The sequence below is a fragment of the Diuraphis noxia genome, unplaced genomic scaffold, assembly GCF_037042655.1.
Source record: "Diuraphis noxia isolate RWA-SAM2 unplaced genomic scaffold, SU_Dnox_SAM2 contig0003, whole genome shotgun sequence".
Classification (NCBI taxonomy): domain Eukaryota; kingdom Metazoa; phylum Arthropoda; class Insecta; order Hemiptera; family Aphididae; genus Diuraphis; species Diuraphis noxia.
The window spans coordinates 29,001,203-29,255,454 of NW_028301713.1; the positions used below are offsets into that span (position 1 = coordinate 29,001,203).

General features: G+C 28.2%; 10 protein-coding genes, 5 non-coding genes and 1 pseudogene across 22 annotated transcripts; 6 read left to right on the forward strand and 10 right to left on the reverse strand.

The window, feature by feature from the left end:
• Positions 1-446: 446 nt before the first annotated feature.
• On the reverse strand, positions 447-31,919 carry LOC107173848 (uncharacterized). 3 transcript variants are annotated; one of them, XM_015524555.2, is made up of 10 exons: positions 31,326-31,919; positions 30,915-31,106; positions 30,770-30,841; positions 30,445-30,658; positions 11,707-11,974; positions 10,298-10,458; positions 3,916-4,002; positions 3,388-3,832; positions 1,997-3,261; positions 447-702 (listed from the first exon to the last, which is right to left on the reverse strand). In XM_015524555.2, the coding sequence occupies exons 1-10, from the start codon at positions 31,397-31,399 to the stop codon at positions 610-612; spliced, it is 2,871 nt and encodes a 956-aa protein (XP_015380041.2). In that variant the 5' UTR covers positions 31,400-31,919; the 3' UTR covers positions 447-609. The 3 variants fall into 3 exon arrangements, with proteins under 3 accessions (XP_015380041.2, XP_015380040.2, XP_015380042.2); XM_015524554.2 differs by having other exon boundaries at positions 10,265-10,458; positions 31,326-31,918; XM_015524556.2 differs by lacking the exons at positions 10,298-10,458; positions 11,707-11,974 and having other exon boundaries at positions 31,326-31,918.
• LOC149057173 (uncharacterized) lies at positions 24,931-28,311 on the forward strand. Its single transcript, XM_089222377.1, has 2 exons — positions 24,931-25,241; positions 25,512-28,311. The coding sequence occupies exon 2, from the start codon at positions 25,521-25,523 to the stop codon at positions 27,816-27,818; it is 2,298 nt and encodes a 765-aa protein (XP_089078503.1). The 5' UTR covers positions 24,931-25,241; positions 25,512-25,520; the 3' UTR covers positions 27,819-28,311.
• A 2,278-nt stretch (positions 31,920-34,197) lies between the features above and the next one.
• Positions 34,198-40,757, forward strand: AP-1sigma (AP-1 complex subunit sigma-2). Of its 3 annotated transcripts, none has more exons than XM_015524574.2 (5): positions 34,198-34,558; positions 35,437-35,615; positions 35,671-35,779; positions 35,836-35,973; positions 39,607-40,045. In XM_015524574.2, exons 1-5 carry the CDS (start codon positions 34,556-34,558, stop codon positions 39,649-39,651), a joined length of 474 nt encoding a protein of 157 aa, XP_015380060.1. In that variant the 5' UTR covers positions 34,198-34,555; the 3' UTR covers positions 39,652-40,045. The 3 variants fall into 3 exon arrangements, with proteins under 3 accessions (XP_015380060.1, XP_015380059.1, XP_015380061.1); XM_015524573.2 differs by lacking the exon at positions 39,607-40,045 and adding an exon at positions 40,464-40,757 and having other exon boundaries at positions 34,210-34,558; XM_015524575.2 differs by lacking the exons at positions 34,198-34,558; positions 39,607-40,045 and adding exons at positions 34,887-35,242; positions 40,464-40,757.
• Positions 40,758-41,130: 373 nt separating this feature from the next.
• Positions 41,131-142,933, reverse strand: LOC107173854 (FMRFamide receptor-like). Of its 2 annotated transcripts, XM_089222378.1 has the most exons (5): positions 142,627-142,931; positions 142,403-142,517; positions 95,134-95,470; positions 69,270-69,640; positions 41,131-48,295 (listed from the first exon to the last, which is right to left on the reverse strand). In XM_089222378.1, the coding sequence occupies exons 3-5, from the start codon at positions 95,462-95,464 to the stop codon at positions 47,783-47,785; spliced, it is 1,215 nt and encodes a 404-aa protein (XP_089078504.1). In that variant the 5' UTR covers positions 95,465-95,470; positions 142,403-142,517; positions 142,627-142,931; the 3' UTR covers positions 41,131-47,782. The 2 variants fall into 2 exon arrangements, with proteins under 2 accessions (XP_089078504.1, XP_015380054.1); XM_015524568.2 differs by lacking the exon at positions 142,403-142,517 and having other exon boundaries at positions 142,627-142,933.
• LOC149057174 (uncharacterized) lies at positions 82,588-84,699 on the forward strand (annotated as a pseudogene).
• LOC149057175 (uncharacterized) lies at positions 115,612-117,354 on the reverse strand. The gene is made up of 3 exons (XM_089224663.1): positions 116,462-117,354; positions 116,143-116,396; positions 115,612-116,068 (listed from the first exon to the last, which is right to left on the reverse strand). Exons 1-3 carry the CDS (start codon positions 116,774-116,776, stop codon positions 115,780-115,782), a joined length of 858 nt encoding a protein of 285 aa, XP_089080789.1. The 5' UTR covers positions 116,777-117,354; the 3' UTR covers positions 115,612-115,779.
• Positions 142,934-198,306: 55,373 nt separating the features above from the next.
• LOC149057176 (uncharacterized) lies at positions 198,307-201,017 on the forward strand. Its single transcript, XM_089223339.1, has 7 exons — positions 198,307-198,399; positions 198,485-198,605; positions 198,711-199,129; positions 199,195-199,363; positions 199,933-200,120; positions 200,193-200,358; positions 200,423-201,017. Exons 1-7 carry the CDS (start codon positions 198,307-198,309, stop codon positions 200,884-200,886), a joined length of 1,620 nt encoding a protein of 539 aa, XP_089079465.1. The 3' UTR covers positions 200,887-201,017.
• A 13,016-nt stretch (positions 201,018-214,033) lies between these two features.
• On the reverse strand, positions 214,034-221,433 carry RpL21 (ribosomal protein L21). Of its 2 annotated transcripts, none has more exons than XM_089223070.1 (5): positions 221,276-221,433; positions 220,296-220,434; positions 220,097-220,230; positions 214,920-215,049; positions 214,034-214,152 (listed from the first exon to the last, which is right to left on the reverse strand). In XM_089223070.1, exons 2-5 carry the CDS (start codon positions 220,422-220,424, stop codon positions 214,069-214,071), a joined length of 477 nt encoding a protein of 158 aa, XP_089079196.1. In that variant the 5' UTR covers positions 220,425-220,434; positions 221,276-221,433; the 3' UTR covers positions 214,034-214,068. The 2 variants fall into 2 exon arrangements, with proteins under 2 accessions (XP_089079196.1, XP_089079197.1); XM_089223071.1 differs by lacking the exon at positions 221,276-221,433 and adding an exon at positions 221,040-221,213.
• Positions 215,956-216,019, reverse strand: LOC149057177 (small nucleolar RNA SNORD31). The gene has a single exon (XR_016191287.1). It is a non-coding gene; the product is annotated as a small nucleolar RNA SNORD31 (small nucleolar RNA).
• On the reverse strand, positions 217,045-217,108 carry LOC149057178 (small nucleolar RNA SNORD31). The gene has a single exon (XR_016191285.1). It is a non-coding gene; the product is annotated as a small nucleolar RNA SNORD31 (small nucleolar RNA).
• On the reverse strand, positions 217,797-217,862 carry LOC149057179 (small nucleolar RNA SNORD31). Its single transcript, XR_016191289.1, has one exon. It is a non-coding gene; the product is annotated as a small nucleolar RNA SNORD31 (small nucleolar RNA).
• LOC149057180 (small nucleolar RNA SNORD31) lies at positions 219,418-219,483 on the reverse strand. Its single transcript, XR_016191286.1, has one exon. It is a non-coding gene; the product is annotated as a small nucleolar RNA SNORD31 (small nucleolar RNA).
• Positions 219,589-219,654, reverse strand: LOC149057181 (small nucleolar RNA SNORD31). Its single transcript, XR_016191288.1, has one exon. It is a non-coding gene; the product is annotated as a small nucleolar RNA SNORD31 (small nucleolar RNA).
• Positions 221,434-221,548: 115 nt separating the features above from the next.
• LOC107168521 (uncharacterized) lies at positions 221,549-223,331 on the forward strand. Its single transcript, XM_089223072.1, has one exon. It carries the CDS (start codon positions 221,897-221,899, stop codon positions 222,119-222,121), a length of 225 nt encoding a protein of 74 aa, XP_089079198.1. The 5' UTR covers positions 221,549-221,896; the 3' UTR covers positions 222,122-223,331.
• Positions 223,332-226,830: 3,499 nt separating this feature from the next.
• mRpL43 (mitochondrial ribosomal protein L43) lies at positions 226,831-227,637 on the forward strand. The gene has a single exon (XM_015517960.2). The coding sequence runs from the start codon at positions 226,993-226,995 to the stop codon at positions 227,563-227,565; it is 573 nt and encodes a 190-aa protein (XP_015373446.2). The 5' UTR covers positions 226,831-226,992; the 3' UTR covers positions 227,566-227,637.
• An 18,750-nt stretch (positions 227,638-246,387) lies between these two features.
• LOC107168520 (uncharacterized) lies at positions 246,388-249,088 on the reverse strand. 2 transcript variants are annotated; one of them, XM_089224385.1, is made up of 2 exons: positions 248,851-249,088; positions 246,388-247,306 (listed from the first exon to the last, which is right to left on the reverse strand). In XM_089224385.1, the coding sequence occupies exons 1-2, from the start codon at positions 248,863-248,865 to the stop codon at positions 246,551-246,553; spliced, it is 771 nt and encodes a 256-aa protein (XP_089080511.1). In that variant the 5' UTR covers positions 248,866-249,088; the 3' UTR covers positions 246,388-246,550. The 2 variants fall into 2 exon arrangements, with proteins under 2 accessions (XP_089080511.1, XP_089080510.1); XM_089224384.1 differs by having other exon boundaries at positions 246,388-247,309; positions 248,851-249,087.
• Between the last annotated feature and the right edge of the window lie 5,164 nt (positions 249,089-254,252).

The window sequence follows — 254,252 nt, forward strand, 5'->3', positions numbered from 1 at the left end:
AATGCTAGTATTATGTTAACGATCTAAATATAAGTCAAAATTTGTAATGAATAATGTGTAGGTACCTTTCTTTTATAATGGTTGTTCTATGCTTAGATCATATACTATGCATCGTTTTTTATTTGATTTGATAATGAATATGGATATAGGTTAAGCCTATACATATTTATTGTATCAAATAAATTTTTTGACTTTTTCCTCCTCTGTTAAAATAGTTAAACCTACATGCAAAATGTATTGTATAGTATACATTATGATGCTTCTCTCTTCTTCGTATGAATAATATTCAATATTTAGATCCACGGTTTATAATATATTGTAAAACTATATTAACTATAACTGTACTTTTTATCTCCCTAATGTGTTTGAACTTGAATAAACAAATTAAAAGAAAGTAAGAGATTACAATTTTGATTCTGTTTTAAATTACATAAAACCACCATATATAAATATTACAACAGGAATCATACATTTATTTAAAAAGTGAGAACAGTATGAATAGTTTACTATAAATTATAGTTTTTAATTAAATACAAATGTCTAATAAATATTCTTAAAAATAAGCAAATACAATGAATATATACAATTAACAATGTGGTGTCATGACATTTATGAGGGTATTTCTTCTCTAGATCTACGATTTCTTCTATTTTTTCCCATAGTTTCTTTAAGTTCTAACAGTCTTGCCGCCTTTTCAGATATCTTTAAAATGAAATATAATTAAAATCATAACTATTTTAATAAATATAAGGGGTTACCCATTTAATTTAAGACACTCATTATTTCAAGAAACTAATGTTTTAAAAAATATTTCATTTAAATAATTTTATTAGCTACAAAACAATATTTTATAGTGTTAGCATAAGACATTTTAATCAATAACTATTTTATTTTTGCTCCTATGAATTATAACACAGATTTTTAATTCCTCATTCAAATTCAGTATTACGATCTATAAAAATTAAATTTAAAATTAGTAGTTTGTTCATTATAATTTATAAACCATTAGTATTTAGTTATAAAGTTTAGATTAGGAGATTAGTAGACTAACATTTTACATGGTATATCTGTATCACTCCAATTACATTAATTTAAGTTTTAAATGCTAATAACTTATAAAGTAGGTTTAGGATTTATATGCATTTGCATGTTTTTTTCTTTAAGTCCAAATTGATTGGATGTCAGATTTGTCCACAATTTTGTTTATTCTCGTTTAAATAGAACTAATTGTTTTTTGCATATTTTGAACAATGCATATAATTGCATATTCATAGATTTTTGAGAATTTGATTTTTTTTAACTTAAATTTTTATAAGTTATTGTTAATTTTAAATGGTACTTTACGAAACAGATAGTATTTGGTTTATCCATTGAATTGTCGTAATTATATAGCATAAATACTACCTATCTTATCTTAGGTCGGATAATATCCGTTTGTAACCTTATTGTTGGTCGGACGACTGATAGAATTACTTACAAATTGTTATACAGTGAGACAGCACAGAATAATTGTATTAGTATGTCATGTGTTGCGTAAATGTGCGGACGTTTATAATTAATAATTTGAATGGTTTTAATAACAGTGTCCAATTTGTCGAAAGTCCAAAGTGAAGTGCCGAGTTACATCTAATTAAACTAATATTTAATGTAATAATATGAACTTCAGTAATAAGTAATAATAATAAATTATGAATTATAATAAATAATAATAAAAATTTGTTTAAGTATATTTTTGTAAATAAAATGCATATTTTACAATTTGTTATTGCATATAATATAAATCTTAGCTCTATTTATAAGACTCATAAACTGCTCGTTATATTAAAATCCAAGTACTCGAAAAACATTGTATATTAGATAATGGAACTAAAAATGTATTTTATCATTAAACAGTTCACAATTAAGGAAATGGTAAATAATACATTATTTTAAAAACCATTGTTTTTGAAATAATGAGTATCTTACGTTAGGATTAAGAAACACATAGTCAACTCACATTATGTTTAAGACTTTCAATGGTTTTAATTCTAGATTCAGCAATGTTGTGCAATTCTTGATATTTCTTTAAACAAGGAGAACATGAACGAACATCTTCTAACTGATTTTCATAATAACCTATACAATTGTCATGAACAAGTCCTTCGACACCATAACATTTTTCAACACAATCAATTTTTTCTATAAGATTTTGTAATTCGTTCTTTGTTTTGATAGGCTTATTGTATTCATATTTTTTTCCAAATATTTGTATTGTAGGCCAGAGGCTATTATTAAAGATAATATTTTTCACAGTCTCAGAAAAACTGCATCGTTGATAAAAAGCTGTTGAATTTTGTGCACTATTATGTACTATTTTCCAAAATACACTAGGGAGTAAAACACTTTTAGAAATTTCATAGATAAATCCGTTATCTTCCTCCACAAAACCTTCAGTATCATCATCAATTATTATACAATCTGAGGTGTTTGTACTATAATCTGAATTGGTATTATAGGTATGTGACTTTCCGGCTAATGAAATACAATTTGAAATTACTGGACTCTTGATTTTAGGCGATTCAGAAAAATCAGATTGATTTGAGGGAGAAATAGGTTTTAAAAATATAACTTGCTCGTCAATGGATTTAGGATAAATTATAGTATTAGAAGACAATTTATGTGGCATTCTTATGGCTGAAGTTGTCTTTTGTTCATTTTGTAACAGAATTTGTTGCGATGTATTATACATAGAGCCACTTGAAGTGGATGGAAGACTATGTATTAAACTAACAGATGAAGAACTGTTATTTGCAGTTGAAGAGAGGTTACTGTGTAATTTTGGTTGCAATGTAATAGACATGGAACTTTTGGCAGACGTTTTAGAAGGTAAATTGACTGATGGTTTTGTTATTTTAGGATTGTCAATAGGTTCCAAAGTAATGGACAATGAACTTTTAGAAGAAATGTCCTGAAGTTTTTTAATCGAAATCGATAAAGAATCATCAATTGAAGATAATGGAAGTGGATCACAATCTTCAACTGGTTCTGGTTTTATCGTTGGAAGTATCTGTTCTGTTTCTGTTTCAGTTTCCAAATCTGTTTGTGAATCATCATCGTCGTTATCATATGGTTCTATCTTAACTATTGACAAATCAACAGGTATTACAGGATTTGATTTTAATGTTGCATCTATATTGCAAGTTGAATTAAATTGACATGTGTTGTTTGTAACTGCATAATACTCTTTATTTTCATTTTCATTGATAGTGACTTTTGATTCATCTGTTAAACATTGAAGTATTATAAATAAATGTATAAAAAAATATTATAATTCTTATTTTTTAAACGATGAAGATAATTTTTGGATAACTAAACTACATACAATTTTTTTAAGAATATTTTACATACCTAATACATCGATTTTGATTTTTTTTGTTGACAACTGTTCATTGGTTTTTTGTCTTTTGGAATTACTTTCATATGATGTCAATACCGGCACAACATTCGTTTCTAATGGCATAATATTAGATACTGATTGCACAACATCAGATGCTGATTGCCCATCAAATGCTGATTGCATAACATCAGATGATGATTGCCCATCAGATGCTGATTGCACAACATCAGATGCTGATTGCACAACATCAGATACTGATAGCACATCAGATTTTGATTTCATTGCAATAGTTGGTACCGGCAAAGAAAAAGGAGCTAATGATTTTACTTTTTGATTAACACCGTCCACCAATAAATTGGGATAAAGTATGTCTTGTTTTCTGAAATGCCTTTCACAGACAATACTATGTATAGTCAACTGTAAGCCTAAAATTGAACTCCATTCATTTATACATTCCTATAAAATAAGCATAAAAACAATAATGAGCAGTCAATAAAAATGATTTTAAAATAATATTTATAAATGATTATAAAAATTACTATTGTTGGTGCGAAAAGAGAAATATCTTCAACTTCTTCAATAGTATTAGTTATGCATCCTGGTATAGAACAGTAAGCTTGAAAATCCTAAAATATTAATATAAAATAATTACATTTATGTATATATAAATATAATGTTAAATTTAAATAACAAATCATTAATCTAAAATAACTTAAACCAGGTTTGCAATGGCCATTGGCAAGTAAGGCTATTAATACAAAATATTCTAATAAATTTATAATTAAATAATATCATAATATCCATTATTATCCATAGGTATTTCATATATAATTGATATTCATATAAAAAAGGTAATTATTTATTATTCACTATGTTATTATATTGTATTTGAATTTGAATACTATTCCTTGACTACAGAGTTTACTATACAAATATTGATCACTACAATAGTAATAAAATAATTATAATAATAATTGAATTTAAATTTTCTTTTCTTAAGAGGCCATTACATCAATATGTATTCTCTCCCTCTTAAAAATGTAAAATAGCACTAACTGTAATGCACAGCAAAGAACTGTGAAGGCTACAGTCATAAGTAAGAAACAATATTTTCACAACATAAAAAGGAGAAATGTGTCAGAGAAATATATTTTTACTTTTTTTTTTATATATTGAAACTATAAAAAATAACACATGCTTGAAAAACTCAAAATAATGGATTTTGAAGCAATAAGTGGTACAAGTGATACCAAATAAAAAATAAAACAAATTTCATAAATATTATTTTCAATTATATTACATATCGATTTGGAGTCACTACACCCTGAATAGTTCTTTCCTGTAAGTAACAGTTTTAGCAATATTGTACATTTGTCTCTTAAACATTGACCTATAAACTCATTATTACTAATTGTTTGTATGTAATTGTTTAAAATCATCTACAAATATACTAAATTAAATACTTGAATATTAAAATTCATTAAATTTTTAAATGAATACTAAATATTAACTACCTATATATTACATACTGCCATTGTAAGCGAAAACGACGTAATTTACCATAGGACGATTTTGAAAAAAGTGTTTTTGTATACGAGGTGTGTTCAAAAAGTACCCGGAATTTTCGTTTTTCAAAAAAATATTTATTTATTCGTCTACATCAATGTGGTCCCCTTCAAAATAGTCCCCCCCGATATAATACACTTATGCCAGCGTTTTTTCCAATCTTCGAAGCACTCTTGATATTCACTTTTTGGCATGTCCTTGAGCACTCTAAGCGATTCAGCTTTTATTTCTTCAATCGAGGAAAAACGCCGTCCTTTCATGGGTCTCTTCAACTTTGGGAACAGGAAAAAGTCACACGGAGCCATATCTGGTGAATATGAAGGTTGGGGCATGACTACGGTATTGTTTTTGGCCAAAAAATTACGAACAAGCAACGACGAATGAGCAGGCGCGTTATCGTGATGCAAAAGCCATGAATTGTTTTTCCATAAATCGGGGCGTTTTTTCGGATTGCTTCACGCAAACGTCGCATAACTTCAAGGTAATACTCCTTATTAACCGTACGACCTTGTGATAAGAACTCTTGATGCACTATGCCATTAAAATCGAAGAAAACAGTAAGCAAAACCTTGACATTTGATCGAACTTGACGTGCTTTTTTTGCTCTTAGTGACGTTGAATGCTTCCAGGTGGATGATTGTGCTTTGGTTTCGACATCATAACCGTACACCCATGTTTCATCACCAGTTATGACCCTTTCAAGTAAACTTGGATCGTCGTTGACGTCATTTAGCAGCTCCTGAGCGATTTTCATGCGATTGTTTTTTTGGTCAAAATTCAGCAGTTTTGGAATGAATTTTGCTGCCACTCGTTTCATGCCCAAAACATTTGAAAAAATGTTATGACATGAACCAATCGATATGCCAACTTCATCAGCAACTTCTCTAATTGTGATTCGGCGATCATTCACAACCATTTTTTCCACTTTTTTCACATTTGCATCGATTATTGACGTGCTGGGTCGACCGGAGCGTTTGTCATCTTCAACGTCTTTGCGGCCATCTTGGAAACGCTTATACCACTCATAAACACTTGTTTTTTTCATAACAGACTCACCATAGGCTTTTTGTAACAGTTCACACACTTTGTTACACTTTATTTCATTTTTTACGCAAAATTTAATACAAATTCTTTGACTCTTCAATTCTTCCATTGTTTAAACAAGCAAAAATCACCGAGCTCATAAAAACACGTCAAACCTTAGCGATTACCACAGACAAAGTAAACAGTGATTATAGCTGAAAATGTTATCATATTTTAGGGGCATGTATATCAACACAATAAAAAAAAATTTTGACAATAGGACTCTCCAGACCCATTAAAATGTTATTAGTAAAATATAGTGATGCATAACGATATATATTTTCAATTATTGAAATCTGTTCATTTATATAGATATCGAAAAACTACGTAACTACGTATCAATATAGTTTAGTAAAATTAAGAAGTAAAAGTAAAAAGAATACTGAATATAATATAATATAAATTGTATTGACAGTTTTTTTTTGAATTGATTTTATTACATTAAAAAGTGTTCTTTTAGGTATATTATTATAAACAAAAATTAAATATTGAATTAAAATTACAGGAACATTATTTACTTTCATCTATCATTGGTTTACCATAGGTTACTATAACTATCTATCTGAAAGCCAAAATATTTCCATACATCACTACAACCTTTATGAAATGGTACTATTTTAAAACAACACATAATTGTTAATTCATTTTTAATACAGTAGAAGGCTTATTAGGAACACGGATAATTGATCAAATTGCATTATTTTATTGTATAATATACAGGCTGAGCCTTTTTTATATTAGCAAGACTTACAAGGTTTACATGAGAAAGAGAATATTAAAAAAAGAAAAAGAAATAAAAAATTGAAAAAAATTGTCCTGGAACAGACTGGCCTTATATTGCAGGATGTCCCGCGAGGATTTACCCATAACAATATCTCTTGAGATAATAAATACATTATAAATATGTCTTTTTTTTTATTAGACTTACATATACAAGGGATACATGAATTTTATTTTTAATTTCATAAAATTTTTTGGTAAAAGTTAAAGAAATTATTTTTCTGAAAATTTTGACCTTACAATATTTTATTTTCATTAATCTCATGGTTTTTAATAGCTTTTTTTAGTTTAAAGATAAAACGGTAAAAAATTAGTTTTTGTACAGGCAACAAGTCCCTTTCTACGGCTAAATGGTATATCCTCACGGGACACTCTTAATACCATACAAATGTATGTATACATTAATCGCTTATTAAAAACAATCGGTTAACAGACATATTTCACCTTGGTCCCAAAGTGTTCCTAATAAGCGGCTTCTACTGTATCAATGAATGATGATATTCTGACTCAATGTAGACGACGGAAAAAATAAGACTAAACGTATAAATACAACTGTTACATATATATACATTTACCGTAGGGGTCTTATCATATTGCTAATTGTTAGTATTTAATAGTTATTTGACATTGATTCACTGTCAAAATGTATATAAATACAAAATACAAATTTCAACAAATTGATATTAATCGTCGATATAATATTCGATAATTTAGTCATATAAATATCAAAATACAATATTGTTGTGCATCACTATTAAATATAAATACATCCTAAAAATTTAAGTATTTTAAATAATTAAAAATTGCTCTAAGAACAACATAAGTGGGTTTTTGTAATACATTAAACTTAAATATAATTTTACAAAAAAACAAGTATAAAAACCATATTAAATATTGTAATACTAATATATTCATCCGAATTTCAGAAGCTCAGAATCTATAAACTAACAATATCTAATGCATACGTTATAAGGCTGGAATTTTAAAGCAAATGCTTTATTTTTATATATGAGATAGAATTCTAATTTCTATACATAAATTTGTTTCACATCATTCTCATTCCAAATAAATCAATCTATTTTTACTTATTTTTGTGTAAATGCTTTTTTTAGTTATTCTAGCAGTGAAATTTGTATATTATATTTATTAGGCAATAGTAATAAAAAAAAAAAGCGGGTAAGTTGTGTATGTCGCTCTGCTGTACAGTAGGTTACAAGTGGGTTACTGTAATGGATGGAATTAAATTTGAATCCAATGATATTATATCATTGTATACAAAAAACGATTCTGAGCGAAGACGGTTTATCTGTCTAGGATATATTATAGATTATTAAAAATTTTCAAATCTTAGATTTAAAAAGAAAAATTTTTATGAATTTCTAGTTTGAAATAATTTGCGAATTTTCGTGATTTTTACATATGTTGTCAAAATTCAAACTTTGAATGCTTGTAAAAAAAAATTGTGACTACGCATTTCTTTTATTTTTCAATTTTTATTCTAAAAATATATTATGAGCCTTGTATTAAATTTTCAAATCTTAGATATAAAAGGAAAATTTTTTATGAATTTCTAGCATAAAATAATTTACGAATTTTCGTGATTTTTACATAATATGTTGTAAAAATTCAAACTTTGAATGCTTATAAAAAAAAATTGTGACTATGTATTTCTTTTATTTTTCAACTTCTATTGTAAAAATATGTTAGGAGCCTTGTATTAAATTTTCAAATCTTAGAATTAAAAAGAAAAACTTTTATGAATTTCTATCTAAGATAATTTGAACATTGCCGTAATTTTTACGTATTTAGTCAAAATTTGAACTTTAAATGCTTATAAAAAAAAATCGTGCCTACGAATTTTTAATATTTTTTAACTTCTATTGTTACAATGTGTTAGAAGCCTTGTATTAAATTTTCAAGCTTTTCTACCGAACAAATAAATTTTTATCGATATTTATAGAAAAAAAAACTAAAAAAGTTGAAAAATTAAAATGTCAGTAAACAGCTAAAAACAAATCTAAATCTTTGGAAAATTTTATCAAATATATAAAACGCCTATATAAACATTCAGTCAAAATTTCAAGTATCTGCGGTAATTTGTTTTAGAGTTACACCAAAATAAGGAAATCGCTAAAAGTGAAAATCCAATGTTGTAAAAATTTAAATTTCAAATGCTCATAAAAATTTAATTTGAATTTCAGGTGGAATTTATATTTGTGATAAAGATTGAAAAACTTGTAAGGAATCTTGTATTAAATTTTTAAATCTTAGATTTAAAAAGAAATTTTTTTATGAATTTCTAGCTTAAAATAATTTGTGAATTTTCGTGATTTTTACGTATTTTGTCAAAATTCAAACTTTGAATGCTTATAAAAAAAAATTGTGACTATGAATTTCTTTTATTTTTCAACTGCTATTGTAACAATATGTTAAGAGCCTTTTATTAAATTTTCAAGCTTTTCTGCCTAACAAATAAATTTTTATCGATATTAATTTTAAAAAAACTAATAATGATCGAAAATTTGAAATGCCTATGAATAGTTCAACTTAAGTCGAAATATTTTGAAAATTGCATGGTGGATAGAATATACTTATATAAACATTAGGTTAAAATTGCATGTATCTATGGTCATTTGTTTTAAAGTTACATCAAAAACCAAAATCGATTTTGTCGAAAAATGAGTGTGCGTAAAATTTCCCGTTTTTTCCCTTAATTTTTAGTTTGTTTTTCTCAATTATTTAGAAAAGTATTAAGAATTTTTTACTTTTGACCCCCCAAAGTACCAACTAGATTCACTTTCTGATCGAACGAGGTACTGAAGTCAAAAATCGAAGCATTTTTACTGCCCCAAAACGTGATGACAGACACAAAAAAAAAAAAAACACACATCATGGTAAAATCAATACATTCATCGCTCCGCTCAGAATCTAAAATTTCATTTCATTAATCAGAAAATCCGGAACACAGTACAGACTAAATGGTAACAGCGCATGGTTTTCTATGTATAAAAACAATCTGCCAGACAATAGTCAGTTTCAGTGCTAAAAATCTCGCCAAATACATGGTAGTGAATTATTTTTTAAAATTTTTTTCATTCAATTTTAAAACTAATTCATGTTAATTTCTGGTCATGCATTATTTTTACTTTTTAAAATTTAATTTTATGTTTTTTTTTGGCTGCTTATTATGCTTTAAAATCCAAGCCCTAATTATTAACTGTATAGTTCCTTTATAGTTTTTTTTTTTTAATTTAAAATAAAGTAAAATGTTTTTAATTAGATAAAATATTTTTTGTTGCAAAGTTAATAAGACAAGACATCTAGGGATGACTACTTTAATGTGAGAAATGGAAGGAAGATTATTTTGCAGCTAAAAGCCTCCAATGGCCTTGATAAAATAAAACTGTATTGTTCTTATAATTAAATATAATCCTAGATATTAATAATTTAAATTTAAACCTTAGCATAACGTGTAGTTGAGTCTATGTATACCAATAAGGAAGTTTGTTTAGAATCCACATTTGCAACATAATTTGATGACGAGCAAGATGGTTTATTTGCACGAACAAATCCATTATTGACAGATGATCGTTTATCTACACGAATAAGCCCACTATTAACAGGTGATGGTTTATTTCTTGCTTCTATTATATCTGTTGAAAATATACATCATATTTTAGAAATTAAACTAATATTTATTTTCATCATATATTTTTAGGTAATCCTAAATATATATTATTATTACACTGCACAATGATTTTTTAACCATGCAACCCCTCCCCCCCATTTTTTCTTTAACTACATTTATACAAATTCTGAATTTAAATTTCTTAAATATATTACGTAAGACCATATTTTCAAATTTCTGATAACTTTTGTACTACTTAAGGCATGTTCTGTGAAGATTTAAAATTCTTTTGTTCAAATGAGAACTTTTTTTTTACTTCAAACTGTTAAGAAATTTTTTTTTTTTTAATTTTGATGTATCTAAATCAAAATTGTTATAAATAGTTTATGAGTTATTAAAATGTATAAACTGAGGAGAATAATCCTTAAAAATAGATTTATAAAAATATAAACTAAATGTAATTAGATGCAGCATATATTATACTCGGATCATTTTCACAAATTATTTGTATTTATAAATCAATAGTTAAATAGTAGTTACTAAGTTTTTAAAATGTTCAGGTCCTCACATCTACTTAATCTATTATCATAGACATAATATCATCCTTAATACACAGTTATATAACTCTATTTGATCTTGATTTAGTCTTACATCATAATTAAAAAAAAAAATTGTGTCAAAAAATGATGAAAAACAGGGGTAGTACCTACCTACTTAAAAACATAAGTTTGTATTGTCACAGGATCATCTTAAGTGGGACAATAAATCCTAAGAAATGAAGAAATCACAAATAGTCTTCAAATGCACTTAAAAATTCTATAAATCAGAATTTGTATATAATATGCATAATTTAATCATACAAATAGGGTGAGCATGCTTAAATATCAATCTGTACACTGACATAAAAAAACATGGTCCAAACATTTAAACATTTAAATATGAAATAAAAAAATTACTAACATAGGGTATTAAATTTTCTAGTTGTCTGGTAAAAAGCAAAATTCAAAAGGGGCTAAGCAACATGGAGTATTAGTTGATATAATTAACAACTGTCAACCAATTAATAATGAGATATTTTATTTTATTTTCAAGATAAATCACTTATCAATAAAAATACCAAAAAGTAGGGACTACGTTTTTTTTTTTAGGGTAGATACAAAAGACTTGTAAAACTGAGAGAATTTGTAACCAGCTAAATTATAATGAAAATAAGTAATTAATAATTCAAAAGTTAAGACAAAATAAAATAACAAATTATTTATTTGTTTCTTACCATTATCTAAAAATAGAGATGGAACAGCATCAGGTCTTAATCGGTTTTTTCTTTCAGAATTCACAAAACAATCATTGTCAAAATGTACACGGCATACTCTCAAGCTACTTTTTACTTTTTTAGTGGGATCTAACTCTAGACCACACTTTTCTATCCACTTTTTTCTCAATGTGAAATCACTAGGGTAGCCAAAGAAACTAATATCTTTTGAATATCTGTTGAGGCAACTTTTAACAGAACAGCGTACTCCATTTCCCAAAGTGTAGTCCTTTAAAATTTAAATATATAATTCATTTAAAAATATATACAAATGTTAGAAACAGTTAAGGTTTATTGACAATAGTGGTTAAGTACAAATTAAAATATAATATGAAGTAAATACATATTTTATTATTAAAACATTGAGTATAACATTCAATAATCTTGTTTGAATTTTTTCTATAATCTATATATTTGGGATACCTTTGAATATAGAAATATAATTTATGACTAGAGGCCAATTTCTAAATAACAAAATCATAATACTCTACAAAATACTGTTCATAACATAAGTTAATTTTTTCTTTTTTAAATGCTTTTATTCTGGTATTTAAGAGGACGCCACACCCGCATGTGTTGTCTACGTCGTACAAGTGCGTAGCATAGCCAATTTTACGTTCAGCAGATCAAGTTTATCTCCGTTAATTTAAAATTTAGAGTGAATTGACCTATAATAAAAATTAAAGGCAAGATTATTACCGAGGGTACCTCATGGGCTTTTTATTATATTTTAATTTTAAAGCGAGTTATGAGTATTTTAAATTTGTAAATTATTTTTATATCTAAAAATACTCATAACTCTGTTTAAAATTAAAATATAATTAAAAATTCCATGTGATGCCCTCGGTAATAATCTTGCCTTTAATTTTTATAATTGGTCAATTCACTCTAAATTTTAAATTGAAGGTGATAAAAGTGGTTAGCATACTAACCATTGCCTCTCAAAGAGTTAACTCGGTGTTAAAGGAGCTATGCTTCAGGGGCGGTAAATTTATAGTGATGACAATGGTGCCATATTCTATTTAGTAAATTATTTTTACTCAATTTTTATTCCATGGCTATAGCTTTATGGTAGTTCTCTACCATTAATTTAATATTAAACTATACTGTTTGGTCTTTACCGTAAGTACCCATGATCTTGACGAAACTTATTGTTTTCACTGTCTTTATTTTCTTTATGGTAGATAACTTTGTTTTTATTTCTTTTGTAAAAAAAAAATATTAATTTTTAGTTAACTCGCTGATCTAAGAACTATGTTACCCATTAAAATTATAAACTTGTATAATGATTAAAAATGTATGTTAAAATTGGTCACTTCATGTTAGTGTAGTAATACTCAAAACTTCCAATGACAAATTGTAATGGTTTTACCCCATCTTAATCTCTATTAAAGATTTTAAACACAGTCATATAAAATATGGGTCTACAATTATATTCAATCATACTTCAGGAAAGACTAACTTTCATTCACAAAGGACATAGATACATTCTTAAAAATAGGTCCTGCTGAGCCATTATATAGTATTTATATACAGTAGATATCCTTGTGGATATTCCCTAACTGTGGCTAAAAAACATATTCCAAAAGTTTTCCAAAAAGAGTTGAAGAGCTTGAAAACGAGTCACTTGGACTGGATGCCTACTAGAATTCCTGCTGAACTTAGTACAGCCAGATAAAACATACCTGCTAGAATTGAAGAATAATATCATACAATTTGGTAACCAAAAAATATACTTTAAAGAAAATAAGATGGTTGCATTCAAAAAACAGGAAAAAATGAAATAGGTAGCTCTAAACTTGTCAAAAGAATCCAACAGTTAATAGAAAGCATACTTATTAGAACAAGCTAGATTCAGAGAGAAGGGTTCATATTACAAAATAAAAGTTGAGCCTATATGTTGGACTTCATAAATGCCTTGAAATTGAAACAGTCTTCACAGATCTAGTCGGGGATCTAATACTTGTGTATGATACCATATTATGAGGACTACTAAAATTATGAAGTCGTTTCATGCAGGAAGTGAGTTGACCTTATTAATAGGCTTCAGAAGTTGTAGGAGTTGCACATAATTATATTATATGCTCTCGTCCTCTAGATATATAGTAGTAGATCTATCTAGGAATCCGAGCTATACAAGGATGAGTTTGATAAATCCCGGAATATAAATCCCTAATCCTAGGAAAGAAATGCCCAGATTACAATATGAGTCACATGAAAATGATTTATATAAATATTGTTTACTAATAGGTATATTATAAATTATACTTATAATTCAAAAAATTAGTAAATATAGTACTATAAAATAAAAATAATATGTTTAATAAATGTATGTATAAATATAAATAAACAACTTCAATTCAATAACTAACTGTGATTGTTTAGTTATTACCAAAATATTTTTTATACTATTTTTTTAGCAATTAAAAATTTACTGAGTATAGATGTATTATTATTATTACCCAATCTATATTTTATACCATATTGCCTCAATCATTCAAAATATTTATTTAAATATATATTATAAATTTATTTAAAATTATTTATAATGTTATAAAATATATTAATTTTTGAAGAAGTATAATATACCTATATTACCTAAATATACTATACATATTAGTAATTAAATATTAAAACCACTTTCATATGGTTGAGAAATATTGTAGTCTGGGAGATTTTTTTTCTGGGTCATTCGTAAGTCAATTTTTATTTCGATTACAGAGTTTAATGCATACAGACTTGACATAAGAAATACAAGTATATTTTTTTCTAACAGGGCTATAATGTTATATTTTATTGTTTATAATTATTAAATTAGTTTATTTACTTCATTAATAATTCGTTCTTAGCTATAAATTATGTTAGGCACGATATCTTTAATAATATAATATTATTATGTATTTGATAAAAGTTGTAAGTTATGAATCATGGTTAAATCAGTAATACTATTTGAATAAAAATATGATTGTTATGTTAGAGAGATAAGAAGATGACGTATCTAGGTAGTTGTATTATATCTATCAGGTCATATCCTTAAATACATTATTTTTGATCTTTTTCATAATAGATGATTTAAATACTGAAATACCTGCATAAAAAAAATGACTATGCGTAAATGTGTTGCTTTGCAAGTGGACCAGAGAGAGAAAATAAATAGTGGGCCGACAATCAACATCCTCTAAAATGATATTCTTTAATTTCCTATGCATTCAAAATAAATTAGATGGTCTATCAATTTTTGCTAATAAAGACTTAGCTTAATGAAAAATGTTATATTTGGTTGTAACCTAATTTTTGTTTCTTTTTCGAAGTCACATAATATTTTTTTTAACTGCTATTTATAAATCATCTTATGTTGATTCTAAACTTTTTTTATAATCTCTAAATTATAATTTTTTATATTATAATTCAGATTAAACCAAAATAATTGTTAACATAACATTGTTAGGTAACTAAATAAAGATACTGAAACAAATGACTATTTAAACATTTTATGTTTTAACTCTGCGTGTAACTCATATACCTACTTGACTCCAAGTAACAAGAATTCAAAATTCTGAATTGAGCATAATATGTTTATTAAAAATATAAAAAGTCAATTTACAGATTATTGTGTATTGCACTGCAGTATAACTGATCATTATGGTATAATATCAAGTATTAAATTAGATATTTTAAATGAGGACAAAAAAAATATCAATCTAGTTATACAGAACACTAAAACGATTTATTATTAACATTTTAAAACTGTTTTTCATTGGATGGAACCACACAGGTTAGGTAGGTAAGACTCCAAATTGGTATATAAATAATATAGTAGATAACATTATCTTCGTAGAATATTGTTTTTATTTGTTTGATCACTTAGACAAAAAAATTCTAATTGTTTCAAAATTCATAATTATTTGTGTTTTTCTAACTTGAAACAACTTTGTTGTCCCGATATAAAAAAAATAAAAACAATATTTCACAACCTAAATTCTCCTCTTAAGGTGGTAATAGTAATTTTGTTTCTTAGTTATGTCTGTTGCCTTGCCGGTTCTTTCCCGAACAAAACAATTTTTGTTATGTTAAACAATTGTAAGATGAACTACTGTTAGGGAATATCTATGCCTACGAAGCGAGTTATGATTATTTTAAAATACACATAACTCGCTTTAAAATCAAAATACAAAAAAAAGCCTATTAGATAACTTAGATAATAATGTTACCTTTAATTTTTATAAGAGGTCAATTCTCTTCAAATTTTAAACTAATATAGCTAAATTGAAACTATTAAGCAGCTGGTGAGACCGAAGTACCCCGACTGTAAATCTCTGCGGCTCTCGACTAGCGCTAATGTGATGTCTGCGGTTATAGCCGCAAGGCAACAAAACCCAAGAGTCCTCGTGTTAAGCGTAAAATTTGCTACCTTACGCACTTGTAAGACAGAACAACACATGCAGGTATTGTGACCTCTTAAAAATTAGAAATATTACAGAAGGGTTTTCAGAAATATTTAATTTGGTACATGGAGTTAACTATTTGTTTACCCTTCCCTCTTTAAGTTATTTCAAAAAACTTAGTTTATTATTATAAGAACCTGCATTTCACTTAGATTATATAGATACAATCTTTCCACGTCCACCATACTTTGATTTTTTATAAAAACCAACCCTATATATATTTTTAATATTAAGCTATAATAAAATAAATACTAATTTTAAATGTATAATAAATTATTTAAAACAAATACGCCCAACCAAACTTTATCTGGTTGTTAATAATAAAGATATATGTAGATGAATTTTAGCATTAATTAGGCAATAAAAGAAAATCTGATAACAATAGTTTTAAGCATTTTAGCAACACCACTGAAAAACTCAATGATTTTCAATTGCAAATAAACTTATCGCTGTCAAAACTATATGTGCCTATAATATGGGATTCTGGTTTAATAATGATGGAAATCCTTATAAACATAAATCTTTTATCTGCCACAACATCATCTCTCCCTCAAGCTCAAAATTGTCTAAATGCACACGAGTGAAATATAATATTAAATTATATTCATATTATAAAGCCATTTGAAATAATGACTTCAGACTTATTCTTACAAATGATTTAATATCATCAAAATTTAAAAAAACAAGTAAGTAAGTGGATGTCACACTGCTGTACAGTAAGGTAATTGTAATGGTTGATATTACATTTGAATTCAATGATAGGCATATAATATCATTGTATACGAAAAACAATTTTGAGTGGAGAAGGTTTGTCAGTTTACCTATAATATGTTATACTATATTAATTATATTGTTAACATTTAAAAAAAAAATTTAGATTTGTCTAGAATAAATTCCAAATTAATCAAATCAAATTCATTATGGCTCAGTCATTCATAGTAGGTATAACAATTTTTTATAAAGTATAAAATCAGTCATTTTAACGACATTAACTATTACAATTAGAATATTAAGTATAAGTAGTCTAGAAATTTTAAGTACTCACTAATAATATTTTTAAATTACAACAATATACCTAACTAAAATTGATATTCTTAATTATTTAATAGGTAATTTCATCCAAATTCAAATAAAAATATTATGTAAAAAAACTGTGTATGTATATTTTTTAATTTTTTTTTTTGCCACAGAATTAACCCCTGAATTAACTACTTACGTGGAACGTTGTTTTAAATTTTCAATCTTTAGCTATAAAAGTTAAACGTTTTATACATTTTTAACAATTAAATTAATTTTGTTAAAATTTGAACTTTTAACGGTCATAAAAAAACGTGCCTATATATTATTAATATTTTTCAACTGCTATTATTAAAACTTATCGGGAGCCTTTTATTAAATTTTCAAGTTTTTTGACCCAATGAATAAAATTTTATTGACATTTATTTAATAAAAAACTAAAAAAACGGAAAATTTTAACTATAAATAACTTAAATATTTTTCAAATATTTTGAAAATACCAGGATAAACATTCAGTGAAAATTGCATATATGGTAATTTATTTTAGAGTTACATCAAATCAAAAATCAATTTTCGAAAAAATTGATTTTGCATAAAAATTCATGTTTTTTCTTTATTTTCTTTTTGTTTTTTACAATGCTTTTGAAAACTATTGGGAATTTCAAAACCCAATGCATCAACTATTTTCACTTTTTCATCGGAAAATGGAAGCATTATTTCGACAACTTATCGTGTACACACACACACAAAAATAATACAGACACAATATACATCATTGTAAAATCAATAAATTCATCGCTCTGCTCAGAATCTAAAATAACACAGTTCACTAATAACAATATTTGTCAGATCCTAATAATAATTAATGGAAAACTAATAAAATATACTAACTTATATTACAATATTAACTATAGTACCTAATTACAGGTAAGTATAGTACCTATGTAGAATTGATATTAATTTTTGAATAAAACTGAATTTCAAAACAATTTTAAACTACTATGAGTAGGTATAAGAAAATTTAATTATTTTAACTTGTTGGGGATTGCCAATTTCTGCGATTATTGGTGATATGTTCCGTTTTTAAAAACACATGTTATGATGGGACTTATGTTGTTGAAATTCTCAAATTATACAAATCTGAGAATGTGTATTTGTTGTTTCCAAAATTCTTATAGGCTATATTTTTTATCCATAAAAGTAATTTCACTGTGGAACAGGGCAAGGCTGGGCATTAACGAGTTAATAAGTTAAAAGTTAAGTTAATTTTAACTTAACTTACTAGTTCGCTGTTTTAATTAACTTAACTCATTTATATCTATGTTAACTTAAAATCAACTTCTACTTTTTTAATATTACCAATTAAGTTAATTTTGAATTTTCGCTTTATCTACAATATATTTTAGTAAATAACAGTTTGTTGATTTAAAATTCGTAGAATATTAGAAAATATTGTTGGGAAAAAAAAGGGATATTTTCGTAATTATTTTTATAAATAACAACTAATATGTTATATTAATTAAGTATGTACTAATAAAATAATAAATAATAATATAGATATAGCATTGTAACAATGTGACATTTTTTTTATTTATTAACTTAACTTTTAGTTTAATTGAACAACTGTTCTCCCTCAGTATTTAAAGTAGAATTATCAGAATTACACAACAGATAGGAAATTCCACTTTTTCTTGCCATAGTTTCATTATTTTTTTGAATAATGTAAATATAATTATAAATATTGTTGAAATTTGTTATAAATCATATTAACTAATAACTCATCGAAACAATTATAGATTAGCGATAAGAACAATTAAAGCGACAAGAAAGAAAAACAAAGAATGTAGGTAACCTACCTAAAGCCGGGTCCACACGATGATAGTTACTCTCGCAAGAGTCGCTATCGTGATAGTAGCTCTCAACTATCATACATGTATGATAGCATGAGAGCTGCTCTCACGATGGTTCGATAGTTACTATTGACATGTTCACACGGCGATAGTATTCGATAGTACTATCACGATAACAACTATCACGAGAGTAACTACCATCGTGTGGACCTGGCTTAATTATCTAGAATAATTATCAGACTAAGAATAAAACGAGGAATAAAATTTAACAATCTATTTTGACAACTAATAACCTAGACTATCTTATTATTTATCAAAACAATAATATTTTGTGACTATTAATAAAAACCAAAATGTTAACATTAATTATAAAAACACTAGTACCTAAATGGATATCACCTGCTGTACAGTAGTTAGTGGGTTACTGTAATAGATGGTATTAAATTTAAATTAAATTATACTATTTCATTGTAAACAAAAAACGATTCTAAGAGAAGACAGTTTCAGTCTAGGATATTTTAATTACATTATTATAATTTCAAAAAAAAAAAAATAATGAAGATATCTATAAAAAAATTCTAAATTAGTCAAGTGAGATTCATTATACATCAGACTTAATTAGTCGTTCATAGTATAATATTTTCTAACCAACATTGTTACAATATATAAGGAGCCTTTTATTAAATTTTGAAGCTGTTTTACTAGTGATGGGTCGAACTGTTCGAATCTTAGGTTCAAAATTCAAACTCTGCATGAAAAAAATTCAAACCAAGTTTAAGCATATTTTACTGTTCAAAAATCAAACTTGAAAATATTTGTCGAACCAGACTTACTGGCCACGATAGTTCGGAAACCAAATATTTGTACAATTTTTCAAAAGTTATTTTTTTAAAATAAAAATTGATAATGATTATTTAGAAATAATTTGACTATTGAGGATTGAAAGTGATAATCTGTTACGGGCACATTATGTATTATTTATAAAAATAATGTTATTTTTCTAGTCGCCCGTTACACATTCACCCTTCGCCGACCAAAACATTAATAAGTTGTTTATTGCCAACAGAGGCAGTGTATCTACATTCATAATATAGGTAGCTATTTTTGTTTTTATTATATGTATTGTAGAAATTAAAATCTATGGTAATATTCCGATACACAAGCGTCTAGTGACAGGGAATCCGAATGGCTGCAAGATGGCCGACTCCGTTATCATTATCAGTTATCACAGATTTTACTATCACTTTATTTAAAAAAATATATACCGGGTGAATCTTTGATCATTGAACACTCATTATTTCAAAAATTTTGAAAATATTTTTTACATAGTTTCAAGTTGTTCAAAAACCAACGTTTTTATTAAAAATCTTTATTTTAAAAAATTTTTTGTCCTTATCATTTCTTAAGTTTTTTACTTTTTTGAATGACAACATAGAGTTTTAATTTCATTTTCTAAAGTAGAATATTTTTCTAAGTATATTTATTCATAAAAATCGAATTTAGGACGAGTAGTTTATGAGTTATAAGTATTTAAAGTTTAGATTGATAGAGTGGAGTGGTACGGGGTTACCCCGCAAAATGTTTGTCCACTACACCGCTTAATTATAATACATATATTATATTATATTGTTTATAATTTCAAGTTTATTAATATTCTATAATAATCAAAAATGATGATATTCCAGTTAATTATTTATAAGCTATACCCTTCATAATACATAGAAAAATCCATATATCCCGAGAGTGACATCCATAGGACTCCGTAACATAATTAACGAAAACCATAATAATAAAAAAAAAATAAACAAAATACAATTTAAAACAATATTCCAGGTTAGTACATAAAGAAAGGGGATGAATAAAACATTTAAAAGGCTAAAGACCTTTGATGCCGAAGCCTTAATAAATTTATAAAAAAAAAAAAATTTAAAATTTTTAACTCGAGTAGTGGTGTAAACTTTCACAGTATTATACATTTAATTAAACAGACAAGTTTTTTAACAATTAGTAATTTTTGATAATAATTCGTTCAAACACAAATATTTTCAGAAGTATTTGATGTAGTGAGTTCATTAAACCTGTTCAGTGTTTAAAATAAGATAGAGCAATTAGATACTTTACTGTCACTAGAGAATAATAAACTTGGAATTAGTATATTTAACCCGTCGTACGGCGCACGGATTTAGATGTCTCATTTACGCGCATGGGGTAAAAATTTACCCCTCAAAGATAGCTAGTTATTAATTATTATATTATGGTTAGTACATAACTATTTTCGGTAATAGTAACTTGTTGTTATGAAAACATTTTATTTTACATTTCTCAGTAGAATATAAAATATGTTGGCGGTATAAAAAGAGAGTTTAAATTATACAGAGTGATTATAAAAACATTTTTTTTTTTTTTTTAAAAAAGAATATTTCGTATAATTTGTAATAAATCAAAAAACTCGGGTAATAACAATTAATAGCTGTCGTCATAGGTAATTACATAATAATAATATTTACAATTTAGAAGGTCGCACGGGGCAAATAATTTCGAGATACGGCCGATAACGACTTTATAACGTTCTAGATAAAACATAACGTACATAAACAACATATGACCAATAAAAGTCTACTTTTAGATGTAATATTTGAGGCTATTGAGATGATCAAATATCCACATACCGTATTATATATTTTATAAATATTTTTAAAATGTCTGGGGTAATTATTTACCCCGTGCGCCGTACGACGGGTTAATTAGACTTAGAACACACTACTTAGAATACAACTCAACTCGGGTAGAAATAAAGTAAGGGAAAGAAATATATTATTTTGAGAATGAAGTGATACTCAGTGATAGTAAAATCTGTGATAACTGATAATGATAACGAAGTCAGCCATCTTGCAGCCATTTGGATTCCCTGTCAATAGATGCTTGTTTCCGATACCGCGACTGCGCTGATAATAAAAACATGTTTACAACTTTACTTACATCTTACATTATACATTTTACTAATCATTCTACATTTCTGAATAATTATAGTTATTATTACTATTTTTTTTTTATATATTATTAAAATGTACTGATTGTATTGTCAGTCATATTATACTCAAATAATATTTTATAAGCTACAAGATAACACAAAAGAGCGCAATAATGGTTTTGATTTTTGGCGTTCAACTTTGAAAGTGAGTAGATAATAATTAATAGTATATTAATTTTAATTATTAGGTATATTTTCATAGTTATTTTATATTTAATATTAACAAATTAATATAATGTAGGAGAATGTTGATGCATTTAAAAAATATTGAACAGATTTTATTTATTTTATTTGCAATACTTACATGTTAATTGTTAATAATAATAATATAATACTGTAAAATTGCATTACAGATAATATTTAAATTTTAAATCATTGCTGATCTAATCATTATTGTTATTATAAATAGTATACTGTTATAACCATAAAAAATACATTAGGTAGGCGGCAACTAATTAATGTCAGTGTGATTTTTTAGAGTTAAAAGTAGTTAGGTTGCTGAAATACCTTTAAAATACATTAATTTACTTTAATATTATATATTTATTATTTATATAACATAATATATTTTAGGTATTAATAATAATAATTCAGTTTACCTATTTCATTAAATTATCAAATATAAATGTAATGATAAGTGTGATTTACTGTATGATTAACAATTATTTAGGTGTATGTATTTTATTAATTAATTTTTTGTTTAATACTTCATTCAACTATAATTCCTACTATAATTAACTGTAAATATTTAATTATTAAAAATTTATCCCTAAAATGTCTTTAGTTTTTAAGAAAATAGCAAATTACTACAAAAGTACAAATCAATGATAGGAAAATACTAAATAGAAAAATATTAGTTAACAATTAAAACTCACTGGAGGTACCTATAATACCTGTATTACTTTTAATTTTAGATTTTAATATAATGATATTATCATTATTTTTTTGAAGTTTAGTCTATAACAAGCTATAAAAGTTAATACAATGTTAAAAACTTAAAAATAATAATTATATAATAACAATAACCAATTATTTTATCATTGAAATTTAGAATAGTACCACAGAACTTAAAGTACTCTATACTCCTGTTTTAGGATGACTAATATACCTAATGTATTTGATCGCCTAATAAAAACCAGGGCCAGCACCAGTAATACTGATGGGGAAAGGGAAGATATTGATAATCCTGATGATAGAAGTCTTTTAGTGGAAAATGCACCTATAATAAGTCATGGCCAAGAAGAAACACCACATTATGTTCAACAAAATGTACTTAATAATTTTTTTATAAAAGTTAGTCCAGATAAATCCAAGTATATTACTTGTAATAAAATCTTTCAAACTCCTAAGTCTATTACTACAACATAAAAAAGGCCCCTTAAAACACATCCAAAACAATTTTTAATGTACCAAAAATATATGGAAGAAAAATTGTTGAAGAAAAAAGAAACTGAAGTGATAAAAATAAAATTGAAGAGACACAACTTAATATTGAAAATGCCTCGGAAAATGCATTTAAGAAAAGATCATTTTTTCCACCAAATAGTTCTGCTTCTAAAATTACAAAAAAAATTGCAGAAATGATAGCTATAGACAATCAACCATATTCAATAGTAGAAGATCGTGGATTTAGAAATTTATGGGAACTATTGAATACAGATACCAACATCCAACAAGAAAATATTTGTCTACAAAAGAGATCCCTCAGCTTTATTTAAATAAAGTATCCAAACTTAAAACAGAAATTGATACGGATTTAATTAACGTTCAATCAATTTTGTTTACCTTTGAAATTAGGACAAGTTTATCTCAGCAGCCTCATATGTCACTCATGCATTATCTAACAAAACATTTTGAGCTGAAAAACAAAACTTTGGGCTGTATATACTACCCAAGAGAACACACTGGGCAAACAATATTTCTAAAAATTAAAAATATGGTTTCAAAATGAAGCATAGATACTGAAAACTCCAAAACTCCAATCTACATAGTGACTGATAATGCTAGAATTATTAACAGTGGATTTACATACTTCAATGAAAACCAACATTTGCATTATATTCTGTGTACAGCACACACACATTACAGTTAGCAATTAATGATGCAATAAAAGAAAATAATATGGGAGATGTTTTGAAGAAATGTCTCACATTATAACCACAGTACCAAATCATATAAACTTATTCAATCTATTGATATCAGATGGAACAGTATATATTTAATGTTTGACCGTATACTAGAACAAATAAGTGCAATAATATTAGATTTACAAAATAAAAAAAAAATGGTTTTGTACCAAGAGATTGGAAACTAATTGAAGGTTATGTAGAAGTGCTAAAGCCCATTTTTGAAGCCACCAAGGAACTTTGTCAAGAAAACATTCCTACTTTATCTATGATGGTTAATCTAATATTATATACTATACTCTATTCAAAATAAGAAACATAGACGGCGGTTTCGTCGAAAGCACGATACTAGACAAACGTTGCCGGCTAGAGCATCGCATTAGTCTATTGTCAACCAGCATTGTGAACAAATAACTTAAAATACATTGTTGTACACTATTTTGATCACGCCTGTCATTATGAGTGAACCGGTGGTTGTTCATCGGCACGGCGTGTCGGTTCAGCAAACGAACAGATGGTCGATTAAGTGGAGATATCAATAGGCGTGGTCTGACAACTGGCAACAAAAACTGGTCGCCGCCGATTATGTTTCTTATTTTGAATAAAGTATATAGAAACCAAATTGAAAAAATAATGATTTAATCAGTAGAATATCATTTGCAAGAAGTGTGCACTAATCAATAAATACAAAATTTCAAGTATGTAAAACTAATAATGTATAGGGTGGAGTCGCCACCTATGGCCAATACCCCATCTATGGCCAGGTCGTTTTTGTTTACCTTGTAAATAGTATAATCTATTCATTAAATCGTCCAGATATATATGCCATTATTCAGTAACTTGAACAAGTTCATTTGATAACACGGATTATAATATATTATGTTGTTAACACTGTAAAAATATTTACCAATTTTATATTATCGTATTTATGCCGTGTTGTTATCATAATTGTTAAGGACTTTTTTTTTATCAATATTTTATTGTTAATGTTCAAATTATTTGTTAATATTTGTTCCTGCGTCATTAGGTAAGTTTTATTCAATTAAATTACGTAAGATTATGTAACAGGGTCTAAAATAAATCCATGTCTCTTGTATTCAAGTGACCATTAATGGAACTCAATTTCTTTAAAAATCCACCTATGGCCATACTATGGCCATAGCTCGGAACACTACTGTTTCCTTTTATGGTCATACTACGGCCATAACTGAGAACATCTCTGTTACCTTTAATAACCATAACAGTTACTTACATAAATCAATTAAGAAGAAAGTAAGTAACCAATTTGTTTATTTAGGTTATCAAAATGACACCCAAAATAAAAAAATCCAAGACAACACCAACTACAAAACCTAAACGATTCATGTATTCCCCGTCAAAAGTGCAACTAGCATTAAAGGCTGTACATGATGGAATGAGTGAAAACAAAGCTAGTCAGACATTTAATGTTCCTAGAACCACATTAAGAAATAAGTTATCTGGAAAATCACCAGAAGAATCAACTGGTCACAGTGGAGTTACATCAGTATTAGGTAAAGAAACAGAACAAATGTTAGTTAAATGGCTTTTATCGTGTAGTCGAATGGGATTTCCAGTAGGACGTGAAGGTCTATTAAGTTCTGTAAAAAAGCTCGTTGATGAAGCAAACTTAGACACACCATTTTCTAATAATCGTCCAGGGAAAAAATGGTTCTACAGTTTTTTATCTCGTCATAAAATTTTATCTCAGAAACATTCTGAATATGTAAATCGAGCCAGAGGGTCAGTAACTGAAAATAAAATTAGGAACTGGTTCAAAGAAGTGTATGAGGTACTGGGTGAAAATGCATTTATACTAGAAGATCCCAGCAGAGTGTTTAATATGGATGAGACTTGTTTTAACTTAGCCCCAAAGGGAGAATTAATTATTGGAGAGAGAGGCAGAAATGTGTATGATGAGCATACAAACTCTGATAAAGAAAATGTAACTACACTTTTTGGCACAAATGCCTTAGGAAAATGGGCACCTCCTCTCACAATATTCAAGTATGAAAGGATTCCGGCAACACTAGTTAAATCCGCACCATCTGGTTGGGGAATCGGAAAATCTGAGACAGGGTGGATGACCTCAGAAACATTTTTTGAATATATGGCTAATATATTCTTACCATTTATAAACGAATCAAATATTGTTCGACCAGTAATTGTTTTTTTGGATGGTCACAAGTCTCACCTCAGTTTACACTTGAGTAAATTTTGTCGAGAAAACGGGTTGATATTAGTTGCATTGTATCCTAATTCAACACATATATTGCAACCACTTGATGTTGCTGTATTTGGCCCCCTCAAATCAAGATGGAAGAAAATAGTGAAGCAGTGGCGTGTTGACAATGAAAAGGAAGTATCTAAATTTGATGTACCAACGGCTCTATCTCAAATTATATATGATAAAGAAATGGCTAGTAATATCAAGTCGGGATTTCGTGCAACTGGCATATATCCTTACAATGCAGATAATGTGGATTATACTAAAATTATTATAAGAACTGTACCAGAGCATGACACTTTAATTAATGCCGACAATATGAAGTGTCACCTACAATTTGTAGAATCAAAAATTAAAAAAATTGATGTTAACCTATTAGATGAATTTAAGAGAACTAAAAGAGGACAATATGAATGGGATGGAAATGAAAAGGCATCAATGTTGTTTACATTGTGGTCACAAATCATGGATGATGTAAACGACCCCGAGAATGAAATTACCACAGATATAACAACACCAACATCGACATCAAATCTAAATCTTAATCCAGAAATGTGGTTGAATATTCCCTCAAGTAGTCATGCAGAAGACAACCTAACAGGAGAAAACCCAATCATCCCTAGAGAGAATACGACTCCAGAGTCTATAGTTATAGTTCCAACCAAACGATCTTTAACTACTGTTTTTAATGATATTATAAAGTGGCCAGTACAACCTGTATCTAAAACAACCAGAAAAAAAGAATATACACCTAGTGTAATAACGTCAGACAAGTGGGTTGAATTCCATGAAATTAAATTGAATGAAAAAGAGGAAAAAGAGAGAAAAAAAGAAGAAAAGAAATTAGCAGCATTTGAAAAAAAAAAAGAGTTAGAGAGAAAGAAAATAGCAAGGGCACAAATTAAAGCTAATAAAAATATTAAACAAAAAATCGTTACTGATACTGAAAGCTCTGAATCAGAAAAAAGTTGGAATTCAAAAATGGATGTTAGTTTCGAAGAACCTTTAGCTCAGCCTTTAAGTTCAGATCAGATTCTACCAGTTTCAAGTGATCAACCAGATTTAAATACTGGTGATTATATTTTAATAGAATTTGAATCAATTGGAAAAAGGAAACTGAAATACAAATATGTCGCCACAGTAGTTAGTATAATTAGCCAAAGTGAATATGAAGTGCAATGTTTCGAAGCAAACAATGAGGAAAACACTGAGTTTGTACCTATTGAAAATGATATATCAATAGTTGACTTAACCAACATATTGTACAAATTACCATCTCCAGAACTTCGTCTTCAAAATAGACATCTTATTTCAGTGTTTCCAGGTGTAGTTGATGTGTTTGAAAAAAGTAGATATTAAGACTGAATATGTATTCCTACAGCCTAACCAAAAGTCAACAAATGTGATTTACTTATTACCAGAAAGTTATTTACTTTAATTTTTATTATAATATTTCATTAAGTTTTACTTATTTTTATTATAACCTAACTAGGTTTTTGTTATATTATATCCTAGGCAGAGTTCAATTTTTATATAATAAGACTGTTATAATATGTTTTTCTACATTCTAACCTATAACCAAAAATCAACAAATGTGATTTACTTATTACCAGAAAGTTATTTACTTTAATTTTTATTACAATGTTTCATTAAGTTTTACCTACTTATTTTTTATTATAACCTAGCTAGTGTTATATATCCTAAGCAGGGATCAGTTGTTTTTATATTATAAGACTGTTATTATTATTTTTTTTTACATTTTTATATGAACTATATTTTGTTAAATAGGTTGTTTTTGTTGTTTACTATGTTATTATTATATTTTAAATCATAATAAATGGTTTGTGTTTCAGTCATAGTTTTCTGTATTTAATATTTTACTAATATATATTATTAGTTACTACATTTGGTACTTAGATCATTTATCTTTTAATAAATAAATTTAAAAAAAATATTATGGCCATAAGTGGGGAAAATCATTGGCCATAGTCGGAGTTGATCTGGCCATAATAGGGGAAAATGAGAAATTAAAAGTTAAATTGAAAATTCTTCCTAACTATTACTTACAGAGACTTGAAACTTTAACCAAGTATAAGTCATGTTATAAAGTATACTTGGTTTGAATTTCAGGATTTTTCTATGATCATAACTACAATTAGTACAATATATTCACAAAAAAAATGCTTAACGTGGCCATAGGTGGCGACTCCACCCTACACCTTGTATACATTTTAGCTACAATTATAGATCCAAGATTTAAAATTGTTAAGTTGGAACCACATGAAGTAGATGCAGCAAAAGAGATAGGTACTTAAAATAGAAGTTGAAACTCTTAGAACACCACCAACCAATAGATACATTACAAATGAAACAACAGAACCCACATTGAGCCACTAAAAAACATATAGAGGGCCAGTTTGATTATGTTTTGAGAAAAGTGAAGTTAATTATTAATTTTTGTGATAATTAAAATGAGACTAATTTTAATTTTGAAATATTTTTTGACTTTTGTAGATACAGGAGTATTTAAAACTACCATTGATTTCTCCAACATAAAATCCATTAACTTGGTGGAGCTCTAACCCAACTGCATTCCCAAATTTATAACCAGTTGCCATGAAATATCTAGGTATTCCAGCAACGTCCTTTTGCTCTGAGTGCATGTTCTCTAAAGCCAGACAAATAGTAACTAAAAGGAGGCAAAGACTTAGTCCTAGTTCTGTAGAACAATTAGTTATTTCTACATACAGTACATACTAATGATAATTTTTAATTAATGATAATATTTTATATAACTATATTTTAAAAATAAATGATTAATAATAAATATATTGTATTATATGTATTTCTATTTTAAATTTTATTTTTTTCTTATTAATAATCAATTATTAAATTATTATTATTTATTGTGTAATAGGTAGTAGCACCTACTTATGTAAAAAAAAATAGTAATAACAATAATAAGAAATTATCTAAAATTTAAATAATACAATTACTTAGACTTAAAAGATAAAATGTAGAATAGGTAATACAAAAACTTAATAGAGCTTATTTTATTATCATAAAAATAATTTAACTAACAAATTAATAATAACTCGATTGTTATAAAATAGTGAAATTGATATAAAATAATATAGAATGTAATCCAATTACAATTGTGCGCAATTGATGTTGAGCGCATGCATATTAACGTAAAATCGCAAACTTTGGAAGGCTATAACTTCCAAAATAATGGTTTCCACACAAAAATTCAAACAGTTTCAAAATCAGAGTTGAAAAACATGTCTTAAAAAAAAAAATTTGAAATTTGTGAGGGGCGTAGTAAAGTGCATTTGTTCCAAAAATTGTAATTACATTTATGAAAAAAAAAAAAATTTAAACCGAAATTGTCTATAAATAATTAAGAAATATTTTGAAGATTTTAACAAGTATAGAAAATTCCTATATAATTATTCAGGAAAAATGTCATGTATCTGTGGTTATTTGTTTTATATACCTAGAGTTACACCAATACCTATCTCAAATCGATTTTCTCAAAAACCTTCCCGTTTTAAGTACCCTTATTTTTTTATCGGTTTTCTCTGCGCTCTTGAAAATTATTGGGAATTTCAAACTTTGACCTTTCCAATGCACCAACTAGATTCATTTCCCAATGAGAAAAACAACTGGAGTTGAAAATCAAAGCATGATTTCAACAACTTATACACACACAAAAAAAAAAAATTAATTAATTAAAAGCCATACATCATTGTATCATCAATACACTTCTGGCTAAACCAGGAGATATTGCATCCCTAATATTCTTGTCAATGGTAATATCATCAAACCTTGAGATACTTATTTAAACAGTTGCAACTCATTTGTACTTGAAAAATATTTTACAAATAAGCGACAGTGGTGCTCTTCAAATATTTGTAAAGTTACTTAAGTAACTTATAATAACTAAAAAAAATCTAACTATATAATACTTATATATTATTATTACCTTAGTAGTTGTTAACACTGGTACTAAAATTCTTTTATTATTGGTTTGAATATTGTCATTAGAAATGAACGTAGGAATTTGTCTCTCAAATCGTTCAGTTTGGAGCCTAGGCATATTTTCATAACTCATATCCTCATTAGTTGTGGTTAGCTTAATTTTTCTACATGACCGTCTTGGTGATTCAAAACTATTTACAACAGTATTACGTTCATCCCTGTAAAAATTTGATTTTATGTAATCGCTCTTATCATAATAAGCACATTTTTTAAATCTATAAATAATTGTACAAACCAAATTTTGTATCGTACAAATATCACTAACTCACCTTAAAAGATTTTGTTCCCTTGCTAATAATTCATTATTACCAGTTTCGATATCAGTACTTTGAGTAGCATAACTATAAAAATTAGAATATCATTGAAAATGAAAATAAATAAATCGAGAAATAAATATACTGTCAAGAGTATTACTTAGAAGGAAAACCAGTTCCATTAAAATTTCGAAATGGTTGGGGAATAGTATTTTTTTTTAAAAATCGCTTTCCTTCTGGCCTATAGTTTTCTTTTAAGAAATGGTCACTACATATGCGATTCCAGTCACTACAACTATCAAATCCATATACTTTGAGCCATTTCCTTCTTCTATATTCATTCTTAGGAAATCTATAACAAATCAAATATCAATAAATAAAATAATTGTTAGTGTTTAGGGAAAAAATAAACATCAAATGGAAATTAGTAATGCTAAACCAGTTTTAAATTATCCCACATTATTCTACATCGGTATAATGTTCCATGTAAATAATATAGTACAAAAAATCAAGAACAATTTTTTTCACACGAGTTTGAATGAATTAATTCATAGAAATAATAGATACTCACGCATGATACAATACTTCAGGACGAGTAATCCTGGTCTTTCCAGAAGAATTACCGCACACTAAACACTTATGCATTTTTAAAACGTAGCGCTACAAATTATCAAATATAAATCTATCCATCCATAGAATAGTTAGATGATGGTAGTGTATATTGTGCTGTCCTTTTTAATGGTATGCTGTAAGTGTACATGTGTTCACTGCATTCGAATCGAGCACTTTACAAATTACACGAAAAAAACCAAGAAATATAAAACTTTTTTTATTAATAAGTTGAAATTATATTTTTAATATTAAAAATAAAAGTTTGAATGTCTCAAAACACCTAAAAATTATTTAGTCAAACAAGTTCTAAAAAGACATTAGGCAGCCATTAGGAGACGAACATCCAAGCACAAAACCAACAACAACACTAGTACAGTACATAGTATATATACTATAAACTACAATATAAGTATACACTTCTACAGCAGAACTGACAACAGTCGACACTCCGCCATGAAGACATGAAACAAAGAAAAGAAAACCGGCTGGGCGGCTTCAGTTTTCGAGCTGTGTAGTTTACTAGTTATACTCTAGCGTGTAGTGTTAGAGGCTTGAACCACGCTTGGTTGCTTGGTATTTGGCTGCCGCAGTGCCGCACTGCCGCCTGCCATTTTCTAGCTGCCAGTGCTGCCATGACGAAATAGTTCATTAGTCACGTGAGGTATTATTGAAAACTGTTTACTTTATTACCAAGGTTCAAGATTATAACTCAATGGTTCATATCTGACCGTAGTCCAGTGTGACCGTTTTGGATTTGTGTTCCGCGTCTGTACTCCGTTTAATAATACTATATACACACGACACGGCACACACTGCAGCGGAAGCGGAAGCACCGGCGCACCGCGGCGGCACCGCCAAGACAAAAGAATTTTACCGCCACCGCTGCAGTGTGTGGCTACCTTAGTACCTTTACTAATAGTTATTACCAATTGGTTATTACTTATTAGTGAGTAATTGTATTGTAGTTTCTACTGACAATGGGCATTGGGCAACGCGATTTAGATATTTTATTATTTCTATTAGATTTAGACTGAACCACTGAACTAAGACTATAATAGGCACAATTTTAAACATTATTAATTGTAATACAATAATACAATATTATTGTAACATATTATTATGTCCACGAACTAAAATTTTAGTATATACTATATAGTTATTAGTTACTTGGTGATTATGTCTGGGTACGAACTACGACTACGAGTACGAGTGAACCACTGCAGAACCAGTGAACCATAACTCATAAGTACTGAACGTCTGAACTGGTAATTCAATTCTTTTGAGTGAACAGTGAACAGTCAACTGTCAACTGACATCTTTAGTCTTTACTGATAGGAGGCAGGAGTTGAATCATCTAAATAATACTAAATTGAAACTCCTACCACTGGAATAATAGTTTGGGATAGGAATTTTATTCGCCGATCGGCCGATCATTAATTAGCATCGGAATCAATAACAAATGTTATGATTTATGAATATCTCTATTGATGTTAAAAGTTAAAATACCTATTATGATATTATTTTGTTTGATGGAATTAGTATTGTATTTGAATTTCTGAGATGCGACGCTCCAGTCTTTCCACTAGTCACTACCCTAACGTCTCTAACTCTAACTCTAGTACCTACTCTACTACAATTTTTTAGTAAAAAAATCTACACAATGTTATCATGTTATGATGATGGATCTGGTTATTAATTATTGCCTATCATCGTATATTTTGTCCGTGGATGGTGCAGGAGCAGGAGTAAAGTAAAGTTGTACCTGTAGCCTGTTGTACTTGTTGTAGTGGCTAGTGACATAGATATTGACAATGTAAAATTTTAATAGTGTAGTACTATAGTCCACCAGTGGCGTAATTTGGCCATGTTTGTGGGGGGGGGGATGAAATATTTTAACATTTTACCTATACAGCTATACCCCCCTCCCATAAAAAAAATAAAAAGTATTTATTATAAGCACCTTTCAGAATTCATAGTAATATAATATGTACACATGAGGCATGGAATAAATTCCGATTAAGTGTACAAATCGATAAGTTATTTTTAGTTCAATAGCACTACGGAAAAATATTAGGATAGGATAAGATAGGACAGATATGACAATAGTCATTACTCATTAGTCTTTCGATCGTCGTCGATCCACGATAAAATAATACTTTACTGCTCGGTGGCTTATTTTTGTACCACTACACAATGCATAAACAAACTCAAAACTTACACAAAACATATTCATATTGCAATAGTGATACTTATAAACTTGCGTGGCTGCATTTAAAACGAACTATTATAGGTACGAAGTATTTATGTACAACTAGCATAAAGGATTTGTTTTTTTTGTATTATTTCTATAAAGTATAAAATATAGGCTATTTATAATAATATTAATTCGCCGAGGTATTTGATTTCAATATATACATTACATTTATATATAAAAAAAAAAATAATATTATTAGATAAAGAAGTACATGGGTATGTAGTTGATCAATCTTAAAAAAAAGGTCATGGGGGGGATACGACACCCAAATCCCCCCCCCCCGTAATTACGCCACTGTAGTCCACAACAATAAAGAATTGGTAATATAACCTCTATGGCTTATGTATATATATTTATAAATGTTAATACTTATGTTTATTTATAATGTTAATAATGTTAATAATAATATTGTAATATTGTAATGCAATGTAGACCAATGGCCAGAGCCGCCGCGGTCTTTTGAGATTAATAAAAAAAAAAAAAAAAAAATAAAGAATTGTCCTTTTTAAAACAATGGCATACGCCGCATACCCATTACCCAGTACCCACTAGTCAATGGAATCTCGATTCGTGATGCCTTGACGTCAGCTGTAATTGATAATATTAATAATAATATAGGTAGTAATTTGAGAGTGACGATTGGCAATTGTCGTTTTATCATTTTACCAATATTTGGACGGTAAAGGCGTAGTTTAGATAAACAAATTACAGATTAGAAAATATTCTCATTATTTCGTGTGCGTCGTGCTTGTGATTGTGACGCTTGTGTGCTACGCGATAATAACGATTAAGGTGTTAATTGATGTGTTTGACAAGATGACACATTCAACTAGGTCGTAATTAAACGCGTATTGCATTATCGCGTTTATATTAACTACGCGTTCACCTAAACATGATGATTAACGAATAATCAAAAATAGTGTTCACTGGACAATATGGTGAGTATACGTGAAAAGCGTACTTAATAAATACAAATCATAAATCATCATACTACGTGTGTAATGTAATATTATAAGACTTGCATCTCGTCACGACCATTGAATATGCCATAATATTGATAAACTAACAAAGAACAAAACCCAATTTTAGGTTTTAACATTATTTCCGTGTCTTACCCCTCAGAAATAATATTCAATCATCGCGTTCGATCTTCGATCCAATTCGGACGAGTGTCGTAAATAATGTTGCATGAACCACTAACGTCGTTGTCGTCGTAATCTCCTGCGCGGCTATCTCGCAATTGCTGGACCGCAGCAGCTGCGATCGCATTTTCGTGTTTGTAGAGGACTAGAGGAGATGACGTGTTATGTGTGTGATCTTCTACTAATTATGAGAAATAATTTACATAGTATGACATTCTGAACTCAGATATCGAAATTCTGTTAACCTTTGACCTATGATTTTGTTTTTCGTAACGTGCATATTGTTATAAATACTGAGCTATCTGTTTCCTCCCTATTTTATATTAAATCTGCTCTATTGGATCGTACCTTATGAAATAATTAATAAATCACAATCAATACTTCGTGTCACCTTTATTTTTTTTCACTTACCTATGGCAATTTAAACCGAAGACAAGGTTATCGTTTACTAGTGTTTTTGTAAACAAGAAAATTGTTGTGGTATGTTGACTTCTATTCGTTAGAAATAAAAATTATTTGAAGATAATTTTATATTGTTTTAAGCGTGTGTCAGTTATCACACATAATGCTTGTAAAATTTTAGGTACATATCCTAAATATGTATAACCTATTTCTGAGGTTCTATTTTTATAACTTTTTGTATAATTCTATAATGTTTCAATATTGTTGTTTAGATGCATTTCATGTTACTATTCAGTCGTCAAGGCAAGCTTCGTCTTCAAAAATGGTATGTTGCTCATCCTGACAAGGTGAAAAAGAAAATTACCAGAGAACTTATAACCACAATTTTAGCCAGAAAGCCTAAAATGTGTAGTTTTCTTGAATGGAAAGAATTAAAAATTGTTTATAAAAGGTAGGTTATTGGAAAAAATAAATATATATATATTTTAATTGAAACTTATTTTCAGGTATGCAAGTCTTTATTTTTGTTGTGCTATTGAACAGAATGATAATGAACTTCTTACTTTGGAAATCATTCACCGCTATGTTGAATTACTAGACAAATATTTTGGTAGTGTAAGTTTCATAGTTCTATTTTTTTTTTTTTTCCTAATGTCAATTCTTTGTTGTAGGTCTGCGAGCTGGATATAATATTCAACTTTGAAAAGGCATATTTTATACTGGATGAGTTATTATTAGGTGGGGAAATACAGGAGACTAGTAAGAAAAATGTACTCAAGGCTATCTCAGCTCAGGATCTCTTGCAAGAGGTTAGTTATGGAAATACTCCATTAGAACTTTAACTAATTTCATTTACTACAATTATTTAAGTCAATTTTGTCTTTAGACAAAAAGTAATACATATTTAATTTAACATTGGTTTAAACTAGGACTCTTATATTTTAAACTATGATACATCTTGCCAATTCAATAGAAAACTGTTTTGCTCATATTATTTAAAAACTATTATTATTATTCCACCATAATTTATAGTTTAACTGTAAATAAACTAAATTCATATTATTATCTTTAATTTATATGATTTAAATTTTCATTTAGAACACCCATGTATTTAAAATTTCTATACATACTTATAGTGAAATATAAATATATTTATAAAATTCAGTCTAGTCATCTAAAATAATAGTCAATTTTGAATATTATGCTTTAATGCTTAAACTACATACAATTTACCAAAATATGTTGGCCAAATTTATTATTAAGATAATTAAATCTATTTTTTGTATTAACCTGTAGAGTACAACATAAAAAACATTATTTTAAGCACACATATAATATTGTAAAATATATTTGTTTATCTAAAGAACTTGCTTTCCATAATGCCTTTATTATGCTAATAATTAATACTTTTAATTTATTATAATATTCTGTAGAAACCTATACTTACCATTATTATAAAACTAATTAAAACTATATTATTTTTATTGTTATAATCCAATGCTTTTATTTTAGTTATAATTTTAGCTAACTATTTTAACAAACTAAAATGTTTGCTTATTTATGTATTCAATAGTTTATCTCCTATAGTTAGCAATTTAACTCTTTTTAATTTATAATATCTGTGTATAAAATAATTCTTTTATAGTTTATTTTTAAAATTGTATTAATGCAATTTCTTCTGCTTTTACAATATTAAAGAAATGTTTATTAACATAATTCCACTATTTTCATGGATATAAATAGCATAAAAAATGTTATATACAGTGTCCCGCGAGGATTTACACATTGCGATATCTCACGAAATAATGGAGATATTAAAACTCTAGTTTTATAATAAGATTCACAGAGATAAGAACTACAATTATTTCATTTTTTAATTTATTTTAATGTTTTTGTAAAAAATTTAAAAAATATGTTTTTTTATTTAATTATTTCCAAAAAAAATAAAGATAGCCATTTTGTGGAGTTTATTTTTCTAAAAATATTGACGTTTCCAAATTTTATTTTCATTAATTTCATGATTTTTAATATTTTTTCTAGTTTTGAAGAAATAAAATATGATTATAAATTTATAACTATTAGGAATACAGAAAGTATTCGGCTGGCCGTATGGGAATGCACACGACGCGGTGGGTCACATGTTTGATAACATTACGGTGTTAAATAATTCGCAATTTTTCTTGAAACTTAAAAAAAATATTAAAAATCGGGAAATGAATGAAAATACAATTTTGAAACATCAATATTTTCAGAAAAATAAACTACAAAATGGCTATCTTTAGTTTTTTTGGAAATAATTAAATAAAAAAATACATTTTTAACTTTTTTACCAAAATTTTAAAATAAATTAAAATATAAAATAATTGTAGTTCTTATCCCTGTGAGTCTTATCAAAAAACCAGAATTTTGATATCACTATTATTTCGAGAGATATCGCAATATGTAAATCCTCACGGGACACCTGTATATACATTTTGCTTTAACAATAAAAAACTTTAAACAGTTAAATTAATCGGACAGTTAAAATTATACAGTCAATTTTAAATAAAACATATTATTATATGAAATTTAAACCTTTATGCATCATAGTATAATTTATAAATAAATAAAAAAAAAAATAATTAATTTAAAGTAACAAATATTGAATAGTTTTTCAAAGAATTAACCTTTTTTCAATCAACTTTTAAGAATTTAAAATGTCATCTATTCAGCTGTTTTTTATTTTATTTTTATTTTTATTTTCAAATATTAAGAGAAAACCACACCCATATTTGTTTCCATCTTACAAGTGCCTAACATAACAAATTTTAGAGATTTAGCAGATTTTGAGCGTGACATTTGTTATGTTACGCACTTGTAAGACGAAATAACTCATGTGGGTGTATATATACATGCATGTACACATTGTACACTAAATGTTTTCAATTCAGTAAGTTTATCTATCATATCTATCATGTAACTTCAAAACAATATCATTGTCCATGCAATTTTGACTGTGTTTTCCAATGTATTAATTTTAAAAAGTGTTTTTAGTAGTTAAAATATAACAATTTCTAAAAACTTGAACATTTTTTTATATTTAAATATTAAAGAATACAAACAAGAAAATATGTAAAATGTTTTGAAATTAATTGTTTGATAATAGATTAAAATACTCTTATAATGAAACATCTAAACTGTATTTAAATTGTGATTTTTGTATTATTTAGGAATGTTTTGCGTTTTTCAAACAGAAAAAATGAATATGTGTAGTTTCTTTCTAAATTATGAATTTATTTATACAATTAAGTGTAAGCATATTAATTTAAAAAAATTTTATATTTTTAATTTACATTACACATAATATTTCAAAATATTTTTCATGCTACTCTTATTAAAATTACTGTTTCTATAATTGATCATCACAAATTTAATGTCACAGAGTTAAATTGCTAAGTATAACCAAATAAAATATAATTAATTTAAATGTTGCATGTCACTCTTGTCTAATATTCTTTGTAACAACTATCTAGTCCAATAATGTTTAAATATTTATCTTTAATATTATCATACTAACATGTTGTACCATTGTTCATAACAATATTCATACTATTTATTAGAAGGAAATGCAATTTTAATATAAAATTATTCATACATTCATCGTTTAAATTCAAAATTGTTATAATAGTAATTAAGCAAACCAATATAAGTTAATATTTATATTATTAATCAGCAACACATTTTATGTCAATAAAAACCAATCTTTGTTTGTGATATTGTTTATTATTACTATTATTTTATTATTATTATTATTATTATTATTATTACTACAGTGACTAAAAATGTTTTACCTAAAAAAACTACAATAAACCTTTTTTATTTCATTAAAAACCATACTATTACTAGTTTACTAGTATTATTATTATACGATTAACAGCTCATTTTATTTTTGGTTATTATACATTATTCAAACAAACATTTTATAATTATATAATGTTTAAATTAAATCATTTTTATCACTCATATTATATTTTTAAAAAGTATTGATTTTTAAAATGTTTTTCTTTTATGTTTATATATTTACAATTTAACCTCAAAAATAATTTAATCAAAATATATATATATATATATATATATATTATTATATAAGTACTACGAGGTTCATGTATTTAGTATTTTAAGTATATTTTTTTAGCCAACATTGTTTGAATTCCTTGGGTTTATTAGTAGTATAATGGGTCTTGTTTTGTTTTATTTTTTATGATTGATTTATATTAATAAACACATATAGTACAATTTTATTATTTTATTTTCGTAGCATAAATTTTGAAAAAAATTTAATGGCTATCCATATTACCTAACTTGATTTCTGTCATAAATAATATATTACCTGCATGATTATCAGTTATTAGATGCTTTTCATTATTTGGGATATTACCTAATATTAATGTGTTTGTATGTAGGAGGAGGCAGTCGAAGGCGCTCTGAAAGAGATTGGCCTGCTATGAAAGCATCCAATATACTTTTTATTTCATATAATTGTATTTACTTGCAATTATAATTGTGATTTTTTTTTTTACATATATTTTAATATAAATTCAAACAATGTGTCTTTCATAAAATGTTAGTCTTGGATATTTGATGTAAAGAGATGTCGCTAAATGCAATTTTATTAATAAATAACTTATCAAAATATCAGGTTTCTATCAATGACGCCCTGATATAATATTAAAAAATAAAATCCCATTTTTTTATTATCTGTAAACATAAGTGTATTCTGTAAGTTTATTTAATTTTCATTATTTTTTTTTTTATATTGTTGCGTTTTCTCAAAAAATTAATTTCTATTAATGTATTAACTAACATGATGTTGAAAAAATAAAAATAAAATTTTCATGCTTATGCTGTATGCGCTTTTTACTGACTTGGTTTTAAGTGATATTAGTTATTTTTTTTACCAACAAGTGTATTTGATCATAACACGTATGTTATGTTTGTTTTAAGGTTTGAGGGTTAATTGGTTATTATTTAACAGTTCTGTTCTTATTTAAATATAGTTATTTAAATTTATGTTAATACAATAAATGTGGCGTTACAAGAAATGTCAGCAAACATTTTGGTGCTACGGTATGTTTATAAGAGCACGCAGTGTTTATAATATATTAAAACTATTGCCCTATCCATTATATCTTCAATTATTTACTAATTGTTTTGTTTAGAAAATCCTTTTCTACGTATTTTTATTTTTGCACCCTGTTTTATCTAACTTAAAACATATTATGCGTTACTTTTTATAATTATTTGTTCCTTTATTTTTCAGGAAGAAACGCCTCAAACATTTTTTGAAGACCATGGCCTCGGTTAACAAATATCAATTGGACACATTCCTTAGACATTCCAAACTAATTGATAAATAAATATATAAAAAAAAAAAACAAGTATTAGACACAATTTATTATACTTACGCCTAATTATTATTATCACTTTTTATTGTATTATGAATGTATACAACTATAATAGGTGACAGTGCTATATGTCCGTCCAATTTTATTACAATTTATTTTTTGTCCATAGGCAATAAAAAAAAAAACTTTTTTCGTTTTGTATTCCTATATTACACTAGTATTCGTCTAAAAATAACATTCGGTCCTAACATGTGCCAAGCGACAGTTCACAGTGGTCACTGTATAATATTATGTATGTGTGTACAGAAACCACACGACAAATGTGTTTGTTACGACGTTTCGGCGAAGAGTACTGTTAAAAATATGGTCCACATTATAACGGCGTCTTGCAGCTTGACGTTGATTTACGATTCTGTCCACTCGCCTGTCGGATATAGTAGTTATATAATAATACCATGAAAAAAATCCGCGAAATATTTCGTAAAATCTAATTCGTATTTCTTATAATTTAAACGTTAATTCATCTAAAATTGCACTGCAATAGGAAGGTAATAGGTATCGGAAAAATAATGAAACAGCCGGTTTAAATGTTTATGGTATAATATATAATTATTATATTATATTATTATATTATATTATTAAAACGGATATTCAACAGGACTCACGTCTATAATAATATAGGTGATACAGGGTAAGGACTAAGTTAGGTAAGAACCTACATCAGTACCTGAATATATGATGATGTTTATATTATGTTGGTACCTAGAGGTAACTTTAAAATCAATCTTTGCTACAATATTATTCTGATTTATATATCTTAAATTATCTAAGACAATAAGTCGGTACATATTATATTATATCTACATCTATAAGACGAATTATAATAACATTAATATTAATTATAATAATAATAATTTTATGAAATTATAGTAACCTTTTAATTATGCTTATATTATATAATAATGAAATTTATAATTTACAATAACTTATCACTTATGGCGGTCTAATAGTGTATACTGTGTACAATAATGTAATATATATTAGGTACTAGCACAGTACGGTGGGACTAGATATAATATCATAATAATTATTAAATGTATAATATAGCTGGTCAGAGCACGTCCCAAAAATGTAACGATGGAGCGACTTTGGTGTGTATTATATAATGTTGTATTATTTTTTAAATAATTGGATGGGTTTCGACAGTCCACGAGAGAGGCGTGCGGCTTGGAGGCGGAAATAAATCGTTCGATGTATACGTTGACCAGTCGGTATATACCCTGGTACCTACTTAACGTTTGCTTCAAGAGTGTAAAAATAGCGAACGGTAAATGGCAAACGAAAAACGTCGTCGTGTACGGATTTTGTTGCCAGATATTAAAATTAAAATCTAGTTCACGCGCACGCCATTCCTCCAGTCGACTATTTTGGGCCGAGTACGACAATGATAATATATAATTATTATGTTATACGTATTGTGGAGTACAAGTGTAGTGTACACCAAGGGCGGAGAGGAACCATCGAAACTCGTATAAAATACAACATAATATGTTACTGCAGTTGGGTTGTTGGGGGGTGAAGGATTTTTTCGGTTTTGTTTTTCGTCCACTACGTTATAGGCTTATAGCAACCGAGTAATATAAATTTAAAGGTTGGGGGGGGGCGTATGTTAAAAGGATGAGGGTGGTCAGATAACCGTAATAATAATAATAATATAATATGGTATCACTACACCGCTACGTGAACGCGCTATATACACGATAGGTATAGTAGTAATAATAATACAAAACCGCAAACTACGATATAATACGCGTATAATATATGCATGCAGGACAGATCGGCGCTTTGGTCGACAGTTATTATTAAAACGGACCTTAACAGACGGGTAAAATGTATGTATATTTTGTATATATTTAAAAACACACATTCACACAAGATAATCGTTCTTTAAACGAGGGGAAGTAATAAAGTTTATTTACATTTACGTATCTATACAATATAATGGTGGTGGATCAAAAAGAAACTATGACGATAATAATAATAATAATAATAATAATATATAACACCTATGTACTATAATACTTATATTTATATGTTTATACTTAAAAAACCTAAAACGGGCTTAATGAATAGTAACACAAACCATATAACATATGTATAACTATGCATTATATTATTTAAATACCTATACCTGCGTGTAATAATACCTAACGATGATAATGCGGTATAAGTTTAATAATGGAAATAATACGAATTAATAATAATACGTCATACAAGCAAATAAGCATAGGTACTAGGGTAGGTACGTTTTTTTTTTTTATTTAATGACTTCCAATTTATAAATTATGCAAACGATACGCAACGCACTCACATAATTTCCGCAATAGCTGGAACTTGTAATATTTACCTGCCCATTTGGTACCTAATAGTTGTTAGGTAAGTAATATGTATCATTTCAATTTGTGAAAATTAACTGAGGAACATCATTCAATAATCAATATTAATTGTATTTGGATTAGAATTATCTAATTTGCCTTTAAAATTTAATAAAATACCTATAGGTAATGGGTAGGTACGTAGGAAAGTTATATATTATGTATGCGTTAGGTACCTATATATCATTAATATTTGGCAAATGAGATTTCTTACACCTGCTGTTGAAAAAAAAACCATTTAAATAAACGCACTAATAACTTGACTCCCAAGCTTGTAGTTTTTAATTTTACAGGGTTATTCAAAATCATTTGACTCTTTGCACCTGGCTCCCTAGGTCACCTGTGATCTTACTCTTCGTGACATTACTTCTTTTGAGGATATATTAAACAATTTTTAAGTGGTTAAACTAATAATTTATTGTATCATGTAGGTAACAAATCGATACGATAGGATTACTTGAAAGTTGGCCAGTAAAAATGTTTGCAATTGTATTATTCAAAAAGGTATACTGCTGTAACTGTATCAGTGTATCATCATTATCCAAATTATCAACACAGATGAGTTACCAAATTTTAGAAGTTATTCCAATGAATACGCGTAGAATGAATTTAAGGGGCGTAACACAATAGCACACTTTAACTTTTTACCTACAAAAAACAACTCGATTTTTGAGTATTCAAGCATTTCAGGCAACTGAATTAACCGATATTATAAAATTAGATGAACTTCATATTTTAATTTGTTTTTTATTTAATCAATATTTCCAACGATTTATTATGTTATTGTTTTGATTAAAATTTATTTCTTTATTATTTAAGACGAATAATATTAGTTTTTAATATAGATATTTTAAAATTTTTACATAATTTAATTGGTACTAAGTTTTAATAGTAAGTAAAAGTATATAATTAGTGACATTATTAAACAGTTAATTTATTTAAATCCAAATAATCAAACAGTATAAAAATTTTTAATGCTCATTTGTTTTGTGTTTTTTCATGATACATAAAAAGGTTAAAATGTGCAATCGTATTACACCAGGATTTAAGTACCGACTATAGGTATTATGTAGTTTGTGTGACTAAGGGAAGCCACATACGACATTAATTATAAAGGTGGGTATTATAGAATTAAATATATTTTTAAACATTGTTATTTTATTCAATGTACATAGGTACCTACTATTATTACACTAAACCAGCGGTTCCCAACCTTTTTAGCAGGGCGGTGCCCTATTGTTTGTACACATTTTGTTAGGTGCGCTTCTGTAAATATCACGAGGAATGTGATAAAAATAAACACTAGTTTTCATTCATAACTGATTTAAATAATTTTTATTGAACATATTATTAACAAATTATAATTTTATAGTTAAAAGTAAAAAGAAAAAATTCTGTTTTAATAGTGAAAAACTAATAATTAATGAAATGTTTGAGGCTGTTTATTTTTAGAAAGCTTGACAATATTTTTATCTATTATTGAATTATTCGACACGTCATATTAGAAACACTATATTTAATATTGGATATACCGATAGTATTCTAAGTAATTTTGTAGGTACGTAAGATAATTTTTGTCTTTTCAACTACAATACATTTTTATTTTTTATATATAATTTAATAATTTTTTTCATTCTCGGATGAGCCATGCATGGCGCCCCCTAAATGAGCTCGCGGTGCCCTTAGGGCACCGCGGTTCACAGGTTGGGAACCGCTGCACTAAATCTATAAGCTAAAACTATACAAACATTTTATATCTGATGAATCATTTTGATAACCCTGTATAATAGGTATACAGAACATTATCTGCGTTGATTCGGACTCTTATTTTTATGCCGTTCCTTTGACGATTAAACGCCTGCGGGAGTAACGCTTCATCTTGTTTAAATATCTCTTTTAAACTTGTATATAAGCGTCATGATATAAATTATAATTTTTCTTGGCACTTCGCTGGAGGGCTCCGCAATGTGCATCGACGGGAGTTAAATTCATTGGTTCCTAGATCTCGGGGATTATTACACTCTGTCAATCTTTATAATATGTAATATGTTTATTTTACGTGCTAATAAAACTCAATATAATATATATAGTTATGTAGTATTAATTGGCTAAACAACCTAAGTACCTAAGCATGAGAAAACAAGAAAGAAAATGTAATAGTAACGAGCAAGAACGAACCTTAAACTTACGTTATAATAATATATTATGGAATTCATGTATACTATATATTTATATATTATATACATGTGTGTGCACGCGTGGGCCTGCGTCAGCTCAAAACTTAGGAGATGGTAATTTGCGTCACTATAATATTATGTATATTATAAACCTACTAGCTAATAATAATTACTGCTTTTGGCGCCGACAGTAATCGTGTTCAGCTCCACTTTCGGGCGGATAAAAGGATATTATATAATAATATAGATACAAGCGCCCGTGACTATTCTACCGAAATTGTATATTATAATCTGCTGTTGCTCTGACCTGAAATGATTTTAATGATTCTAAAATTCTCCTCTTCGGATGAGAAATATGAATGTTATGAAAAAGAAAATGTGTTTTTTTTTATATTTTCATTACGCGCGTTGGGTCACAACAACGACACTTGATCTGCATTTCATCGATGACGGGCATAATGGGTGGATGATGTCGAAGTGGCTTCGATTTCACACAGCTAAAAATTCGTATATTTTTAATGGAGCATCTGGGGGGGGATATGCCCCTTGCGATTTGCGTCTATGGACTGACAGAAAAATTAGTATACGTGTGCGACGCGACATATTCGGAGGTCTGATACTTGGACGTCAGTCGTTTTCACCAAACCGAATAATAGGTTCGATTTTTGTTTCCGTCAAATCTGTTTCTACTTACCTGTATTGAATTATAGTTTGAGAACCATTTAGGGATCTTCATCCTGTATCCACTACGAGGAGGCGGTTCTCATTGATCCCCAAAACATTTTTTGACTTAATTTTGTGATTAAATTTATAAAATTTTGAATTTGAGTTGATTATATTTATATTAATGTAGGTATTTAATAAATATAGAGTCAAATATTTCTGACAATTCAATATTACTTCGAATAATTGTACCATATACCTATTATTCAACACTTATTTAGAACGATACGTTGTTATGAACATTAGAAATTATGTATTTTTTTTTTAATTTATCAATGTGTGAATAAAATGTGCATGAAATTATTTTGATCTTGATAACATAGGCACTATATCTACACGTGATATAAATTAGATCGATTTATATTTACTTATAATTATAGGTAAGCATTAGTGCATTACTACTCGTAAAATCAATTATATTTTCAATATCAAATGGTTTATCCCGAATCCCAACATACATCGATGATCGATAGCACTACAGATAGACTTTTATGGGTACTCAAACTCCATATCAATAATATTAAGTCGAAAATATAGATTTGGGGAAACGAAAATCGAACCTTTTTCAGTTTGGCGGAAACAAAAATCACATTTTTGTCGGAAACGGCTCCTGATTACCTACTTGATGATATTATGACAGTAGCGACCAGAAAAAGGCAATAATCTTAAAACTAAAATGGGCGTAGGTATGCGATGACCGTTGAAATTTTGAAAAATATTACAATGAAGGTTATTCGCTGAAATAAATGTATTTATCAAGATCATACAAATTCATATTTTGGGTTCCTCATTATAGGTGGGTGGTCCTTTAATGTTTGTTTTATTTCAAGCTTAAAAGTCATTCAGACATGCCACTGCTCAATCAGACAGGGATTGATAATATAATTATAGAATATTATATTATCGTAACTAAGAACTATTATATAGTCACACCTATGAATTATGATGGTACATCGTCATCTACCTATGATAATTTATGCTTTTCACCTTACCGCGCGGTGCTTCGATTTGTGTGAATAAGCAACACTTCCTATGTAGGTATACAATGTTATATTAAACTATGTGCCTACATGTTTTGGATATTATTTTCAAAAAAAGAAACGCAACGAAGGTCATTTGGAAAAATTAGAAATTACTTTTCATCAATGTTATCATAAATATTATGGTGACTGACGTTATACCTATCATGTACTGTATGTCTATTTTATTTATTTATCAACTTTTTTAAGGGGTTAGGTGGTAAAAAAAACAAAATCCACATCTGAAACAACAAAGTCTGCGCATGCCTATATGGTCTTACTAATAATGACATGCTTTTGATTGTACTTACATAATATATATCTAATTATAATAACCCTATAGGGTTCTCTATTTTAGTTGATATATTTTATAATTTTATCACTTAACAGAAAAAAATAAGAATAATATGTGTCTTATTTTTACCTGCCAATTTTTGACTTAACCCCCCCCCCCTCTGATTACATTACTGTGGACGTAAACATATTTTCATGCACAGTATCATCGCACGTACCTACAGTACAGATCGTGTATGTATGTAATAGTAAAATTAAATAATAATAATAATGATAATAATACCTAATAATTGTAAAGTGGGACGGATGTCATTATATTATTATCATATTATTAAAGACGTAAAAGTAGGACAGTATAGTAAGTTGCATATGTAAAGAAGCCGGGTTAACTACAGCAGCTATACCTATTACAGTATCGCGTCGAGCTCGGCCCAACACGGGATTCTGCTGGTATACCGTGGTTATTTGGTAACCATAATATCATCATAATAATATTATTATGATCACCACGGCCGATTATCGGAAATATACGACACGACACTGGCCACGCGGTGAACCCGGCTTAATAATTGGACCGCGGCGCCGCTTAGAGAACGGCCGCGGCGGTCAGCTGCTGCTGCTTGTTGTTGGCCGCATGTCTGCCGTGGTTGGTGCCGGCCCGGATGAGCGGTTCGCGTTTGCCGGCAGGCCCGATGGCCGCGGCGCCGATTATGTCGGTCATTTGCGTGACCTCCGTGTTGCGCCGGACCATGGTGCCGGACCGCGGGTAGCTGACAGACGACCGGAGCGTGGCGTTGCGCGCGTGCCGGGCCGCCAGGAACGGCATGAACGTGATCATGAGGGTGCGCCGGTACTTGCGGCTCATGGCGCAGTACAGCATGAAGTTGGACGCGGCGTTCACCACCATCAGGAAGTTGAATATGGTGTGCAGGCCGCGGTTCACGTAGTACGCGGGCGTCTTCTCGGGCGGCTCGTACACGGACGCCGTCAGCATCATCACGGCCGTCGGCGTCTGGCACACGCAGAACATGATCACCACGGCGATCAGCGTCATGGTCATTTTGTTCTCCTGCCGTTGCCTGTTCCAAACCACGTTACCCTGCGAACAGCGCGCGCCGGCCGGCCGATAAATATAATATTATACCACGATGATGATAATAATAATGATAATAAAAAGTAAGCACAGTAACAGTGTTTTATTAAGATATTAATAATATTTTTAATACATTGCAACATTCGGGTAAGTACCCTAGGGCTGACGTTATTTCAAATTTTGATACCGCGGTATCCGGTATAATAAATCGTTTCCGAGGAATTTAATAAAAAACAGCTTATCGTTCTACAATCTGTTCTAGATCAGAGTTTCCTAACTTTTTTGCTTAACATATTATTAAATAGTTTCCAAAATATGACTAAGGACCACTTATGTCCGTACTCGGTTTAAATACTACACCAAAAATAGATTTTCTGATTTTATAATAAGACTGCAGGTGGGTGCCCAGCACTATAATGTGGATAGTCCAGTATAGCGTGGCGAACATAGGTCCCAAACTGGCAATTAACCTCGTCAAATTTTGAGGGGGGTATCCGTTTACCCGCGTTACCACTATATTTGTGGACCAACATTCCTGTTAACTGTAATAATGTATAATTTAATAATGAAAGATAATATGGATAACTATTAGGACGTACCAAAAGATGTTGACAAAATGTTGGCACTTAAGACTAATAATACTTATTTTTTTTTATTTTTTTTTTTTGGGGGGGGGGGGGGGTCTAAAAATATGTTGCTGCCCGCAGTTAACATATCACTCATCAAGCCACTGCGGACAGAATGTCCTACGATATTTTCGGTAGTTAATAATTACTTTTGTACTATTTTTTTCGGTAACACCGGTAGCCGGTAGGTAAGCAATTGCCAAATCACGGTATATCCGCGGTATTCTAAAAAAGATGTCTGCGAATACCTGAAATTACACGATACTAGTAATTACCACAGAACACTGAAAATACCGTCATCGGTATACATTTAATAACCTATCTGTACATTCTATTATAAGAATTATTATTGTAGCTTAAGGCAGAACGCACAGTTTTCGCCAATATTAATGCATATAATACTATTATGCAACATGATGGATAGGCAAGGTATACGCAGAATAGATTAACCCAATGTCAGTGCAAAATAGGCCTTTATTGAAATATCATTTTTTGTTCCAAAATAATAATTAAAATAGGTATATATTGTATATAATACAAAACAACGTGTCATCACGCCGCTCTACGTCACTGTATTATATAATATAACCATTATCCTGCAGGATGGATGAGTCGAGGAAAACGGTATATACATTTATACCATAGCCCAAAGGAATTCAAACTTTTTTTTCAAGGTTCTTTCGTCCTTCCGTTCCTTTTCTTTATACATCCATAATATTATATTATTGATAGATAAAAACGTAAAACTATGCATAAAATACAGAAATGAAATGTTTTACGGCTAGAATATTAGAATATAACAATATATCAATAATCGTCATCGTCTTTTTTTTTCACTCTTCTGTGCCACGGCTCTCGTAATATTATTAATAATTGCAACGCCCTTGCAGCCACTGCGCACAATTTGAATACCTCTGCTATAAGCCTATATGGGGCTTATAACATATCCGTTGTTGCAATGCAACTCTCTCATCTCAGACATATTTTATTAATCCGCTCGTTTTTTAAAGTTTAAAGCAACTGTGATATTAAATCATTATATTTATTTTTAGGAGTATTAAGTGCTCAAATGTACATAATAAAGTAACAGAAAATTTTCTCAACGACAATACGTCATTAACTAATTGGTACCTCCCCAAGTAACCAATTATACCAAATCACTGTCCTGCACAGTGCTGAGCGCTCATTTTGACACAACCGTAAAATCTTGTCACTAATTACTTATTTATACCACGATAGCAAATTTATATTTTAATCGAACATGTCCTGACTGATTGACCTGATCAACGTTGAGCCACTTGAGCCTAAATTATGGTCTATAATATAGTTAGAGACTGGAAATATTTATAATTTATGGTAGTATGTTACCTTTATACCACCACGTAGGGGCGCAATAAGAAAGGAATTTCAATTTTAAAGAGTTGCAGTTGCTCATAGATAAAATGTTTTGTTTATATACATTGATCACAGATTAGAATCGTAGTAGAAGCAATTAATGGTTGTCCGTAAGCAGATAAATAGTCAGTGGCGTAAGGGTAGGGATCTAGGGTTCTTACTCCCGCTTTGAAATTTCTTCTTTTTACAACAAAAATCTTACTTACCGCCATTTCAATTCACAGATACGATCAATTATTGGTAATTTTTAATAAATATAAAATAAATCGTTATAATTTAATATAATATATTTATAACTATTATTAATTATAAAAACTGTTCTGCAAGAAATAATGTATATTATTTATTCATGTAAAACCCTAACCTAACTAAAATCCTACGTATGCTACTGTAAATGGTTGCCATTGGTTACTCGGGTTTTGTAAAATCTGTATAGATAACACCCAGGTATAACCGAAAACGTCAAATTATATTTTGCGTTTAACTCTGAACAGGAGTGGGTTCGTAGCGCATAGTGATTACTGCAAGAAAACTTTTACGAGATAATAACTGCAGTTGCAGGAAATTCAATACGAACATTATATTTATAGTTAATTTTGTACGTGTTTATAATTTATCACATCCATATAGGACGACTAAAAGTTGTACCAGCTATATGAGACATAAGCGCCAAAGGTGCAAAAATTACATATCATTTGCCTCAAAATTAATATTTTATATAAGTATTTATTCAAAAATTGTTATATCTTATAAAAAATTATATTATATTAAAAAAAATTATCAATAATAAATTGTTAAATATTATGGTATTCATACAAATTAATATAAATTTAATAAATTGATTGAGATTTTATAAAAACAAAAAATAACAATATTAAAGCATAATAATATATATATATGCAAATCAATATAAATTTAATAAATTGGTTACATGTACCTAGGACTTTGGCGCTTATGCATAATACGACTATTTTTTCTGGAAAACGCGAGTTGGGTCCCGAGATATTTGATCCCTTAAAGGCTTAAAAAAAAACACGAGTTGGGTCCATGGTATCATTTGATAATACTCGAATTGGGTCCGCGGTAAATGGTAATATTGTCAGTGCCGGTCGCACACGCCTTCCACCAGCACTGAATATATTGTATATTATAGTTAATTATCATTATTGTATAGATGTTTTTATGTATAGATGTGGCCTATAATAAGGCTATAACTTTCTAGTAAATAGTAGTAATGTAGTATGTACTATAATAATAATTTTAAGTTTTATGCTTACAACTGTAAAGTTTAACTTGATAAATGTTTATACAAAACAAAATACTCGTGAAATGTATTACTTAATTATGACTTGGAAAAAAAATTAATACAATTTTTTACTGAGTTAAGTTAATTTTATTTTATATTTTAACTTTAATTTTAATTTATTTTAGTTAATTATTTTCATTAACTTGACCACCTTTGCATAAAATATACCGGGACCCAACTCATGTACTCCAAAAAATATACCGGGACCCAACTAATGTAGTACTCCATAAAGTATACCGGGACCCAACTCGTGCTGTTTTTGAAATATGGGATCCAACTCGAGTTTGTCCTTTTTTTCTTATCCCATTTAGTTATTTTTGCGTTTATGTCCTTCACCGTTTATACCTACGAGGCTACGAGCTGCGTCGTCGATGAGATATTGTAAGCTGCTGCAGTAATAATTTCGTAAAATATTAAAATGTGCCGTCTTTTCATAAGGGTTGAAAATAACAATTGCGTTGTAGATTTAGGATACACCAGCTAATAACTGATTATCGTAGGTACGCATTATGAATTTTATGAATATATTCTTGAACTTGGTGGCCAGCAAGATTAGACGGAGGACGTGTTCGAATCCGGACCCCAATATAGTATTATAATAATATTATGGTGTTTATTAAAAAGTCCAAATAACCGCAATGTATAACTACCCCTCTTCCCCGTATCTCTGTTGACACTGTTTATAAAATAATAAATGTTTACGGATTCACCTTCGATAAAGTCACAAAAATAATTATTTGGACTTTGAAAATGCTATTTTAGTATTATACTGTACGACGTTCATAGGTAATATCATTGTGTTTAGTCGAAAAGATATCAACTGTAGTTGTACGCAAAATTTGGTTAGAATAGCTGACGGAGAGGGAAAAATTATCTATACCTATATTTTGGTATAGGTAGGCAAGTAATTGTAAGATTTTGGCAGAAGAATATTAAATAAATATAAACGTTCATTTTTACTCTATCTTTTGTTTTGCACACGACATGGCAACATCGTCAGCCTGTTGAAAATTTCAGTCCCAGGAAATGTAAGTTATGATGTTGTGTGTGTATGTAGGCAAGAACTGCGCAATGATACGTAGGTATACTACGCAATATTACTACGTAGAGTGGTTAAATACTATAATTGCATAAGGTCATCATCAAAGTAATTGCCTATCGGAGGAACAAGGAAAGCCCAAAACGTTTTATGTTGTCGTTATTTTTGGACCTCGTTATAATTACATATACCTACTCAGGTATTAGGTATAGCTTTTTGAAAAAGTTGAATAAAAACTGACAATGTGTAGTATTATACCTATGTAGAGCTTTATATATAAGTTGGTAAGGAACTATTATAGCGGGTACAAGTTATCTATATATTAACCAATTGAGTTCTACTCAACCACCTCAATGTCACCGCATGGATTATTGACGATAATATTAATTCTACTCTGATTCTGTTTTAATTCTACAGCAATAATAATATACTATACCTACCTACTGAGTGACGCAAGAATAACTACGGGATTACAACGTGGTATATTTTATGATTAGTGTTGCGCCGAGGCGTTGTATTTAAGTTTCGTATGATAAAATTATCATCGACGTAAATGGGACATAAACCATAGCTTACATCGATAGGTTATAAATGTTATACAAAGAAGAAAAACCAAATTTTAAATTTTTGTATAAATTATATCATTTTTGCGTGTGTATGAGTATACCTACGGTGTACAATGGAAAGACTGAACAGAGAAAAGAAAAGGATGAATAAAGTTACTACGACCTTTGAAAAAATCAACGCACTTGACAGTGGTTATTGTCTTTTTTACCTCGCCTATTCATCTGCCTACGTGTGCACTGAAATGCGCAGTACAGTCTGCGCAAGTGGTAGTGTATATGCCTATATATAACTATTAACTATAACACCTTAATGATTGTACAAGGTAGACCACGTGTACGTTTTACCAATTTTTTTTCTGCTAGTTCGTGTGTTCCTAAATTCATCACCCAATCCAGCGGCTTATCCAGTGGATTGATTAGAATTTAGGAACACATTATTTTTCTATTGCGCTTAAACCACGCACTTAAACTTAAACTTATGGTTAACCTACGTAACCATGCCCTAATAATAATAATGAGTGATTATGATAAAAATCATTTATCAAATTTATCAGTTAGATAATTATTAAATATTTAATAAATTAATAAATTAATAAATTAATAAAATAATCAATAATAATTTATTAATCGTTGATTTTTTAATTATTCTTAAAATGGATAATAATACGCCCTTATTTGTTTTGTTTTTTGGTTTAAATCATGTTCATGAAAGAAATAAGTCTTTAGATAAACAAAAAAAAATTCTTCATCATCGCTTGTCGATTTTAAATTCTAAAATACGTGTAACCAATTTTATGTTAGTCACAAGCATGTATGACGATTTGGATTTTAAAAGTCATTTTAGGCTTACTAGGAGTTCAATTGAAGTAACTATAGAATAGTTATGGCCATAATGAATTTGAATTAAATTGTATACTAATATAATTTTGTTATTTAAATATGAGGTTTTAATGTGTGAAGTAAAATCATTTTATTTTCTACACATGACCAAAGTGGGAAAATACAATTTTTTATTTGCGCACGCCTTAAACGCTACATACAAAACGCGAGTCAAACTCAATTTTGATGGAATTACTTTAGGTATCTATGTCCTATGGTAAAAACTAGAAATACAATAATACACAAAATTAAATTGAAATCATAAAGTTATCAGTAATACAAATTTGGCGCGTAAATTCTTATCAAATCAATCGGGTTTGTTACTATCCAGCCGGAAATTTTACGATTCCTGATAAAGCAATCCGATTGATTACCTCCCCTACAGCAAATTGAAAAACTGCTGTATTTAGGAACAACTGATTCCAGCGGATTACCAATCTGCCGAGTTTCGGAACATAAATACAATTTATTCAATTTTAACAAAACGAATTACTGCAAGTGATCCTTTTATCCACTAAAATAAACTTTTTCTTCCATCGAACTATAGATATCATCGCAATATTATTTTTTCTCGCCAAAACAAACTTTTTCTCTTTTGTGTGAAAAAAAAACAATCATTTACTTTTCTGTCACAAAATGTAATACAACGAACAAGTAAGTAAAATTGTATCTAAAAAAAAGCGGGTAAGTCGTGGATATCGTCGCTCTGCTGTACAGTAGGTTACTGTAATTGATGGAATTAAATTTAAATCCAATGATATTATATCATTGTATACGAAAAACGATTCTGAGCGGAGACAGTTTATCTGTCTAGGATATATTATAGATTATTAAAAATTTTCAAATTTTAGATATAAAAGGAAAATATTTTATGAATTTCTAGCATAAAATAATTTACGTGATTTTTACGTATGTTGTCAAAATTCAAACTTTGAATGCTTATAAAAAAAATTAATGACTATATATTTCTTTTATTTTTCAACTTCTATTGTAAAAATGTGTTAGGGCTCTATTTAATTTTAAAATTGTAGATCTAAAAAGAAAAACTTTTATGAATTTCTATCTAAGATAATTTGAACATTGTCGAAGTATATTTAGTCAAAGTTTGAACTTTAAATGCTTATAAAAAAAAATCGTGTTTATGTATTTTTAATATTTTTCAACTGCTATTGTTACAATGTGTTAGAAGCCTTGTATTAAATTTTCAAGCTTTTCTACACAACAAATAAATTTTTATCGATATTTATAGAAAAAAAAAAACTAAAAAAGTTGAAAAATTAAAATGACAGTTAACATCTCAAAACAAATCTAAATATTTTGAAAATTGCACTGTGGATAGAATATACTTAAATAAACATTCGGTGAAAATTTCATGTATCTATGGTCATTTTTGTTTTAATGTTACATCAAAAACCAAAATTGATTTTGTCGAAAACTGATTGTGCCTAAAATTTCCCGTTTTCCCCTTAATTTTTAGTTTGTTTATTCCGATTATTTAGAAAAATATTAAGAATTATTCACTTTTGACCCCCCCCCCCCCCCCCCCCCGAAGTACCAACTAGATTCACTTTATGATCGAACGAGGTACTGAAGTTAAAAATCGAAGCACTTTTACTGCCCCAAAACGTGATGACAGACACAAAAAAAAAAAATTAATAAAAACACACATCATGGTAAAATCAATACATTCATCGCTCCACGAGAATCTAAAATTAATATCAGCGTAGGTTTTAATTGAGAATATTTTTAAAGCAGTTAATGTCATTTTTGTTTTGTTGTGTTGTATTTCATATGGGGCGATGTAATAATGCCGAATTGGGATATAGGGTTGTAAGGCACTGATAATTTACATGAAAATAGAACTTTATAGGTAGTCTCTTTTGATATCTATTCACCGTATACATATTTGGTAAACGACGGGATTCATCACTAAAGCTTCTATGTGCCTAAACCCCTCTCGTTTTGTTAATCTTCTCATCAATTCACGTTTGAATTGTTGCTATAGGAGTAATCTTTCAAATAATTTTTGAATATTTGATATTTTGATGGAAACAATATCGGTATGTAGCTTTTTGGGCCGTCATCAGGTTTAACCGGCTATAATATCACAATAACTAGATTTTACGCTATAATTTTGAGACTATGTTGTTATTTTTAACGAATGAAAAGATTTGTGTGAAGCATATTCCTTTTAGTGGATACATGAGGAATTCCGGAACAACGCCATCCGCAGTTTTGTTGTTTTTTAATTTTTAAGAGCTTTGATGTGACTTTAACTTCCACTAACCTATAGTCCTTCAAATATTTTGATTTTGTATTGCGTCTTTCGGATTTTTCCTTGTGTTCAGCTTTTAACTCCAGATTTTCGTACTTCTAAAATTTTATATTTGAGATCTTATAAAGAACTTGTGAAACAGAGTTTGGTAATATTTTGCACTCTTCTCTGGATTTTTGAGCTGCTCCCTGCGTCTTCATAAGTGACCAGTTTTCCCTGCTCGATTGGGTGAACCATATTTTCTTTTACCCTTCGTCAAGTAGGCCGATGACACTGACATCAATTTCTTCTCTTTTATATTCTTGACATAATTCTTTGAATTCCTTCGTCTAGATCTTCGTCATAACCTAACCCGTACCGTTGCCAGATCTTAAAATATTCACAGTTGATTAATTGTATTGCCTTCATCACTTAATTTCTTTGGAAAAACCACGACAGGTTCATAAAGAAAGTTTTAAAGTTAGTCCGCAAGGAATAACGCAGTTTCGACGTACAAATTCGTCACCTCCTATATATAACACGTCATATTGGAGTGAGAAACTGCAGCAGATATGTATATAAGGAATATTATAAATCCTGCGACTATCGCAGTCCCCCACAGTTTTATTACTCGTTAATGTCTCGACGACGGGGGTATAAAGTAGGTATATTATATGATATTATAATATATAATTACATCCCTTCGCTGCTGGCCTATCATAGGCATCATCATTATTATGACGAGACCGCGATTAAGGAGTTCGCGGTGGAGGATATAATAGTGTAACAAAAAATATGATCACCCGTGGGTTTCAAATGTGTGTGTGTGTTTTTTTTAATTCATCGATAAGATTAATGTTTTCACCACTACGTGCCTCCTTACCGCTTCAGTGTCTTATTAGCATTCTTTCCCTCATTCAGTACGAATATATATGACGTATGTGTATTTCTGAATACCTAATAAATTTGTATACATAAGGTCACCATTTCCATAGCACCACGTCTTTCACGAAAAAAAATCCTTTTTTAAATTCAAGGTAGGTACTTACTGCAGCTACTGTAGGTTACACCTTACACAGCCTAACCCACCTCTCCACCCCCTCCACATTCAACCAACCATCATGTAATAATAAGTATTTGTGTGGAGAGGACAGACCGCGTGGGTTGTCTACTATATTTATTCTTTCTTGCATTTTACAAAATGTTTATTGTAACATATACATATGTATATGTAACATATAACTTTTGTAATAGTTCTCGATCGTATATTACATAATGTATAAATAAATGTATACATAATACTGTTAAACGTGTCTGAGAGTGTGTGTACATATGATTATAAAGGATTTTAAAAGGCGTACAATAAGTAGGTACCTATATAATGTGCCACTATTAATACTAGCCGTCGAGTGTTTGGTAAACATTTTGAGGTTTGTGGTTTCGAGATGGTTGAAAACTGTTATAACGATTATAACGTTAAACCCAGCTTATTTAGTCGTCGAACTCGCATGTTTTTAACTTTTGTTTATTTATTTGTTATTTTTTGATGCTGCAGATGTGAATAAATAAAAAATAAAAACGTCATACAGTTGTATTGTATCCAAATCGCGTAGAACTAGTCAATTGTAGTTAAGAATAGCAACATTAAATTTTATTAATAGCTTTTTACATATTCATATTCAGTTTTTCGTCACTACTTTCTTTAATATTATTATTATTATTATTATTGTTATTAACGTCATAGGGTAAAATAAAAAACACGTGTCATAGTTCCTGACTATATTATAATAATATATTCACGCTGAAGATAATAATAATTATATAGGTATATAATTATAATAAAAAAAAATAAGTATACCTTACCTATGATATAAAGTAAATGCTGATTCTCATAATTGTATAGGTACATTATGTATACGAAAAATATTATGTTTGCGTTGTTACCTATAACACGGCGATTGAATAATTTAAACAATGAAAAAAGATATTTAATTTTAATTTAGCTGACAACCATTTTTTTTTAAAATTATTATTAAACTTAAATATTATAAATAACTATTATTGATAATAAACTACACTTATATGTTCTTAACGAAAACGTCGTAAAAATATGGTAAGTAATTAAAACTCGTTAAAAAAGTTGCGTTTTATGCTTTTATAAAAATAGCGAGTTTAACGATTTGACACATTGTTTTTTAAATAATAGTGTCTCTGTCAATGCATCGTAAAGCTATTATAATAGCAATAGCTAATATAATTATTTTAAAATCAATTGTTTCCTCTTATATCACTATCGGAGGTTTTTTGAATTACAAAATGCAATAATTTTTTCAGATAATATATTTTGGGTGATACACACTGTGATTGTATGAACTATTTAGTATACCTACTTCACTTTACACATAATTCGCTCTATATATACATGATTCGTAAAATATAGGTACAGGTGTCCAACAGAGATTTGACATTCTGACAAATGAAATAACTTTTGTTCTAATCAATATTTAAAAAAAATTTCTTTCAAATATAATTTATAGACACTTGCGCTACATTTTTAGAATACATTTTTTATTTTTTAATACTGAAAATAAAAAACTTAAAAATTTATAAAAAATATTTTCGAAATATTCAATGTAGCCAATTTGTAAATCTGATTTTTAGAAAAATGTATATGGTAAAAACACTTATTTAAGTCAAATGGCTGATTTTTTACAATTTTTTTAAATATTTTCATTAAGTAAATTACGATCTAGTTTATGTTAGAAACCTTGTAATTTCAAATAATAATAAAGTTTTTTTTAAATATTTTATAAGAACATTTTTAAATAAGTGCATGTTAAAATCTACGTATTTTTTTATTGTATTTATTTTAATAATATGTGATGTATAAACTATAAATTACTATAATTTACCTAACGAAAAAATTGTAAAAAATCAGCCTTTTGACTTAAATAAGTGTTTTTACCATATAAATTTTTCTGAAAATCAAATTTATAAATTGGCTATATTGAATATTTCGAAAAAAAATTTGTAAATTTTTAAGTTTGTTATTTTTAGTTTTAAAAAATAATAAATGTATTCTAAAAATGTAGCGCAAGTGTCTATGGATTATATTTAAAAGAAATTTTTAAAAAATATTGATTAGAACAAAAGTTATTTCATTTGTCAGAATGTCAGATCTCTGTGGGACACCCTGTATTTGTGTGAATTTACATTCAATGGACATAGAAAATATTTATAATTTTATCACAAAAAATTTTAAATAATATATTCAAATATAGTTATACATAATAAAACAAAACACAACAGTCTTTTATGTGAGTGTATTTTATTTTTTTGTAGCTCGGTATGTAGTTGAATTATATCTATTTGTACACACGCACGCCCTAACAATGGAATAAAAACCGTTTTTGATGTGCTTTACGAGGCATTTTGTCTGGAATAAGTGTTTTAATATGGTATATACTATATCATAATAAATACAAAATAATTTAACTGTAAAACTGATAAACTATGCAAATTATATCGCCATACTAAATTCCCTTCAGAATACAGAATTGAGCATACGATTTCACATTTAATAAATATGTGAGTAAATTAATAGATAAATTATGAGTGGCAAGCATTAAACAGCGATTATTGATCTGTAATCGCGAACCAATGCCATAAAATATTTAGAGATATTTAAAGTAGAATCTCATCCAACTGTATATTTTAGACTACGAAAAACGGATAGGACCATAGAAACATAGAGTATAGGTATTTCTTGATTGGTAAATATATCATAGAGATGGGTACAATAGAAGGTAGGTTCAATTTAATTTTTTTTTAGTTTAAAATAAAAAAATCAATAATTATTATAACTCGTTAAAAAGAAATGTATTAAGAAATAACAATAAAAACATAATAAATGGGGAAAATTAATATTAATTATTAATTAAAACAGAATGTAAATATTCTCTAAAAATCCAATAAAAGTAGGTAGTTTTGCAATGAATATAATATATAAAGTGCCTACTATCTATATATAGTATATCTAACTATAGGTACATGATAGAAACCATTAAAATATTATATTAGGTATATATAGCTGGTAGGTAAACTATATCGATAAATATGCTTAAAATAATAATAAAAGTCTAAAAAAAATAGTAATTACTAATTATACTAATTTTCAACTCCATTAAATATAATCTCATCTTAATGTATGAAAGTAAAATCGTGTAATGTTATATATTAATATCGTCTACATATTAATAATATATTAAAATCCTATTCATTACGTCTTTTACCTACTGTAATAATTAATAGTTAATATTTTTAAAACAAATTTAAGTTAATATATTAAAATAATTGCTGTGGTAACTATAGGTTTTAATTCAGTCAAGATATAAAGATGATCTTTGTAAAATATTTTGAATTTTTTGTATATTGTACAATGTAATGAGTAGTGCACAGAGTGTATTTACGTATAAGAGGTGAAATACTACATATTATGACTTATGTTATATTATGTTAAATTATTCCATTTTAAAATTTGAATGAAGTGTTGATAATAGATATTTTAATTTAAAATAACGTTTTTAACTTTTTCCTTCTTAAAACTCTTTTGGTATGTCTGCAGTAGTCCATATAAAATATGCTTTCGTACAAATGAATAATGATAACTCATTTACATTTTACCGTAGCGACTATTACTGATTATAAACAGAGTGATTCATTAAGAACGTCTAGCTGTTATATTTTGTTGCAGTAGTACAGTACAATTTATAATTTAGCTTAATTTTCATGGTTTATAGAATAAATATTTTTTTAGATACCCATTTTATTTTTTTCTGTAGACCTCAATTTTAAAAGTCAGTATCTTTATGACTATGCGTCCATTTAAGTTTTTATTTTTTTTTAGGGTTCTCTATACCCAAGCTTTATAATTAGAATAGATAAAAAGTAGTATATTAGGTACCTGATCTTTATGTAATCTAATAATAATATCATGGCTCATACATTTTTTTAAATTTCTGTTTAAATTTAAATAAGATAATTTTTTCTATTAATAGATATTAATGTTTTTCAAAATAACTGTTTTAGTTCTAAACTTTTAAATTACGTTTTTATTTAGGTTTTTTACTAAAAATAATAAGTTCTAATATTAATTTAGCTATTAGAGTAATAAATTAGGTATAATATATTATAGCCGTATAGGCACAACGTTGATCTAAGAACAGTAGGCAGGTAATTATTATAATAAATATTAAATATTATCATTTAAAATAAAAAAAACTGCAAACATATCTAAACAATATAGGTAGTTATAAAATACGATTATACGAGATTTCTATACATTTTGAATTTAAATTTGATGAAATTAAATACAAAATTCTTACACTAAAAAATATATCTTATTTACAGGTCATAGCATATTTAGCACACAATATTTCGTTCCCGGGCCAACAATATTTTTTCACTATTTTAAATATCTCACTAATTCCTCAGAGAACTGACCTATATAACATATTATTATTAATATCAGATAAAAATATATTTGTAATCTACCTACTAAATGTATGCAGTTTATTTTCAAACTGTTTTTAAAAAGAAAAGTAACATTTATACAACACCCCGTGCGCAAATAAAGATCACATACTATTTGATATGATGTGGTCGACGAGGATGATACAGTATGCTTAAATGTTTTGACTAGTATAGCGACCGGTGAGAAGTAGTATTTTATCCAAGAAAATTATTTGTTACTATAATATTTCAATTTAATTGTTCAGTGTATTATTGGTTTTCGATTTAACCAAACTGTAAATGGCAACTTTATTATCTATACGGGTCTATTCGTATAGCTTACACATAGACGCAAACAAGTGCCCACTGTACAAATATAGAAGTCAAAAGCAAAACATCCACCCAAACTAATCGTTATTACTGCAATTGAATTGCTATAGTGTAATAGTATAGCAATACCCGAGTATAGAACTTACCCGATGTAGATAGTACCTAACTAGCACCTACCAACTTTTCGATGTGTTTTTTTTTTATGGCCAATTTGAGAGGACACATATAGGTACAAACGTCAAGCATACATTTCGCAAGCCACATTTTGTATTTTTTTTAAAAACAATTCCCAATGTACCAATATAGATAGATAGGTTTCCCATGTGGTGGTCTATATTATATAGGGTTGAATATATTACAATATATATATATATTACAATATATATATATATTACAATATATTACATTACATCATATACATAATCCATTTTTATACATATGTATACATAGGTACACGTATGCTTATTTTATACATATGTAATATGTTTAAAAAAAACAAACAGAAAAGTATTCCTACGCTGATAACAATCTGGATTCGTACCAAATGTACAAATTACTTTAAAAGTGTTCGTATGGAAAAAAATCGGGAAATGTTCCAACCATTTTTTGTACATAAAATAAACGGTAACGGTCAGTAGATGTTTTCTTGAAAACCACCCGCGTGAGCAAATTATATAATAACATATAAGTATCTACCAGTTTTTTTTTATTATTATTACAGTAGGTAACTTACTCACAGACCATTGAAGTATGCTTATGTATCAACGCTTTTTATGTACGTGGACGATAAGTTTTACCTTTAATTACTATAAAAATTAAATAAAAATATAATATTTTATTCACAACGATTGAAAGGGTAGGTACATATAAATATTTATTATATTGAAAGCGTTTGATTTATTTATTTCATTAAAATGTATACCTATACGCATCGTTCTAAGGCGGATATTATTATAAATATTAGATATTTAGAAACATAAACTATTTGTTTCAGGTCCGTTCGTGTAATTTTAGATCCAAATATTTAAAAGAATATATTTTATTTTTCGTATAACCAAATGGAGCAGTTGCTGTATCTTTAAAATAATAAAAATTTTGTGAAATAATATTTTGAAATATTATAGTTTGTAAAAATCTATAATGTAATAGTATGTTATAGACTTTTGAAATGGTCGACGGTGTAATGTGATTGAATATTTTAGTTCTATTAATATTATATCAAAGTTATGCATTAGCCGCATTCATAGCATACTAGAAATAAGCAGTTGAGTTATTAAATTCTAATATAGGTACTTATGTTTATCGTTATTAATTTTCTTATGTTATAAATTTGTCATTAATCACAACAATTATCATTGCTATTTTAATTTTAAAATTATAATATTACTGGTTCCAGTTATAAAATGGCGATGACGAGTAAATACAACAAAATCTTTTCTCATGTTTAAACTCAGACGAGTAATTATAATATTATCATAAAAATAATTAAATATATATCCATGTTCTATACTTATATTGTAGGTATAATACAATATGCCCACCTATAGTATAGATTTGTATCAATCATTAAACGACTTTATTATTACTATCCCATAGGGTTATTTAATTATTGGTCTTATATCTTTTCACGTGCATTTCAACCTACTGGCTAGTTCAATATGGCCACTTAAAGTGATTGAAGAATGCAGGACGCACACGATCGTGGTAATTTAGAAGGTATACAGTAGAAACTGAATTAAGTCTATACTCCACTTGGCTCAGCCATCCGAAACCCCTATAATGCTTCTATTTTTTTTTTTTTTGTCAATCCTTCATAGTCAAAATTAATTATCTAAAACGAAATTCAAAAAATAATAACAAATTAAGTAGGAAATCTCATTCAAATTCGAAGCTGTTTGTAAATGTTGTATCGCTTGGGATTAGGAAAAGAAGCAGACGTGATTGTGGTTGCTATGGGGAATATTTGGCGCCCAATGATTGAGCACGTTTTTGGCTTTTGAATACAAATACAATTGGACGCTAAATTGACTACACAAAATATCATAATAAAATTCAACATGTGTTATGAGTTCGTGTTTAAGTTTTGAAAAAAAAAACTTTGTATGTTTAAAGTGTCCTGTAGAATAAAAAAAAAAATACAAATGATGTCTGAAAGTGTATGCGCAACTGAGCAATTTTCATTCTAAAATAGCATAACCTTCATAGAAACTTACATATAACCTCATAAACGGATCTTTATAAAATTTTGTTTTAATTAATGTGTGTGGCATCTAATTAATAATAGTACCTATTGAAAAATACCAATGAGCAGAAATGGCGCCTTTGGCCCCTTCTGCAGGAATCGTTGCGTATGGATATGAGATTAATAGCCAATAGGTTAAGCCAATTAATACTATATTACCATGCTATAATAGCTAATACCATGCTTCGGAATTATTTAACTTCTTATATGATTTTATTAGGTACCTATACCTGAGTTGATATCTATATTACAAGGGCGAATGTAGGATCATGCTTCACATCAGTTTATTATTCTTTTAGATTTTCTGTTTTTTTTTTTTTGTTCATGAATAAAAAATAATAGAATAGTATTATATAAGTATTTGTATAGGGAACGAAGGGTTGCGTACATTGTATACATATATTATGTGGAAGTGGAATATAGACGATGTACGTAATAGATACAGGATAAAATGATGCGTAAAAAAAAATCTCTGTCTGGAATATGCAGAAAATACTAAACAGTAGCTTGCGGTATCAATTACTTGTGAAAATGTATGTAAACACTGTACGGAAATATTTGCTTTGTTTCATACCTGCCGATTTCATCAATTTCATTAACGTCGCATCGTGTCACCGTGGAAATAAAAACTTACTGTTGCAAACGTTTGGGTTGCGACTTTTTAAGAACAATAATTACTTGTAGGTATATAAATTAATGTTACAAAAAAAAATCGTACATTATACTGCAGAATACAGTTGCACCCTTTAAACTGTATTAGGTGCATCATTATTGTCATGCATTTTATTTTTAAACGTACAATGTGTTAGGACTTAACGTTTTTCTCTAATTAAAACTCGGATAATGATTTTACATTTAAAGAGCTTATAATATTAAAATCTGTGCATGCTTACGTATTGTTTATTTTTGGTATTATTAATTAATTAATGTATGTGTATTTGTTTTGCTGGTTTTTAGTTCGCTGAGGTGAACTTATTTCGATTTGAGTGCGTTTATATTTAATCAATCTACCTACTGCGGATAACCTATTGCTGGTACTCGTACGTTTGCAGATAATCAAACAATATGTCTATACTTAGTAATAAAAATGTTAATTTTATAATTTAATATTATAGTTACTCGGTGGCTTATTCGAACGAAGGTTCCGAATCCTAAAAAACTATATTTGGTGGTAGGATTTAATGAATTTAATGCTTTTGCATAATATGGCTCAATTGATGCTATGGCATATACTCATGAAAACTTAAATAAAATATTTGTACACGATGTAGTTAATCCTAAAACATTTTGTAAAATTAAATTTAGATATATACAATAGGAGCATAACTGTACCAATATAGGACTCTACAGTGTATTTGGAAATGAGGAAATTGAACAAACGCATAATATTAGTATTGTATATATTTTGGTACAAAGATATAATCGCAGGTGGGTAAGCATTCAAATTAATACATAAGTATAGTATTTGTTTAGTATGTTTATTCATTCAATGCATCACTGCTATTTATAATTTGGAAATTTGTGTTGCGTACAAATTTTTAAAAGGTCATGGCACGTAATTCTTACATTTTAAAAATTATGGGCAAACCGTTCGTGGACGTATAAAATTAAAAGAGTTGTAACTATAACATGTTACGCTATTATTTTACAAGGTTTTCTCGAATTTTTAAAACCTTTCCAATATCCGTGTTATATTTATATTATTATATACTATAGAAACGTTGAAAAACGACCAAGAAAGCTCAATTTATATATATATTTTTTTAGGCGTTGTCATATTTCATAGGTAACTTTAATTGAACAATTTTGCTCGATTTTTGTTGTATTGGTCCAGATAAATTGCGTAAATCAACTTCAAAATACATACAAAAAGTTTGATGACTCGCGAAAGCGGTGAAAGTCGTTTTTTAGTCTACGGTATTTAAGTCATTATGAAGCAGAAGTCGTAAATGCGTCTTTATAGTTAATAAAGAGCTACGGAAGTAAAACAAAAAAAAAAGGAATGAATCAAACGAGCTAAGTTCTTCGATAGCCAATTAAATGATTTGGTGCAATGTCGAGCGTAAATTCGTTTTCGACCACATATTAGTTTTTTTCGGGTGTGTGATGGCGAGTTCATTACGAATTTTAAATGTTCTCAATTTGTTCGGCCAAAAAGAATAAACCATTATAAATCGTTCGATAGCGCACGGCAGAAATGAAATAAATACTAATTCCTAAATAATAGCCATTGGTCGTGAAGTCGTGAGCCCGATACGCGAATCGCATAAACTGTATATTCCTACGTATGCATGTTGTTATAGCAGGTGATTTTGTGCAGCCTATCTTGACAAAATGATCTGTGTGAAATCTTTGGTAAATGGTTTACACGTATCGAGAGGACGGAGATATACTTAATTAGACTCTATATCAGTGATGCTCAATCTTTTTTGTTCAACATGTCACTTTGGTAAGCTATTATCTTCAAGCGGGCCACCAAATATATATACATATATATATTTTAATTTTATTATTATCATTACTATTATAAAATAAATAAATATAATTTTACTTGTATTAGAATATTTTGTTTTATTTAAAAATTTGTAACGGGCCACTCAGAATACCTTCGAGTGTTACTTGTGGTCTGCGGGTCGCGGGTTGGGCCCCACTGTTCTATATATTAGTATTTTAAGTATATGACTTTATAAACAAAATACACACTCAAATATATAATAACCAAAAGCATTTGGTTATAAATCGAAATTTGCAAATTCGAAAATACTACTTATATGAATAAACACTAACGAATTTAACCTCTTAAACAACCGACGAAATGTATTTTTACCACTAGGCCATCCATTTTATCATTGCACCTGTATAATATTACGATATATTCGAGGTGAAAATGTAACCACAATGTTTTCTTCAGGTTTAGAACCGTTTAACCATCTGCGAGTCCATATTATAGCTATAGGTACCTATATATTTATTGTACCTACAGTGGTCACATGAAAGTCAAAATGTAATATACGCAGCCCAATTTCACTTTGATTTTCCCAAGCATGCAACTATCACACGATCGAGCAAGTGGACAAAGGATTCAAAATACAAAAGAAAATCTTTTATTGATTGAGCTAAACACATATTGCTATGTTGTAATTTATCACTTTAAACAATTCTAAAAATTACAATGATACAAGTGCGGTTTGCATTTTCAAAAATATCACAATATCATGGTCATTTTACACCTAGCTTGTTTATGATGATGATAATAAATAGTCAGACTATTGTTATGAATTATGGATAATATAGTCACCAAGTGGCATAATTTGGAATTTTTCTGGGGAGGGGTATACGTTTATACTCTCGTCCTATTACAATATTACCTATATTAATTTAATATATATAAATTAAAGATTAAATGAGATAAATTATGGTAATATAATAAAATTATGTTTGAACCATGAGCCGTACATATATTATCTTGTCATATATTATAATTGTTAAGGTATCGTAGTTTTAAACTAGTAAAATATAAAAAAATCTTAACTATGATAATGTCCATGAATTCTTATTTCTTATTTTAAAATCTTAAAATCTTTTAAAGCTTCAAGTACATACGGGAGTTTAATTATGGCTATTTAAAAATGGGGGAGGATGGGATACCTCTCCATAATTACGCCACTGTATAGTCACTATAGGTTTGATCAAACGACAAATACTCACTATAAAATTTGAACTGAATTATTTCTATAATAATTTGGGAATTACAATTACTTATCTTCACAACAACTGCCGGTTACGAATGTTTGACCTCAGCCCAGTATTTTAAGAAGTTCGTCGCGTTTGACGGTCAATAGGATTGTCCTATCACGGATAAAACTAATTCGTGATCATTTCGACGATCATTAATTAATTGCAGCACCGACTTGATGAAGTTCTTATTTTAAAATCTTAAAATCTTTTAAAGCTTCAAGTACATACGGGAGTTTAATTATGGCTATTTAAAAATGGGGGAGGATGGGATACCTCTCCATAATTACGCCACTGTATAGTCACTATAGGTTTGATCAAACGACAAATACTCACTATAAAATTTGAACTGAATTATTTCTATAATAATTTGGGAATTACAATTACTTATCTTCACAACAACTGCCGGTTACGAATGTTTGACCTCAGCCCAGTATTTTAAGAAGTTCGTCGCGTTTGACGGTCAATAGGATTGTCCTATCACGGATAAAACTAATTCGTGATCATTTCGACGATCATTAATTAATTGCAGCACCGACTTGATGAAGTTTTTAATAGTTGACTCGGACATCCTCAGATATTTTTCAGAGAATTAATTTTAAAAATAAAAAGATTTTTGTATACATTTAATGCTTACATTTTAAAAGTTATCTTTTTTTTTACTAAATTTCCGAGTTACAGATAATGCTTTGGAAAACAATTTTAAAATTCTAGTAGGGGGCAAATGACCCCCTGGAGTCACCAATGACTGGTCTACAAAAGAATATAGGTATATAGTATTTTAAATAGTACCTAAATAGGCCGTCAGTTGAGCCCCTCTCCCAATTATTTAAGTCTATGGATATGTAGTATAGGTAGATAATAATTTACGAAATTTCGGTTTAAGCGCAGAAACGCGTCGGTAAAAATATTCTATAATTGCTCAATCGGATCGTTATTAAGAAGGCCAATCCACAGTCGTCGAGTTGCGTTCGATCATGTTTTACCGACTCGCACCTGCAGAGTTCGACTTCTTCCAAGTCCTGCAACATTGTACACGACCGACGGCGTACAAGTCGGACGTCGCATACAAGACTACAGCCGCACTTGTTGTTTACCTGGCACGTGAGCCGCGTCCGGTTCCGGCGGCTCTGGTTGACCGCGTTGATCAGGAACCAGTTGAGCACGGCCAGCACCAGCAGCGGTACGCATATGAACGTGACGATGCAAAACCAGTTGTACGCCTTCTTGTAGATGTCGTTCCGGCCTAGTTCCGTGCTGCTCTTCTGGAACTTGCCGGTGGCCGGGTTGATGGCTATGTGCCACTCGTGCGGCGTGGTGGCCGTGCACGCGATGCAGAACAGCGCCACCATCAGGATGACACGCTTGGCCCGGGACTCGGTGCACAACACTCGTCCGCGTAGAGGATGGCACACGGCTATGTACCGTTCGACGGTGAACGACACCGTTAACAGCACCGACGTGTTACCTGCGAACAAGGGTCACGTGATCAGGTGGTTAAAAATGTAAAAAACAAATTTTAGAGAACCCGGTAGGTGGTTTTCTCACACCCGATTGTATTTTGATATTGTTAAGAAATTACAGCTACTCCAGTGCTCACGTCATATTCTATACACCACCGGTCCTCACTTGGATTTTAGAAAGAGTCAAATATAATTTTTCAACATCACTTGCCGACTGTTTACATATTTCTTTAATTTTTTTTTTTTTTTTTTGTTATATTTGTATAGTAAATCTGTGTAAAATATTTTCACAATAAACATCATCACAAATTCACAATAGAGAGCTACATGATAGGGTTTGGTTAGCATTTTATTCAAATAATAGTACTTCGTGCTTACATTTTTTATAATAATAATTAAAAATGTAAAACTCTTTACTGAATTTAGTGAAAACTATTAAATTAAAAAAATAATAATAATAATAAAATGAGATGATATTTCAATATTGTTATAAGATTAATATTTGTTTAAAAAAAAAAGATCAAAATTATGAACTATAAAAAAAATCGTTTGCAAAAGTATTTGATTAAAAAAAAAAAAAAAAAAAAGCTATAAGCCTATAAACACTCTTTAAGCCTCAAGGAATCAATCGGATTTTGTCATATAGGTAACTTTTATTGAAAACGGTCCAATAGTTATTCAGTCTAAAGGAATACACATTCATTTTTATTCAACAGTGTGAAAAAAAAACCATTAAAGTTAATAGTTTGATACCCCAAAATATATTTATAAAAATAAACGTTTCTCTGTTTGTCATCTCTTAACTCATAAACTACAGGAACGGTTTAAAAAAAATTTATTTTAATAGATTCCTTAAAAATAAATGGAAGGTGCTTAATGTTTATTTTTTCAAACGATATAGTTGAAATATTAAGTGTTATGGTAAATCAGGCTCACACATGAATTTAATTTTGCTTCACAATAATCGAACATTTTATTTTTTATTTATTTAAATGAAATAGCCATTAGTTAAATATTATAGTACTATTAGTATTATAATTTGTAAGAATATGACAAAATAATCATAAATCAAAAAACTTCTATATTTTTAGTATTATTTATCTAATCTCAAACTAATCTTTTGTATATTTACATTGTATAATATAGTAAAGTCTTTCTGTCATCGATCGTATCTGATTGTTACTTATGGGTGACTTCTCTCCTCATATTTTTAGGCCTTTGTATAATGTATTATGCACGAATGCTTATTGTAACTTATTTTAATTTCCATATATTAGCAATACAATAAGTAAAAAATAACTTGACGATTAAACAACTATTATAATATAGTTTATTCTTAAAAAAAAAATGAGGTGAACTCTATATCTCTTATATAGTTCTATATGTATATGTTATTTTTCTGATATTTACATTACCTATTTCGAATTATAATGTATGATATTTAATAAAAAAAATTGAGTTAACTAATTAAGTTAATATTTTAAAGTATGCGTTCAACAAATATTTGGTTTTCTAAACTTTAGTTAGAAAAAAACTATCAACAACATCGTTTTGTTAATTAAATTAAAAATAAATATAATCAATTTAAATGTCATTATATTATATAACCCACTCATTAAAGTGGTACGCCCTAAACCTATAATACTATACAGCAAATTGATTTTCCCTACTTGTAATCATTGGTAGGTTTTTATAATATATTAGTAATTTTGGTTTTTAAAAATGCATACGTCATGTTTGACTAAAGGTAAGTTCAAAACTCACTGTGTCATATAAGAATGGATTTGAAATTATTAAAATTGTATAATATATCAGCTACACTATACGTATTGATATTGTTATGGAATTTGACATGGCATGAAGAATGAAAACATTGAAAACGTACCTTAGTTTATTTGAATATTATGATAATACCATTTAAAATTAAATAATAATATTATCAAAGTGTGTAAACGAAATTAAATAATTACAATGAACATAAGTATAATATTATATTTATATAATAATAATGATCACTAGTGGAGACTGGAAGTCCATCAGTCATTGAACCGATCTAAGGATTATAAAAATAATATTTATATCTATAATCTACTATATAGAAAAATCTATAATATGTATATAAAAATTAAAATCCATCGAAGGATAGACTATTTATTGCAAGCTAAAAATGTTGAATAAGCTGATCATGCCGTCTTCTTTTGTAAAAATCAACCCCATCTCCGGGTTCTCAGATATAAAAAAAAAACTAGCAATTTTACTGAATTCAATATGTTTACACTATAGTTTATAACAATATAAATACAAATAGGAAATTAGTTATATCTATCAAGTATCTTGAATCTTGATATATCTGCAGATATCCGCAGACAAATGTAGAATAATAATATTATTATATATTGTAACACGAATGCGATGTAAATCAGTGGAATTCTTACGTTTTTTTTGTAAAAGTGTAATGTTATTCAATTATATATATGTGAACCATATGATGCAATTAAAAAATGCATATGATGAATTAGTTAATATACTGCATTAGTATACGAGTACGCCTATAACCTCATATGTTAAGTTTTATTTTGTTGGCAGCGCTAATGACACAATATATAATATCAAAGTAAAAATGTAGCGTTTGGGTTCTGAGTATAAGCGATTTAACTATTTACAAATTATAACTTAGAAGTATAATTATGGGTTTGTTCAATTGCAATATCAAGTTAGAAACTAAATTCGACATTTATTGTTTGTGGAATTTTTTTCACTATCCATTTTACCTATACTTTAAATTAAAAATCTATTTAGTTGATTATTTTTTAATTTAATTTTTTTCAATTATTATTAGATATTTACAAATTTAATAATATTACATTTTATATTTTTATATTTATAACAGTAAATAAAGATTGATTACTTGTACGAATAGTAAGTAGTATGTGTTGAATAGATAAATTTAAGCTATAGTATTTTAAAAATTAAATACTATTTATCTGATTAATAATTTTAAGAGTTAAAATCTTTTTGAAAATAATCAACTAAAAACCCGTTTGTTCTATTAGGTTGGTGAACCTGATTTAAATAAACTTAATTTGGTATGAACCTTTTAATAACCTCATTCTAGAACACAATAATTTCATAAACCAATTGGTATATCGACCCTAAAATTTTTAGAGCGTAATATTGGTATACCGACCTTAAAATTTTTAGAGTGCAATTGGTATATCGACCCTAAAATGTTTTGAGCACAATTGATGGTAGGTACATGAAAAGGTCATTTTAAGCGCAATTGGTGAACTATCCCGATTAAATTTTTGATAAATTTATTAATTTACTTAGGAATTATAATTATTTAAACTTCTGGCAACAATAATTTATTACGATTATCAATATTGACCTTAATTGTGTATATTTAGAAATAAAACGTATATAATAAAAAAAACATTAAGTTATTGATTCGTGTCATTTTTTCAACAAGCGTTCATTTTAATTTTGATTTTATTCACAATACAGATAATCCAGTATATATATTGTACTATTGACTAATGATGATAAAATATTAAATATCGTTAGTTTTTTAAAAATACGCAGTGATTCATTATATCGGTTAATCATTTGATCTTTTATTTATTGCTATTTATACCAAATATGAAAATATGTACATTCAATTTCATAATGTATATCATTTGGTATGATAAGTCTTAAGAGTTATAGCTGCGATTACTAGGGATGACATTATATCCATGGTTTAGGTTTGTTAAAGTACATCACGTTTAGTAAAAAAATGTAAACGGTTAAATCTATTTGACTTTTTATTTATCAGAGACGATGATATCTATCATTTTTTTTTCATACAACTCTGCATTTAACTCTTAATTAAATTAAGTTCATTATAGTTAAGTAAATAATAACTATATATATGATACAATTGTTAACTGCAGTAGCTATTGATAATTGTATATATATCAACATAATACATATATACTAAGAAGAGTTTGTATTTCTTACCCATATATATATTTGTAACTTTCAGGCTTAAAGTTAAATAATAATAAACAAATAAAAACACAAAAATGTATGTGAATTAAAATGAGCACGAACCTCACAAGTCTTACAACCTTCACTGAAATATCATCAAAGACAACTCTATAATATCAGTATCATTTTAAGACTTGAAAATTATTTACAATTTGATGAAAATCATATTCTTTCATGTATTATTTATAAAAAACAGTCAAAATATATTTAAGAAACCCTCTCTTGTATATAAATATTAAATTTGGAATATGTATTTTAAAACAATATTCAGGTACTTATTTATAATAATTGTTATTATTAGAGCCCGACTTCTTATGCAATGAAATATATCAAAGTATGCTATATTATATGCAATAAAAATCATTAAAATATGCAGTAAAAAATTTATATTTAAAAATTCAAAGTTGTATTAAGTTTGAAAAAATATAAATTTATAAATAAGAACACGTATAAATAAATGCATAAATATTTCTGTTACCTATAAAATAAATAAAAAATGCGCTACGCAAAATCTGTTTTTATTCTTTATTGTTAAAATTAATAATTATTAAATGATATTCTAGTTTTTCTTCGATAAGACTATTCCGTCGTTAGTAAATGCTTGTGTATCGAAAATGATCTTTCACAATTAACTTAAGTTATTGTGGCAAATTTAAAAGAGCTGTTGATAGTTTCATCTAATTCAACTGAATCCGTTTTCCCGTGCAATACTTTGCTAATTTTACATAATAATTTTAGGTCCTTGTTTTTGGAGAAAATATCATTTAATAACAAAATGACCATATCAGTGTTATCTTACGTATTCCTGGAATATTATCCTTTTTCTAATCAGCCGTTCTTTTGTTTTTAATGTTGCCCCTTTAGGTCCAAGAATATATGACAAATGAGTTGATATAAATGTTAATTCATTCACAACCGATCTATATATAATAATATCAAGTACTTTTTGTTACATTGTGCGTCGTCTTCTCTGAGCATTTCAATTACCTTTTGGTATTTTATAAAATATTCTATGCACTATAGCAGCGACTATCCATGTTCCCCAGTTTGATATTTCTACGATAGGTGTTAAAGGTATATTTTCCATAAATTAAATGCATTACATCGATAAGTTATCGACGATAATTATGTGATTACCTCAACTATTTCTAATATATATATATATCATATTTTATATAATATGTATTTTAAATTAACATAGCTAAAACTGTATCGCTAATCCCATGTCCTATCACTCCTACCGACCAAAATGTTTTCGCGACAGCGCATTCATTGAACTATGCAACAAATATACATTTACGGTCAAATATGCAAAAATATGCAAAATAAAAATTTAGCAGTGAATTCTTATTAATTCTAATTGATTCGTTAAGATTATTAACAAAAATATAAAAAAGTAATGAAAAGGTAAAAATATGCAAAAACATACAAATCCGGGCTCTAGTTATTATATTCGTACATCGTACATGTTATACACGGCGATGCGGCCAACACAATCGTATGTGTAAAATTATTATTTCAACTGTTTTCTAACTGTAATGACATTAAGACTGACATCAGAAAACAATCTTATTAGGCCATATTATACTCAATACTTCTATTCATCATTATACTTTTAGTTCAACGCATTTCATCATATTTAAATTTGCTTATAATAGCACATATTTGGTATGAATTGCAAATTGTTAATAGAACACTTTTGACACTTCAAATCTCAAACGTAAAAAACACGTTAAATTTGAGCACTCGTGCAGTGCTCCATTGCATCGCCGTCACAATGTGAGAAAAGATTATTTTTAATGAAAGTAATATTGTCATTTAAAATATTTATGACCCATAAACAAAATATGAATTTTTCAATAGTGGTTTTTGATACGTTTTAGGTACCATGTTTGCACTGTTTTTGCACTGTGCAAGATAAGAGCAATAAAAACTGAAGAACCTGGCAAATGTTGCTCGGGGCACAACAATTTTCCCTCGGAAAACTGCAGCGCATAGTAAATAATGGATATAGCACACATCTAGATGAAATGCCTCGCTGTGAAATCCACATTTGTATACAGCCAACAATATTATTTAATTGAGCCTTATTCTGAAGGGGAAATTTAAATGTAACCCTTTCACTCTGTTACGGACCTCCTATGTTACGCTATTACGTGGTCGCGCACAAACATATAATACGGCTGAACTGTTCCCGAACTGCTATGGACGTCATTTTATGTTATATGCGTATTATTATGAATTACAAATAAATTACGTTCGTTTGTCTATTGAATAAAATACGTGGCTTACTAACCCGGTGATTATATTCAGAAATAGAGAAAAAATTAAATTTCTTAACAAAATGTAGATAGTTAGTTTATTATCTTCAAGAAAAATTTAAGAATCATTGACAATATGTTTTTGGGTATTGCCATAACTGTGCAGTGAAAAATATCAAGTAACACATAATAATTTGATGTATTTATTATCATATATTTTAGATTCTGAGCGAAACGAGGAATGCATTGATTTTACCATGATGTGTTTTTTTTTCTTTTTTTTCTTTGTGGCACGTTTTGGGGCAGTAAAAGTGCTTCGATTTTCGACTTCAGTTCCTCGTTTGATCAGAAAGTGACGATGTAATCCGCGCCCTGAAAATGAAATTTTATATCCTCTGGCAGAATCAATGGGAAAAACAAACCAATCAAAACAATAAATTGACAAATAAAACCATCAACTAAAAAATGGCCAGACCCACTTGTCAAGCTACACGACATGGTCACCAGAGTACGTATTGGACATACTACAATTACACATTCCTATCTTATGCGTAAAGAGCTCGAACCCAGGTGCGTAACATGCAACTGTGAACTCACTGTTAACCACATATTCCTCGAATATCCCATTTACTATAACGTCAGAACAAAAGCAAACATAAACACCATTTCACTCAAAGACGAACTCGGACCAGGACAAGAAAAAACCATAACAAATTTCATCAAGATGGCCGATCTCACGGCGAATATATAAGACAACGGATCAACGACGCCACATTATAACAATTAATATGTAAATTATACTTATAAATTTTCAATGTAAAAAAATCAAATTCCCTTTAACTAAATGTTACCACTAAACATGTAAACCATTGTAGGCTAATAAACTTTTGTATTTGAAACCTTAAAATAATAAAAAAAATATATAAATATTTATTCGCCATGATATAACATTTTCAAAATATTTTGACCACTTTTTGAGCTATTTATAGCGGCGAGAAGATATTATTGCTCGGGGCACAACAATTTTTCCTCGGAAAACATTGCGCAATTATGGAATGTACATGCATAGTTAATTAAATATAACAGTTGTATCGACATTGTAAGCTATACATTTTACGATAATATGTATAGTTACGTAAGATACTAAATAAATGTCAAGTTTAAGACGTATAGTATTATTGTGTATATCATTCCTATATCATAAAATATAGCAACAACGTATTAGAAAAAACATTTTGTGTATTATTAATTATTTGTAGAGGTTATTACGGTTACGAGATATTATAATAATGACCAAGTATAAGGCATCGGATTATGATTTACTGTGTTTAGTCCCCTTCCCCATTGAAAAATCCTGGTTACTCTACTGCATTATACTATTGTTATTTATCGCTTTCCAATTTCAACTAGTATATTTTCAAATGTTTAGGAAAAATCTTCCATTTCTTCAACTTACAAATCTAGTAGATAAACATATCGTATAAGAGGTTATCAGCCAATTTCTACATTTTCAGTTATAATTAAGTCTATTATTTAAAATGAATTGATTAATATAATATAATACAATACACCCCCCCCCCCCCTCAGATCATAGAGTTATTTTTTTATCATAATATTTAATTTCTACTAATTTATAACTGTATCATAGTTTTCAATAAATTATCTATATTCTAAAGTTTAGAACAAAGTTTCAAGCTTATTATGTCTACATGGCACATGTACATTTCTAGAAGGCTTTTGATAAAGTGGACCGGGTGTATTTATTTCTCTTGTGTGAATTCATATTACATAAACCGTTTGAGCCAACTATTACAGAGGGCCGTGGATCGTTTGGCAAGGAAGAATATTCTGTTTGAGCAACAAGTCGACAAGACTATATTACATCGCGAGATTTTGACAGAGACAAAAAGAGTGATATTGTTCATATTTCGCACATAATACTTGATACAACTATACAAGTGGAGGTTCAGCCATTCCTAACTTGAAAACATTAAAATTATCATACGTGTCCTGAGTATGAAACCAAAGTCGTTAGGTACTTGAATAATTAATTTAACCGAAAAATGACTGCAAAGAGTTTACATCACGTGAATAATAGATTCTAATAGTATCATATCTAAATACCAAAAAAGTAATTTATCAGTTTATCAATGTTATTAATTTGATTATATTTTTGTACTCAAAATAAGAGTAATACGACACAAATATATTTGGGTAAAGGTGTTGATATATCTCAAGCATATTTATATTATTTGGAAGAGTTAAAATTACCGTAATTTGGAAGATATAATTATAATTATAATATTATATAAAACAGTAAATATTATATAATTATGACAATTAGTGTGTTGTTGATTAATATTTATAACAAATTATTATTAAAAAAACATATCATAATTTATAACTATTAACTTTTATTATTATTATCATTTATGTATACGTCTCAACTGCAAATGATATTGGTGTTTCTAAAATACATAACATTTTAAAGACTTAGACTAAATATTTTAAGTATGATATAATATGGCATTCTTATATTAATTTAATTACATGTTAATGGTTCTATGTAAATGGTTTGGCCAGGGTGGTCATAACTGGGTGTTATGGATAATATCTAATAATGTGTACAAAAATTGTCTGTATAAACTTTCTGAAAAAAAAATGTTTGCCCCCTCCCAATTTCCAATTTATATAGTTTCACGCGTGTATAAGGCTATGAATATTTGAATCGACATATTTTATTATATTTGATGACAACCGGTATCTATATTTTAAGGAGATATTTTTTTTTTAAATACTATTATTCAGTCATGTGGTTGTTTGTTTTTTCGTGCCAATTCCATTTAAGCTTTAGTGAGTGTAACTACTGTTCATATAAAACACTTAAACCTATAAAAACCCTATATAGAATTAGAAAAACATTTAAAAAAAGTAAATTCGTCTTTAGTTTATTTATACAGTTATTTTTAAAAGATTACAATTTTCATAAAATCGGTTCGAAAAGTTTTTAAATTGTATTCACAGAGACACGCTGTGTGTTTTGGAGCTTATCTCTAAAGTTTTCGATAAACACATTTCGATTTTGATTGATATTGACGTGTAGTAGTGCAGTTGTGCGAATAACCATCATTACAAAATTAATCGAATCATTGTAATCATATTAGCCTTAGAAAGCCTTGTATTGTTTAAAAGTAATTCAAGGTAAATAATCGTATTATTTCCTTCAGTTAGGGGTGTTAATATTCCTTTCATGCGTTTCGAAACTTTAATATATTTTAAAATAAATTTTTTATATCTTATACATATAAACATAGATAAGCTGATCATTATTATTATTTTAACAGTTTGGTTGCAGAAAAGATATTTTTTTGTCTTAAGTTTTGGGATATCTCGCCAATTCAGACATCTCAACGATAAGTCTTTATTTTTTATACATAAAAAAAAAAGAATAACTTTTTCTGCTCTCACCATAAATACATCGATCCCTGTCAGACAACAAAAGTTATACCTGCGAGACTTTGTACAAACATTCCAATTTTGACGTGGACGTATCGGTGTATATATATATTTAGTTGTATTTGTTTATGTGTACCCGCTGAGAGATCCGAACGTAAACTCTTAGACGACGGTTAAGAGATGAAATTATAATGAAAAACACACACTCGTATTTATTATTACATAATATAATATATACCTACTCATTGGACGAATGTGCTAGGAGAGACACAATTATTACGTACACATTTTATAAAATTATATATCCTACACACACACACACACCTTACCTAACCCTTAAACTAACTACTTGCCTAACGAACGACGATTCTCTGACAGAGAAGTCTAGATGAGTCAACAAATAGGTAATTTATGAAAAGTTGAAGCAAAGAAATTGTGTAACACAGAAAAATTAAATAATATAAAAAATAATTAAAACGTGTCAAGGTGCTAAGTCCAAACGCGTAAGTACAAGGTAAGATATTTTTAAGTATGTATTACTTCGGTCACAACTTATACCATACGATACGTAACTACGTATATACCACACCTCAAACCGTGGTAATATAGTTTGTGCACTGCCCGACTAGGTAGACTTCAGTTTTTCAATATCTGTTTTTATTTTTTAATGTTTCTATTAGCGAGACTATTCTACATTTCATGTGTATACTCTTTAAATTGTAATGCATTTTTAATTTATGTAGCAGAAATTCCGTTTTATAGTCTAGAGTCTAGACCAACGAATCCGTATTGAAAAATATTATATTGCTATTATTTTCCGTTTGTTGACATTTTTAAATTTTTTAGGTCCAGTATGAACTACTTAAGATGTATCTTGTATTAAATTTAGAAGACAATTTGAAAAAATAAAGATAATAATATCACAACATAATAAAATCAATACATTCATTATTTCGCTTAAATGTAGACGTAAAAGGTACACAACTGCTGCAATGAATATGATCCCTTATAACTAATCTAACCTTACTATGCAATTTTTAGAATCAAAACTGATAAATGAAAATGTACATTCATAATTACTTCTGTATTTATAATTTGAGTTTCGCCTAAACAAAATCAAACACTATATCAATATTGAGTATCTACACAAGTAATTATAATTATATAAATTAATTAAAAATACATCATAAGATGTTTTGAAGTTGTTTTATAACTGTATATTTCTATTTCATCCACACTTTATTTTTAAATCCTATTTAAATTTGTTTTTAGCTTTTAAAGGCTTTGTTAAATATTTTAGTAAAATAACATTTTAAATTAAAATTATATTATTAATAATTGGAAAAATTTTGTGATATTACTTATAGTAAAAAGAATATATATACATTTCTGTAAGTTCATAGAAATTTAGGATTCTGTGTAAATAAATCTATTATAGATTTATAGTTGTATAATGCAATATTATTTTCTTGTAATCTTTCCATAAATAGCTTATAAGCTTAAGTTCCGGTAAATGAAATCTCTTAGAGTATGCTAATATAGTTTTATAGTCGTAATGGAAGATATTAGAAATTGTAACGTTTCAAATCATGGACACATTTTACAACCACGAGAAATCACGAAGGACACATTAATGACATTGTAATTATTTTTAAAATGTATTCTTCATTTTATGTTTTATATAATAAAATTTTTGCTGAATGTAAACCGTTGTTCTATAGTTATGTTTTATCTGATAATAATGAAATAAAAGAAAAAATTAAATTAGATTCAAAAAAAAAAGAAATTGTGGTGTGATTTTTATTATACATTTTTATTATTATTTAGGAGACTGGACAACACATATCAATTATATTATAAACATTTCAACACAAAGTATTAATGTTTAATAGTTTAGGTACTTTTTAACAACATTTTGTCATCTTTAGAGACGTTTAGTTGTGTAGATACCTAACCTACAAAAATTACATTTTATAAAATATAATACAACTATGTCGTAACTCGTTGATATTAATGCTTTAAAATTATTCGGTATAAATATAAATTATTTTAATAAACTGGTTGTAATCTACATAAGAAACACTATATTATTTTATTAAGAATTTGCAAATTCGAAGTTTATAAAAAGTGTGAAATAAACTTTGTGTTTTCATAATTTTTCACTGTCTATTTTAATCAGATTAACTTCAGAGAAACTGTGGAGAAGGAAAGTCAACAAAAGGAATAGCTTTATGCACAACCATGTTTAAACAATTATATTATTTTAATTAATCTTACAAGTTATATTTTAATAATAAATTTACAGGATCTTTCTCTGAACATGTCGACGAAATCAATACATTTTAGTTCAGTTTAAAGGAATTAATACTAAGTTGTCTTTGCTTAAAATTAAATATACTCCCGAAATTGACATATTAGAATTGCTAATTAAAAATTAAGATTTTAAGCGCTTGCTGTAATTATATTATATATATATATAATATACAATTTTAGCATTATAAAAACACTAAAAATAAATATTTTAAAAATAATCAAAATTTAAGCATCATAAAATAATATTAAATATGTTGTTACTTAAAAAAATAACAATATTCGTATTTATAATAAGCTAGTAATAAACTAATAAATCACTTTATAATATATTAATACATAATTAAGCAATTAAACGTCCAATTAAAAATCCAATAAAATATGACATTAATTTGTTGACAGTGTTCGCGATTGAATATCTAGAACAATCGATATTATGAATAATTTATTATGTCGATTTGGTACGTAGCAGGTTGTTAACTCTTATTTACAGGTATTAATAAATGAGTTTATTAACATAACGGAAATTAAAGGTATTTGTAGTTGTCACTAAAGTTAATAAATCGTTACCTTTCGTAATTTTAATAATACCTACTTTATGTAGTGCCATGTAACGTTCAATGGCCATTGAAAACTTGGATTTTTCTTAATAATAATAAAAAAATCGTTACCATTCAAATCGTATTTGTAAAAAAATACAACATCTAAAGAATCACAACAATATTACAAAACGATATTACAAAAAAAAAAAAATGCTATGTAAAACCAAATAAATAACTGCAACAATAGTAATAATAATTAAAAAGAACTGAATTGGCACTTCTATATGCAGCGATATTATCCAGATTAAAAAATAACCCAGCATCAGAAAACAAAATATCTAACACTAAATAACACTAAAAATTCAAAACAATCAAGATTATATCAAAACACCTCAAATAATAAAAAAAGAAAAAATATTAAGCCCCTCGTGGACAAGCACATACAACATAAACTCACTGTCCAAGGAACACACACCACCAAATATAAACAAAAATACTCTAAATAGTAATATTGAACATATTTTTTTTTTTCCGTTTAATCGAGAGCCGGAGAAGGAACTGTTGCTCACATTGCCTCTCCTCCGGCCCCAATCGTTTATTGTTTAAAAAATATATAGCTGAACAACAACTGCGCCCTTAGGCGTGCCCCCACGGTCTGACAGTCCTTCCTCAGCGATTGCTATAGTGTGTATGCAACTGCCAGTGAGTGTTACTCGGGGAGCTAACATTTCCATGATATAAATTTGCTTGAGCTGCGGTCCGCCGGCCTGGAGTCTCACTCAGGTCATCCCCTCCAGCCGTCCTCGTTCCAGCGCCTGCCGAGCTCTCTCCTCTTCATCCTTGAGGTTCATAATGGACTCGACCATCTTACATAAAAGGCGGAGCGTTTCGTCGACCTCGGCCAAGAGGATGGCTCTCTCCTCGGGGGCCGCGGGGAGGACGTCGAAGTCCGGCCCGCACAGTATATCAGGGAGGTCAGCGGCGGTCGGCTGGTGGCCGAGCCGAGATTCTAGCTCCACGCGGTGCCCGGACCAGCATTCGAATGCGAACAGTGTATGATCTGTTGTGTCAGAGTTCCCTGCACAGTGGTTGCACGCGGCACTGTGGGCCCTACCAATCCTCGCCAGATACTGCTGGAAGCAGCCGTGGTTCGTCAGCGCCTGGGTCATGTGGTACGACGAGGGCACCCCCACCACCGTTCTCTCCATCCACCTCTTGACGCTGGGTAACGCGCGGCGAGTCCACTCGCCTTTACCGCTGTTTTCCCACCTCGTCTGCCAGAGCGTGAGGGTCACCCGACTCTCCTCGCGTTTGATGGCAGTTTTCGATGGGCGGATAGTCCCAGGGTCCAGGGCTGCGGTTAGCCGGTCTCTGATCCTCGACTTTTCTAGTGCCACTAGATCGGCCGGTGGCATTTGCGCTAGGAGCAGGGATGCCTCATCGGAGATGGTGCGACAGGCCCGTTTCACCCTCAGGGCGGCTGCCCTCTGGAGCCGGATCAGATTTGCCGTAGTTCTTGCGATTTTTGACACTTGGGTGGCCCACTCCGGAGCCGCGTACAACAACTGGCTCTCGACCACCGAGGAGAGGAGCCTCCGCTTCCACTGACACGGGCCCTTTACGTTCGGCATTATCCTAATATTAAACATCTAAATGAATTCCATAAAATATTTACTGATGCCTCCGAAAATGATGAAAGGGTAGGAATAGCCTTAGTAAAAGAAAATCTACAAACGTCATTCAAATGATCTCCAGCATGCTCTATTTATACAGCCGAAGCAGTAGCCATACTGATGGCCATTAAGTTCATTAACAAAAATGAAAATGAAAAACATATTATTCTAAGTGACGTGTTAAGCTCCCTCATAAGTGTAAAAAACAAATTTAATCCTAATGACATAGCAATACAAATTCAAAACAGATTAGAAGAAGCAAAAAAAAATAAAACAATACTGTAATTCTTATTTGGATACCTGGACACATAGGAATAGATGGCAATGAAAGGGCAGATAAACAAGACGAACTTGCTATCCACTCAAATGATGCACAATTCATAAATATTTCACAGTACACTACGACGTAAGAAAACAAATTAGACAAAACATATGGAACATCCAAACAAACAAATTTAACCATATTAAAAAAATAACTGTAAAAAGATTGAAAAGAAACCCAAACATTAGTACCAGTAGTACCACAAACGAAAAAAAACTGAATCGAGCAAGAATTGGATACTCAAAATTGACTCACGGTTATTTGATGGCAAAAAACGAACCACCAATATGCCGAACAAGTGGCACTACACTCACAATTAAACACATTTTTGAAGAATGCAGAATATACCAAATACAAAGAGAAAAACTAAACATAAGCCACGACATCGGAATAAGTCTAGGTCCAAACCCTGAAAATTAATTAAAAACAATAGAATTTTTCAAAACAATAAAAATAATAAACCTTCTATAAGTCACAACTAAAATATTGTAAAATTATTTAAGATATATTCCGTATTTATTATCATATAATTTCATTTTACTAAAAATGTGGCACGTGTTGTTTAGCGGAAATTTATTTTTGTAAATTTCAAGATCAGTAAAAAAATAAAAATAATAATAATAATAATAATTATTATTATAACACGGTCATTTTAAGTTGTTTAAATATGTGATACGATATCATCACTAGGTAGGTACTTACGTGTTTTGTTGTTTTGTATAATTGCATACCTATTATACTATTCGCTGTTTGAGTATACAATACGAATATCAAATTCGATGGGAAAAACTGCAAATTTCACACTAAACGTTTATAAATAGTTCTGTTTCATACGAATCCACGCTGTACGTACCAAAAAATTTTATATTATAGGTATTACACTCACGTCGTGCAGATACAATGCACGCAGTGCGTATCTCCGTTCCGAAGAAAGTAATTTTAGTGCTTCTAGTTGTTTCTCTTTATAAATAATAATATTTACCGGCATTTCCCCAGGGCCGAATACTTCAAAACGGCAGAATATTGCCAGCGTTAATTGTTTCGTTGTCAGATTTTGCGAAATAACGGAATCACTGCGTATATGAAGCACGCATTGATACTTCTGCAGCAAATATATCCGCGCGTGTTTACAGAAAATAGGCGAAAATATGGTGTTCGCTGTGTGTGCGTAACAATAAGCGAGAAGTGTCCAATTATTTTCACACCTTTATTGCTTACGACATACACAATTTATTGTACACACACTTACACACACACGCGACTTGGCGTCTCCATTGAGTGTCTCTTAAAAGGTTGTATATATGCGGTCGTTTCCCTTAGTGCGAGGCCGAGGCCTATTCATTTTGTTTTTACTAATAAAAAAATCCACGGCGAGTCAAGTCTTTTCCCCCCAGATTCGTCGTTTTCAATAGACACGTTGATTAAGCTCGTGACCGGTACCACCGAAACATCGACAAATATATCTCTCTTTCTACTTTGGCCACACACAAAAGACGCGTGTTACTGGAAAAAAATTAATAACATTTTTTTTTCGTCCGATGGTTGTCAAGTCTTTTGTTGAATATTGTTCGAAACCTCAATCCAAAAGAACCCAATCGAACTTTCAGTTGTATAACATACAACCACGTGACATGAAATAATGAGCTCATGAACTTTTTGAACGAAAGTTTCAGTTTGTCCGGCTTCCAATTTTTCGCTAAATTAAACAATACGCAGAAATCATCTCTTCTATCCTCTTATATCACAATTATATACCAATTATATTACAATTTATCCAAGATACTCTTATAATGTATTAAGCGCTTTAGGCTACTTCATCCCGAGAGACCATACATTATTGAAAATAATATTCTGTTTTCTGATCCCCATTCACAAATATATATATATGGTTCATAAATTCATTTGAGGATTAAAATAACAATTTATAATTTAATTTGAAATAATATTAAGGTACCTACAATATTATATTTTCTACCTTAATTAAATATTGTTATTACCATGCTACGTTTTTAGATTCTGAACGAAGTGATGAATGTATTGATTTTACAATGATGTGTGTTTTTTTTTGTGTGTGTGTCTGTTTACAGCATAACTAGTCAAAATAATGCTTCGATTTCAAACTTTGGAGATGGTTTCCGATGGAAAAGTGAATATCTTTGGTGCATTAATGAGGTCAAAAGTAAACATTTTCCAACAGTTTTCAAAAAAAATCGAGAAAAACAAAAAAAAAAGTGACAGAAAAACGGGAATTTTTACGCAAAACTAGTTTTCGACCAAACCGATTTTTTTATATGGTTGTAATTCAAAAACTAATCACTGTAAATACTTGAAATTTTCACCAAATGTTTATATTAATGTTATCTATTTACGGTTTAATTTTGAAAAATTGTTGACTTTTTTGAGTTATTTATAGACCACTGAAATTTTCGATTTTTATGAGAATTTTTTGAAGTGTCGGAAAAAAAATGTTCGATGGCCAAAAAAACTTGAAAATTTAGGTCATTCATAAGATTCATTATGAGTTGTTCTTATTGTAGCTAAAAAAAATTAAAAATCGTAACGTGCAATGCATTACAAAACTACTGAATTGATTTTGATAAGACTCTAATAAATGTTGTCATTGGGTTCAACATTAAAAATGTAAAATACTTGACATTTTGATAAGTAAAAAGATTAATTTTTGATTTTGATTTATTGAACATTTAAGAAATATTTTTTTGAAATTTATGATAGAAATAAAAAATATTTGCATTTATAGTTACTGCTCATAGGTTATTGTAGTATGATAGTATGAGGTATTTGAATCGGTAATATTACTGAAAGTTTAGGAAAATAAACGCACTCGAAATGCTAATGTTGCTGGCCGATAAGAACGATTACCTATCGTACTCGCTGGCTAGTAACAAAGTTGTCGTTTAGGAGATTTTTAAATTTATCGGTCTCTGTGTTGAAAGGGACGTTTTTAGTTCATTTGCAATTCTCAATTCGACCAGCGACTACATACGCACATTTAAAAAATGGATACTCATTACCGTAACACACACGAAATCCAAGTCGAACTAGTCCATATCCTGCATGAAATAGTTGTGGGCTTCATGGACGGATTGTATGACGATAACTACAACATGCACACCTGGCTCCTTACTTTCCTGAATTCTATCGACCAAGACACCATATCGAAACTTGTCGAGCTGTTTCAAGAGTCGGAACCCGTGGATTCCACTGTGGTCCTCGAAGACGTAACGCACGACGCAGAATTTACTAACGACACCAATGACCAGGTCGTGTCAATTTTCGTCAGCAGAAGTGCAATACTGTCGAGTGGCGACGCGCCGTCCTTGGAGTTGGGGCCTGTCGAACCCACCCCGATTACCGAGGACGGCCCACTCGACGATGCGGTGAAGAAGACGTGTGAAGTTGAGAACGAAATTGAGCCGGCTCAGGGCATTGAAGAGCCAGACAGCGGTGAGGTCGTAGGTAGGCTGGACCCGCCAGCAACAACCGGAAAATCCGACCAGCCACGAAGGTACAAGACCTCGTGCTGGAAAGGCGTCAGGCGGATTTTCCGACGTCTATGTTGCTGGCGAAGAGAAACCGTCCGCGACCCACGTTAGTCTGGCGGTCCCCTAAGGGCCGAAGATGTCGTCAGGAAGACGGCGACGTATAGAAGGGGAGGATACGGGAAAGAGCACGGAAGGTGCACGGCGGTAAGTCACCCGAACGCGTTTCCCGACCACCCACGTAACGACGGGTTCACGAGCGTAGCGCGCTCGGTCGTCGTTGACGCGCGAGACCCTCTGGCGGCTTGGCGAGCGCCCGGCAGTTACGGTCGCGTGGATCGACGGACGACGATGTCGACGGCACGGTGGTTAGTTGAGGCAACGGCGAGGGCAACGATTCCGCCCCGACCGTACCTACGATGATGACGACGGCGATGGCGACTCGTTACGATGGCAGTGGCGGACACCTTGGCACGGGGTAAGTGGTATAGAGATTTATGCGCTAGGAACACGGACGTCAGCGGCACCGGACCCGTGGAAACTATGAACGTTTCAGGGTCCGGTGGCGTGCGACTTCGTGGCGACGGTCATTGCCGGACAAAGACGCGGCTGAAGGGACGACGCCAGGACGAAAATTACCGATTGTCAAGGATCGCGGCACGTCGCTCGTGCGGCGATCCGATGGCTCTCGCCTTTTCGTCCCGCGGTAAACCCACATCGGCCGGGTCGCTTGTCCGCATAGCGATCACCGTCCACTCCGCATGCGCCAAATCTCGATTCTCTCGCTTCGTTTCCAACGGTATCCGCCGCAAGTCTGTCGCTAGAGTCGTCTCACCGTCAACCATCAAAGCGCTAACATCGCGCACTAGCCGCCGTTGCTTGTCGCCGTCGACCATCGCTCCCGCGGCCGTCTCGGTCTGGCCTCGCCGGCTGGGCAAGGTCGTCACGCGTCCGAGCAAACGCGCCCGTGACACTCGTCTACCCGTGGGACCGGTCGTGGAACGTTGTGGAGGTGACCAGTGGCCTAAACTGTTACAAATCCGCACCCAATCGCCATCCCGTATCCTCCCCTTCTTGTTTTTGTGTCTCCTGACTGACGTATTTTTTTTTTATTTAATTTTATAACTTTTTTTTTGTGTATATACTGTTGTTGTTTATAGATTCTTCTACATTGTTTGTCTCCCCCCCTTTTCGACTAAATCTTGTACATGCAATATTTAAATTATAGTCATTTTGTACTATTTTTTCTCTTTTTTTTTTAAAATGTTTCCCCTTTTTGTATTTGGACCATGAGCATTCCTCCTACCCCTTTTTTGACTTTGAAAATCTTTTACTTGTAAAAATGTAATAATTTAGCCATTTTGTGCTAATTAATAAAAATTTATACATATTGTATCTTCAAAAATGTTTTCCTTATGATAATAGCAACTTTGCTATATTTTTTTACTGTTATAAAATATTTTTTCAAAACTGTATGTTCATTTTTTTTTTATTTGAAACATGTACCTATATAAATTTATACATATGTAACTGTTCGATCAATTGTTATAATATTTGAATTTTGTAATTGATTATAAATTTGTTAAATTAATAAAAGATAATTTTTGTATACACAAGCAATTTTAGTTTCTTCTTTTTTTCGTATTGTTAAGTGTGTAAATCAAATGTTAATGACTAAAAAATCATTAAAAGGTATATCTCACGTTGTACGATATAAGGTATATAAAATAATCATCTTAGAGTGATTTACTACATTATTCATTTTGTGACTAGATTTTATTTGCCCAAATAAAAAGAAATACGAAAAGGTTTGATGTTAAATTGGACAATTCTACATCATCTAGAATATTTAGTTTTAATTTTTTGAGCCCTTTAAAAAAAATAATGAATATCTTAAAACGTTAAAACTCTACTATCACTTTCTCTCTCTCTCTGCCATATACACAAATTTTACTCGAGAATTCCTAATCAAATATTCAAAATAATACCAATTTTCTTTTCCCATGCATTTCGATATAATAGCATGACAATAGTAGGACATCTTCCCCTTAACCTTTTTTATAAAAATAATTTCTATTTAATAAAACTATATAATTTGTAATTTAATATGAAATTATTTATTCTTTCTGTTGTCTAATTTTATCTAAATATAGAATACCTCATATTCATATATCAGAGGTGGCGAACCCACTGCACGTGTGCCAAAAGCGGAAAGTTTGTCAAATTTCAATGGCACGCGAGAAAGTAAAATTGAGAAAAATGTTGCTTGTAAAAAATTAAAATAAATAAATTATAAAAATGTTTAAAGTTATAATATTCCTATAATATCATGCAAAATTTATCATGTTACTATATTATCACTATATTTATTATGTTCTCTTTAGTGTTTACAAACCTTGGGCACGTAAAAAATTGTCAAATCCTTGCAAAACTTTGGCATTTGACCCAAAAAAGGTTCGCCACACCTGTTATATTTTATATATGATAAATTACGCATCACTTAAAGTTCTAAAATATACTATTTTTATTGTTTTCTATAATCTCATATTCTTACGATCTAACTGCAGATAATAACATTATTATCATTATATTATATTTTATTACGTTCTGTTGTTTTCAAAATTTTTTTCTTATACTATATCCTTTTCTGTCTATTTTACCTATTACGTTTATATATTAACCCGTTCGATTTAATTTAATTATAATATAATCTGTTATTTAAACTTGCGTAGCTTCTGCCCGTTGTATTCAAATGAAAAATTATTATTATTTAAGACCGTCTCGATAAATCTTTTCAAATCGTTTCGGAGTGCGTATTCGCTTGATGTATCTACCTATTTTTACCGGCAGAAGTGCAATATTGTCGAGTGGCGACGCGCCGTCCTTGGAGTTGGGGCCTGTCGAACCCACCCCGATTACCGAGGACGGCCCACTCGACGATGCGGTGAAGAAGACGTGTAAAGTTGAGAACGAAATTGAGCCGGCTCAGGGCATTGAAGAGCCAGACAGCGGTGAGGTCGTAGGTAGGCTGGACCCGCCAGCAACAACCGGAAAATCCGACCAGCCACGAAGGTACAAGACCTCGTGCTGGAAAGGCGTCAGGCGGATTTTCCGACGTCTATGTTGCTGGCGAAGAGAAACCGTCCGCGACCCACGTTAGTCTGGCGGTCCCCTAAGGGCCGAAGATGTCGTCAGGAAGACGGCGACGTATAGAAGGGGAGGATACGGGAAAGAGCACGGAAGGTGCACGGCGGTAAGTCACCCGAACGCGTTTCCCGACCACCCACGTAGCGACGGGTTCACGAGCGTAGCGCGCTCGGTCGTCGTTGACGCGCGAGACCCTCTGGCGGCTTGGCGAGCGCCCGGCAGTTACGGTCGCGTGGATCGACGGACGACGATGTCGACGGCACGGTGGTTAGTTGAGGCAACGGCGAGGGCAACGATTCCGCCCCGACCGTACCTACGATGATGACGACGGCGATGGCGACTCGTTACGATGGCAGTGGCGGACACTTTGGCTCGAGGTAAGTGGTATAGAGATTTATGTGTTAGGAACACGAATGTCAGCGGCAACGAACCCGAGGAAACTATGAATGTTTCAGGGTCCGGTGGCGTGCGACTTCGTGGTGACCGTCATTGTAGGACAAAGACGCGGCTGAAGGGTCAACGCCAGGGCGAAAATTACCGATTGTCAAGGATCGCGGCACATCGTTCGTGCAGTGGTCCGATGGCTCTCGCCTTTTCGTTCCGCGGTAAACCCACATCGGCCGGGTCGCTTGTCCGTATAGCGATCACCGTCCATTCTGCGGCATGCACCAAATCTCCATTCTCTCGCTTCGTGCCCAACGGTATCCGCCGCAAGTCTGTCGCTAGAGTCGTCTCACCGTCAACCATCAAAGCGCTAACATCGCGCACTAGCCGCCGTTGCTTGTCGCCGTCGACCATCGATCCCGCGGCCGTCTCGGTCTGGCCTCGCCGGCTGGGCAAGGTCGTCACGCGTCCGAGCAAACTCGCCCGTGACACTCGTCTACCCGTGGAACCAGTCGTGGAACGTTGTGGAGGTGACCAGTGGCCAAAACTGTTACAAATCCGCACCCAATCGCCATCTCGTATCCTCCCCTCCTTGTTTTTGTGTCTCCTGACTGACGTATTTTTTTTTTTTTAATTTTATAACTTTTTTTTGTGTATGTATTGTTGTTGTTTATCTCCCCCTAAATGTTTCCCCTTTTTGTATTTAAACCATGTGTTTCCCTCAACCCCTTTTTTGACTTTGAAAATCTTTTACTTCTAAAAATGTAATTATTTAGCCATTTTGTGCTAATTCATAAAAAATTAAATATATTATATCTTCAAAGATGTTTTCCTTATGATAATTGCAACTTTGCTCTATTTTTTGCCACTCATAAAATATTTTTTCAAAACTATATGTTCATTTTTTTTATTTGAAACATGTACCTATATAAATGTATACATTTGTAACTGTTGGTTAAATTGTAATAATATGTGAATTTTCAATTTTGTAATTGATTATAAATTTGTTAAATTAATAAAAGATAATTTTTGTATACACAAGCAATTTTAGTTTCTTCTTTTTTCGTATTGTTAAGTGTGTAAATCAAATGTTACTGACTAAAAAATCATTAAAAGGTATATTTTCAACAGAAACCTTGTTTGTTATTTATACAGAGTTTAGAGTTTATAAATCCATCGAAATTCAGAATAACTAAGGTTACCATTAGTACTCTTTTAAGAGTACATGTACTCAGTGCCGCAACTTGGTACATATTGGTTGGGTGTGCGGCCAAATATATAGAGCCCGTGTACAGTGGCGCAACAATTTGGGATGGCGGAGGTGGGGGCAAAGCTCCCGCGAATAAGATTCAGACCCCTGCCGTTACAAATTGACAAAAATAAAAAATAATTCGAAAATATGATACAATCCATCCCTCTGTCATTCGAAATAATTATTTTCATAATTTTGATATAATTTTGGTTAGGTGTTAGGACTTTGTTTTATATTATAACGAATAATAATTATTATTATTCTAAGGTATTCATTAGTTTCTATTTTTTGATAAAATAATAAGATAGTAAGATATCACTTTGTGAAAAACCTTAGTACTTAATAAAATATATTAAACACTATCTTAATGAAAACACATATTATATTAACACATAATATATGATGATTTATAAAATTATAAATAATAATAAAATTGATTTCATTAAATATAGGTAGTTTTAGATTCTGAACGGAGTGATGAATGTATTGATTTTACAATGATGTGTGTTTTTTTTTTTGTGTCTGTTTACAGCATAACTAGTCTAAATAATGCTTCGATTTCAAACTTTGGGGGTGGTTTCCGATGGAAAAGTGAATATCTTTGATGCATTATTGAGGTCAAAAGTAAACATTTTCCAACAGTTTTAAAAAAAATCGAGAAAAACAAAAAAAAAAGTGACAGAAAAACTGGAATTTTTACGCAAAACTAGTTTTCGACCAAACCGATTTTTTTATATGGTTGTAATTCTAAAACTAATCACTGTAAATACTTGAAATTTTATCCAAATGTTTATGTTATTGTTATATATTTACGGTTTAATTTTCAAAATTGTTTGACTTTTTTGAGCTATTTATAGACAACTGAAATTTTCGATTTTTTTGAGAATTTTTTTTGAAGTGTCGGTAAAAAAATGTTGGATGACCAAAACACTTGAAAACTTAATACAAAGTTCCTCATAAGTTATTCTTATAGTGATTAAAAAATTATAAGAATATATTATAACCACATTTTTTTTTTATTATCATTTGAAGTTAAAATATTGACTTAATACGTAAAAATTACGGCAATGTTCAAGTTATATTAGATAGAAATGTATAAAAGTTTTTCTTTTTAGATCTAAGATTTGAAAATTAAATACAAGGCTCCTATCATATTTTTACAATAGCAGTTGAAAAATAAAAGAAATATATTGGTACAATTTTTTTTTAAAAGCATTCAAAATTTGAATTTTGACAAAATACATAAAAATCACGAAAATTTGCAAATTATTTTAAACTAGAAATTCATAAAATATTTTCCTTTTAATTTTAAAATTTAAAATTTAATACAAGGCTCCTAAAATATTTTTACAATAGCAGTTGAAAAATAAAAAAAATGCATTGTCACTTTTTTTTACAAGCATTTTAATTTTAATTTTGACAACATACTTTAAAATCATGATAATTTGCAAATTATTTTAAGCTAGAAATTCATAAAAAATTTTCTTTTTAAATCTAAAAGTTGAAAATTTTAATAATCTATAATATATCCTAGACAGATAAACCGTCTCCGTTCAGAATCGTTTTTCGTATACAATGATACCTATCATTGCATTCAAATTTAACCTACCCTAGTCAGAGGTCCTCCCCGCCCCCTAATGTACAGCAGAGCAACATCCATTTACCCGCTTTTTATTATCTGCGCTATGGCTCGTGATACCGAATAATAGTAATTATTTCAAATGTACACAAACTTATTATACATAATATTATAATACGCAACATATATTATAGACTACTGTATTATTTAGATAACCTCACTCTGATTAGTTCTTATAAAAATTTAATTAACTATAAAAACCAAAAGAGATGATGCCAAAGTTTCATTCCTTATTCACCGCTTAGTTTTAGAAAGAAGGAGTTAGGTCGGTATTACCTATATTATATAGCCACACTTTGTTCTACTTTGAAGAATTATTAACAATGTACAATAAAACCACATGGAAATCGAGTCAGTAGTTTCGGTGATTATTCAGGACCAATATACATACATAAAGCGAGTACCTTTGCACAAGTTTTGTTCTTGGTACCTTCTGAACAATCATAATATACTGATATATATATATATGTAAACACGTCCCATATCAACCCACCTACGGCCTTAGCTTTAAAGTTTACCCAACAATTTGAATACTTGATGGTAACCAGTAGCTTAACTAAAATTATCTTTATTTATTACCTGAATGATTTTTTTTAGAACACGAAAACACTTATTTTTAGTTAATGATTTATTTAATGTACAGTTAGATTAAGTATGGTTTATCAAGTTTACCGACTGCACTGGGTTTATGAGACGCTATTTCTAAATTTTAGATGAGAACAAAAGCGAAATTAAATTTAGGGTATTTTTTTTTATTGGAAATTTAAATAACGAACATGTATTGATAAATTTATACTGTAAAAATATCCTTATCAGTAAATATATGTAGAAATGATGTAGTAAAGCAAAAACACAGCTTTGAAAAATAAGAATGCCACTTAATGCATTTAATTGAACACCGCAATATACATACTATATCACAAAAGCACAAGATTTATAGTTACTTCATAAAATTTTATATAAGTAGAGTATAATAAACTTACTAGCAGCGTCGGTAAGCCATAGTCCGTAAGGATACCATTTCCAGTAAATGTAGTAATCGGCCTCGACTATCCACGGATAGTTTTCAAAGGATATGGTAAACACAAACAGCAAATAGAACAAGTCGGATACAGCCAAGGCAGTCAGATATGTGCTGGTGGAGCTCTTCATCGGTTCTCTGGTGAGTACGACCACGGACAGCATGTTACCCACCACACCAACGGCCACAACAGCTGGCAAAAGTGCCTGTTGCGCCCAAAAGTGCACTGCTTTTCGGAAGTAACAGTACTTCTGGTCCTGAACGATTAGTGCCGCGCAATTATCCATGCTCATTGGGATCTGTGAAACAAAAATAAAAATATCATTAAATGCTTTAAATATGATGTGAGCATCGCGAATGAAAATATTGAGATCATGGAATACAATATTATGTATTTGATAATAATTATTATGCTTCTATTATTGTCACACGGCGTCATAGATAGGCAAATAGGGTACATGTTTTCATTTTCCAGTATTATACACTATAATATTATACTATATTATCATGGTTTAATAATATTATACTCATAATTATTATTATAATAATAAAATATTGCATTTTTAGGTAGTTTGTTTGAATATATCGTAGTATCGTTTAAAGAATAAAACTAAATGTATAGGTAACAAATTATGCTATATTTTATGATCAACACGCTGTTTATCAGTTTAAATAGAAATCCTGGAATCGTGTATATTATTTGAAGACACATATCCGACAATTTACGACTATAACAGCCATATTGACAGGGATTCCATTAATATTTTTGTTTGGTCTTAGTGTTTTAATTACATTTTCATACATGTACTACTTACAGTACAGTTTTATTTTCAAAAAACAATATTGTTTTTTACTGAAGCTTAACATCTTATCATGTAGGTATTATTATGAACTTTGTGTACAGAAATATAAAGCTAAACACAATAATTCATAAACTCGATGAAATATTCTCTAGTAGATGGTATAATATTTAAGTACCTACCAACTTAAAACGTTTATAAATATACTACAAAAAATAATATATATTGTACGGCTTTATTTTCTAGTAAATGTTATGAGCTATGTCATCGCTATCCATTATAAACCCACACTTGTACAGACATTACAACCTTACTCATTCTTCATGTCCTTATATAATGCTTTGTTTTGTGTGAAATTTTTTAGAAATAAATTTGTCGGAATTTACCACTTCTGGGTACTCAAATTGCCTTCACGAGACGCATTCAGGAGGAATGTGATACTATGACAATAGATATTTAGCATACCGGAAACGGGGTTTGATGCTTTAGCTAAAATTTGTTCCAGTGTTAAAGGGTTAGCGATAAAAAATACGAGATCCAAAAGATGTGTATTCTTGTCGAAGGGTATAAACTTTAAGTGGCATACTATTTTTGTAAGCATTACATTTACCTTAAATGGATTGTCAAGCATCTGACAGAATTTCAATCGAATTGTCTATCTTTTGGTCTTCGAATTCGAAGTATTAGCCGAAAACTTAACCTTATAAATAAACGTTATTTACCTACTAGGATAAAAGTCTACAAACACGTAACGTATTGTAAATTTTAATGTATATAAGTATATGTTAAATATTATGTAAGATGTAACATATTTATTTAATATTATACTAAATTTCATTTTCATTTTTTTAAATTTTATTTTTAAGTTACTAATAAAAACGCATAGTTTTATAGTACCTAATGAATTTTATAATAATGAATTAATATTTGAGCTGCAGTATTGAATTATTTTAACTTGAATTAAATAATGTTTTAGATACCATTGTTTATTGATATATTACAGATTCTCAAACGAGAATCCTCGTATATTAATCGTTTATCAATTGCGTAGGTATCACACGAATTTAGAAGATAGCCTCGCGTTTAATTATAGTTTGGGTTCGAACACGGTACATGGCAATGTTTTAGAGCTCACGGTTATTTGGATCGTAGTTGTCGAAATAATATACCCCAAATACTATATTATGACCGACTAACTTGCAGCACACACATTTCAAAGTGTTAGACTATTAACAACGCGTAAATTTGATTCTAAGATTTCAGGTGTTCGATTTAATTGATTTGCATTACTATTATGGGCGTCTGTGGTTATAATTATTTTTAATTTAATACAATACTGCGTTATCCACGCAACTATAATTGAGAAACATTGAAATTAATGTGGAACGAAATTGTGTACCAGAAATAACCGAGAATGTCTGTGTATTATATCATGTTTCGATTTCTTCATTGTTCAGTAAATAATAACCACATTAATATACACACGTGTAGAGTCAGTAATTTGTGCCTTGGATACATTTTCCTTTTTTTTATTCCGTAAAAATTATTACTATATCGCTCAAATTAAATTTTTATTTTTCCACACGATGCGCATGTTATTCTATGATTGTGGCGTATATAAACCGTCAATATAATTAAATAAATAATAACCGTTTTTTATAAAGATAAAAAACTACATTCATTGGTTGTTATGTATTTTTAGGTGTATATTATGCTATTGAATATTGAAATGTTGAATAGTGTATTTTCATGAAAAATGTAGATAATTACGAAACGTAATCTAAAACTAAATATATGAAATTATTATATACATGTTTTCGATAACCAAACACGAAAATTTTAAACAAGGGAATTATAATTTTCTCGTCTCAATATTAGTAAGCCCCAATCAACGTAAATTTAAGACTTATAACTACATTATGGGGCATATTTAGTTAACGAGATTATATGACCCCAGGATACAAGAAAACCCAGTAGAATATTTACTATCTAAATAAAAACAAATAAACTGTGATTTAGAACGTGCTCTCGTTTTATTCATAAGGATAATACTAATATAGATTATACTTTTTCGTCTTATTCCACGTAAAATATTCGTCGTGTTTCAGACGATGTACTTTTTGAATACATGTACCAACTCACCCAACTGTGTAAAATACAATGTATTGTTGATTGAATGGTGGTTTTCTGTTAAATATAATTATTATTTATTTTATCATTGTATAAAAATTAATCATGTAAAATATATTAAAAATCTGTAAGTTCGAGAATATTTATTAAGTAAGCTCTGAAAGTTTCAAAATGAGATTCATATCAATTTGAGATTTCGAGTCTTTTATAATAGGATTTAATTAACGCTACGACCAGTCTGTGATAATACGTTTGAAATAAAAACTATTAATATGAATAATTTTATAGTAAAAAAAATTAAATGTAATAAAACAAACATTATACACTGCAGGTGTATTTTGTAATCCATAATTGTTTTTTATTAATGGGTATGGTCAAAAAATGTTGGTATGTCAAAAAAACATTTTTAATGGGTGAATTTTTTTTAATATCCACTTGTCTGTTATGAATACTTAATCAGTAATCAATATTGTTATTTTTTCTATTCAAAATTTGATGAACTTATTATCTCTCATCATAACCTTCAATCACTATTATTCTGCAACTAAATATTTACAAACTGTTTTCAATATTAATGAAGATGATTGAAAGTTAATTGGAATAATCGTAAAATGTTTAAATAAAATTATATACTATTAACAAAATATAATAAAAGATTTTATTTTAAGGGGTAATAGTTTATTATTTAAAAAGAAATCGTTGCATATTACGCTTTAAAAGTTAAAAGTTAAAAAAAAAAAAACGTGAATATAAAGACAGTATAAAACAGTATAATATACTTATTATTTACATATTATATAATAATTCATAGATATTCTCACATATATTAAAAATTATATAATGGTCTACGCGGTGTGTAAAACGAATACCTACTCTCATTTTGCTTACTTAGTTTTACAATTTCACACAGTAACTTCTATAGTTACACAAGCATACACAAGGAAAACTCATTTTAGGTTTTTGTTAATGCATATTGCTACTGTATGTAATCAAAAAGTTGTCTTTATTGACATTATATGTGATGGGTTTTTGTTGGTAATCTTAGCCTAGAATCTAATGTTGATAAAACAGAATAAATGAAAATATTTTACGAAATTCAATAGGTAGCTATAATAATACACGGAACAAGAAACAGTTTAAAGTTTAATTTTGGTTCAAGATGAACAAATATTATCTCCGATCCTTTGGAAAAATATTGATACTTAGTGTATCATATTATTATAATATAACAATGTTATGTGCTTACGAGGTTGCCGATTTTATCAAAAAAAAAAAAAACTTTGTAATACTTGGTGAAAATTTCATCCATATCACCTGAAAATTAAAACACTTGATACTTTGCTTTGCTGTATACGATATACATCGTAATTGTAATGTACTGCACCAGTACTACGTATTTTGTACGCGTACAATTTAATTGAGAAATAGATTAACAGATTATGGTAATGTCCAATCATTTCTACATAACATTGTAACAAATTATCTAATTATAATTACTTTTCAGACATTTTTAAAGTGCAATGTTAAGACGATTGGATGCTCAATTTTGTCATAATTATTAGTTTTTTTTTTTAATTTCACAATAATGTGATTCAAGACAGATATAATTTATATTTTACTGTTATTATTCTATTTTTAGTTACCAAATTTACTTTAAAAATTTTGTATTTAAATTTTATTTAAGCATTTGAGAATAATATTATAATGTAATATATATATTATATTATTATTACATATAATATAATAGTACCCATATATATTAAAGGTAATAAATAATAATTATTGTATTTTTTTATCAACTTATTGTTGCACAACAATACAAGGTTAATGGCAATGACTTGAAAAAAGAGACTTTATTTTATAACTTTTTTTGATGACATAAAAACAACATAAACAGTTAAATTGTATACTATTTTGTTTTAATTTTTGGTAAACCATGTAAATTTAATAGATCACATGCATGTCATGACATTCTGTCTTAATGTAAAAAGTTGTTGACTGTTTACTGCAGAAATTTACTGTTTCAATTTGTGACTTCTAATGAATTTATTAAAAATTTAATAATCTATTTTTAATCACGTTTGTTTTCTTATATTTTTTAACATTATTTTTATTTTTTGCGAATTAAAGAGGTGGAGTTTGTGATGCCTACCAACCCAACTCTATAGCTTTCATGAATACCATTACATAATATCATTCAGATATTTTTTTGTTTTGCACGTCATGTAAAACTATAGCATGTAAAAAAACTAAATCTATGACATATAACGAAACAGACCAAAGCCGATTTATTCAAAAGTATAATGACTTACGCACGACTAAGCATTGAAATGTACCTATATAGAAAAAATGATTGAAAAAATTTACATATTTTTCCAGTGCAAGGAACATGACTATTTTGGTATTGAGATATTGTTGTATAGAATCAAGAAATGAGGTATGCAGTATGATCACGATAAAAACAATTGGTTGGTGATATATTTGTTGTTTTATTGAATATTGGATGAAACTACATATTTTGACTACAATAATAATTTTATCTATTTGTCGACATTTCATATTTATCTAAAAATGTTTTCATACGAAATTATTGTGATACAATAAATTGAGTACGGACTGTACTCCACTTTATTAGGTACACCGTTAATCGTAAGGTACCAGTAGATGTATGATGTAGCATTATAGTAAGAAAAAAAACAGATTAAAAATATCAATTAAAAAATATTCACATTGTAGTTGAACTATTAAATAGCTTTTCCATTATAGGTAATTTATGATTTGAATACATTTATGAGTTCTTTAGAATTGTTATAACAACCTTGCTGTCCAATTTTTGTAATACAAATTTTATTTTATTCTGTTTATAATCAATAACTAATCGTTTTTGGAAATGGTATTTATGTGTGTGATTTTATAAGCTACTAAACTAAACGTTTCTTTTTTCCGTCTAAAGAATATTGTACGAATTAAGCACATCACTATTATTAAAATATGTAAATCTAAGTCAAAATTATGTATTACACAAAAATATAATTGTTCGAATTCAAACAAATCTTAAATTCCTGTTATAAATTAATATCTGTAAATTTTTAGTCAAATAAGCACGTTATTAATAAAAATGATATTTCCATGAAGTCCAAAAAACATTAAAAAATGAATGACTGTAGGAATTTTAATGATATTGATAATGATGATAATGAAAAAAATATTAAGTTTGAAACATTTCAACTGTAAAATATCAAATAATTCCATAGAAAATCAATTAGATAAATAAAAAAAAGTAAAAAAAAATAAAAATAAATTATAATATTGTGGTTATAATTTACATATTAACCTGATTTTCCACCCTATAAGCAATATTTTTATTTTTATTCATAAGTTGAAATAAGAATATTTTTATGGAATTTCAACAAACCAAAAAGTTTTTTCAAAGGGAATTCAAAGCTATTATTATCAAAACATAGCTACAAATATAGCATATAAATATATGTTGACCATAAAACCAATTAACTATTAAAAACAATAACTAATGAGATATTTGTATGAAACTGTAAATGCTAATAAGTAATAATAATATTTCAATACGGGTTATAAAAAATTGTATGTAATTCATTCAATAATAATTGTAATACTTTGAAAATACACTTACTATATTTTGCAAAAGTATTAGAACTCAATAATAACATATTGATTACTAAAAAAGAACAATACTGTGTAATTCGATTAATTAAAGATTGAAATGTAAATCTGCGTAAAAAAATAATTTCAATCCACTGCAGCTTACGGATTTTTTTTTTTTTTTTTATTAAAAATATATTACAATCTGTTTACACATAAAACAATAAGTAACAATGATGAGTGATTTAAAGAAGACATGTCACACATGAAGAAGAGACTGTCCAGTGACAGAACCTCAGAAAATTTGAGTTCGGGCTTTGAAATTTATTTTATTATTTTTTTATTTTTTTTTACGGATTATAATACTAAAAAATGCAACTAGGTGTATACTCATTTTTCCATTTATATAATATTTTTAGTAGAGTGTACTTTCACACATAGATAAGTGTCTTGAAGTTTTGATCAAATGTATTTTTTTATGGCATCAAAAATAACATGGAATCTATTGTTTTTTTTAAGCCACATACACTTTTACGTTTATGATATAGATTGTATATTTTGTCCTAATATATATATATATATATAAATATAATATTATACATTTATACAAACACAAGCATATGCACATACATTTCAATTTTCGACGTATCGAAGTTCCATTGTATATTTGAAATAAGTTTTTATTTGGTTTCACTAAAGTAGGTAACATCATAATAATTCGATGTCAGCAGAATTGATAAATCACGAGATTTTCTTTAGTTTTGTTTGAAAAATATAATTTAAAAAAACTGTTTTCATTTTTAGTTTGACAAAGCATAAATTGTATTTTATAGTAGTAAAAGAACCACTAACAAGTTGAATAATATGGTACTAGCACAAACTAAGAGATAAGAATTGGACATTTTTGGCTTACAAATTGTTTTCTCACTAGACAGGAAGAACCTGACCAATTGTATAACCTGTGGCATAGGCGTAAATTGGGGGGCTTAGGGGGGCTTAGGGGGCTTAGGGGGGCTTAGCCCCCTAAAAAATAATATAGCCTCGTTATAAATTTCTAATGTTATAAATTATAAATTATAATCTTAGCGTTAGCCCCCCCTTCTAGCAAGCCAAATTTACGCCTATAACCAGTGGTTAAGATCTAATCGTCAAACATATCTTTCTGTTCTTTCGTAATTTTGTAGATATTAGAATATCCTTAAGCATACCGAATCACCTATATGAAGCACTTGGACCGCAACATGAAAACTCCAAGGTCAAAAACTCAATTTTTCTTTTTTCTTATGTTGTGTTTTTTTCTCTACCTTTTTTGCATACTCAAACAATTCATTTTGTAGTATTTCTAAACATCATATATTATCATAATGTAATACTAATATTGTAAATAATTTAAGCTAATAACCTTAGTCATTGAGGCTTTTATTGATATTAAAAAAAAAAAAATTAGTACATAATTTGATAATTTTAAATAAAGGCAATAATGAATAAACGGTCTTAAAAAAGTTGAAAAAATTGTCGTATATCGGTTTAGAATAATGAAATTTAAATATACGGATCAACTGTAGTATACAAACAAGTAGCTAGTATAGTATATAGATCAAAGTAACTTATAAAAGTTGAAAAAATAATGATGGAGTAACTTATATATTAGATACATAATAAGTACTATATCCTAATTTGAAAAAAACCTTTTTCTTTGTTGTTTTCAGCCATTAATAAGCGCCAAGAAAAGATAACAAACTATCTATCTATTTCTTTACACTTGTTGGTTTTTCTCGATTTATTTTTTAAAGTTCAAACCATAAATTCTTTTCGGGTATTTTTTAAAGTGTTAATAATTTTTTTTTTTGATTATGTCTGTAATATAACTAATTATTGAAAAATTCTTAAAAATATATTACAAATTCAATTGAAATTTGGTATGATTTATTAAAGACTTAATTCATACATTTTTGAGAGACATTCTGGGTAAAATATTAGATATTAATTTAAAATGTATTGATTTTTAAATTGATGAAATAGTATTCCCTTGATTAATTATTATTATAAATCATCATCAAGAAAAATAATAACCATAATTTTATTTATGCAAAAATAAACATTCTTGTTTTAATGGCAATTATTGATAGCCAAACTTAATCAACGTCGCCTTATGTTTTTAATATATATATATTTTTTTTTTAATATCACGTTGGATTGATTGCTTATTCGCATTTTTCTCATATAATGTTTACAAAATTGATTCAGTCATTATACGCACAGTATAATACAATCATTGAAAAGTGTAGTAGATAATTATATATTTTCATTATTTAAGAGCTCGGATGATTATTTTTTTAGGGTTCGATCGAGTTGAAATCATGTTTTTTTTTTTAATTTATACATTATATGTATATATATATATATTTTTTTTTTTTGGTAACGAGTTATTTGTTTTAGTAAAGGAATCGAACGATCGAGTAAGTGAATTATAAACATGAATAATCAATTATTCTACTGAAATTCAATAATTGCTTCACCTAATGTAATCATGATGTGATGACCTATCACAAAGCAGTAAGTACCTACTTAAAAAAAAAAAAAAAAAAAATGATTAGGACCCGTTTTTTGTGCCAATATATTTTAAATGAAATAAAAGTGTTAAATACATTGTACATACACACTGAGTTACAATAGAGTATCTGTGTTTTATTATACTTTTGTACAACTATAAAGTATACACCTATAATTAAAAACCAACGATAATATATTATTAGTTAAAGTTACTTTTGCTCTATGCCCAGTGAATTGTTCTAAAATCATACAATAGTTACCACGAATTTAACCAAAAACCAAATATTTTGGAAAGCCGGACCAATGGTTCATTTAAAAATCTCACCTTCAAATGGAGAAGAAAAAAACTAAATCCAAACTGGATATTTTTTGCATCTTCTTAAATCCGAATTAAATTTCAGAATAAAACTACAACTGCACAAAATTGTAAACAGATCCGTTGGTTATATGGTCATATTACGGTATTAAGTATATACATTTTAAATCCTATCAAACCATCCAATATTCACCAAATTTAAGCTTTCCGAAATATCACTTTGTATTATTACTAGGATTTAAATAACGTAGATTACACAAAAATCTACAAATTAAAACTGTTATAATGACCTTGGAAAACGTTTTCATTGCAAATTAATCTCCAATAATAATTCTTCAATAAAAAAAAAAATATATGCTCTCACTTTGTCTTCGCTGGTTAAAACGCAAAATGATTATTATAATCGTGATTTACTAAACTGATAAAATATTAACAATTCAATGAGTTATTACCTATTACCAATGGATAATACTTCCTCTTTACGTCTCTCACGACTTTTACAATTATAAATTATTATAGTTATTATTACTTATTGTACATTTTTACTTACTGAATTATTGTTCAGAATATTGTTTGAATAGTAAAAAAATAATATATAATAATATTATACGTTTATGAAAAAGGCCCTCATTCAAATGATGGTTGAAATTTAAACCATCAGATATTGCATATTACCTATAACGTGTAAACATGATATGTATAGGTGTTTGATATTTCGAAACACGAGGTTATTTAAATTTAATCCTCAACGAATGTAATATGATATAATAATACGTACTACAAAAACATTATTAATTTTCTTCGAAATCTTTTAGATAGTTATTAGGTAGGTAATATAATTAAAAACACATAGTATATGACTGTACCTACAAATGGTATACTCTTGATCTTCTCATCATAAGTTAGATTAATGATCCGGTAAAAATTGTTTGAAAAAATATGGTATATTGGCGATAATATTGTTTTAAGTTCAACATTTAGCGTACCAGAAAATAATTTGATTTTGTAATATAATATATTCATAATAATCGTGTTTTAATGTTTTAAAAAATTACTTTTAGTTATGTTATTATATTTTTTAAATACAATTTGAAAATGCTTTATCTTACAGTTTTTATAATACAATACGAAAAAAAGTTTTGCTGAAAAGTAAGTTAAAAAAATTTGTAGATGTATATAGTAACAGGCGTGAACACATACTAACATGGACAAGGTTAAAGTCATTGTTTTAAATAAATTGTAATAGTTAATAGTAGGGAATATGGATATAAATTAACAAATCTAAACTCATCATGATATATTTTAACTGTGTATATATTATATAATATACAATGAGTATCTACATAATAAGACAGGCTTTTAGTTAATTATTTAAAAAAAAAAAACTCTGAAAAAATCAAAATAATAATAAATTAGACTACACGGTAAGTTAAAAAACTTAGCATATTATCTTTAAATTTACTTTTTGTACGTTAATGATTGATGGTTTACAATAATTTATTATTTTGACAATTTCATAAAATATGATTTTTTCCCTGTTTATTTAGGATGTAATTTGGGCATATATTTAAATCATGTATTATTATTTAATAAACAGATGGCCTAAACTAATTATAACTTTTATTTTCATATTTTTATAAATATATATCACATGACGTGACATGTGTTGATTTTATATGAGAATATAATATACTTAATGATATAATAATTAATAAGTCAAATGCAATATTAATTTATAAAAGTAATAATTACTAGAAGTGCTCATTAAAACGCAATGAAATGTATAGTTTTTTTTTTTTTTGTAAAGTATATTTTATATTATAAATAGCTTAATCATTTATATTATTAAGCTATTTTTTCATATGCTACGTTTTGTTACTAAAAACTAATCGTTAATGCTTTGTATGAATTATCTCAAATAATACGTACAATTTGACTATAGTTAAAAACTCAACATTGAATAACATTTGGTAGGTATTATTTGTTTGAAGTAAAAGTGACTTTTGATGTATCATGAAAGAAAAAGAAGTAATATTTTGTGTTTTTTGGTGATAAAAACCTTTTGGACTTCACCGATGACAAATTGCAAAACCTTAGAACTTTCTTTAAAATGTTTTCTTTTTTTGCAGTCTATTTTTTTTATTATTTTTTTTTTTTTGTTGACCGCATGAATGTAAGTAAGGATTTTAGAACTGTTTGAAAGAGGTGAGTTTGAAAAAGCTTCTTCATTTTTTTTTTACATTAAAACGCATTTTAATTCTGAAAGTGTGAAGTTTAGTAAATTGGATGTGTGCGCTATGGAAATACTAAATTAAATATATTTTTTAATAAAATGTTTATACTTAAGTAAAAGTTTTATACGTGTAATAAAAAATTGTAATTATATAAATAACAAATATATATAACTAAATATCTTATGTAACGGTATAATATAATAATGATCAATAATTAATAATATTTTACATTAGGTATACGCATCGATAATATTATGTATATACATAATGGCCCCTTCACAATAACTGTAGGTACTGTTTTTTGGATGAGAAAATAAGGTAAATATTAATATTCGGTAAAGTTCAACTGATATTATAAATTAAAAATCTATAAAAAGGTAGGTACATAAAAATCTGTTAAATGTAAAAATTTAATTTACTCTTATGCTGTTAAAGTAATGATAAATAAATAAAAAGTATATAATCAAGACTTTTAAGAACTTGTTTATCTAGTAAAAGTCTAATTTTGATTTTAAAACTGTATACTAATCTAATATTATACAGCTTAATTAAATACTGTGTTATTGGATCAAAGAGCTATAACATTTTTACATTTTATTTGCATATAAAAATTAAAGAAGATTATTAGTTATAATTGAATACTATCTTTAACGATTAAGTTTCAGTACATATTTTGAATTGAATTTTAGATTATCAGCGACGAAAGTAATTTTTTTGAACACTTTCTAAGTCTTCTAAGAACTTTTAAATATTTTATAAGTACATATATAATATATATATATATATATATTTACTTAGTTACTTTAATGTAGTTATGCGCATTATACATTTAACACTTGTTGAAAAATTGCTCAGATCTGTTTTCGATTTTTCAGTTACGTTTTAGAAAATGGCAAGAAACCCTCAATATGTTTATAATAAGTATCGTAATTTATATAATACTGTGTCGGCGTTGATCTCGATTATAGTTTCATTCAAAATGAATGTTTTACGTTATTTATCTAAACATATAATTATTCAGTAATGACTGATTGTAGTTTAAAAAAAAATAACTCCAGCATTTAATTTGTTGTATGTTTACCTCTAGGAGGCATAATTTAGAAATCGTTTAATATCAATTGTGTATACTATTAATTACTGTCATTTAGCTGTAATTGCATTTGTATAATTAATCACGATAATGTGTGTTATCATCAAGCTAGAACCAAATTACCCACTTTATTATAATTTCCATGATCTATGTTATAAAAATGTAGTTATTTCACAATAATAATTCTATAATTTATCGTTTGTACTTTAAATTAAAAATAATTTTGTTTAAAATATAATTTAAGAGCGATAAATTATTCAAATGGACTGATAATTTCATAAATACTACATATTGACTTGAAATTTTTCATTTTACACATTAATGACTGTCTAACTATTTATTTTTTTTAACTGATGGTATATCATATTATTATTATATGATTAATTTATTTATTGGATAATAGATCAGAATATTAATAGCAACGTATTGTGTATTTTTTAATGAAAAAAAAAATGTATTTTATTCAACCTTTTATATTTATAAAACCGTAAAAATAATATTATTATATAGATTTTATATTTTTAATAGCATTTGTGGATATATTTATTTTACTGTAATTTAATTTATGGTAGCTATACTTAATTAGATATTAAAAGTCGATAAATACCATATCTTCAAACTATTGTTTAAACTATGTTTAACATGTAAAAAAGCTATAAAATATGTGTGCTGTTGTGTGTAATAAATGCCAAACGATCCGATCAGTAAAAGTAATAGTTATGCAAAATAATGCAATAACTTAATATAAAGTTGCGAATCGTATTGTTAACAGGTACTATGAACGTAGTATAGATAAGTAATGTGAATTCAATTCTATTTGAACGGCAAATGACTTGAAAACATTTGGAAAATCTATATAGCCAAATTACTTGTTAACTGAAAAAGTTCAATGGAATGATCGTTTTATAAATATTATGACTCAAAATATTTGTGCTATGAACTATAAAAGCCTGATAATAAGACTGATAAGTAGTAAATATCAATGGATTTAAAGAAAACACTTATACACAAATATGTTGATTAAACTTAAAGATAACCGTATGAATAACGTTATACATTTTTTGTTCTCAAGATAAATCTGAAAGCTAAGAAACCATTTGCATGAGATATTTTGAAACATAAAATGGCTAATGGCTGTGCAGTAAAAATTTTGAAAACATTTATGTTTTTCAGTACATTATATTATGTAGTATATCAACAAATTAATGGTTATTAATTTAAAAAATATTTTAGTTGTATTTTTTGTCTGAATATATCAAATTGGTTATTAGTATTACGTGACCTTTTCGGGTAAGCATTTATTTTATTTTACATGATGTGTGCATGCCGTATATAACATGACAACTAACAAGGTATATTAAATAGTTTAAAATAACAGAATGAAGCTTTAGAGGTACAAAATATCTGTTTGACAATTTTATGTTAATTTAATGTACGAGAAAATCAATAACAGGGATCGTATTGTCGAAAATAAGATGAAAAATCATATACTTTAAAATACCATAAGACAAATGTTCATTTTTGAATGTATATTTGTTTAAACATTTTGTGCTTTTATTGAAGACAAAGACTAATTCTTAACCATTCGGTATGGCACGTGTCAGTATTAAGGTTGGAATATTTAAACATATTATAATATAATAATATATCTACAACAAAGAGCTGCACGATCCTTAAGTGAAAAAAGCAACGTTATTATTACTTCTTTTTATAATAAATAAAGTACATATTATGATGTTTAATAATTAACAATATAATATGATACAACCAAAAATATGTGTCAGTTATTAACCTGGAAATATATAAAAATAATATAATTTTGTAAAACGTAGGTATTCGAGTCAATAAACAGTTATCTACTAATTCGCCATTTAGGTTTTATTTTAATAATAATAAAATAAATAAACTCAAACCCTAATTTCTTGTCACTTGTCAGGTGGCACTGCTGGGAGCCTTCATTTTCTGTAATTAATGTTATTTTTTTTCTTTTTCTTTTTAAGTCACCACGCTTACTTATTATACACTGTATGTATAAACTGTAAATACACTTTTATCTTCAATAAAAAAAATAAAAAAAAGGTTTTATTTTTAAGTGATCAGTTAGTATTTTTTGGTAAAATTAATGAAACATTTCACCTGCGTCCATAATTTATTATTAATGTGTTATTATGTAATTATGTAATTATGAAATACCTAATGTAAGGTATAGGTACAATACAAATGTATTATACTGAACATAATATCTACAAAAAAATATAATTAAAGTTATTGTAAATTAAAGTAATGATTATATTCTTATTGAAAACAATCACTTATATACTTATCGTAGAAAACAATATATTATATACATTGTATTACCTAAAACGTAACGTGTTAAAAATTCAAAACTTTGGCAGTTCTCCAGTTCAAATTAACGTAAAAAATAAATCGATAAAATAAAATCATGTATCAGACAGTATTCATATAATATTTTATTTTAATTTGATTTGGTACAAGGCTTACATAATGGATATACAAATATCAGATGAACAAGGTATTATATAAACTTAACAAAATCACACTATTAAGTCTAAAGTAAAGGTACCTGTTACAAATCAATTACTATTATTATTATAAAATTGTAAGCAATATCTTACAACTGTACAGCAAGATTAACCAGGAAATTATTAATAAAACAACTACAAAACTTTTTCATAACTTTAATAAAATGTTTTTTAATTAATAACCTACTAACATTTTGAAATATGAAACAAAGTCAACATCCTTTGAACTTGTATTAGTCCATTTCATTAAAAACCATTTTGATATTTTAGTTAGTCAATACTTTTTAAACAAATCGGTGAAGTGTTAATACTTTGTAGAAAGGTAAATAATAGTGGATTCCAATAACATTGCCATGGCCCATGGATATTACTCAAGGTGACAGCTTAAAAACAAACACCATTAAAAATCAAAAGTTAACAGAAAACTGCCAAAGTGGTTTAATTTCCAACATCTAGGTGTGCTTTAATGGAGACGTAAAACTATTAGTTTATTTTAGAAAAATAAAATCAAATACTTGCAGGATATTGCATTTCAAATTACAAGTTATAGTTTATTCAATAAATTTAGAAATATAGGTAATATCTAATAACATAAAATATTCAAATTATGTAATATGTTATTACCTACATTGAATTTATAGAAATTGAACGATTTGCTAGACTGGAGGGAAATAATTTGTAGGATGATTTTGTTACCTTTGGGACTGTTTTGATGTTTAAATCGGAGTGAAGTGTGTGATTTGAAAGGCGCGTTTGTAATCATACTTAATGTTATAGATTGAAAACATTGTAATTTATTAATGTTTGTTTTCTTAGCAGAACTCCATAGCTGGATACCATAAGACCAAATTGGTTAATGTTTTGCATAATAGGAGTTTGTTTTTAGGCTAATTATGGAGTTTTTACCGAGAAGCATATAGAGAGATTTACGTTTGGTGCTTAATTGGATTTGTTTTTTTTTTGTTATATGCTTGGCCCAAGTTAAACGTTTGTTTAGTATCAGACCTAGATAATGGACGTTATGTGTTTGAGGGATGATTTTATTGTTTAGAGTTACTGCGGGGGACTCTATTTTGTTTAAGATTAAACTCGATGTGCGAGAACTTTTCATTGTTGATTTTTATTTTCCATTTAGAATACCACGATTCCATCATATTTAAGCGGGTTTGTAAATGTTGGGAGATAGTTTGCGGGATATATATAAACATATATATCGTGTGAGGTGAAGATAATTTTGCCGTCTGCGAATTCGGCAACAATGGTGTGGTGGAGGTAGGTTGGCCCGCTGAAGTGTATATATTATATTGGACTGAAGACGAAATTGCACCTTGGGGAATACCAGTTAAGTCAGGAGATAAGTTTGAGATGGCTAAGCCTACACGTGTTACGAAATTACGATTTTCTAAGTACGACTTAAAAAATAAAAAAATAAGGAGAAAGGAGAATCGCCTTTAGCTTAAGTAAAAGCCTGGAGTGCCATACCTTATCAAATACTTGGGCAAGATCTAATTGAACAACAGAACAGTATATTTTTTTTTCTCAATACATAGGAAATAGAGTTGGTTATGCGGTGTACTTGGTGTAAGGTAGAGTGCTTGTTTTGGAGGCCAATTTGGGTGTTTAAGTATTATGGTTTGTCGTTTATAATTTTTGAAATGTTGTTTTTATTTTTCAGTTAATTTTGCAAAGAAGGGCAAAAGGCTGATTGGACTGTAGGACGATACAATGTCTAGAAACTACCTGGTCTTGGTATTAAAATTATTTTCCATTGAAGTGGAAAGTAGGAAAGTCTTAATATGGAGTTAAATATGTGAGTTAAATGGATCAAGATTTTTTTGAAAGTTCACGAGCAACTCTGCTGTAATTAAATCTATGCCAGGTGTTTTTTAAGTGAAAAAGATTTTATAAAATGTTGTATTTCACCTGGAGAAAAAAGTTTTGTAGCAAAATATAAAACAAAATATGGTCTAAAGTTTAATATAACTTGTAATTTTATTAATTGTAGAATATTCAATTTTTTAAATGTTCTTATAAATATATGGCAAATTAATATTATATGTTATGATATCAAAATTCAAAATTCGTATCAATTATCCATATTCTACTATTTTAGCCACATTAATGGACAATAAACATCTATGTAATTTATTGACTTAAAACACCTCAAAATCGTCGCACCAATTATAAATCCAACGTTATATATTAATATAATACATAATTGACAATACTCAATTAGTGATTGTTAAGGAACATATATCACATTTATTCCACGGTTTGAATAGTAGAGACGTTGGTGAAAATATGCTGGTGGCGCTTTCAAAGAATAAAAGACGAAAGCAGTGTAAATAACCAAAAATAGCTCCAAGTTTTGAAACTTCAATAAATCATTATATACGCTAAAATAAACACAATTTACTAACAAAAATCAACAGCACTATAGTAATACATTAATTTCTCATCAATTTTATACAATATAAAATGATCTTCTTCACTTTCCATGAAATTTGAAATTACTTTTCTAACAACCATCGCATAAACTCTTTGACAAGATAAAATAACTATATAACTATGTAAAAATTAAATTGATATTTTGAATAGTAACAATTAAATTATATGTTATATAAGTATATGTATCCATTATAATATTATACTTTGAGAAATAATTTATTGAACTTCTAAATGATACCAAAAGTTCTATATTATACAAGTACATACGGGTAGATTAAGTCAAAAATGTTTTATATATCAACACTATTTTATTTTTTTTGTTATTCTGAGGGTGGAAATTATTCATGTATTGTTTTATTCATCAATAAATATGAGATAGATCCGTTATTGTATGTACAGAATGTTTGCAAATTGGTTTTAATTTTTTTTCCACGCCTTACATAATTGGTAAATAGCAAATAGTATGTCAAAATTTTATAATTATAAATTACAATTCATTGTTTATATGTTAAACAATTAAACAGAGAAAAATATTGAACACATCATTTTATTACTACAAAATATCATCACCGATCCTCAAGACAATCCTTTTCATTCGTTGTTACATAATCGATGAATTATTACGAAATCTGATAAAAAAAATGCCATCCTGCCTGTCGTTTTCTCCTCCCCCCCCCCCCCAATTCAGAATCCACCTCATCAGAATATACTTCTCTGAACCCTATATTATAATATTTGTATACTATTATTATATGATTGAGTATAGATGATTTTTGAATCATGCTTGGCCCATTCGTAAGACGAATAAAGTTTGCGATAATCGTATATTATATGACATATAGGTACATGTGATATTATTCACGATGAGTCATAATAATATTGCATTTGAAATACGCAGTCGGTCTTTTATAGGATTTTACTCCGTTCGTTACATTTCGATTGTCGATCCGACGACCAATATTGGAGTTTTATCGTTATCGTTCACGGGTGCAGCGTACTATCATCATAATATTGGTGACGAAATTTCAGTGGAGCAAAAATAATGATTGTAAACATTATCTTCACTTTCATCCGAACTTGGACACGACTAAACTTGTCATCCGTTTCTCGAGGTTTACGGTTCAGGAGCTGATTGGTGGCAGGACGAGGTAAGACTGTGTCACCTGACACCTGCTGCATAATACCGAGATATAAACCTAAACTATGCAATTATTATTCACGGGTTCCTGTTATTCCGTAGGTACACACTTCGGCGGGGCCGTAGTTGTATTGTGCATTATTTGGAAATTATTAATTATTATCATGCACTTGCATGACGCAATTATTAGATTTGTTCGCTAGAGTTTCCCTAGATAAATCCGTAAAAGCTTAGCTGAAATTTGGTTCGTAAAATAGTCACGAGCCACTGTATAGTATAATGGTTTTTAAAGTAATTATACAAAATAATAATGTGATGTATTATTGTGGATTATTGTCGCTTCGTTTATTTGTATTTATGTAATTATAAGGCGTATGCAAAATAATTATTGTTTATAAAATCCAAGTTGTACAGGTTTTCGTATTTCACGCCACTCTCGGTCGCTTGTGTTTACTTCAATTTCGTACGGCGTGGAAATCGATTTGACGCTAAGTCTCAAACACATCGCCGCGGTGGCACGAAATCAAAAACGTACCTGGGCAGTGATATTGCAAACAAAATATTATGATAAAAAAACCGGTCGTTAACAATCCGTGGTTTAACAATATAATGAAAATATTATATCGCACATAATATTCTTATACATTTGTTTCAACACCCGGCGAAAATAAAACATGCCATAAAAACGGTTGTTGGCGCGAAATAATAATATTATTGCAATGATCGAGCGTAAGTACTAAAATACATAATATGTCCTCGAAAATGATCTCGTAAATGAGTCATAAGTCGCAACTATGCATTGACGCGACCACATGCAATGCTTTCTAAGCAAGTAAGTTCACTTTTCTGCGGTATAAATTATCGCAATGGTCGATGAATTATAGCATTATTACAAATTTGCTATAATATGATCACACGTGACACGCTCCATTACGTATTTACGCGTTAGGTCCGCTAGCCCGAAATTCTTCAACCTTGAATGGAAATTTGATAAGGTATTAAGGTGAAAAATTAATAATGCCCCATAATACTACGTATGAAAACTGTATTTCTCGACCCTATCACATGTTTTGGATTTTATAATGACGACGATGATTTATATAATAATATGCGCATTGTACAGGCTGGAACCCGATTGAGCACAGTTTACCTTTTTCATTACCCTATTGAGCATAGATACAATTAAACAATAGAAATCCAAAATATAACACGATTGAGCATAGAAATACGTACAACGTTGCCATTTCACACAGAAAAATAAAAATTTAAAAAAAAAATTGAAATTTTTACAGGAATTATTTTATAATAATGATCAAGCTATTAATTAGTGTATAAAAATATAAAATTAAATTATTTTACAAATATATACAATATACATAATTTATGTCCAATACAGATTAGTCTTAAAGTTAATAATAAAATAATAATTACATAATATAATAAACAATAGTTCATTTTTTTATAAATATATATAATATAATTCAAGTCCTATACGGATTAGTCTAAAAGTTAATTTACCTATTGATGTAATAAATTGAGTTTAATTTTTAAATAAAAGTGTGTGTAAAAAAACGTTAATAATAAAATAATAAATAAAAGTTCATTTGTTCTATAAATATATATATATAATTCATCTCCTATACAAAAAAAAGTTAAAGTTAAAAGTCTTAAAGTTAATTTATATATTTAATTTGAATATTTTTATTATGCTATACAATATGTATTATGTGTCAACGTTTTAAAGTGGTATCCCTAAATACTTATTTCCCACTTTTAATAAATATTTTAGTAAATCTTTAGAACATTTATTTCTTAAATATTCATCGTAAGCCATTATAGTTGCATTAATTTTTTGCATTTCAATAAAACTCATACTTTTATAACTGTCGGTTTCAATTGACCGAATTTTTGTCATCGTTTCAGCTTGCGTTTCTTGTAAAACTATAATTACCAAGTGTATGTGTGGGTGAGACTTATAAAATTGTGAATTGTAAGTTCTATGAAAACTTTCAACAGCGTTTGTTGTTCTAAAAAAAAACATTTCATAGAAATTAAATTGACATTTTTTTTATATTTAATAATTAGACTTTGGATGATCTACCTTGGATCAAACATAGGTTCTTTAGCCCATATATTTGGGGGAAATGAAGATTCATCATCTATATAATTATTGAAAACATAATCGCTAAATTCTGAGCAGACTTCATCATTTGGGCAGACACTCATGAGTTCGACGAATGCATCGGCTACTTCATGACTAGGAAGAAAAGCTAATCCAAAAAAACTCTTAAGCCAATTTCCTAGTTCGTCGTTTTCTTTTTTATAGGCTATTCTGAGAATAGAATCGCTGTTTATCTATAATAATAATTAAGAATACAATTAATATATAATTTTTTGATTTGAAATTATTTTGTTCTTACTTTTCGCCACCATGATTGTCCTAAATGAAACCGACAAGCTATTAATTGTACATTTTCAAAAACTTCATACGCGGCTTGGTGGGCTGCCTTTTCAAAGTCAACGTGTAATTTTTTTAATATGAACTGACTTCCTGTATATTCTACACATACGTTTTGTAGGAATATCCACATTTTTTTATATGTATCTTTTGTGCACCGCCATTTTAATAACTCGCCTTTTTTAATTAATCCAATAAATCTGTACTTAAAAGCACCAACATTGGCTAATTCTTTTCCTCTCTCGGATAAAATAACTTTTATTTCACTAATGTCCATCGCGTTCTATGTATATAAAAAAAGTTATCTAAAACAAAACGGTGTAACGTACTAACGCGTAACGACGAACGACACTAACCACTAACGCCTGATAATATTGAGTCTAAGTTACTTATATTTTGCCATTTTGGCAATACAAAAGCCCACTTCTATATGACTATATTATATTATGTAGATAACAAATAATATCCAATCTTACAGTCGTACAGATAATCTTAATTGGCGTAATCGACAATGCATGAGTGTACCTATTTTGATTTTACGATTACGTCGATCCTAATTTCCTACACGACTCGTATATTATTTATCGATTAAACTCGTGCCGCTTTTCAAAATATGGGAAACCACGATTGAAAATAATCACCACGACTAGTAAAGCACACAGATTGACAAATATTTCCATTTCATAGTACTAGTATTTCAAAATACGCGTGTAGTCTAGCTGGTTGTAGTCGGACAAAAAAATTGGCAACGTTGCATTTATTTGACTGTGCTCAATCGGGTTGTTAAAAAATATGGACCGTGCTCAATCGGGTTTTTTCAAAATAGGGACTGTGCTCAATCGTGTTTCACCGCATTGTACATACTCACAGTTGCGGAACAAAAACGACCTCGATTTTAACGATATCATTCAGAAAATAATGTCCCATCTAAAATATATACCCAAAACAAATTATATATATATTTGAATCCACAACAAATATTGCATATGTATTATTTTAAATCTATTTTCTATTGAAGATTAGTGTGTGAAAATTATATTCGGGGAGACTCGAAGTATATAATACTAATTATCATGAATTTATATACATTTACAGTAGACAAACAGTTTTTGGTAATTGTTATAAACCTCATCACGAATTCCAAATAACGTACAAAGTGATTTATCGAGTATGACGTTCACTTTAATTTTTCCATTATAAGTAATTTTTTAGTATTATAGAGGATAATATAGTTTAAAATGTGTAAATATTTCGTACTTAAAATTTTATATCATTAAATTAGTGTATTGTGTACATCAATTTCTCCTTTTCAAATGTGAATTACTATTTTCCCTGTAAAATTTTTAGACTTTTGTTCTTAACAAAAACAGCAGTTTTCATAATTGTGTATCAAGAAAAATTAGTTAGTATCAGAACAGGTCATTCTTATAATGGTATAGAACTTTAAGCATTTAAAATCATGGCCCTTAAGTATGATTAAAAGTTTAAAAAATCAGAATTTGATTTAGTTCTTAATCAAATAATACATCGTGAGTGGATGAGATGACCATATTTACTGCAGGACTTGTATAGTTGCATGTTTTTATTTATACCCTTGCGAAACTGAAATTTGATATACTATGATGCACATTACACGTTTCCCAACCAACTCAATAGTCCAATTTCAATCGACACAAATGGGAGTGGATGATATTATCTACTTATTACATTTATTTAAATACATCTATAATATTAAAACCATTCGTCTTGTAAATATTATACAAAATATGTTTGAATCATATTATGATAACTTATTATGTATAGTATTTATATTCTTATTTCTTATTTATTTTATTTTACTTTAAGAGTATCTACTTATTTATTAATATTAGTTGAGTATAATCAATATTTCAACATTTTATATTTTATTTAAGTTTGAATTCATATATAAATGTCGAAATATTTCTATATAATAATATTATATGTTGATTGTACTTAATTTGAACAATTGGATTATCTGTTGAAATTAAATTAGGTATTGGACTTTCAAATCAACATATTTTAGGTGTAGTTCATAATGAACAAATATATCAAATAATCCAATTAAAAATAATAATAATAAAATAAAAAAACAATTTCAAAATGTAAAATGTTTTCTTCATAGTTTATAGAAATACATTTTTATTTCAAATATAAAAAGCTTAATTTAGCTCCATTTTTATAATGATATAGTAATTCGTTCACTCTCAGATAAATTGTTAATCTATATAGTCCTGTATTTTACGTTTTCCAATTTCCGGGTCAAAAGGCAAGCACTATTGTGGCTGTTGAGGGATGCGTATAGTCGCCTAGGAAAACATTTGAAGCCGTGATTAAGTTAGATTATCTATCTAAATAACAGTGGGTACTATTACAATGGCTACCCAGTCCCAAAGCACGAAATAAGTTCAACTTTTAAAACTTAATTTGTATGATATAAACTTACTTTTTCTTTGGAAGCTGAGATTAATTCTTTGTGCAGAAAATTAAAATTATATAAGCTTAAAATATTTTTACTTATACTTTAAAATCTTGAGACTGTTGAAAAATTTTAGTTCTTAAAATGTGTTTAAAACTTATGATTTGTATTATAATACATAAAGTTTCAGTTAAACCTTTTGTATAAAAGATTATCAAAATCACCAATAAAACTACTAAATCGTATAATTTTAATGGAGTATGAAAATGATAACTAGGTTAATTAACTGTTAATGTTGATACTTAGGCTTTAATCCTGGAATTTTGATCATGGCTTCAGATTTGTTTAGTACGTACTGTATGGAATTAATTAAATTTATAGAAAACTTCATTGACATGTATATTACGATTCACCGAACTCATCCTTCCTTCCTTTATCAAATTTTGATTCAAAAAATATTTAAGTATACTTACTAAAAGAGTTATTCGACTTCATGGGCATATTATACAATATTGCAGCGGTTCCCAAGCTGTGCGCCGTAGTGTATTTACAATGGCGCCGGACTGCCGTAGAATGTTATCATTCATTCCATTAATTTAATATATACAGATAAATATATACCTAAATCTTAATATAATTTATATCTTATAACATATGTATAATTACAATTAAATAAGTATTTTCATAGTATATATTATACATTTTTCTGGTTTTTTATTATTTTTTATATGTGGGGCACCATATAAACCTCTTATTTCAAAAAAGGGCACCGCGAGATAAAAAAAGTTTGGGAACTGCTGTAATTTAGGATATAAGGATAATATATATTATATGTAATATGTAAACCTATATAAATAAAACAATACGTACCTACAAATAATTTCAAAAAATGCTGTATCAGTTATATTAAATATATTATGTACTATTTTCCCAGTACTTAAAATATTCGGAAGACAATTTTTATAAGTACAAAACGTTTCGACTTTATTGATTATTAGGTATATTTTTTAAATAATTACTTTTGATTTGTGTCCGACTATTATCATATACTACTCGTTCAAATTTGTATTTTATGACGTATATATCAAGGTTAAAAAAATAATTAGGTATCTTAACAATTTACAGTAAAAAAAGTTGTTTTTATTTTAAAAATATGTCTGTATTTAAACAGAACTCCACAAAAGCATAAAAATCTAAGTGTCGGACATTTATGGAACTTGAAAATTATTTTTTCCCGAATAACTAAAGACACATTATTTTAGCGTTTAGTAACTTAGGTAAATCAAATCATCAATGTAAAATGAAAATGGTCTCAATTTAATAACATATATTGGACTGATACATCTTTTTGAAAGAAATTTTAAGTAAATACATACAAATGTACGCAACGTCAAATTAAATTTGGACATAGATTTGATTAAATAATGAAAATATAAAAATATTACGAGAATATTTTATAATTATACTCTACTCATAATATTATAAACTAATATTTTATATAATATTATTTTTAGATTAGGTATATTGATAATCATTTATAAGAGCTAATTAAAGAATAAAATAAATTTGGGCTTGTGGAACAAACATTAATTTAATTTATATGTTTATTAAAAATATCATTAAATTTTATTAAAATAAACCTTAAACGGTTAAGGATAAATGAAATACTTTTATTTACTGTGGTATTAATTTACTTTCATATCTTATGAAAAGGAAATATATTTGAATAAAAGACAATGTAGGTAGAGGTTTTCAAATATTTATCATAAACCACCATAAAACCATCTTGTAAAAATGGATTATTTTTATAACAATGCTGAAAATATTATTTATACTTTGTTTTAATTTTCTTTGTAAATTTAAAAAATAAAGGAATACCTCCTAAAATAATAAGTTCATCTATATAAATACGCAGTTATATTTTATCAATATTTTGTGTTCAAGACATACATTTTTCTTCTTTTTTTTTAATAGGTAGGTATACTCGTATATTATGCATTTATGTAAATTAAATGTTTCTATTTCCATTCAACCATAAATATACCTATGAAATTAATTATATGTGAGATACGCAAACATTATAATTTGATTATAATATTATGTTGATTTTAATATAATTATTATTCGTTATTATTAATTTTTACATATTATATCCGTTGTAACTTGTAAGTATCGACTGGTCACTGTGATGTATGTTAACTAGTCGAATACAAAACGCAAAGGATACATCACACGTACTTGTATTAATTTTATAATTTGATTGGTTTGAAGTTTGAACACACTAGCTATAATTTAATATATAGGTATACTTATATAATATATATACATATATTGATATTGTTATAACTGTTATAAGTACATAATTGTCACACAAATATTTGTAGTTCAAATATTTATACAGTACTTGTGCACTACAGTATAAACGTATGTGACACTACAGAATTCTCACAATAGTATTACTATTATTTTAATGTTTAAAAGTATAAAAGTTATTTGTCACTTGTAAGTGCCCTTGAAGACGGAAACGAACTACCGCGGCGTGTAACACAGTCGTTATAACTCTATAAATACTTAATATGAAGTTCAGTATAATATTAGTCTTACATTTTTTTTTTCAAATAAATAGGTCCAACATAATATAATAACTCGAACTTTTAAATGAACAAGGAAAATGAAAAAAAAAAAACTATTTTTTGCATGAGTAGTTTAAAAATGATAATAAATGTAGACATTTTATGTGATAAGTAAAAAAACTTAAATAAATAAAATAAGTAATATTCGAATAGGTAATCGGTTTTGCTTAGGTGAATGATATAAATGTAAATAATCATATTGTAATAGTTTACATACGTAAGTTACATTGAACATAAACATCAAATTCTTTTTCAAATGAATTTGTATCTATAAATTCATAAATTACATAATTTTTATTATTATATTATATTACAATATTACTACGTAGTAAAAAATAAACAACCGTAACGTCATGCAAAAAAATTAAAATATTTATTTCAATAGTTACGACTCCAAAATTGCTATTATTTCAAATATATTTTAATTTATGTATACATTTTCAGCAGCATTAAAATAACTTTAAGCCATTTCGTTACTTTTAATACTTTAGAACTTAAAATAAGTATAAGTGAGTGACTTCCTATATAATTATATCAATATACGAACAATTAAAAGCATTACAAATATATGCATATTTTGTGTTATAGCTTTAGTGCATTAAATTAATTAAAAACCATATCTGGAGTAGTAAATTGTAGTGATGCAAGGTATTATATCAATATTGAAATATGGTTTAATATTAAATTATAATTTATATAAAAATATGATTTAATATTGGGTATTATCTGAATAATATATATGATATACAATATAATATATGTAATCCTCTTTGTATGGGTGTTGAAAAAGTAGATGATGAAAAATTTAAAAGTGTGTGGTGCTCTTACACTTGACATATATACTCCTAGTCACTATCTTATAAACAGGATTGAACAAGGTAGTGTATGTGAGACTTAGCTCGGCTTTAAATGTTTTGTATGATGCACCACACACTTTTAAATTTATCATTATTTTTTTAAATATAATTTTTTTTAAATGTTTTTTTAGAAAAGTGTGTTTTAAAAAATTTTTTTTTATATTTTTGGTAGATGGTAGTTGTTATGGTTAAATTATTATATTATTATACCTTTACTTCCTTGGAGATGACTTTGCACACCCGTCATCGCCTACCTGGAGGTCCGTGTCCCAAAATGACAACGGATTATTGTATTGTCATCCAAGACCAAGGTCTATACCAATATTCAGATTTTTTCATCGTCAAAAAGTGCCTCAAATCGAGCGCACAATATTTGATTACAGACAAACAGACAAACAGACGTGAAAGCGACCTTAAGAAAAGTGTGTAAAAATACAATTTTTAACATCTCAAAATGTATTTTTGTTCATTTCTTCCACATCAAAAAACAAGTTCACGCACGTTGCCCAAAGGTATTATATAATATTATTTTTTATAAAGTCGGGGCGTAAAAAATTAGATCGGGCTATCATAAGATTCAGTCCACTTATAGAAAAACCTGTCTTAACAAAAATAAATATATAGAGCTTGGATCTAAGCAGTATCTTAAAAGCATAGGAACAAATCTATTCTCGTCACCCTAAATATAGATATGTATATGTATATATATCCGAATGGTCAAATCCAATGGAATTTAAAGCTATTCTTTCATATTTTTCCTTGTTATAACTATAATCATTAATGTAATTCTTATTTTTCATTTTACTTTGGACGATTTTGTTCTACTAACTAAAAACACTAGTCATACTTACATATTTTTAAAGGCAATAATTGTTCAAAGATAAGAATAATTTAACACTTAAGTACCATACTTATTATTTCGATTGATAAGTGCTTTAAATGCATGCATAGCAATTTTATGTTATAATTCAGATATTATGCAGCATTTTATCCTGTCTCAGTAAAAGAAAAGTTCCTTAAGTAGCTTTTGTCGTGGTCTTAATGAGCTTAATGTCAAAAATTTCGATTCAATTAACTTCCTATTAAATTATAAAAAAAAACAGTATTTTTAATATGGTGTAATATTTTATGACATATTAATATAATAATTCACACCCTATATCATTATTATAAACTCAAAAAAACCATAGTGTCTAAAAATTAATTTTTAAAGTAGCATTCGTAATGCTGATCAATATGATTAAAGTGGTTAAAACTAAAAATGAGAAAAAAAAAAACGAAACGAAAATAAATCGAACATAGTTTCTCGTTCACTGCACAGGCATTCAGGGTTAAATGATTTGGGAAATAAAAACCCGCGCGGGTCAATCGTCGCTGAAAGAAACTAGTGAATGGCGCGTGGTACGTGCGTGTGTGAAACGAATAATAAGTCGTTTACCGTAGAAAATCTGTACATCGCGAGTGACCGGATCGTCGGCTGTATCAACGGGCCTATGTTTACCTTAACCTAGGTATATATAACATTATATTGTATTCGTGGCGTCGAGTGGTTGCGAGCTTGCAAAAGTGATGAGGAACGCTTTTATAGGACCGTATTATTGTTACTATATACGACGACGGACGTTTGCGTTCACGACGCACTTGTACTTAATAGTATTATATTGTACACGTAATAATGGTATATTATTGCTTATGCGATTTAATTTATACAAAAGCCGTTGTTCGTCTCCGTGTTTGACAATCAAGACGCGACGAACAGGCACCGTAAGTTGGCCATTTACTTAACGCAATTCAATTGAGTGCATCGCGATGGCGATGTTAACGACTATTATAATAGTCGTGAGACTGCTTACACTTCCAAATATCGTTTGTCGGGCCGATTTGGTGACTTCGTACCTAATAATGATCAGTCATTGTATACATAATATATTTACATCTTATCGACCGTTGTCGTGGCTAGGTATCGATTCCGATGTCAAGCATAAACCTATCATAATTTCGTTAGTGCAGTGTATGGAAATGTTTGGAAACTAAAATTGGATTTATGGCTTATAGCTAATTAATTATTTTCTGTTTCGACTAATAAACGTTACACAACTGCAGGAAATAAAAGATTACATAAACATTAAAATAATAATATATATATAATACGTATACAAATATTCGACTTATTTCATGATTTTACATGCTAGTTGTGTGGTAATTATTGAATTTTATGATATTATTCAAACGGTTTCAATTAATAATTATTTTTTATGATTCCGATACCTGTTTAAGTAACCTATTACAATCCATCACTTTAAAATAATTATGTTACGTTAATTTTATTAAATTAACCTAACCAAAGAATAATACTTTAACTGAAAAAAGTATATACCTATACGTATATCTTTTGGTTATCTTTTGTAAAATACAATCATGACTATCTCGCGTTAATCAGATTCTACATAATACAGATTCTAATTTTAATATATTTCGTTTTGGTTTTTTTTTCATTCTTTTGATACGTATGCTATCTCTTGAGTTGCAAAAACTGTTGACATTTACAAATATTTAATTGTTTTAAGTGAATGACTTGAAAAATATTATTTTTTTTTTCAGTATTTTACTCTCGCTTAGTCCGCAAAAAAAAAACACAATAGCTATAGGTGGTATTATACGTCATATACGTATCGAATTAAATTGTAATTATAATATCCTAATTTACTAAGTATATATGGAGTGCTTCATACACAGCTATACTAGCGTACACCGACTTCATTTACAGGGTTACAAAAAATAAAAAACGCGCAGTTATAAAATTATTGCCATTACAATATAAATGTTGTGTGTAAATTTATATTAATAAATATTCATACGATTTTTGACTCGTCCATAACGTCTTTAATTATGCTATGGACTAGCGTCCCGCATTGTGTAGTTCACGATCAACTAGGTACCAGCCAAACCAAGCTAGGGTAGGGTGCGACGAACTTTGTAATTGTAAGAGAGACAGCATTTCGTGGAAATCATTAACATTAGGGAAACACGATATCATGTGGTCATACGACTATAAAAGATCATTGATAGGGGTACACAAGGTGTGGGGTTATACATCAATACAAAAGTTCCAAGAACCAATTTTATAATGTAATATCATAATATATATTTTTACGTAATAATAATATAAATTATCGAGGTCTGCAGCTGCATGGGATGCACATTTGGCTTGTATGTGGGCGAGTAACATTTCCGTCAGTCTAGATAATTATACCACATCCGTGAGAACAGCGACAAGAGCAAGTAGACTATGGGGAGGAGAGGGTAGTACTATATAAGAGACCCCGAAACGACCGTCGACCTGTCGCCTGTATTCAGACGCGACTTGACCAGATTAGCCAGAGCACCTTCACGCCAGTCTATTCTTTAAATTAATTACATTGGACTTAGAAAAATTCCTATAAATAATATTCTGAACTTAGAAAATATTCGAGTCAAACCGAATTTATTCTAATCATTCAGAATACTTAACTTGTTGAATAAAATTCAGCTTTCATATTTATAAATAAATATATGTTTTGTCAAAATAAATAACCAATCAGTCTAACTAAGAAGAATTCAACGTTGTTTAAATTAACTCAAGAGTCACCTTCCAACATCATCCTTGACTACTGATACCTGTAGGCGACGTGATCACTACAATTATCTATTATTCCGTCTTCCAAGGGAATTTTTCAAAAATTAAATTATGCATTTATAAACACTGAGTTCAATAAGAAAAAAAGGTCTTTGAGGAGAAATAAATGAACCTAACCTTTGTTATAGAGTCGTAGGGTATGCTTTTACATACCCCGAATACTTCGTGCGAACGCCTATGCCCTATACTATGATATTTTAACTATTATACTTTTAATAAAGATACATTGTGCACGATATTTAAAAATAATGTAATCTTTTATTATTATTAAGTTTAAGTATACAAATGTTTTATTTACTTGATTGAATGTTTATATCATATATGGTTTACGGACCGACAACTCGCAACGTATTAGCAAATGTCGTGCACAGAATACAAATGTATATTTAAATATTTAATATCATAAATTATGAGTTTGTGACGTGATACGGAATCAAATAGTAGGTACATAAATTTAAATATGTTTATGTTTTGCATGTACATACAGTTCTTTTTAGTTTAAAAACGTTTCAATTGAATAGCATAAGATTTTTAGTCCTCTGGGGGTTGGTTGTTATTTAATAAAATATTAATAATTTTCTGAATCTACAGTAAGCTCGTAAATATGAAAGAAAGTACTAAGAAACATTTTTTCTTAAAGAGTGCCCAACCAAATTATTATTATTATCATACTTGTTTTCAAAATGTAAGCCAAACAATTCAAGCTCATAAAATAAATGTTAAAAAAACGTGGAGATTACAATAAATAATCTTATGAAATTTGGTGTGTAGTTTATTTTGATGTTGTTTTTTTAAGGTATACCTAACCTATAGCGCTCGAATCACTAGAATAGTAAAATTTAAAATTTAAAACAATTTTGGACGATTTTTTTGTGATAACCATAATGATAGGAAAGACTTTGGTCAATAAATAAAATGTTATGATACCAGGAAGGTTTCTAATGGTACTAATATTTGCGAACAACAAATAACTAATATAGTATACCGCCATACAGGGTGTCCCGCGAAAATTTACCCATTGCGATAGACTCACGAAATAATGGAGATATCAAAATTCTGGTTTTATAGTAAGATTCATAGGAATAATAACTACAATTATTTCATTTTAATGTATTTGTAAAAAAAATTAAAAAATATATTTTTTTTATTTAATTATTTCCAAAAAATTAAAGATAGCCATTTTGTAGAGTATATATTTTTTTAAATATTGACGTTTCAAAATTTTATTTTCATTAATTTCCTGATTTTTAATATGTTTTCTAGTTTTGAAGAAATAAAATATGATTAAAAATGTATAACTATTAGGAACACGGAAAGTATTCAGCCGGCCGAATGGGAATGCGCGCGGCGCGGTGGATCACATGTTTGATAACATTACGGTGTCAAATAATTCGCAATTTTTCTCAAAACTAAAAAAAATATTAAAAATCGGGAAATTAATATAAAATTTTAAAACGTCAATATTTTTAGAAAAATAAATTCTACAAAATGGCTATCTTTAATTTTTTTTGGAAATAATTAAATAAAAAAATATATTTTTGACTTTTTTACTAAAACATTAAAATAAATTAAAATATGAAATAATTGTAGTTCTTATCCTTGTGAATCTTATTATAAAATCAGAATTTCTATACCTCCATTATTTCGTGAGATATCGCAATGGGTAAGTTTTCACGGGACATCCTGTATACTATATGAATATTGACTATAAAATAATTACGTAGAAACAATAATGTATAGTTTTAATTAGAAAACATAATATAGGTATGACATTGTTTGATTTCATATTTCAAAATTCAATATTCATTAAATATTTTTCTGAGGATACTTAGATATAAGAATATTGAACGGGTGGTTAAATAGGTCCAAGTATTTATAGCTTAGACATTCAAAGTAGTGAACCAACATTCATTGAAAGGTACTCATGTGCCACTTATTTTACTAATATTGACATTAATTCTAATTAAATACTCTTTCAAAATTTGATTTGTATGTATCACAAAACTCCGGAAAAAAATATTCTGCTTCGGGATATGCAATTAAAAATGTATATTGTAATTTATTAAAGTTAAAACGTAAAAAACGAAATACTTAAAATAATACCTATGAAAATTCAAAATCTTATAAATTTGAAATGATTTTGTTATGAACCTTAACAATAAACAAAAAAAAAAAATATCGGATGGAACGGGTATTACATTTATGACATTTACTTCGTACTATATATAGGTATGTAATATAATTTTTTTTTGTTCCACATAGTTTGATTATGTTTAATATTTTCTAATGATTTTTTAGACTTATTTATTACTATTAAAGTAATTTAAATAAAAGTTTTTTGTTTTATTTCAAACACTAAATAGGTATTATAGGTAAATGGCTATATGTAGGTATATAAATGACCCACTATGATCAAAATTTATTTTCCTCTTTTTTTAGGAATTCGCAAAATTGTCTTTATCCTTTATTTTCTCTTTTTAGTAAGAGCATTATTTGTATTTTTTTTTTCATGTAAGTGTATGTTCTAAAAAACCATCTCAATATAAAATATTAAAATATCCAACAGTATAAAAATAAAATAATTTGGCGTTTCTTTTGAATTTTTATAATATTTTTGATTTTTTCTAGTATGGTACATATAGTACGTAAATATTTGATATTTTACTATCTTACTATATATATAAAACATAAAAATATATAAAATTCGTGTAACGAATTTCTACCTGTTTTTTCTACCTCATGCTATTGATTTGATTCTAGTTATTTTATTTTTAAGCGAATTTTTCAGACGACTGAAATCTGAATAAGTTTTAAAATAATACGTGTTTTATTATTTTTCATTTTACAATTGTTTTTTATATTTTTTATTTATTTTTAGATTAGCCTCGATTACTTTTGCAATCTGATTTAAATATTTGATTGCGGATTCTAACGATATTACTCGGTTTAGGATTTCCGCGAACGCACGGTACTGGATACATTTGTATTTAAAATGTTTAATAATAATATTCAATTTTCTTATAACTACTTCCACGATGTTAGTTTTTGATAAATTTAATGTATAATATGTGTCTCTACCAGTAAGATATATAAATATAGGCAATATAGCGTATATTTAACGATAGTAATATAGTCTTAACTGTAACTTAAACCGCTTTGTGGCATTATCATTTTCTTTGATTATTTTCAGCGAGGAAATATTGAAATATGCCTTGTATATTATTATAACCAAAATTACATTAAATTCGACGGATGTGTGGTATTATTGAAGGTATTGTTTTGGCCTTTGGGTTACCTTTTTGTCTATGTAATATTTATAATTAATATAATACCATACCTAAATATTGATAATATAGCAATACCGTTGAAGTAAATACGCGTTGGAAGATTAGAAACCACGTTTCATTGAACACCTGTATATTATTACCATAATATATAATACATTCTTAAGAAATCGAAATTTACGCTCCACAAAATATAATACTTTAAGGAAACAAAAATGACTCATATCATTATAAAGTATGCTTTCTTTGGATTACCTATTCTTAGTTTATTTTTAAAATAATTTTTTATCGAACATTCCGGAGCATTTTGACATTCCAGATACTACACAGTACGAAAATACGCTACTTTAATTTTAAGCACTGAAAATTCACTTTGAAAACATGTAATTCTAGTTTCATTACACAACGTACTATAGTATACTAGCTGTGTATTCAAAACGATAATTTTAGATAACCGTAATATATCAAAATTGGAAGCGCATATGGTAAATTCACGCGGGCTAATTTACACAACTATACAGTGCAAATGTGCAGATATTAAAACGATATACGACATTAACGTACATTAACGCAAGTTTCAAATATTGACCACATATATATAATAAAATGTCGTTTGTGTGATTCATGATTTTCATACTTATCAAGCGTAAATAAATTGCTTATCGCTTATAAGTTACAGTTATGGCCAAAAGCGTTGTAATAATTACTAATCGCGAAAAGTATACTTGAATGTTCCGTTGCAACTTTATATAAGTTCCATACAAAATATCTGAACGGTATTTCTGAGTTTCAATTCCACAGTATTTCACAATGTTTTCATATACCTAATAATATTATTATATCGAGTGTATACAATTATGACGACAATTTATTATTATTCTAAGATCATTGCACGTATCTATTTGCATAGATATAGACGATGTATAGTATATCGCAAAATAAATCGCGAACCAACAGTTTTTTTTTTTATTGCGTTTATATAATATACAAATACAGTTATTATTATTATTATTATTTATAGACGCCAGAAAGTAAATTTAAACAGATTCCGGATAGGTCACACATGGGTGACTCATAAACACCTTATGAACAGATCTGAACCTGACCAATGCCAAACTTGCGGCGAAACTTCCACGGTTGAACACTTAATATGCCACTGCCGTAAATTTACCGACATCAGATCTAAGCTCAATATAGAAGACAACCTGGAAGAAGCTCTAAGTCCACAGCCAATCAACATAGAAAAATTAATTAATTATTTAAAATTAACTAAACTATACCAACTAATATATAATCTAGATATTATATTTCAATCTCATTTTTTTATACTATTATTATTAATGCTTGATACTTGTGTTAAAAAAATATTAATGTTTATAGCCTACCTTTGTTGTTGAGGCTTAAATAAAAAAAAAAAAATACAGTTATCTACTTTTATAAGCCGAAGCTTCTGGTGACGTAGAGAGTTAACTTGTAACAATCTTAAGTTGTATTAAGAAAGATAACTTAAAGTTAAAAACAAAAATAAAATAGTAAAAATGATTACAGTTTAGACATATGTGAAATATAAATATAAAATAAAATAATAAAATACAGATATGGAAATAATACCATAGCTAATTTTACATGAAACTTCGTATTTACTTAAAAACCAGGTATACGTAAAAGTATTCGAAGTTAATAATATAATATGGCTGGTTCCTGGTACCTCATAAAGGTAAACACGTTCACTGTATGAATGACATATTATACAGATTTAATCACCAAGCACGCTCACCCCAGTTTTTTCATTTGATAACTTTACATTTTTTAATATACTTAAAGATGATGTTTTCAAATTCTTGTTAAATTTGATATACTACTCAAGGAGTGTCATGTGGTGACAGAAACTTCTGTTTTCGATGAGGACCCCCTCCTCTTTGTACTGTATATTATTAAGTGGGTAATTTTTTTGAAAATTTCAAACGTTTTAAGTACTAATTTAAAATTCAAATAAATAGTTACTCAGATATTAAAATGTTTGTATTGAAGATATCTCATAGAAATGGTTTTACAAAAACGTTGACTATACGAATAGATATTGGATCTATTATTAAACTTATTATATTTGAGTATTTTATGATATTTATATTGATATTTATATTGATAGATTAATGTTATTAATTACTAAAATGTTCAAACCACCATAGCACCATATCTTCCAAACCTATTATGACTATGGACCTATTACTCTTAAAACACATCGTTAAATAACTCAATAACTACTTTTTTGAATTTTGATTTTGATAGTCAAAATTTTCAGAAAAATATGAAGAATAAAAAGCTAGGATGAGCATCCTTTGTGAATCACTCTATACACGTCACCTATATATCATGTGTTTTTCGTGCGATGGCAGTAACTTAATAAAACGAATTTCGTCGAATTTTGGACACAGATTTCTAGTAACAGATATTATAAGCAAAGGGAAATTGAACTGTTGGTGAAGCCTGGGATGTGCGTGTGGACACGAATGCACTTTTCCCGTGGGAATATTATTGTCATCCACCGTGGCATATAATATATATATACAGGTATATCGTTCAAATATAAGTCCCTATATATTATATAAAATAACCCATATATATGTAATATATAGGTTTTATATTTTCGGATACAAATCGAACTGACGTATATTATACCGTTTAATATAGTTTTCGACGGGGGCGCACCGCGTTCGTGTATATAAAATACGATGGACAGTGTGGGCTGCGAACACGTTGGGGCGACCATCCAAAATTTAATATACTCAAATGGAATAAAACGCCAACGCCGGATTCCAAAGATTTTTCGGCACATTCCAGTAGACGGAGCGCTATATATTATATGATTTTATAGCAGTCGCGGCCACTGTCACCACCATTATCAGCAGTTATTATATTATCCAGTTTGGTTAAAAACTGCCATTGGCCATCCCACGACAATATTTAAAGGTTGGACCTGCTATAAGTAACTATATACCTAATAAGTAATAATTTATTATTATCACCACCCGTGACGCGGCTCGGCACAGCTAACAGGTCAGACACCAGCTAGTGATGGATCACCGAGATCATGGAGCACCGCGTGTGTATACTCTATAACAATATAATACTTACCTAATTATATAATTTTAATAATTCCTAAACAACTAGCATTAATAATAAACCCATCATATAATACTGTTATCGTGTGCGTAGTAGACACAGATACACATTATAATATTATGAATCATTTATTCAATGCATTATTGACATAATTAAATACAAATTAAATATTATTATAATTAATACGCTTCTATAGAAAGCCTACAATGTCTCAGAGGCGTGTTCGCGTGAAATTAGGTTGCATACAATTTATTTTACATTTATTTTAAATTAAATTACTAAAAAAAAAGTTATCACTCGAGTAAATGTTGGATTGTATATTAATATTTTTGGTTTGAATGCATTACTTTCTGCATTCAAAAAATGATTTTAATCGGAACTCCGTTTACCGAAAATTCAAAAATAACATGACAAAACCTATGAACTTTGTTTAATTGTCATAATGTCACTTTTATTCATAAATATAGAACAATGAATTAATAAAAGTAAATTAAATTCTCGAGGAACACCGTAGTATAAGGAATAATCAGATAGAACAATGGATAAGTCACAGCAGGTATTATTTCAATAAATGTTTACGAACCGTTCATTACTTAAATTTATTAAGCATAATTTTGTTTTGAAAAATTTATAACTTCATTAATTGAGATTGATATAAAATAATTAACATTTTGTTTAATCTGCGAATAGATATTTTCTAAAAACTATATTATAACTTTCATCCCAAGGGCCTCAAATGTTGGTGAAAATACTATAGAATCTAAGTCCAATTATTTAAGCATTAACTTGGGGTTTAAATATTATAGTAGGACCTTCGATGATATATTTATCTTTATTTACTTCTAACTTTTTCTGAAAAATATTACGCAAAAATTTTTCTTGTAACTTTTAGAAGATAATATAATGTTTTAATAAGATAAAAAGTTTTTAAAAAAATTGAAAAAGTTACTCTGCTGTGTAGCATATTTAGAGTGACTCTCGTCTAGAGCAGGTTACTAAAACGCATATGCTAAATTTGATTACAAAGAAAAATCTTTGTGTACAAAAAACGAATCATAGCGGAAACAGTTTGTCAGCTTCTATTTTTAGAGAGTTTTATAATTTATATTCATAATAATTTTGTAGAAGTTAAACTTAATTAACTTTCCATAAACATCGCCAAAAAAAATTATTTACCTAAAATTATTTTGATGATATAATATCATATTATAATATATAAATATATTATTTATATTTACTTATAAGTCCATATCTGCAACGATCAGTAGAACGGTGTAAAAAGTTTCATTGTATAAATAGTTTACACTTTGTCTAAATATTTTGCAAATTGCATAGTGTACATGGTAAATAATAATATATACGTAATACATAAATATGTATAGTGACAAAAAGTTTCGAGACCTTACAAATAATATTTTTTGAATTAAAACATAATAACTAAAATCAATATTTTTCTTTTAAAAAGGTATCCAATTTTGTCAAAATTATAACTTCAAATGTCAATAAAAATATGCATTAAAATATGATAAATTTTCAACTTTTTTGAATTCTTAAAAAATCTTGTACTGCACTACAATTTCAAGTTTTTGACCAACCTGTACGGTTGTTTTTTTATAAACATTTATAAATGATCAAATAAAAAGTTGAAAATCTAAATGTCTATAAATATTTTAACAAGATCCAATGTATTTTGAAACTTATACAATCTCTAAAAAATGATTTAGTGAAAATGTCAAGTCTTACGGTTTTTCGTTTTTAAATTACAACAAAATAACAAAATCGATTTTATCAACTATTACTAAAAAAGAACTGTGAAATTTTTAGTTTCGACTCCTTAAAGTTAACTATTAACTTTATTCAACAAACTGTACTTATCAGGAATCATCCTTAAAGTTAGCTATTGAAGAGATTTTAGTTTATTTTTACTATAAAAGTGTCTTCAGGTCTACACAATTTTTTTTTTGAAAAAACACATAATTGGAAAACCAAGACAGTCGTCGTTTCATCCAAAATCTAATAGAATATCAGAAAATTTATAATTAAAGAATAAATATGTTTTTATTATGTTTTATCATTCCACATTAATTAGAATGTTTCGCAATAACAATTTAGGCTATACTTCTACACCATGGCCCATGGGGAATTCTGTAGTTATAGTTTCAGTAAATTTTAGAATTTATTATTATTCCCGCTAACTGAAATATTTATATTCTGATTTATTTGAATTTATTTATTGTGTGATACAGTTTTAATTAAAGCCATCTTAAAGATTTAAACGTTATTTTACTCGGCATACATATTTTATGTGTAGTAGAAATTAACGAAGAAAAGTTAAAGACTTACAATTGTCATTACTTAATTCAATTTATAATAATGATTTTTATGTGTAGGTATTTACCCATTAAGCAAACGATATTTAGCTAATTATATACCTACATATTTAATTGATTTTGTTCCAATAGATTTTCGATTTTAAAATCGGGCTTGTAGTGTGAGGTAATACCTATTTGATTGAACTTTTAGTCCAAACACCCGGATCAACATTAAAATTAACATATTACACATTACTATTAATAGGTTAATTCTAACCTAACATAGGTATATAATATATGTATATATTTAAAAACTGTGGATTTACATCTTTACTATTTAAACTGATAAGTAAAACTACATTCATCTTAAACTGTACAAAACTTAACTTAAGACGATAGGTATGAATAATTACATTGGTAAAAAAATATATGGGTGCAGGAAAAGACTACTTACGTTGATCTTAAGAGTAATAATATAATTTTATGCATAAATTGGTGGAAATAATTTTAAAAAATAGAGTCATTTCTTATTATTATTATACCTATGAAGCGTCTTGGGATTATAAGAATCATAATATTTCAACCAGCGACTGACAAAATAGAAAAAAAAACAAGTACCTAATAATAAAATAAAAAATTTTATACAACTTTATAGAATATTATATGCATCTCAGTTAAGAGATAAAATGTTTATTTTTTTTAATATTTCAGAAATATCTATTACATTTTGAGAAAGTTGTGAAAAAGGAATAAAGTGTTTTTCATATTATCATGATTATTATTTTGTTATATACGAGTAAATGAAGTGAAATTAGTTTGTGAGTGTACATTTTGAAATATATTGTAAACAATACTATGAAATAAAAAAGATAATTATAAAATATAAATTTACAAATAATGTGTCGGAAAGTAACCCACGTAGTAAGATCTTTGACTATAATTGGAATAAAAGAAATTTCACTTATATTACTATAATTTAAGTGATAATATTAACGAAACCAATAACATTTTGCATGTTTGACATTTTATCGAAAACAAATTAAAAAGATAATATATGTTTTTGAAAAGTGATCAAAATTGAATGCATTAAAGGCAAATGCAGTCACAAAAACAAGTTAGTTATATTATATATAAATTTATATACGTATTTTAAAACTTACAAAACACTGCACACTTACTTACCAATAATGTATAGCGGTTTCAATATCATAATAAATGCAATTTGGTACGGAAAGAAAAAAATACAACCTACGCGTATGTTCATGATAAAAAAAAAATCATATTATTTTATCTACCTACTGATTTAGAATGAATAATTCCAGTGTCCCAAAGGCTTAAATTAAAATTGAGCATAATAAATTTAAGAATATAAATTATATTACTATACCTATGATAAATTATTAATTATTATAAGAATAATGATGAAAAAGTTATTAACCATACTTTACATTAATATCATATAAATATATTTAAAAGTTATTAACGTTTTTTTTTTAATTTTTCGTGAAAAATTAAAAGTTTTGATTTAATTTAAATGGATTTTCATAAACATAAAATTATAATATGTTATCTAAAACTTATTTTAAATAAATATTTTCAAAACTTAAAATTATTTTGTAGGATTTTGAATGGCTCTATATTTCATAAACATTTTAATTTGAATTTATAATTTGAATTTTATGAAAGTTAGAATTTCTCATTTAAAAGTATATTATTCAAAAGTAATTATAATTATCAAATAAAAACTGTAAAAATATTAATGCATGTAAAAATATACAGAATATAAGTATATAAAGGAAGCTTTTAATACTTAGAAGTTTCATTAAGAAGCAGTGAATTGTATTATAACATAAGCGTTGTCTTATCTGCACACATGATTCATCCATGTGTAATCCTTATTATTACACTTTTTTGAAAAAGATCAACTCCAGAAAACGTTTAAATAACTCTTTCGTTTAGTGTTAATACCTAGTATTACCATTTCAGTAACCTTTCATAATATTTAATAAGGCACGTGTGAATAATTTTTCTAAAACATAAGATTAATATTGTTAATTAATAATATGAATTGGTATATTTTAAATATCATACAAAAATATTTTTAAAAATATGAAATAGAATATTATATAATAAATCTCAATTTAATGACGAACAAGTGTTTTTCAAAAAATACAGTACAATACTACTCTGATTTAATTATTTTTGATATTTAATTAAATATTACTAAATATTAAAAAAATTTAAAAAATTAGATAAAAATTACTTATGAATTGTTTTGTTTCAAATGCTACTTTATTTTATATAGTTTAAAAGGTAATTAGTATTTCAATTGTATAATTAATTTTTATTTAAAAATGTCACTATATTATAAAAATTGTACGTAATAAAATGTGTTTTTTTAATTAAAATGAGGTTTTGTAATATACTTTTCTTTATATTTTACTTAAGGATTAGAGATTTTATAGGATTACAGAATAGTTATGAGGCTCAAAAAAGTTTTCATGTGAAACCTCCCAGTTCTGTAATAAGTTGAAACCTGAGCACAAACTTAATATTAAAGAGGCAATTTGCTTAATGTTATCAATGAAATAACGAAAAGAAACAAGAAGAACATGAAATTGCTTATATATTATAACAACAATTATTGAAAAAAAAATAACAATTTTGATATAATCGAGCTTTTTTTTTTTAATTTAAAGGCATCTGCTACAATATGCTATCAAATTCCTAGGTCTCAACAATAGAATTTTTTACTTATCTACAACTGGATTGATTTTTATCCTGTTTCTAATATTTAACTTTAAGAATAATAGCATTAAAATATCTTTCCGAACTCACTTCACCAATAAGTATACATAGTAGAAAAATGTCATTCTAAATTAAGTGACACAATACGTGAAGAATTAATTTTTGAAAATGGTGTACGATAGTTTTTTAGGTGGACATTTTTTAATTTGAATGATTTTAAACATATAACTGAATAAAAAAATATTAAATAATATTTCTTTAATATTTCAATATGATATTTTATTTGATAATTTAGAAGTTGCAATTAAATTAAAAGTTTACAACTGATTAAAAATAGAGTGTTTCTAAGATGTTGATAAAAAATAAGTGTACCTATTATACATAACATATAAGGTATATTGGTATATAATATACTGTATTTATTATTCAATAATCCAAAATATGATAAAATTGTTATGAGTAATCTTAATACAATAATTAGTATAATTTGGTTATCAACAAAAAATTTTTATTAATAATTAAATACTCAGTTCACGGCATTTAAAAAGTTGCTTATAAAATGTCTAATAGTTTCTTTTTTTTTATAAAGTTCAGTGGATTTTCATTCATCTAACTACCTATGTATTAATAAACGTATTAACTACTTTAAGAAATTAATAAGTTAAAACTTAAAAGTGTAAAATATAAATGTATCTCAATAGTTAAATTTGAAAGGTATAGAATGTAAATATAAATTATAAGTTATTGCTATTTTATTATTTTTTATGCATAGAGATATCATATGATGGTAAAGAACTGTAAGATTCAACGATTAAAAAACTTACACAAACTGTGTTGAAATATAAATAAAATACAGTATGATATGTAATTCTAAATCCATACGAGTTATAAGAATAATTTTATTGGCAAATAAAAGTGAATATCAGTGTATAAAACTAATTCCAAGTATTTAATATTTAAGTTATCGATGGTTGATATTACTTATTGTTGTATAAAAAAATAAATACATATTGTAATTTAAGTGTTTTAAAAAAGAGGTAATTATACAGGATAAACGAAATACAATATACAATATAATATTTCCTTGGGTACAATTGTACTTTTATGGATGATTCAGCTGGCTTATTTTCAGAAATATTTAGTATGAAAATTATGACACTTTCTTATTTGATTCGTTTTTATATAACTTCGGAAAAATAGAATAGACTAAATCTATTTAAATTACAAGCAAAAAAATAAAAAAATTTTAATATTATGAGAAATAATTTTTTATTTAATAAAATTATTAAATTTTATTTTTCAGAAACATCAATTTGTTTATGACGACTTTGTTATAAATGTTATAATTGTTCATGATTGAAAATAATCAAATAAATATCAAATCGTTACACACTAACAAGTTAAATCCTAAGTAAGCATTTTTAATATTAAATTAGCACATGATGAAAAATACTACCTCATACCTGATTAATAATTAGTAAAGATTTTAGGTTTATAAGTACCCATCTATATAATCAATCATATTTTTTTATTTTATTTAAAATAAGCCTCGGCAGCAGAGGCCATTGGCTGCATCAATAATATTATAAATATACGAATAATTAAATATATCTTTGCCTTTTTCTTATTTAAAAAAATAATTTTGAATAAATATAATACATCTACATTTTATATTTATTGTAAAACAAGTTAAGCTAGCTTTTTGGGATAGGTATTTATATATACCTTTTTCTTTTGTAAAAAAAAATAAAGAAAACAATGGTGCCATTTTTTGTGGGATCATTCAAGTCATTAGTTGTTTATTCACAAAGACATATAAACAGAAATAATAAAATATTATTTTAGATCTTATTGACAGTTTTTAACAAAAAGTGTACTAACGGGCATGGTTAATGTTTTCCCATCATTTCAAAATTGTAGATTACGAAACTCGAAAATATATAATACATTTATGCGGTTAGTTTTGTTATAAACAGAATAAACAGTTTATTTTACATGGTCGAAAAAAAATGTATTTCTTTTTAGTTACACAATTTTATTATAATTATTGATATTATTATTTAATTATAATTTGTATAACAATTTCAAAAAATAATAATAAAATATAATAAAGGTTATCATCATTTTATTGTTATCTTTGACAAAAGCATATAGGTACCTACTTAAATATTATAGCAACGCGTAAAATAATACGTATTTATACAACGTATTATAAAATTAGTATCTTTTTTACCCTACAATAAGACATTATGAATGATTTTTACACGATTAATGCTTGTTATCATTGGAAAATGTCCAATTTAAAAAAGCCGTGCTTAAAGATTTTAATCATATTAAATAAAGAAATATTGTGACACAAAAATAATAGGTACAACCAAGTATACTGAAGTACAGGTATAAATGGTATAATAAAATATCTATTCACACTGAGTTTAAAACTTTATAAATTATTTGTCCACGAAAAAGCATGTAAATTATACTCAATAAAATTTAATGCCAATATTATATTATAACACGTACTCTATTATATTTGGTAAAAAGCCACGTATACACGCGTATTAATATATTATTCTATAATATTATAATTTAATTACATTTTTCAGCATTAAACATATTATTTTACTTTGATGCCTGGTTTCATAGTATAACTTAAATAGTTAGATATTTTTTTGGACATACATCTCGATTACTTAAAGTTTAAGTTGATTTTTACTCTGCATGTCCTTAGATAACGCATTATTCGCGTAGCAGAGGCGTATTTAAGGGGGGGGGGGGTAACCCCCTGAAATTAATTTATATATACGTCACTGCTACGTAGCCATATAGGATCTGGAAAATAATATAATATAATATAATACATTTATATTATATGATATTCAAATACTACAAATAATTTTAAAATATACATAATATATTCCCATTGATTATAAATAACAATAAATATAATATTTATATTATTAATAGCCAAAGTAATATAATATGATGCATAATATATTTAAACTGCTTAATATATAAATATTTTTTACTGAGCGTTTGAAGCGTAACGCTTTATTGCCAGTTTTGCAACAACCTTACAACATTATAATCATTTATATTGATCAATGTTTAAAGATAAGATTAACCAAGTTAATTTACATAGGTATTCGAAACAAATCCCCTGATATACATAACCTCTAATCGATGTTAACTTATAAGTTAAACATTTGTGTATAAATACAATGCATTTTGCTAATAGTTGGGGTAGTAAGTTTTTGTTTAATGAAAAACACAAGGTTAATTAATGTCGTGAATTTGTGTTAAAATAATAACTAACATATCATTATATGCATTGTTGCATTTTTGGTGATTTCATATTTTTTTCGGAAATACTTTTATACATTTTAGTATACAATATTACAAATATTAGTATATTACAATGAGTATGTTCAGTTTTTGTATATAATACGTATGTTTGGTTATTTGGTAAATGTTATTATTTATTAATTTGTCGTTGTATTGGTTTTCATATATTTCGTTAAATTAATTATTATTTATAGGCGCATTGAACTAAAACTACCCGATACACTATACGAGACGCTATCACCCACTCCCGAGACGACCAATAAACTCCTCAATTTCGTCAACTCAACAGAACTGCGTCAACTGATTTAAATATTCTAACTTAGATTAAAATGTAAATCCTTAATTATAAGTAATAAGTAGAAAGAAATTATGTAAGTATTGTAAGTAATTAATGTTAATTTAATATGTAACGCCGGCTAATAACCATGTAGTTGATGCCATAAACAATTGATAAAAAAAAATATATATATATTATTTATGTGTACCTGCTATATAAAATTATTTAAATAGAAACCCATGTTAAATCATTACTGTAATTATTAATTATGTTAAATAAGAGATTACTAATTGACTTTTATATTATAACAGTATTATAAGAAAAAATATATTGGTGTTAAAAGACGTCTATTACGATACTCAGACGTTGGAAGTTTATTGACATATATTTTGCTTATTAAAATCTTTTGATCGAATAATGCAATTTACCTATTAAAAACAACCATTAAAAACCAAAAATTTTGAAGTCACTACTTTTGTTATCAGTAAATCTCTAATTGATAAATATAAAAAAAATATATATAGGTAATACGGTTTGCATTTTTCTTTCAAAACCTATCATATAATTAAATTATTAAAATAACGGGGTCAAAGGCAATAACAATACGTAGATATAACTATAATGTAATTATAACTACAGAGGTATATGTTTTTCTATAACTACATACTTTACGTAGGTACTACACAACTATCAAATTTATAAGAATTAATAAATATATAACGAATAAAAACTATTCAAGCTGTTGAACTACTCATAGATAGGTATTAAATAATTTACTACTTTTCTCCGATAGCTCGAAGAAAAAAATATATAATAGTAATTTAATATAATATGTACATATTATTATTATGTCACACGACTACACGAGTATCTATTTCACGTAAGATAAAAGAGATTTCTATAACATCATAATAATTTCTAAAGCAATATAAGTATTATGCTCATAGGCTGTAATAAAATATGTGACATTGACATAGGTATATATTGTGAGAAATTGAAATATGAAAGTCAAAAGTTGAAGAAAAAAACTAATAACAAACGTGTGTTCGTCGCCCCACGAAATGCATCATCTAAATCATATTATAACGAATCACGGGTAGGCACACTTCATAGGTAACAATAATAATAATAAATAATAATATTATCAAGTATTATGTATAGTATATACGTAACATAAATAATATATAATATTCAGTATAAGCGACAACACTTACCTGTGCAACAATTTAACAAAACATATTATTATATTTTGGTATTAAATTCTACGTAACGGGTAGATACGTTAATACGGGTTTGCAGCAGTAGATGATGTGCGGATATGAGACGATCCTAGGAAGGGGGGGGGGGAGGCGATAGAATTTCGAAAATCAGAATATTAATATTTAAATAATTATATAATTACGAACGTGTTACGTCGCGAACGGTGTTTTTAACTTACGAATGGATGACGACTATGACACGGCGATCGACGGGCGAATGTGCAAAATATGTGAATAATGTTGAAATTTTTTTGTAATTTTCAATAATATTTAAAAGAAAATGACGTATCGTATGCGACGGCGAAATGGAGGCGGCGGCGGCGATCAAATCTCACCGCGTGTCGTCGGCGCGAACGACGAACGCGCGAGTGTCCGTGGCGTGTGCGTAGTGTTATATTATTATTCAAAATAATATATATAATACGTGGCGGCGACACACGACGACGCGGCTGCCGGCGGCGGACTCGTCGGTCGGTGCGCGCGGCGCGATTGCGTGTGCCGCACTGCCACACGCCGGCGGGCGGGGGCGCGCGCGTGTGTATCCGTCCCGCGTACGCTCGGGATGACACGCCGCGTTGTCCGTGTACCGCGGTACAGATTCGTACGGCCCGTGTTGATAATAATAATAATGATAATGATATGATATGGTATTTTAATATTATCACACGCGCCTCTTAGTTCGTCCACCACAGGAGGGTTGTTAGAAATCGTGATTCGTCCGATATCAAATATACTAATAATTATAGTTGCATTCGGCCTAGAGTTAATAATAATAATTGTTACTTTGTGCGATGTAAAAATAGTCACGAAATAAAAATCTACTCTGAGGTGAGCCTCTCTTATCGGCGACCAAAAGGAAACTCCAAAATTATTACTACCCTTAACTAAGACTCGTGATAATTATTGTAACAGAAATCAGAAACGATATAAAATAGAATATTTTTGCTAGTAACTTAAAAATAACACACCTAGGTACGTAGCTATATTTTTAGATGGTAATTTGAATATTATAATAATACAGAATATTGTGAAGGATATGCGTACCTCTATAATTTTTTTTTCGCTTTTTATAGATTAGTGTAAACCAATTTAGTAGTATGTTTTCGGGGCTTCTGGCTCCATATTTTTACATGAAGCTGAAAAAAAGTTTAGGGTATGAATGTAACGCTTGTGGATTATATCGCATCCGATCTTCCTGTAAAAATTGAGCCGTAATCCCCAAAAATATACTACTCAATTGTTTAACTTATGTTTAGTAAAAATAATTTCTAATAATTATATAGTGGCTATAATAGTATGCACAACTCTATATTATATAGTATGTACCATTACGAATCGTAATATCTAAAAACTATTCGAACCATTACGTTTATTTGTATTTGAGATTTTTAATTATTAAACGGTATTTCTATACATTTTTTTCTTGGTTTCGTATGGTTGATTTTTGGTTTTAATTGAGTTTGTCTTAAAGATAAAGTGTATTTTATAGCTTGTAAACATTTATAATTTTAGTTCTTAAGTTAATATATTAAGGTAATTAGTTCTTAAGGTTCTTAAGGTAATATATTATGATTAATGATACATTAAATACATGACTAATACATCAAATTTATTTAATTATGAATAATAATATATAAATGTGTTCTATGTGGCTTTATACTTCGGGTGGCTTCTCGGTCACACAAACTACATCAACTAGTTGGAACTCGCCTAACCGTTTTAATTAACTTTACTGGATTTTTAGCTCCGTTATGGCTGATGTAATAGATTGGTCAATGGATATTGAATACAATCAAATTACTAAATTGTTCAAATCTGTACGTTATTCAATATAAAACTTGGTCCTCTTTATAATGTTTAGATACAAAAATAATCAAAATGTATTATGAAGAACTAATTTATTATACCCTCAATGCTCTTGAACCATGAGATTAGCCAATGATAGGTACATTTATTTATTTCATTTTATCTCTATTGGGTCTTTTTAACAAAAATATTATTAGATTTTGTGCTTGAATTATTTTTACATTAGGTAGCTATTCCCTACATATTCGTTAGTATTATTTTATTATTATTATTCTGTTATTTATTTATTTTTTCGTTTGAATACATTTTGTTATTATTCTTATACCTATTTAAAACTGTAATTGGGCGTTTGAATTAATAAATTAATTCGAATTATACTGTTACAGGAGTGATCCGTAATACTGGTAACCCTTAGGTGCAATATTATTTTCCGAGTACATTTACCTGTTATTTATGTGTTTGTCGGTTTCAGTGTTATTTTATTATTTATGAATGTTTATAATTTATAGATGTATAATAATATAGGCACCTATATGGTTTTGAAGTATTTATAACCCAAATACATTGTAATACGAGATGATCTGATACATAATATTATACATTTTAATTTCATAATCACAAGTAGAATACTTTACTGAAAGTGTTGACGTGTGATTCGTGACCAACATTCTCGTCTCTTCGATAATGTGCTATATGGCTATTGGCCAGTACTCTATAGAAAAATCACAGCAATTTTTTTTTCGTGATAAGTCCCTGATTTTTGAGATGCAAATACGCATTACAAAGAATCTGTTTTTTGACAGTCATACAATACTTGTGACTTCTATGTACATAACATAAATACTTATCAGATTACTGAATTGTGTTTCATAGAATATTGTAGGCAGTCGTAGTTGTAAACGATAAGTAACGATAATTAAAAAAAATCGTTAAAAATAAATTTTTTTGTTTTTAGTACCTACTTTGGTACATTGGTTATCGTATCACGATCAAAGAATTAATTTAATTATTAATTCAAGTATTCATAGTACCTAATAGGTATAGTGTTTTCAAGTAGGCATTTAAAAAAAAAATAATAAAATTTAACTAATTTTCCAAATATTAGAACAAATAACTAATAATAAGCATCATTCATTATTTCATCAATATATTTTTAAACTGATTGTTTTTAAAAGTCTGTAGCCTTTTATTGTTAACAAAAAATATAGTGCTGTTTTTGTGGATCCTATTACAATATAAGTTAGAAACATTTTTATTTTTATAAACTACTTGTCTAATTGTAATGATTTTTACTCGATTTGAATTTGTTTATTAAAAAAAAAAAAAACTACTAGCAAATCAATTGCTTTTAAACATATTAATTTGTTTTTCTTAAAGTTTTTTGTTAAAAATCTGAACTCTGAAATCTTCATTTATCGTTTAAAATATAAATAAGGATGATACTGATTAACTTATTGCTTTGTATATATTATATATATATTAGGTGTACAAACAAGCCAGATGATGAATGTGTATTGCATTTTCATAAAAGACGTTGGCGCAGTTGTGAAAAAGTGTATCGTGATAATATTTTACAAAGAATATTTTTTTTATGCTCTACCGCTCCCCGGGTGCTCTCGGGATCACACCGATATAATAATATAATAGTGTGTTCGTATCGCGGCGCATGCGAATTATAGAAACCAACAGCCTCATGTAGCAGACTAATAGTATAATAATTTGTGTGTATATAATGTATAGAAATGTAAAAATGTAATACTTTTGTTAAAGCTAATAATAACCTATGTAGTTGATGCTTAACCAATAAAAAAAAAATATGTGTACCTTTAATATTGTTATACAGTTAAATGTTATACAATATACAGGTGAGATAGGTAATATATTATAAAAGTACAATAGGGAAATCTAGCATTGCTCTCTACAACTTGACTAATTATAGAGCAGAGTATCTACATCTTATCTTAAACTCATGCTAGTAATAGAAATTAGAAATACGAGAATATAAACAGAAAACATTAATGTGGATAATTTAAAAACAATACAATATTACGTCATTTTTTAATGGTAATTTATATAAGAAAATATATGAATATCGAAGATATCACGTGATTATCTTAGTATTTATATTCTTATAATATCATTAGAATCGTAGACTCAATTTCAGTTTTTGACTTCGATAAACTTTCCATATCTAAATTAAACAGACTCGAGGCAGGCTCTGTCCCCACACCCTCCTGTTCAAATACCTTTAAAGTATATTACTTTATGTAATACCTATAACATAATAACCTAACCAGTGTCTTTGTATCTGCCTAATAATAATTAGGTAGATATTATTTCTTATCTCACTTATATATATATAACGATAATAATATACCTAATTATTGTTGAACTGTAATAGTTAAACTGAAAGCTAATAAAAAAAAAAAATGTATCAATCCATATTTTCTTGTACACTTTCTTACATTTAACAAATTATAAAAATAAAATGAAAAATATTCTTACAAAAACAAATTACAACATTCAGTACTTACTACTTATACAAAAAAGTATTATAATTGTAAGTTGTAACACATTATTGGAAATTGCAAATTTATATTTAAAAAAAAACATTGCTGTCGAGTATAAACTATATACAAAACAAATTGAAATGTTATCAGTGTAATGTATTGTGTATTTATTAATTTAAAATACTATTATCAAACTTATATTATGTCTACTATGGAAAACACAGTGAGAATAATGAATCTTTATTAAACTTTACAAAATAGTTTGTTCAAACAAAGTTTATTAAGTTATGCAGATGAGATAACTAATGAAGGATTAAATACTTCAAATACAATTTTTTTGAGGGCAATAAGTTCCTTTAAGCTCCCCCCTCCACAAATTGTGCCAATTATTAAAATATAATATTTTAACGAAATGCGTCTAAAATATTATAATGCGGTGTGTGCTGCAAGCTCGTCAAACGATTATAAGAGAGGCGCCGCGGAAGTTCTCGTAGACCGTGGCCTGTGATGCTGTGACACAGTGCGAAGGCACGCGCCCGACCGATTTCCTGACGCTCGCGTCCGGATACACCCACTTTTTCTCGGAATTGACGTAAAATGATATTAATTTCTTACATGTCACGTGTGGCCTTATACTCACGAGTATCGTCGTATAACAATAATTATAGCTCACCGATTTGGCACTTTATCGTGACGTTTCGTCTCCTTCTCCGTCTTCGTATGTGTATACTGTGATGATGAAGATAATGATGAATATTGCAGGGTGATTATTTTATTTATACTGCACTGTCATTATATTTTGGTCACTCGGCATATTAATGCGTTTTTGAATATGAAAATAATTTCTAGTAAACGCAACAATGTCGGAAAAAATAAATATTTTTACCATTGACAATATCTTCTGAAAATTTCAACATTGGTGATACAAAAACATCGAACAAGTAGTTGAACAATACAAGTAATTTTTAATTAATTTTCGTTCAATATTCGATTTTTATAGGTACGAAAAAATTCTTCTGACAAATATTCAGATATTCTGTTTCAGAATATGGAATATGCTCTCATAAAGTATATTTTTTGTTCAAAATTCAAATAAGTATATTATTTTGGCTTCAAATTCTAAAAGTAAATGTATTATTCACTTTATTTTATGATACCTACGTGAAGATAATAAGTTCTTTCACCGAAATAAACTCAGTCTATTGCCTTAATTTATATCTAAAGTTCATATTAGGTTATTCGCTAATAGATAAAAATGTATACATAAGTATAACATATTATTATTATTTATTTTAAACCAAAAAAAAAAAATAATAATAATAATAACAATAATATAATATTTATATTTAATTAAATATTAAATAACTCCTAGTCAAGTGCCACTAGTGGGTTGCTTCTTATATCATCTATTATAGCTCTTAGCATATATGTTTATTGTGCACCAATTGTACAGATTGTATAAAGTATATATTATTGTGAGAATAAAGAAAAAAAAATTTCTATTAGTCTTGAAACGATAAATTTCTGCTTCAGCAACTATAAAGTAATTAGCATTGTAGCATTGCTTTTGTACATACATTAACATCAATAATAACTTATTCAATTAAAAATTAAGAGAAAAATACAAAAAGAAGAAAATAAAAACAAATATTATACTATTTTAAAATACAATTTAGCTATGTATATTGTATGTACATTAAAATTTTTGGTTTTATCTTATCTTTTATTAGATTTAATATTTTAATAATATTTCGAAAAATTCTACTTTGTTGATTTCGTTGTCAGGATTTGAACCGAGACTTGTTCTAATAAGGTTTATGTTGATTTTTTCTCTTTGTTTTTCGTACTGGCCGCATTCCTCGAATTTATGTTTGATTGTGAGCGTGATTCCACATACTTTGTGGGTTATCTATTGCCATTAAATATCCATGTGTGGGATATTATTGATTAATTAATAATGTAATATGTACATATTTGCCAAATTTTTCCTGAAATCGTTGAAACCTTTAAATAAAACGAGTGTTTACCTTTAAAAGATTTACACTATACCTATAATGGGTAATATACCAAACTCACTCATTTTTTTTTTCTTCAAATATTAATTCAGTTATTAAAATTCTGATTATTTTAATTTTCAAATATAATTTAAAACTATATTTTGAAATTCTTGAACTTGTTTGTATTTAATACAAGTGTTGTGCTAATACAAACAGTTTTTAAAATGATAAACCTAATTTTCTTTTAAAAATTATTTAGTGAATGATATTTTTAAACATTTATTTGAAATAATAATATAAAATAATATAGATAATATGCCATGATAATGGGTTTAAATGATATGGAGGATGTGGTGATTTGAAAATTGAGTTGGCTAATATTAATGTATTTAAATTTATAACCTGTAAAAATGGTCTAAGTACAATAAATATTAGATCCAATATTATATTTGATTTATATTTGTATAAAAACATTTTTTAGGACTATTATTTCCTTAGTATAAAAATTATAATAACTGAGGAACTCCTAATTGAGATTTTAAATTAAGTATTAACATCAAAATGTGAAGAAAAAAATTGTCTAGTTAATAGTTTAAAGTAAACAAAGGGTTTCCATTTTAAAAACAGAAGTTTATATCGCCACAATACAGATTTCAATAGTTAGAATGGAAAGTATGGTATTAAAATATATTTCAAAATTTCAAATTTCCAATAATTTAAAAAAAAAAAAACAAATAACTAAATGACTAAAAGTAAACAATAGTGAGGGAAGCATATTCTTGGTGAATCACCTGTGTAATATAATTAATAAATGTAATATACACAGGTGAGTGAACATTCAATGAGTGTGAAAAAGTCACTGATGTTCTGGCAAGTGTGTTATTAAATTAGGTAACCGTATATTTTATGACTTCTGGAAACATTCATTTCGATGTATCATAAGAGTTGGGAAACGTCTCATAATATTATGAATGATTTTGAAGCAGTCGTAGTGAATTACAGCACACAACAATCTACTGGGTCTGGAAGTAATAATATTTTGTCTCTGTAAGAATATTATATCATGTGCCTTTGTTTGGAATTTTTGAATAAAACTAATAAATTTATCAATTTTGTCGATTATCGGATTATATAATATTATAAGTTAAGATATCATAAGTTATATATTAATTATAGCGTTAAACACACTTTATGATCATTATAGAATTTTATGCTTTGTGATCAAAGCGATTGGTTTTATACAGAAATTAGATTTTTTTTTACTATCTGCAGAACCTAAACCTAACATTTTTTCTTTGGTAGAAACATCAGTAATCTGATTTATCTCGTTTTGGCAGAAAATTGTTGGTATATAGATCCTTTACTTTGATGATGTTAGTTTTTTTATTTTTTCACGTTTTTATTCTATACCGATATAGGAAGGAAATGATTGTGAAAAATTATCTAATTTACTAGTTTTTTATGAAATCGAATTTGCTTATAGGATATATAATACCATTTAAGCTATTGTTTGTGGGTGTTTTTCTTCATGCTGATGCGAATGTAATACAAGTATAGGTACCTACAGACTTTAGTTATGAAGATCATTTATTTTTCATCCAGCTCGGTGTGTGTGGAAAACTGTCTAGTTTATTATAGCTAGGTAAGGAAAAAGACAGTTATATGGACTATGGTCGAAGTGATGAACGTTGATGTACACTTGCACGCACGGTCTTCGCAAATAACTCGACCAATGTTAAAAACTAGTACTAGTTCTACATTTCTACTAATGTGTGTGTATATACCATACAATATATTATATAGTCTAACTTTGGATTTGTGGTCAAGCTTTTTCGTTCAGTGACGGTTCCGGCACAACTGAAAAACTTAGCATGTATACTATTTATAGAGCCACTAATCACTCTAACGTGCTGTACACGCTCATCTAAACCACCACCGAAGGAAATGTTGTTCTCTTATTTTATTCTAAAAACATTCCACAACAATTTTGCGCATTAAACCACTACACATGACCCACCTCACACTGCTAAATGCCAACCTTATAGCTTCCTCTGCACAATTATTTGTACTCAAAAAGTGGTATATTTACAATATTGTAATTTATTTGTTCGTTTTAATGAAATTCCTTGACTCGTGACATTTATTATTTACCTTGGTATTAAACAATAAATAATTATTTAATCTGCATAAATAAATTAATTGTTGAACTGTAATAGTTAATACCTACACTAAAATCTAATAATAATAAATAAAATATATATCTAAGAAACAAATTACTATTATTGAAAATAGCTATAAAATATTAAAATACAGCAGAAGTCGCTTATTATTAGAAATACGGAAAGTTGATACAATAATTGAATAATCACGTTGTTGAAACAAAATTTCTAGGAATGGATTGGCCGTACAATATTAAAACATTTAAAACCAATCAGACTATTAAAATAACATATCGGTTGTTTGAAACAATTAAGGCCAAGATTAACAACGAATTCTGATTATTTGGCGACATGTACCTACTATTACAACACAGTCTCCTTGGAAAATCAGTCATACACTTGAAGAAGTGCATGAATAGATTGGATCGACGTGGACTTACACCTCGAAGTTGTAAGGGTTCCAACAGAAAAAGAAATCAGTAATGCGATTATGAATCTTCAAAAAACCCGATTGACACAGACGGTGAAGAAGAAAACAGTGAAGCACCTCCATCAAGTAAAGAAATTATAGAAGCTTGAAGTGTACACGGAAGATAAATCCACCACCGCATGGATTTTTGGCGGATGAAGGCGCCTTAAAATTTCTACTTGAGTAAAATCGTTGCACATTTATTTTAAAAAAACAATAAAACGCCATACTCTGCACATATTCGTCAAAAGTACCTACTCTATGATCATATTTAAAATACTGCTGTATAATAATAATACACATATAAAATACATTGTAATGTTTTAACGTTTGTATGTACACCATGCGAATGGGTATAATAGAATGTCTAATATTTGGTATTTAATTTGATGTAAACCGTCAAGTGTATAGAATATAACATAACATTACAATATCTTACGATATGATATGTACAGTATACGTATAAATGGTCCAAATAGATACACCAAACATTATCCACAATGCCTGCCAGCAGAAGCTTACAAAAACGTGTTTCCCGTGGGAAATTCCAATTCGGAAGATCAAGCGTCGATTTATTTATATAAATATATTTATTCTCACAATGTTTTATTATAATATCCATATGGCTATTGGCTATCTTTGATGAGTGTGTGTGTGTGTTATGTTCCGCTTTCCGATCTGTTTTTCAATAAACATTATTTGCCAATAAAAATATGACGCGCATCCAAGATCTGGCCGTGGGGGTGCTAGGGAATTTCACCAATATTATAATATTCTCCCCAGTTGGAGAGTTTGTGTCAGCAAAATACCAGTATAAAATAACCGAAAAATATCGCAACTCTGTATTTAATATTTAAACAATCAACTTAACAAACTATATTTTAATTAGCCCGCGCCATGACAGCATACACATCACTAATCACTATCGTGTTGAACATTATGTAGGCTGTAGGTATCGTATTTAAAAGACTACATAAATTCTAAACGACCGTTTTTTATGTAGATATTTCTACATTTATTTATATTTTGAAGTAGTTTGATAGGTACTTAACTAATTGAAAAATCATGCACACCAAACGAAAGCTGAAATTGAATCATTTATTTTTATATAAGAATAGAAATACGTATAATATTTTATTAAAATTAGCATTTTTTCAAAAATAAACTACTATATTATTATATTACTTACAAGAACTAGGTATTCAATTATGATGACAAATCATATGATCAATAATTTTTATTCCAACGACGAAGTATAATAATAGCTAGGTAGATAAATTTACAGTTTTATAAATGAGACACCACCGGTGCAATTCACACAATATGCAGCTTCATTAGAAAAAAATAAATATGTTTTTGTAGTTTGAAAAACTTCAATAATTTCATAAAAGCTTTTAAATAAATATGACAAAATATAATATTATCTTTAAGAAAAACTGCAATGTATAATATATTATATATATATATACTTATAGTAAATTTATTATCCCTCTAGATGAATTACGATGTGTTTTCTTCAAGATTTTTCTTTTGAATGCTAATAAATACATTTAAAAATACAAAACATTTGCAAATAATGCATAAAAATTTATAATCTATAATATGAAATAATACAATTTTCTAGCAACTTAATTCTAATTTATATGCATAAATACGTAGGTAGTCTAAAATGTAAATATTATTATATCAGAAGCACAAACCATTTCCATATATTTGGTTAAAACAATTTGAAACAGCTTTTGAGAGATACTTAAGTAAATTTAATTATTTCTTTCACAAACGGTTTATTTTTTGTGCGTGACTTATACTCAAATAAACTTTCAAATAAGGAAAATAGATGGGTAATGTTACACTTGCAAATGACACAGTTTGAAATTCTCAACAAAATGTATATATAGTAAAAAAAGGCCAAATAAAGTTTTTATAAATAGATTTCAAAGTAAAAAAATTGATTAAAAAATGCTTAAGTATTTGGAAGTATCTATAAATTATACTGTAGTATTTTTGATTATATTCAAATATTGTTTTTACAAGGTATTAAAATACGTGTTATAAATATACTATTTAAATATATATTTTACAAATTACAACACTGAATTTAGTTAAATAAACTATTTAAAGTCTGCTACTTTTCAAAATGTTGGATCCCTGTGGGGTGGAATGAAATATTTTGCATTTTGTTCGTTAATTGTCCAATTATTTTTCTTTACTTTTTAGTTATTTAGCTTTTTGTCTTATACATATCTCTCTCTCTCTCTCTTTCTGGTAAAGGGACAATTAGTACGATCTTTATAAACTCTGAAAACTGGAACGATACACAATAATCATGGTTTCTCAAAATTGTATGTAGAAATTAAGTAATAAAATATGAACGATTATTTTTTATTTAATTTTACCGATGATCGATGGGAAATCACGAGTATCTGAGGGTGAAGATAACCATTATTTTAACCCGTTTTGAATCAAATATACACAATACCTTAACGCCTAAAAGTTCAAAAATAAAAAATAAAAAATAATTTACAAGACAAATTACGCAATGAATGTGAGAGATATTTAAATAAAGGAAACAAGACCATTTTTAAATAATATAGCAAAGTGTGGGAAATAGTTATTATTGGTCATTAATTGTATATTTTATGTTTATTTTAAATACCCTCTACTTTATATGTACTTATTTGTGTTTCTTGTTCATTTTGATTGTTGACATTATATTTGTATTTTTAACATATTATTCAAATTTAACTTGTTGAACATGGTGATTTATAAAAACTATAAGCCATTGTAAATATTTTAGGAACCCAGATAATTAAATTTTAAAAATTACCACTATTCTGCGTTTTATATTTCTTTTGTTATAAATTCTATGGATCGTACTAATATTCCGATAATCCTCTCACTCTCCCCCAAGTGATTCTAACGTGTATCATGTATATGAAAATTAAGGGTGGGGTTGTCTGGCTGAAAATCTAGTGGTCGAAGGTTTAGTGATCGAAAATTTAAATGGTCGAAATGTTATGTAATCGAAATATGCTATGGTCAAAAATATATATTTTGAGTTAAATATTTAAAAAAAAAAACACAAAAGTAAATTATTAAAAATTAACTAAAATAGGTATTATAGTATTTAAAAAAAAAATTGTTGTAAAATATTAAAATAATTGGTAGGTATATATACTAGTATTACTTGTTAGTATTAGTATAAATAATATAATATAAGTAATTAAAATTTTAAATTTTGAGCTATTCCTCTTAAATACTCTAATAAATCATAATTTAGATCAACTAATAACTCGTATCGTAATGTACGGGGAGGACCGAGGAAAGTGTTACTTGTTATGGAATATTCTAGATTATCGAGTGTAGTATTACCATAGATGATAAAGAATGGATAGGCCACGGCTATAACATTAGGTGCCGCGTTTCGAGAGAGCAGATATCTTCTGTCTCACAAAGGTGCCTGTTATCTCGACTTGTGTTATCACTTATTGAAAATCTAATATTATTTTAGCCCGCCACTTATTTTATTTATTTACAAAAATTAAAGTGAATTTGTATAAACGTTATACAAATTTGTTTTCCCAGTGTCCTGAACAAGAGTCATTTTTGAATTCACACCAGGATCGATTAATTAAATTGATTGCCTTAAAATATCTAGATATCCGTTTATTTCATTAAATCAGGAAAATTAATGATCAAAACATTAAATTTGGCCTTTCGAAAGCAAAATTAATAAAAATGATTCTTTTTTATCATGAATAATTTAACATTTATTTATTTTATTTTTGTTTATTTTAATTTTTATTATAATTTCACTTACTTTTATAATATATTTATATGTGCATATTTATATTGTCTATAATATTATACTTATATACATAAACAAATACCTGAAAACTATATAAATTAAATTGAAGAATTGGTCTTTATATCCACTATGGCACTCGGGCACTATTCACTCTTAAATATTTTATAATTTAAATAAAATGTTCAAAAATATTTTAGAAATAAATACAAAATTTCATGGAAAAAAAATCATGGATTAGAAAAAAAGCATCTACTTTAATAAATTGTTTGAGAACATATGATATGGGATTATGGCCTATCCATTCTTTATTATCTATGAGTATTACCCGTATAGTCAGATAGTAGATATAATAATTATTATTATACCATACACAGTGATACTATTATGTGATAATATTATTCTATGAAAGTTTGCCTTAGATGATTATTTGTTTTCAGAAAAAAAGTAAAAAAAAAATTAAATATACAATATTTATTTTGTTTATTAAAAAATCTCAGTGAGTCCAATGGCACAGATAATCATTATCTTTACTTCGACCGAAAACCCCATTCAACCACAAAATATTTCGACTATATTAATAAAATATTTGACCATCTGTTTTTCGACCGAAAAAAATTCGATCACATGACATTTTGATCGCTTTTTTTCGATCACTAAACCTTCGACCAAATGACTCGCACCGGAAAATTTAAATAAAAAAAAATCGGTAGTTTAAAATTTTAAAGAAATAGTTAACTAAAAATAACTCTTTGTCCTAACATTGGATTATAGGTAAAATTATTAACAAATTTATACCATATTACAAGTACTATAAATAATTAGCATATCGTGTACAACTAAATATAAAAATATATGTAGTTAATTAACATTTCTAAAAGGTTTTTCACATAAAATATATTAAATATTTAATTTATACTTATAATTACACTGTAAGTTCATATTAACTATGTTATTAGAAACTTAAATAGTTAAATGTATAATTATTATTTATTTGTTAACATTGCTCAAAATATTAATTTATAAGTCCTTTAAAATTAATAATGATCTATATAGTATATAGTATACATGTAGTGCTTGGAATAATATTGTATTTTACATCAACTTTCCAATAAATATCAATTTTAGTCTAGTATAATCGTTAAAAATAACTGCTTCTATAAAAGATTTTTCAACCACCTAAGCGTTCATTTGAATCAACTTATCAAAAAATTGACCTCCGCTACCATACCAGGTAATCCCCCAAGACACGCAAGTGGTGTCGTAATTTGTTATAATAAAAAATAAATAAATAAGTAAAATAAAATAAATATTATTAAAAATAATTATTAAGTAACCATAGAAAGTGTCATAAATGGCTCCTTTTATCAAATAATTTTCCTGAGAATGTGCTCTTAGTATATATTCTTATTGTATTAATGATACAGATTGTATATTACTTGTAAAAAAATAAAATAACTGCTAGTAAACGTGGTTTATAATAAATGTTACTATTTTATACACAAAAATTATATGAAAATATTTTATTTTTTTCAGCACCAACCCACGACCTATTGCAAATCACATTTCATATTATCATTAGTTGCTGTTTATGAGCTATGATTATATCTATATTCTATATGCATTCGATCAATTTCTAATACCAATTTTGTTGTTTATATTGTCTATAATACAATAAAATTATAAAACAGAGGTACACGAATTGCATATTATTGGATTACAATAAAAAATGTGCATAGTGAATAACATTCAGGCGTTTGGTTTGCTCCATTATGAATCAGGGTAAAAAAATTAAAAATTAGTAGTACTATAAATGTTATGCAGGTATTAAAAACTAATTTTAAAACCATTAGTTCGATAATATTTACCATGTTAACATTTTTATATTAACTTAATATTTACAAAATACCTTTATACTATTTGTGGACGAAATAATAAGTTAAATTTTTACTATTTTTAAAAGTATACTGTTGTATGTGGCATGTGCCAATTAATGATAATAGATAAATATTACTTCTTTTAGCTAAATGTTTAAATTGCGTAATTTTAGGCCAACGAAGCAAATGAGCTGAGGCAGCACTTTGTAAAATAATATTTAAGGACGTAAGCACCACAGTAGAGGGACAGTGCGGGTTTCGAGTGAGAGACGAGATATGTTTGTAAGCGATTCATAGAGACCCGTATTTTTATGTGTTTGTTTTATGTATAATAAAGTTATTCAAAATAGTATTAATTGTTCATAAATTATTTTGTGTACCATCGAGAGATAGGTATACTACACTAAATTTATATCTAATTACTATAGTCAAGGAAATATATTAATTAATTTAATTATATTAAGCTTTGTGATATCTTGAATAAAAGATATAAAAGTCTGAACCTTTTAGTATAATAAATAAAATATTTAAGTTTAAATATAAATTCATTTATCTTTTTTTAGTGTCTCTCAGAAGAGTGATAAAACTGTTTTTTACACAGTGATCAATGATGTGGTTTAATTTTCAAAAAAACACTTTATGCTGGCAAAATTGTTTCAAAAGAAGTATGCCTCAGTAACGTATGACTCTACTCGGACCTTAAAAATAAGTTGTAATTGAAGTCAATAGATATAATTACTCTAAAGGTAATATAATATATTTATAATAGGTACTATAGGTACGATAAGCATGATCTGAAGTGCATAATTTTAATTGTATTACGATTAACGATTTTTTTTTTGAATTTAAGTAGAATCCATTTTTTAGATTTATATCATCAATTTTCCATAATATTAAATTTATTTTTGCATTTAAAATGGTGAAGCTTTGTGAGGAAATGAATTTACCACACATACCTAGGAATTATTAAATTATAGTAGTTTTAATAGCAGTATTTAATATATAATTAGTTTTATTATATTTTAGTATATTTTAGTAATAATACATTATTGAGAAACATCTATACCAAAACACAACAGTTTTACTAAATATCAAGTTTATTTTAAACGAATTCATACCTTTATGTGAATTATATATAGGAAATAAAAACCAACTATACATGTCTGAATGCAATTACAATTTTAATAATTTATCAAAATAAATACTTAAATATTCTATTTTGTTTTAAATTTAATTTACATTAGGCATATATTCATATAATAAATTGAAATATAGTATATAATATAATGTAGCAAATTAGTAACATAATTTCAGAGCAAAAAAAAAAATAGGAATATAATTTATGATTTTTGTGGTTGTTTTTAAATCTAAATAAAAAATAAAAATTGTAAACTAAACTAATTATGAAAATGTAACTATCATTATACTGTCAATTAATAATTTTAAACTTTATTATAGTTGAATACTATAAAGGTTGTAATTATTTTTATTTTTAAATTATGTAGTAATTATTTTACTCTCAACCATTTCCAGTTTCAACACAGTATTTTTTAATTACAATTTAATCTATACTTATACCTATATGGCTATATAACAAACAACATTTCAAAGTGTATAGGTATAAAAGTACAATTTGTGTTTACAAGTGTAAACCATGATAGATCATATACTTTATAATCAACCGAAGTGTGAATAATACGATAACAAATAACAACATGTAATATAAAATGGGACTGCAATTAAATTCTGAATTAAATTTGGTCAATGAAACAGCCTTTATATTTATTTATTCATTGTTTGTTTTAATTGTGTTAAAATATTTAAGCAACTACATTTTATTTATTTTATTATTGACTATAGTCATGACCAGTTATGTGAATCCATTGATTACCTGAAGTAGCGATTAAATAGTGTGAATAGCTCAACTTTAACTTCTTTCTTTAAACAATGATTATTGGGTATTATGTATACACAAATGCTGGTTTGAATACAAAATTTATTAATTTCGTGGTTTGATAATATTTAATGGACCAATCATCAGCTCACTATTGATTCACTAGTAATATATTATGTATACTGCTAGATAAGAATAAAACCGATTATTAATTACATTTTATATGTATATTCTAAAATCGTAATGCTTAAATTATAAAAAATTGTTGACGAGGAACTATGCGAGAAAGAAAAAAATAGAAAAAAATATATAGATTATTATATTACCTTATTTCAGGCTAAACTATAAGCAAAACGTTCAGCAGGAAATAAATTGAAAACCCTTGTCCGTAATAATCAATAATTATATCTTCTTTTTACCAAATCTTCTATCGACCAGTTTAAGCTATTGTGACTTGATATAATTATTGTATTTTATAATATGTCATTACTCAATATTCTACAAAATTGTGTACCTAAGTCAATTCAAGTTCTCTATAATCTTCATGAGCAATGTCTTTGAAAAAAAAATAGGTCAACATATACTTCATTGAGTTTTAAAAATTATAATAAGTGAACAATATTTATTGCTTCCTAAAATATGCCTTCGACTGCGTATGCAATATACATGCGCAAAAATTGAAAACATTTCGCAGTTCTGGAACAAGAGTACCATAGGTAGATACAATACATGTAAAAAACATACAACATAACTTGGATATAGTGAATTCTCTACATTCTAAAACGGTTTAACATCAAACGAGAAATTTCTGACTTTATACCTATACAGTCGTTAGTCATTACCCGATGATAAAACATTCCAAGTAAAATTCAAAAACCCATAATCTGAAACACTTAAAAAAGAAGGGGTTCTAACGCAATACTATTATAATAGATGTAACACTGTTTAACTAATTTAAAAAATAAAAACAAATAGGTAGTACTTCCACTGAATGGCTTCTTTACTCTTGTGATTTCATGTAATAAATTCTCACTTTTCACATATTCTATTGTGCCCAAGCACACAGATTGTATATTTCTCTTAAAAATTAAATTTGAAAAAATAACACTGATCCCAATCAAAATGGATGTTTACGGTACATTATCGTCATTATCTATATAAAAAACATTTAAACAAATTACATTAGTACATAAATATTCGTATAAATACAATTTATATTAATTGGATATTAGCAATTAAGATTTAAGACAGATAAATAGATTAAGACATATTAATGTCATATGAATATCATCTAGGTCGTCTGAAATTTGAATTAAATACAAGAAAGTACCTCATATACATTTATATTGGACTCGATTTTGATTTATTTATACTTCAGATTGAAACAAACATACAAACAGAAAAGACAATAATTCGGGTTGAAAATCAAGATAAATAAAGTACATAAAATATAAATGTAAAATGTAAACGGATTATATACCATCATACTTTTATTGAATTTTTATTCCAGTAACGCCGAATAAAATGAGTACATTATAAAAGTACTAATATTATTTGAATAAACTTATATTGAAGCATTTGCGATTATTCAAATTGGATTGACTTAATAACTTATTACCATTGCGGTGTGTCTCTATGAAGTTACAAACAGAATATCGTCAGTTTTTGAACTCTGTGACTTATTCAGCATCAAATATTTAAACACAGAACTTTACGACTTATTACCCGCGGCGAACAATATTTTGATCAGTTATTTCACATCACACCCTCCATAAATTTCTAATTTCTATACAACTAAAATACCCTTAAGTTAAAGTTACAATCGCGAAGTAACACATAATATATTTTAAACTTTAAGTTTTACGAATATTATTATTTTTTACAACCATATAGTAATAACTAATTATTCAAATTTTATTTCGCATAATGCCATTACTGTTAACGACTTACTAAGTTAAGTCAATACCAACGAACCATAGAACGCTGTTATTCTTAACTTTCTACGTACATGTACATACGTTAAAGGTAACAAACAGTTTCAAAGTCTCTACAAATAATATTTTTTGAATTAGGTACATACAAAAAAATACTTTAAATTGTTTTTTTTATATAAAATATTATATATCTTTATTCAGTTTTATCGGAATTCTAACTTTAAATATCTATAAAAAAAAAATACTGTACATATAATGTACTTTTCAATTGTTTAGCATTTTTAACATTTTATGAGAAATCGTGTGTTTTAAAACTTAAGCTATTCAAATTAAAAATCATATACATTTTGAAAATTTTAACGTGTATTGAAAATATTAATTTAAGCAACAATGGAATGTTTAAAGTTTTTATAAGTACCTATAATTGAAATTTTTTAATGATGACAAAATAATAAAAATTGTTAGATAATAAATCGTTGTTGTATATATAATTTGTATATTCAAAGTTTTTCCCAGTTATTAAGAAAAATATGGTACATTTTTTTTCTTTTTACTCTCTAGGAGATTCATTTGTGCGATCCTAGACCACCAGAAACGACTGTTCAAATAGAAATTTCGCATGATTTTACTACTCCAAACGGCGATGACACAAAAATGAATAACAACAAATCATTGTAAAATCAATACATTTTAATTTCATGGCTCCGCTCAATATCTAAAATTGAAATTCATTTTTTTGGGCAAAATGAATTGATTGATAGATGAGTCCCGATGCATCTACTTACTACCAGCCTCTGATTTTATACCTTTTATATTGTTATATATGTTTTAAATAGAATGCCATTCCAACTTCTATCACAGTTATTACAACAATATTTACGTCATAATTTGACACATATATCTAATATATCAGGTACCTTGTACCTGATATGGTTTAGAATAAATACCTGTGTAACTTGATTGTCATATGAATATTGTTTTTCCACCAACACTGATAATAAGAATATGAGATCACAACTAATTTTGATTTCCATGTATGTTTTTCAAAAACATTCCAGAGTATCTCAAAAAATAAAACAATGCTAGTATATTTTATTTTAAAAACAAATTACATTTATTTTTTTGGAAAGAATGAAATATTATGGATAAAAATCCTTATAAATGACAAGATAACATTTCAAAGATTATGAAAAAATGGTATAGAAATTATAAAAACAAATACCATAAATATATATATAATAAGTATGCGGAAAAACGGTTACGGAAATCGGTAAAAAAAATTACAAAAGTACATGTTTATCAAAAGAAAACGTTTTTAGATTAAAAAAATGTACTTGAATTCCGTTTGTATTTATACTAAACAAAAAAAAAACATTTTCATTTAATAATTAAATAGGTACCTATATATTATTAATACAAATTAATCTAAGAAAAATATAAATTCAGTTTATTCCACTGTATTATTATTACCTACACTTTCTCCGTTTTAATAAGAAACGGATAAATTTAATACATTCAAACACTACTTTATTTTTATGTAAATACATATCCCCATAATTTGTCCTTAATTGCTTATTACTGTGTAAGGTGATGGTCCTTAAATAAAAATTGTTCACATTGTTTATAAACGATTAATTTTGATCTCTCGTTAATTATTTGTAAATTGTAATTAAACTATATTTTGTTAGAAGTCGTGAGCGTGATTAGGGGTACCTACCAGGTTTAAGCACTAGTAAAATGTATTGCTACCTATATTTATGTCTTATAACATAAGAAAAATATAGTTACGAAAAAAAATTGAATGTATTACATTATTGTTTTGTTTTTATATTTGATCATCAATTCGGTACGATGTACCTATAATAATACGATTATGAGTAAGACGTAGAAAAAATAATATTCATTTATTTAGTTTAAACAAATTTTTTTTTAATAAATATACAACACAAATGTGTGTGATTTTATTTTATTAATACTATCTTTTTTATGAGTAAGAAAATATAATATGGAGCGTGGATATATCTCGTGGCTTGGATTTTTAACACATTTTAGTTTCTGAGAAAAGCGATGAATGTATTGATTTTATACAATGATGTGTGTTTTTTAGCTTTTATTTTTTATTTTTATGTCCACCATTGCCTTCTGGAGCATTTTAAATGCTTAGATTTTCAGCTACCAAATTGTATCTAATTTATTGTTAGTATTTTGGGGTGTAAAATGTAAATAGTTCTTTTTACTGTTAAAAAGAACTGGGAAAGATGTTTGGCATTTTTTTTCTATAAGTGTTGATAAAATTTCGCTTGATTAAAAGCCTTGAAAATGTATTACACGGACAACTCTTAAGTTGTGAATTTAAAAAATTAAAATGCATGGTTACAATATTATTTTGTAACATTTAAAGTCAATATGTTGTGACAAAATTTGTTAAAATTGTCAAAATGTGAAGATTTATTTGAAGTTAAAAATTCTTAAATATTTACCTATAGTTAAAACATGAAGTTGGTATATTGTATTTTTATAAATATTCTTAAATGAATATTCTCTCGTAATATGTATAGTAATTTTTTTATTTTTTTGGAATTAATTCAAAAGCGAATAAGCATAATTATTTGAAATTTTGACAAAATTATAGTAATATTTTAAAAACATTTTGATTTTTTTTTTTGGTTATTATTTATTAATTTTTTTTAATTTTTTTCTATAAATATCGTTGAACAATATTTGCTCGGTCAAAAAGTTTTAACATTAAATTTCAAGTTCCTCATAAAATATTATTATAGCTTTTAAAAAATATTAAAGATACGTAGCGTATTTTTTTTGAAGTTTAAATGTTGACAAAATTCAATTCACATATTAAAATTATTTTGTTGTTAAAAATGTATGAAATGTTCAATTTATATAACTATAAGGCTAGAAAATATCAACTAAGTTCATCATAAGTAGTTCACTATGTAACCAGAGAATCTAGAAAAATATAAACATAGTTTTATTTTATAGAATAAACATTTCAATTTCCAATGTGAATCAAATTAGAATTTTAAACAATAAATAACGATTTCAGTTATTTTGTTGTAATTTAAAAATAAAAATCGTGGGTGCTTGAAACTTTTAACGTAGGTACCTATATTATTATATTTTATACACACAAATACACAATGACACTTTCGAACGAAATGTTTTCAACAAGAATTAATTTGGCCTTTCCAATAATACTGAAATAAATTACTTTAATAGCAATATAAAATATATTATAAAACATACTTATAGTTATATAGGCTGGCAGTTCATCTTCACTCCAAATCGTTTTTCGTATATCATTATTTATCGTAGAATTCAAATTTAACTCGTATATTGTAGCGACTTACTCCTCAACGACAAGGTACACTTTTGGAAATGACATTTTTCAACTGCTATTGTTAAAATGTGTTAGAAGCCTTGTATTAAATTTTCAAGGTTTTCTACCGAACAAATAAATTTTTGTCGATATTTATAGAAATAAAAAACTAAAAAAGTTGAAAAATTAAAATGTCAGTAAACAGCTCAAAACAAATCTAAATATTTTGAAAATTTTATCAAATATATAAAACGCCTATATAAACATTCAGTCAAAATTTTAAGTATCTGCGGTAATTTGTTTTAGAGTTACACCAAAATAAGGAAATCGCTAAAAGTGAAAATCCAATGTTGTAAAAATTTAAATTTCAAATGCTTATAAAAATTTAATTTGAATTTCCGGTGGACTTTTTATTTGTGATAAAGATTGAATAACTTTTAAGGAATCTTGTATTAAATTTTTAAATCAAAAAGAAAATTTTTTATGAATTTCTAGCTTAAAATAATTTGTGAATTTTTGTGATTTTTACGTATTTTGTCAAAATTCAAACTTTGAATGCTTATAAAAAAAAATTGTGACTGAATTTATTTTATTTTTCAATTGCTATTGTAACAATATGTTAAGAGCCTTATTGTATTAAATTTTCAAGTTTTTCTGCCTAACAAATACATTTTTATCGATATTAATTTAAAAAAAACTAATAATGATTGAAAATTTCAAATGCCTATAAATAGTTCAACTTAAGTCGAAAGATTAAATATTAAATAATAATATATTTTGATTTTATAATAAACATTTAATTTTAAATAAAATATAATATAATAGATGGTAATTTTGCAGTGAAATCGAGTAAGACTTCTAATATCCATTTCAAATAGCTAATAATTATTTCCTTATTACAATTTGAAATTAAAGTCTACAAAATGTAATATATTACATATATTATTACAAACTATATTAAATATTTATATTTTATACAGACTTTCGGTGGAAAAAAAAAATTAATCATTAATTTAGAATCTATAGCAATACAGTGGTAATATACTGGCATAGTGGTATTATCCCTCAGTAAATGCTCACTCACTTCTATAGCAGATAAGAGATAACATTTATACTTCTATTTGAGAAAATAATAATATCAGTCAAAACTCCAAAACTAATACGGGATAAAGATCCATTTACAGCACATATTATTTATTGAACAACAATAAAATGAAAACCTTGGTTAAAAATAGAAAAAAAGATATTATTGCACTATATTATATAACGCTTACACACACACACACAAATTTATATATATTCAACTAACAACCACGTCCAGTAAGACTCATTATTTTTTTAACCCACAACAACACAATTTCCAATAATACAATCTGTAGCGATTGAAACTGCAGTTTATTGCTTTATGTTGTTGTCACTTCACACTTGTCAACTTCAAACGTTTCATACTGGAAAAAAGCCACAAGTAGACTTGCCGAACACAATCATGCCAATTTTTTGAAATAAAAATTAAACTGACCAAAAAAATATCTATGGAAAAAAAAGCAACCAAAGCTTATATTTTATATTTTGCTCCACATTATAAGAATTATTATAAGAAAATATAAACGGAAAACTATCCTTTTAATATTACTTCAAAGCAATATAGGTATTACATCATAATTAAAAAAAAATTTTGTCATAATTTAATATTACTTTATTATTAATAAAAAAATATATGTTTATTGTTTACCCTTTAGTAATTTTTTAGTTTGTGTGTATCTTTCCTTGATACAAAAATAAGTTCAAAAACTATCACTCTAAAAAAGCGGGTAAGTGGATGTCGCTCTGCAGAACAGTAGGTTACAAGTGGGTTACTGTAATGGATGGTATTAAATTTGAATTCAATGATGTAATATCTTATATACGAAAAAAGATTCTGAGTGGAGACGGTTTATCAGTCTAGGATATGTTATACTATATTAATTATATTGTTATAATTTCAAAAAAAAAAAAAACGTCGTCCGTAATTATTTAATATAAAATCGTAAAATCGTACTTTTTTCTACTTTAACCAATTTTATTTCGAAAACCGTTTCGATAATCGAAAAATGACCGTTTTATAGTACCATCTTATGAAAATTTCCTTTCTAAAAGATGCTACACTTGATCCTTTTGAGCAAGTTTAGAGGGAGAAAAAGTGTATATAGAATAAAAAAGAAAAAGAAATAAACATCATTGTAAAACCAATACATTCCTCGCTTCGCTCAGAATCTAAAAATTAAATAAACACATACAATTAAAATTAAAATAAATGTTCATAAAGATTTGACACAATTTATACTATATAGTTTATACTCAGTTTTTTTTTTATATATTTATAACTATGCGAACAAAAAAGGCAAATAGTAATGTATAGCACAATGGTGCATTATTTTATCGAAAAAATTTTTTGTTAAAAAAAAATACAAATAAAATAATGGATATATTTATAGTAGGTATAGTTCAACGCAAGATCAAAAAAAAAAAAACCATACAATATAGGTTCTCTATTATTCTAATACATGAGGATAAGTAAATGCATATTATTTTAATACATAAATATCAAAACTTAATCTCGAAAATTATTAGTAGTATTAACAATTTATACAAATTGTACACTATATTATATAGAATGTACTTACAGAATTTTTTAGAAACTCAAGTTGGGTGGGGGTTGTCTGGCCAAAAATCTAGTGGCCGAAGGTTTTGTGATCGAAAAATGTGATCAAAAAGTCATCTGGTCGGACAAATTTTTGATCGAAAAATATAATATCGAAAATTTAAATGGTCGAAATGTTATATAATCGAAATATGTTATGGTCGAAAAATATATATTTTGAGTTAAATATTTTAAAAAAAAACTCAAAAGTAAATAACTAAAAATTAACTTAAATAGGTGTTATGTTATGTAAAAAAAAGGTTGCAGTAAAATATTAAAATAATTGGTAGGTACTTAGTATTACTTGTAAGTATTAGTATAAATAATATAATATGATAAGTAATTTAAATTTAAAATTTTGAGCTATTTCTCTGAAATACTCTAATAAATTATAACCTGGATCAGCTTATAATACGTATCGTAATGCACGGGGAGGACCAAGGAGAATGTTACTTGTTATCGAATATTCTCGATTATCGAGTGTAGTACCCGTATAGTCTAGATTGTAGATAAAATAATTATTATTAAACCATACACAGTGATACTATTATAGTATTATGTGATAATATTATTCTGTGAAAGTTTACCCTAGATGATTATTTATTTTTAGAAAAAAAAGTAAAAAAAAATTAAATATACCTACAATATTTATTTTGTTTATTAAAAAATCTCAGTGGGTCCAAAGGCACAGATAATCATTATCTTTATTTCGACCGAAAAACCCATTCGACCACAAAATATTTCGACTATATTAATAAAATATTCGACCATCTGTTTTTCGACCAAAAAACGATTCGATTACATAACATTTCGATCGCTTTTTTTCGATCACTAAACCTTCGACCAAATTACCTTCCACCAAATGACTCGCACCGTAAGAGCACAGATCAAAGGCTCCAAATTTTTTGAGGTACTATAACAATTTTAAAAATTTTACGAACCGCAGCTACACACTAAATATAATAACTTTTTTGTTTGTTTTGACCTGCACCATCATGATGACACATCACTGCTATACATTCATAATCGTCATAGATTATTCATAGGTATTAAAATTTAATTTGAACATCGACAAAAAAGTAATAACAGCATGTGTTTGACCTCCTACAGCGAAGCACGTGTGACATTTTATCGCAAGTGCGCTTTTATAGTCCGTAGTCAGTGCAAAATTATACACATAAATAAATGATATCAATGTATTATATAAGAATATCATAATAAAATTATAATTACAATCCTACTAAACGACTATAACATAACGAGCAAACCACCCAACAAAACTTTTTCGATTAGAACAAAATCCAATCCAAATTTTAGATCAAAAATATAATTGCAACCCACTTTTGGGTCACGACTCGCACTTCTTATATCTCTGGCGTAATGGCGTAGGTGGAAATTTAGCTGAATTCACCATCGGGATTTTTTTTTGTTGCTGATTATAATCTGGGTGGGTAAGATACCATCATTGAGCATATTATTAAAACTGTTCCATTGCATTTCAGCAAAGGTAGGAAAGTTAATTAAAATAATTAACTCGAAACAAGTTAAGAGGACACGTGATCGTTTAGTTAAAAGTTAACAGTTAACAAATTATAAATTTAACTTAATAAGTTAAAATTCAAAATGAAAAAAAAAATGTTAATTTAACTCAGTTTAAAAATAGGTAATTTATTACTTTTCTTAATTAGTATGTATATCACGTAAATAGTGATTGTGTATATATCTAATCATTCTAATCTAATAAAATTTATCAATGTAGGTACAAAATTGTTTTATCAATAAAAGAACAGAAATATTTGTGTTATTATTTTTAATTTTAATTGTATATTAAAATTTGCATATAAAAGAAAAATTTTCAAAATGTTTTTAACTTGATGGGTTATTTTTAAAGAAACTGAGTTATTTCAACTGTCAATTAAACTAGTTAATTTAATAAGTTCACCAGAAAATAAACTAAATAGTTAAGTTAGAAAGTTAAACAAAATTAAATTTTTGACTAGTTAATGCCCACCTATGTGAATTTGTATTCGATACTGAATGTTTAAATTCACAATACGTGTATATCCCAACTGAAAAACACCACTTTCACAGTATACCGATTGCTAAATATTTAGTATAACTCTTATGATACAATATTGAATAAACAATACGCAATTATGCATAACTTACTGAATTTATAAAGGGTTGGCCATCTCATTAAAAGTAAGCAAAGATTGCTATTATTTAAAAATCCTTTTGACTCCGAAACAAAAAGGTTCGTGTAAATCATATATATTGAGTATTTGTATTAACTATATAAAGTGAAATTATTTTTAAATTGGGAACCGTATTTTATTTACTACGTATTCGTATTCTGTAAAAACAAAAAAGTCTTTGTATCTACTTCATTATATTAGATCCAACGACCAACTATATTTCACAAGATTTAAATTGTTAAGACAATTATTGTTTTTAAGTTTTTACTATCGATTAACCTAAATATTCAAGTTTTAAAAAAAAATTGTATTTATTTTATTATCTCTATATATTATTACAATATAATTGTATGGTTTTGTACAAGCATTATGGTTTAATACAATACATACTCCTATCTACTATATCTATTATGTTTTATAGTCAAGTTTTCGAGCTAAATGATAGAACATCAACATCTTTCAGGAATTTATTTTGATTTTTATCGATTGATTTTTCAATAAAAAACAAAAAAAAATTAAATATATTGTAAAAATAATTTAATGTTAGCACAATATATACTTGTTTTTTTGTTTTGTAAAATATATTTTTATCCGTTTTATATAATATAGAGGTTATAATATGTGAGTTAATTTTTTAGATTCTGAACGAAGTGATGAATGTATTGATTTTACAATGATGTGTGTTTTTTTTTTTGTTTTTTTTTTTTGTGTCTGTGTACAGCATAACTAGTCGAAATAATGCTTTGATTTCAAACTTTGGGGGTGGTTTCCGATGTAAAATTAAAGATCCTTGGTGCATTATAGAGGTCAAAAGTAAACATTTTCCAACAGTTTTCAAAAAAATCGTGAAAAACAAAAAAAAAATATGCAGAAAAACAGGAATTTTTACGCAAAATCAGTTTTTGACCAAATCGATTTTTTTATATGGTTGTCATTCAAAAACTAATCACTGTAAATACTTTACTGTAAAATTTTGACTTTTTTTGAGTCATTTATAGACCACTGAAATTTTAAATTTTTTTGAGAATTTTTTTTTGAAGTGTCGGTAAAAAAATGTTGGACGACCAAAAAAACTTAAAAATTTAATACAAGGTTCCTTATGAGTTGTTCTTATTGTAGCTCAAAAAAATTAAAAATCATAAGTCACAATTTTTTTTAATAAGCGTTTATTGTTCAAAATTTTACGAAATCTGTCAAAAACGCGAAAATTTGCAAGTAATTTTGAAGTTGAAAAATCATAAAAATTTTTGCGTTTATAACTAAGGATTAAAAATACAACACTAAGTTGTCCATAAGTTTTCCTTTAAGTACCTATAGAGAAAACTTAAACCATCATTATAGGAAAAATGTTGAGTGCGTTTGAATTTTAAATTTTTACGAAATAACGTAACGATAACGATTTATCCTGAAACGATTTTAAATATTTGTTATTATTCAAAAAGTATAAGTCGTAGACACTTGCAAATTTTATCAGTTATTTAGATTGGCATTTTCTTTACATGATAATTTTCAAAATATTTTGACTTTTTTGAGATATTTATAGACGACTGAAATTTTCAATTTGTCTGAAAATTTTTTTTTGAAGTGTCGATAAAATTTTTTTGGCCCTATCAGAATACTTGGAAATTTAATACAAAGTTCCTCTTAAGTTAGTCTTATAGTGATAAAAAATTATAGAAATACATAGGCACAATTTTTTTTTATTAGCATTTGAAGTTCAAATATTGACAAAAATTCGTCAAAACCATGAATATTTTTTTTTTGTGTTTGTCATTACGTTTTGGGGCAGTAAAAATGCTTCGACTTTTAACTTCAGTACCTTGTTAAATCAGAAAGTGAATCTAGTTAATACTTTTGGGGATCAAAAGTAAAAAATTCTTAATATTTTTCTAAATAATCGGGATAAACAAACTAAAAATTAACGGAAAAACAGGAAATTTTACGTACAATCAGTTTTCGACAAAAATCAATTTTGATTTTTGATGTAACTTTAAAACGAATGACCATTGACCATTGATACATGAAATTTTCACCGAATGTTAATCAAATTTCTATTAACATATTATTACAATAGCAGTTGAAAATAAAATAAATTCATAGTTACAATTTTTTTTTATAAGCATTCAAAGTTTGAATTTTGACAAAATACGTAAAAATCACAAAAATTCACAAATTATTTTATGCTAGAAATTAATAAAAAATTTCTTTTTTAAACTAAGATTTAAAAATGTAATATAAGATTCCTTACAAGTTTTCCAATCTTTATCACAAAAAAATGTCCACCGGAAATGCAAATTAAATTTTTATAAGCATTTGAATTTCAAATATTGACAAAAATTCGTTAAAACCATGAATATTTGCGAATTTTTTTGTAATTCAAAATTCATAATATTGTTTGTATTTTTATCTAATGTTATAAAATTCATCACTAAGTTTTCCATAAGTTTTGCTTCAAATAGCTATAGAGAAAATTTGAAGCGTCAGTATAGAAAAAATGTTTTGAGCGTTTGAGTTTTAAATTTTTATGAAATCGCGTGATGATAACGATTTATCCTCAAACCAGGTACATGTATATCTATGATAATATCCATTACAGTAACCTACTGTACAGCAGAGCGACATCCACGACTTACCCGCTTTTTTACTATGGATTCAATGCTATTATTATTAAAATATTATATAATTTTTTTATTATAACATATTAATCTGCATGCTGCGAATGTACTATGATTTAAACTGACGATATATTGTATTGTATTTATTAATTTTAATCTTTTTTACAAAAGTGAATATTTATTATATTATCGTACGAGATTAATATTGCATGTTAGTACGAACACATTTTAAAATATTTCAATGAGATCAAACCAATTTAAACGCTACGAGTAAAATAAACTTTTAATGTTAAAAGGGAAGTATGATATTCCAAGAAGTATCGATCATTCAAATGTCAAATGTTCATTATAAACATAGTTTGAATTACCTATTAGAAAGTGTTTGATATGTTTCGGGTTGAATAGATTTTATTGACATATTTGAGTAAGTAACTGACTTCGGTTTTGTTTTTCTATTGTCATGCACAGTGGTTTATGATACGGATAAAGATACCTGATGGAGATAGTCACATCGAACAGTACACATTTATAACATTCTTTATAAACTTTAGCAAATTTGTTTGATATTCAAACACGTGATACGTCAAAAAAAGTCTATTACAATGCAACTATTGACTGGTAACTAAATACCAGGTTTTTCGTTTATAATATTATAATTACGCAGTATAATTTGTACCTTCTATAAGACAAGTATAAAATACATTAAACATTAAACTGACTATTATGAAAACAAAAAAATACATTATAATTATTTAATTGCTAGGTATCAATCGAGATTTGAAGTTTGTGGAATAGTAGCTTAGTAGGGCTTAGTAGGGGTAGTAAGTAGGGAACCTACTTAGATTTTAGGCCATATATTATGATGGTTTTTGTACAAAAATTCACAGTAAAATAATTACGTAACTTTATTATAAAAAGATTATGAAAACGATATAGTGACGCAGATCGCACTATTATAATTTTAGTGGCTTCTAACAAATAAAATTGAAAGAGAATAATATCTTTGAACAATAGTAACAATTTTCTTCTAAAACAATTACTTATTGCAGACCAAGTATTCGATTCATACGTTTTTGTCCTTTAATAATCCTAAGTCATATAACGTTCTGTTAAATAATAAATTTAACCTAAAAACCTTAACGCGTCGTTCGTTTTTATGTTATAATATGAGCACTATAAAAACGAGTTAATCGCCGTTGTTAATTTCACTTTCAACCGTCAACCATTATTATGGTGTGTCGTTAAGAAGAGATTTGAGTTCTTGTGTTTTTAAACTTCAGTATATCGTCTAGTTAAATATTTTTATTAACTTTTTATAGTAACTAAACCATTAACACTTTAATGTGCAAATATTTTTTCTGTACACTCATTTAGTCTAAACTTCTAAAGTTAATTTTGTTTAAACTGTTTGATAAAACGTCTATTTATTTATTATTTTAATTTCAACAACTCAACTCGATATTACGATTTACGAATTTCCAAAAGTTTTTACTTTATTCGTTTAACATAATATTATTATGAAGATTGTATGTACAGCTGTAGGCTAAAGTTTTTGTTATCAAATGTAATGAATAATAACATAATATTCATATCTATGTTCAAGGCTTTTAAAAAGGATTAAACCTGTACAGCTGTATTTGACGTTTAGATTGGAAAGAACAATATTCTATTGAAATTTAAATTCGGCATCAAGATTTCCTGAGATTCGTACACAAAACCGCTATAATAATAATAATTATAATTATTATAATTATTATTATCATATAATTTTATACGGATAGCTTGTAAATGTATAATAATATTATTCGGGTTGCATATTAATAAGAGATTTAAGAGATTTCGACCCTCTCCCCACCCTATAGTCATACTGAAATCCAGAATGCTTGATATATTCACTGGGGAAAATTAAAAAAAAAATTAATTGAACCCCTGTGGTCAAACGGTGGGCGGGGCCTAGAGAGAGGGCAATAGATCCATTTTTTTTTCAATATTTTTAATAACTCATACATAGGTATAAAACGAAAACCATTAAATACATTTTTAATTATCAAATTGTGTATGTTAAAAAATCAACCCTCTTCCGATACCATGACAAAATCATAATTTGATCTCCATTAGGTAGCGTAAATGTAACGTATTTAGCCGAACGAAGGCTAAACCAAAAATAAAAAGAAGGAAAGTAGGTTAGAATAGGTTTACTAGATCACTGTACATATTTCGAATGCGTTAAATTTTAATTCAATGATAAATCATAGCAGACAAAAAATGAACCTGAGTGAAGGTAGCCTGTCAGTCTGAATCATTAAATAATAGTACTTATCTATACATTTTTAAAGTGTAGTAAAAATAATATGGTATAATATTCATATTGCTTTTAAATACCTATTTATATATTATATATATATATATGATTTATAGGTACCTAGGACAAAGGTGGCTGACCACAAATAGTTGGAAGGAAGGCGAAGGTGAAGGCAAAGAAGAAGAAGATATAGGTAGTAATTTATTTTAATATTGATAATGCGGCTGAGTATTGGTCATTGAATTTATTATATTACTATTAATATTTAATCGCGTGGCAATGCAAAAGAATATTACATAGAAAAATAGAATCCATCCTCATAATGTTTAAAATCGAAAAATATTTACTGATCCAATAAGTCACGACGGACACAAAAACACACACATCGTTTTAAAATCATTACATTCATCGCTTCACTCGGAATCTAAAATAAATAAACTTATCAAGCCGTCGGTTATTAGGTTAAGTCCAAATAGCATCGACCTAATACAATAATAGTTGTATACGTAGGTACGTAGCCGTACATGGGATTAAAAATGATTTTTTTTTTAACGTTATTAACACACTACTATTATCAAAAAGACAACTACGCGACGTTCTAAGCCTCTAAGGAAAAACATTGTGGTTGAAAATTCTATAAATCTTCTTGTTAAAATAAGCTACTGCGTCTGGTAGTCGGTAGATGAATGTTTTTAAGTACAAACTACTGACCATTAACATTGTTTTTTTATTATTTTTTTTATGAAGAATGCGTTTATGAGTCGTTAAATCGAACTTGAAGATTGCGGCAATTATAATATTATATAAGTATGTCGTTATGTGCAGATGAATAATAATAATAATAATAATAGTAATAATACTATAAGCGTCTATCTCTATACATATTAATATATAATACAGATAAATTAAAGAAATAATATAAACACTAAAATATTTTTTGTATATTACTATATTATTATTATTATTATTATTATTATCAAGTACGACCCATCATTAGAATATGTTTGAAATTTAATGCATTTCATCCGTGTGGTACATAATATTTTATACTGTTTTTATAAAAATAAATTTTCAAACATCTTATTATGATTGAACAAGCGATTGACATCTCAGTGAGGATTTGAAACAATGGGGAAAATGTAATAAAAAAAAAAAACCCCATCACACGATTCTCGATATCTTTCTTCTACTAGAAAAATCTATGAATCATAAATATGATGTTATTGATAAGTAACCATGACAACGAAAACCTCACGAAAAATCGCTCAGAAACAAAAACGTGAATCTAGTCCAAAAATATATTTATGTTAATACGGACCGGGGAAATCGCTCTACTGTATAGTAGGTTTCAAGTATATATATCGTTTTATTTTGTAAGTCTCTGGAATGAGTAATGGATGTGTTAAATTTGGGTTTAACAATAGATCATTGCATAGGTACAAAAAACGATTCTAGTCATTCTACTATTAGCGGAGACATGCCGTCTCGGCTCTCACTGCTCTCAGCCTGTACTATCTCTGATATTGTAACCATAATATATCCAATCCATTCTGCTATTCGTAATTTATTTGTGTATAATTAGTAATATTATGGGATGAACTAAATTATTGTTAACAAAAACAAATTACATATTATTATGCAATACAGTTATTATAACAGTATAGTTATTTCAAATACATGTAAAATATTACTAGCTGCTATAAACTATATTATATATGCACATAATGTAAATTATAACTAATGGCCTAGTAGCAAATTTAATAAAAATCAATAAAAAATTAAATAATTAGAATATTATTAAACTATATTACTTGCTATAAATTAAAGGTACCCCGACGTATTGTAAAACGGTATGAATAAGTTCGTGGTATGAATATAGCTTTAACTAATCTGAATATTTTTAGAATTGTCTTGAGTAAATCAAATAATAATATACAACATAACAGTGCATAAGATAAGTTTTTACCTTATTATACCAATCATAGTCTCTACCAATAATATTATTTGAAAATAATTTAAACCTTTTTTTTAGTGGAAATTGTCCAACACCAAAACTCTACAAGCGTTTCAATCAATATTCCTACGCCTTATAACCTTTGTCCTTTGGTATGAAACTAACAAAACCCTTCAAAAAAGATTTACAAATTAAAACCCTTATCGATCTGGTCAAGTTACGCTTCGTTAAATTCAATTCAAAACTTCACTTTTATACTAATCCATTAATTACAAAATTATTCACTTCCACACACATACCCGAAAGACTAAAAAACAATGGCTCAGATATTTGCTAAACTCATAAGACAACAAATTTTAAAAAATGTTAAAACAAATATATAAATAAAAATAAAAAGCTTTCTTATTTCGAATGTAAATGTTATTCATTATCCTAATCCTAATCCTAATACCATATCGTATGATTCTTTAATATATTTCTCTTTAAAAAAAAGTTGAAGTTATTTGAGCTTGAAATGTTTATAAAAAAAAAATTACTCATGCTTAAGCTATTAAAATTTGAAAATTTCATAAAATGTTTTAATTACTTGATTACAAATTAATTTCAGATTTTTTATTATTTTATTTATGATCCGTATTAAGTAAGAATACAGTAAGTAAATTTGCAGTGTGAAAAAAAATTACATGAGCTTCACATGCTTACAGAAATTATCGATCGATATCACCCTTAATATTATAATAGTTATTAATATCATATAAGGACCTAATGATAATATTATTAAGTTATCTATAAAAATATCTAAAAGATCAAAACAAAAAAAAATCAATATCTAAGTTCAAGTATTGTTTTTTTTTCAATAAAATTGAGTATAAGTCAAAAGGTCTCTTGATCAATTTATTTTCAATCGATTAAGAGTATCGGATTGGTCTAAAAAAGAATTGAATGATTAAATATTTTTTTATGGAATCGTATGAACAACTTAAAATATGCTTTAGATGCTTGAACAGAAATAATCATTATGTTAAAATCATTATGAAGGGTTCTATTACTAACATAGGATTAAGCATTGGATATTGTTTTAAGGAATATTGTCAGGAAAAATTGTATGATTTTTGATTCTGAGCGGAGCGAGGAATGTATTGATTTTATTATGATGTGTGTGTGTGTGTTTTTGGGAGGACCAGTAAAACTACCTAGTAAAAGTGTTTCGATTTTCGACTTCAGTACCTCGTTGGATCAGAAAGTGAATCTAGTTGATACTTTGGGGTGTCAAAATTAAAAAAATTAACTAGGTACCTACTTGCATAACGTTGTATTGGGTACTACAGTTTAAGACAGTCGATTATTATTATTATTCGTTCCCCTTAGTAGTAGTACGGTATCCCTATAACTGATTAGTACGTCGAAATATCATCATTGATGATTCATCAAGTATGAACTAACCTACAAGAGCAGCAGTTGTGCAGACAAGTTTTAATGTTATATAATTACATTTTTAGTTTCGACGAAAATACTTTCAGCCCTCGAGGACACTTTCGAGTTCACATTTTATTGTTTTATGTATAGTTTTGGTAAATAAAACGTCGATTGATTTAAAACCCCGCAGACATTTTTCATACATATATCTCATCAAAGTTTAATAACAGATGATATATTATATACATAGGTATCTATTTCAAGAGAGTGCTTACTATGTTGATAATTCCAAACTCTTTTTAAAGCGTTATATACCTACACACTATGCAATATGTGTGCCAAGCGTGAACAAAAATTAACGCTAGGCAAGTAATATCTGTTTCTAAAAGAAACTTTTGCAACACAACTTCGAGTGATAAGAGTTGCCTAATTATGATGGCTATCATTCCCATCGTTTCACATAATTTATACAAGTATTCTAAAAATATTATAAGTTTTCGTTAAATAAAAAAAATCACAATATTATTAAAAGCCGTCAAGCACTGCAGCTGCAGGTGTCCAGTGTCGAGTGAATCTCGTCATCATTAAGTAGTCACTGCAGCCTGCAGGTGATGGATGTATTATACTTAATTTCAGTGCCAAATCGTTTGTATACGATGGAAACCAATATCATTGCGAAAAAGGTCTGCATTTTTACTACTAAAAAATTATTTTAAATATTAATATTAAAATTTTAACAAATGTTCGTATATTAAAAGTTTACTGAGAACGTCCAATTTCGACCTTCCAAAGGTAAAAACTAGTAGATCCGATTTTTTACCAGAAAGTTCCTTCAAATTCAATGATAAGAGCATTTTCTCTACTACGAAAAGAAATGCAGTACACATGTATTCCATGGTATTGTGGTTTCATACATCGTAAATTGTTCGGATTTCAAAAATTTTATATTTTTCTCAATTGTACGTTTTATTTTAGAATAGAGTTCAGTTACTAGGAATCAGCATCAATCTAGCTCAGTGGTACAATTAGACAAACTGGGGCCTCAATAGTGTCACTTTTAATGAAGGGGTTCTAATTTAAGTATTACTTTTTTAGTTTTCACCATTAACTTTTCAAACAAAACTCGGGGTCGGGGTTTATAAAAAATAGAAATAAAAACGTGATAAATGCACAATAGTATACTTGAGTACATGTGTATGATTTACCAACAGTACTTATGAGTACCAAACAGGAAGTTTAATAAATAATAAATAATGTTCGGATAATTAATTACTATAATCAAATTTGAACCTATGACAAACCAAAATCCAGAATTTTTTTCTATAAACGTTTTTTGTAGCGTTTCCTGCTGATAAATCGGATTTTAGCACATCATGGGAGGTTAGGTTAGGTTAATTATATGACAAAATAACTGCGAGTTGGGAAGGTCTAATCGTATTTATTCTTTCGCATAATGGTAGATAGGTAGGCAGGTATGTAGGTAGATAGGTATGTACCAAAAAATATATTATTATACTAACCTGAGTGAATATCAACAGAGATATTATATCCATCTACGAAAAAATATGGTAAAGCGAATAAATTGAATTTGATGGTGAGATTTACGATCTGCAAATATTCGTTTAATACAAAAACTTTTTTGAAACTTTGGCATACAATTATTATGCGTATATGTATGAATATTATCGCTATAATTAAGCGGGTGACAGAAGGAAAACTAATTGCGTCGACTAGATGAATATTATTGAATGGCCATAAAATCTTACTTGTTTAACACTATCATTATATTATAAAGTATGATAAAATACATATGTAAGTTTACTTGAAAATAAAAGTAATTTGACTTAAAACTTGGTGTTGCATTTTTTCATATTTTTATTTGAAACATATTTTACAATCAAGATTCAGAATTATTCAATAAACAACATTTATAATCTTATACACTAGGCGAAAAAAAGGAAACATAATATTTACATGCCTCAGTAACCAAAATTGAATATTTTCATAGATTCAATCGGTTCAGTAATAAAACTATTTAAGAAATAGAATTTTGAGGAAACGAATACAATTTTAAAAAAGTACGAATACAGATTTAATACACAAATAATAGGAAACACATATTGATGAACGAACAATGTTTATAATCACCGTACGGGGGGGGGGGGGGGGGGTTAAACTAAAATATTCAAGTGATTCGCGGTTATGAATGCTGCAGAAGCATGTGTTAGCCCGAGTCGGCGATATTACACAACTTTAGTGATCGGCGGTATACGAACTGCTTGACTGGTCTTTGGTTATTACCGACTGCTTGAGTGGTCTCGCTGGTATACGGACCGCTCGGTTTGTTAACGATCCCTTGTATTGGAAAAACGGAGGAGAAAATCCGTACGAGTGGAACGTTTTTTAACAGCGTTTTTCTCAAAATGAGAGTTTAATAAAGCACAGACGAATACACACTACAGAAATCAGTACGCATTTGATGTGTTTTTAACGTACCAGTTTTTCACCTGTGTGACTTGATTGTGCTCCGTCAGTCCATTGCTTTGGAAGATCGACTTCTCGCCCCCCCCCCCCCACAAAAGTTTTCGATCTACCAAGTTAATTGGTCACTTGATTAACGGCCACGAAAGTGATCACACGTATTTTTTAGGGTTTTGATGCCAAAGATTTAACAATAATTAATTATAAAAGTTTGTATTAAAATTATGTGAGAAACTGTCAGATTTATATGCGATATGTGATGTATATCTAATTTGTCATTAGATTTTGCGTATTTACAATTATTTGTTACATACTATAAGTAATTGTTATCGTTTTATATTTTTTCGTTTGTACATTTGATGGAGAGATTTATTGACATCATTACTTGGTATTTGTTATAATCACGTTCGATATATTTATAAATACAAAATAAAATTAAAAATTGGAAGAATAAATAAGATAAATGTAACTTAATAGAGTGAATAATGATACAGTTTAGTTCTTTTGAGGATGATGGTGATGATCAGACACATAATTTAATATTGAATATGGAATATGATATAATAAGATTCCAAATTATTTTCTCATAGTTTTATATTTTTAAATGTTTCAATAATTTATTAAGGAAATTTACTGCTCTGCAGCAAAGCATCATAGGAAACAATGATACAACGTCTGATACATAGAATTATATATGGACAAATAATTTACATGATCAATTTTAAATTTTAATGTCCTAATAATATGTTATATTTCAATAATCGTGCAAATCATTCTTTTTGTTATATATACCATTATAGTATTCTTTTAATATATTAGTTACGAGCACTTCCGTTTTACCAGCACTGCCATTTTCGAATTTTAATACCAAACCTTGGCAGTATTTTGCACTATTTTTGTGCAATATTATAAAACCAAAATACTATTTTACACACACTGAGAAAACCAATATTCCAGTAAACATCCATATATTATAGTAACTATATAAATTAACTACCTATAAAAATAAATATGAGACGGCATATAATTTTCCGGCGCATTGTGTGCCACTTCTCTTCCACCCAAACTTCCTCAACAACAATTAGTTTAAAGTGATTGTGAACTATCGTAGTGCTACGAGACATTTCTAGCCGTTCATATTTTACTGCACACTCCATTTATCGTGGTTTGGGTTAGGTTTCTAAACTTAATGCTGAGGAAAGTAGCCTCGTGTTCTTTAAGGGTCATCCAGCATTGTATATTATATTATCGCGTTAATTTTAAACCATGTTACACGGGGGTCAAGCAACGTGCAAACAGTTCGATCCTCTCGTAATAATGATGCCACAAGAAAAAAAAAATGAAGTTCCTGAACATAAGTTTAGAATACCTCTTATATCCCCGCCGTGTACATCCTTCCGTTAGTTACCACTTTACAAGTGCATAATATAGTTGTGATTGTTGATATTAAGTTCTTTACTTGTTGTTAATAGATAGTTGTTGTTGTACCTACATAAATTGTGTGCTAGCACGGACGGAGAATAAGCATTCCTAATTTGTTTATTTCTTGTGTGATATTAATATATTATAATCTAAAATAGATGAGTACCTATCAATATTAATATTGTCATTATGCTTGATTTTTTTTCAATGCCTCTCCGACTTAAAGATCACCACTGCAGTACTGCTACGGAATCCTACTGACGGCAGAATTAATTGAATGATTGCATTTAAAATAATGTGTGTTTTGAAATATTTTGGTATTTTTTAATTTATTTAATAACTATAGGCAATTTATTATTTTAGATTCTGATCGTAGCGAATGAATGTATTGATTTTACTATGATGTTTGTTTTTTTTTATCCATCGTCAACATTTGAGAAACCTATTAAAAATGCTCCGATTCTCGGCATAAGCATTTTTGTGGATAAATAAGTGAACTAGTTGGTACTTTTTTGGGGTAAAAATTGAAAATTCGTAGTAATTTGATAAGCGTCTTAAAAATAAAAAAATAAATGTGAATATTTGAAAAATTCGATTTATTGTTTCAGTGTAACTCAAAAACTAACGACCATATCCATGTTAATTGTTAATTGTTTCATAATTTCAGCATACCTATAAGATTAAACAACGGGTTTCCATTACCTAATAATGCGTGCTGGCCAGAATTCTTGAAACCACTACGCTTCTTATTGGAACTGCCACCGCCACACTTCTCACCCTTCAATCAGTTTCACCGTCAACTCTAAAAGTTTCTTCTGTCACTATATCTGAGTCCAACGTGCAGGGTACGCCTGGATCTGCAGCTGAGTTTCTTAGTCCGAATAGGAGCACATTAAGTCTTAAACTAGGGAGTGCTAAAATGTTTTACCTTAAAGTGTCCCAGTGACCCGTGGGGGCTTCGCCTCCATACTCCCCATCCCGTACGATTATATATATCAAACATACATTATTATTTTCAAATAAAATTAGAAATAATGAAATTAAAAAAAAAAAATTTTTTAATATAGGTAATTAGTTTTCAATAAACAATGTTTTTTCTGTCTTATATATTATAACCATCACTGAATACATTCCTTTAGTATATGAAATCAGTTAACAACAAATTTTTATTATTTAATATATTGTACATTTATAAATACAAAAACTAAAACAATTAACAAATTAGAAAGAAATTATAATAAATCTAATTTTCTAGATTTTTTTTGCAAATTTGTCGATGATATTTTCATTTTTTAATCCATTCGTCAGTTCTCTTTCTATATACAGAGATGAAAGATTAGTAAATCTAGATTGCTCCATACTAGTGCGTAACCAATTTTTTATACGGCACATGGAAGAAATGATCTTTCGCACGTTGCCGAAGAAATAGGAATAGATAAACCTGAGTTAAAACAGCCGATTAGATAACATACTTTATAAATAAGTAAAAAACATAATAACATCTCAAACCCAAATAGCCAATACCGTATACATCAGTCATGAAGTATGTATGTATATATGAAGTATGTATGTCTGTGGCATAATGCATTACCAATAACAGTAACTGGTATTAACTTATTCTTATAAACGCAAATTTACACTTTAAACAATATTTTTAGCTTAAAATTAGCTGGGGTTGTTAGTTTAAATTTTGGGGGTGCTAAGCACTCCCTGGCACCCCCGTATGTCCGACAGCCTACCCACCAAACGAACACAACGTGTCCGTACCGGTTTCACGGAAGCGGGCAGTATTTCCTCGACCTTGTAGGTCCTTTGGCAAGGACTGATTTTCAGACTCGACCTCTACCTGTTCCTGATCCTGTTCATGAAGCTTGGCTGCTCCTGCTGCTGCATATACCATAGTTATCACCATCGAGCACCACATCTTCGTCGACGTGGCCCTGCAACGAGAACCCATGAAGACTCAGTCGCAGCCCGACGTCCTGGTCCAACAATCTACCACAAATCCTCTCGTTGTCTTTCGTGTAATGTGTCTTCAAGACGGAAACAGAGATTCTCTGATTTCATACCAGCGTTTCTACTCAAAGATGTATCAAAATAATTGTCTGGTCTCCTACAGCGATTGTGGGCCAAAACCGGTTTCGGACAAATACGTTTAAAAGAAAAACATTTCAATGCCTTAATGGATTTGTAAAAAAAATTAGTTAAAAAATTTGAAAATTAAATAGGTACAAAGTTCTTAACATAAATGTTAATACTAGTATAGCCATTTAAAATATTAAAAATGTGTAAGCACGACTAACTTGTATAGAACTACTTCATAAACAAAAACAAAACATGAGAATTATTAAATTAAAACGCAATATATGGATTCATTATGTTCATTGTGTAATGTGTAAAACAGTTAATATTCTGCAATAGGCTGATTAGGCTATAACGTTTAAGCAAGGAATAATTATTTTCATGTTGTTTATTTTTTTAGTACCTATTCATACAAAGCAAGAAGACTTTTTGTATTAATTTTATCAAAGTATTTCTTTAAATACTCACGGATGTGTTCAATATACGTCTGCGTGTGTCGTGATTATTATAAAGAGCGTTTTTAAACCAAAATGTTCAAATTTCAATTACACGTATAAAAAACGAATGAATGATTTAGAACAAAACTTTTTTTTAAATTTCTAACTCATGTGAAACTTTGTATACACTATGGTTTCTGAGCGGAACAATGAATGTATTGATTTTACAATGAAGTGTGTTTTTTGTGTCCACCATTATTTTTTTGGACATCGCTTTATGCTTCGACTTTCTGCTTCAGCATCTTTTCAGGTAGGAAAGTGAATCTAGTTGAAACTTTAGGGTTAATGGGGTTAAAAGTACATAATTCCCTCTGGGTTCAAACCCGTCGACAAAAAAAAAAATCAAAAACTATGGTTTGTTTATGGGCTTGCAGGATTTCGGTACCTACACATTTGTTAATGTGTGAATTTAATAAAAAATATTACTTTTAATAGAGAAAATAAAAAACAATTTATGACGCAAATAACACAATTTGATACAATAGTAAAGGTACGGAAACAAAAAAAATATCATAATAGTGTTTTTAAAAGTATTTGAAATATATTCTGACAACTATTTTCATAAACTATAGGTATTCGAGTACAATATAATATTCAAATTACTTTTTTTTATAAGTATTCGAGTAGGTATTTACCCAGAATAATTTTTCCCGTGTCTGACTATAGGAACATTAATTTTGTAAAAATGTATAAAAGTAAAAAATATTAATCCACATTTTGTTTTCTTGCCAAAAGATTTTAAATACATATTAAATATTATAATAGGATGAGTCGGATGAGAACACTTTATATAATACACAATATGCATGTATGCCATTATTGTGTACTTACATTGTTGTGAAGCGTTGCGCATAAAGTATTCACGCATTGCGTTTATAACTCGTACCGGGTGTAGATGACTTCCAATTGTATTAAATAAAATGTGCATAGTTATAATATGGTTGTAACTTGTAAATTAACGCATATGATTATACAATTGTAATAGTAATATTATAATTTAAATGTTTATAGGTTACCGTGTATTATTATCATTATTATTATTGTGTCTCTTTGCACACGATATTTTCAACACTATTATATAGTTATGTATAGTCGGCTACTACAGCACAACTACTTTGTGCAACGTATCTTAAGAATATTAAAAACAACAAAACGGTTTCTTCCATCTTTTGTTCTTTTTTTCACCCACTCAGTTCATCCTTTACGGTTTATTTTCTAATTCCATGCCACGCGGTATTCAACAAACGTTTGATAATATACAATTTAACTTGTACGGCGATTCCCCTAGCGCTAAACTTTTTCGAAGCAATTATTCTAAAAGCACGTAGCGTAATAATAATTACAAGCATCGGAGAAATTTTTATTCTTATTCAAAACATGGCATTTTTGGAAGCAATGGATTGAAAAAGTCTCGCGGTCGTCGTATACATGAATAAAACTAATGAATTTCAACAAGTACCTATAATTCGTTTAAGATTTTCGTTTTCGTTTTTTCACGCGACCGTTTTCTGCATGTAAGTAGGTGGGCGATTTATTGGCGAACGCGTGTGCTATATTTTTTCGTAATAATACTACACGTGTGCACCTATATAGGGTAAAGAAAGGTATATTCGTGATAAATGTAATTTCGTGATGTTTCTTTCATCGTTTGTAGCGAACGTACCTAACCTAACATACCTATTAGCCGAAAAATATCGAAATAGCGTCAAATGGTACCTTATAGGTACTACTGTTGGTTGACGTAGAGTCTTTGGGCGCGTGTGTTCCATCAATTTTTTCCTATTAGTATTTACATTCTTTATCATTATTTTACATGCTTTTAGTTCATTCGTTTTAACGTACTTGTCCAAATCTTTGATTTTCGGACTTGTTATAAATTTAAGTAAATTATTTTCATTGAATTTAAAACTGCTTGATGGTTAGGATAGGTTAAGTTAGGTTATTAATCATTAGTTATTATTAATTATTACCTAACCATTATCAACAAATTACCTTACTTTTCTCAATGACTTTTGAACTTTTATAAACACTAACCAAATGACTTAAAATTCAAAAACTGAATATATTTTAGTAACTTTACTCTTTGTACATCAAACAATTAAGTATAATTTATTTACCGAAATTGAATTTGTAATTAAACATTTAATTAATTTATCATGAACATACCTAAGCCCAATACAAATGTACTCGATTACCGATGTGTACAATATAGTGCAAGTCAAAATTTGAAAAATTGATGTATTATATACAATTTTTGAACTCCATCATATCTCGAGGATGGAGTCATGGAGACGCGGTGACCCCAAGTGCACGATTCTACGTGTATAATAATATAATATGCTTATTATACTCTGCAACTCTCGCAACACACGAGTATGTACAAATCATTATAAGCGCCTACCTAACTGTTTAGAGATATAAATCACAACGTCAACAAAAAGGAGAGTAACACGTCGTGTATGTTGTATATGTCACATCTATATATGTATATCGATAGAGATGGTGGACGAGATGGCGCAGTATATGTTTATATATATAAATACGTCATATACATAGGAAACCCCTAAAAAGAACCCTTCCGACTACAGCATAACGTGTACAACGCTAATCACTATAGCGTTAAATGTTGAAGTATATGTATGCTGCAGATACCTCCTCTAGGCATAATATGCATTAGCGATTCCGCTGTCCTCTGCAAAGACCGTCAAAAGTAAAAAGTACAAAACACTTTTCGCACGAACGAATGACAAGATTTATACGCCATATATATATAAGCCGCATCACCAGTAAGTGTAATTGGTGTATACTGTACGACTTCATGATGACGTGCTCGCTGTTAACATTGAGTGTATATTATTATTTATTATCTTGCACTTAACAAAAAAAAAAAAACAATAAAACACTCAAAACCTGCAGAGAGTATAATATATATAGGAATCAGATTATCAGAAACATAGTTTTCAAAACAGGTGAATCCTATTTTCTTGTAAATAATTTAAGTATACCTACGTGTGCGTAGCCTCGAGATCGTCCGGTGCAGGTATCATACGAAATATATGTATATATATATATATAATGTATGGATAGTGGATACGCTGCAACGACGTAATATTTTTAAACTTGTTTCAATGAGACGCAAAAAGTTTTCGGCGTGTACCTGCGCTTAAGAGGACGCTACACCCACATGTGTTGTCTCCGTCTTACAAGTGCGTAACATTGCAAAAACTGTTTCGAGCGGGAAAGAACCGAGAAAGCTACAGTTATAACTAAGAAACGAAATTTTCACCTTATAAAGATGAGAATTTTGTCTGTGCAATATCGTTTTTATTTTTTCGATGTCAGAACTACAAAAAAAGTTATTCATGCTTAAAAAACACAAAATGAATGTATTATAAAACAATAAGAATTTTTTTTGTATAAGTGATATCGAAAAATAAAAAACGATATTGCACAGACGAAATTCTCCTACTTATGTGGAGAGAATTTCGTTTCTTAGTTATAAATGTATCTTTCTCGGTTCTTTCCTGCGCCAAACAGGTTTTGCAATGTTACGCACTTGTAAGACGGAGACAACACATGCGGGTGTAGCGTCCTCTTAACGAAAATATCACGACTAATAGAGTTTGGAAGGCATCTTTAATTATCTTAATCATATCGCTGGCATTCGAGTACATATTATGCATACTGCGCGAGAACAGCAATATAAACACATAATTGGTTGCCGCTCAAAAGTTGCGTGTTTATGGTGGTTGTCGGATGAGTGGTGGTTGTGGGGGGGGGGGAGTGGGAAAAATCATTAAAACGATAAGACGTGTGGCCTACACAAAACGCTAGAAAAAAAAGTCATTATGATTGAATATAATTGAATAGACGTAGACCTGTATAGTTGTGTATGACTGCGGTGTCGAAAATCTTTGATGTAGATTAAGGAAGGGAATATGCACGGGAATTTGTCACGGAAAGTTTTGAACAATCGGTAAAGTTCACAATCACTTCGCCGTGTTATAAATGACAAATTTTTAACACACGTTTTGAGTCACAATATTATATAGAGTTGGTGTTTTTAACGGACAACAAAAATCACGAGGACAGCTATTATACGTATATTATACATATTATTATCAAAACTCGATTACTCGCGATTTCTGTATCTTTGCCGCACTGCACGCGCATTATCGTCGTATTTTATAGTATTATAGTTGGACAGCGGACATATTTTATTTCTACGGCTGCTGCAGTGTTGTATAGTGCGTGCACATTTATAGTTTGGGCGCAAATCCATCACTGCACGTGCCTAAGAGTATATATAAATATATATGTGTGTGTGTGTGTGTGTGTCCTACGTGCACGTGTTCTTTGGCATATGATTAGTACACCTATAAATGTATATACATTATAATAAAAAATGCCAGATGTTACCTAACGTCTATGGCAGTGTATATAATGTGTATTGTAACATATTCACATACACAGTATAATATAATATTTACCTATTGGATATAACTCATTTACGTACACTCGATATTCAAAAAGTACTGATGTTTTTTGAAAACATTTTTGTCACGTGATTTCAAGTCATCGTTACAAAAAAAAAATGTATTAGTCATATTTTAGATTCTGAGCGGAGCGATTTTACCATGATGTGTTTTTATTTATTTATTTATTTTTGTCTGTCATTACGTTTTTGGGCAGGCAGTAAAAGTGCTTCGATTTTTTACTTCAGTACCTTATTCGATCAGAAAGTGAATCTAGTTGGTACTTTAGGGGGTCAAAAGCAATAGTATATCTAAATAATCGGGATAAACAAACTAAAAATTAAGAGAAAAACGGGAAATTTTACGCACAATCAGTTTTCGACAAAATCGATTTTGGTTTTTGATGTAACTTTAAAACAAATGACCATAGATACATGAAATTTTCACCGAATATTTATGTAAGTATATTCTATCTACCATGCAATTTTCAAAAATATCGAAAAATATTTTGATTTAAGTTGAACAATTCATAGGTATTTGCAATTTTCGATCATAATTAGTTTTTTTTTTAAAACTAATATCGATAAAAATGTATTTATTGGGTAGAAAAGCTTGAAAATTTAATACAAGGCTCCTAACATATTTTTATAATATCAGTTGAAAAATAAAATAAATATTATATAGTCACAGTTTTACTTTTTGAAATTTAAAAAAAATTTTTATAATCATTTAAAGTTCAAATTTTGACTAAATACGTAAAAATTACGACAATTTTCAAATTATCTTAGATAGAAATTCATAAAAGTTTTTCTTTTTAATTCTAAGATTTGTAAATTTAATACAAGGCGCCTAACATATTTTTACAATAGCAGTTGCATAATAAAATAATTGAATGGTCACAAATTTTTTTACAAGCATTCAAAGTTTGAATTTTGACAAAATACGTAAAATTCACGAAAATTCGTAAATTATTTTATGCTAGGAATTCATAAAGAATGTTCTTTTTAAATCTAAGATTTGAAAATTTAATACAAGGCTCCTATCATATTTTTACAATAGTAGTTGAAAAGTAAAAGAAATCCATAGCCACAGTTTTACTTTTTTAAATTACGTCTACAAATTTAAGTCGCGAAGTTTATGAGTCTTAAGTGTCTTATGGTCAGATTAGTGGAGTAGTGGACCAACATTTTGCGGAGTATCTAACCACACTCCGCTTATCGAAACTTTAAATACTTATAACTCATGTACACTACTCGTCATGAATGCAATATACTTGGAAAATATTCTGCTTTGGAATAAGAAATTTAAGCTATAAGTTGCCAACAAAAAAAACTTAAAAATGTATTAAAGGTAAAAAAAATAAAGTATATATTTCTATATCTTTTTTATTTTCTATCAACATTTGGGGTCGGTACTCGTTATTGAATTTTTCAATTCAAAAAATAAGGACCACCCTAATATAATTCATGTAAACATTTTTTTTTCAAAAACATACATTTTACTTTTGATACAATGAGTGTTCAGTGATTAAAGAATCATTCGGTATGCCGTATGCGTATGACATACACAGTAATAACTATAATATATGCATGCTGTATCATAGGGATATGATGGTGGTGTATTACATCATAACGCCGTGGTATGCAATACATAAACATACGTATTTTACGTAATATTAATAATAATGTATTATAAATAGGACCCCTGCAAGAACCACGTGTGATGTGCACAGTGACGCGTGTATATATATATAATATATAATATGACCTCTGCCGGAGAAAATAAAAAATAAATTTTACTTTGACGTCGGGGTGAGTGGAGCCACTTGGATATAATATAACTACCTAATAATAATAACAATTGTTGTTGTTGTTGTTTGTTACGCAACGTGTGCTCGTACTATATGTGGTGAACAGCAATATCGCGAAACATCTACGGACTAATTGAATGGTATATTAACTGCTCGTTCGAATCCCAACTGAGCTTTGTTCGAATAGTGATATATTATTATTTATACAAGCACGTTAAAATCTGCTTAGGTATTAATTCGCAATATATACTTCTTGAATAATTATTATCCGCCCACGTGTGTAATTAGTTTGAATGTAAATCATCAGAACGTTTATGTGGAGTCGTGGTTTTAATAAATGCATAGTGGTGGAGTTCGAATATAAAGTCAATAATTGATTTTATATTTATTTTAAGGACACAACTTATACACGCAATGATGATTTACCAGCATACTATATTGCAGCCAACAGCACTGACGTATTAACGGGGGGAGAGGATATGGGGGATAGATACCCCAAGTCTCTTATTTATAATATATTGTGATGTCGATGGTAAATGAAATACCCCTCCCCTTAGGGAAGTTAAGTGTTTTCTAACGTATAACCCTAATCGACACAATCCTAAATACACCACTGGCCAACAGGATAAACTATATATTTCAAAACTAACTATAGTAATTATAACAATCAACATCCAAATGTATAATAGATACCTACCTATTTTATAATATAATATATATATATACCGAATTTGACACAATAAAACAAATCATTCGTTATTCACCAATCGTCTCATATTTATTCTTAAATTTTTTTTTGGATGTTAATTGAGTTAAAAAGCAACTACTTTAATAACACATGTTTCTAATGTAAGTATAAAGTATGAGTTATCGCACATAGGTAGTCTTTTCGATATCTTCTTTTCTTGTTTTTTATCCTCGGCGTCTACAAGCGGATAGATTATAAGACATGGGACTGATGAAAACAGGAAACTAAATCAACAGCACATGCAAATACAACGCGATCACCATCCAATCGTAATGCATTTTAATATGACCCAGAGATAAAATATTTATCCCATTTCCCATTCTAATATATATCATTACTAAATTCGAAATTCAAATTTGTAAAAAAAATGTTAATTATATTTATGAATAAAATAATACCAAATCATACGTCGGTAGGTACGATACGTCGTGTTTTAAGTGGGTATACAATTTTATCTTGCATATACAATACATCAATATATTTATAAATGTATACTAGACGTGTTTCAATAATTAAATAATAATTATGATCACACGGCGTCTTAGATAGGCTATCTCGGTACATCGTTGTCGTACAGCCCACCTTTCCAGTATCTCACGTCATGTTCATACTTATTACTTATACGTATTGTTCATTTGATTTTATTTGAAATGGAAATCACAGTTTATATTTATATAATACAGTCATGAAAATTATGAAGTATTACTAGTATTAAGGTTAAACAGGTTAAACTAATATATAATGACTACTCATATGTAAATACTGTATACATAGACACACTGAATAATACCTATATATTATTTCACCTGATTCATTAGTTCATTTCAATATTTTATTAATAAAAATAATTTCGAGTAATTTAATTTGATAAGTATAATGTATACAATATGTATACTATTAAACTTACTTGAATTTACTTTTGTCTTAACTTGTAACGAAATTTTTTGAAAAAAAGTTGTTCTTACGTGAAGTTTTAAAGTATTTATATGATATAGGAATATTTTAAGAAAGTTTATTAAGCTGTAACGGGCGTTTAATACAATTCAGCCATTTTGTTGTACCTACAAATGTGTGGGTAATTAAAATATGTTCATTCTAACTGTTCTTTAATTATCATCTATTGTTTGAATTCATTTTAATGTACATAACCTTACTCCTCCAACATTATAACAAAAACTATAATAAAATACATTTTTAATATTTTTGACTTATAACTTAGTTATATTGTAATATATAATAATATTAAATTAAAAATGCACATTAATTCTAAATAAATGAAAATTAAAACACAATAAAATATATTATATATTATAATCTGAGTAGTATGCCTATGTATGCTACCGTTTTCTTGAATTTTGCTATCTGTTTTACTAAATTAAAATGTTAAAGTTGAAATAATAGTCTATAGCTCATTTGGCTCCCATTGAAAAATTACGTCAGTTCTTAAAAGGATCCCATTTTTGACAACACAAATTCCTTTTCACTTCATAAAGACTTAGGAATGTCTCAAAAGAGAAGTAATTAAATGAGTTGGGTTTTTTTTTTTAAATTGTATATGAAAATTAAGTTACAAAAATGATAAAAATTATAGATATTATAATTTATAAAATAATAATAAATTTGTTTCGTCAAATATTAAAACAATACATATTATATACTAAAACTCATGAAATCTTTTCATCAGGAACTGTTTGGAAACTGTGGATGGGAAACTTTTGAGTTACCTACACCGAAGATATGATAAGGTACCGTTTTATTGGTTAGTTTTTAATGATAAAATATGATGGTTCAATTATTATTGTTGTCTGATAACGGTTATGATCTAACCTACAATTAGTATTTAAGACTTAAAAGTTAAAATACTTTAGAGACTTTATACATTAAAATTACTCATAAAAGGGGTTAAGCCTATAGGTATACCTATAACCCTCTTAGCACTCCTCACCGTCCAAAACTATCAAAATTACTTCATTTCTATAAATCTTCGAGAAAATTAAGTTTTGGATTCAATTACTAGATGTAGTTTTATAAGATAATGCCAATTCAGTATAATACACTTTTTATACGTATTTATACAAATATACATTTATTATACATTTATACATGTCATTGCTTTCAAAAAATTAACATTCATTATTCTGGAAACTACTAATTTTTGTTGACATTTTCTTTTTAAACAATTTATCAAGACACATACAATCTTAAAAATCCAAGCAATTCTTGAATTATGCATTACTTACTCTTATTCTTTCACCATTATATTTATTTGTTTGTAAAATAACTACTATCAATTTTTAATTCTATAACATAGCAAATTATTATTGTAGGTCGTTAAAGTTAAATTATTTTTTGATAAAAATTAAACATACATATTACATATATATATATTATAATATATTCATTCAATTTTTATTTTTTTATTTGTCAATACATACGTCTTTCTTAACGATTATTATTCTGCTCCTGACTATTAAATAAAAATCTATAAGCAATAGTTTAAAAATACAAGCATATATAGAAATTTCACCAAGAAAAACTATGGTGGAAAAAATAATAAGGGCAATATAATACCTATAACAAGTTCCAAAACGAAAATGTCAAAAATCAATTAATATTTCTATGGCAGATATTTGTTGAAAGAATCACACTCTGTTTCAACTGCACATATACCTATTATAGTAATATAGGATAGCTGCTGGTCACATTATATCGTGTCTAATAGTGCAGCAACGCAATAGCAATCTCCAAGTGGTTACCACAACAAATAGAATTTACTTAGCAGTTAAATCCAAAAAACCCTACTTAAGTTTTTTTACGATATTTATGACTCTGTAGCTCTATGCATATATACATTATGATAAATAATATCTGTCTAGTGTAAATATAAGTAGGCAGGTATATAATAATATACACAGAACCCTATGTACATATCTATATAATATAATATAGCCATATAGGTATTATAGTAAGACGTTTCTTATTGGAGAAAATCCCACTTGACAACCCTTGTAATTCGAAGGGCGTGTATTTCTTGTCCAAAATATCTATTTCGCAGACATGCCGATGTCACACAATAATTCTACCGTGGTCATTATGCGCATTTTGGTTTATATTATGTATATATGTACCTATATATTTTACCTACAAATGGAGAAAGTGAAACGACATCATAATAATATAGTTTCCCAGAGCGTAATCTCTATACCTATTTATATCATACATATATATTTATTATGTATATCGTATATACAATAATATGCTGAACGCAATAAATATATATTATGATACTCGCCGTACTCGTAAATTCTTCAAGTGTCTAGCAATGCAGTGAACATCGTCCGCGAGTGCGTCACAATCGAACTACACTCAAATTAAAATATATGTTATAGCTGGTACAGCGGTGTTACAAAATGTTTGACCGTGGTAATTCTCGTACTGCACCCCCGTTAACCTATAGTGACAATATACATATACATAGGAAATTGTACACGTCTGTGATCCACCTTCTATGTAATAGTAATTTAAAACTATTTTAATATGCTTAAACGATGTTAGAAGATGTAATATCCGAGAATATTATAATATATTATCTATTTACTATTCGACAGATTTATTTACATTGAGACTTGAAGAATATAGCAAAACACCACTGCCCACTGCAGGATAAAAACAAAATTGTGGCATCTTGATAATTAATAATTTTATAAAGTTTAAATACCTACCACAATTATCAAATTTGAAGAAAAGAATATTTTTGAGATAAGTAGCAATATTGTTATAACTACTAATAAGTAGGGATCGGAAGTTATAGGAGTTGCATATTGTTCTGTATGATGTTGAATTATAGCAGATCAAGCTAGAAATCCGAACTATACAATGTTGAGTTTAAAAATTGAAAATTAAAAATACATATTTTGCATATTTCGTCGATTTTCATAGATTTTCACATATTTGTATGCATGCTTAATATTTTCTACAAAAATTAATTTTTTTTCATTCTTAACCAATTTATTTTAAATAATGTTACATTTTTTCAGTTTCAATTAAATCTCAAACGTCAACCGGTAACACGCCATATTTTTTATTTTTTTATATATTATAAGAGTTTTAAATAATACAATTTTTTTAAATATATATTTTAATAATTCTTTTACGTGTACACTCAACCAAAAATCATTGGTGATATTGATAATGCGTATTTGTTAATGTTCAACAATACAACATTTGTTGAATTGAAAAGATTTTATCAGCATGATAAAAAGGCTTGTTCAGTTTAATGATATTATTTTATCAATTTGAAAATATTGTAGCTGCGACTGTAGTAATATGTACGACGTACGTTAGTGGCGTATATATAGGTTTTTGTCATGGTGGGGGGGGTGGTATGATCAAGTTGTGGGTCGCAGGGTAACCGTTGTATATTGTATAACCACTCTTATCGTTTTATCTTATCACTCACAGGCTATCTATAGACACAGTATTCTATTTATATATTATTTAAAGTATTAGATTATTCATTTTTCATATTTTGGATGCTAAAAATGAATTCTTCAATCACAATCAGACTGATTGATTCAACAATAATTGTTTTTGAAATGATAAAGATTATTATCAATTATCCTTTGTTCCATAAGTCACCCGCCATTGCATGCGTCCCGGCGACCGGCGTCCGCGTTATTTTATTCTATCGTTATTAATTGTTATACACACGTTACTAATACACAGTGATTTTCAAATTTATACTTTTGAATTTTTCTAACCTACTTGTGGGCTGTGAACATACTTAAATTGAACCGTGAAACAGCAAAGTAAGTACTAAGTAACATATTTAAAGGTAAGAAGATGATTTGTTATATTTGTAAAATGGAGGTTCAAGATTTAGATGCTTTAGTGGTACATTATAAGATAATACATGTATTAAAACCTAACAGCACCTACACTTGCTGTGAGGAATTTTGTTCACAATCATTTAATGCTTTGTCTTCTTTTAAAAGACATGTAATAAAAAAACACACTTCCGTTCATGTTTCTCCTAATATACAACAAAATGTACATAATTCAGAAGTGGATAACACACTTACACACAACTTAAATGATATAAATGATTGTGAACAAGAAAATGTTTTGGATGATCCGGTCACAATATTGAATTTTGACAATGAAGTTAACCTCTTATATCAGTCTACTGTCAAGTTTATTTTAAGTTTATACAATAATAATAACTTTAATAATAGTGATGTAGTGTTTATTCAAGCTGGAATTAAAGACTATATTTTAAAGCCTATGGCATCAATATTAAAACATGTTAAAAATGAAATAAATGATCCTGTTCTACTGTCCAAATTTCATAAATTTGAAACAATTTTACTAGATCCTTTTTTATATTGTTCAACAGAATACCGTTTATGTAATTGGCTAAAACAAAGAAACCTAATATCAAATATGTATCAGTTTAATATTAATAATGCTATTGTTCCTGTTGACCACACAGGGAATATTAATTATGATGAAAAAGTTACCAAAGGAACTCTATTACCAATAAAAAAACAATTTAAGCAATTTTTTGAAAAAAAAAATAATTTTAAAATATTTTATGACAAATTTCTAGAATATACTTATAGCGACGATGATTGTATTTCAAATTTTGTACAAGGAAAACTATGGAAGGAAAAAATCCAACAGTATGAGGGCAAAATAGTGTTTCCATATTTTATATATATAGATGATTTTGAAATCAACAACCCATTGGGGTCGCATGCGACGTTTCAATCAATAGCTGCTATATATTACAATTTTCCTTTTTCAGTTAATAATTCTAAACTATCTAACATATTTTTGGCGGCCCTTATCAAATCAACTGATATAAAAGAATTTGGAAACAATCCATGTTTTAAAAGTTTCATTAATGAACTAAATGAAATAGAAAGAGAAGGCATAACAATTTCTACTGAACACGGTGATTACCATGTTTACTTTATACTTGGCCTGGTTTTAGGGGACAATTTAGGTTTAAATAGCTTATTAGAATTTAGTAAGTCATTTTCAGCCAACTATTATTGTAGATTTTGTAGAGTTCATAAATCTATAGCTAGTGAATTGTACGAAGAAGACCCTGCATCCATGCGTACATTTCAAAATTATTCAGATGATGTTGCTAAAATGTGTTTTATTGAAACCGGTATATACAAAGATTCCATAATGAATACAATTGACAGTTTCCATGTAACACAAAACTTTTGTATTGATGTTATGCATGATCTTTATGAAGGGGTATGTCATTATGATATGTGCCATATAATAAAATATTACATCAATACTGCTCAAATTTTTTCTTTGGCCACATTAAATAATAGAAAAAGTAATTTTAATTATGGACCTATTGAGGTGGGAAATATTTCTCCTCCAATTACTGATGTTCATTTAAAAAGGTGTCATCTTAAAATGAGTGCTAGAGAGATGATGACTTTTATACATTTTTTTTCATTAATTATTGGAGATCTTATACCAGATGAATGTGAAGTATGGAATTTTTTTTTAACTCTTTTGAAAATGGTTGATGTACTTCAATCCTCAAAGTTTAATCAAAGTAAAGTATTATATCTAAAACAACTAATTTCACAACATAACCGTATGTATGTTGCACTTTTTAATGATAATTTAAAGCCTAAGCATCACTTTTTAACCCATTACCCCACAGTTATACAATATTCAGGTCCTCCTAAAAATTATTGGTGCTTTAGGTTTGAAGGAAAACACAGAGAATTAAAAATGTATGCTCGTTCTACTTGTTCTCGGAAAAATATAACCCTTACATTGGCAAAAAAATTTCAGTTTAAGTTTGCAAATTTTCTTTTACAACCAAATATTGAAAATATTGTTGTTAATCCTAAGTACAGTATATCTACTCTTCATTTTGAAGATATTTCTAAAATTATTCATCAACCATTAACTACTTACATGTGCTATAGTCAAGTTAACTATCTAGGAACATTATATAAAAGAGGATACTACTTGACTAAATTTCTTGATGAAATGTGTTTGTATGAGATTTCAGAAATAATTGTTGTGAATAACTCTACAGATAAAATTTTTATATTGTCTAAACAAATTCAGGTTTTAGATTTCCATGTAAAATTTGAAGCATTTGAAGTTGATAAAAATATTATAGTTAATAATTGTAATATTCATGGAATAGATGAATTTAGTGGTCCGCCAATTAATATTATAACAGTTGCATCTGGAAAATATATGATACGTTTAAAAGAATTTTTTTAAAATACCTAATGATAATTTTTAGTATAATAAGTTTTTTTTTTAATTATAATATATTAAGTATCCAAAGAAATAATTGTAAATATGTATATTATTTTAATTTAGTATTATATTCTGTTCTTGAAATGGCTGAAAGCACCAACAGTACCTCAGATATGGCCTCAATAAATATTGATGAATTATCAACATTTGAACTAATTAATTCTACTGATCAGTTGGCAAGCTTAATTAATTTTTTCTCTCAATTCTAATGCATGTCATAAATTCATAAATCAAACATAATATTGTATATACTATCTACAGGAATCAAATATAAATAACATAGAACTATACCAGGACTATGTATTTCCTGTAGAGGATTTGCAGCCATTGTTAAATTTGTTAACAAGTTGGAAGTTGGAGTGTGTGTATAACACATTAATTGGTAATATTTATATATGAAAACTAATATAGTGATATCTAGTACCTAGTACATCTTTGAATATTTATTTTCAAACATTATTTTCTTATTAAAAAATACCTTTTTTAGGTGAACTCATAGATATGAAAACTTTATCTGTTTTTCAAAATGAATATATTAATGAATTGTTGGTCAAATTTCCTATTGGCATTAAAGTTTTGTTTACTCATGAGTTGCGAGAGTGGCAAAAAACAACCACTATAACAAACCAAAAGACTGTAAGTTCAAATGTGAACTCTGAAGTAAAGAATACCATACAGGAACATACATCAAAAACAATAGACTTAGATGAAGTTTTGAAGTCATCCAGTACAGGGAAAATGATCACTGATTATTACAAAATACATAATAAATTTAACAATAATATCAGGACTTTATTAGTAGATTTGATAGTTAGCCATATAATTACAAAAAAAATTCTTATGTCTGTTCAACTTGCTTCTAATATTGCAAATTATATTGTTGCAATATTTCCATCAGAAGTTAAGGTAATATTGATATAGTTATCCGAAAAGCTATAAATAATTTTGGAATTGATTTAATTTTGTTTTAGGATATCTATTTTATGAAGGATACAGGGGTAAACAAAAATCCAAAAGGTAAAATTTATGCAAAATACTACAACTCAATGAGAACATTAAGGACATGTGGCCTTGTACCGGTAGTTAAAAAATCGTCAGTGAAAACTATATCACATAATAGATATGATCAACAAGAATTTGGTAATATATATTTAATTATTATACAGGATATACCAAATTTTATGTGATGGCATAACATATTAAAATTAGGAAAAATGACCTACGTGGCTACGTGAAAACTTCTTTGCATCATTTGATATTAAATAGTTTCTTTAGTAATTACTTATTAGAATAGGGAGGTTCAAGGTTATATTTTTATTCATTACCGTCATTAGTTAAAATTTGAGAGTATGTATAATTTAATTATTTGTACACATTCTACACTTTTAAAATATCATTAAAATAAAATTTAAAGTTTTAAATTGCCCCAAATTCAGAGATGAAAAATGTTTCCATATAAGTTATTAAACGAAATTAAGAATAAAAATGGAAATAAAAAAATGTTCAATCCCTGCCTAAAACCTAACAAATAAGCCATTCACACTCAGAATACATATATTAGTTATACGAGTATAGTTATATAACCTTTTCAAACATTTAATTATTGCAACAACATCCAAGTTCTACTTATTATAATTTAATATTGGATTGATCCTATCTTTATGTTGTTTTAAGAATATGTTTTAATAAAAATGAAACCTTTTTTTCAGAACCTGAAAGTGATATTAATTATATACTTGAGCAAATAATGCATGATTCAAACATTTCATTTCCAATACTTGAGAAATTGTGGAAGCAAACTACAAAGTATAGATTAAATGAAATAGCCAATTCCACTGGTACTTCAGAAATTCTCAAAAAATGGAACCATTATACACAGCCACTTGGATATAGACTTGTAAGTATTATAATAAAGTTACTTTTTTTGTGTTAAATAGTCAAAACAATGAAATATGATTTATTTTTATAGATCGATGTTGACTTCAAGACTCTGTACTCTAATTGTTCTGATATCAAGTATGCAATAGAAGAAAAGTTTGATGTTTTATTTAAATTATTGAAGGAACAAATAAAAGATACCGAAAGTAAAAAAATGTTGGAATATTATGAAGAAAATAAATCAAATATTAGTGAAAGTAATTATATTATTTTAAATTTAGGTAGGTACTAAAATTATTAATTTAATTATGTAATTTATAGATGGGAAACATTCAGTATTATTTTATTTATTACATGGATTGTTGGTTCCTACTGCAAAAAAAATGACTAAGGATCATACTGGAAAAAAAAGTATAATTAAGTACTCCATCAAAGATAGCCAAAATAGTTTCATGGTTTTCAAAAACTCAGTTGTTGAAATGGAAGATTACATTTTAAGTCGCCGGAGTGACAATGTCCCCATTCAACCATTCATAATAATTTGCGGAACAACTTTCAAGCCCAAAGAAATTATTATATTTTTCGATTCCATCAAGTACAAAATGTTTTCATTTATTTCTGCAATAGACATATGCTTTAAGATATTTCATATTTTTAACTTAGAATATCCTGTTGAGTCATATACTGTATGGCTGTTTATTCAAAAACATTTTTATGATATTAACACAAAATATGATAAGGCTTGTCACACATTGGGGCAAATTCTTTCAGACTTAAAAAATTAATACAATATTCATTTTTAAATAGATTTTGTTTATATAGGTATAGGGCTACCATATAATAATACAAGTTGTTTTTATATATTTTAGTTTTTTTATAAAGTTATTTTTATTTTACCTACATACTTATAATATGTTATAATTTGTATAGAATACAGTAATTCAAGTTGTTTTTAATTTTTATATGTTATTTTTATTTCATTAAAGATGGATTTTACCTATACATACTTATACGTCATGTTATTATAATTTGTATTGAGTACAGTAATTCAAGTTGTTTTTAATTTTTATTTCATTAAAGATGGATTTTACCTATACATACTTATACATGTTATTATTATTTGTTTAGAATACAGTGGTTATTTTTCTCTTTTTTTTTATTTTTATTTTATATTCAAATTCAATATACAAAAAAATGTATTATTTACCTGATTGATAATACTATCTTGTTAATTTCATGGTACATATTCTTCTTAAAATAACAATGCTTATTTGTCTATTTTACAATATTATATAATCACAGTGAAAATACATATTATTAAATTGATCAATGGAGATTATTGGATTGATAATATATATATGTTTGACTTGATAATTTAATTGGTAAATAAACCGTTACCATCAGATACTATAAATTTAACAATATCATCTTGTCGGCTCTATATTAACAATAATATTGTCAATTTAATCTATGATTTCATCACTATGATTGTGGTTTTTGGTTGAGTGTATATTACAAAATAATTTATACACTTTTTTAATAAATAAATACATTTTTTTTCCATATTTCACATTTTTTAATGCATATTTTATAATTTTTTCTTGCATATTTTACCTTTTTTTGCTCCTATAACTTCCGAACCCTACTAATAAGTAAAATTCTTCTCGGTGTGTACTTTTATAAATTCTTCAATAGTCAATAATATTATACTGTATAAAAATAACCAGACTTCATCTTAAAAATATTGTACTCTTAAAACTCAGTAATAGTGGAGTTTAAACACTAGTGCACTACCTACATTTTAGTGTATTATCTAGACGCCACAACTTTGATTTTGCACACCAAATTGTATTTTGTTATATTGATCATTATAGATAGACCAAAACAGCTAATACCCTTCACTTCCTTGTAATGAAGATTCTGAATTAGTAGTCAACATTTTAAAATATTCACTCTTGTCATTACCGATGCCTCTTGCCTATCTCTATAATTATTAGAAACATGAGTATCACAACAATATATTTTTATTTTTATTTCGAGTTTGGGTTTATCAGGAATAAAAAATAAAAAAAATAATGAGAATCTTTAGTTATGTTTCCAAAATTATATATTTGTTTGCTAATTAGAACAAAACGTGTTATAAACATAAACACGGAAAAACATTCTAAACATTCGTATAAAATGATGAACGAAATATTTTCAACAAACCATTGCATAAAATATCTGTAGAACTGTAGACTTCATAACTTGACGTGTAGCAAGTATAATAAAAACTTCTTATTATATTTTTATTATTATAATCATTAATCATTATCTCGTCGAATAAAACGGATGGCTATAGTATAGATTAATGAATTATATACACGTATAATAGTACAAAATAAATAGCACCATTTTTTTTTATTACTGTAAAAATAGAAATACTAATAGAAATAATGTTTTGTCCAAAGCATTTTAGACATTGATCGGTCATACGAGATAGGTATATCAAATAACTAATGGCGAACGGGTGTTAAATCCTACCCTAATATGTCAAACGTACAGTTTTTACCGTTTTAGGCATCGTAAAAAAAATAATGAGCGAGACACGCACGACTTAATAATAGGTACGTTATAATAGGGTTTTGGTGATCGTTCTCCCGTTGTCGTTAATTTTTTTCCATGCTTAAAGTATATAGGTACGATTTAAAAACAAAAGCTTCTCGCAAGACAATTTATTTTCATGCGTATGGGGCATACTGTTAAGTTAAAATGTAAATATTAAATGACAAGTTTTCAAATATTGTGCATTGCGCTGAAATAATAAAATATCGTTACCGATGATCGATGACTAGGTACTGCAGCTTACAGCTGGTAGTTAGTAGTGAGAGCAAAATAACGTCAAAAAGTCTTATTATTATAAACACGCTGTATAATATCATATAATACGATAGACCGTGAGACAGAGAGGGATGAGGACAAAAACGTCGTAGCGTATTGTACTGCACAATTCACAAAGTTCGAAGTCTATACGAGAATAAGTCTCTAGCGCAGCTTCAAAATAATGTTCTGATATTATTTGTTCACATTATTCCTACGCCGTGGGCTGCGTAATATAGGTTAATATATAAATATATAATATAATATCAGCGCCGGTTATAGATTTTTCAGCACCCAGTGCAAGTATTATATTTTGGCACCCTTTACCCTCTTTTTGGACATATAGACAGACAACCACGCGCTCCCCTGATTTTGGCGCACTGTGCCGTCGAACTCGTCGGTCGTATCTAAAGCTGGCTCTATATTATATAGTCAGTTTAAAGTGAGTGTACCGTACACGCGTTACACCGGACGACTACGAATTGGTTCCCAATTGTCGAATTGGTTCCCGGGTTGTCTACAGGTAACATACGAGTTGGTTCCCGGATTGTCTACAGGTAAACATACGAATTGGTTCCCGCAAGCTTTCATGATAATACAATCTTGTTAAATTAACTTTTAAAATTATTATGATATATTCAACAAGCAACAATTTCCTTCCCATTTATTCAGACTTAGGACTGTCTAGAATTCAAATAAGTTCGAATAGTTCAAACGCTATCTGGAATACCTAGGTATGGTTAAAAATGTTGCTTAGTATAATATATTAATATACATAATATACGCTATATACGTATTTGTCAATAATAATAATTGTGCTTGTAATAAATAAGTAATTATAATGTAATAATAAGTATTAATAGGTAAATAATATTTGAAAAAAAATTAGTGTGGTATGAACTTACAACACACATTTTTAACGAACTGTAGGTTCGAAATTTGGCCCTCTCTCAATTTTTTAATATTTTCATCGATAAACTTTTCTTTTTCAGCAATTTTTTTAAATATTATTATATTATATATTTTTTAAATATTATCAAGATTATCGATTGTACATATACGTATCTATAGTAGTATCTATAGTAAATAAGTAATTTTATTCGGGAACCAATTCGAACAGTTATATACTGGAAAGTTTTTTTTTCGGGAACCAATTCGTACACATTTAATTGACCCAGGAACCAACTCCACGTTTGCCGTTACACCGAGGGACTGAAATCGTTTAAAGTACGAGATCAAAATGTGTGCATTGGTAATGTGTTATAATATGCTACATTGAAACAATGAAACTGATCCACAAAAAATATTGTGTTATTATTATTTATATATTTTCAAGATCAATTCATATGCGTTCTACGTGAAAAATATATATTATTTAATAATCATAATATCCTATTCTTCGAGGGGATCGAGAATATAATTTTTTGTATCGTTTTAATATTAAAAAAGTTCACTAAATGAAAAACTACAAAAATATATAACTTTTATTTATCGAAAGTGAAATCTTTGTTTCGTGAAATTTTTTATCACTACTTACATAGTAACTATAAAGATCTGAATTCTGGATATCTGATAATGTACATATATATTGTAGCCTAAGCCTATATTTTAATTACGTACCTAAACATACTATTATAACGTGATAATATAATATAAAAAATTATATTTTTTTTTATTATTATTCCAGAATATTACATAATAATAATGATAATACTAGTAAATATAGATATGTATTATAGGTATACAATTACTGACCGACGATGAAAGAAGTTGTATGTCCACTGTACGCCCAGGGGTCCTAAAATACATTATAATTATGAAGTAAGTACTATTTGACAGGCGAAAAGTATGATTACTCTTAATTATTACGTTATTTTAACATTTTATAAATCTATATACTAAAAACAGGGATTAATCAACAAAAGAAATTATGAAATACAAAATTATGAATAATTTAACCTATGTAGCGTTTTACATTAAACATAATTTAGGTAAATACCAACAGGCAACAATAATACAATATCGAATGACAAATTGTATAGCAAATTTCTTCAATAGTTATATGTAGATTAAAAAAATTGTAAGTCACGCTAGCTGCAGTTTATCTGGAAATTATATTTATAGGTAGATATTGCGTATTTAATGGATTCTATTTTTGCTATATTCCAGAAATTTGGTAAATTATCTCTTTCCGAGTACAATCTGCGTTTAATTTGCAATCTGTGCGGTTTTGTTACACGAGAAACTTTTTCACGTTTCTCTATTACTACGAAAAACGTTTTCAAAATGATCAAAACACACATCCAATCATCACATTGTAACAAAACCAATAAAGCCCTACAAAGCCCCGCTTGGAATATTAAACTAAAACTGATTCGTTGGTTGAGTGTAATCGATGGAACCCGTAGGTGGCGTAGGTGTGTAGGTACTAAAATAATCCCTATCTGCTTTCCTATTTTGAATTATAATAATATTTCTCCCTTACGAATTACAATATAGATAAGACAGGTAGGTATCTATATATTAATAATACGTAGGTTATTAATGACACTTGATTTTATTCGTTACACTATACGAGATAATATTATATTATATTCTGTATAAATAAATATACGCATATGGGTAATTTATCAATTGTTTTTCATAAGACGAGTTCTAAAATCAGTCCACGTCTGTATAATATATTACGCTAAATGTCAATTGGTAGAACGTTGAGCTGCGTCAAAACAACAACAGGAACACGGAAATTAACCATTTTGTCTTCGCAACGTATTTGAGAAAACTCGAACTCATCAATAACCGGTTAATTGGTGATGCCGTGATGAACCCATGCGCTATAGCCTTCCCTCGGCGATGATATATAAATGGCACAGGTTTGAGGTTCACAAATATAAGATACTAATTGCGGACAAATTACCTATTATTATTTTTGATATAGCGATTGTGGACGTCGGGAAATTTTGATATTAACGATTAAGATTATGTCGGTGCTTTTGAAATCGCAATGTTTAATCAGTTTATCGACAACCATTTCGCGCGCTTAATATCTGTAGTCTTTCTGTTCGTTTATTTTCGTAAATATCATAAAAATGTATAGCGAAAAACTTAAAGAGTTACGTGTGATTGACGGGTTTAAGTTCCGTTTACATCGCATAATGAAAAATGATATTCAACGGTGGGCGTGTACAAATAAAAGATGTAATGCATTTTTAAAATGTAATACACAAGGTGTTCAAATAGAAAAAAATCTTGAACATAAGAACCACGAGGCCGATGAGAAACGATCACTTGTGCGGCAGAAGTTAAGTAATAGTGTCAAACGCAAAGCGGTAGAGCAGCTATGTGAACGTCCCAGCAAAATTATACATTCTGAGATTACACCAGATGATTTAAATATATTAGACACTAAAGATATAAATTTAATCCGAAAGAATATTCACACTGCTCGTATGAGTAAGTATCCAATATTACCTAAGACACTTTTAGAATTTTATGCAATGGTTCCCGACGTAGTAGATAAATTACACACCAAGGGAGCTGAAAAATGGATTATTGACATTGACAGTAATAAAAATGTTGTGTGCTTCTCTACGATAAAAAATTTTAATTTTTTTCAAAAGTGTGACGCTGTTTTGATGGATGGTACTTTTTCAAGCTATCCATCTCTGTTTAATCAACTATTCGTGGTTCATGGCGTAAAAAATAGTATTTACGTACCATTATTTTTTTGTTTATTGGTGGGCAAATCAGTTACTGATTATTGTACAGCACTTAAGTTTTTGAAACAACGTTCACCACAACTACCAAACATTTTTCATATTGATTTTGAACAATCTATCCACTCAGCTGTTCGTCTAGTGTGGCCAATGAGCAAAATAAAAGGATGTCGGTTCCATCTCGGACAAGCTTGGTACAGAAAAATACAGTCATTAGGTCTATCTAAAGTATATAGTACTGAGGATGAAAAGGGGAACTTTTTAAAAACATTTTTTGGTCTACCGTTTTTGTCACCTAACGAAGTGGATGACTGCTTCACAGATGATTTTATACGTACGTTTCCCCAGCCCCCCTCCACTTTTATATTATAACAATTTTTTTATGCAATTATTTAGCACGTAATTACCACGAATTTGCACGACTATTTTTGTAATTTGCACGACTATTTTTGTAATTTGCACGATTTTAGATTGTGCGTAAAATCTAAAAATATCCATGGGGGGCTGAAGAAATATTTCACCAGCCCCGCCAAACATAAAAAAAGGCAAAACAGAATTAATTCCTGTGCCAATATTTAGCACGAATTTGCACGACTAGACCCGGAATTCGCACCTCACTCCCCCGCCCTACAAATCGAATTTTCTTTTTTGCGCATTTCCCCAGCCCCCCCACAAAACTTAAATAATGTGATTTTCAAACTTTTTCTTCTCCCAATATTTGGCACGTAATTAGCACGAATTTGCACGACTAGACCCGGAATTCGCACGTCACTCCCCCGCCCTACAAATCGAATTTTCTTTTTTGCGCATTTCCCCAGCCCCCCACAAAACTTAAATAATGTGATTGTCAAACTTTTTCTTGTCCCAATATTTAGCACGTAATTAGCATGAATTTGCACGACTAGACCCGGAATTCGCACATCACTCCCCCGCCCTACAAATCGCATTTTCCCAGAGTATCAAATCATAATCATATAATCATGTTTTGTTGTACGTATATATATTTCATGATAGTATCACGACCATATTATATTATTTAGCGCGTCTTTTTATCAATATTAGTTCTAATTATACATTTTCATTAGATATTATTCATTTCATTTGTAATTGTTATTGCGACCGATGACAGTCGACAGAAATCGATTTACGGTCTGCAGTGTGCATTTTTATATTTCTTGAGTGTAATTTTATAATAAATTAATTGCACGTATATTGGTAATTATGAAAACGAACATATAACCACAAAAAAACATCGTCTACTAAGGAAAAAGCTATTTCTTTAATGTTTGATGAAGGAATGGCTTGCGAAACAATAAGAGAAAGAGAGGCTGTCCGGCTTATGAAAAATGGTATGTAAAAATGTTTTAATTACACAACTAATAAACGATTATAAATTGTAGCATTTAACAAGGTTTTTTAAATCAAGCTATTATACAATAATAATAATTAACTGGTGTAATAATATAATGATAACAATCAATACAATAGTAAAATTATTATAATAAAGATAATAGTCAATTTTAGATTCTGAAAGAGTGATGAATGTACCTATTGATTCTAAAATGATTTTTTTTTTTTTTGTCTATGTACAGCATAACTTGTTAAAATAATGTTGCAATTTCAAACATGGGGGGGGGGGGTGGTTGATGGTGCCTGATAGCAAAGTGAATATCCTTTGTGCATAAGAGAGATCAAAAGTATACATTTTCTATAGCAGTTCTCAAAAAAATCGAGAAAAACAAAAACAAAAAAAGCGGGTAAGTCGTAGATGTCGCTCTGCTGTACAGAAGGTTATAAGTGGGTTACTGTAATGGATGGAATGAAATTTGAATTCAATGATATTATATCATTGTATACGAAAAACGATTCTGAACGGAAACGGGGTTTATCTGTCTAGGATATATTATAGATTATTAAATATTTTCAAATCTTAGATTTAAAAAGAAATTTTTTATGAATTTCTAGCATAAAATAGTTTGCGAATTTCCGTAATTTCCGTAATTTATACGTATGTTGTCAAAATTCAAACTTTGAATGCTTATAAAAAAAAATCGTGCCTACGAATTTTTAATATTTTTTAACTGCAATTGTTAAAATGTGTTAGAAGCCTTGTATTAAATTTTCAAGCTTTTCTACCGAACAAATAATTTTTTATCGATATTTATAGAAAAAAAAACTAAAAAAGTTGAAAAATTAAAATGTCAGTAAACAGCTCAAAACAAATCTAAATATTTGGAAATTTTATCAAATATATAAAATGGCTATTTAAACATTCAGTCAACATTTCAAGTATCTGCGGTAATTTGTTTTAGAGTTACATTAATATTTTAAAAATGTTCATAAGATAGATACAAAAAAAAATATATTATACAATAAAATGATGTACAAGTTACTATAACCTCATATAGTTAATTCAAATTATAACTATAATATTTTACTTATATAATTATTACTTATTTAATATTTTATTCTACAAGAATCACGTTTCATAGGAGTTTTTTAATGTGACAGCTGTTTCGTCACTGTACTAATATTATTATTTTTGTTTAATTAGATATCACTAATTTAATTATTCAATTTTGCCCTATAGTAGAATTAATAGCTATTTCTAAAATAATATAAATTCTTATCATACTTCAAAAAGCAACGTAAAACATGTGGCATCATAAATGATGAATTTAATACACATACAAAAAAAAATACACATTATATAATTATATTTGATACTCTGGGAAAATGCGATTTGTAGGGCGGGGGAGTGATGTGCGAACTCCGGGTCTAGTCATGCAAATTCATGCTAATTACGTGCTAAATATTGGGACAAGAAAAAGTTTGAAAATCACATTATTTAAGTTTTGTAGGGGGCTGGGGAAATGCGCCAAAAAGAAAATTCGATTTGTAGGGCGGGGGAGTGAGGTGCGAATTCCGGGTCTAGTCGTGCAAATTTGTGCAAATTTGTGCTAAATATTGGCACAGGAATTAATTCTGTTTTGCCTTTTTTTATGTTTGGCGGGGCTGGTGAAATATTTCTTCAGCCCCCCATGGATATTTTTAGATTTTACGCACAATCTAAGATCGTGCAAATTACAAAAATAGTCGTGCAAATTCGTGCTAAATAATTGCATAAAAAAATTGTTATAATATAAAAGTGGGGGGGGCTGGGGAAACGTACGTTGATTTTATGTCTACGCTTCCGGCGGACTGTACTGCTATACACGATTTTATAGATTATGTTTTTTTGAACTATATAAATACTGATTCTGCAATGTTTCCTCCAGAAATATGGGCAGAATTTTCTTCTTCTACTTTACGAACCACTAATGCCTGTGAAAGTTTTCATGCCAAACTTAATGGTATGTTTTATCGAAGTCACCCTAATATATATTAATTGATCGAGGCCCTAAATGAAGTACAGACTAGTAGCTATACGAAAATGAATTGTTCTGCAGTGCGAAATTTAAAACGAGCAAAAATAACTGTTGAAAAGGAGGCATTTATTAGCAATCAAATTTTGCAATATTCACGTGGTGAAATCAGTAGAATATCATATATACAGGCTGTTTCAAAAAAATTTTTACCAAAAGATCTATAAATACTATGACGATAATCTATAAGTATTTTATAAACAATTTTTGCTACAAAATAAAAACATTAAATTATTTAACAACATTTTAATAATAACGATTGTTCTTTTGCAAGACACAAATGTTTTTAACCCCACCTACCAACTTTTTGGTAGCTTGTCCTAAGTCCTGAAAAAGTGGTGAAGGAAAATATTTGTGTCCGCAACTCACCTGATTTTTATTTAAAAAAACTTTGTACGCAACAAGTACTATGATAATGAAACTCGTGTCCGCAATTGTTATGTTACAATATTGACCTGAATAATTTCGTCCGCAACTAGTATGTGTCCATTTTTTTATTACTCTTTTTGTATGGTATATAGATCTTAAGTACATAATATAAACTCGAGCATGGAAAGCATAAAACAAGCGTGCAAGAAACAACCAGAAAATCGTTACCTTTTTACGGATTTTATATTTAAAAAAATATAAAGTAAAAACTTGCATTTATATTGTTATGAAGCTTTCATTAATTAATAATAAAAAATTGGTGGATAGAAATGTATAATAATTAATATCTATATAAATATAAGTAAGACCTATAGACTTGTTCTGTGCCCTGGTCAATTCCCCTCCCGAGTGTCACTGAATATTTATAATGCTGTGTAATGTATGTAGGTTGAAGCTAAATAATATAATATATTGGAAATACTTATATTTCTCTCCTAATATAATTGATACATGTTTAATTTGGCAGTGATTAAGTCGAATCCAGGTGATTTTTGTTTCATGATTATTCTTATAATATCACATTATTTATTATAAATCTGTGGTATAACTTAATAATTACCATATCATACAACCATTTAGTTTTAAAATGCTCTCACGCGGACTTCTTATGAATAGGTGAAACGAACAATAAATTATTGTAATACAAGTGTTGGGAGATTGGCTAGACGTGCAAAACCCCTTCACCCCATCACATCACAAAAAATAAATAAAAAACATAAGTAACACTTATATCAATTATCAGTATAATTTGTTAATACTTATCTATCTACCAAATATAAAACAAAAACCATATCCAAGATCTTTGAATATTATAAACTTGGATGAAAAAGATCTTTTTAAAGATTTTTGATCATGTAGGTACCTATATTATAGAATAAGTATGCATAGTAAAAAAAAAAATTGAATTATTATCTAAATTGAAATGAGTAAGGCACCTTTTTGTTTTTATAATATTATGAAAATATAAAATAGATATTTTTACTTTCGATCAATATAACAACCAAATATTTCACTGTTCTTTAATGATAAATCGACTTTCTAAATACTTAATAAAATATAATTGTCAGCAAATTAAATATTTTGAATTTCAAATAAATAAATTAAATATCAGCAGTAATACTGTTAATATGGTATTACAGCCTAAATTATGTAGGTATTTATCATAACCAAAATTAAATATTACCATACAAATAGTCCCCATAACAACAATTAAATAAAAAAACCTTACAATCTAAGCTTATCCTAATTACTCACTCGGCTAGAAGTCTGAACAAACGATATTACAGCTCTATACTGAATAAATGTTCATAACTCGATTAAAACCACTTCAACGTCCTCAGCCCGCATTCGTAAGTCTAAGGATTTTATGTTTATCGCGTTCACCAATTTATAAATCGAAAATCCATGAACACATGACTTAATCACGAAATTTGCATAGCTATGTTGTCTACATTCCATTTGAAAATATGTGATACTCGCGGTGTTTTCCCGGTTACTGATCGAAATGTTACTAAGACAGTATGCATTTTTGCAATACCTTCGCAAAAGGTTGGTACCTACGTATATTATATTTATTACGATGGCATGTAACTTCCGACTGTCGCAGCACATAAATATACAATATACAACTATAAATTATAACATGTTGAGCTATAAGTACTTATCGGTTAAAAGCTAATAAAAAATGTAAATAACGCAATAACTCAAAAGTAATTTATTTTTAACTAACAATTATTAATAAATAATAGCAAATAACGATCATTGCAAGGAACACGGATTTCAGATAGAACTTTACTACTAAAATAGTAACTTTCGACAGCACCTTAGAATTAATATATTAAAATTAATAAACATTAAGCCAATTATTTATTTCATATTTCCAAAACATTTAGGCCACCCATCTTTTAAAGTAATTAGATTAGGTTTAAATGGCACTGTTGCTTGCTCATCTATCAGACACAAACAAGAAAAATTGGTTTAAAAACTTCGTTTTAATTCCAACTCATTTAAGCATATTGTGCTATTAAACTGACTTACTCTTTTTTCACACAAATTTATTTCTTAGTCTGATTAACTTACAGAACATCAGTAATAAATATGAAATTTCTTTAGCTACAGTAAACGACAATCTAATTATGATGTTTGTTAATTAACTACACAATAATTGAAATTGTCATCAAATGTTTTTAACATTACTATTGAGTAGTGCACTACGTGGTATGAATAAAATTATATAATAAATACTAAAATACCCACACAGTAAAATATTTCATGCACGAGTCGTGATTACTCTAATAACCGTCGCTTTCATTAAATTAATTTTTAAATTTTGAGATCGTATAATAACCAATCGCCTTGAAAAACAACCAAAGATAAATTATGATTTAAAAGCTAAAATAAACTAACCTATCCTAACGTAAGTTTGATAACGAACTTTTTTCTTAGTAAAAACTAATAAAATTAAAACGCTGAAAGAAACACCACATGCCTAATATTATTTCTAATTTAATGTTTAATATTTCAATTTTAATTAAATTATTAGATACATAAAACTAACTTTTCAATATTATAACTTCCGTCGATTATTCATAGATTTAAGAAAAAACATTTCTCAGAAAATAATTTTTGTATAAAATTTGAACACGTACTGTTATTTAAATCTAAAAAGTTTAAATGTGGGTGTTCTTTCTATCGATCTATTATCATCAATCATCGTTTATATCAAATATCCATCCAGATTATTTATTCTTTACACTGAAGAATTAGGAATAGAGATAGACATTACTATGTATATATGCGTTATATAATAACACCCGGAGATTGTGCACCTTGATGTTGACTAAATGTTGTTCCTTAACAACTTTTAATATATAAATTCACTAATTTTAATGACGAATAACTATAATACTTACAAATAATGGGTCAAATTGCGACGTGGAATCTAACCATAAGTAAACCCAATCGATTTCACGTCTAATAATAATGACTGATGAGTTAGACGTTGTCGTCACTAACGGAATAATATTAAGTTGCTTTCGCGAAAAAATGAAAGTACCTACATTTAAATGTAATGAATAAGAACCATGTACAAATAAAAAAATTAAAGAAAATGATTTAAAGTATAAAACCTAAATAGATTTTACCAGCGAAAGCGTATAAAGAGCAAAAAATGTTGTGCAAGTTTAGAACACGTCTGCACTGCCGTGCACTGTTATAGTGCTGTTTGTATAGAATCTTGCATAATAGCGTATCGTTTGCCATATACAAAGTCCTCAACAGTTTTACACGATAACGAGAGAAATCTCGGATTGTAGGGAAACTGGGAAGGATTTAACTACAGGGATAAAATTTGAATGGAACGAATGCGGCTTACTGATGCTTTTCAATGCCGGAATCTTTTCAGATGGTTTAAGGAGAGACAGATTTGTTTACATGGACTAACGAAACATTATTAACAGGAAGTGTCAAATAAGAATTTAATAATTGAAAAAAAAAACGAGAAATGTGTTTAAATCGACATTTATATTTAAAGCAGCAATTAAGCAATGAATTCATAAGGTAGAGGAGCTAAACTGATTGGATCCGTTCCTCTTACTATGTGACCGGGTCGAGGTCCTTGAGGCTAAAAACAAATTAAATACATGATCAAAACAATATTTAAATAAAAGTGTTAGTATGTTTATAAATTTTTAAAGGTATTATTCAAACTTCGATATAATTTGTAAAGAGAATTTTGAGAAACAGAAAGAGAACATTTTTGTATTATTTACTTGTGTTACACTTACTAGTATTTCCTAGTACCCTACTAATTACATTTGTATCCTTTTTTTTGAACAATATACTATATAGCTTCACAGTTTAATGAAATTAATTAAAGCTCATTGCATTTAAAACTAATTCTACAATGAAAATATATAGCAATAATATAGGTAAAATATTTATAAACAAATACATATTATAATCTCATCAATAATATATCAATTGTTAGCTACTTATGGATATAATTTATTTAAACCAATCTATAAAACATTTTAAAGAGAAGCTAACTTTGTTTAATTTCTACAATTCTAATTTTTATAAAATAATACAGGTAAATTAATAAATTAAGAAGACAAAATATGTTAACAAACATATGTTAATAATTAATATAATGTTACTTCAAAAATAAAATGCAAATATTCACTTATTCGAGTATTAATTTTCCTAATCATATTTTCTTATTGAAATATTACTTATTATATAATTAAATATACTAATAGCAGCTTCACTACTACATTCAAAATCTAAAAATATTTAACTATAAAATCATAGCTGCATAATAATAAAAAAAATAGAATAATCTAAAAACAAGATATTAAATCTTTATTGAAAAAATAACTTTTAACTTACTTTGCGTTTAAGGCACACTCTAATTCCCTTCTTTTTAGCATCAGCAACTTTTTCTTCATTTTCTTTGACACGCTTCAAGAAATCATCTCGACATTTTGATGGGTTAACATGTTCAATACGAATGTTAATCCTATAAAATTAAAATAAAACAATCTATTTAATCATTGATTAGGTACATACAATTTAATTTTTAATATGATATATTTATTTCAAGAAATGTATAAATTTAAATATATTATATCAAACAACTTAAACATTCATCAACCATTAGCATTTTGGAATTTTTTTTAGGTATCCAGGAATTTTATATACAGTTAATAAATGCCTATTTTAAAGGATGCCTATAAAACTATGAGACATTAAAAGAAAAATATTCATCTGTTTTTATTATATTTTGTCGGGTTAGATTTACATTAAAACTTACTATAATAAGGGCCTTTCTTACAATGTCGGAAAAGTGTTTGTAAACTTTAACCAAATATTGTAAGAACGACCCTAGTCTAAGTATAAATGACATAATAAGTTTCTAAATCAAAAAATTTTATAATTAAAAAATATTGCATAAGTTGTCATACTGAAAGAACTAGCCAAAACAAAAGTATATATATATATATTTTTTATCAATCCATAAAGAAGGGAACTAATGATATGCAAGCTAGCCACTCAGAAGGCCAATTATTAATTAAGAATGAAAAATTTAAAAATATACATACATTTTCAAGCATTGATGTATAAAGACATCCTAAATAAGTATCTCGATAAGTATATAATAAAATAAATATGCTAGGATAATAACTTTTGCAATCACACACATATAAAATTATTTAGCATTTTAGCCATCAAAATTTAACATAGGTATAAATATGTTCAGATTAAACCTTCAACATGACATTCAGTCTGGGGCGGTATATAATCATCATAACAATGAGTACAGTGGAAGTACACAATGAACAAATTTTAATCACATTTAACTTACACTGTAATATTTAGTTTAGAGAAGTAGAAACAAAAATTGGAATTAAGCTTAAATTGCATTGTTACTCAGATCAAACCTTCAACATAATTTTCAGTCTGGGGCGGTATAAAATCATCATAGTATGTGGCATTTATAAATTAAATTACAATTTTAAATAACTTGAGTTGACAAATATTCAGACCAAACCCTCAACATGACATTCAGTCTGGGGCGGTATAATTTCATCACTATTTGTACAGTATTATATCCGATACCGAATTTGAATTAACATTTACAACCTCATTTATTTAATGTTATGGATAATATTCAATGGTCGAGTAACGTCCAGTTTACCTGGGTAACTATGCCAACAGTACACAAGCAACTTAAGATCATATAAATTATAGTATACATAAAGAATAAATACATGAAACTGTAATTTTTCAAAGTTAATGTTTTTTACTTAAATATAATATATAATCTCCAGAACTTCCTATTCACTAATTATACTCTAATTATTAACAGATTAAAACTCAAAAATACACAGACTATTATTGACTAAACATAACTTAATAAAACAAACTTATTAAAATATATTACTCTTTTCTGAAATTTATAATTGTATATATTTTGCTGAATATTGTGTATATAAAATTCATACACTTAACTGGTATCATTAAATTGTGTTAATAACATACAAAAAACGTCACAGTATTGATAGTTACTCAGATCAAACCTTCAACATGATATTCAGTCTGGGGCGGTATAATGTCATCATGTTATAAACTTATACTTAAGATGATATGTGACCCGCTTGTATTATCTTACATGTCAAAAGTACAAAGTTAAATATATATAATTAATAGACTCAAAAGTAGCATTTTCTGTTTTGTTGAAAATGTTTTTTCAGTATTTTAATTTAGAAATGAGTTGTGTAGAATATTAAAATTTAAAAATGCAAATTACTTGCTTAAAATATTAAAAACATTTCCAACAAAACTATTAGACTATGCTGTTACCGTTAAATTTAATTATAGATAAATTTAATTAAGCTAAATGAGAACTTACGAAAGTAAATTTGGTAAGTTACACACTTGTAAGATAGCAACAACAAAATATTATCCAGGTTATGTTTTAAAAACAAGAGTTAAATCTGTATAATATTGAACCATCATCAGATCAAACCTTCAACATGAGATTCAGACTGGGGCGGTATAATGTCATCATTATTGGTTCAGTATTAAACATATGTTTTCTAAAAATGTAAATTGATTATTCTGTATACATTATAGAAAAGCCAAATTACTAAAATAATAAAAAAATTTGAATTTGACCATCAGCTCAAATCGTCAACATCATATTCTTCAGTCTTGAGCAGTTTAAATAATGAATACAAATGATTGATAGATGAAAACTCCTATAAATATATAGAGAAAGAGAGAGAGATCAGGAAGTGGCCAGAACCAGTTGAATACCAACCAATTAAAATTATTTAGACTGGCCAATCTGGTGAACAATCAACACACTTATGATGGGATGGGATGGATCAAAGACAACCCGGTAAATAGTTAAGTCCTACACTAGATAAAATCTACAAAATGTGTAAAGAGAAAATATAGACTATGATGACCTGTAAAACTGGAGGCATTAATATATCAACCAAAGATGCCAAGTTCTTTAATGTTGGGAAGAAATTGTACTATAACTTAAACTTCTAAGGATCAATTAATATGTTACTTAACTTGACCTACCTATTTATTTAATCTTATAATTATTTAAAGTTAACTAAATATTTAGTAAAATAGCATATTGATATTTTATATTATTTGATTATAAGGGTGGTTTTATACAAAAAATAAAAAATAAACATATAATTAATTTTTTTTTAACATATAACTTGAAGTTATATGAAGTAAAATGACATACATTCAGATTAAACCTTCAGCATAAGTTTCAGACTGGGGCGGTATAATGTCATCATAAAATGTTCAACTTTTTACATTTTTATATGGATTAGATACATTATCTTAAAAAAATCATAAGTATTTTAAGATGTAAGAAAAATTAACAAATTTAAGATACTTATCTCTCTTCAAAATTAAAATATAATAGAAAGCCCATGAGATCTAATTAACACACACTTACACCTTTAAATTTTATAACAGGTCAATTCACTCTAGTAGTCTAGATCATAAATTAATGGAGCTAAACATGATCTACTAAGCGTAAAATTTGGTATGTTACTAGAGATGGGCATGAAATCCGAATATCTGAATATCCGGATATCCAAATCCGGATTTGAATCAAATTCTTATCCGGATTTCCCGAATTATCCGGATTTATGGATTTGCTTTTTATGTGACTTCAGACTTACAAATATTTTTAATGTATGGTAAAATAAATTATTTTATTATAATGAAAATTTAAACAAATGTTATATTATATCAAAGTTCATATCATAATAATCGTTCGAAATGTATACATTTCAAATAGACAAGTATAGTGTATACCCAATTAATTAATCTTTACTGAATGACCTTTGGGTGGTTATTGAAAAAGGTTTTTTGAAGATAAGTTAAGTTTATCTTACAACAATAATTGTTATCGATATAGTTGTTTACTCGGACATGTTCTTTTACAATTATCAAATAAAAATTATCGAAAAATATCAAGTGGAGAGTGGAGACATATTTGTAGGAATAGTATTTCTGTTGCATCAAACGTGTTAACACTGAGTAATTTTACTATAATAATTTTACTTGAATAATCCGGATACTCCGTGAAATCCGGATTTGACAAATCCGAATAATTCGGATTTTTGAAATCCAGATATGCCCACCACTATATGTTACACACTTATAAGAAGGAGAAAAGTAGGTATAATTTTTAGACACAAATATTTAGATCAAACATACAAGAGATTCAGTCTGGCCGATATATAAAGTTATCACGCAATATTTTCATTTTTAAATAATATTTATAGCATTTATTTTATAAACACATACACATCATATTATTTAACATTATTTAAAATTTTGGGAGGATAACTTAAATTAACATTCAGAATAAACCTTCAGCATGAGATTCAGTCTGGGGCGGTATTATGTCATCATAAAATGTTCAATATTTTACATGGTCATCTTATATTTATTATTAGAGATTAAATATTATTTAATTTTAATAGGAATATGTTTTTTTTTTTAAGATAGTTAACAAAAATCTTGAATTGTAAAACTACTCAAATTAAACCATCAATAAGAAATTCAATCTAAGGTGGTATAAAGTCATTGTCATATATTTGTATACATATTAATTTTATCTTAACCACCTATAAGCTTTGTCATCACATATATAAAAATTAAATCTTAAATACTTAGAAAAAAAAGTTCAGATCAAACCTTCAACATGAGATTCAGTCTGGGGCGGTATAAGGTCATCATGTTAAATTTAAATTTTTTATATTAATTAAATTAACTAGGTACAAGTTTAATTTAATAACACATACATTACAATTTAATTAAGTAGTAAACATTTTTAGAAAAAAAATATTCAGATCAAACCTTCAACACGAGATTCAGTCTGGGGCGGTATTAAGTCATCATATTATATTTTTTAACAATTAGAAGATACACATTTTATTTTATAAACACATACACAATCTATGTATTTAACATCCTTTGTTTATGTTAATAATTTTTAGATTTAACAAAAAATTGATAATCAGATCAAACCTTCAGCATGAGTTTCAGACTGGGGCGGTATAATGTCATCACAAAATGTTTGGAATTGTATACTCCACCATGATTTTAATAGATTTTATTTCAATAAATAAATTAGGTATTTTAAATAGCTTAAAGATTTAGGTATAATATACTTTGTATAGTAAAAAAAAAAAAATCTTTAATTAATAATTTATAATTACTCAAATCAAACCTTCAACATGATATTCAGTCTGGGGCGGTATAAAGTCAAATTTAGTATTGTTTAAAGTTCAAATTATATTTAATATAGTGGTTCATAAAGAAGAAAAGTTTAAACCAAAAAACTTTTCAAAAACCTAATTTCATTTATAAATACAAATTGTGATGATTTGAAATATATAATATGTTAGTAATAGGTATTTTTTGTAGGGACTTAAAACTGTACAATTAGTAAACATTAAACAAATACATTTGTGTTAATGACATTTAAGATGTTACTTAATTTAAGAATTATTATTTACCTCTTTGCAATAATACGGTTGCGTACTCTTTTATTGACAATGACTCCAAGAGCGTGTTTAGATACATTGAATACTCGTCCAGTTTTACCGTGATAGACTTTGTAAGGCATGCCTTTTTGTACAGCTCCATTTCCCTAAAAATGCCAAAAGCAATGTTAACAATTCTAAATACTTATTAAAATTCAATTTATTTATCTACCTTGATATCCACTCGATCACCAACTTTATACACTTTCATGTATGTTGACAAAGGAATGACTCCATGCCTACGGAACTTTCTGGAGAACAAGTCCCTAGTTCCATGCCTATAACCCTTTGAGTTGGTCATATTTGATTATCTAAAACAAAACAAAATATTTAGAAAAACGTATACAATTTAATAAAGGATTTTATTGAAGCTAAGAAAAACAAATCAGTTATTCAAACGTTAATTTAAATTCTATGTAATAAGATTAATTAATAAAGATAAAAATATACATTCATTTATTATTTTAGTACTCAAAAGACATCCATTTATTCTATCCATTTATTAAATATAATAGAAGACCAAACATTCGACATGACATTCAGTCTGAGGCAGTATAATATCATTTATGCATTTTGAAAATAGTTAAATATGATCAAATATTTAAAAAGGCTTTTAATTTGAGAGAGATTAGACACAAACAGAACGATATTAAGGTGTAAATTAAATATAATTCATCAGGTACATAGTGAAAGATGTTCCATTTTTCATGATTGATCACTGAGAATTAGTCAACTTGAGCATCGCCGTTCACATGGATAGGGCACTTGAAATAGTCAATCATCAATCGTATTGAAACGATGATGTGATCCCTACAAATGGCTTTTAAGGCCATCACAGTCGCTGCATTGTCGACAACGTTTGATTTGGTCAACCTGGTCATGCAAATTCAAATACACAGACATTCGATTTACAAACCAAAAATGCGCCGTGGAACGATGACTTTCCTGCTCAATATTGTCTGGATAATGGGGATTGTTCAATTGAGAAAGATAAATAGTTCTAAAACGAGATGCAGATCCAATGTATGGTTGGATTTTGGGTACGAATTACGAGAGATCATTAACAACCCGAGACGCGATAAAACATCAAAACGATGCAACCCTAATTTTGAATAACAGTGTTTGTGAACAATATGAAATAGTTGTACTTACTTTAGGTTACGATTCAAAAAAAAAAAAACGTCCTACGAGAAGACACTCCACGAAAACGTGTACGTGAAAGTAAAAGAACCGAAACGTCCGAAACAGTGGTAGATTTCTTTCAGGTTATGTGATTATTTGTTGTTTCTTATTCGTCGGGACAACCATGGTGGATAAAACCATGGAACAATGTATTTTACGATGGAACAAAAAACAAATTATGGCAATTTTTCCTTATCAGAAACCGTCTCATAATAATGATAATGAAAAAAACTATTTATTTTATCATAGAGTAATAATTACTCTATGGCTGTATGGCGTATGCTAATGCTATTTACTTTTTCTTTGAATCTGTGTCCTATGATAAACTCAGATAGAGCGGTCAATAGAGGTAATATTATCAGAATTCGATTTATTCATAGCAGCCGAATCAGCCGATAGTTTACTATATAGCTAGTAGTGTTGGTGTTGGTATTCACTATTCAGTATTCTATATTGACAGTAATCACCATTCACTACTCAAGAAATTTTAATCTTTAGCTATTGTTTATTAATTACTTCTCACCAATCTGCTTGAGTTGATTTTATTAATTTAAATTGGAAATCAAATGATATTAAAATTGAAACTGAAATATGGATAGCTTACATGTACCCTGCAATAAAATAAAAGATGAATATCAAAAATGCTTCAATTCTTGGTTTACTGAATGTTATATGAAGGGCGATTATGATGACAAAAGATGTGCCAAAAAATTTGATCAATATCAAAAATGCCTTCGAGAAGGTATGCAAGTACACGCTTTGGATATTGAAGATGTATTAAAACCTTACTTGGGAACAGATCGCATGAAGAAATGAAATCACTATACATTTTTTATGTTATGAAATAACAAGTATAAAAAATTAAAATTAAATTAATTTATTAAGTAGGTACCAGGTACCTAGGTATTTGTTCATAGTTGGGTATATATATAACTGTTCCTTAATTTATAAGTTATGTTAACTTTTAGCTGTTAAGTAATTTTATTTAATTATAGTATTAATTTAATGTTTGTAATAGGTGTCTTTCTATATTAAGTGCTGTACCTATTACTTTGTTATTAAGATTTTTAACTTCTATCAATCTATTTCAACTTATATGTTCATATAGTTTTACAATAAACTTGGTTATTTATAACAAATTCTATTGACTTACTTCACTTAGACCTAGTATAATTCCTGTGTGCTAAAAACATTCTCAGAGATGTTATATAGCATTTATTTTGTGTGAAATTAAATATTAATACTTATGTTTATTGTGGAGATGTTATAGCACCAATAATATCCATATCTGTCAAGTCGTTGAATGTTATGTCACAAAACAATGTTCCATATTTTGTCGCGTTGTAATTTTCATATGATACATACTTCCCAATTTCAGCTCATGGACTTTGCTGAGAGTGCACTTAGAAAGCCCGGTAAAAAATGAAAAATTTTGTTAAGACTATCATCATCATTTTGAATCCGCAACCAAGGAGGGATTTAAAGTGCCACCACAAACCTAATTGACCTATGCCTAGACATCTGGGACACACTAACAAGATCAAGATATGAAGGAATTACAAACAACAATACCACAGTGGCGTGTCCAGAACTTTTTTTGTGGATGGGCCACAAAAATTAAGTTCAGAATGGTTATACTCCCTCCTCATACTAAAATTTGATCTATTTATAAGTTTTAGTATTTTTATTCTATATAAGTCTAGTACTTATTGTATCTAAGTCTAGTACTATTAAAATTATTAATTTCTGAAACAGATATAAATTTTACTAAATTGCTTTTTATATTAGTTACAATAATTAGATTTTGCAGTGCTTGATTTTGACAACAACCTGTCCAAGAAAATGTTGAAGTCATTTGAAAATATCTTGATAAATACTCTTTTAACAAAGTTTTTAACATTTGTTTCCTTTACTTGGTTTATGTTCTATATAATAACTCTGAAATAACCGTTAATATTGATAATGTATACCTATACCTATAAGATAACAAAAAATGTATTAAATTAATAAAAGTGTTACCAATTGATGTACAAGTTTTTCTTCTGCATTATTAATAGATTCAATAGTTTTGAATGGGAATAAAGAAAGAAATGCCTCATTGTTTAAACTGTTCCAAGGACACCACTATGCACTTTAATTTCCAATAGCCCTAATTTTCTATCGATTCGTTTAAAGGTAAAGTATTGTTTAACTGATCTTATGGACTTTACTGTATTTTAATTTTGATGCATGTTATAAGTAATTTAAGATGCACAGTAAAATTTCAATTTTAAAATACTCATAAGATCGCTCTTAATATTTATTTATATATGAGTGTTGTGTTAGTATTAGGGCTGGGACGATATACAAACCGATATCGATTATCGGCCGATATTGGCAATATTGGTTTTATTGGTATCGGTTTTTTTTTTAAACCGATATTTGACCCTAAATGAAAAAAAAAATTTATCATACATAGATTAAATATTAGATTGTATTAAAAATTAAACACTGAACATTAAACAAACTGAAAAAGGGAAAATTATTATTTTTTAAATATTATGTGATTTGTTTTTTTATTATAATTTTTATTTGTTTTATTAAAAAGTTAAAATTATACTTATAGACTATAGTTAAAACTTATAAATGTATAACTTAAATTAATAAATTATAATTTATTATCAACTAACAAGAAAGAAAAGTCTTCATTTTAAATTTTTAACTTTGTTATTTAATATTTATTATTTATGTAAAACTGTGTTAACTCTATTTGTATTAAATATTCATTGTATAATATAATATAATTAAATAATTAATTATTATTTAATATTTATTATTTATGTACAACTGTGTTAACTCTATTTGTATTAAATATTAATTGTATAATATAATTAAATAATTAATTATTATTTAATATTTAATATTTATTAATTATTAATTTTAATCATTATACAATATATTAATATACAATAATATTGATTATTACAGTATTATTAATTACTACTTGGTACTTATCAGTAAGTATTATCGGGTATTTTATAATATCGGTTCATGCTTTTGGATAGAAATTCAAAGTTTTGAATACATCGGTTATCGGATTTAAATCTGCATAACATATTGGTTTATCAGTTAAAAGTGATATCGGCCCATCCCTAGTTAGTATTAATATATTGATAATATAAGTTAATAATTTATTGGCCAGCATTCTGAGCATTTTTTGTCAGATTCTCCGGTGATCATATTAAACTGATCATATTAAATAAAAATGTTATTTGAGATTAGTTTGTACCTATGGTGTGCGGAAGAATCACAATGTAATACCTACATCGAAATGTATTAGTGCAGGGGTGGTCACTAATATTAATTTTAGGAGCCACAATAATAAAAGCTAATTCAAAACAAGCAACATTGTTAAGATATGTTTATAAAACATCTAGGAACATATATATTTTACACTACAAAGGACATTACTATTCAGGTTTACATTAAGGAATGAGATTTTTTCTTTTGAGAAGTACTTTTTATATTATATTAATTAATTTTACTCAAAACTTTGTGTTAAGAGCTGCATGAGATTAACTCAAGAGCTGCATGCGACCTGCAAGCCTCTGTGACCACCCATGTATTAGTGTCTTTCAGATACCCACCCACACACATGTTAAGAACATAATGATGTTAATAAAATAACAAATAAACCAGTAATTTTAATTGAAGTTTGAGTATTGCACATTTATTAATTGGTTGACTATATAGAAACATAGAAATCATTTAATCCAATTAATTTAATGTAGGTAAATAACTAGTGAGCACTTATTACAAAACTATCTGTCAATTAGTTAATTCATTAAAAATATTTCATAGAATCAATCAAAGAGTAATACTTTTAAAAAGTGATACCAGAACTTATATGATAGTGATAATAGCGAAAGCCTTAAAAATATTTTTCTGATACAATTAATAAAGTATTAGAACAAAGTTGTGAATTATATTCAAATTCTAGAGATTACCTAAAAATACAAGAATTAAATAAATCAATAATGGTATTAAATTAAATGTTTTAATTATTTAGAACATGATTATGTATTAAATTAAATTTTTAAAGCTCTATCAAAAATTAACTAGTATAAAGAATTAATGTCGAGTGACCCCCCCCCCCCCCCCCCGACCTCTTATTAAAAGATGTTTAACTTAGTTAAATACCACAGTTCTCTAGCAAATAATTTTGAAACTTTTAAAAATGTAGTAAAGAACCTAGAGAACAATGGCATACCTATTGAGAAACTGAAATCATTAGTTAAAAATAACATAGTTTAGCATTTTAAGAATTATTTATTTATCTGAGTTGTCCATAAAACACACAAGTTTAGATGAATAAAATAGCCAATCACAATAGTTAATAGTTTAAATGTATTTAGTGAAATTGAAAATATTTTGATAAAAATGCTAGGTCCCAATAGAAAATAGTTACAGATAAATTGAAATATATCTCACAAAAAATTAAGGAAATTAAACAATTAAAACTTACTTTAAGTGTAATGGAAGGAAATAAAAATGTTTATTTTGATATAACGCTAAATGTTTAGGTCTATTGGGATCTTTTAGGGGAAACCTACAAATCATCAAATACAAATAATAATCTGATTCATCTCAGATAGAGATAAAGTCTAAAAGTTCCCACTTAAAAAAATGTTGACAACAACCACGTATCTGTCTATTAGAATATCCGTGCACTGAACATGAGACTGGCATAATGGCAAATTGGCAGATATTAAATATTATTTATTGTAATTTAAAATATTAAATAATAATATTTAATGTATTAAAGTATTTATTACCTAATGGCTAGTACCTTGTACCTACTTCCTAATTACCTGCCCAGAAAACAGAATAAATCAATATTATTAAAATTATTTTTATTTGAATTTGAAATCTTAACTGATATTACTTATCTTAGCATTATCAGTATCCTCATGATAATAATAAATATAAACATTGCCTGCTTTGTAAATGGCGGCCGACTTCAATGTCAAGTGACCGAATCATCCCATCTCCACTTCAATATCGGCCACTACTAACTTACTGTAGTACAAAGACGGCTATCTAGTAAGTTGTTGTATATATCTATGGGTACGATGGTTACCTATATATTATAGGTATTATAATATAATATATAATATAATATAATATAATATAATTAATATAATATAATATATTATAATATATATAATATATATTATATTACCTATATATTACCTACAGCAAGTCGAGGGATATTTTTGATTTGCGGAGTGTAGCGATGGTGCCGAGGAGCGCAGCTGCGCTGTTCTTATATATTTAGTTGAATTAATCCTATAACCAATTATTCCAATGCTATTTGTTCCATATGCTACAAAATCATTTGTTCCAATATTCTCTTTATCAAATTAAATTTGTTCCAATAAGTTTTTGGGACAAAAGTTTTTGGAACAAATGTCTATTGGAACGAAATATTGTTGAACATGTAATACAGTCATTATTAAGAATTTTGAGTTGATAGCACGGATATAGATAGTATCTATATCCGTGGTTGATAGCAATGCAATCCGAACGAGAACGAAATTGAACGAATGAACGACTTTTTATTATTTCACAATCCGGATTGTTCGTTCACAGCTTTGAGCCGTTCATTTTGATTTTTGATCCGTTCGTTCGCGTACGACACATCTCTAATGTCGAGCAGTCGTTTTACGCCAAGAGGTTTTCCCAGAGTTCCGCTTCAGAATGGCATTGGGCGTTATATTTGTCAATTGAAAAGAATCACATTAAGATTTTGTAAGAGCAGTGGATCTAGTCGTGGAGTCCGTGATTTCATCGAAACAGATCTAATAAGTTTTGCACAAGATCACCCAGGCACAGCTTTATACTTGAAACCTCGCCGTCATAAGTCACCTTCATTTGTTGCTGAATATTTGAATGGTGAACGCGAAGTAATCTCTTGTCACAATTTCACTGCACAACAAACGATCAAGTGGTTAAATTTATACACCACCCGATCTGGTATACCACTTATGAGGTATGTAAAAATGTGGCATACAGAATGCCCTTCTATTCAAGGAGTCTGGAGTCCTTTTACAAACAAAGATCCTGCATTAAACATTACACAGTTTCCATCTGAGATTTTATCTAAGCCTGTATGGGAAGAAAAATCAGCAACAGAAGAGCTAATAGAAATGATAAAGAAACAAAAAATCAGTGATGAAAATGATGACAATACACAGAAAGTTCAATCAGCTCAAGTATAAATAAAAAATTTTCAAAGAATCGTTAGTTACATGATTTTATAAACATTTCTTACAATAAACTACTATTCTTTATTTTGTATGATTTTTTTTTTTTTTGTAGTAGGTAGTTTTCATAGTAGGTATTTGTATAAATAAATGTATTTTTAATAATCAAAATTTGTGTTACCTAAGTTAAATTAATAAAACAAGTATTGGTATCTACATTATAATTAGTTTAAACATAGATACTGTTTATTTTTAAAAACCAATTAACTAAGAGCATAGGCAACATAGAGTGGCTTCAACATTCTTACTGCTTTGTAATTAATATTTGCTTTTAGTTTTTTTTTAAAAAAAGAATAAGAATGAAAAAATCTTAGTAAAATATTAAAAAATTTTTATTTTTTTTGAACATCAAATAAGGTGAAGATATTATTTTCAAAAAAGTGATTCATGATAAAAGGATCATTCTGTAATTTGTATATTTGATAAAAATTTGAAAATATTTCTATCATTTTCAAGCGGATTGTACTTAATAATACTTTTTTATTAAGTTTAAGTAAAGTACTCTATAAAGTATAACTTGTGGTTAAATTCAGAGCAAAAAAAAAATTAAATAGGTATGTACTGAAAATTTCTTATGTAGACCTTTCATTCTTAATTGTTGTGTTATAATTTGGATGAACAAATTTAATCTATCATCTATTAACACCAATGTGCTAATTTTTTAATCTTTTGTATATTGAATGTGGTAAAAAGATGAGTTTTGATTGTTTTGAAAGATAGATACACCGGTACATGTCTTAATATCTTATTGGTATTTATTAGTATAAAGGTGAAATGTATTTATTTTAGTTGGAAATATTCAAAAAAAATATAACTAATTATTAATTTATTTGTTTATATTAAGAAGTGATCAGATTTATAATATGAATATGAAATTATACATAAGATTTTAAAATCTTTAACTTAAATTTGTTAATGGTTTAAATTAGCGTCCATGATGTAAAACAGGTAATAATATAATTTTTTGACTATTTTTAGTTCAATAAAACAAATTACATATTAAATTTAATACAAAAATAGTTAACTACGGTCAGTGGCGTATTTGAGGGGGGCGATCGCCCCCCCCCCTTCCGAGAGATCTTTGAAAATAATATTTTATGATTGTTGAACTTATAAGTGTATCTAAATATTTTAATTAATAAATAAATAATATTTTTTGGATGAGAAATCAGGATTACTGATTAGTGATTGCTCTTCGATACGCAAAGATGGAACATTTGGCCCGAGGACTGGGTGACGTAGTCGTGCCAAACGAATGATGGAACGGAACGTCACCTGTCGAAATGGTTACCTAAATGGTCACGATGGGTCATTTAGTCATTGTGATAAACTGATAACTTATCTGATACTTATCTATGAAATAATTAATTATGATATTTATGAAAATGTGTTCGACTGGTTTGAATGCAATAATATTTACATATTTGATATACAGTGAAGTCGCGATAACTTGAAGGGGGATACAATTTTACTTCAAAATATGTATTAGTCGAGATATTTTACTCGAATTTAGGGTAAACGAGGTTCTAGGGGAATAAAAAAAAATATCAAGTTGTCAAGTTTTTCGAGTTATCTCGACTGTATAAAGCCTTACTAACAACCTTGAAACAAATGTTTTAATTATTCGGAATGTGGCATATGCTTAATCGCTCTGTATTTAGTTTTTAGTAATAGTAGTTATATTCTCTCTTTGTTATTTTCGTTTACTACTCTCCTCGACTTCACACATCCACTTTTTGGCTTTTGCACTTCTTATTATTTATATCCTTATATTAGCCATATCTGCTACTTTATATTATTTTGTCAATAGGTTAAAAACTTGGCTGAGATCAAAAATGGGCCAGGATCGGCTTACAGGGTTGGCATTATTAAACATTCATAGATCTATAGAAATAAATGTTGATGAATGATGATGTAATTGATCGATTCACAAGTCTTAAAAAAAGAAATATAGATTTTGTATTGTAAATAAAAATTATTTAATAAAAGTGCTTAAATAAATAATAAAAATGCGTTGTTTTTTATGTCTAAAAAAAATGTTTTTAATTGGTGGGGGTGGTTTACTCCTCTTAATATCGCCCCCTCCTAGGTGAAAGCTCAAATACGCCACTGACTACGGTCACAAATATTTGCATTTAAATTAAGAGCTGATGTGAATATGTGATCACATTTAATTATCCAAAAAGAATGGTTATTTTTCATAGAGCCTAATTTTGATAATTCTAATCTTACAACAATTATTATAATTATTATATCCTATAGCATGGGTGACAAACCTTTTTTGATCTAGTGCCAAATTTTTGCAATGAAGGGTTTGATCATTTTTAATGTACCCAAAGTTTATAAACACTAAAAAGATACTTAATAAATATACCTAGTAACATAATCAATTTTACATATAGGAATATTACAACTTTTAAAATGTTAATAATTTATTTCTTTGAATTTTTTTCAAAGCAAAATTTTAAGAATAGCATAATTTTTCACGTGCCTTTAAAATTTGAAAAACGTGTAGTGGATTCGCCACCTCTGTCCTATAGGTAGGAACTTGAACATTTATTTTTGGAAATGCATGCAGATATTATAGTACCTAGTCTGATATAATGACTTCCGCTACCCTAATTATTTGTAATAACTAATTAATGAGAGATAAGATGTGTAGATTTATAGCTGATTTATTTCTAGTTAGAATCAGTTAAAATAAAATTTAAGAAATATACTCATGACAGAAATTCTGTAAAATCATATTTTTAAAAAAGTTGTTACGTTCCAAATTAATTTAACCAAAAAAAATATTAAATTTTCAAAAAATAAACTTCTTGACTTAGATAAATCTTTTTACCATCAAAATTGTTCTTGTAATCAGATTCACAAATAGGCTATTTTGAATTTATCCAACAATTTTTTTATTAAAAGTAATTTGTTTATTTTCAGTAGGTACTAAAAAATAAACATAAACAAAATGTATCATACATGTAGAGCTAGGGTCACTTAATGAAAAAAAAAATGTTTGTAATTTTAAGGTCCATTATATAACTTTTTATTTATTAGCTTAAAAGTTATTAAAGTTAAAGTTATTAGCTTGACAGTTTACAATTACATACCATAGGCGCCCACAGGGGGGTGCAAGCTGGGACATTTGCCCGCTGACTTTTTCAAAATATTTTTTTTAATTGAATGTTTTAAGATAAATTACTATATACTAAATATACTAATTACTGTATACTACAACAATTTTAAAGTATAAAATAAGTTGTAATATAATAAAATATAATATATTATATACGAGTATAATAAAAAAGGTTATTACTTATTATTTTAAAACACCTAGGTAGTAAAATTATAATATTTATCCTAAAATCCTAACATTGCCCCCCCCCCCCCCTAGAAATCATTGATATCCTAGTAAAGTCGTAATGTACACGATATTATTTTGCTTATTTGGTTATATAAGTTAAGAGGACGTGATACTCGCATTTGATATCTCCGTCTTACATGTGCGTAACATAACCAATATTATGCTCAGCAGATCACTTTTAACTCCGTCAGTTCAAAAATTAGAAAGAATTGACCTCTTATAACATTGAAAGGTAATAATATTATTTCGATGACCTCATGAGCTTTTTACTATATTTTAATTTTGAAGCAAGTTATAAAATATATAAAATTATAAATATTTTGTACATCTTAAAATACTTATAACTCGCTTCAAAATTAAAATATAGTAAAAATTTCATGAGGTCGTCTAAATAATATTCTTACCTTTAAATTTTGCATGAGTTCAATTCATTCTAATTTTTGAACTAACGGAGTTTAACGTGATCTGTTGAGTATAAAATATTAAAATTTGCAATGTTACACACTTGTTAGACGGAGACAAAACATGCGGGTATCACGTCCTCTTAAGTGAAAACTATTATGATGATTATCTTTAACTTTCAAAGTAAATAAGTCTGGACGAAAGTAAAAATTAAAACCAAGTGGTTGCTGCAAATTATATTGATTAACAATTGGTTTTTGGCGTACAATATTTATAAATTATAATAGATCATTTCTGATAATTGTGAAATTTGTATCTTTATATCAGAAAACTGCACCATAATATCACAGACTATATGAAAATATAGTCTGTGGTACTATATTATTCATTGGTTATACCATTGATTTAACAGGGTTTTTTTTAATGATTTTTTCTGACTGCACAAACTTATTCCCACTGTTGCGTTATAGTAGGGAATTTGTCTACGCTGACCAAACCCTACAGACCATTATCCGTTGAACTATCAGGAGTGGCTCTAGCCTTCCCCCCCCCCCTAACCGAAATAATAATAAACCGACTCAGAATCGGCCACACCCACCTCACACATGAACACCTCATGAAGAACCAACCACCGTCAGAATGCACCACATGCGGAGTAACCCTCTCAGTAAAACACTTGATGATAGAATGCCGATCAAATGAAGAAGAAAGAGAAAAACTAAATATGCCAACCAACTTACGAATTAATCGGACCCGACTGTCAGCCCGAAAAAATCATGTCATTCCTCAGGACAACCAAAATAGATAAATACATTTAATTAGAATAAATATAGTCAACAGCCCTTATTATTGTAATTAAATTGTCACCCAAAACATGTAAGTTTTAAGTAATAGTATAATGTAAATTATGTGTAAAGCTAATAATGGCCCATGTCGCCGAAGCTATAAAGATCAATAAAAAAAAAAAAACTACAAAACTACAAAACAAATTTTTTTAAATTTTTAAATCAATCTAAGGTTGTCGCACATTATAAATCGTATTACCTATTATTATTTATTATTATTTATTACAATTCAGAAATTATAAATATTTAAAAAGTTATAAAACAAATTATTAATTTTTAAATTTTTAAATTTTTAAATCAATCTAAGGTTAATCTAATGTCGTCATATATTATAAATTGTATTATTATAATTTATTACAACTCCGAAATTATAAATATTGAAAAAATTACAAAATAAATTAGAAACCTATTAATTATTTATTTAAATTAGTATTGTGCATTTAAAAAATAAGTACATTTTGTTGAAAGTCAGAAAGTTGTATTTGTCAGGGGGGGTGAAAGAAATTTCAGGGGGGGATTTCGCCCCCCCCCCCTGAAGTATACCTGGATTCAACACTGTTCATATTATCGTAAAATATTCCTTCTATATAAGTTAATTTAACACGGGTTACCTAAATTATTATTGTAAATTAAGAAATATAACTTAAATATTGTAATATTATGTATCACCTAAATGGTTGTAAAATATAATAGCCATCATACATAGAAAAATAAAAATCGTTAAAACTACATAATTACAAATATCAGTTGACGTGTATTATGTAAAACAATTATTGTATACATAAAAAAAAAATTAAAAATAGGTATAATATAATCATATCATGTACACTTCTTGGATTGTATTGAATTCCTAATAAACAGTATTCGGCTGTATTGTCGGGTAAATTTTTGATCACTTCGATTTCAATCGTCTTCCTGTGTTTTGTCAATCTATATAGGTACATATAACTAGACCAATCTATGAATTTTTCTCTCGTAATCCATCAGTGTGTTGAATCGTTGACATTAATATTTTTGGGAATTTGAGTAGTTTTGATGAAATATAGAAAACAGATTAAAAAAATATATATTATTTAGTATTTCAGTATATCAATGTAAGTTTTAAATGATTTCCTAATGAGTTACGTTTATCGATTAATAAGTCTATAAAGCAACAAGTAATAATTAAACAAATGCCGAATTCTGCAATATTCAAGAGTAGAATATAACTCGTTATCAATAAAACCATTTTATGACAACTATTTAGAACGTATAATAATAATAATACTGCGGTTGTAAGAAAATCGTTCGATGAGAAATCGTCGATTTTTAAGTCGTAAAAGTTTGAACTTTAAAAAATCATAAAAAAATGCAACTTTTGGTATTTTTATCGATTGCATAGCTTTTATTGCAAGACTGACGTGGTGACCGAAAAAAAATATTTCGTATTTTCGTAACGAAAAGCGTGACCGTTAGCACAGTTACAGGCACCCGACCGGCGGGCGTACTCTGTCCCGTCATAGAACATAATGGGACAGGCAGCAAATATATTAAAAAAAAATATTTTATTATTATATTAAAATAATTAAGATAGTAATAAATGATTAAAAATCAGAGTGACTGAATACTTTTCTCTCAGATAAATTAAATTTATAACTGAATAATGGTCCATAAGAATCTGCTACAAAATAATGGGACCACCATCGATGCCGTATTTTCAAATATTTGGAGGATATTAACTCTCAAATATATGCTTCTTTTTTAAAAGTTTTTAACCAGTTTGAAAAAAACAATTTAGAATTGGAAATATCAATATCGTACATAGAAATATATAATGACATACCTAGCATATGACTTATTACCAAATCAAAAAATATAAGCAATAAAAATGGTAAACTTGGAAAGTTTTTAAAATAAAAAAATATTATTTAAAATAATTAATTAAGTTGAAGAAATACATAATCTATACATACATATAAAATATATATATATTATATGTTTTCGATGATTTCGTTCGAGTATTTTAATGGGTAACAAAGTTGAGGATCAGCTATTTTATTATAAATCGTTGTTATAACACACGGTGTCTGTAAATACATGTACGTTTACGGTGTCATGGTACATTACACGACTTCGGGTTAAGACCTTAAATAAAAATGTAATTGAAGCAACTATCTTTACAGGCTGCGGTATGGAAGAAACAAGTTTGTCTACCAAGAATACCTGCTTTGACTCCATCTGACTACCACTTTAAATTCAAACGGCTACAGTTTCGCGTTAAGGTATGTTTTGCCATATGACAATGACAATTAACAAAGCGCAAAGACAGTCTTGGAAAGTGGCAGGAGTGGATTTAAGGAATGTTAACTGTTTCTACCATGGCCAATTATAAGTTTCTTATTAACGTGTAAGCTCTCCTGATAGTCTGCAGGTAATACCGCTTCCCGAAGGAAGAACCAAAAATATTGTATACAAGGAGGTATTATGAAAATGAAAAAACGTCTGCATAAAAAAAATATTTTGCACACAAAAATGTTACCAATAATATTCTAAAATATTATATAATTTACATTTAAAAAGATATCGCTTCCACAGCATTTCACACCTAAAAGGAGTTTTTCCGTGCAACGTTGGCTAATTTAGCTAATAATGATTTATAAATATATTTGATATAATTTAGGAAAACTGTGAATTTCGCCTTAAACAAAATATAGGAGACGTCAAATTTAAGAATTTAACAGTTAAATTATCTTAAAATAAATACATTTCATCATGATTTAAACTAGAAGAATATTTAAATTTTTTAATTTTAATATAATATGTTCAATGATGTTGTAAATTTAGAGATTTAATTCAGGAAAATAGCAATTAACCTCAAATTACTATACTATTATATATTTTACTTGAATTAATAAAAATTATTAATTCAAAGAAATATTATTTTTTTGTTTTGTTTTGCCGACTTGCAGATAAAATTGAGCAAACACTATTTTACTCATAGCCAAGTAAATTCCTTGGGTACCTAACTCAAAAGCTAAAGACTTTAATCTTATGGTAATTAACGGGTTTTTACTGTGGATGAGGGTACGGTTGGCTTTGAATACTTGTATATTGTTTCGTCACTTAAAACTCGGGTGGTCACTTATCTGACAGCTAGCTACGCCGGCTGATTCTTGACCTTAGAACACGCTAGATACTGTTGCCAACCACCGTGTCACACCTCGCTCCGATATCATTTATTTGTTAGCTATAAATCGCTTACAAGTTACAAGTATAATACAACTTATAGGGAAAATATTTTACACCATTATTTTTAACATAAGGATAATCACTATGTAGTAATGGTAGAGGTTCAAAATATTAGTTTATTACGCAATAATATTTTCGACAATAAGTAACACCGGCCATTCGGTTTGTGTGGCAGTTACGTCGTTATGCGTTTTTTTGTGAGGCAGATATCGCCACAAAGAACCCGGGTGGTAACCCATCCGGGAGCCTGCGACGCCGAACGATATTCGACTGCTATACACATTGTTACATTATTCCAATCACCTAGCCACCATAAAATGAACTTAATATCGACCACATGCAATTTAATATATTTTTATTTTTATTATTATTTGTATTTATATAATTATATATTTATACCAGTTTAAAAATCTTGCTCAATTTATCATGATATGTAACATTTGTGAACATTGCTCATTAAAATTCTTAATATAGTGAGAATTGAAAGATATATAATAGTATAGTAATGTAGGTCGCCGGACACATCGTTATTGAAGGAAATTAACTAGCTGATAAATATGCAGCAACAAGCTCTGTATGTAAAATTAATTTTGGACCCACCTAAGTTGACCTTAAAAGATACATAAATTATATAACCAACACCAGATGGCTCAATACATGGAAACAACAAAACACCAAACTTAACAGAATCAAAAGTAGTACCTTCAGGTGGATAACAGCTCTTTAAACAGAAAAGTAGAATCGGTACTTAACAAATTGAAAATAGGACACACGCAACTTACACATGAGCATCTAATGGCTAAGGTAGAACCCCCTCATGCGAAGTTTGTGGTGTCCAAATATCAGTGAAACACATCATAACAGAATGCCTAAAATACCAAATACCACCAAGAACGATAGAACACCGGATTGGATACGACCCTCGACATCGCATTGGGACCCAATGCTGCAGTGGAGAACAAAAATATGATTATTTTTTTTAAGTCAACAGGCCTCTATATTCTAATATAATTTAATGATTCACAATTATTTTCCTCTTTTTTTTTTGTCTTGTATATAAATATTAAGAAACTATACTGTTATTGTAACCCCTTAAAAAAAAATTCTGTTAAAATCTTAAATCTTGCAAACATAATATTACTGAATGTAACTAATGGCCAAGTAGCTGCCGAGTTTTTAATTGATGAATAATAAAAAAAAAAAATAGTATAGTATAGACAGTATAATATAATTTATAATTTAAATTTGGAACTTACTTCTTAGATTAATATATTATTTTTTATATTGAGTGTTTATTAAGAAAATATTTGTATAAAAAAACAAGAGAAAATTTGAAGGTACACAAATTAATATAATTATGCCAAATAAGTTCATATGTGCATTTAAGTTAGTTTTGTCTTTTAATTAAACATATTATATTAAGACCCTTAATCTAATATTAAGCCAATTAACAATTATGGGGAGTTAAAACTTAAAAGTAAACGTAGTATCCATTTATATACGCTATCAGGTTTTATAAAATATTGTTACTTAAAATTTTAGAGCGAACAAGATGCATGATATGGACCGAGTACTTCGGCTGCTCAATCAAATATATACGATGAAAATCAATTATCCGATACAGTAAGATGAGCATAATTGATTAATGTCTTTTAAATTTTTAAATGTTTTTGAGAAATACTTATTAATTTCCTATGTATTTATTCTTGTAAATGATCAAAATTATTGCGTATTTCATTAAGAATTGTAATTATGTAATTTTTTCAGATCGTGCAATGTTCAAGTACTGAAATGCCAACTCTGAATTTACCGAATAATGAAATATTACCACCGCAGGTAACACATTATTAAAATTCTCTCAACCATTATTTGAGATTTCTCATTATTTACCTAACTATGTGGTATAAATCAAGAATAATATATGATTTACATTTAGAACTATTACCTACTTCATATATTATTTTACTATAAAAATATTAAAATTTTAAACTTACACACATCAATTTCAGCCTCATTGCCCGATGATAAATATAGAGTTAGAAAAAACATCCATAAACCCGGTTGCACTGCTGCATCAACTTATACCGGGCATTAAATATGAACACGAAATTATGCGCAAGACACCTACAACTATTAGAGTTGAAACTACAATACATGGAAAACCTTTTTATGCACAAGGTATTTTTTTAAATATAGTAACATACTTCAATTAACAACTGATATTTTTAATTACAGTTTTCCATCACTTTAAATATTTCATGTACTGTAAACTCAGATAAATTGTTTTGTACAATAATCACTTATTATTGGAATTCATTTATATTTTGCAGGACCAACAAAAAAACATGCAAAAAATCTAATCAGTATTATGGCTCTGTACCTACTATTTTTACAGGTATAATTATTTAAGATATTCATTACATATCTACTTTTTTCATTAATAAATACATAAAATTATTTAATTTCGGATATAATCATGCAATTTGTGTAACAAAGGAATGGAATCCTCCACTTAAATCATTCATAAGGATCTTATAAGTACACAAACGCAATATCTAATTTACCAATCGTATTGTTTTTTTTTACATCAAATATTCATCATACACAGTGATTTAGAGACGCAATTTTTTAATTTTAGGTTTATGTTTTTCTAAAACCTTATAATATTTAATTTGTTCACCTGTATCATACATCCATACTTACATATTTATTCCACGACATTATTTTGAGTATGTATTTAGAAACTAAATAAATAAAAGTTCTTTTTCATATTTTATAAAATTTGTTAAATATGTTATGTATTACTGTAGAACTCTTTGGCAGTTTGATCCTTCAACTGGGCTCATATTGCTACACAAGATAAAAATGCGCATACAATTTTTTCTCAAAACCTCAAAACAAGAATTATTAGATTGATCTATTGTCTTAATAAACATGCACCTACGTTTCGTTAGCAACGTGATGGACTCGATATCATGTTAATCGATATTGTTCTACGATATATTATCGATATATCGTGAAAAATGTTTACTATTTACCATACATTATAATATATATTTTTTACATACCTATACGAATTAATGATCAGCCATCGGAATTCTATTATTTCCATCCTGCTGCAGCATGCTTAGTATGCGACTTCATTCGGGCACATTTTCACTGCCGTAAAAAACATATTACCCTGGCGGCGTCGTTTCCGCCAAATATTCGTCCAATGAATGACTACCACCAGGAAGTCACGCTTCCGCTTGACCTGAAATCTTGTCCGTTTCCGCAGAACCGACGCCGCCGACGTCCTATCACATCGTCTTTATGCCACTCGCCATTTGTCAAAGTACAACGAGTCGCGCCAAAAACGTATTGGTACCATATGGTACCGTCGTCCGTTGTGACGGATTCGATGCCCACGTTAGTAGTCACCGTGTCGTTGTCGTCATACGTTGCTCAATGCGACCAAAAAGCTGCAGCCTGGCGCCCGCCCGTCTAGCCACCAGAGCGTCTCGTCCGTCAGTGGTGACCGAACGTGCGCGCCACGGCCACGAACCCGTCGCGCCGCGGGTGGCCGAAGAACGTGCGCCGCGTACCATACGGGCCCTTTCCCCTATTCTTCGCTACCTAACGTCGCCGTCATCCTTCCTAATGCATTCGGTCAAGGGGTGTTTCAACTTCGTGAGTAGCCGATGGAAATTGGTTCCGGTGGCGTGGAGCGCGAGTGTTGCTCACTGATCCATCCAACCGACTCACTCACCGAAGATGTTGAACACTCCCGCTCCCATGGCCGGCATGCTCTCTTCTTACACGTCCTGCACCGCGTCGCTCAGCGGTCCGTACTCAGAAGTCGCAGCGGACGACGGATCCCCACAAGCAACCAGTAACGTCGGATCCGATGACTTCTGCTACGACGTTGTCGATGTGAGCTTCATGGGTAACGTTTTCATCGGGATTCTCAATCATATCGGTGACGTCATCTAACGCCTCCACTATACCGGAATCGATGAAATTACACCAAACGTTTTGTACAACGTCGTAATTATTTTATCTTCGATGTTGAAATTAAATTGCTGGTTGATCGGAGTCATTTTTAAGTTTTGAAATTTTCGTGCGGATAATACAACATAAGAAGAACGCAGAATTGCAAATGATCTAAATTTCAATACCTTTCGAGTCCGAGAAAATTGAAAAGCTCCAGATGTTTATTGTTATTACCAGCCAGCGAGTGAATTCGTCGTCTTTGTTTCGGCCAGCATTATATTATAGCATTACGGACGTTTTTATTTTTAAGAACATTATATCGTTATTGCTTATTAGTTATAATTTTGTAACGAGGATTTCGGACGTTTTGATTAGTGTTATTGTGTACTAGCTATACTTATAAGTGGTCTTTTTTTGCATATTGACACGGTGCATCGATTCTCAGATTCGGTACTATGTCGTCGAGTGAATATCGCACCCGCCAGAGACCAGATCAGGTCTCTTATTCGGTTTGCGGCTATGCAGTGTATATGTGCTGAGTCCTAATAACGGCCTCGTTTTGACGAGTGTCTTCGCTTCCGTAGACTGTAGTAATCCGTTATAGATTCTCAATTCGTCGTTTATTTCAAGTTGATGTTGAAGGTAGAGTTGATGCCGTTGTTGGCGAAAGAATGAAATGCTCCATAAATGTGATCGGTTTATATACAGTGTCCCGCACCTACTTGTAAACAACAGCTAGGTGTGCCGCCGTGTGTAACTGTATTTACCGTCAGTACGGTGTGCCTCGCTACAATTTTGGGGTTTTAGTTGTGATAATAATATTTTATATTACGTCACGGTCTCCTGACTCCTCTATCCATAGCCGTGTTTGTTGGGAATGTAAGATGACTAGAAGGATTTCAAATTCGACACTTAATCCTTACGATGGTTTCTTTTTGTCCCGAGAAGGACCGTTTTATATGGTAATAAATGATCCGTTACAATATATACTGTGAAACTTCTATATAATGAAGTCAAATAAGCAACCAAAAAAATTCGTAATATGGAGGAATTCGTTAAATAGAATTAAGTATTTTTTTCAACTTTTTCTTAAATTTAATTATCTATGTATACATATACTTCTATGTTGTACATATTATAATGTAAAAAACAATAATAAATATTATATTAGAGTTTAATATTAAGTTTTTAATTTTATAATTCAAAAGAAATAATTTGTGAATTATGTAAAAAAGTAATAAAAAAAGCGGGTAACTGGGTACCGCTCTGCTGTACATTAGAGGGTGGGGTGGACCTCTGACTAGGGTAGGTTAAATTTGAATGCAATGATATAAGGTATGATTGTATATTCGTATCTACTGTTTCTTTTTACATAAAATATCCATCATACACAGTGACTTAGAGACTCAAGGACTAAGTTAACACTCAACGCCTATATTAACTTTTCTATTTTTTTTATTATGAGAATAAAAAGTGCTTTAAAAAAGAATAATTTCGATGGTCTTAAAATTGTTGTCGGACAATTATTAGTTCCGTATTTAAATATAAGTCACGTTTTACTCTTGACATCATAAAATCACAACTTTCGTATCTAAAATACATGTGTGGTATTTATTTATCACGACTAAAATAACTATAGGGAAAAATTAATTTAAGGTATAATTAATTATAAATTAAAGGATATTCTTTGATTAATATTTAGTTATACTTTAAATTAATTTTTCCCTATAGTTATTTTAGTCGTGATAAATAAATACCACACATGTATTTTAGATACGAAAGATGTGATTTTATGATGTCAAGAGTAAAACGCGACTTATACAAGGTTAGGTTAGGGGGACAGCTCCCCGACTTACTCTCCGTTCTGCATTTTCAAAATTGTTGGGTACACTAATTATCTCGAAGGGCATTAACGTTTTTTGAATTTTGAATTTTTTAAATGTTAGATTTATTCTTTTCTAAAATCGTATGATTTTTTCACCCGTATATCTATTTTTGAAACCACTGTTAACTTTTGATTTTCAAATGGTAACATATAATTAAAATATCATGAATTAATAAAACCATTTTTTTTTCATACATTTACGTGTTAACATTTTTATTTTTTGTTGATTGGTTTGTGAGATCCTCAAAGTATAAGTGATTTTTATTATTTTTCTAATAATTGTAAAGACCAAGAGCCAGTGAGAAATTCGATATCGATGAATTCAAGTTAACGAAATAAATAACGATTAATTAAAGATTAATATTGTATTTGAACTCTAATTATTTATAAATTTATCGACTAATTGGATTATTTTGTTACCTTGAATTCAGCGATATTAAATTTAGGTTTAATTATTGGAAAAATAGTAAAAACAAATAATACTTTGAGGAGCTGTATTTCATAAACCAATCAACTGAAAATAAAAACGATGACACTATTTTACCATTTGAAAATCAAAAGTTAACAGTGGTTTCAAAAATAAATATACAGGTGAACAAATTAAAAAATTATACCTACGGTTTTAGAAAAAAATAAACCTAAAATTTAAGAAATTCAAAAAACGTTAATGCCCTTTGAGATAATTAGTTTAAAACATCTTACATGGATCACCCTGTATTTAAACACGGAACCAATTGTCCGTAAATAAAAACCGTTTTTAATTTTATAAAGATACAGAGTGATTCAAGAGGCGTAAAACACTCATTATTTATAAAAACTATACTTTTTCAAAATTTTAGATACATGCTGTTCTAAAACTATATAAATTTTTAATATTTTCACCCTTATATTTATTAGGTGAACCACTATCAACTTTCGATTTTTAAATGGCAACATATACTAAAGTTATCATAAATTAATAAAGCTATTTTTTAAATACATTTTTACGTTTAAATTTTCATTTTTCGTTAATCCGTTGACGAGATATAGTCTCCCAAAGTTGGATAGTTTTGGGGGTGGTGTTTGTCCTGTGTAAATATGTTTACCTATTTTGGGGCACAACTTAGTCTTAACTATCGTACTTACTGAATTTATTTGAAAAGTGTATTATGTTTTACGCTATAAAGTACAAAAATCCCAATTTATACACAAACACCACCCCAAAACCATTCAACTTTGGGAGACTATATCTCGTCAACGGATTAACGAAAAATTAAAATTTAAACGTGAACATTCATTAAAAAAATAGCCTTATTAATTTATGATATTCTTAATATAGGTTGCCATTTAAAAATCAAAAGTTGATAGTGGTTTACCTAATAAATATAAGGGTGAAAAATATTAAACATTCATATAGTTTTAGAACAGCATGTATCTAAAATTTTGAAAAAAAAAGTAAATATTTTTTATAAATAATGAGTCTTTTACGCCTCATGAATCATCCTGTATAATATATTATATACCTAAACGCCATTAAAATTTAAATAATATAACAGTCATATTATGGTATTATTTATATGAATTAAAATGTACCTAAATAGCTACATCAATATTTAAAGGCGAGAAATAATCTGGGGGTGGGGGGATCAGTGTTGTAGCGAACCTGCTAATCAAGAGGTGGTAGTCTCTGAATTATTTAAAGGTTGTAGGTGGATAGTTAACAGTAAGTTTACTATCAACTAGTACTTTTGTGTTGACCGTGACAGATAATATTTAAAAATGAAAAAGTCGATGACTTTTTCGAAAGTTGTGTGGATGGATAAGTGGTTAGAATATAAGTAGACTTATCTCTGATGAATATCAAGTTCGCTATATCACTGCAGGAGGTAAATTCTCGGTGGGCTATTAATGATACGCATATTGTTCGTCATTATACGACTGTATAATGTGACGCCCATATTTTTGGGTATATTTTGTACATTTTTTAGGCATATAATGATGTTTAATCAAGTATAGTTTAAACATTTTTAAAGCATATATTAAAGTTTTTTGGAGCATAAACATCCGCCCTTTAATAATAACTAATCATATAATTGTCGAGCTATAATAGTAGTTGTATATCGAAAGCTACTATTAATAAAAAATAAATACCTAACTTATATATTTATTATTATTATATTTTTAGAAAAAATATTGTTGTGATTGTAAGCGTTTAATTTCGTCTTTCATTAATTTTAGTATTGGTTATATATATTGTACTATTTATTCTTGTGTTGTAAACTGAATGCGTAAATATTGTGGCATTGTAGTCGGATCTAATATTTAGATGGTATAGGTCTATATACGGATCAAGGATATTGTACATAGGAATTATTATACTATGCATCTTGCAGTCAGGTATACAATATAATCGTGGTAGATATGGGTATAGGTCTTCTCAGAGTTCACGGGAACCGGGTCTTATATGTGTCCCTCACTCCCTCATGTAGTCGTGTTTGCCTACAAATAACTTCTGTGCTATCTTACAATAAAAGTATCTAATATAATATTATTATATGCTTGTTGTGTGACTTGAAATCGATTAACATAGGTATTGCACGGACGTACGACCCGGAGGCTGTCGTGGCAACGTGATCTGTCGAATTCCGGGGTGTATACCATATATTACGATTATACTATAACGGAGGATGATGATAATAATGTTCTATTGTATATAGCAAGGCCAAATACATAAATATTGTGTTGCACACAAACACTCGTCAACGACCTACACGCGTGTCAGACTTCATAACATTATAATAATATTATTTACCTATCACATAATAAGGCGTGTAACATAATTTTACACCATATATTATCTGGAGCTGAATTTAACAATTTTCTAAACTGAAATCACGTTTAAATATTATGTCATATATATAATATGATCTTATAATCTAATAATAATCTTGGTACTCATTGTTTATTTGCTCGATGGTCTTTAGATTTCTTGTAAGATATGCGTTTCTTATTTTACAATAAAATATTCAAGTTATATATAAGTATAATATAGTTATATGTGTTTTATATTATACATAACGAACTACCGCTGTCGCATTTGTTGAAGTGATGCATTTGGATATATATTTTTATTTTTTTGTTTTTCTTTCTGTTGCATACACACAAATAAATCAGAAGGTCCCTTAAGAACCGCTTAAAATGGGTTAAACCCGGAATATTTAAACTTTGCAACGTGGTATCAAGAGACGTAGCGAGAGTCAGCGAAGGGCACCACGTCAAAGCACCGGAAACCAACATGAATGTAGTTTTGTAAATAGTAATACAAATATTATTTATAATCATTATGAAAATGAAACACATCACGCGACCATTTGAAGTTTTATTTCTCGTACTAAATTAACTGTTATTATCACTCATATCGGCCATATTGTATCCGTATTATTTCAATTTTTTCATGATAATTTGGGACCCGTCAAAATATTATAAACACTTACAAAGGAGCCGCGAGATGAAAAAGTTTGAATTTCTCTTGGTTTAACTATTAAGTTTAAAAGGTACCTAAGTATACTATCATATACAGTGGCATATTTAAAAGGATGGTGATGGGGGTTTTCACCCCCCCCCCCAAAAAAAAAATAAAAAATATATATATATATTTGAAAACGTAAAATTTTAAACATATCAGTAGGTATTAGGTAATAAAATAATTTTAGTTTGTTTATTCTATAAAGAATAATGAAAAAACAAATGTGATCCTGTAATAGTTTAATTGATCTCAATAAATTAATAAAAATAATTTTATATTAATACTAATTTATAAAATTATTTCATTATTATGACACCCCCCCCCCCCTCAAAATAAGTTTATAAGTACGCCACTTATCGTGTAGTACGCTATACTTACCGCTCTTTAGTGTAGTATGCTTCCTACTAAAAAACTTAAAGAATGGTTTACCGTACTTTACCTTCTGATCATTGATTAACAACAATTTGTTAAAATAAAATATTCTCAATGCATTGTTGATGATCATCAAGTATTTTAATACGTTATAAATTAATTGGTGTGATTTTTTCATCTCAGAAAACTTCAAATCAATATCGTCTTATTGTGCTTTAAAAGACGAGCACCTATTTTAGGCTTTAGTTGACGGTTTAACAATAAATATGTTGCTTAACACGACAAGGTCGAAGAACACAAAATTGACTAAAATCATTTGAATATCTAATTAATGTAAGTTGTCTTGGATCTTGAATAATCTTTGTGGATGTATCGTACAAGTTATGACGATACCTTAATAGCAAAGACATGTAATACAAAACAAATAGCTATTATAGTAAATTGTATTACCGTTGTGGTATGCGGTTAATCTTAATCTTAACTCAAGCGTAGTGTTTGGGATATGAAATACTTCATTTCAAACGTTTCATTTCGAAATATTTCACTATGTGATGATGAAATATTTCACACAAAAGCTTAAGATAATTGAAACTTTTTCTAATAAAAATATTAATGATGATTATTTATCAATATAATAAAACCAAAGAAAATCATCACTTATGAGTAGAAGTTGGTGATTGTTTTCCTTAATATTATAAAATTTATTATGAATGTAAGTTATGACAATTCTACATAGAAATAAAACTTATTTAAATAAAAATAATAACAATATTATAATACTGAATTAATAGATAGCATTTTACAGTATATGTATAATTAATTCGAATTTTGATGGGTCCACCGAGTGTTGGACGTTTGAAAAGTATATGGACTCACTTTGCGTAACAATTTCTGGTAGTTTTTTTTTTATTTTTTTTGAAGAATGACAGACACGTTGAACGAATTCATTTTTAATGTTTTTTTTGAAAAGGACTACAAACGCCACGAAATCTTTTTATCCAATAAAAAAAAACTAACAATCCTTTGGCATATTTAATTATACTACGTAAAATATGTCTGTGGCAATGCTCGAATATTGTAATAGTATATGTCATAAATTCAATCATCTTCAATCAGACTGTTACCTTGTACCTGGAAATGCAAATCACGTGTTTTTAAATATTCTTGTGGATATCATAATAGCAGTAAAATAAATGTTCACGAACACAAGTTGAACGACTAAAAATATAATATATTATTTATTAAGGATCGATCTCGTAACAACATTTTAATAATAGGTAATGATAATGAAAAATACACAGTCATCGAAGGTAATAATAATATATAGTCATTGAACGATATAATACTTTTATTAATATAATTTAATGGCTCGATCAGTACGATCTGTATGATGGGTAATAGGAAGGTGACTGTTTGTAAGCGGATTTGTACAACGGGGCGTCCGGGTAAGCCAACGGCTCGGCCGCGGCTGTCGGGTAAGCGTCATCTGCGGCGTGCTGGTAGACCGCGGCCGGTGCCGGACGGTAAGCGGCGGACAAGGATGGCTTGTAGGCTGGTTTGTAGGACGGCCGATGAGCGGGACCGGCGGCAGCAGGTCGATAAGCGGGACCGGCGGCAGCAGGTCGATAAGCGGGAGCCGCGGCAACAGGTCGATAAGCGGGACCGGCGGCAGCAGGTCGATAAGCGGGAGCCGCGGCAGCAGGTCGGTAAGCGGGAGCCGCGGCCACGGGCCGGTAAGCAGGAGCCTCCGCGGTCGGGTGACCCTCCTTAGACACGACCGCGTTGAAGCCGTTCTCCTCGTCAGCCGTATAGTCCACCACGCGCCTTGTGCCGTCCGGTTCGACCACCGTATACTGTCCCTTGACGTAGTCGCCGTCCCTCACTTCGGTCTGCGTCTTGTAATCGCCCGTGTACGCGTCGGACACATCGTACGCAAAGTTGTATTTTGGAGGCGTGGCTGCTGCGTGTTCGTCGTCCGCGGCCCCGCGTCCGTAGTAGTATTTGTTGTGACGGTAGTTATTGGGCTGTGACTGAGCGGCCGCTCCGTAACCGTACACCGACAAGGGACTGCTCGACGTCATCTGCAGCAGTGATGATGTGGTGATGACGACTACGACCAGCGACCGCAGCTGCTATAAAAAAGAGCAAAGTCATAAGGGAAATACACAACTATGTAAATGTCACGACGAGTGCTTTATGTATTACAATGTTCCTAAATATTATATTATATGTTATTTTAAATCAATTCGAAATACGTGACACACGGACTTGTGCAATAGGCGATTCGTATACTTATTTGCAGTGCAAAACAATAGTAACACACTCACAAAAATCGATTTATAAGGTCAGATAAAAATTAAGAACGCTAACGCATTATATGGTCGGGTAACACTTTTTATTGAAAAACACTGACACATTGTACTATTTTATACATATCAGACAATATATGCATAAAGTCTAGGTATTTAACTACAATATAAAAAAATAGGAAGTCACGACCAATTATAAGCTAAATTTTTAACCATAATAATATAGGTTTAAATACCATCATATGCTACATATTATCTGATAGAATAAATTATGACTAGAATTATTATATTACAGCACCAAGTAATGTTTGGTTGTTGCTTAATCTGTACCTACATTTAAAAAAAAAGCTGATTATTTTTACTTATTATTTATAATAGAAACATTTTTCATTGTATTTTAAAATATAATTCAGTTATAATTCATAAATATATTTTAACACCTAGTAATTTTAGGTTGTTAACAGATAACTTGTAAATTTAAAAATTTTATTTACCTATATAGGCTATAATACACTATTTATCTATTTATAACATCTCTAATTTACTTTTAATAATAATAATACAAATTAAATTATGTTTCAATTTCATCAAACTATTTAACAATATATTATGTACTTAATATGTTTACATAATAATATATACTTTATGAATGTAATAACTAATAGTGCCTACAAAGTTCAAAGTATCCGCGTTCTGAAATGCACATTTTCACATGTCCGTACAAAGTGTCCACTTTATGCATTTTAAACAAAATGCAGTTTACCTACACGACCGCCATGACTTTAAACACCAATAATTTCCACGTACATTCAACGATAATTTATATACATTGTATAACACTATACATACCTATTACCTAATATATTGTATATCATCTACTCACAACTTCGACATAATATATCACAGAAACTGATATGTAAAAAAAGTGTTTAAAAAAGTAAATATATTGATTTAAGTAGGAAATTTTCAAGGAAAAATTATACCTATTATTTGTTTTTATTTACATTAATTTTTTAGTGATTAAAAAGCAACAATGTAAATGCTATTTAAGCTCACAATCGATAATCTTCAATATTATCATTACCTCTGAATCTAATTATTAATTATATATGTTGAAAAAATAAAATACTTAGACAAATGCAATTTATTCAATATATATTTGTAATTTTATGAAATATAGGTATAATATATCGAAACGCAATGAATATTCCTAATTCGTATACAAAATAGTAAGCACTATTAGAAAATGAAACGAATTTAAATTTTTAAATTTTAGTGAATGCGAAAACACATTTTTTAGGCCAATAAACTAATACATCATGGCAAGGTATGTACATTGATTTCAATCGTTGTCATAAACTTACCGCGTAGGGTGACATTGCAGTAGTATATCGGCGTTCCTTCTCAATAATAATTTTTAGCTTTACGTTCAGAACTTTTGCGAACTGACTGCATGCGCGAGTGCTAGTTTATAAATATGTCCGTCGTATTGTACTATATATGTAGGTATAGCAGTTGTAGAAAAACGGTTATAATATGTATTGTATTATATGTATGGACGAGCGTACGCTAGTTGAAACACTGAAAGCGTACGATCATCCGGCGCGTATTTATACATAAAAAAATAACATGTACGGGAGGCCTACTGCAGCATGCAGTTCTCGCAAGACGACGAAAGAAGGAAAGAAAGAGGTAAAAAAAAAAAAAACGAAGGACTGCACGCGAGTGTGTGGTAGGTACCTATGAGCGCGTGGCCTCGGGCTTTATCCCGGCCCCGAGATAATATAGTACTTGTGTGTGTGTGTGTGTGTGTGTGTGTGGCACTATGGCTGTATACGGGTGATAATAATATAATAACAAAATAATTGGATTCCTACAGTTCGCGTTGACCGCCACGCTTTAAACAAAATTTGAAGTCAAACGTCGCCGAATGTGCGTGAGAACGGCCCTCGTTATTATTGCTAGCAAGATAATAATAATATGATAATATGATAATATTACAAGATCGTAATATAGATCGTTGTAGGTTTCGTAAGCCACACACCGTATATTACACATATATCATATATACCACGGCTGATGCACTTTTCAGCTCCGTATAATACACCTACCGACCTACCTTCACGTGTACAAGATGATTTACAAATCATGCTTCAACCCCCACCCCCCACATTTTCATTAATTTATAAATTTATTTAAATTATAATTTTCATTTGAAAAACAGAAGTTAGTATCAATACAATAAGTATCTAAATATAGTAAGGTCTTTCAATATATTTTAAAATTTCAAAAAATTAGAATTTAAATAAATTCATTGTTAAGTAAAAACGGGGCTGGAGCGAGCGTCCTTGCTGAACCCCCTGTATAATATAATAATAATAACAATAATATGTAATGTTCACTGACGCGATGTACGGCAAGATAAGACACGACACAAAACGACTAACTTCTTAAGGTAAATACTCGTAAATATTTTATGAATTCTGTCATAAAATATGCAATAATACCTACGGGCTTTCGCAAATTTTCACTCGCAATACTACACTTGACGTGACTACACGAAACTGACTTTGTGCAGGATAACTGCGTTTGATGAAAAAACCCCTACACTTCTATACAATTTCATGCGTAACTATTTTTATAATATATTTATAACATCTATTACGATTTTTTTTTGTATGTTAAAGGAAACACAACATGAAAAATAACGATCTCATACTTATTATATGTTAAATATTATGTTGATGTATATGATATATGAATAATATGATACTATATGTATTTTATAGTTATATATTGTGTGCTTTTATCGTACAAAAGTTACAACGTTACAAACTTACCTATATTAAATTAATATATATTCACAACAATTATCATATTTTAACTTAACTATATATAGTGAATAATTTTATCATTCTATATCGATAAACTATTATATTTATTATTATAATAAAGTATATCATTAAGAGTTGTTTAAAATTAAATGAATCAACTGTTATTATTTTATCCACGCGTAAGCCTTATACCTTATACCTACGTACATAATAAATTATAAGAACCAGTGGTTTATCTAACCATGTATCAGTTTTAAGATGATATTCAGTTATAGAAAACGAAGTCGGCCGCTGTGTGGCTGTATTTTTAACGAAAAATGTAGGTACTTATTGCTTTCTATAAATTATGTATGGAGCGTGGATTTGTATGCATATTTGCAACCTATCCTGGTTGATCATATGATATGCTAAGTGAGCACAACATTTGTTTCATGACATAACGTTTTAAATAATGAAACTTTTATGATGCATATTTCGATATTTATCTATTTTTATTTTTATTTTAAGAGCTTATTTTATGCTTTTGATTGCATATTCCATCTTTAAGTGCATTTTCAGTGCTCTTTTGTTTTTTTTATATGTTTTTGACATAATTACTATTGTAATATAGCAAATAAAAAATTATAATTTTATAATTTTTAGATTAAAAATACTAATGACATAATTAGGTATAAATGATCATCCCAAATATATTTCTTATTTAATAATATTTTCTTATTGATTAAAACTACCAACAAAACACAAATATTTTAAAGAAAATAGCATTCCATAATTTTAAATTTATTATTTTAATTACATTTTCAGAAAATAAATTTTTTTCATGTATATTTGAACATTTTGGAGCATACATTTATGCACATTTAAGATTTTTTATCTTATAAGTGGTTTGTTTTAAATTCAAACAAATCCTTGCTCTAAATTTATGTATATGTCGTACCCACTTCGTGAAATCGATCTTTTCATGAAAAGATGACCATTTCGTCAAATGGAAACAAGTTTTTTACACTTTGTGAAATTCAAAAGTATTTCACGAAATGGTCACTCAAATTTAACATCGTGTAATTTTTTTACAAAGTGGTCGTTCACTTTGTGTACTGAAATACAACATTTAACAACTTATTCTACCCTTATAGGTTTAACTTAAATAATTATGTATAGTAATAAAGTTTATTTATATGATATTAACTTATTAACCGTATTGTGAACATTTTTTATTTATTAGAGCAGGAAAATGAATTGTGACAACGACTGTTACATTTTAGATTACCTTTAAAATAAACTCATCTTTTGGTTTGACAAACACTTTTACACGAACAACTTACAAATCCCTGACCTCCAGATAAAATTTGGACAGTTTCACGCAAGGTTAATTCTTTATGATTATCATTATGATTATGAATTTTATTAAAACCAATAAATATCATCAACACATTTCAGATAGTCTGGTAATTGCAGTATAATATAGTCGTATAGAATAATTTAGATATTATTTAAACATTTATTATATTATTTGACATGGGCTCGAGGTTAATATGGATATATAAGTAATTAAACTTGACGTTCCCGTTAAGTTGTTTGTGTAAAAATGTTTGTCAAACTAAAAGATGTGTTTGTTTTAAAGGTAGTCTAAAATTTAATGTTCACAAAGTGTAAAAAACGTGTTTCCATTTCACGAAATGGTCATCTATACATACTATTATGCTTACAAGATAGAACTTACATCATCCTGTACTATAAAACATAAAAATATGTACTTTATTGTATTATGTATAAAACATGTAGGGTAATAAACAGTTATTTTTTGTTTTTCGGTCTAAGTCAAAAGAACGACTGGAAACCCGGATTATCACATTTTATATTTACCAATGTACCTATAAGGTATATCGAATATGGACGTATGTCGAATGGTATGAATTTCCGTAAATTGTATATACGTATATGGTATATATATTTACATGTATACGTATATATATGCTCGAAAGTAGTTGCAATTTATAAAGCAGTACAGCACCTATAATAAACTAATCTCGTGACTCGTATTATTGAATCGAATGCGAACGCAAACGAAATAACCCATGTGTAATGCCTTTCGCAAACTGTAAGACTGTTTGAATGATTCTCGTCTCTCGTCGTAAGAGGATATCTATAAAAAATAATAATAATAATAAATAACGAGTAAAATTGTTTTCATACGTAACATAATAATCGGTAGTAGGTACCTAGTAAGTTTTTGGTTTTATTTTTTCTTTATAATATAGCCTGACAAAAAATATTTTTAGAAACGAACATTAATATTACGCAACAAAAAACCATGGATAATAACAACAAGGCAGCAACTGAAATCGTTATAATTTATCATTTTTGTGTACCTATAGTGGCACATATAGTGCCTATTTATATACACTATACATATATTATATAGGTTAGTGTTATAATGTATTATTATTTGATAGTTACTATATCAGTTATAATCACATTAACACTATTTTTTTCTAATCGTTTATTTAAAAAAAAATCTTCTTATATGTAAGTAAGAATAGGTACCTCTATACAAATAGCTTTATACATATAATATCGTATGATATCAAGTATTATTATACAACTAACTCGATTAAGTGTCGGAATCATATTGTGAAATAGGTACATGGAAAACATGTGACGGTGAAAAGTGTACCGTTTCAGTGAACGGCTTAGAATTATGTAACAATAATCTATGCATACTTGGCTTTATCTAAATAGAGGATCACAAAAAGTGACAATAAACTGAATAAACGTGTATTAATGTCCACACGAAATCCGCTATGGCGTAAATGTATAAAAAATTTAAAAGTAAAAACCAGTAGTAGACAACGTGGACGTAGAGATTGCTTAGAACACATGTGTGGTATAGAGAAACAAAAACTGGAATAGAGAAAAAAAATATGGAAGTACAGTTTTGTATACCTAGATAGGATGTATCTCGCAAAGATCTTTTCTTTCCTGTTTACACGTGTCCTCACAAAGTACCGAAAACGTGACGAAGTTTATATTATATTATATAATTACGACGTCTTCCGGCTTTTATATAATGTTGAAGGATTAATAAAATAACCACTCGGGTATTAACTGTTAATCGAGTTTAAAATAACCACCTTTATAATAATAACTTAGAGATAAAGTTTATTAGGTATTAGTTTTTTTTTTTAAGTGTTGACAGTTAAACGTGGGTCTTAGAAATACTTTTTTGGACTTAGGTATATTCAACTCAAATCTCAAAGGAAAGTGTTTTGTTAAAACCAGGGCTTAAAACCAGTAAAAAACCGTAAATTTGAGAACCGAAAACCGATAATTGCTTTTAGTTTTGGAATGCTGAAAGAGGTTATTGTTTATCGGTAATCAAGGTAAATATCTAAATATTAACATCAAAGCGGTTACTTCGTATTTTCTATCCCGGTTTTATAATCAAAACCTATTCCCAACCAAAAAATTAACGGGTTTTTCGTGGATTTTAAAAATTGAATTATGTCATGATTACATTAAAGTTGAATTTAATTTTCCAGCTATTTTTCAATTTTTTTCCACCGAGTATTGATTATCTGTTGTGAATAAGTGAATATCACAATATATATTTATATATGTATAGGTATAAGTACAAAGCGCAAACCCTCCTGGTTCTGCATTTGTTATTTGTAGGTTGGCCCGAAGGCTAGCGTAGAATGCTCGATCTGCAGGCCCAGGTTTTGGGGTATTATCTTGAAAAATTATTTATTTTTTCGGTTTTTTACAATTATAAATAAGAAAGTTATAACAATAACAATTTTTTATGTAATTTATTTTTTTTGATTTATTAAGACTGTCATTATTTCGATCATATGTTTTTAACTTTAAAGCAGTTTGAAAAAATAAATATTTAAATTATTGAAGGAAATCGACCAAAGTAAAGCATATTAAGT

What these genes read in the sequence shown, in the direction of transcription:
- LOC149057173 (XM_089222377.1), top strand. Translation starts at nt 25,521, where the DNA reads ATGACACCCAAAATAAAAAAATCCAAGACAACACCAACTACAAAACCT.
- LOC107173848 (XM_015524554.2), bottom strand. Translation starts at nt 31,399, where the DNA reads ATGCATAAGTGTTTAGTGTGCGGTAATTCTTCTGGAAAGACCAGGATT. An exon ending in CAACTACACGTTATGCTAAG is followed by an intron (nt 4,003 to 10,264) that starts GTTTAAATTTAA and finishes TTAATATTTTAG; the next exon opens with GATTTTCAAGCTTACTGTTC. An exon ending in AATCAAAATCGATGTATTAG is followed by an intron (nt 3,262 to 3,387) that starts GTATGTAAAATA and finishes AATGTTTAACAG; the next exon opens with ATGAATCAAAAGTCACTATC.
- AP-1sigma (XM_015524574.2), top strand. An exon ending in TTAAAAATTGTTTATAAAAG is followed by an intron (nt 35,616 to 35,670) that starts GTAGGTTATTGG and finishes ACTTATTTTCAG; the next exon opens with GTATGCAAGTCTTTATTTTT. An exon ending in CTCAGGATCTCTTGCAAGAG is followed by an intron (nt 35,974 to 39,606) that starts GTTAGTTATGGA and finishes GTTTGTATGTAG; the next exon opens with GAGGAGGCAGTCGAAGGCGC.
- LOC107173854 (XM_015524568.2), bottom strand. Translation starts at nt 95,464, where the DNA reads ATGAGCATGGATAATTGCGCGGCACTAATCGTTCAGGACCAGAAGTAC. An exon ending in ATGGCTTACCGACGCTGCTA is followed by an intron (nt 69,641 to 95,133) that starts GTAAGTTTATTA and finishes CCTTGTTCGCAG; the next exon opens with GTAACACGTCGGTGCTGTTA. An exon ending in GGACGCGGCTCACGTGCCAG is followed by an intron (nt 48,296 to 69,269) that starts GTAAACAACAAG and finishes CGCTGTTCGCAG; the next exon opens with GGTAACGTGGTTTGGAACAG.
- LOC149057175 (XM_089224663.1), bottom strand. Translation starts at nt 116,776, where the DNA reads ATGGACATTAGTGAAATAAAAGTTATTTTATCCGAGAGAGGAAAAGAA. An exon ending in GACAATCATGGTGGCGAAAA is followed by an intron (nt 116,397 to 116,461) that starts GTAAGAACAAAA and finishes TTATTATTATAG; the next exon opens with ATAAACAGCGATTCTATTCT. An exon ending in GAACCTATGTTTGATCCAAG is followed by an intron (nt 116,069 to 116,142) that starts GTAGATCATCCA and finishes GTTTTTTTTTAG; the next exon opens with AACAACAAACGCTGTTGAAA.
- LOC149057176 (XM_089223339.1), top strand. Translation starts at nt 198,307, where the DNA reads ATGGCTGAAAGCACCAACAGTACCTCAGATATGGCCTCAATAAATATT. An exon ending in TTAATTCTACTGATCAGTTG is followed by an intron (nt 198,400 to 198,484) that starts GCAAGCTTAATT and finishes TACTATCTACAG; the next exon opens with GAATCAAATATAAATAACAT. An exon ending in ATATGATCAACAAGAATTTG is followed by an intron (nt 199,364 to 199,932) that starts GTAATATATATT and finishes CCTTTTTTTCAG; the next exon opens with AACCTGAAAGTGATATTAAT.
- RpL21 (XM_089223070.1), bottom strand. Translation starts at nt 220,424, where the DNA reads ATGACCAACTCAAAGGGTTATAGGCATGGAACTAGGGACTTGTTCTCC. An exon ending in GTGATCGAGTGGATATCAAG is followed by an intron (nt 220,231 to 220,295) that starts GTAGATAAATAA and finishes TGGCATTTTTAG; the next exon opens with GGAAATGGAGCTGTACAAAA. An exon ending in GAGTGTGCCTTAAACGCAAA is followed by an intron (nt 214,153 to 214,919) that starts GTAAGTTAAAAG and finishes ATTTGTTTTTAG; the next exon opens with CCTCAAGGACCTCGACCCGG.
- LOC107168521 (XM_089223072.1), top strand. Translation starts at nt 221,897, where the DNA reads ATGGATAGCTTACATGTACCCTGCAATAAAATAAAAGATGAATATCAA.
- mRpL43 (XM_015517960.2), top strand. Translation starts at nt 226,993, where the DNA reads ATGTCGAGCAGTCGTTTTACGCCAAGAGGTTTTCCCAGAGTTCCGCTT.